The 229,433-nt window shown below is 40.0% G+C and overlaps 11 protein-coding genes across 27 annotated transcripts; 3 read left to right on the forward strand and 8 right to left on the reverse strand.

Annotated features, from left to right (window-relative positions):
- Positions 1-12,418: 12,418 nt before the first annotated feature.
- On the forward strand, positions 12,419-52,854 carry ttll10 (tubulin tyrosine ligase-like family, member 10). 6 transcript variants are annotated; one of them, XM_055048559.1, is made up of 13 exons: positions 12,419-12,476; positions 43,641-43,728; positions 45,022-45,280; positions 45,983-46,133; positions 46,241-46,359; positions 46,483-46,603; positions 46,941-47,044; positions 49,012-49,198; positions 49,435-49,606; positions 50,175-50,315; positions 51,366-51,482; positions 51,558-51,651; positions 52,301-52,854. In XM_055048559.1, exons 3-13 carry the CDS (start codon positions 45,121-45,123, stop codon positions 52,672-52,674), a joined length of 1,740 nt encoding a protein of 579 aa, XP_054904534.1. In that variant the 5' UTR covers positions 12,419-12,476; positions 43,641-43,728; positions 45,022-45,120; the 3' UTR covers positions 52,675-52,854. The 6 variants fall into 6 exon arrangements, with proteins under 6 accessions (XP_054904534.1, XP_054904535.1, XP_054904536.1 ...); XM_055048560.1 differs by lacking the exon at positions 12,419-12,476 and adding an exon at positions 42,482-42,498; XM_055048561.1 differs by lacking the exon at positions 12,419-12,476 and adding an exon at positions 42,991-43,007.
- An 87-nt stretch (positions 52,855-52,941) lies between these two features.
- Positions 52,942-63,967, forward strand: LOC129371772 (uncharacterized). Its single transcript, XM_055048564.1, has 11 exons — positions 52,942-54,782; positions 58,694-58,808; positions 59,677-59,823; positions 60,847-60,933; positions 61,585-61,672; positions 61,751-61,887; positions 61,979-62,125; positions 62,408-62,494; positions 62,747-62,822; positions 62,968-63,044; positions 63,513-63,967. The coding sequence occupies exons 1-11, from the start codon at positions 54,688-54,690 to the stop codon at positions 63,642-63,644; spliced, it is 1,188 nt and encodes a 395-aa protein (XP_054904539.1). The 5' UTR covers positions 52,942-54,687; the 3' UTR covers positions 63,645-63,967.
- Positions 63,965-88,767, reverse strand: arhgef19 (Rho guanine nucleotide exchange factor (GEF) 19). 3 transcript variants are annotated; one of them, XM_055048554.1, is made up of 16 exons: positions 88,410-88,767; positions 72,359-73,055; positions 71,782-72,276; positions 71,091-71,226; positions 70,925-71,010; positions 70,584-70,840; positions 70,338-70,498; positions 70,072-70,224; positions 68,873-69,002; positions 68,634-68,708; positions 68,454-68,543; positions 68,190-68,353; positions 67,663-67,821; positions 67,494-67,573; positions 67,300-67,404; positions 63,965-66,510 (listed from the first exon to the last, which is right to left on the reverse strand). In XM_055048554.1, the coding sequence occupies exons 2-16, from the start codon at positions 73,032-73,034 to the stop codon at positions 66,356-66,358; spliced, it is 2,922 nt and encodes a 973-aa protein (XP_054904529.1). In that variant the 5' UTR covers positions 73,035-73,055; positions 88,410-88,767; the 3' UTR covers positions 63,965-66,355. The 3 variants fall into 3 exon arrangements, with proteins under 3 accessions (XP_054904529.1, XP_054904530.1, XP_054904531.1); XM_055048555.1 differs by having other exon boundaries at positions 88,298-88,767; XM_055048556.1 differs by lacking the exon at positions 88,410-88,767 and adding an exon at positions 87,939-88,004.
- Positions 88,768-90,106: 1,339 nt separating this feature from the next.
- ano11 (anoctamin 11) lies at positions 90,107-104,862 on the reverse strand. Of its 2 annotated transcripts, none has more exons than XM_055048566.1 (24): positions 104,596-104,862; positions 104,213-104,332; positions 102,213-102,339; positions 101,988-102,142; positions 101,784-101,891; positions 101,319-101,455; positions 101,174-101,231; positions 100,974-101,084; positions 100,725-100,890; positions 99,312-99,402; positions 98,685-98,781; positions 98,448-98,591; positions 98,068-98,205; positions 97,806-97,904; positions 97,613-97,715; positions 97,234-97,345; positions 97,088-97,142; positions 96,904-97,001; positions 96,571-96,707; positions 95,676-95,881; positions 95,458-95,594; positions 94,625-94,715; positions 94,300-94,431; positions 90,107-91,904 (listed from the first exon to the last, which is right to left on the reverse strand). In XM_055048566.1, the coding sequence occupies exons 3-24, from the start codon at positions 102,247-102,249 to the stop codon at positions 91,881-91,883; spliced, it is 2,436 nt and encodes an 811-aa protein (XP_054904541.1). In that variant the 5' UTR covers positions 102,250-102,339; positions 104,213-104,332; positions 104,596-104,862; the 3' UTR covers positions 90,107-91,880. The 2 variants fall into 2 exon arrangements, with proteins under 2 accessions (XP_054904541.1, XP_054904540.1); XM_055048565.1 differs by having other exon boundaries at positions 104,213-104,358.
- A 1,992-nt stretch (positions 104,863-106,854) lies between these two features.
- Positions 106,855-126,532, reverse strand: plekhm2 (pleckstrin homology domain containing, family M (with RUN domain) member 2). Of its 3 annotated transcripts, none has more exons than XM_055048568.1 (20): positions 126,033-126,532; positions 123,941-124,047; positions 121,906-122,015; positions 121,698-121,797; positions 121,476-121,545; positions 121,214-121,388; positions 120,239-120,298; positions 116,563-116,833; positions 115,702-116,475; positions 115,551-115,620; positions 114,464-114,554; positions 114,238-114,302; positions 113,967-114,055; positions 112,993-113,125; positions 112,711-112,901; positions 111,369-111,434; positions 111,135-111,294; positions 110,546-110,725; positions 109,752-109,868; positions 106,855-109,325 (listed from the first exon to the last, which is right to left on the reverse strand). In XM_055048568.1, exons 1-20 carry the CDS (start codon positions 126,090-126,092, stop codon positions 109,188-109,190), a joined length of 3,027 nt encoding a protein of 1,008 aa, XP_054904543.1. In that variant the 5' UTR covers positions 126,093-126,532; the 3' UTR covers positions 106,855-109,187. The 3 variants fall into 3 exon arrangements, with proteins under 3 accessions (XP_054904543.1, XP_054904542.1, XP_054904544.1); XM_055048567.1 differs by having other exon boundaries at positions 121,476-121,563; XM_055048569.1 differs by lacking the exon at positions 120,239-120,298 and having other exon boundaries at positions 121,476-121,563.
- A 381-nt stretch (positions 126,533-126,913) lies between these two features.
- On the reverse strand, positions 126,914-131,530 carry ddost (dolichyl-diphosphooligosaccharide--protein glycosyltransferase subunit (non-catalytic)). The gene is made up of 11 exons (XM_055048574.1): positions 131,282-131,530; positions 130,561-130,671; positions 130,392-130,478; positions 130,203-130,306; positions 130,017-130,111; positions 129,583-129,676; positions 128,329-128,477; positions 128,074-128,221; positions 127,875-127,995; positions 127,671-127,777; positions 126,914-127,496 (listed from the first exon to the last, which is right to left on the reverse strand). Exons 1-11 carry the CDS (start codon positions 131,511-131,513, stop codon positions 127,347-127,349), a joined length of 1,398 nt encoding a protein of 465 aa, XP_054904549.1. The 5' UTR covers positions 131,514-131,530; the 3' UTR covers positions 126,914-127,346.
- A 538-nt stretch (positions 131,531-132,068) lies between these two features.
- On the reverse strand, positions 132,069-141,445 carry zbtb17 (zinc finger and BTB domain containing 17). Of its 4 annotated transcripts, none has more exons than XM_055048570.1 (15): positions 141,157-141,445; positions 140,190-140,440; positions 139,902-140,090; positions 138,282-138,602; positions 138,120-138,203; positions 137,467-137,717; positions 136,213-136,355; positions 135,825-136,125; positions 135,656-135,743; positions 135,217-135,333; positions 134,967-135,087; positions 134,215-134,345; positions 133,845-134,105; positions 133,664-133,753; positions 132,069-132,950 (listed from the first exon to the last, which is right to left on the reverse strand). In XM_055048570.1, exons 1-15 carry the CDS (start codon positions 141,414-141,416, stop codon positions 132,541-132,543), a joined length of 3,018 nt encoding a protein of 1,005 aa, XP_054904545.1. In that variant the 5' UTR covers positions 141,417-141,445; the 3' UTR covers positions 132,069-132,540. The 4 variants fall into 4 exon arrangements, with proteins under 4 accessions (XP_054904545.1, XP_054904547.1, XP_054904546.1 ...); XM_055048572.1 differs by having other exon boundaries at positions 141,288-141,402; XM_055048571.1 differs by having other exon boundaries at positions 140,190-140,396; positions 141,288-141,376.
- A 3,102-nt stretch (positions 141,446-144,547) lies between these two features.
- On the reverse strand, positions 144,548-148,882 carry hspb7 (heat shock protein family, member 7 (cardiovascular)). The gene is made up of 4 exons (XM_055048260.1): positions 148,769-148,882; positions 148,382-148,562; positions 144,873-144,997; positions 144,548-144,797 (listed from the first exon to the last, which is right to left on the reverse strand). The coding sequence occupies exons 1-4, from the start codon at positions 148,802-148,804 to the stop codon at positions 144,618-144,620; spliced, it is 522 nt and encodes a 173-aa protein (XP_054904235.1). The 5' UTR covers positions 148,805-148,882; the 3' UTR covers positions 144,548-144,617.
- Positions 148,883-156,367: 7,485 nt separating this feature from the next.
- clcnk (chloride channel K) lies at positions 156,368-169,484 on the forward strand. Of its 3 annotated transcripts, XM_055048640.1 has the most exons (20): positions 156,368-156,440; positions 156,528-156,684; positions 157,054-157,185; positions 157,914-158,042; positions 158,846-158,985; positions 159,079-159,156; positions 159,409-159,481; positions 160,326-160,451; positions 160,845-160,929; positions 161,230-161,331; positions 161,442-161,526; positions 162,096-162,251; positions 162,761-162,830; positions 163,446-163,556; positions 163,982-164,198; positions 165,024-165,157; positions 165,512-165,582; positions 165,941-166,021; positions 168,579-168,665; positions 168,794-169,484. In XM_055048640.1, exons 2-20 carry the CDS (start codon positions 156,534-156,536, stop codon positions 168,830-168,832), a joined length of 2,067 nt encoding a protein of 688 aa, XP_054904615.1. In that variant the 5' UTR covers positions 156,368-156,440; positions 156,528-156,533; the 3' UTR covers positions 168,833-169,484. The 3 variants fall into 3 exon arrangements, with proteins under 3 accessions (XP_054904615.1, XP_054904616.1, XP_054904617.1); XM_055048641.1 differs by lacking the exon at positions 156,368-156,440 and having other exon boundaries at positions 156,595-156,684; positions 157,059-157,185; XM_055048642.1 differs by lacking the exons at positions 156,368-156,440; positions 156,528-156,684; positions 157,054-157,185; positions 157,914-158,042 and adding an exon at positions 158,376-158,548.
- A 1,136-nt stretch (positions 169,485-170,620) lies between these two features.
- Positions 170,621-181,250, reverse strand: fam131c (family with sequence similarity 131 member C). 2 transcript variants are annotated; one of them, XM_055048643.1, is made up of 6 exons: positions 180,982-181,250; positions 179,380-179,441; positions 177,355-177,439; positions 172,471-172,716; positions 172,095-172,184; positions 170,621-171,227 (listed from the first exon to the last, which is right to left on the reverse strand). In XM_055048643.1, the coding sequence occupies exons 1-6, from the start codon at positions 181,010-181,012 to the stop codon at positions 170,953-170,955; spliced, it is 789 nt and encodes a 262-aa protein (XP_054904618.1). In that variant the 5' UTR covers positions 181,013-181,250; the 3' UTR covers positions 170,621-170,952. The 2 variants fall into 2 exon arrangements, with proteins under 2 accessions (XP_054904618.1, XP_054904619.1); XM_055048644.1 differs by lacking the exons at positions 177,355-177,439; positions 179,380-179,441.
- Positions 181,251-196,609: 15,359 nt separating this feature from the next.
- On the reverse strand, positions 196,610-225,897 carry epha2b (eph receptor A2 b). Its single transcript, XM_055048457.1, has 17 exons — positions 225,723-225,897; positions 225,109-225,188; positions 222,966-223,614; positions 209,708-209,863; positions 208,513-208,872; positions 208,203-208,333; positions 207,794-207,965; positions 207,623-207,716; positions 205,516-205,571; positions 205,293-205,418; positions 204,310-204,495; positions 204,166-204,227; positions 203,765-203,974; positions 202,879-203,028; positions 202,595-202,788; positions 201,996-202,151; positions 196,610-199,278 (listed from the first exon to the last, which is right to left on the reverse strand). Exons 1-17 carry the CDS (start codon positions 225,805-225,807, stop codon positions 199,170-199,172), a joined length of 2,976 nt encoding a protein of 991 aa, XP_054904432.1. The 5' UTR covers positions 225,808-225,897; the 3' UTR covers positions 196,610-199,169.
- Between the last annotated feature and the right edge of the window lie 3,536 nt (positions 225,898-229,433).

A 229,433-nucleotide genomic window follows, 5' to 3' on the forward strand; every position in this document is an offset into this window, starting at 1 on the left:
TGTGTCTCAAATGAAAATCTACATATTCATGAAATGATGAGTCAGTTTTTCAATGAGAAATTGCATGTTTGGCAAAATAATGGGTTGTCCTCTGATTTATTATCTGGCCATAAATGACATAAAAATTTAAGAGTGTTTATGACTATCGCATGATGAAGTAGATTTACAATGCTTGATTATTGCTGTTCTCGGCCACCAGAGGGGTTGAAGAAAGTGGTGGGAATGCAGATGTTTCCTGTGATGCGTTCATTTTCTTTCTCTTATTTTCTATATGAACTTTGATTCTTATGCATTTGGCAGCATATCTGTAACAGTGAGCTGGAACAGCTGCAGCGCAGCCACTAAACATCCACTGAAACGTGATGTAAGCCGGCAAGTGGCCTCGAACTCACTGTCATTTCAGACTTGTGTTGGTGTGTTTGAAAGTCCTATATTTAGAAACTCTTTCCTGATTTGTTCCTGATTCTAGAGGGATTTTTTATTTATTTTTGTTGTTTTAAATGAGACATGATCTCTGGTCGCTTTTCTTCTTTTTCTTAGGAGTAAACAAATATTTCTCCCTTACACCTCAGGTGCAGGACGCTCTCAACAACAGACTGATGGAAGAACTGCAGCATCTTGCTGCAAAGCTTGACTGATCTTAGCTTCCTCAACAAGTCCAGTCTGCTCTGCCTCTTCACTGTTGCGTCTCCAGTTCAGTCTGTTGTCCAGGCAAACGCTGAGACATTTATATTCCAACACTTCTTCTCCCATGATGGAAATATGGTTTGATCTGATCTTGTTCCTCCACAGATATTACTTAATGCCTTTGAAATCTTTCTAACAGCTTCATATTTATTTATAAATTGTCACGCTGATTATTATATGTGGAGGTAATGATTGTTACTATCTCCATTCCTTTGTGTTCTTCATTATTTTAACTTTTTTTAACATTAAAATGTTTTCTGATTTCAAAGATTTTTTTTGTTCACTTGTCAACACAAGACAAGTGAACAACAGTAGGGGAGAGCTCCACCTAGTGGTGGATAAAAATACTCGGCATGAACTGAGACTTCCTGTTGTGTGGATCTAAATAGCAACACATTCTCCTTAATTAGTTTAGCACATTTTACATTTCTTTCCCCGTCTCATTGTTATTAACAATCAGCTATCTGTGTCACTTATTTATTTTTTATTTTTCTTAATCTCTAAATTGAATGGCGCCTATAGAGGGCGCACTTGTTTACAGAACTGAAGCCACATTAAGCTGGCCACCCTGCATTTATCTCACACCAACAAAATATTCAAATAGTGAAAAACTGCACACCGCTTAAACATTTTACATTTTTACAATTTACTGATTTCTTTCTGACTGTAAATAAAGCAGATATGTCAAACTGCATGTCATTATAAATCTTGAGGCCTGAGAGTTACGGTCCAGAGTGCAGTACTGCAAAATAGTATTTGTCCCCTGCAATATGTATTGATATTTTTCCCCCCTTTGCACTTGAAGGTTTTAGGTCATTAAATAAATGTATTTAACAGATAAAGACGTCTTGAGGGAAAACAAAAAGCCGTTTCCACATTATGATTTCATTTCTTTAGAGGAAAATAGTCTATCCAAACCAGGCTAAGTGAAATAGTAATCGCCCTCCTTGTTAAATAATGAATTAACTGTGACAAAACAACTATTAACATCCGACACAATTACTTTTAGATTCTGGGTCAATTACTTTTTCAATAGCTTGAATAGCTTTATTATTATTATTATTATTATTATTATTATTATTATTATAATATTTTTATTCCCCTTAAAAATTTAAATCATAATTTTAAAACAGCTTTTTATTCTAATGTTAATTCAATACTTGTTTGATGATTTGAAAAATTTAAGTGTGACAAAAAAAGCAAAAACTGACTAAATGTTTTGGGGAGGAAGCTCTTTAGCACGACACCATGCAAGGTGAAAGTATCCACATAATTACAATAAAAAAAACAACAACAACAACAAAAAATCCAGACTGGTCCAAACATGTACCACTGTAAAAGCAGCTCATTTGGTTGATCATGGAAACAACTTCTCCATTTGGTAATGACTTTTTTTTTTTTTTGGAAGATATTTAGCTTTTTAAGCCTGGCTGCCTGTTCTGGGTGTTTGGTCAGACGTTCCTGTTCCCTTACGGGAAAAATCACCTGCATGAATAGAAATACAAGAAGAGGAAATCATTTCATTAGGCTAGAACAGAACTGAAAAAAACCCCACAGGCCTCGCTTTTGTTTAAGCTCCGGTTTTAGATAAATGTGCTCCAGAGGGTTTGCCCTGTGAAATGCATGTATTTAACAATTCTTAGAAAATTAACAGTCTCTACAGGCGACAGAACCAGAACCTAAGCAATGACCGGACCAAACTTTAGTGAGGTTTCAAGGTTTTTAAGCTCAAACACTGGCATTGGCCGTTCTGTGAGGTTTTCTGTTGATGGTTGAGCTGTCACTTTGCTCCTCTGCCTCTCATTTGGGCTTCAGCTGGAGCTGCTACAAGAAGAAACAAGCAAAGCAGCTTTCAACAACCACAGATTTTTCTTTTTTTCTTTAGTTTTTTTCAGGAACAGCAAATTCCAGCTAAATTACTCAGGAAACACAGTAGCTTCTCCTCTGTCCTCCCACAGCCCAACAGCATGGATAATTAACCTTACATAAGATTATATCAAGAAGGAAAATACAACAGATGGTGACGGATGTGGCGTCTTGTTGAATTTTAGCCATTTAGGAAGACAGGATATTGTTCTAGTTTCATTACTTTAATAAGAGATGCACTAAAGACTAAATTACTCCAACTTTGGACTTGGGTGGGGGGGAGCGAGTTTGTGCATTTAGGTTTCAAAACATAAGTCAGCTGTTTAAATCCAGACAAGACTCAACTCTCTGTTTGGATCTTAGCACAATGCAAGCAAGCAGTCACTAACACTGGATGGCGTAAATGAAGTATATATTTTATGACCCAGAATTATGCAAAAGTACTTTTTTTTTGTTTGTTTTTAAGGCAAAAATCAAACTCTTAGTATATTTGTACACTGAATGAGCTTCACAATGATTTCCAATGAAGTTTAAAATGAAAATTCATAAATCTTCAATCTGACCTTGTCTCGTTTTGTTCTCTGCCAAACAGGATATAATTTGTCTGTCCAAAAGCGAAGAAATAAAATGCAGTTTGGCATAGCAAGAAAACTGCACACGTATGTGTTGTTCATGATGTGGCCCTCATATATCGCATGTATAATGTGATGAATGGTGTAAAATGCTAGTAAGTGTAATTTTCCTGCCCATGTCTGACTTTTTTATGGCGGTGTGTGCAGCCCAATTCCAGTCTTTGAAGCAACAGTGAATTAAAATGTGAAGAGAAACGTTTCTAGTTGTTTTCATGGAAACCAAGATGTGGGGAACTGTTGGCGGTTTTGTGCTCAACGTCCGGACTCCGCCGGATGAAACCCGGTGTTTGCACTGTCACTAAACACATGTTATCCCATCAACAGGTCGCGCTGAATCGACTGCGTCTCCGTCTCAACACAAACAACAACAAGCTCATCACCCGCAGCCAAACAGTTGCGGTAGGTTTGCTCAGGCGGTATGCGTTGCTGCATTGCTCAGTTGCCAGGGGTTGTTGCTGTGGTGTAGGGAAGCGGACTGTTCCCTAGGCTATTGTCAAGCTTCACAAAGCTCCTGTAAGGCAGCTGAGTGTAAGACATGAAAGTTTCTTCATAATTATAAAAAACTCAGTTTTGACTTTTCTGTCTCATTTATACTAAAATGAGTGAGATGAAGAGGGAAGAGGAGGAACAGAGGTCTTCTATTCTATTCTCAGAAGCTCAGTTTCTGTCAATTATCTCACTGCTCATTACAAAACTTTCTCCAGTTAATATGAGATACATTACAGGGTTACATTAATATTAACATGTGTTGTATTATATTTACCGCAAATTTAAAATGTGTTATCAACAAGAATTACAGTACAATAGGGAATAAACATTTTTCTTACACACACTGTAGCAAATGGCTGGAAAAACTACAGCATGAAAATACAGTCGTCATCATCATGGCTAAAAAGGCTTTTCTAATTTTCTGATCTGCTTTTGAAACAGAGCAGATTATGGTTTATGTTTCACATTTTCAGCATTTATGGGTTTCAAAGCTCTATAACATGATTTTATGACATCGCCCTTTCATTTCTCAGTCTGTATTGACCGTTTGTCTTAAAGCCTGTCTAGAGATTTCTTATCAGCTGCGTTTTAGCTGACACTTCGCTCTGTCAAAGCTTGAAGGCGTGCTTCCTCTTCACCTCGGTAACTTGTGGTAAATGAGATCGAGGTTACAGGGTTAATTTATTGTAAAGGCAGGGAGAAAGCAAACAAGAGGAAAGCTTGGTCCTCCCCTGCTGTCACCCAGAGCTAATAGTGCTGAATCCTGGAATAATATTTCTCTGTTCAGTTATCATTTCTGCTCCTCCTCTGCAATAAGCTTCACTGCAAAAGTCTGAAGCACCTTTTGTTTAGCATTTCCAGGTTGTTGATTTATCCAGTTGTGTCTTTAGTTTTTGGCGTTTTTTTTTTTTTTTTTTTTTTTTTGACATTGCTTCCTGTGTTGTTGATATACTTGTTTCTGATGTAGAGGACCTTGGATTGGGAAAGCTTAAATTATTATTTACCTTCGTGATGATTTGCAAGGGTCGTTAGTTTTACACAATGTTCTTATAGCATGCAGAAGAGGTGGGCATTTATCATATTGTTTCTCTTTTATAGTTAGACATTTATCATCCTGACAGAATTTGATTGATACATTTCAGCTAATGTGGAAAAAAAAGAAAAAAACTTGACTAAAATTTTTACTATTTGTCCACAAGAGCAACAATAAATGTCTGTAAATTTATTGTTGACGTGACGTCTGTGCAGTTTAGTGATTTAAATCACAATTAAATAATTGTCCTTCTGAAGAACTTTATTTTGAATCTGTATGTTTTTCAAAAACAGTTTGAGTTTGTTGCGTTATGAATGCTGTTGCTCGCAGCATGATAGTCATACAGTTACCTAAAAAAGACGTGATCAATGATTCTTATTGTCACATTTATTGTTGTCACAATTATAAATAGTACCTTAAAATACTGTGATTTTATATTGCATCTCATGATATCACAATGAAATGAAATTAATTATATGCAACTATGATATAACATAAACACTTTTGTTGTAAAGTATGTTTTACATTCTTGTGTTTAAAAACCACTAAAACATGCTCATCATATTATGGTTCAAAACTAACATGTAGTTGATGGAATTACCTTCTTCTTCTGGTATTGGTGAACTAAATGTAATTTTCTTTGACCTGAAGCAATAACATTCAAACCTAATGACATGTGCATAGAAGTGACTAATTTGTCTCGCAAACGAACCCAAAAACATCTTGCTAAAGTCACCTAAAGAGGAGCAACCTTTGGTTGCAAGGCACCTGCACTGCAGCCGGCCTGCCTAAAGCCGTTGCTTTGCACGTATCATCAACAAACCTGAAGTTGTTCCCTGCAGGAGAGTCTCCACACACACACACACACACACACACACACACACACACCCACACACACACACCACACACACACACACACACACACACACACACACACACACACACACACCAGCACATGGTGCAAAACAATCCCAGCACAGCTGATGTAAAAACTGAAGAGTCAATGACAAAGTTAGACCAGCTCTAGCAACGGGTCATAAAATGTCCACAAACATTCTGCCTGCAGCATGACCTTTGTCATGCTGGTACAGTTGTCCTCACTGAGTCTTTAAACTGAGTTTGAATCCTGTTGGACAAATGCACAGCAATGTAAAGGTTGTGTTGATTTGCACGTCCAGATCGGGAGGCGCCTCGTCTTGCTTCGTGCGCCTTCTCTTTCCCAGGCTGATTCTGATGCAACATCTGCCAAGACCCAACTCTCTTGGTACCTGAGCTGAGGCGAGTGGGTGTGCATGCGTGTGCTTTAAGCTCTCCACACGTGTATTTGTGTAGCTATGACATGTTTTTACTTTCCAGTTTAACCCCCCCCCCAGCTCATTCAGGAATAAAAACACACACTTTCATCCACATTGCGACCTGAACAGTTGTGTCAGAGTGTGACCCTTGTTCACCTCCCTTCAAACCGGCCGCACCTTTCAGTTCCTGCTTAACCACTATGTCTTCCCACCCTCTCTCCCCCAGCCTGTATACCTCCAGGCGGCCTGCATTGTTTTTAAGGCCTGCTGTCGTCTTGGCTCACCGCAGATTTGTTAAGAAGGTGATCATTACTCGTCCTATAGGAGCATACGGCCCATATGTGGAGGGAGCCGCCGCCGCAGCAGATGGGTAAACTACATGGGAAGAAGGGTAATTACAGCCCGATGGCACCCAGATGCCACGTGTTGCTTCGCTGGAGAATACTGCATGACGAGAGCCAACCCAAAGTCCGACGAGGCCCAAGGAAGGTTTTTTTGGGGGGGTGGGAGGCACATCAGCTAAAGCTCCACAGTCCCACCACCGTGTCTTACCTGCCGCTTGTTTTGTTTGCGCTCAATCATTTTTGTTTTCTCCTAACTTTTAAATATCAGTTGCTTCACATTCTTCATCATCTCTTTATTTCTGGAAGTATTTTAGTAAAGCTTTACGTTTGACGCTCCAAATTTCTTAAAACGTGATGAAATAGTCAGAAGGTTCAGACGAGGGAAAAGCTGAACAGCATGAAGTGGCTTTAGGTATTTCAGCAGTTACACTTTGCTTCCCTGTTGTGCCACAATGTATGTATTAAAAAGTGGATTGACAAAGCTGCTTGGCGAAGTGATTAAACGTGAAGACCTCAATGTTTAGAGGTGGCTTTAAGTGTCTTAGTCTGGTGAAAAGGACTTAGAGACAGGAAGATTTCACAAGCAACCATGAAAAAAAAGCAGTTATTCAGTCATTTATTCCCAAACAGATAAAAGTGCATGAAATATTTTCCCGTCTTAGTCACAAGGAGGAAAACATTAAGTTTGTTCCACGTTATGAGCAATTACTCCCACTTAGTTGAGGTTTTCTCATCTAAAAAACATATTTAAAATATTTGGAGAAGGAATAATCACTGTTGGTTTTACCTTTTCATAATAAATGCTGTATCTTGATGACCCTGGTAACCAAAGGTCAGCAAAATCTGCTTCTACCTCCAGCCACTCTCATCTCCAAAATGACATGTTTGTTTCAAAACGTTCTGTTCAAACTTTTGCTTTTAGTTGCAAGAAAACTTAAAAATACTTTTTTTTAATGATTTTTATTTTTATGATGACAAACATTTCCTCACACCTTATGAGTGATTGCACCGTTTTTTGCTGATCATGATGAGTTTAATTCTTCCTGTGGATTTTCCTTTTACTTTAGAGAACAAAAGGTTTTGTCTCTGTGTTGTCTGGTCAAAAATGAAGTTTTGCATTTGGGGGTTAATGTGAAAAAAAAACACCCAACAACAAATAAACAAAGTCAGGAAGGAGGGAAGAGGCGTGAGCTTGACCAAACAGCCTCGTCTCCTGCAGATGATGCAGCTGCATCCCAGCGAATGCAAAGTTATTTGCATAGGGAAATGTAAGGGATGCTTTCAGGAGACAGGGTGTTGTGTTTCCTCATTATTCATTCTGTTCTGTGCTCCAGAGAGTACGGATTAGAAATACAGGGTTACATCATGCTGACATGCAGTTTTAGGCTTGATGTTTCTTCGTGCTACAAAATCAATTGTTATAGAAGTCAGTGAAAAAAAGGACGTTTTAGTTGAATTTATTTTTCATTGCTTCAAACATATCCACATTCAAACACCAGGATGCATCTTCAGATAAGCATGTAGATATTAAAGTGCCCTGGGAATAGTATGAAAGTCATCTCTCGTTGCCATGACTTCCTAATTTTGCGAATATCCGTGTTTTGCTCCGTTGCCACAGCTCTCCTTTCATGCAGCCTGACTGATTTGCCTCCTATGCAAATGTCAACTGAAGACTGAAGCAGCGTTTTCATTTACATAAAATTCAGCATTTGTCCTCAACATGTTCAAGTTTTTATTATTTATTTTTTTGATCGATTGATTCTCGCTTTAAATGCTGAAAAAAGAGAAAAGAAGTCTAAACGAGGACAGACAATCACCGATTTCTTTATCTCTTCCAAGTTCACGCCCTGAAAGCCAAAATACTCTAAAAAATGTTTAAGTTGACATTTTGAGCTTAACTCGGTCTATATTTGTACAATTTGTGAAAATTTGGACACTAAGGCTTATTGCAGTGCATGTATTTCACTGTGAAAGTATATTATTGATGTGGGGTGAGAACATTAGCCAAACCAAGTGAGCAGCATCTGAAACTCATGTATTTGAAGAACAGGACAGGCCTCTTGTTTTGGATTGATTGAACTCCAAACAACATGAATAAATTGTCTTTCTGAGCTACTAACCCAGAGTTCTTACTCTTACACCCTGGAGCTCAGAAAATAGACTTTAAAAGACTTTTGTGAGTTTATAAATCAATGAATGAAACTATATTAAACATCTATTGTTGTTGTATCAACCTCTATGGTTTTCTGGCTCTTGTCTACTTTGCATCCCCAGAACCAGAACCAAAGCTGGAGTGTCAGCATCAAACCTTCATGCTCCTCTAATCTGGAACAAACTTCCAGAAAACTTCTAAACTGTCAAAACACTGAATTCCTTCAAATCAAGGCCAAAACACACCTGTTTGTCTTTTTATGAGTAATAATTGGAACAGCAGTCAGCATATGTGATGCACATTTGATGATTATTAGTATTCATGATTTTGATTATGGCATTTGACAAATGTATGTTTATGTTCATATTTAGATTTTTTTAATGTCTTTTATGGATCTCAAACTAACAGGACCCCGAGGTGACAAACACCAGATGACATCATTAGATGCGAGGATACTTTTTAAACATGTGAATTGTGCCCAAAGGACTGAATCGTATCAAAAACATAACAATTAAGATGCCTTTCAAAGTCAAAAATTGACATCCTCCAGGCACCAAGAGAAGGTGTGAGTTATAATATTCATCACAGGAACAAAACGGCTCAGGTGTTCTGAGGCAAGAGGTGAGCAGGGGATTTGAAATATATTCAAAACCTCGCCTGCTGCCTCCCTCAAAAACATTCTCCTATTGTTTGACAAAATAACCAAATGATACTAATCTGTTGCGGCTTGTAATTTGTCAACTTTGACCTGGGTTGGTGTGTTTAACAGTCTGCACAGGGGAAAAAAAGCAAATGTGGGAGTTTCCACACGGAGTGAAGGTTGTTTTAAATGCAGAAGAGGTTTGTACCCTGAGGGGATATTAAAATGGTTACCATGACAGTGCCTTGTAAAACGTTTCGTACTACTTCAACATTTTTATATTTTGTCACATTACAAGCACAATCCGTATTGTTTTTTTTTGTCTTGTCAAATAAGAATCTCAAATCTGTGGCATATGCAGGTTTTCTTCATCTGACAGCTGATATTTAGTTTTGATGATATTTGTCAAAATGTAACGTTTATTTCTTGTTTTGTAAGTGCAGGAGTAAATAAGACCACAGATTCTCCTTCGTATGCTGTTCGCGGCTTATTTTATAACCTAACTCCACTTTAAACTTCTCTGTAACTTTGTCCCTGATCTGTATCTTGGTCTTTGTGATGCTGTAACATTCTATAAGTTATAACTTTTAATGGAGCAGCTGCAGGTATTTTGCAGGGGGAGTTGAATGCAAATGCACGCCCCATTTTAAAAAACAAAGAAAAAAAAAAAAGGTTAAGAACCAGCGTGTCCTTTTTCTTCCATATGTGAATTTTTGCTCTACTTTGTGTTGGACTCTCACATGAGAGAAGACGATGACATCTGCTGTCGCAACGAGACAAAGTGAAAGAAAGTTCAAGCGGTGTGAATACTTTTGCAAAGCTCTGTAGGTTAGACAGAGGGATTATTATTATGTGTATATCTGATGAAAGCCATTGAGATCTTGAGAATAAACATGCAGTTATGGTCACATGAATAAAAGCGAGCATATTGTTAAATGATAATAACAGCAACAATCAGTGGGGAGATGGCTTGTATTCACATTTACACACACGCACACACACCTTCTTTTGAAGTATATGTGTGTGTATGTTGGCATGCTCTCTGTCTGCGGTCCCTCCCACATGAATAGCGCCAGGCCCTGTGCAGTCGACAGCTGTCTCCTTTGAACGCCCAAAGACAAAAAGCCTTAAATCCAGCGACCTCCCCTCTTTCATGTGTTCACCTGATACCACGATTCCTCGCCTTACTGTTACCCTTTCAGCGCCGTAGCTCCAGGCCGCGGCTCGTTGCCGCTCTGTATCGTCCAGGGATCCGTGACTAGTTTCAAAACAGTGCTTCATGCAGATCGACAGCTAAATGGCGATCAGGTAAAAAATGACGGCACGCCGTGCAGAAGTCGTCAAGACAGCGTGTTGTGGAAAAAGTCTTGAATTTCTTCAAATTTTACTTCCAAGGCCATCATCCTGGTAAAGACTCACTTACAAATGATTGGACACAGAGCAATTTTTCAATGAGGTTTATGCGAGGCTAAGAGACAGTTGATAGCAACAGCACACCATCCAGTTAGCTGGGCGAGAAAAAGGAGTAAATTCTGATAAACTCAGCTCTTATTGCAGCTGTCTAATCTCACACTGACATTTTCATACAAATACAATCTTTATTTTGGGGGACAGCATGTTAACATTTAAAAAAAAAACAATGTTAAATATAACTGGACTCCAAAGACACCTAATTTGACCAAGTATTTCTGGTCTAGTTTCTAGTGCAGTTGTATAATATTTCATCTCCAATAAAACAACAACAAAAAAGCACTTGTTCCATTGGCAAATAAATTCATTAATACCAAGACATTTTCCCATGTTATAATCTCACAGTGGAACTAAAACTTTTTTAATCAAAGTTAAGGAATTGTTGACTCAAGCTCTTATATCTTGCTGAAAAGTCACTTCTAAGTTAGTTTTGCTTTATTTCAGGTGCACTAAAATGTTTGCACTGGAAATTAGATCAACATTTCCTGGCAAGATTTTGTGTTTTTGCAGTGTGAATTTATCTTAAATTTCCGACTTTATTGGGTTTTTTTTTTTCTGAGAACCTTCTACTTGTTAATCCATGACTTCCTGTTTCCCTGTGATACAGAGAAAAAACGTCATTTAGTCATCGGCGCCCTGGGCCCATATTTACTTTATCACCAAGCACAACATGGAGCTCACCAAGTCTCTATATTGTCTACTAGATGCCAAACTTTTGTGTTGTGCACCATGCCAGTTAAAAACTAACACACCTTTTCTGGCCTACCATCACAAATGTAAACATAAAATATGTTCCTCTCATCTGGTGTGTGCTTGCTCTACTACAGAACAAAACTAGGCTTGTAACCCTTTGTGTTGAAGTTTATAGTCTAGGCCTTGGCTACCCTGAGCTATTTCAGTACTTTTGTTGCAATAGACCACTTTTCCTTTCTCTGTTTCTTTCTCCTACTACTCTCCAATCATTACACCCAATTATTGCTCCGTTAAGTGTTTTTTTTTTCCTGTCCTTTTCTTCTTTATAGATTATTCTGCTACAATTAATCCATTTTGAAACGTCTTACATATCTTTTACAGGACTGCCAGTAAATATGGAGGGTTCTTTATCTAGAATATTCATCAGTACTTTTGTTTACTTAAAATATAGTAATATGTGCTGCTGTTGCACCAATTTAACAAGTATCGGCTTAATTTTTTTAATTCCTCTTTTTTTAAACGAATGAACCTCAATGCTCAAAAGAAAAGGTTTCAATTTGGCTCAGGTTACAAAGTGAGACCCAAACAGATCTTCTGGTTTCGATGCCTCCCGTGCCCCTCATTCACTCTGACTAAAAAGCACCACAGATGAAAGCTAAAAATAGGGCAGTGTGTTTGGAAGAAGATCCGGGAGTCTTGGAAGTGTGTGTGATAACCTAGGCAGTCTGCCCTCTGTGTGTCCGTCTGCCTCCCATTCACTCAGGGTAATTAGAAAATCTTCAAGGCAGGAGCTACTTGGCTTTTTTATCTAGGTGTGTGTGGGCGTGTGTGTGTGCGTGTGTGAGTAGGTGTGTAGTTTGTGCATGAGGAGGCAGAGGCCCAATACTGTACCAGGCAAAGGTTTCCACCAAATCGTTCTTGCATAACTCAGTGAGCGATAACACCGGTGCATTCCTCTCAACACATATCACAGCTGGCAGCATCCTTGCTTCACTTTTTCCCAGCTCTCTTTTTCAATGCAGTCCGTCTGAGCCGGAGAGCATAAGGGTCCCACTGTGAGGGGGGACAGGAATTAAGCCGCCACTTTGGAGGATTCCCTCTGTGCTGCTTTGTTTAGCGGAGATGAAGAGATCTGGGGGATCGTCGGGGCAGCAGGTTACTGCGTTCATCAGGAGGTAGGTCAGCAAGGGTTACAGCTGCAGGTGTTCCTGTGTCCACTGAAAACCTTGTCCTTCCAATCTGATTTGAAACAGTCTGGGGAGACGCTTCTCCCGGAGACTCTGTTTCTATTGACACTTTCTTCTGTTTAAACTTTTAGTGGCTGCTTCAGTTTTAAAAAGTATACATATATATATATTTATAAATCAACCAGGCACATGTGAACCCCCTCGCATCATAGCTCACATCGTGTTCGGCATTCAAAGACACACCAAAGCCTCTCATAAAAAAGTTGGTTGGAGCTGTCAGACGAGTGGATATTTGATCGTTTCAAGTTGGCAAAATTAAAGTGTTTTTATTCAAACCTTGTTAAACGTGAGGATGTTCAATTGAACACCCTCAGTGAGCGATGACATTTTCAGCCGATGTGGTCCGCTTTCACACTCGACTTGTGTCAAATGAGCCAAACCCTTTGAAAAACCTGTTCCTCCGACTTGCCTGTGGTGGCGCTGCACCAAGAGCCACTGAAAGAAATGACTGAAAACTTCTGAAGAAGAGCCTGAGCGCTTCCTCTTTCACAAAATGCAAACCAAAACGTGGCAGCATCCGATTCTTAGCAGTTATAGGATTTCTTTTTTTGTCTTTGGCAACAGACCCTGAGTCATTTCTCCTGCTAGTGCTAGACTCATTTGTTTTGATTGTATTTACCCAGAATGCCCTGCGCCATAGTCTGGTTTCTGCTTTTGGAACAGTTTCTGGTCCGCTTGGCGTTCACATACGCATACGAATTGCACCAGAGTTCACTTCTAGGTTTTGAAATGGCTTACTTAACTCCTCCTTGTCTTGATGATTTCTTCAGAGCCTTGCTAATGACCTAATTAATCTAATCAGGTGTGGTGCAGCAGAGGCACTTCTAAAAGTTGGAGGGCAGTGGCCCTTCAGAACTTGAGTTTGACACCTGTGGTCTAGACAAATGGACTAAAGTTCGATCTAAAGGACTAAACAGTGTCATCCTGGACGATGGGATAATAGATTGTATAAACATGGATATGCAGGGTGCACGGGCAATAAAACACCACTATTAAGCAGTTTATATACACTCTTGCTTGCCAAAACACAACCTTTAGCTGCACTCCCATCACCCGATGAGCAGCTGGCCTCCATGGCTGCTGGCCTCCCATAGGCTCTTGCAGGAGAATATTACCCCTCTGTCTTGGTTTCCGATTGGCAGAGAGCGCTGTATGAATCGCCGATCCCAGTGTCTGGAAAGTTGCAGTGTTTACAGAGTGGCGCCCTGATCCAAAGGGTGTGTTTAGAAGGTTGTAAAGCTCAGACTGAGAGAGTCGAACGCGTTAATGTGTAGCTCTCCTCGTGTGGCGCGGTTGAGAGGCTGAGACGCTGGGGTAATGTTTAGGCCTGTGGACTTTGGTACTTATTTCTTTCTGATTCACACAAATGAGTCAAATGTGGCGATCATTTACTCACAGTGAGAGGCCAAGCAAACTCTTGAGGACAAACTCAGAGTTCTTCCAGGTTCAATTGGATGCAGGGTGAACAGAGGGGTGTGTGAAGTGCTTTAGATTTTTCATCCACAAGCTGACCTCCCTAGTTATGCAACATCAATACTCTATTTATGCTGCCTGTGTTGCTCAAAGTGAATTTAATTTGTTTTTTTTTTTTTGCTGTTTCACACTTTTTTTCATAACTGTGTTTTGGGTAAAGCAGAACTGTCCAAAAGTACTTAGTCATCCTTCTTTTTCTTATCTTCCAAGAAGTCAGATATGCTTACCGTATAATGTTATGAAGTGGTAATAATCAATCAATTATTCAGTATTAGTTGCACTCATTTTGGTAAGCATTGATATAAATAGACGTAAATATCTTGTTTGTTGCTTTACACTGTGTTCCAAATTATTATGTAAAATGGATTTAAGTGCCATAAAGATAAAATGTTTTGTTGTGCTATTAAACTTATAGATGGTATTGTGTGTCAGGGCTCTTTGAATCACTGTCATTAATTTCAGAGATCTGGGTTGATTAGTTTCTCTGCTGAGCTCAATTAAAGGAAATCTACTTAAGAAGGATGTTCCACATTATTGAGCAGGCCACAGGTTTCTAGCAATATGGGAAAGAGAAAGGATCGCTGCTGATGAAAATGATCAGATAGTGTAGTGCCATATAACAAGGTATACATGAAGCCATACATGAAGATTAATTTTCAAACAGACTTGTTCACTGATGACTGCTGTGCAACCCTGGATGGTCCAGATGGACGCAGTAGCGTTTTGGTGGTGGACGGCCACTACGTCCCAACACGGCTGTGACGTCAGCAAGGAGGCGGCGGAGTCATGCTTTGGGCTGAAATCATGGGGAGAGAATCATTGGTCGGCCCCTATGAGGTCATTTTCGCTGAAGGTGTGAAAATGACCTCAATAGGTCATAATAATAGTAATACTAATAGGCTTTGCATTTTAATTTGAAACAGTGCATTTTGAGTTTTTTATTTTTGGAAAAAATATTCTTCTGATGGGGAGCTTTATTCAGTAAAAGTTGATTTATACTGTAAAAGTTCATGACTTGAAAATTATACTGACCATCATTTGCATTGACCATTTAAGAAAATCTGAGAAAATGTCACTCGTATAATAATTTAGAGCACAGTATAAAAGCATCTTTTGAAAATAACAATGTATAAGCAGATATTAATGTTTCATTAAGCCCACATTTCCTTTGCTAGTTTTTTTGGTCTGATGAAATATTCCAATTTTAAATGTCTTGTTTTCATTTAATGTAAATTAAATGGAAGAAACTCATAGTTAACAGAAATAAAAGCTTTCAAAGAGCCATCTGTGTTTAATTAATCTATATAATGTGTCCCACTGAAATAAGAGGCCATTTCAATAACGTCTTAATGTACTGAATGTGTCTGATGGTCTGTAAAATATGGAACAAGTTTCAATAATCAACTGGAAAGTTTACATTTATTGTGAAAAGCCCCCACAAATGGTGCCAGTTTATTTGAAAAGCAAAACAAAAAGACTTTTTCTTTTCCTTTCAATGACTGTAATACAAAGAAACACGAAACAAATAGTTGTGGAATATGTGCATAACGGATATGCGCTACTCTGTTCTGGGACCGGGCTCTTCTCTGTTGTCTCATTTGTGTGCTGTTTTTTTTTTTTTTTTTTTTTTTTACACCTCTCCAGTTGCAAACACTTCCACACTTCAACTACAACTTCTTCCTCCATTTCTGTGCACACATCCAGGAACACGCAGACAAGTGTGTGTGGGCGTGTGTGTGTGCGTGCGTGTGTGTGTGTGTGTGTGTGTGTGTGTGTGTGTGTGTGTGTGTGTGTGTGTGTGTGGGTACGGGTGTGTGTGTGCACAGATGGCAGATTCAACTACAGCAAAGCATGTGAATAACATGTAAATATTAATCATTTGGAGCCTTCTACACTGCCTATGAAAAGTGTTCAGACTTTTTTTAAAAAAAGGATCTTGTTGGCGCTAGTGACGTTTTATGAGTCGTCAGACAGGAAATTGGGTAAAGAGAGAGGGCAAAGGTCATCAGGCCGGGACTCGAACCTGACCTCCATATGTGGGTTGTGATCTCTATCTGCGACGTCTCAGCACCCTCTTGAACATTTCCCCCTTTTGATAAATATTACACATCAGTCATGGTCAAAACAGTTTGGGTGTTTGGACAAAAGATTTACAAGACAAAATATTAATATCAAAGTGAAAACTGATTTCTACAGAACAATTGCAATTAAGTAAAAACTTTGAACATCCAAAACTAAATTTTATAAGCATTTTTATATTGCCTAATTTGGCAGCTGTGAATGATTTGTCTGTTTGTATGTGATATTTGAAGTCAATTTTTTCATAAAACTATTTAGCCATTTTTTTTCCCATTATGGCAAAAGGAAAATTTTAGATATTGAAAACTAGTGCACAAACTAGTTTTACAATGTAATCAAATCTTTAAATGAATGTTTTCATTTGACAAATTCTGCATTCAGCTTTGCAGTTGGCAACATCATCTAACTACAGCCGGATGCTGCTGTTTCTTTTGAGTTTTTCAACCACGTTGTCACTTTTTTGCCTACAAGTGAATTTGGTTCCCCGTTTCTCTGAGGCTCTGCGCAGCAGGCTGCAGCCTTCAAGACATGTCTGTGTTTGCATGTGTTTAGCTGCATGATGTTGCCCATCAAAACACAGCAGCTGCCCATACATGGTGGGATTCAGCCGTTCCTGATGGGAATCGACAGAGAGGTTTGAACGACACACCTGAGGAGGTGAAACCGAGCACTTAAGCTGTAAAGAAATGCTGGAAAATGAATGAATTAAAAATAAATAATGAAGAGGAAATCTTATTTTGTTGGAGATCTGTTTAGTTTTTCTGCTCACAGTTTAGCACAGAATGAAGTATTCCTTCATTTCTTCATACTTTGTCTTCCAACTGAAGTCACACTTACGCAGCAAAAATAAGAGACTTCAGACTCGACTTTGATTTGTATCCTAAAAGATTTTAGACTTGACTTGTACTCGTGGTTGGAGACTTGAGTTTTGGTAACAGTTTATGTTCAAAGTAGTGAAGCCAGTGAGTTAAACAGATACTGCAGCTTGTTGTGTTGAAAGGATGAGTTTGATTATTATCAATTGGATCACAATGACTCATAATAATATATTTATGTTTGCCGTAACTTCATTATAATAACCACATGGATGCCTCTTCAACTATTAAATGACTTTGGATCATCTATCACTACTAAGCCGTTTTTAACATAAAGACACCTGAGGCTTAACATTTCAAAATAAAAGCACTTTCGCTTTCATCCAATTAGACGTTAGCACCATAACTTACTTTACTATTTCTTGTTCATTATGTTGCAATGTATATTTGAACATTTTTATGATTAATTGAAAATAAAAGCTTTCTATGTAGATTTAGAAAATAATTTCTTTTAAAAAATCCCAAATTCTAACACTTACAGTGAAGAGAAGGAAACTCTCTAAACCACAGTAAATGTAATATCTTTCTTTGAATTAAATGTTTATTTATTTTCTTGAAGTATTAAATATAACATTTGATCAATTGTCATCATAATATAATCTTTTATCAGTTATTTTGAATGCTGAATTAAATGGTAAACGATTCATGCTGAATAGCTAGATTTGAATTCCTAAATATTCTGGAAATAATTTTGTCCTAAAGACAAACAGGAGAGGATTGGACTCTTTAAAATATCATAAATTCTTTTACAGGATGAGGAAGGTTTTGTCAGCATAAGGCAAAGTTTGTAAAGTGTACCCATAGTAAAACTCATACTCTAACCAGAACTTCATATATTACGTCATTTGGCAAGTATGGAGAATATAACTTAATACTTACGAGTTAATAAATTCAAAAGTTAGTTAAGGAGATCAATGCAGAAAGAAGGACTGGCGCTGTGATGTTTTTTTTTTTTTTTTTGAAGTTCAATGTCAGAGGACAGCTTCCTGCTTCCTGAACCAACATTGCATGCACTCACTCACTCACTCACACACACACACACACACACACACACACACACACACACACACACACACATGCACGGACAGACTTCGTTTCCCCCTGTTGCCTGTCAAACACACCTGCAGACCTGCTGGTGGGGTCAAGTTTCAGTCATTCACGGTTGAGACGTTTTAGTTTGTTTAGGAAATGAGAGTAAATGCTAACCTGCAGCTCGTCATTCATTGTGTTGGTCTTTAAACAGCGAGCTGGCCGCTCCTTCTTCAGGCCCAAACTTTAGTATTGTCCTGTTTTTAAAGGGCTTGTGTGTGTTTGCTCTTAGGGCATTATGAGGTGCTATGCTAGCGTAGCATCTCCAAACACACCTGTCTGTTTCGTCCAAAAGGCCTGCTGTTTGATCCTGTGTGATTAGCCCCTTGTAATGTGTTTACTGAGACATTAGCATTAACAGCAGTGACAATTGTGCTGTATTTCATTCAGTCAAGCTCTAATTGACATTAACAAAGAAAGGAGTGGCCAGAATGCCAGCCTGTTGTGTCTGTGAGGTAGTGAATGTAGGGAAAGACAGAGGCAGCACAGAAAGTTTGCAATATTTTGATTTACCAGATATATTTAGCATTGCAGTATGTAGCTTTTATAACATGCTTTATTTTTTATTTTTTTCCATATTTTTACATATTTGTTAAAACTATTACTATAGTATCACAAATATATGGTTTGAAAAATTGAGCTCCTCTACCTCCTACGTCCTGCATGAATGCACAGCTTTGGCAGAAACAGCCAATCAGAGACAGGAAGAGGACTTCCTTCCCTGCTATGATACAGATGGTTCATTACATCACAGCCTAATGTGGTGAATGCTAAGGCTAGTTAGCATAGTCACCAATGATGGAGGATAAACGGTTTTTCTGGGAAACAACAGCAAGTCGTTTCCCGGTCATTAGCACATTAAGCAGTGAGTACATGAGGGTGATTGACAGCTAACATGCTAACATGAGCTCCGTCTGCCAAACCGGCGGATGTGGAGGTGTGAAGCATAAAGGACAATTTACTGCTGTGCCTCAATTTGTATTTGAGGTGGTGACCTCTAACATTTGCTTATTTTATACTGTATGTTAAACATTATTTTGGTGTAATACCCCAAGATAATCACTGGCCCCCATTTAAAAAATTAAGCTCATTAAAGCCCAACACAAATCATTTCTCGTTTTCTTTCAGACCTTTGAGGCCAGACTAAAACATGTTTACACTTACAGCCCTAATAAACCAGATTTAGAGTTATGTTTTGCTCTCTTAGCTAATACATCCCAACTTAGCCTTCCTCTCACCATTTACGTTCCTCTCTGTGCTGAATCATAAAACACTCACTGGCACGTTTATACATCTGTTTTCCAAAGACAGGTTCAAATTTCAGTAGTCATTTATTTCAGATTGAAAGGTGGTATGGCAAAACCAACTTTAGTATCTATTCCCAAATATGTTTTGAGCTCCCAGAGCATTGGGACTCTGTAACGTAACACCAAGCAGAAATTAACCAAGCCATGAAGAGCAAAAGCTTGATAGACAAAAGACTAAAGCACTCTGAGCAAGAAAAAAGTTGATGCATGTTGTGTCCTGCTCGACCAGAGCATTTGGATAAGCAAATCCTCCACCAGAATTAGAGGCAGCCAGTATTCATAAGGTAAAGGAGTTAATAAAAAGCTAAAGCAATACAGTAGCACACTGCTACAAACATTTATAATACTTTATGATACAGTTCTGATTTCACTCAGAGCCTCTGCTGATCTTTTGAATTTTCCATTAATCCAAATCCAAGTTCCTGAATTATTGAAAAGGCTTCCACAGTGAACCAGCCACCACTCCAAAAGCAGAAAATGGGCCATAGTGTGGGGCATTCTGGGTGAATAAAACCAAAGCAGTTGTGCAAGTCTAACATGAGGATGGCTTGTGGTCTCTTACCAATGACAAAAGAGGAATCCAAAAATTGCTCAAATCTGACACTACTTCCTTTCTGCGCTCATGTCTTCTTTGGAGGTCTTTGAATCGTTTCCTTCAGTAGTTCTTGGTGCAGCGCCACCACAGGCAGAGTGGGTAAAGGGGGTTTTTCAAAGGGTTTGGGACATTTGATACAGTGTGAAAGCGAACCGCACCAGTTGAAAACGTAACAAATGGTGCAATTTTGGTCCCCAATCTCATAAAGTCTACTGGATTATCAGCTGTGAAAACACGTTTTCCGACCTATGCAGAGCTGCATGCTTGTCTCTGACTCACTAAAGCCTTGACTTGTAAATGTACACTGGATAATGATCAGCCTCTCCCACAGAGTGTGTCATGGGGTCAGTGTGCAGGGTAACAGCAGGTTGTGCTCATGATGCAAGACATGTTTGTGATGTGGAGGTTCTTTGGGGAGTCACGGTTCAGGTGAAGACACCATCAGGAAACAGCCCATTGGTACCAGTTACCAAGGAACACAGCCCCTCCCCACTCCAACATCTTCACATGCACTGCTTCACTTCCTCTGCAGGTCAGGGCCATGACAAAAACACGATTACAGACCACGGCAGGCACATTGGTGCAACTGGAAGTGGATAAAGACATTGGAAGGCATTAGATAAGTCATATTGCTGCCATGCTTGTAATGTGTTCTCTTAAGTTGCAAAGGCATTATGTCAGATGTCTCAAAAGATACAAAAGTAAACCTTGGCAATGCAGAAATTGGATATAAATAACATAAGAACAGGCAAAACAGGAAGCTTGTAACACTATTTCTACCCCTTGGACTTTCTTACACGTGATACAAACTTCTATGTATTTTTTGTACAAAGCAGTAGATGATTATAAAGTGCAAGGAAAAGATAAATGATTTTGAACATATCGAGTCAAAAACAGGAAAGTAAGACATTCGCATTCAGCACTCCTGAGTCAACAGTTTGCAGAACGACAATTTGCTCATTTAAGGCAGCAAGCCCTCAGCGGAGGGTCTCTCAACAGTTTTTCATTTATTTATTTTGCCTAGTCTTTCTTTTTTTTTTTTTTTTAAAAAAAAGAAAAATAGCTCAAGCTCAGTCAAACTTGGCTCAGACCATCTTTGACCATCATTTTCAAGTCTCCATCATTGCATTTAACCCTGGTCTTTAACTGGACCATTCTGTAAACATAATTTAATTAAAACTACCTTCTGTAGCTCTTGCTCTTTGTACAGAGTTGTCACCTGGCTGGAAGGTGAACCCTTGCTTCAATCTCTGATCTTTTAAAGTCCCTAACAGGATTTTATCCAAGAAAGTAAAACCAGGTCATGATGCTGCCACCACCGTGTTTCACTGTGGAGAGATGCTGAGGTATTGTTTTTGTACCAAGCTTGTCTTTCAGAAATTTGACCCATTTGGCTTCAGAAAACAGGGAAATAGTTCTTCCTCGAGCTTTGAGAAGACTTTAAATTTAAGGACTGAGTGTTTTCTTGGGAAGGAAAAACTTTTAGTTTACATTCCATCTTCTTGATCCAGACATGTGGAGGAAACAGGATAACAAATAATATAAAGATAAATAGATGTGAGAAATGTGTTTGTTTTTTGGTTGAATAGAACAGAATATCTATCGATGTTCAAAGGGTTTTAAAATGATCTTTATTTGTCATAAACTACTTTGTGTTTGTATGGCACATAAAATACAGATTAAATGTATTTGTGTTTGTGGCTTTAATGTAAAAAAAATGTAAAAAAGTGAAAAACATTCAGGGGTATGAATACTTGTTTTTCTGACAAAATACTGAAATCCAAGCGTATTACTAATGCAGATTTTGCTCCATATTTTCATATGATCTCATCACATAAAACTGTCATAGAAGCATTTCATTACATTGCTGCCTTTTGCTGCTAAATCACTGCTGGTAAAGAGAAAAAGGGATTCAATTAAGTGGGATTTATAGCCTGGGAAGATGCGCTGCTCTCTGTAATCCTCATCGCCAAATCCTCAAGCCAAAGCACATATCTGAGCTGAGCAGAGAGGGAGTTGAGGAGAAGAGCGATGTTCACCAATTGCACTCAAAAAGTAAAAGGGAGGACAAGAAGGCTTAGACGGAAATAAATTCTTTATTATGTTTAATCTTCATGGGGGTCAAACGACGTGAGATGAGTGGCAGCAATAAAAGAAGGATTCTTACAATGCTCACTGACATCACTTTAATACAGGTCAGCTTGGTCATTTTACACTTAAAAAAAAATGAAGAACTGGTCACTTTCTTGTGATCTTTTAAGACATTCTTAAACGTTTGGCAAACTTTTTACTAATTTTCTGTCCAGTCCTTTTAACTGGCACTGACAACATATAGTGTGGCTTAAAAGTGAGAGAATTAGTAAGAAAACAAAACAAAACTGTCAGGTGTAAAAAAAATATATTCATAAGTCTGACAATTTCTCAACGAATTTTCAGTAATAAAATAATTTATCAAAACAGCAGAGAGATTCGTCATTGGTTGATTAGGTCAAGTTTGCTGCAAACAAAATAATAAAAAAAAACAAAACAACAACAAAGTCTGTCAATATAAACTTTACTGTCGGTTTTTTGATAAGATGCTGTTATGTGCAAAGACGTGACTAGTCTTTGCACATAATTGATTTACTCCTCTGAAAATGGCCACACATGACTGAGAAATAGTGAGAAAGAATAAAAATAAAAATAAAAAAAACTGAAAAAAAAGTTTGGAGAATCTGGTTAAATATTATGGGGAAGTTTGGGAAAACAGCGAACCTTTAGCCATAAGTCCAAGTCTAAAATTGAAATAAACATTTTCTCATGAAAGATTTGGGTCTGTCATCAATGTAGGCCAGGAATCCAAACCTACACTTATTGTCTTTAGGCCAAAATCATTGCAAGAACAGTTCAAATTGATCTTTAAATCCATTAATTTTCATGAACAATTAATCTATTCTTCTTTTAATTAGTCTATTAATTCAGCATTTATAAAAGCAGTTTCATATTATGACAATTGGTCAATGAGTATGTTCATTAACCAATGAACATAATAAAAAAAGAACCTGAAGGAAAGATGTTAGAGCCCTTGTTCACTATGCAGTATATTGCACTTAATGTGGTTCACAAGGTTTTCTTCTGCTCACACATTATGTTCACATTTTCATTTCAGGCTTCTGTTCCATAGGTTTAAATATTTAGTATAAGCAAATATTGTGAACAAGAGTAAGACTTAAACTTCTAATTGAATGAAACGGGAAATGCTTTTATTTTAATATTTTCAGCCAGAAGTGTCCTTATCTTAAAAATGGCTTAACAGTGATAGATTGTGAGATATATTTTGTTCTGAAATGATCAAAAGTAATGTATCAGGTTAACCTGATTTATGTCAAAAGCTGTGACTTTTTACACATAGTGTAGATACTGAAAATACTGAAAGAATAAATTATAAACCTGCATCCAATGGATTCTCTAAAAGTGCCCTAACAGAGGGCTGTTCATTCGGGTTTTGGTCATGACTCTCAGCTTGGCGGTTAAGCAACAGACAAGGCAAACAGGTGTGTTGTGGAAGAAGACGTTGGTAATAATTGGTGTGCCTCACTCCATTTCCCTATAGCAACATGCCCTCCTCGGAGATTATGGGATACAACTCTTCCATCTGCACGCACCATCCCACCCTGAATCCTGCGGGGCCAATTACCCACTGGTGGTGGCAGTCTGCAAGTCGGAGCACGGCTGTGGCTGCTAGACCGCTGGCGTGCACACCGCTCCCTCGGTAGTTCTCTGGCTTTGTCAAAAATATATTCAGCTCTCTTCTCTTGTACACAAGAGGAGTCAACACGGATTTAGGCAAACAAATGTTGCAGTAAAACCCGTAGACACAAACAGAAACGAATATTCAGCTGCTATTTTCGTACTTTGAGGTGGTGGTGGATGTCTGCTGCTGCAGAAGACAGACCACTAATTGGCTGGAGACTTGTCAAAAGATCAGCGGTTGAGTTGCTGATCAGAGTAATGAGGGGCCTATAAACATCACACCTGGGCTAACTCCTCCAATTTCCTTGAAGACAATGTAAATCTCTGTAATTATCCTGCAGTCACCTGAGCAGAAGGGCAGGGCCGGAGACAGGTGGATAAAACAACATGAAAGCGCGAACATATATGCTGCACATTGAGTGAAAAGGCCCTAATTTAAAAGAAAAAAAATAATAATGGCAAAAGCAGCTCAGGTGATCTGCTCCTTTTATTTTTTTTTTTTAGAAACTGTTCGGAAGATTGTTTTGTATAATTAATCTTAGATGAATAATAAATAATATATACTGCACATTACACTATGGAGTTCCTACTCCCTGAGCGAAGCATCAAATGAATCATTTTATTAACAAGGCTGAAAAGACTTGGACTTTGCTATGACTTAAAGTTCTCAACCTATAAGCACTGATGAGGTGGTTTTTCCAGCCGTAATGAAATAGATGCATTTCACAAAACTGCAATGAAAACCGTGTTTTTCCACATCGAGCAGATCACATGGCCCAAAGTTACTACTGGTGAAAACGCTGAAGAAGACAAAAGGAAGTAGTAGAAGAATATAGAACGGATTTGTTGCTCCTGAGCCCCCGAATAAAATAAAGTCAGTGGTGGCTAATTGATGGAGAGCGCTAGCGCAGTGACTGAAATATGAATATAATCTCATGTAACTCTTTCCATCCGTCGCTACCATGAAATTTCAACTAACTTATCGGACAAGCTTATTCATGGTCATTTTTATTTGATTTCTTATTTAATGGAAAATTGTGTTTTTTACATTCGTCGAAAATTGAAAAAGATGTTCACACATTTGCCATGGAAATGCAGCAGCGCACAGTTCCATGTAGAGGTACCTTGATAGTCTGGCTTACAGGCCCGTGCAATACTTGACAAACTTTTTCACATTTTGACTCATTAGAAGCTGAAACAACATGAAAAATACATTGGGAATTTGTGTTATAGGTCAGCAGAAAGTAGGAAGTGGAAGGAAAAAGTTAAATGGCTTTCAAGTTTTTAAACAAAAATCTGAGAAATTAATACATAAATATGTTTGATTTGAAATATAAGCCCGTTCTTCACAAAGACAAAAAAAGTTCAATCTTTTTATGAAAATCATCTCTGAACACTCATCGCTGTCTTTGTCTCATCCCCATAACATGCAGCAGCCACCGCCGTGCTTCTCAATTCATATAAATAATGTCCATTTAAATATTGGAGCACACATAATTTCTTTCAGTCTTTCTGGTTTCAAATTGCTTGTCGTGTTGTTAGAAGTCACTGCTTTGAATCTATTACCACAAACAGGTGGCTGAGCACAATGATAGCAGCTCCACAAAGCCCTCAGGCGAGAAACATGATGAGTTTTAAAAGAAACAATGCATTCTGATTGGTCAAGTGACTTGAAAAAGTCCTATTTAAAATACATGTAAATATATATATATACATATACATTTCTATCTATTAGTCTTTACTTTGCTGTAGCAAACTCAGATTTCTGTGACTGTTGGCACTTTGAGTACAGAAACCAATTCACAGATTAATAAAGAAAACGTTTTAGGTTTGAAACACAAATTACAGTTGCCAATTGTAGGATGGCACAAGCAAGAATGTGAAATAGTTACGTTATTATAGTTATACAGTTAACATTTTTTGCATTTTACAAGTATATGATGAGACTACAACCTAATATAAAATTGAGACCTTTTCTGACTTTTGAGTTTGCAACACCTGTTCTATTCTGCATCATTATGCATTGTGTGCTGAGGATGGGAGGTAATGCTGGGTCAAAACACTTTACTAGCACCTGTTTGATATTCACATGAAAAAAGAGCCCTTTGTACACTCTCCCAGCTTCAGAGAGCGCTTTCTTTTGTGTTGGTAAAGAAAGCCCAGATTTCAAACATTAAATATTATTTCAGTGGTTAATCACAAACGTTTAGTAAATACTTTTCTGCAAAGTATTTTCAGAAAATTATTAGGAAAACTGGAGTATTACATTTTGTGGTTCAACATGCCGAGTTGAGGTTCGTAAAAGGACAAAACAAAACGATAGACTGCATTCATATGCACCGTTTTCTCATGATCCAAAAACAAACAAACTGTTTTAGACTTGAGAAATTACCAGAATTTAGAAACCTGAACTCATGTCCTTTTTTTTTCCAATGAGAAAACGGCTTCTACTGAATATAGTTTACATTTTTTTAAATTCCAAGCCAGTTCTTGAGAGGCCTTGTGATGGACTGGCAATCTCTCAAGGGTGTTGTAGCTCTGACTCATGCCCAATCACCCCTGCAGATAGGCATCAGCAACCCCCAGGACCCTGCATGGGTCAGCAGGTGTAGACAATGGATGAATGGAAGTTCATCAGAGGCTGTCTGTAAAAGTCAAAATGTTAGCAGGGTGTGTCTTTGCATTTGCCATGATTATCAGTTTAGCTTGCCACTCGCTAGTTTCAGTAAAACATCTTGCAGAAGACATACAGAACAGGACGGCGGTCACACTGGATGGACACTACAGTTTTGTTTAAGGCACAAAATTGAGTTTCAGCCAAACTATAGCAATAAGAAAAGGAGAAGAGGGCAGACATTTTATTTAAATATCTCCATATCAAATGATAATGGAGGAATTATCACAACAATCTCATCTGTTGAATGTTGTTTATATAAATGTTTGGCCTTTTAAAATCTTCCTTAACACTGGTTGATACAGGAAGTTAAATAAGTAACAATGTAAAGCTGCAGCAAGCAATTGCCTCATTGTTGTGGTATTTTTTAATTTATAGTCGCATTGTATTTTATGCTACTATTTATTATGAAGAACAAGGCTGCCAAACTTATTATCAGCAGTGGTCTTCAGTTGTCATACTTTATTGTGTTTAATTACATGTCCTACAATAGACATGAAAATTTGTATGATGCTTATTAGTTGAATAATGTCATCAACTCTCTTCCAATCTTTTTTGTATCTTGTTTCTTTGTGCAAACTGTTCAAAGCCCAGATCAGTATTTGTTTTTGTATCAAAGCAGTTGTAGACAGACTAAAAAACTGACAAGTAGACGTTACCCACAGAAAAAGACGTTTTTTCTTCAGCCTGCGTCTCTGAATCTCCTTGTTCATTTTTGGTATGTAACTAAGATCATGCAGGGCGCTACCAGTGCCGTTTAGTCCACTTTAATCCTACATAGTTCATTTGCCAGGTTGTCAGGTCAGGCCTCTTCTCTAAAAAGTCTGATTCATTTGAGGAGGTGTGAATGCGTAATCGAACTATGAGCTCTGATATGAACCAAAAAAGCAAACTCTGGTTTGCCTGAAAACCTTGGTCGCTGTTGTGGTTAGAATGCTGATGTGGATGCAAGCGGACCGGAGAGCAACCCAAAAGCATGAAACGAAATACGGAAAAGGGCATTCTGGGTAAATACAACCAAAACATTTTACAATTCTAATGCTAGCAGAAGAAATGTCTTGTGGTCTTTTACCAAAGACAAAAGAGAAATCCTACAATCTCTGAAGTCTGATGCTGTTCCAGTTTTATGTACATTTTGGAAAGTAGTAAGTTGCGCTCATGTCTTCTTCAGATGCTTTTGTGTTGTTTCCTTCAGTGGTTTCTGGTGCAGCGCCACCACAGGCAAGGGGAGGAACAGCCATTTCAAAAAGTTTGGTTCGTTTGATGCAGGGCAGTGTGAAAGCAAATCGCACCAGCTGAAAATGTGACAAGGTGTTAAAACACCAACTGAACCAGATGTTAAAACATCCAAAGATTAGAGTCATAAATAAGCTTCCAACAGAGGCTAAGTCATTTTAGTGGGAACTGTTTCTTGATCAACAGGATGCTGGTTATAGTTTGCTTCCAAGCTTGCATTATTAGATAAATTAAAAAGGACTCAATAAAAGTTTTTTGTAGAAAAGTTATCATTATGAATATTTTATAGAAGGACATATACATGCGCAACAAGGGAAGTCAAGTAGGAAATTTGATTTAAATATCAAATTAAGGAGGCAAAAAAGTTTCAGTTTTGATCTGCTGAGATCACCTACAGCCAATGAAAGCAGAACAGCGAGAGGAAAAAAAAGCCTCGTATTTGGATGTATATTTGCACTTCACTGTGTGAGGATGTGTAAGCAGGCAAACATATGTGTCTCTCTGTGTGTCTTAGTTTGGGTGTGGATCCTGGAGCTGTTGCTCAGCCTCGCTGATGGATATCCTTACGTCCTGTCTTGCGTGACTAGCTGCCTAGATACCCATCGGTAGCCAAATGAGTTCAGGTCAGGCCTCTGTGCTTCACTCCAAAACTCATTTGGTATGCAAATTCAAAGTCCAAACAAAGCCGACCTTTCAGGGCAGAGAGACTCACTACCTGTTCCCTCTGAAAGGGCCAGAAAGAGTTAGTAGTTTGTTAGAAATGACTTAGCTTGAACCTTATTGCAATCAATACAGAGGTTGCTGTTCATGCCAAGACTTTAGGATAGCCTGGTTCTAATTATTAGCAGTTTTTTTTCAAACTTCATTGGAAATCTTATGGTTTTCCAATTATATATATATATAAACTGAAAGAGAAAAAGAATAACCAGCCGACTGACAGGAAATGAGTATCAGCAGGTGGGGGAGGGGTCGGTGCAGAACCAAACAAGAACATCACTGTGGTGCATTGACTGGCATCTCATTAAAATAACTGTAGATGATGATGATGTAAACTTTTTGCTTTTTTTTTTTTAACTGACATACTTACCTTGAGATCACTCAACAACCCATTTCTAGTTAGCATAAGTTTGAGTGAAGGATTTCAGACAAAGCTATCAATCATAGTAAAGAACTAAAGTATAACTATGTGAGAAAAGTCATCAATAGATCAGTTTTTCTTTAGAAAAGCAAAACCATCAAACAAAATTAAGTCCACTTCTTTTACGTCTTTCAAATAGAAAAAAAGCCCTCTACTTCCATCTTTACCGCTGTGGTTCAGTAGCAACCTGTGCCACGCCCCACCAGAAATGAGATACGATTCCAGCATTGTTCTCATTGTTGAGGGTCTAATCCCAATAATTAAACCTCAGGACCGAAAGTTAACGCCTTGCCCAGCCAGCATCCAGTAACACTCAGGGCAGGCTGTGGAGGAAGCCCCCTGTTGGGCCCTCATGGGTCAAAATCCCCAGAAGGCTCTTTATCTCTGCCTCCCACCTACTCTGCTTCTGACTCCCCAAACTGACCTAAAGTTGCTGGTGCGTCTTTCTCAGGTTTTACTCACCTGCACTTTGTTCGGCTGTCGTGCTTGCTGTAACTCATCCGGGTTATTGTTCCAGGACAAAACGAAGGAGTATGTACTCAAGAAGAGGGAGAGGGAAGTCATGAGAGCAAAGGGCAGGTATTGGAGGTAGTGGGCTCATGCAGCTGAAAAGTAAGCTAAAGGGTTGATGCTTGACCCTTGAGTTGTGTCGGGCCTCTCGATTTATTTTCTTTGCTTAGACATCATGGGTGTGTTCAGCAGTTTATGTTGATGGAGGCGCAGTTGTTGTCTGAGTTGTAATACGAACAGAGGTCGTTCCCACAGAAGCTTGAGCTGACATCATAAAAAACACACAACAAGGTACCTAGGGGCTTATGAGGAGGGTGGAGGTGAGGCAACCAGCGAGGTGGGAGTCTGGGGGCAGGAGGGGTTTGGTGTTGGTGGCGTTGGGGGTGGTAGTCTTTTCTACCATTGGCTGAAGACCCATGAAGGACGCACCTGTGAGCGCCAGAGGCTAAGGAGATTGGCTGTGACCTGAAAATTACACCTGTGGGGAAAAGAGGGTGGAGGGGTGGGTCAGTCTACATGTAAACCAAGCCCTTTACAAATTCAGCCTCTGTCTTCTTGAGGAGCTTAACCGCTTCACACTGCCAAGGAGAGCTCATGGAAAAAAACAAGCGTCGCTTCGGCGACAGGAAGATAAGTGACGCGCTTCAAACTGGTTGGGTTTGTTCCGGGGCTTGGCTCATCCTCCGTCTCTTCGGCTGCAACCTACCTGAGAGGGACAGCTTTTTTTCTTTCCGCCCAGATCACCGCCCGAGAGGTCGACCGTCCTTCAGCGGGAGCAGGGAAGAGGAAGACTAGCCAACGGGGGCATCAAGAGCCCTGGTACAATGATGCCTCTTGTCTTGGGTTTCTGGCTCGGTGACCGCACCTGGGAAAGATAGGGTAAAAAAAAAAAAAATCCCTTCTTTGTCTTCTTTCTCGTCTTGAGGTTAGTAGTCGTCATGAGTTGTTGCTCAGCGACGCGGCAGTTTAAAACTTTTAAGAGTACTGCTAAAACTGCAAAATGTGTGGCAAACAAATGCGATTGTTGTACTTGGGTGGGATCGCAGGGTGCAGGGAGTTTCGATGAGAAGCGAAAATAATAATAATGTATCAAATTCCAACTCCATTTAAGCAGAGAGAAAGAAGAGGAAACAATAGGGGCTAACGCTCATTCCTAAACTGGATAGACCAGTTGGGGCAGGTAAAGGCAAACTGCCAGACTTGTCAAAGGACATGAAGACAGACGCTGACTCGTTCGAAAGAGCTAAATTTCTGCTTACGACGAGACATCCGCGGCATCCCGGTAAGACTCTGATTTACAAACTAGTAAATCAACAAACGTCGTCGGTGAAACTCACTTCTGAACATTTTTCCATAACCCATTAAACTTTAAAACCTTGTTTTTAGTTTGGTATCCTAATCTAACAAGTCGCTGCCTGCTTTTTTTCTTGGCTTTTCAAGATGGAGCTTACAAGCTTCATTCACTTTCTGCTGGGAAGTGGATGCGAGCCGGATGTAAAATGTCTGCTCATTCACTTTTCCTGCCTTTGAGGTACTGCTGCAAGTTCAGGCAGGGCAGAGGCTGAACACAGCAGAGAGTTTCCACAGTTTGGAAGGTGCATATTATCTTGCTGTCTGGGCTGCTGTCGAAGGCGCTACCAGGCGGACTAGCCACGGGATGTCGAGGGGAAGAGAAGGAGGGAAAATGGAGGGAAAATGTCGACCGAGTACTGTACGGGGAAGACTACGGAGCAAGGTGGAGGGTTGTGATTGGCTGAGGAGGAAACATTTGTTCATTTCTCTTTGTACACCCAAATAGCTGCTGGTCACATGAGTGCCGCCAACTCTGCTGGTTGTACGGCAGCGGAGCAGGAAGTGCAGGGCAGAATTTTGACTCGTTGTCATTTAAGCTTTTGGGAGGCGGCCTCAAGTTGAAGGTGTTTGTCAAAGCTTGAGCCACAGTTTGAATTCAATTGGAAGTTTATCTCTTATCACCTGAGAAGGAGAATTTAAAGCGGCAGTAACCCTGACACAGAGGTGTATGACTTAGCATTATGTGCCTGGGGCAATTTTAAAACCCTAGTGCAACAAGTTTACCTTCTTTATTAGGGAAGAATAGTGATTATGGGTTATTATTCAAAATACTAAATACATTTGAGCTCTTAATCGAACTCAATTAAAAAAAACTTTATTTATCTTCAGAGTGGGAATTAAAGTTTGGTTGTGGAGCTTAAATGAAATTAAGTACAAGATAAAATAAGATTTTTAAAAAGGATTTTATGTTACATTTGGTGCCTCAAGGGGGATGACAACAGGAGGCTATGATATGATGTACACAGCAGATTGAATTAGTCTTAAATATTTCACTTTTCACAGCTTTTATTCAAAGATATACATTTTTCCCCAAATAGCAGGAACAATAAGTTTAGTAGTAAAATAGAAAAAAAATTTAAAAAATGAAACTTTACAGAGTAAAAACTGAGAGAAAAAGTTCAGAGTTTTGAAAATTTTTGTCTTATTTTAAATATTCAAATCAGTTCAAATACAGAGCTAGTAAGTTTAAGAGAGGAAATGGGGGTGGAGCAACCAAATAATATGTAAAACCAACTCCATCAATGAATATATATATAAAAACCAGCACAATAAGTGGCACCTGTATGATAACTAGTTCTTTGGCCTAAATATCACAGTAGCTGCATTGGTCCTGCTCTGAAGGGCCAATTAGTTTGCGATGAGATAAGGCCGGGAGTTAAATAAGGTTTTGGGTTTCTCTCTGCCATTGTTTTCTCACAAAGACAGCAACTATTGATTAAGGGCCAGGCCGGTTTACCTATCGGGTTGTTCACTTCGCAGCAGAGTCACATTCCAGCAGAGAGGGCAGAGTTACCTGATCACGCCTCACGACCAACAGGCAAAGAAGTGAGGGTAGTTGCTGAGACTCCCACTGCTAGGAGCGCCGTGATCAACAACTGGAAAGAAAGCAAAAAAAAAAAACAAAAAAAAACAGCAACTCTGCAGAATATAGCCGCGAGCAGGAGAGGAAGTATCTGGACAAACTGGAGGACAAACTGGTAGGACGTTTGAGTGGGTTAGGGGCAAAACAAGCTGCTACTCTGTTCAGGTACAGATCAGTTCCACTGCTTTGTTACCTGCTTGAAATTTTCTGGGCTCACCCTCTTCTTCATATCTCTTCCTCTTTTCTTCCTCAGAGCGGCCTGCAGCGCTGGTTTATAATGCTGATGATTAACTAACTAAGAGTCTGGGAGAGCAGGTCTGCTTGACTTTCTCATTTCATGGGGCCTGCCTGGCTGGAGGGAAGACGGAGCGCTCTCAAGCAGCCGGCTGGAAACTCAAGATGTCTGTTTTGCCTCTCTTTCTTTTTCAGCTCCCTCCCTCCAAACATGTTTTCTTTACTTTGGTTTTGTTGCATTCTTTCCGTGGGGTACCTTTCACGACGGTAAGGTTACAGGTGCATTCTCTGTTTTCCTTCTCCACCTTCTTTTTTCCTGAAATTTTCCCCTCCCTTACGCCCTTTCTTCTGTCTCCTTCGCCCGGTCTTCCTGAGAAACATTTGCATTGCATTACAGGATGATTGAAAACCAGTTTTTTTTCTGATAGAAAACTGCAATTGTTTGACAACTTAAACAAGGAAGTAGGGAGACGTCTATTTGATTGTTTGCCATGGGAGAAAAGGGAACTTGAGGCTAAAATGCAAAAGAAATTGGAACAGACTCTAAAAATGCCAGCGCAGGGTGTGAGGACTTCGCGCGTCGTACCTGTGAAAGATCCGCGTTATTCAGTAAACGAGGGCTGTTTTCTGTGACCTTCTGCGTTCGCGCCGTTGGCTCAGGTCGAGCCAGACAGCATTCCATCGGCCTTTCATCACACGGCAAACACAAAGACAACGGACCGGGAGTACTCAACGGAAAAAACTGGGTGGAATAAAAGGGGGAAAACAAAAAAAGAGACAGTTATCCTTCTCTTTCAGCATATGTCGAGACAGACCTGACAAAAGCACCAATGCGAAACGCAAAGCTTAATCTCAAAGCGCTTCGGCTACAGTAAGATATGTAACCCAACCAGCTTCCAAGAGGGCGGGTGGGGGTGGAAGGGGCGTCTTAAACTTGGTGGCACTTTATAAATGACTTACAGCCATGCACTGTGTGAGGAGAAGCCCTCCCAAACTTTGTCGTGCCATAGGTGTAGACTAGTCAGAACAGGTTCTGGCAATCATTAACAGCCTCTGTGGCCCAGTCGTCTGTGACAGCAGGTTTAGGCGGTAAGCCCCCGCCACATCACAGCTCTGCCACTCACTCACCGGCGGGGTGTTCCCCGCATACACGCGTCTCCTTTTCCATCTGCATGAAGGCATCTGGCTCGTTTTGAGCGTTGCCTTCACAACCGCAAATGTAAAACCAATAGTTTGCCTTGATTGTGCAACTACTGCGCCGCCACCATTACTGATAGAGTTTTTCCCTCCTTTTATTTTGTGGCGCAGTCTTTTTCCTTTAAACACTGGACATCTATGGACATCCTTTTCTTTGGCTAAACGGCCAGACTTTGTCTTTGCGGAGACCAGATTTGTAAGATGAAGATTTTTCCTGTTTCAAATTATAGGCGGACAAATTAGTCCAAACTTTTACATGTGAGATGTGAGAGAATGTCACTCGATATTTTTGTTTTCCAAAGCTTGGGTTGCGATCCAGTAAGGTTTCCGTTTAGTTAAATTAAACTAAATAGCAAACATGATGATGGCAAAGCATGTTGATGCCTTAAATATGAACACAGATTTAAAAACACAGCTGACAAGAAGATGACATTAATTTATCAGCTATTGGTGTTGTTGGGGCAATGAGGGTTTTAGTGAAACTTTAGTTGGGGGTTTCAAGTTAGACTTTATTAACCATTAAAAACATTAAATGAAAACATTAATTCATATTCTCTAATCAAGTATTGATGATTCTGCTATAAGTTTAGATAGTGGAGGTATTTGGGTGATTATCTCCATCTTACGAGGCAGCATTGGATATCATTCCCTTTCTCTAATACTGCCTGGTAATGATGATGATACTCATCTGCTGACTGCGACCAGAAAAACTGCTTTCTGCAGGAACTTACTCCCGTTGAGCCTCCGGGATCAGGCCTGATGCTCGCGCAGTGACAGAAGTGCTTCCCAGGATCCATCTTACCCGACAGTGCTGGATTGTACAACTGTTGCTCTAACACTGTCTGGTAACGATGTTTCCTGGGCGGCTGTGTTCCTTCAACTTGACCGTGGGACGGTTGCCGTCATTAGAGGCCAACGTGGAAGGGTAAAGTTGGTTGTTTTGAATTTTAGGGTAATTCCAAGAGAAGTGTACTTTTTGTTTTGGACTTGTGTTTACATTAAACTAGCACCATGGATCTCCCCCCTCAGGCTACTCTGTACTGTTGATTGTTCAAACTGAAAAGAAAGGCGCTGACAGATGTTAATACATAAACATTAGCATGTAGATGTTTTCCTTGAGTAAAATTTCAATCAAACAGAGACTTTTGTGAAAAGGAATAGATTTCTAATGGGTTTTTTTTTCCTCTTGTCTCACTGCCCTTGAAAAAAAAAAAAAAGTTTTTCTAGCAATCTCAACCCCACCCAAGTTAAAGAATAGCAGTCGGTTGATGGTTCCACCGGTCCTGCAGGGCCTTGTTTCCTTGTTCCCTCCCCTGAACAGCGTTGGTCTTTGTGCTGTTTAGCAGCTATTGGTCGGCAGCGCTTTACCTGCGTGGCACATCCTGAAACGGACACATGAGCTCCGTTTCAGGATCTCGTGTGTTAAAGAGAAAGAAATGGGAAAAAAAACAAAAAAAAAAACCCAGCTCTGGCTTTCTCTTGGTTTCTCCAAGCTTTTTCTACGTCAAGAAAGTCAAACAAAACCATCTAACAAGAAGATGTGCAACAGACTTTAGACCTTCTTTAAAATTTTAAATGCTTGTAACTAACAACTTTAAAGCAATTGTAAATGTATTCTTAGTTCACGTGATACTATTTCAAAAGATGTAGTGTTAAACTTTTAAACCAGACTAAAACGGGAAAGAACAGAGCGAGCACAGACACTGTGTTTGTCAAAGGAGGGAGATACACCCCGCAGATATTGAGCCACACCTTTATTTGCCCACCAGGCTCCATTATCCAAGCCACCGCAACATGAAATAGCTATTTTTTCTAATGCCCCTGTGCTATTGTACTTCACATTTGTGACGTTGCCACATATTTTGTATTTAACAAAACCATTTCAGATGACCTCGCTTGAATCTCTTCGTGTCTCTTGGTCTGTTTGCTCACTCTTTTACTTACTTTACTTCATGCTTTGCAAATTTAAGAACAGAAAAGGGTCAGAAAAGAAAAAAAGTGTGTTTGAAACTGCTTATTCCAACCTGTTTCCAAGCTGTTCTGTTTCCTCCAGCACTTCCTCTTAGCACAGATGAACACTCAGGGGTCATCCCTTCTAGCCTGTTGATAGGCGTCTTACCAGACATGGTTAGATGTAATTACTGGTGTCTAATACTGTCTGGTAATGCCGTCCATTAAATGGCGCTGCCTTCTGCTCTCTTACTTCCCTCCCCCTCCTCTTCCCCTGTGCATTTGACGTGCTTTGTGTTGACTAAAGTCAAGCCCTGAGCAACAACGTATTGACATTTAGTGACAGGTGGCGCTGAGTGATGCTCACTGTGGAACTGTGATCCTTGCACTGGAAGATGGATGAATGTCTTTTGGTTTCTTCCATGTGTCACGAGTCAAAGTTTCTTCTTTAATCGGCTGTCCAGGACGACATTCGCTTATTTCAAGTTTAAAATGACTTTCCTGTGATATTTTTTTTCTCTCATTTTGTCTTCAGAAATTTATTTTCTTCCAGGAATAATGTAGAGATTTTTAAAACTTGGAATGTACAAAATCCTTTTGCCATTTGAAACTGTATAATAATGTTTTGTAATGCAAATTGTAATGTTTAATAAATGGGGCTAAATTTGCAAATGCTATTTTTGTTTGTTTTCTGTTCTTTAAAACGCTTTCAGGGTACTTTTTAAACAGTTTTTCCTCTCCTCTGGAGCCCTTCTGCTGCAGCTTTCCTGCTAATCGTGAACTCTTCCCTCGGACTCAGCGGAATGCCGGGTCTCAGTCAGGTGTGGATCAGGTTACCACCGAACAGAGCTTCTTTTTAAATACCTCAATTTACCCATGAGGTCCCTCCATCAGCTAAGCCCTCATTGTGCCTCCCTGTATAGCGGCTCATAGTAGCCCGGCCTGATAAACCCGGGCGGCACAAGGCGTGTTTTCTATCCCTCAAACTAGTCAAACCTTTTAGATGCATAAAGGTAAAAAGTCTGTTATCTACGTCACCGACACAAGAAGAGGCTATAGATATTGCGTTAGATTGACTCCGGGTTTCAGTTGACTGTCTAAACGCAGTCAGCAGATGTTATCAGCTCGAACACAAACAGAAAAACCATTTAGCCGTTTAACATAGCAGGCCTCAATCCTCAATGATCGGGGGAAGAGTTTACAATTCCCAGAAACATCACAACAGTCTTCACAGCACTCTTCAGGAATCTCACTCAGCTTGGAGGGGAACATGTTTAATCTGCTTTAGTTTGCTAAAAAAAAAAAATGTTTAATAGGACTTACATTTCTCAGCCTCTAACTGAGTGTGGTAAATTATTATGTGAGCTCCGTTATTTATGGGTAGTTATCATGGCTTCCAGTAACTTTGCATTCAAATACTCTAATCCTGGCATCCTGGTTAATTAATGATTAAACCCAACCCACCATTCACTGTAGAGTCACTTCTCACAGCACTGAGATCAAAAAGAAACATTTTTATCTCTTCAACTATAAGTCAGAATATGTCCAGCTTCCTGTAAGCGTATGAGCTCCAGTTATGCTCAACAGAGTTGGACTAATCAATAAAATCTTGATTTGTTATTAAACATGAGATTAAATATTATTTATTTTTTTCTTTCTTTTTTTACTGTAATGACTATAAAACAATACATGCTGGAAACAGAACTGACAAGAAACACCTAATTAAGCCAATTTAAATTCTAGTCCCAATGAAAAGATTAAATATGATGCAAAAGTATTTTTACACTGTTAGAGGATGAATAGTACAAAATTTAGATCCAACTAACTGCATCAAAATATGCATTGTGTGTAATATTTCAGATATAATACACAATTAATATAATAATAATAGTAATAATAGTTATTATTATTATAATCATAAAAGCAGTTCTATTTTTTGTTATTAATATTCTTCTTATTATTATTATGTTATTATTATTATTACTAATATTATTAGAATAATATTAATAATAAGTATTAATAGTAATATTATTTTTATTACTGTTAGTATTATTACTACTACTACTTCTACTGCTAATAATAATAATAATAATAATAATAATAATAATAGTAGCAGCAATTATTAATAGTAGTATTATAATTGTTCTCATTATATTATATATTACAGTTAAGTTGAAAATGATTTGCACCCCTGGAAGGTTTAGGTTTAAAGTGACCAGCAGCGTTACCAACATATTTCTTCTGACAGGAAATAATATTAATAGACAAAGGAAGCTGGAGAACCTGGAGAGAACCCATGCATGCAGAGGGAAAGCATCCAAACTCCATGCAGAAAGACCCCAGGCCAGGAATTGAACCCAGGACCTTCTTTTTGCAAGGCAACGGTGCTACCAACTGTGGCACTGTGCAGCCCACTTATTGTGCATGACTTCATTAGCTTTCGAGTGACACCTGCAGCATTTTATTATCAGGAATAAAGTTTTATATCTGAATTTTCTCAGGTATGAATGCATGCACGTGTTTAGAATAAATTAATAATATTAGGTAGATATTTAGTCTTAAATGTCCTAATCATTGTCATTATAAATAAAGTATTAATAACAACAACAACAACAATAATAATTTGTGAACTTTTAAAGTATCAGTGAATTTCAAATTCTGCACTTTATCCATTTGAAATTCAATGTCAGAAGAGATTTGCACAAAACAAAGGCCAAAATGGGACATTGTTAATACTAAAGGGTTAGCAGCTCATATTTTTGAGAAGCTGCTCAACAATATTTTAAAATCTTATTCAAAGTAAAAATTTTGTTCCGATGTTTTCATTTCAGAAATTTGGTCTTGCTCTTCAAAAAAGCTGCTTCATATTTATTCCAATTAAAGTAAGAAAACACACGAAGCTGCAGCATTTCAGTATCCAAAGCCGCACACGCTGTTAGCCCCGGTTGCTGTCTGTTTCGGTGACGTCGACGACTTGCATTCCTGGCTGGCAGACAGCTTGTGGAGGATTCCTGCACCGGCCTGTGCATGTTCAACGCAATCAGACAGGATTTTTGCAATTCTGCCGGTTGCATTGAAGAAGGCCCGGTCTGCTAAGCCGGGTTGCCACTGGAGTAGAACAGGAACACAACAAAGGCTGAACGACTCCTGCAGCTGTGACGCACACTTAAAGTGAAAAACACACACACACACTCCCATCTTATTTGCATTTATTTACTCGTTTATTTATGACACGTTTGTCATGATTTAGATGTCATTCTGAAAATAAGCCAAGAAGAAAAACATTAACATTCAAATCTTTAATTGAGACACATCATCAGCTTTCTTCTGCTACTTGTAAAAAGCAAAACAAAATGAAGCAATTGCTTCAATAAGTGCCACTTAAGTCAACTGTATCTGTGAAAGTTGCCATATTAAAAACTTTTACTGAATTACTAAAAAAGTTTACTAAACCATCTTTGCGTGTAGGATTGTCTATTTCTCTTTAGGTCAAAGGTGTAAAGTTCATTTTGTTCACACATGTTATCTTCTCTATGGTGCAGTTACAAGAAGAAGAAGAAGGAGGAAAAAAAATCTGTGTTTCACTTTCACTTCTCTGAGAAATTAACGCAAAACATTACTGCAGGCAAGCACAGCTCAGATCAACCAGAATCATAAACGCTGCGAACTCTCACGTTTTGTGGAAACTTGGTATTGCAAAAACCCCAAACAAACAAACAAAAAACCCAGCTTATATTTCAAAGTTATTTAATCTAAAACACAGAACTGGTTCTGCTTTATCCTTATCAAGTGATCGTTGAGGTTCAAACTTTTTCTTTCAGTTTAGTTTGTTTAGACCAGTTTACCGGTTTGTGTAAACCAGTTTTAACTGTCGGCTCACATGCGTGACATGTTTCAATTGACTTAACTAACGTTCAGTTTAATTATTTATTATAGTGCCTACTTTCCATCAGATGTTTACTGATCAAATGTGCTTAACATTTGCCATTTTTTCAGTAGTTCAAATTTTCTATGGTCACAGTATAGTCCCAATAACTCTGATTTGCAGAAACTAATAATTTTGTTAATGTAAAGATGCTGAGAGAAATACTGATGATTAAATGTTGAGGAAATCTTACCAGAACTCCACTTCAGAATACGTGAATTATGATTTGTTCCTTTTAATCAACCTTCTAGTGGGTGCAGAAATCTTTCAGCTGATGTTTGGTATAAGTCCACACCAGTAGTTAGTGCAAAATTACATTAAGTTGTTCTATCTCAACAATGTACTTAATGATAGTATATGGGTCCTACATTTAGAAAGATTCATGGAATGTTTATTAACGGTTATGTTGCTTTTCATTAACAAGATCTTGAAATTATGGTGCAACGTGTTCAGTTTTAGCATACGGTGCAGTCAAACCCGACACATGAACCAGATAATCAGAATGAAAGGATGGCTCCAGGTTGCGGAATAATAACCATTGGAGTGAGTCAGATGCAACTTTGCTGGATCAAAATTGGTGATTCATTGCAAAACGCAGCTCAGGAAAATCACTAGATTAAGAAACAGCGATACCCAAGAAACAGTCACTGATTGATTTGGTTTTCTATCATGAACCAAATCAATCTTGCATTTCCACAGTATTTTCGTAAATTATTTTCTCATCTATAATGGTACGCTTGAATTTAAAGTACAGGGATTTATTTTAATTTTTAATGTTTAATGTGCCGACTTTTCTTTTGAATGTGTCACAAAGTGTGTTAGATTAGACGCACTTGAGCAACATGGCAAACACTTCTTCAAAGTTGATGTTTGTAAAATGTTCAAGTGCTGACCTAGCTCTGAACCGCTCAGAAGCCGTCATCTGATCCGATCTGCAGAGAGCCCAGAGCTTTCAGTGCACATGCACTTTAATTGGTACATCCTGAGGCTATACTAAAACTGGAGTTTTTCCCTCTCTTGGTTAGATTTGCCCTGGTTAATTACCAGTGTCTCCTGATGTAAACTGTGTGTCTTTTTCCATCTATCTATGATTCACGTGTTTTTTCATAACTCTACAGGGTGCAGCCAATTTATTCAATGACATCAGTTCAGAAGCTTAACCAGCTGTGCATGTCATATCTAGAAAACAAGCTCAGTCAAAGAAGTAGAGTAAAGTCATTGGCGAGACTTACACAAATACATGTCTGGAGTTTTTGACCCACAAAAAAGCAGCATTGATCATCACTGTCAAGATAAACACATACGGGGAAAACATTTGCATAGTATCGCTGTGTCAGTGATACTTTTTTACAAGATGAAATAAATGTATGCATACCCTGGGAACAAAATGACCCCCTCTCTCCATTAGAATGGGCCTCATACGCTCTGCCCAGTGTAATTCTATAAGGAAATCATGAATAGGAGGGGAAAGGGAGGCCCAACTGAGACAGACTTTTCTTCACAGCGTAACTCAACTCCATGTCTTCCAACATAACACCTCAGCAAGGAGAATCCCTCCAAATCATAGGTGGAGCAGGGACACCATTGCTGAGGCTGCTTCCCGGTAATTGCGGAGCACTTCCTAGTCGCAGGCAGTTGAGATGACATGAGAATGAGCGAACCTCCAAATACGCCCCCCCCCCCCACACACACACACAACTTATAGAGTAACCGCCCCACGACAGACTGAAACACACACATACGCACCTAGTTTTCATATAATAATCAATGTGTCTGAGAACATTCTCACCCTTTAGAAGTTGCTGCTGAATCTGTTTGTTGTGGTTGAATTATTTGAAGCGAGTTAAAGAAGTACAACAGTAAAGGGTTGCTTTGATAAGCTGGAGTCTATAAAGTCATCTATGGGAAATTGAATTTAAAACTCCCTTCTAAATGAGTTTTAAATTCAGCTCATCAAACCTGTTGGAAAATAATAGACATAAATACATAATGGTGTTTATTCTGATATCTCTCCCTAACCCAGACAAATGCACACAGACTGCTGGCATATGTTGAAGCACAAGGTCGACGGGGCTGTAAAACAAGCCTGCTCTCTTTGTCCACCTACGCAGCACTTTGCATGGTGTGTCTATCAGATGGCGGCTCTTTATCAAGGTGTGGCTGACACTGGCTTCACACAAAGCTCTGCTAAACACGTCTGCCTCTAATAACTGTGCTTCTGCATCTAGACTCAAGCACAAGACATTTCATTACATAATAAAATAATAATATTAATAATAATAACTGAAATAAACTAAAATCCAGGCACAGCTAAAGGCTCTTTAAAACCCAACAGTGCTCTAAAATATGATGTTTTTTTTTTCACTTTATTCGATATGCGAAGCGGTCCCGTAGAAAAAGAGGTACCATCCCCATTTTTACAATTTTTTTCTTTTATTCATTTTAAAGTTTGAAAACAGAAGTGAAACGGTGGCTCTTAAAAATGACACCTGATTTTCTTTAATACACATGTATCCAAAATGGCAAGATTGTGTTTCACAAAAGGTAATTTAAAATAAGCGCCTCTAAGCTTTGGCCTGAGGACAAAATGAGGATGTTTGAGTTGTAAATGCTCAGATTCGTGTGTTAGAAAGAGCCAGTTTGAACTTTCTCGCTCTCTCTCTCCTGCTCTGCATCCGTTATTCTTCCTTTTCAGCTCCTCTGGGATTTCTGGTTTCATGTTGTGATGCTATTTCACGCTAATCAACTACGGTTGCTACGGTTACGCGTCATAACAAAAGAGCAAAATATAAAAACCATTGGCAAAAAAAAAAAAATAAAATAAATGAAACAAAAAAACGATGCAGCTGCGCAGCATCCAGACCTTGAAGGTTCGGTTTTTGAAAAAAAACGTTTTGCCAAAAACGCTGGAGTGAAAGTTTCAAAAATGAAAACCTGAATGAGAGCAACAGAGCTACAGCCTCTACCCAGAGTGGCACCATTCTAGAATTGTACTTCCTGGGTAAATAATCATTGGCTTTTTGTAAATATCTGCTAAAATGCTAATGTAATGACGGCATTAGGCATTCACAAATGAAGTATTTACATCAATGATTTTAGACTGAAGTTGAAAACCACAGCACATCCCTTTAAGATTTGTTTTGCATCATATTCACTTTTTTTTCTAAAATGAGTCTTTGGGGGAAATTATTTATTCGTTGCAGTAGTAAAAAGTGGCATGGTTGTGACTAATTCTTAAAAAAAAAAAAAGTAAGTGAAAAAACCCAAAAACAAAACAATTTTACTTGTTTTGCCCTGAGTAAATTTAACATCCACAAAACATTTTCAACAATGTGGACCTAAAACTGTTGGATGCATGACTGGATGCATAATTATATGTTTTTGGGCCTTGGAGGCGCCCGCCTCCTGTCGATTATTGTGCTTTTGTGGGGAAGGGAAGGGATTATTTATAATTTCCAACGGTGGCTGGGCCTGGGTGTTTCCTCCTGACTCAAATCACAGAGACAGAAGGTAATTAGTGGATTTGCCTTGCAAACAGACAAATGCTATGTTGCTCAACTGCATACCTTGCTTCTGAATTTGTCAGTAGAGGTTGATTAACAATATCAGTACAGATTAATGTTGAACTTCATGGATGCAACGGATTCTGATGTTTTAGGAGTTTTGTTTTAATCAGTTTCTTATTAATTAACATATGTATATAATTACACACACACAGGGATATATATGTATATATAGCCATGTCATATACACGTTTCAGATTTATGAGATAATGCACACTGTGTGTTAAAGAGAAGGTTAAAATACTATTTAACCCTCTGAATCAGCATATAATACCCCTTCTGACTGACACTCTCCTCTAAGTTCACCACACGGTTCACAGAGCAAAGGCTTACTGGAGATAAATATTGAATGAAGCTGAGCTTAGGCGGGGGGTATGCAAGGAATACATGAAACATGAGTTGTGAGTTTTTCTTCAGGTGTTGCTGTAATATTCATTCTACAAATGGCAACTGTTGCTAAGAGACCCATAAAGCCAGTAACTGTTGACATTAGCCCTCCAGGTTAGCTTCCTTTGGAGGGTAAAACCGCAGACATCAAATATGATTTCCTGCAAAGTTTCCCTTGTTTTTTGTTTTGCAGTTGGTCAATAAGAGTGGAGGTGGATGAAGAAGAATCGGCTTACAGAGGTTTTCATGAACTTCAAGGCGTATTAGTCATGGAGTTACAGGTATGTAAACTCAGTCTGTCTGTTATCTCTAAGAATACTTTACATTTGTGTAACATCTGCTATTTTATTCAGTGTTCAAAGTTGCTTTAAATTTGAGTTAATTAAATGTAAAACCCAACTATATAGTAATTCATTCTATCATGACTTGTCAGTCTAACTTTGTGCTTTCATTTGTTTTTTTTTTCTAAAACATGACATTTCTCTGTCTGACAGTACAGAGCTCCTATAGATGTGTTATCTTATAAGCAAGTTTCATGGTTTTTATTGGGATTCTACATAATGACCAACACAAAACAATTTATAAGTGTGAACCAGAAAAATAACTATAAATGTTTTAAATAAAAAAGCTTGATGGGGTTAATGAGCTTGACGTCTGACACAGAGCTGTGCAGGAAGGACAAAATAGGGTTTAATTTCAAACATTTCCAGGCTCTCTAAAGACATAAAAAACATGAGACAATGTCCATTATAAGATTCATTTATATCAGTTTAATAAATTCAAAAACACAGATTCTAATTCAATGATATGCATTCATTTGAGTTATTATGCAAATCCAATTAACTGGCAAACGGGACGTTTTCCATCTAAGATCAGCTGATTGCATAGAGATGTTAACTGTGCAGCAGTCACTCATTCTGAGCATGCATGTGGCGACAGCAAAAAGGATCGACTGTCTTGTAATAGAAGTAAGAAATGTCCAGTAAAGCCTGGCACTTCGAGAGCCCCAGGAAGTCTTCTACCAACTGAAGACAGAGCAGACACACAAAACACAGGACTGATCCAGGAGTACTTTCTACATGGTAAAAAAGAAAAACAGTAAGCAGATAAAGGGAGCAGTGTATCCTTCTGTGAATATATTTAAGAAGAGAGCAAGACGAATAAGCTCTAAGATTAAAACGTATGAGATTAAAAAGTCCAGGTCAGCCTAAAAACAGAAAAACAAAGTGAATCATCTCTAGAAAGAAAACATGAAGGTATTGAGAGGCTGGTGGCTTCTTCTGAGAAGGTGACACAGCAAACCACGGAGACGCCAGCCCATGTGGGACTTCTGAGAACAACAATGGAGAAAAATATGAAGTCAGTTGGTTGTCATTTATAGTTTAAACTGAGAAAATAAGCCCATTTAATTCAGCTGTTCCTGAGAACAGACAAAAATGTCAACCTACAAACAAAACAACCAGGAAACCTCAATCAATTTACCTCCAATGCGCAACTGTGCATTTCTTTGTGTTGTTTCTATTTCCTCTAGAACCCAATAAGATACATTGAACTTTGTGATTTTAACATTACAGACGGTCTAGTAGTCCTCATGCAAGAGGCCATAACACCTGAGTCCTGCCAAGAAATGTGCAGTGAAGACACACTGGAAAAGAAAAACAAGCAGATTCTTTATGGAGAGAAAGAGGAGAACAACAACAGAACAATCTGTGTCGCTGGACTCACAGGAAATGACATCACAGTGTACCCACAGGGTGGGGCCATGGACTCGGGAGGAGGGAAGGAAACGTTCACACTTCTCTGTCAAGCAGAAGAGACTGCGTGGACAGACAGGTGTGTGTGTGTGTGTGTGTGTGTGTGTGTGTGTGTGTGTGTGTGTGTGTGTGTGTGTGTGTGTGTGTGTGTGTGTGTGTGTGTGTGTGTGGGTGAGAGAGCAGAGCAAGCAGTTATACAAGTAGTTTGATATTCTATCAACACATTGAGTATTTATGTGTTGACAGTATTTTATCACCTTAATTAAGGCATCAATGACTTAAAACAAGCTCCTGTATCTTTCTGAAAATTTACTTCCAAGATAATTTTGGCCTTATTTCAAGTGTGAGATATTTACACTAGAATCTAGAAGAAATCTACTTGGTAAGACTTTGTGTCTTTGCAGTGGATCAGCCCTGACCAGCTTAACAATGGCATTCATCCTGGGACTCTTCCATAAAAAAAAAAAAAAAAAAAACAGATGTGATGAGCTCCTACAGGTCCTTTTAACAAATCCTCCAGACCTTTCAATTTCTGCAGCTCCTTCACAGTCAACATGTGGGAAGAAAGACTGCAGCTGCTCACCACTTTTTTTTTCTCCATATTTTAATTGAAAGAATAATTTTTAAAAAAATAATAAAAATTAAGGGTGCTCAATGTGATAAAATGTGAAAAGCTTGCACAGGCATACTGTGTAAGCTTTTCACAGTATGTCTGTGTACAAAGGCACTGTGTGAATTTGTTGAACTATGCAATGTTAAGATCTATGTTTTAAAATATTAGGTGGATCCAAAGCGGAGGGCAGCTCCCAAAGGTCCAAACCAAGGGGATTGCGGCCCTGCTCTAACAAAAGACAGGACAAAGACATCAAGACAGAGGAGCCTCATGGACGTGGGCCATTCTACTTCTTTGGAGGAAGCAATGGGGCTGAAATGTGAGCAAGAGATGTGAAACACGGAAATATTATCCAATTCAACATGAATCCACTCTTACCTCCGGTGTTTTGTGTGCCTTTGCATATATGTGGCTGATTTCTGGCAGAGTGTGCGGCTACTGCGAGAGGAGAGGATGGAAGAGGATTTATAACAATCAAAGGGAAGATTTCAGGCTCAAGTGGTGCGAGACCAAAGCTCAAGTTAACTACAGCCGCTTCAAGCAAGGTGCTGTAGAGTTAAACAACACAAGATGGACTCTCACTCTGAACTGCACAAAACAAAAACAGCAACCAAAAGACGAACACACACAAGTTACTAAAATGATAAATCCACATATTTTGTTTCTAGGTAGACACTTGGTGTTCCAGATACCCAACAACATGGTTCTCACAACTAAAATCGGCCTCCTCACCAGCCTGCGGGAATTTGAGAGAATAAGCAGCAAAATCAAATACAGACAGGGACGCAGGTAAACCAACAGCTTTTAAACGGCTTTTTAAAGGGTTTGGATTGCTTGACAAAGCTCTGTGTGAAAGCGAAAATATAATCATTTTCGGTCCCCAATCGAACTGAGTCTACCAAACTATTAGGTGTGAAAACATGAACCTTTCAGGTAACAGCTGGATTTATACTGAGATTAAAATACTCACAAGTGCACTCTTTTTTTTTTTTACTAGCTAGATGACTTTTGTGGGCAATGGATTGGCTGAGGTTTTATTTATGGCTGTCGGATGAAAGGGATCTGAGCGAGTACATGACACGCTTTTTCAGATTTTTACTTGTTAAAAAAACAATGTCCCTGACAGGAAGCTGAAAATGGATGAGTTCATTCCTACAACGTTCCGCATGGATGTGAAGGAAGAGAGGGAAGATTTCTTTTCCCGCATCGCCCCACAGGGGGGTGAAACAGGTAAAACGCATCCTGTGTACATCCACCCAACGTCCCGCTGCAACGACAACGATTCACTGGTTAAACCGGATGTAGCTTCATTTGACAAAGATTAATCATACATGACTGCTTGTGAGCACGACAATGAAACGAAGTTTGTTCTTGATGGTGTGAGGACAATAGTTGCCCAGGTGAGTGTTTGATCAAGGGGTTGAAAACGTTGGAAAATAATGCACTTCACCTCCCATGAGGCCCTGATAAAATCACCAGGGTAGCATGCTGCTGCCATGGAGACGAGTCAGCAGAGGGCAGGGCTGAGACAAACAAAAAGATCCTGAATGCAGCACTGCTGCTGAACAAAGCTATGAGAAGCAGATGAAGGTCTTTTCTAAATTATAATAATAATAATACAAAAAAAAACCCCTACAGTTGATGTTGTGCTGGGACCTGGAGATAAAAATGACTAGATCTAGATTGATTGGTTCATCACAAACACATTGAGCTGAGTGGAGTACAGGTTAGTCAAACACAGCTATCACAATGCAAACAGGAGAAGGACTCAAACAGCTGGTTTAGATCTCTGGCTGACGGATGGATTCATGAGATCGACAAGAGAAGAATAAAACATGAAAAGAACTGAGTCAAACTAGAAACGTTAAAGATGTAAAACAGTTCACACTCTCTACACAAGACTCACATTCTACACTGTGAAATGAACAAAAAAGGTTCGCAGGTAGTCAGGAGCGACTCTTTTCCATTAAAAAGAAAACTTTCAGTGTGCATATGCTTAGCATTTGTACATTTCCAAAGTAAAGTATTGTGCAGATATCCTAACACCCATTACTTCAGCCTGCCTTGCTCTTTCATGTCTTGTGCTGTGTATGCTTAGGAAAACTAGAAATATGAGTAAACAAGACTAAGTGGACACATAGAAGACAGATTAAATGTTGCGATTAAAAAAACATAACAGAACAACTGTGACGTTCTCAATGCTTGCAACGTAATTTCAAATCTTCACTCTCAAAGTTATTGTGTCGCATACTGACAAGAACGATGACACTTGCTTAATTTTTTTTAACTTGTTGATACAATTTTGTATATTTCTTTAGATATAACTTTTCAAACTAATCTGAAAAATGAACTGAACTTGTTGCCTGGTTTGATATGAAGCATTAATGTGGATTTCAATAACTTTTTCTGTGAAGTTTCTTGAGATGACGTGTTGTGAATTGGCACTGTTCAAGTAAGATGGATCAAAACTTACTTACATACTGAGTATGTAAGTAAGTTTGCTCTTGTTTTTGACTGAAAATGAAAAGCAAGAAAAGAAAAAAACAAATGCACATAACAGATGTTGCGACAAAATGAATAATGTTAAATTCAATTTATGGAAAATGATATGGAAAGACAGATTCTTGTCCTTGTTGTACAGTTTCATAGCTGACTATACATGTGGTTTAAATGTGCATTGCAGGCAATGCAGTCAAAGAAATTGTCTGTCGAGCTTTAGATTATCTTTGAGATTCAAATCTAGAAATGTACTAACTCAGGAGCAGGTTCAGCTCTCACAAGCAGAGTCTGTAATCTTCCCCTTAGAGTAAAAGTTTGCAATAAAACAGCAGTAAAATGTAGGAAGCATTAACAATTACAACTTCCGGAAAGAAATATTCGGAATCAATTGCTCCACTCCTGGTTTACCTGATCATCATTCTCATCAGATTTGTGTTTTGTGCATTTATTTTGGAAAGTAACCACAAAAGTATTTTGTAAAACAGTAATAACTTCACATGTTTTGTACCTGAAAAGGCTTGACTTTGACTAATCCTTCACGTTTGACTGCAAAACTAAAGAGGTTTGCGACTGAAACAGCTCCAGGATAAAATGTAATAAACAATTACCTCGACATGCCTGATCCTGTACAACAGAAGAACAAACTGTTTTAATTGCACGTTGATGAGTAATTGATGTGGCTATGTTTGTGGTGGCAGCCTTGGAGAACACAGAGAGCAGCATGTGGATCTGTAAGCCCACCGGTCTGAACCAGGGCAAAGGAATCTTTCTCCTGAACAACCAGCAGGATGTGGCCGAATTCAGACTGAAGCTCCAGAAGATGGAGGAGCTGCAGGCTGACCGTAAGATGCCTCACCGCCGAATTCAGGCTCACATTGTCCAGCGGTAGGTGAACGTACGATTGTCAAAGTGTGAAACAAATCATTCTTACAAGTAGAAGGATTGACTGTAATCCCTTTCTCTACTTCGAGCCATGGTCATACAATTAAAAACTATATTATAATACATTTCAATATATTTAACACACTTTATTTTCAGAAAGTTACTTTTCTTTTCAGCATCGAGGCCTTTAAAATAGTTTTTTTTTGTATGCAACGTCTTATGATATTTTTTTCTCCCAGTTACATCCAGAAACCCCTTCTACTAAATGACAGAAAGTTTGATGTGCGCTCTTACCTTCTCATTGCCTCCACTGCGCCCTACATGGTCTTCTTTCGTCATGGGTATGTCCGACTGACGTGTGACGTCTACGATCCCAGATCCACAAACCTTTCTGCGCATCTCACAAACCAGGTAAACAGACAAACACACAGGATCTAACTTCTAACTTCACCAAGACTTTGAGTTGACTTTCATTCATTTTTCATTCATTTCTAACCCTGAACCTAACCATTACTTGTTCATACTTAACACCAATACTACTCTGTCATTAAGCCTAAACCAACTCAATTCACACCTAAGTCTTAAACTTCTTGTTGGGCTCTTCCATAGCAAAGCATTTCAAAAAGTACAAGCAGAGTTGACTTGGCTTTCTATCTGAAATCTGGAAAATATGAAACAACTTCATAGAACATTTTTGTTGAGTGGTTAACAGAGGTACACAACACTGATCTCCAGTACAACTTGCTGTACAGTGGAACACAGCTGAAATGGTTCATCTGATAACAACCCTGGTTGCTTTGTTTTCCTTCTATTCTTTACATTCTGGTTTCTGCCAGGTGTTGTAGCTGAGCTGAAATAAAAGATAAAAAAAAGAGTCACGCATCTCCACAATACTGAGTCATTCCAAGGCTTTAAAAAGAGTTGCTGCCTACACTTCTCTGTTTTGTGTGTCTCTTCTCCCCCTGCTGTTTGCCTCCAGTACATGCAGAAGAGAAACCCTTTGTACAGCCAGCTCAAGGAGGACACTGTGTGGTCTATGGAGAGCTTCAACGCCTACGTCAACAGAAAGTTTCAGGTTGCCAAGGGTCTGCCCAGGGACTGGGTGCTGGGAGCCTTTGCGGTGAGGTCTGTGGTGTGCTGTAGCTCTCAGGGACCAATTACCGGCACAGACGTGGTAGTTGGCACTGGGAGCTAATTGAGAATGTGGTTAGTTTTACATGAGCTCATTTCTGTATGAAGAGTCATCAAGTTATGGTTAAACAGGAAATATTACAGGTTGTTTTTCTCCATACTGATATGCATTGTAATAAGTCGGGGGGAGTTTTTTTTTAAGCTTTAGCTCTTTTAAATATAACTCTAAACCTTGAGTGTGGCATCATTTATGGTCTACAAAGTTAATCGTTACTCATTTGTTTTCTTCGGAAACCTGCTGATGCGTCTCAGTTATAAATCTACATGTGAGTTTGATGATTATTTTAAAGAGTATCTGCATCATGGGTTTTATGACTTATTAAAATGTGCCAAAACTCACTAATGCATCAGATCATTTAAAGAGAGCACCAAAGAAACTCATTTATCTTTGAGAGATAAAATGTTCAGTTTTGTTGGAGAGGTCGAACATGAAATCTGTACGACGTTGACGCGCTGTGACAAAGATGGTAGATTCCTTGACACAAATTATTTTTTACAGCAGCAGTGGCATAATATTTTACTGTAAGAAAAAAACATATTAGAAAAAGTTTGGTGTGAGGTCTACTAAATTAATCCTGTCATTTGATCCACCGTGATTACCCACGATCCATGTTGGCGATCCATGTTGCGTTTTGAGAGGCGGGCGGTGTAAACCCTCCTCCTGTCCCTGATTGGTTGTTTCTAGTTAGCACTGGGAGCAGTGCTAACAGAGGAGCTCAATTTGTTCACAGATTATTTGTCTCATGCCACAATGTCAGACTATAATGACAGTTTCAACAAATATGTAAAAATACACATTTTATGAAAGTTTTCTTACTGCAGCATTAATGTCTCAATGGACACGGCAACCAAAGTCAAATTTGTTGTTTGTGGACACGAGTTTGGCCAATGAATAGATTCTTAAACATACACTGACCCTGAGCCATGATAAAGTATGGATTAATTTATAGATATATATTTTTTTCTGTTCATATATCAGAAGCGCATGCAGCAGATTATGACCCAGTGTTTCTTTGCCGTCAAGACCAAGTTAGACTGCCGCCCTGGATTCTTTGACTTGATTGGCTGCGACTTCATGATCGACGAGGATTTCAAGGTGGATTTTTAAACTTCTGAGGCAGAGCTGGATATCAATATGCTCGTACATTATGTCTTCATGTGACTTTTCCAGGTTTGGCTTCTGGAAATGAACTGTAATCCAGCTTTACACAGAAATTGCAAGGTGCTGAAGGAGGTGATTCCCCGCACTGTTGGAGAAGCTCTGGGTCAGTTTAGCACATTCTGCAGATTTTGAGTACAAGTTGTTGTTGTTGTTGTTGTTGTTTTTTTATTTTTCCGGGTATGATATGTGTTACTGCTTAATTGCTTAAGCATCTTAAGTGTGAAACTTCCCCAATGTTCTTTAAGTGTTGTTTCATGGTCCTCTACTTAGCTACAGGTTTGTGCTATGTCAACTTTAGCATCTATTTCTACTTAAGACCCAATTTCAGAATTTTTTAACAATTGAGATATAATGTAACCAGTCTTTGGTTTCTGATTTTGTCTCTACCTTCTGCTTATTCATATTATGTTTCCATAAATTAGCACTTCAAACTGCCAAAAGTTTTGAGACTGACAGAAACCTTGTTTTACCCAAACGTTTCTACTTCAGGTTTTTATTGTGCTATTTTAAATGGATAAAGGTTGTTTTTAAGACTGACAAAATGGCATAAAAAGTCTCTTTTCACATGTTTACTTCTGCCACAAAATGACGAGGCAGAATCGTTTCAATGATCTTTAAATTCAGGTTCAACTTTGCTCACACAGCATATTTCAAAACACATTTATTCATTATGCATGAGCTGGATCTCTCAATCTTGGCACTTATGTTTGCTAAAAGATCTAAACATTTCCTCTACTGCTTTTTCTGCCTAGATTTAACTCTGGAGCTGTTCAACAAGCGTCGTCTCAGGCAGGAAATCTTCCCTTTAGTCAGTCAACAGGACTTTGTACTGCTTTATAGCGGTGTCTCAGGACATGTCAACAACAAGAGGAGCAATAGTAGTGAGTTCTACCAGAAAGCTAAAAGCAACAGGAAGTTCACAAGGCACAAGACCAGGACAGAGATCACAAAAGGGACTGGTGCATCACAGCAGGATTGTCTGACTGAAGTCACGGAGACAGAAAAGTCACCTCTTCGTCAAAACGCAGCGTCAGAAGGTGAAAGCCCAAAGGCTGTCAGGAGGAAGACCACACTACCTGGAGGCAGACGGAAGCTGAGCAAATGCAATTCGTTTGAAAGCCAATGATGATGGGAAGCAACCGAAGGCTTAGCAGAAGAGAAAGATCACTATGTTTACAACCCAGGTGACTTCAGTTCTGCCTGCAGGCCTTCTGATAAAAACTCAACGGTACGGACCTGCTCTGCTCTCTCTGAGCACTGCAGGTGGAAAAGTTTGGATGACAATAAAGACTGCCTTTGTCTTCCACAGCGTTGTCTATTCTTACTGTTGTCCTCTGCACAGGAACTCAGTCTATTATGTATTTTCCAGCCACATAGGGCCATTATGTAGCAGAGTCAAGAAGCTACTTTCAGCTGTTGTAAAAATGTATGTATCAAACATGACTTGAAAGAAGTTTGACTTTGCATTGTAACATTACTAAACCCAGTGGTGTCTCAGGTAAACCTGATGCAATCAGTCAAGGGTTTCATTAGTTCCATGAGGTGTGTTTGAGATAGAAAACTGTAAGTACCTGGACTATTGACTTAGATGTTGTAGAAATATGGCTGAGTCAGGAGAATTGCCCAAACAGTTCAGAGAAAAGCTCACTGTTTCACAGGAAAAGACCAGATACAAACAAAGACAGAAAAAGGCTCTGAATGTATCAAGTGATGCAGCAGGAAATATGCCTCACAAGTTTCAGATGAAGGTGCCTTCACCACCTAGGCATTACTAAAAGAGGAAGCTATTAATGACTGTCATCGAGGAGGCGGTTGACCAAAGGCCCTTGCTGACCGCCAAAGACGTGTGGCAAGACTTGGTGGCAGCAACCGCGGAGGTTTTAGTTACCAGAAAAAGCCACATAATAAACACTGAAGGGCTTTTTGCCTGAACTTCAGGCAAGAAGTATACCAACACTGACCAAAAAAAACAAAACAAAAAGAAAAGTCCACTCCAATTTCCTCACAGCTCAGTAAATAAACCAAAGGGTTTTGGGAATTCTGTTCTATGGAGCGACGAATTAAAACTGGATCTTGTAGATCAGTGGTACAGTACAAAGTGAAGTGACCCTAATGGTCCCCTGAATTAATAACATGAAAGAAGCTATGAATCATGAATGGAGGAGTCGATAACCAAAAGGGTTCTGTACCAAGTATGAAAGATGCTATTCTGACGGAGGAATGTATTTTTTGTGAAACTGCAGTAGTTATTGAAAATGGCATATTGTGTTTAATTGCGAGACCTACTAATTGAGCAGTGCAAATTGTTTTTGTTTGGTTTGTTCATGAGGAAGCATACATTTTGCCAGGAGGCCTCATTTCCAACAGAGGTTGAGACTCTTCCTCTCCTCACCCCAGACCGAACGCAAACCCTCTCATCGTCCTCCAACCGGGAAGATTGCCACCGGCCTGCGCCTCTTGCACAGCTTGTTTTGACTGTAGCTCTTTATCTTGCTGTGTCATAACTCGCAATTATCTCAGTCGACAAGCCACATTCAGGGTGGAAGTCAGCAACCATGACCGCACATATTTCCCAACAGGAAGTTTGCTTCATCATCCATCTGTGTCTCGGTAAAGGCATCAATGAACTCACGTTGTCAACAAGAAGAGGTGTGAGAGCTTTCCCGACTAAGCTTTCGTTTAGTCGGTGTGTCTGAGTGACATCACAAACAGCTTTCATTTCTCACAGCAGTGGATCGCCGGCATGTGCAGAGTCAAATAAGCAAAGTGAGGAAGCAGCTCAGTCCTCTGCTGCCTCTCAACAGGAAGGAGCAACTTGTGAACTGTGACTTGCCAAAACCTTACCACCTTTTATCTTCAGTACCTCTTTAGGAGGCGACACCTTTTGTTCTAAGGAGTTTACGGAAATATGCTCTGCATGCTGCCAGAAAGGGGGAACTAGTGCTCATTCTCCTTATGCCGCCCCTCCTCTTCTGAAGAACAATATCCCCTTCTAAACCCAACCTCCCCTAACCTCTCTACTTTTCCTGTTGTCTGCTTGGTTTTATTTTGCCACAAACTGCTCGGATGAGTGCAGATGGTTCTCAGAGTGTGGACGACTCGCTGAGACAGGACTAAGAACGTAAGGTCCTTGCTGGTCATGGGATGCTGCAGCGTGACTCAGAGGCATACGGGAGTGGACGAAGTGGGTCCAGATGAAATTGAACTGCTGGAACTCTCTGGAGACAATTTGGGGTAAGACATGTGCAACTTGTTTTGGGCTCAGGGATGTTAGTTGGTCAGAAATATCAAGAAGAGCAAAAAAAAAGAGCTGCAAGGATTGAAGGGAGCGCATCGTCTGAAATGTGAATCTGACAGACAGAGTTTTAATTTACATTTTTAAGCATGGTTTTGTAAGTTGTGGAAGAGAAAGTGTGGCAGAGTATGAAGTGAAACAGGCCACCACAGCTGTGGTTTCATCTGGCATTGCATTGTCAGGTTGTTAAAATGTAAAACCAAATGTTTTCAAAGCTGCACCATGTTCTGCAAGGCCATGCTCAGACTTCAAATGTTCAGAAGTACTTATAGCCACTCGAAACTATGATGATGTAAGAAATGTATCTGATTTCTTTCTGCAATAACTTTGACCAATTTGCATTAAAAAATGAACCAGAATCTTTAATGTTTTTTTTTTTTTTTTTTTACAAAAACATCAAAACTTAGAGACTTAGACTTAGACTTGACTTTATTGATCCCTTGGAAGACTCCCTCAGGAAATTATAGTTACCAGCAGCTCACAGGCAAAAATGTGGCACACAGTAAGCATTGAGATTTTGGTAAGTTGGCAGTTTCAGTTTTGTAATTTCCTTTTAATTTCATGTTCCTGTTGATAATATCAAAGAGCAAAATCTTTAAAACTAAATAATGTTGGATGTCATGAGATGAGGAAGTTAAACCATCAGTTTAAGTTTGAGAGTTTAAATTATTCTGTTTGAGAACTTTAAATGTTTGTTGCAAAGTTGTTTTTGAAACACATGAATTAGATCAGATCATTTTGAGGATTTTACAGACAAAGAAATGATTCAAATATAGCGTTTTTCACATTTTGTGACATCACAAAACTGTTTGAACATCTCAAACCTAAAGAAGTCCTTTTTCGGGTTTGCTATAAGCCATGCGGGGCGAAAAGGAAACGTGTAGGAAAGTGCTCTTATCAGATAAGATCAAAACGAAACCTTTTGGGCTAGTTGCAAAGCACTAGCTGTGATAGAAAACTAACCTTAAATATCCCTAAAGTGACTTTATATGTAGAGGGTGGCAGAGACATCATGCTGCAAAAATGCCTTTCTTTAAGGGGCAGGGAAGAAAAATGTTTGGAGAAAATCTTTTATATGCTGCAAAATATTTGAGATAGGGGAGGATCAAAGCACATTTATGAGTTAGAGTGGTCCAGTCAAAATCCAGACCAACATACAACTTGGTCTGGAACATGAAAACACAGAACCCTGTGCTCTATGTGACTCTCACACCAATATGAATGAATTTGTGTAAAATATTGTACTATAGCACTATACTATTCTGTATTTTCTGTATGTGTAAAAATCCTGACATTCCTCAAAAGACTTGCAGCTAAAACGTTTGAGTCAGAGAAGCCAAACACAGATCTATCCCACACTTTCCCCACTTTTATCGATAAACGATTTTGAAAATCATGACTCAAGTTCGTTCTATTTCACAGTTACGTGCTGCTTTTTGTCCGTCAATCATATGAAGTATAAAACACACAATTTTGCAAAGAAAGACATGTGAAAAAAGAAGTATTAATACATTTGCAGAACTATTCACAGTGCCAGGACGTTTATCAAGTCGTAAAACTTGATGGATCCGTGGTGATGTGTCAGGCTGATGCTATCAGCATCGATATGATATTTTAACCGCCAGCAGGCAGCGAGAAGAACGACACGGACCAACATAAGCATTCCTGTTCCCCCGGGGTCAAATTTGTGAAGCTAGTGAGGCGACACTGATATGATTAGCAGATTATAGCCAGACAAGAGCGTGGAGAGGTTTAATGCAAAGTAGAGGGCTGGACAAATCCTCCATCAGTCGGAGGCAGCAGGGATTACCAGGAAGCTAATCGCAAACAGGAACAGCAGCTTCTTATGGGTTGTTTAATTAATGCCACTGAAAGCAGCTGGTCATTCCAGACTACAACATGAATCCAGATGGGTCTTTTAGGAGGAAATGTCTGACTTACAAAAGAAATACAATGCTTGAAGTGAGTTACCTCATCAGTCAAATCCACAGCATTTATATCTGACAACATTACGTAGTGATCACCATGCTGAGCTGGTTTTGTAATTGCACAGAAAAGTGATATATTTCCTGCAGAGTAGTGACGTATTTATTATGCCAGAGAAAATAGAACATTTCCTTTGAAATGCAGTACTTCAGTCATGCTTACTAAGATTATGCATTTATAGTGTAATGTGGTCACAAAAGCAACCAACATAAATACTAGCTGAAATTTTTCTCTCTTTCCTTGCACTGGAATGTGTTGGTCATAATCTCTGCGACATGTAGAACATCTTAGCTACAGGCTGGGGGGTAGACAAGAGGGCCCTGGGGAAGACAATGAAGGGAGCTGAAAGGATCATTGGATCTGAAAAAGATCATTCTGTCCAGGATCTGGTTCAGAGCCACTCCAGGAGCAGAACTGAGCATTCTCTGAGACCTCTCTCTTCATCCCTATGAGCTTTTTCAGCAATTGCCAGATCATGTCATGGGAGGACATTTTCTTCATTCAGGATTCCTGGAGTATAATTAAATGTGAGTTCATAAAGTTTGTTTGCAGAGTGAAATGAAGTTTGCACACATGCAAACTTCATGCATGTGTGCATGCATGTGGTACTTGCAGAAAAATGTGAACACTATTTGCAGTGTGATTCGGTTAAGGTTTAAAATGCAGAAGTCTGTGAGATACCAGTTGACATATGTTGTGTATGACTGCAAGACCATATGCTGTACACTGGTCTGATAGCTCTAGTGAAGGAGTATAACCAATTCATCTGGGTCACACACACCCACACACACACATAATGTCTATCTATCTCCACAAGGATTTACTGTACACCTAACCATTACCAGTACATGCCTCACCCAAAACCTGACCTAAACTCAGTTCACACCTTTAGTCCTAAACCCTGATGACAATTCGCTGGTTCTGTGATCACGCACCGATATTTGAGCAATTTCAAGAGTGCTGCATTCCTCTAAAAGACCTTTTACAATTCTGCACTTTTCATTGTCACTTAAATCTCATTGGCCCATTTTGTCTGAAGAAAAGAAGCTGCCTAATAATTATGCACACAGGGTGTTGATCTCCTTAGGCCCAACATGCATGAAATTATGATATAGTCACAACTAAAACTAGCCTAATAATTGTGCACACAGTGTACAGGAACTCAGCGTTTCAGCAGTTTTGCTGTTTTCTGGAATTTGTTCCAGGTTAGAGAAGCACACACACAAAAAAGGTTTGCTAATCCAAACATGTAGAGACCTGCTACTTCTCCATGTCTGGTTGTGTGGATGCAGATCAGACCAGAACCAGAAGACCAGACTATAAAAACCTTTATCATAACACTGTGTCTGTTTAATAGTTTTTACATCAACATGATCGAAGAGAAATCCTTCTTTATTCTACGTAGCTCCCAGTGAAATGACAGGTTTGGTGTGCTCTAACTTCCACCAAACTAATCTATTCAACAGTCATTCTTATTGGAGGATAAAAGCTCCAAATTGTTGCAGGAATAGATAAGCAGCACGTCTGTCTCCCCTCTGATCTCTGTAATCTGATTAGTCTAGGCTGGGGGGATGCAGACATGTTAGCGCTGGGTTTTAATACTGTTGCTCCTTATGTTAGCTTCATATTGTTGACAATGGCTGTTACCGGCTGGACAGAGCATACTTTGCAAGACAAAAAACGTCAGCAAATTCACAGATTTGTTGCATTTCTGACACTCAAGAATGTTTAAAAAATGAATTAATTAAACATTCACACGTTGTCCAAAGCAGCGGAGCCACGGTCATTTTACTTGCTGCAGCAAGTTCATCACTGACCCCTGACACACGATGTGTCATGTCTCCGTGTGTGTGTGTGTTTTCAGAATATGGAGTCTGAGCGAAAACAGAGTTCAGCTGTCGGTGAGGAACAGCAGAGATGAGCAGCAGCTGGAACCACAGCTGCCATGCAAAGCCTCCGTGCGACACCTGGAACAGGAGGTCAGAGTAAAGCCACAAACCCATTGCAGATCTGAAGCCTTTAAAGTGAGAGTGCAGCGGTGGCTCCGTAAATATCAGGCAGACAAACAATTTCCATTTTCTCACACTCACACATGTATAATTTACTCTGCAAGAAAACAAGATAAAACAGATTTTTTATTATTTTTCTTTTACCTAAGATATAAAAAAAACTAGGCAACACATTTTTCCCCTAAGCTTTACTTTTGATATTAAACATGCAAAGAGAAACATTTATTTTATTTATTTGTTTTTTTTTTAAGACAGCTTTGATTAACAATTGTTCACAGACCCTAAAAGTCTGCTGGAATTTTCTTTGGCTGCATTTTCACTCATGTTGAGTCCAAACAAAATTGTGTTTGTAGAACAGGTTAGTTGTAATTCTTTAAAAGTAGTTTGTTTTTGTGTTTTTTCTATTTCTTTGTTTAGTGATCCTGTGGAAAATTCTTCAGACATGTAGACAAAAAAAAAAAAAAAACTTGCTTGAGCTGTTATGATTTTTACGTTTTTCTTGGTCATGGCCTCCTGCAGGTCATGACACCCTGAGTGGAGAGCCATTCAACCACTGCCTCTGTGTGTATAGACACAGCACTGGTTCACTGCTTTCCTGCAGGACACTTTTTTGCTTGAAAAGGTCATAGTTCAGACAAACAACAGCACTATTTTAAAGACGTTAAAAATTAAAAAATGTAAGGCTGAAAATGTGGAGGGGAAAAAAAACAGCCAAAGTGCAAAGAAAACTTTTTTACGGTTTTCAGAAAGCTTTAAAGATTTTTATTTTTATTTTGTAATTCCAAAATAAAAAAAATGTAAAAGAACGATGTGCAGTAATACTTTCTTGTGCCTGCAGGTGGTGCTGTGGGGCAGGACCAGAGATGAGCTCCACCACAGGATTTACTCTCAGCAGCCCATCAGGGGCTGGGAGGGCCAACCTGCTCATGTTTATGGAGAGGTCATCCACTCCTCTGTGGTGTCTTTCTACAACAACTATTCAGAGGTAAAATGGAAAAAATGTTAGGAAGCTACTGGGGATTTTTCAAATAAAATCACTGCCTTACTAAATATGTGCTTCTTCTGCACATTTTTACACTCCTTATAAACTTTGGTAAAATAAAAAGATGAAGTCAAAAATGTATTATTACAGCAACACAGTCTCGTTCTTTTCTTTCTCTGTCAGCCTCTTCCCTGTGAATGATGGCAAGAAAACAATTCAGCTTTCAGGCTCGTTTGACATATTTCCATCGGTTTTAAACATTTGAACTAACATTCTGGTAGAAATAGGCAAGATCAACTTTCTTTTAGCAATTTTCTGGTTAATGAGGATCAGTAATGCCATGTTTTCTTAGCTTTTCCATTTTGTTGAGCAGTTGATAGAAATGGACCTCTGCGTCACATCATATTTATAATATAGCTAAACAGGAAGTAACTATTTAAAAGTTCCTGGACACACTTAATCATACTATTAAAAAAAAAAATAAATATATATATGTATGTATATATATATATTTATTTTTATTTAACCTAAGTGTCAGTCAAGGGTTGTAAAAGTTGCAGTGATTAGTAGAAAATCCTTTCTTAATGTGGGATGTTTCTATGACGTTGCAAAAATGTTTTAAAAATTCAATGCAAATTCAAAAACTACTTACTTTATTGACCGCAAATTGTGCGATTAAATAAAAATGATGTAATTAAAAAATGAAATGTTATTCCAAAAAGTAGGGAGAAAAAAAAAAGAAAAAAAATATGGTTAAATCCTATGATGTTAGAATGAGATTATGCCACTGCAGTTAAAGATAATTTTATCTATGGCCTTTTCTGCTTTCCTACTAATTTGCCTGTTTACTGTTTGTCATTTTAATTAACAGATTTAGATACTAAATTTAAAGTTTTTTTTTAATCTGCTGTTTATTAACAGTGCACCTTATTGGAGTGCAGTTACTTTATTGTTTGCCACTGAGGCAGAGCATTTTCTCTCAATGGCACAACCAAGAACAAAAACTTCTGCTGTGTGTGTTCACAGGAACAAAGTGAACGCTTCTTGTTGTTGTTCTCTTTTCACCTTTTAATCCTCTCTCTGGATCACTCCCAAGAAGACTTCATTTATGAGGTATGTATTCCAATCTGTCGTTTTTTTTTTTTATCCATCCATTTAACTCACCCTATTAGTCTGCGTTCACACCGCATTCTGAAGTGACCCAACTCCAATTTTCGTGACGTAACGCAGCCTGTATCTGACAGTCTGAACAACACAAGTCGGATTTTTTTTTGAATGCGACCCAGACCACTTGGACATCCGATACGTATCCGATTCAAATGTGACCTAACGTGCAGGTCACACTCATCCGACCTGAACGCCACAGATACTCGACAAACGGCAATATTCTGCTCTGGTCGGACAACAACTTCAAAATTGTAAGCTGTCCACCACAGTTAGCATCAATGTTTACTTCTGCAAACACTGAGCACCACTTCTTCTTCATGGCGGTTGGCAAAACACTTGGCACGCTCTCTATGTGACGTTATTGCATCCAGGACCCTTTGAGGTCGACTGCAGTTCAAACTGGAGAACACATACAGATTGCATACAAACGTGAATGGACACAGCAAAATAAATCCAATTGGACCAAAAAAATAATAATCGGAATTGGGTCACTTCAGGTTGCAGTGTGAACGCAGCCTCGGTTTGCTGAAAGATTTTACTCAATGCTGGTGGCGTAATGTCTGTCACTCAAAGGTTTTGCGTTTTCTTATCCGCTAGGGTATACTTCCTGTTTCTGGCCTGTCTGTTCGAGCCCTATCCCTGCAGCTGGATGCGTCACGTCCAACACACATGTTTGAGATCACCAGTGAGTGGAAATTCTTAATCTCAGCGAAGATTTGGCACTTGGGTGTAAACTCACCCAGTTCTGACTGTTTTTATCCAGGTGCTATGATGGACTCCAAGGTGTTTGCATGTGCCAGTGCAGCAGAGTCACAGAGATGGATTCAGCACATAGAAGACCGGAGATATGAGTCCATGATGCAACCCATGAGTCCCTCCCAGTGTGCTCTTTCTTATCTTGTAATGTTTTCACATCTGTTGCACATCTGGTTCCAGCTGTGGATGGCTGGAGTGGTGCAGCTGATATCGTGCTCGTGTCTTTGTTCACCAGCTGCCTTGCGATGAAAACTGGAAAAGAGAGGAGCTGAAGAAATATCTAATGCAGGCTCCTATCTGGAACTGGGAGGGCTCACCCATACACCACATGGGTCAGCCTGGACACATCTCGATTGTTCACATCATCAACACTCAAAGACAGGTAGTCGGCTTTTCTGATTTCATTTGCAGGACGGCTTCATAAGCACCTTCCCAACTGCTGCACACGATGCGACTAATCGTATATCATTCACTGATCAACATCGTTCAGAGGAGGGTGTTGAAAAATATAGAGAAGGCATTCACTTTACATCAACATCTGTTTACATTTAGTGTCCAAGAGGCACCATGGCAACAATGTAGTAAAACTGCAAGCTTGAGATCGTTATAAACTATGAAATGCATCGCTTTAGGGAGTTTTTAATTGATAATTGTGGTCTTGCAGGGTCTCCAAGAAAGACTGATGATTCTCTTTCCTCAAGATCTCCTGCTACTTTCTGTGGACAGTAAGCGGCTGCATATAAAATATGAGGTACGGTATAATGACTCTGAGAGGAAAATCCATAATAACAGCTCCTGCACCACCACGAGACAGATTTGTGTGAAAATAATCATTACAGTATTTGATGTTTTATGACACCAGTTTGGGGGAAGGTCTTCCCAGTCAAACCTGCTACATGTGTTTTTCTTAAAATGTGTTTTAAAGAAATCAAGAAATGTACCGTAGTATAATTAATGAAATGCACAAATTCCTTCTTTGTGTTTTTCATATTGTCTGTAACAGGGCAGGTTGGCCAGACAGAGCTTCAAGGCAGTGGAGCGCTCTGCACTTCCTGGACGCTTAGAGTTTGAACTAAGAGGTAAACGCGTCAGAAAATGTTTTCCTGTCTTCCTTTTTTTAAGAAGAAACATTCCTCTTTTTTTTTGTTTTTGCCATTTTGCCCAAATAGGGAAAAAGCAAACACACTTACTGACTTTCTAGAGCGCCTGTGTTTTTGGCTGCAGGGGAGCTGCTGGAGACGCTGCAGGTCTCCTGCACCTGTGTGGAGGATTACCAGGCCTGGATTTTCCATCTGCAGCAGGTTAGACTAATTTTTCTTGGATTAGATTAGCTGTGCTTGTCACATGCACAGATGCACGCAGCAATGTGAAATGTGTTGCAGTCAAAGAGAAAGGGGCGGAAAAAAGAAGAGAAAAACACGATAAGGGCAGAAGTTTCACGCAGCACATAAATAATATCAAATAATAAAAAGACAATAACTATAAATTATACAAAGATCTTAAAAACCAATAAAAAGATAAGAACTTAAATTAAGGCTCCAGAACTGAGCAAATAAATGACTTTGTTCTTGTGTTATTTAACATATACTTGCTGTCAAAATTTTGATTTCTGTACACTATCAGCATTAAAGAAGGGTTAAAGGCAGACTGTTGTGTTACATAAATGGTATTCTTAGCACTTTCCTGGTTAACGTCTCCTTCTTATATTTTCCCAGGAATATTGACAGTTCACTTTGACCGAGCTGTTTTTTTTTCTCTTCGATCCACAGCCAGACAGAGACAACCACATTATCATGAGTCAGCCGCCGCCTCCCTTGATGCCAAAGCTGCAGAGGAACAGGAAGGAGTCGCAGGAGCCGATTTTAGCAGCCGACCAGTGTCACGTCAACGGCAGGAGCTGACCTGCAGTTCTCAGAAAAATCTTTAAAACCGGACTGTTCAATATAAATCCAAATCAACTTTTAGATAAAGTATTTATGTTTGCCATAATAAGGGTGGAACGCTCTTTTCCTAATTTAGATATAAATCGTTGAGTTGATTATTTGTATGTACCGGATAAGGAAGTCTGGTCTATTTCACGTGTGACCAGACTGAAAGCAGGTCATGACCTGGTTTCAGAGGAAAGATGGTAAATATGTAGAGCAGAAAGCCGGGGCTGAACAAAATGTACATTTATGTATGTAGAACTTTACTGATAGTTTTCAAATAAAGACTCGCAACCTGAGCATTGAACAAGTATCAGTGTTTATCTGAGGGTTGAAACATTTACAGTAGTGTTCAGAACTCCAGTGTATTATGGCATTATATTGATATCAGGGTAGAAAACCAAAAGCACCGGTGGAAACGATTCAGATTCAAATGTCTCTGCATATAAATTACAGTCACACAAAGAGAACAAGCCAAGTTCTAACTCTTTATACACAATGCCATCTACAGTAAAATACATATACATCAGAATCTGGGGGAACATAAATACATATGCCACAACAGCAACAGTTTAAATTACAACACACGGCTATTTGACAGGAACATTTCATGTGCCACTGGAAAAGTGGATTATGGTGGTCCATAAACAAATCTCAGCTCAGTCACACTGGGCTGCGTATCAAATAATGCTGACTGAAAGGAGCTACAGTGGAAAAACACTGACTTACAGCCGGGTCAGAGGTCAGAGAGGAGCAGGTCTGTAGCACATATTTTTTACTTAGGCATATGTGAAAGTAAAATTAATATTTTTCACACATGTTTGTAAATGGAATCAGTTTACAACCACACCTCATGAGCATAAATGTTGTGTTATTTTAGGAATTCAAATGATTGGTCCAGTAGAGTCACCTCGACCAGGGAGCGAAATCACAAGCTTTGCATGATTTTGCATGTAAAAAAGTGCATGCGATGCTTGTACTACGTATCCCACAATGCTCTTCTGGTCCATCGGTGGACAAGTCAGGCCCCACTTACTTTAAACACTTTTCCTTGCTACTCCAAAGCATGGACTTCAGTGGTTACATTGTTCTGTATATCAGCCCTGGTCCTAAAGGCACAATGCCCTGCATGTTTTAGGCATTTTCCTGCTTCAGCACACAGGATTTCAATTGATCGCTGATTAACAGGCTGAATTGCAATCATCTGAAAGGGAAGTGCTGAAGAGAAACATCTAAAGCCAGCAGGCCAGTGTGCCTGGAGGACCAGGGTTGGGAAAAGCTGTTGTGTTGCTGTGAACTGGTTATACTGATTAAACTGGGAGTATCATCAGTTCTTGGCCAAATCATGAAAATCCCTAAAGCAATATGACATGTATGCTGGTGAGTGTATGTCAAGGTTTGAGTGGAGCTGAATATGTTTGTTCACTTTTCATAGCAAATATGAAAAGAATATTTTCCTTATATACAATAAACAAATGTAAAAAGGTCTCCCTTAACAACCGTTTTCTGGTCAGTTCACAAATTCTTAAAAAACAGCAAATATCCCACACAGGAGGTCTTTTTGTCAGTAGTAAATAGTGCATCATTGTTTGTGTTTTTATTTTCAACAGTGAAAATGTGGCTACAATTTACAACAGAAGGATGAAGTGTTTGAAACTTACTAAAAAAAAAAAAGAAACCTGCTCGCGTTTTTCAGAAATGCATCCGCCTCAGGACTCAAGTAAATTACAGATTTTGATGGAACAGTTTGAACAGAAAATTATTGCTTTCCACACAGGGAGATGCATTGTCTCAGGATTCATGTTTTGTAAATAGAAAAACAGTAGTTTGCAAAATGACTCAGGCCAAAACATATTTCCTTTGGTTCCAGTTGAAAGGAGTTGGACTTTCTTGTAATGTTTTAGAAAAGTCAACTGTTTTTTAGCTGACTTTTGTTTCTCTTAAACAGCTATACGGAGTAATAAAATACTTTTTTCTACACTTTGATGAATTTGAAACTATTGCATAAGATAAGACAGGCCTTCATCACCTGCTCATTCATTTATGATCAGTGAAAGAGTCCAGTCAAATACGGCTTTCTGGTATGAAAGCCTAAAAAGAGATGACTTAAGCATTTCCCGCTGTCTCAGTGTTGGTTTGATGGTTTCAAATACAGAAACTCTCCTGACAAATCAATCTATCTGTCGTTCCGCTGAAGTTCTTGTTGCATGCAGAAGACAGAGCAGAGGTTTAAGGCCTTGTGAAGAGAAGAAGTGATGCCTAAAGCCTGTCCTGAGGCATTTCAGCAGCAAATATCTGATGACTTGAGTTGATTCTGTGTGTCTTCCACAATCTGCAGTCCTGTGACTGCATGGGACAATCTGAAGATATATTCAGCTGGAGAAATTGCAGAAAATTTGTTTCTGGGTTAAATTCTTTGTTTCAACGTTTTTTTCACTGTATACTATACTGATAGAGTCGTGAAAATGTTTTCATAAAAATAAATAATTTGAGCTTTGAATTGTTTCTTTTTTACAGACTTACACAGGTGAAAAGTTTTTCAAGCTGAAGATGTGAAATAAAAATGAATATGTTTGCTGTCTTTAAAAAAAAAGTGTTATTTCAGCACCTGCTGACTGTAAGAACTCCAGACATTCATCCTAAATGAAAACGAGCATCTGGATGGCAGCTTTACGGTAAAAGCTCGCTCAGTCCTCCCCTTTCAGTTTCTGTGTGACACATTTGATGCGGATGTTTTCTCTGAGGTTGCGGAGGCGAGCGCTCCGACTTGTGATTTCCTCCACGTAGGTTTTGGGGAACCAGCCCCGCTCCCCATCTGACAGCCTGATGCCCTCCACCCAGCCTGCAGAGACACATCAGCATCTACACATCAAGCGTCACACGTTTTAGACACGCATAATGCTTTCACTAACATCCATGAGGAGGTGGGAATGCAAGTTCATAGCTTACCCTTTCCACTGTTACACGTTTTGTCACATTATTTCTACAAACATTAGTTTTTTTATATGTTAGACCAACACAAAGCCATACATAAATGTGAAGTGGCTTTCAAAATGTTTTACAATGACATTTTTTAAAAGTGTGGCCTGATAAAACAGCTCAAACCCTAAAACATAGGACAAAGATAATGCATTAATATTAGTCTCGCCACAGACTCTGTATTTGATTTAAGTCTGGACTTTCTAATAGACGAATATGTTTTGGTCTACAGTATGGCACTACATTATAACTTATTTGCAGCATCTACAAAGTTTTTTTGTCCTCCCATTAATTCTGACCAACTTTGATATGACGAACACCGTGTTTCACATTGCTGTGTTCATTTTCTAATAAGGTCAATTCTGGTGTTATTTACAACAATTTTTTATCAATTAGGTGATTGTGGAAAGAATTTTGTTCCAGAGGTTTTTCTCAGTAAATGCACAAAGCACATTTCACATGTAAAAATGTTGGAATCAAGTATTGTTTTTAAACCAATTTACACTTTACTGCTGTTTTCTGTTGGTTAGTGTTAGTATGATTTAAAAAAAAAAATCCATTGAAGGTTTTGGTTTTCACGTGACAAAAAAATTAAAAAAAAAAGTAAAAAAAGTATTTTTACAAGGCAAAAAAACTGACTCAAGACTCTTACCATCACTTGTAATGGTTTTAGCATGAAGAATGTCAGCTTTTTCCAAAGTTAACTCATCGTGCTCTTGGGCTTGATAGCTTTTAATGCACTGCACCTGGGATATGTCTGCAATAAAACACATAAAAATAAGGGGAAAAAACCCCATCTTGCCGCAAATACATTGATATGCTGCACAAATAAACATCTCTACTTACCATCATTTTCACTGGCCTGCTCAATGTCTTCAAACGGATCAGATGGAAACATTGCTGTGATCCATCTCTGCTTACCACTCCTTGGCAGACAGAACCAAAAAGAACAGTTCACTTAAAGCAACCCTGAGTAGAGATGATGAGAGAATGTTTCTTTGTTTGTTTGGCTCACTCTGTGTGTGATTTGAGAAGGATCTGATGTTTGAGCTGCTGGCCTTCACACAGCTGCAGATGGAAGATGAAGCCCGAGATTCCTTGCAGCTTCTGGCTGAGATCCTTCACTTTCAGCTCTCCAATCTTAGCATGCACAAATACCATGAACTTCCACGTCCTGCAACAAAAACAGATGAGGTTTTGCAATTGAAATCTAAGCCAAATGTCTTACTTTAATACAAATGTTTTTTTAAATATGTGTAATTATAATTCCAGTGCAGTAACCTAAAAAACTGTTTATTGAAAATAAACATGTTTATTAAATATTAAACCACGTGATGCATGATAAGTTAAACCACCGGTCACCTCCATTCTTTGTATTTATTCATTTAGGAGACAACAGAAATTTGCATCCTTTGGGACATGCAACAAACAAATCCTTGCTGTTATACATTAGATAAAAACTATAAAAGCAACATGTTTTGAAAAAACACGGGATACAATCTCTGCACTAAACAGGCAGTCAAATGAAACTTTAATGCTTACTCCTTCCTCCTGGACAGCAGCAGGCAGTCGTTAAACAAGTGGAGGTACACTGGCTTGGTGGGCAGCTTGAGTTTCGATCCCGAAATGCTCATCATCTGGGTGTCCACTTCCAGGAGTTCACCGTGCTTCACCAACCAGCGGGACTGGGAGATGAGAGGAAAGATCTGCACAGGAAGAAAAGCAGTCTCAGAATGGGTCGGCTAATTGGGTCAATCGAGCCAAAGCTGCTAAAAACAACAAGAAAAATCCACAGAAGTAACTTGCTTTGCCCTCAAAGTTGATTTTTTTGTTGAGGTGGATGAGTTCCTCCATCCTCTTCATAGACTGCACGCTGGAATTACACTCTTTGATGATCTAAGGAGGCACACACCAACACTGTTACTACTGCTACACCTCATCTGCGATGACTCCGGTCTTCTGGTCATTAGAGCCAACTGTCCCCACCTTTTTTAGCTCGTTGAAAGCCTTTGTTGCCGTGTCCTCATCTCTGGAGCCTGGTGTTGTCCTCTTTAAGATGTTCTGAAAAGTAAAGATGGTGTAAGAAGGCAAGCCCTAAGGTAAACTGGACTTCTGCTTCACAAGTTGGACGGAAAGAACATGGTTTCCGCCAAAATATCAGTCTAAATTTGACAGAGTGTTTCGAGGGTGAACAGGATCCCTGCTGTGAAAGTTCAAAGTCGTACCTCCACCAACATTTTGAGTCGTGTGATCCTCTGAAACGGGAGGATTAAAAAGGAGGTCAGGGGCAGCCTTTGGCAGATGGGGTCCTCCTCCAGGCGAGCCAGGATGCCAGGGAATCGAGGGTTTTCCTGCCTGAGAGGGCATTTACAAATGAAACTCTGAATCTCTTTTTTGGTGAATCAAACTTCCAGCTGTTTTTACTCCTGAGACAGAAAAAATTGTTTAACTCAGCCAAGAAAGGGTGCCTGCAAGTTAAGTCATGCAGGTGAGAAATTGCAGCTGAGTAGAAGGAAGATAAAGTTGGACTTTGCAACACCAGAGGACATTAATGCACTCATTCTAAAAGTATGGGGTTAATGAGGCATCTTCAGGTTTCTAATTGCATGTGTGTAGTAATCAGGGATGAACAGGGTTGTATTGTTTCATTTAATTGGTTCAAACAGCTTGAATCACAAGTCTCTGTCACATTATTATGTTGTTATGAATCTGAAAGCTTGAGAACGACACATTAAAGCCTCTAAGACACCCAAAAGTGTTAGCAATTTGCCACAAGATGGCACCCAGAATGCTGTGACGTTCCCATTCCTTCAACTATAAGAGAAAACTGAATATGCATGCTTTCAGAGGAGCTGCAAGATGAAACTGTTGATAAAGGAAAACCATGAAAAAAATTCTGCATGGAATTTGCCACAAGCCACATAAGGGACAAAGCAAACATGGAGAGGGTGAAACTCTGGCCAGATGAGACCAAAGCTCCACTTTTTGTTACAATATAATAAAAGTTATGAAGCACACCATTCCCACCATGAATCGTGGGTGATGCAGGATTATGTTGTGAGGATACATTTCTTTATAGAGAGAGGAAAGTTGGTCGGAGTTTATGGGTGATGTGAGATATGAATTCATTTTAGGTTTGAAAAATATGCATTTACTTCCTTAATCTTTACAATCATGTCCTACTTTCTAGTGGTCTCACATGTAAAATTTCAATAAAGACATTGATAGTTGTGGTGAGAAAAATGAAGAAATTCAAGAGTGATGAATCATACTCTTGCAAGCTTCTCTGTTATTGTGTTTGGACAGCTGGAGGTTTGGCTTAGAGCTTCTGCACAAAAGCAACCAAGAAGCACAGGCTGCACCAAGAGTGCATACTCAGATCTGAAGCAGATCAACTGAACATAAACCAAAAACAATTACTCACAGCAACCGCTGGTATGTCTGCTCCTGATAAGCCTGGTTGGTTACGTAAGGCAAATAGACCCTTCTCAGAGCCGGGCAGTGATCCAGGACTATGTCACACACATCAAAACGGAGAATGTCTTTCTCCAGCCTGTGCTCCAGGTCCTGAAGGAACCTGCAGACAGCGATGGAGGAGAGAACGCTCTCCGTGAGTGAGGATTGACAGCTGAAAGTGTTAAAACATAGAGTCTGAGTGCAAGGGAGGCAATCAGCTGCAGATCTCTTCACCTCTCACTGACATCTTTGACTTCAGGCAGCTTGGAAAAGAGCCACTGCTTCTCCTGAGCCCCAAGACACTCGGTGAGCTCCTGAGACAACATGAAATGGTCCACAGCAATCGTCAGGCTACGAATGTATGATGCCTCAGAAGTTACCAGCTCAAACTTTGCCTGAAGGGGAAAACACAAAGAATTGATGAAGTCTAAGAAGGGATGAAACAAACTCCGAAGGAAAGGCAGCCTGACGTTTCGTCACCTCCTGCAGTTTTCTCTCCTCGTTGCTGAAGGTGTCTAACTGACCGCTCGTTCGCACATCAGGTATATCCTGCCACAGTGCAAATGCAGAACCTCTAGAAGAGCGAAAGGAGCTGGATGGAGAAAGATTTGAGGGAGATGGAGTTCCATCTGAGCCTTCATCTCTGAGTCCCTCCTCCTCTGTCCCTGGATCCTTCCCTTGTTGCCTCTGGATCTCTCGGTTGATTGCCACGTCGCTGTATTCCTGGTAGAGGATCGCTGCAAAATCAAAAATGTTGACAGGAGAATTTTTTTGTTACAGGAATAACAGATGGCAAGATAGGCAAATTTAGGCAAACTTACAGCTTGGCAAAAAACGTGACAGGCGATTTGAAGTGGGAAATGATGAAGGAACGCTCACGTCTTCCTCTATGGATTTCTTTCGCATTCTGTGAAACCACAACAACAGATTTTATTTAAACGGCACAGATTTACTGAAAAACGTATTCTCACATTGGATTTTTGTTACCCAAGTTTAGTGCTCCACCGATGAGAAGAAGACGTCCCGTTGTCGCCACTGGGCAGCGGAAGCCCAGTTCCAACAGGACTGTAGGTGCCGCTGTCGCTAGAGCCTCCTGAGCTGCGATGTCTAGAGTTATGCTTATCTACAGCGAATAAAGACAAAACGTTGAACATGTGAAGAAACGTATCAAACTTGAGTCAGTCGCAGCAGTTGAATGATTCAATGCAAATAGATTGAGCCCTACTTAGATAAACCATGTGGCACTCTTGTAAGCAACAAACGGACAACAATTCACACAAGTTCACCAACATCAGATGGTGACAGACTCCCAAAAACTTTGCCTGGTTCAAGAAGAAAGGGCAATGCTTAATTCTCATGAAAGGACTGATCCAAATTTGATTCCAAGGAATGGTTCAGCGCGCGGTGGTTTGCACACTTTGCACCAAATAGTACAAATTGAGCCTTGCTCTGACTGCACATCCCACCAGAGAGTTGTTGCATAATAGATGAGCAGTGAAAACCTCTGAAACAACGTTGTGATGGCATAACGTATCATAACATCCATCCATCCATCCATCCATCCATCCATCCATCCATCCATCCATCCATCCATCCATCCATCCATCCATCCATCCATCCATCCATCCATCCATCCATCCATTCATCCATCCATCCATCCATCCATCCATCCACTCACAGTCCGGGTTGGGGCTCAGGCTGTTGGAGCTCTGCTTGTCTCTGGAGGCCACCCGAGCAGACAATGACTTGCCCAGCTTTAAGGTGAACGAGTTCTTCCTCTGGGAGAGTTGCAGTCTTGATATTAGCTCTGAAGCCGAGAAACGCCGGCGCTCTTGGTCAGTTTGTCGACTGCGTGTCAAAAAGCTCACTCCTGGGTGAAGCGATGTCTCTACGATGCCTCCCTCCTCCTCCTCCGCTCCGGATTCTGAGTCCTCTATTATCTGCAAGGGTTCTGACTGAACACTGAAAATATCTCCATGGCTGATGCTTGGGAGATCTTGCGTGCCATCTGTGGACGAGGGAGTTGAAGCTGCATCCAGAGAAGATAGTCCACTGAGGTCTTCCTCCAGAAAAGAGGCAAAAGGTCCGGGGAAGATGTAGTCTGCCTCCAGGATTGGACTGCTGAGTGATTCATCGCTTGGGCTGTCTGGAGAATAAACCTGCACCTTTCGCCCTGAGGACAAGAAAAGAATCATTTTACCTTAAATGAAAATGAGTTAAAAGCTTCTAAAATCTGATTTGCTCCGTCAACTCACGAATAGACTTCTCTTTCAGAGATCCCTGTGATGTTCTCCTCTGAGGCTGGCTGGCGTGTTGGCCAGGAAACTCTGGACATTCTGGTGAGGATGAGGAATAAGGTACCTGAGATTCCCAGGAGTCCCTGTTTGTGTACAAAGAGGACAGAGGAAAGGACAGAGGAAGGCTGAAAGCTGCGTGGAGTGGGCGGCAAACTGTCGTTACTGTCCGAGGCTTCTCGTTTTGGTCCTGCCAAGAAGTCCTGCTGCTGTTCTGCTGAACAAACTCAGCGTCATCCACAGCGTGTGACGGAGTGTTTACATTCATTCCATGCTCAGTGTGTGTCCTGTGTTTGCCTTTTTGCATGTCATTCAGTTCATTAAGAGTTTGTCGTAAACCATTTAAAGGTTGAGAGTGTGTATCTGAATCACTGTCCTGCCTCTGAGAGCCAAGACCGTTTAACTTAGAAGGTGCTGGTTGTTGTAGCTCAATGAACGCCAGCGTTTCCTGCTGGCACACCGCCACGTGGTTGGGATGGATGGGATGGAGGAGAGGCCGACCCTCCTTGGACTCGCTCGGATTGTGAGACTCTCCGGAGCCAGGAATCCACATGCTGGGGCTCTCTCCTCGGCAGCGAAAAGCGTGAAGGTGGGGATGGAAATCAGGAAAAGGTGAGAATCCATACCCAGGGAGCATGGCTAGACAGCCACATAGGAGCTGCAGCAACATAGACATAAAACAAAAATGGAATTAATTTGCATGCAAGTGTGAAATGGAATCAGTGTGGTATTGTACTGCTGTGATACATCATACAATTACTGTTAAGGTAGTGTATGTAACTTTTATAAAAAGTAGTGTAGCACACCCTGGTGTATCTTTGAAAGCATGCAGCTACATTATTAAGACATTATTATAGAAAGATTCACAGGTAAAACAACAAACAAACAAAAACAAAAATATTGAGATGTTCAGGATGTTAAACAGCCAGACCCAGGCCTCACAGATAGACACCCACACACACACACACACACACACACACACACACCACACACACACACACACACACACACACACACACACACACGCACGCACACACCACACACACACACACACACACACACCACACACACACACACACACACACACACACACACACACACACACACACACACACACACACACTCTCTGACGTCTGGTCTGCTGTGTCTCCTGAGCAATGACTTCCTGCTCTAATTAAAGACTTCTCCACATGGTATCCAGCCCCTGTACTTAACATCTACAAACGCGGCGACACGGCAGCCCCAGACAGAACCCCACAACAGCGGCACAGACAGAGGAAGACGGCACATCCTCCGCGCTCTCGCCTTTTGCCACCTGCACCAAGCGATCACAAAGGCTGTCAGAGTCTTTGATGGCAGGTATCGCTGCTCCACTGAATACTTGTTGTGAACTTCTATTAATAACCAGAAATTGGTTATGGAGGAAAATGACATGACAGAGTTGTCGAACACACACCAGGGCAGCTCTGTTGATTTTTACGCCGCTGCTTCCTGAGCAGCTAATCCTCAAGACCTGCTTTTAAACACCTGTTACAGGAACTCTGACGTACGTCACCATGCAGCCTCCTGCACAGGAGAAGGCAAAGATTCTTGTCTTCTGGTTGGCTGCTGTTGTTAACTCATTAAAGTAAGAGAACCTAATTCTTCCATTTTTAAGCAGCAATTATTCTCTTTGGCCTTTAAGGGAAGAACACGCCTGAGAGAGGCAAAACTGTAGAGGCACATAAAAGTAATGCTGTGAAACGGGGCGTAAAGTTGTCCTGGTTCAAAGCAGTGAGCAACAAGCACATAAACAAGGGGGACAAATCACAACAAGACACTAGAAAACCACAAACACAAATGTTAAAATCAGCATATTCACAACGTTAGGAGAAAACTGAACTCAACAATGCTGTTTTCTTACATTAGAAACTTAAGCTGAACCCCACATTTAGCAATGTTAGGTTCTATTTGTGTCTATTTGCACTCTAAGAACCTTTGAAGACAAACTTTGGCTATTTTATCCAGAAAACAGTCAATATTTTCCATCAAAGGCAAGAGCTCGGTGGCTGCTGTGTGTAAAGGGTCTGGCAGAGTCAGGTGAAGTCAAAACATACACTTCTGGAAGTTGAGGACTTGGGTTCTGTTTACAGCAACAAACACACCCACAAAATTGTGACCAATCATTCAATAGTTTCACATGAAGAAGTTCGTCTAGGAGACTGTGACAAGAAGAGGTAGATCCCATGAGGCTAAGTACAAAATGACCCAAAGCTTCGTCATCGGTTCAACAACAAGAACCGATTTCAGAATCGGCACGCCTGCAGTCTGCCTGCAGAGTCCTTAGCAGGCTTAGCTCAGGCTTTTAACACATTCATTTGTCTTTGTGGAAAGTATTTGCTAATATACGCCTGTCCTCTTGCCTTAAAATGAACAAATTTCTTACTGGACTATTGAAGGCTCTAACCATCAAAACTGTCATTACTGTACATATCCTGCTGCAAAGACAAACACAGGAATGAAGCTGCAGCCTCCTATATGTTTTAACTCATAAGTTTTTTCTCCATCCATCACACAAATAGCCAGAATGACACAACAAATGTCAATAGTTCAACTTGTTGACATTTTATTAGCTGATGTGCTAATAAAATGAGGTACATTTGGTCACATTTGTGGCTCTAGTTCCAATCAAAGAAATTATCAGCCAACTTTTCAGTCTCATTTTGTTTTTTTACAACTAAAGTAATGAAGCAATTAAGGTAAGACAATTTTATTTATGTAGCACATTTTCAGCAACAGAGCAGTTCAAAGTGTTTTACATGAATTAGAAGGAAATACAAACAAAACAAAACACCGAAAGAAAGACAAAAAGGTAAAAGTATAAAACTACATATTGGTTTCCTATATTTAATAAGAATAAGTCATCTGTAATCTATAAACTGGTGAGGGTTTCTCTGGATTCTTGTTCTGTTAGAAATAGCTATAAATAAAAATCAATAACTGCTTTAGTGATAAATTAAAGTGTATCAACAGCTCAGTGTACAAAAGAGATTTGAATAGCTGGAAGAGACCAGGCTCCAAACACTAAACATCAACTGATGAAGGAAGGGAAACTAGTCTATGAGGGGCTGTTTAGGACAAAAACTACGTTTTGTGTCTCACACACTACTAAAGACTCATACACACACAAAATATTAAAATTGCACATACATAGTATTAAAATGTCACACACGGATACAATCTTTCTCTCAACAAACACAAAATACGAGCGCTTGGAAGTTCACTTGGGCTCTAAGAAAGCGAGCCTCCTAACGCTTGAGGAGGGAGCGGTCGAGAACAGCTGGCCAAAATTAGCGTTCATAAATCGGATCAACCTTGAGCTCAACATGGAGCGCCGATTTCCAACTTGAAGCAAACTTCACTGTGGTGTCAACGCATGAGCGATCTGATCTCTAAATTATGCCCCGTCTCTTCCATGAGACGCATACACACGCATACAAAAATTTGTCTTTCACACAAATACAGATTTCATCCCCATTCATTCATTCATTCATTCATTCATTCATTCATTCACACCCTAGTGTTAGTTCACACACACATACATTTTCGACCTGTCATTCAGAATGTGTATTTCAATAGTGAATATGCAAAATGTTAGTATGTTGTGTGTGAGAGAGAAAATTGAATGTGTGTGTGACATTTTAAGTATATATGTGCAATTTTAACATTTTGTGAGTGTGAATGAGTCTTTAGTAGTGTGTGACTGATAAAACATAATTTTTGTCCTAAACGGCCACTCATATTAGTCCATGTTTAGTTTAATTTACAATATGCAGTGGACTCGACACCCAACACAACAAAGTCAGATATCTTTCATAAAGCTTCATAAAGCTGATTTTACATTGTAAAATCAGCCTGTCATTTCAAAAGAGCTGCACAGAAGAAATAATGTTCCTTTTAATTTCACTTTGCAGTTGCTTCAAACAGAGTGAATAGTGTACAGTGGGCACTTTAAGACAAAAAGGCCGACCGAATGTTAATTTTTAACTTTTTATCTTTCAACTATTTAATCCTGTCAGCATGCACCTGAGAGCTATTAAACCATACAGGTCATTTATCATTTGCCGTTCATATTCATGTTCGAAGGCCACAAATATTAGCAAACTATGACTGTTTCCTTTTCTTTTGCGTTTCTGAGTATTAGATTACATCTCTTTTGCACTTGCGAAATATACTCACATGGTGTTTCTGAAGAACACAAAAGCATACTTAAACATTTGTTTCTCAAAGTACATCTGTCTACATGTGCTGCTCGATGTCTTGAGAATCGCAAGGTGGAAATCACAGTTTATCTTTCTGTTTACCAAGCGCACTTGTGGCACATTTGGCGAACACGAAGCCACTGAAAAGCCACACCTGCTCTTGTGGGGTAGGCCAGCCAGAAAATCCTATCCGTCTTTGTTTCAGAAAGACACACACACACACACATGCGCGAGCGCACGTAGATGCACATTGCAGGGCTGGCACAAATGGTTACCTGTTCCCGGCTGCACACAAAGAAAACCTTTATGTGCTTACCTGTGCCAGGCTGCCCCGAGCACAGGACACCTGAGAGGGTGTGGGAACTACTTCCAATCATCCACTCCTACAGTGCAGCCACTGAGCCATATAAATACATCCATACCACGGCTGCATAATGACCCAATCTTAAAGGTGTCTGCAGGTGATCAGCCACTGCTTACGCTGTAATCCTGCTCTGTTTTCAGGTTTATGCAAACTTTGCTTAACTGCAGCTATCGTCTGTAACCTTGAGATCAAAGCTGAGTTATTTACAATATATTACAGAGACAAAATGATTTAAATGCCGCAATCTGAGTGAATGAGTCTTCTCTCAATCCTGCACTAACACTAAGTCCATTGTAAACCAACCCCATCTTACAGGCAGAATTAGCCATTTTTCTTATTTGATCAAACGATCACAAAAAAATTCACGGTAAGCTTCACCACCAGCACATGAAAGCATCGAGCTAAACTGCACATTCCTCGCATTGATACAATTATATCACGCCATTAAAATTTTACTCCAAAGACGTGTAATTTTGCTTGTCACACCAGGCTGTTATTTGTGACTGTTATGGACTTTGCTGCCATAGTTTCATCCCCTGTAATTTCACCAGGCTGATCCAAGACGCCATGTCTAGCGAAGGGAAGTTAACGAACGACCTTCTGACACGTCGTTAACGGCATCAGGCACATGAGGAGCACTTCTCGATTTTTCACATTTTCATCTCGAACAATCCTTTGAAGAAGCGGATCACGTGAGGAGTTCCGACCCCGCTGCTGGTTCAGCTCCTTGACACAGCAAAAATGTTCTGTAATCACATAATTAAAGTGCGTTTCACAGTTCCCAGGATGGAGGGGAGGATGCTAAAACAAACGGATTCAATGCAGGATTCAATGTTCTTTATGAGGAGGTAAAGGTCTGCTCTGTTTACTTTGCAGATGTTTGGGAGAATTTCGCTAACAGTGTTTTAAAGAGGCAACATGTAAGTGGAGGATGATCACGTTAATCCTCTGCGTAGTTAAAACGGATTATAATGTGTTTGCTTATGTCTGACGATCAAACTCTAAAGTATTATTCCAAGATAAAAAGAAACCCCTGCTTAAAGAAATCCTTATATATTTGGTTGTCAATTATATTTAGCAACTTACCTGCAGATTTTTATTTTTAGCTCAAATTATAATTCATATTCTGTTCATGCCCCACAAAGCACTTTCTAGCTTGACTCTAAGCTATGTTTTTTCCCTCACTATTCGGATCAAAGGTTGCATTTTGTTTAAATCACACCCACACCCACACACACACCCAGCCACAGCCAATAGATTAATCCAACTGTGATTAAAGGCACATCTGATAAAGTAATTCCATCATCCATGACTCTGTGGTAAATATCCAACAGAGAAGAAGAAGCGTTTCATTCTGAAGTCAGACTTTTTTTAAATAAAAATCCCCAAAAATATATTCTTTACTCAGTTTGCAACAACTCTCACGGACGGAGAGGGTTGATTTGGCTAAAACATCATTTTACAGTTATTTTTAGAAAACATTCATATGTGCAAATCGGTACCAGCTTGCTAAATATTAACTGATAGCCTTAAATTTCCTCATGCCTAAAATATTTCTCTGAACCATATGAAAATCAAAACATCTTTCAAATATCTGAACAGTTTAAGCCTCAATCAGGAAGGGGAAAGAACATAATTTCACTAAATCCTCCTCTTAAAAACTTTCTGGCAGTCAAAAGAAAAGCCAGAGAACTTGTCCAACAGCCAGCGAGACTGTAAGAAAGTCAATGAAATCGCAGCTCTATTTTTCCTCAAGTAAACAAAGAAATAACTCAACTGCAATGACTTTTATGCACACTTTTGAATAGAAAGGATGTTGAACCTTTCTTTATAGTCAGCTGCAGAAGACGTGGACAAACCAGTGAAAAACTGGGAAAACGTGGTCTGCTCAGATGAAACCAAAACTGAAAGCTTTGCATACACTATGTTTGAAGGAAGAGTGGCTCTGTACTTTACCCCAGAAACACCAAACCAAAGGTGGGAACATAGTTGTGTGGGCTGCCTTGAAGCGCACTGGCAGACTTCCTAGTAGTGAAGAAGAAGATGAAAGGAGAAATGTCCTCCCTTGATAGAACTGTGAAGATGAAATGACTGAAGATTCCAGGGAAGAAAATAGTCACAAACACACAAAGCCAATGAAGCTCTTAACTGTTTCTGGAGAAAGAACGTAAAACTAGTCGATCGTCTAACTTCTATTTAATTGAAAATGAATGTAAAAAGAGCTGAAGATTAGATTGCACAGAAAGTTTCCCCACGAGCCTCAAGATCTGAACACAGTTCAGTTGGAAAAAGACCAGCAGGTGTGTCGCTCTTCACAGGAGGCCATTTTAAACCAGTCTCTACAAAGTGTAATTGAGCTGCAGTTCATGTCATGGACTTATTAACTTTAATCTCACTTAATTCTTTTGGTTTAGTGATGACAACTTACTTTTTGTGCTGAATTAACTAAAAGTTACAAATTTTTAACTTGAAACAATAAAGTTCAACGCCGCGTTCATATCCTACGTCTGACGTCATGATGCAAGCTCCACCCGGGACAGATCCGGTACCGACCGGGGTGCCTGTGCTGGTTCTGGGGTGGAACACAACACACATACGGAGACCTCAGTCGCAGGTTTGATTCCCAGTCTGGTCACCTTTGCCGGATGTCTTCCCCCTCTTTCATTACCCACTTTTCTGTCCAACTACTCTCAAATAAAAGCTATCTAAGCCAAAACAGGGCGGCCTGTGTTTAACGTCACATTTTTATCAAAGGATTGCTCATAAAGTCAGTAGAGCTGTAATTTATTGATAAAGGGATGCAGAAGACTGGAGACTGGAACTGACTTGGAACAGGACAGCAAACATAAATGTGCAGGACGTGAAAACTACACGGATTACTTTTTCAGTTAAAATGTTCAGAATAATTTGTTTTCTAGCAAAAACTGTAGAATACATGAAAAAGGGCTGATGCGTTTGAACTTCTCCCATTATTCACAAGTTTATGTGAGCAACGATAACATTAGAGACCAAATATCACTTTGAACATGAGTTGATACGATTGACATGAGTGTACAATGTACAAATGGAGATATTCAAATCCTATAACTCAAACAATAATAGGAAATCCTTTTAAAAAGAAAATCTCAGTTTGTTCCTTTGCTGGCGCACAACTTTCTCCATGAGCTCAAGTTGAGCATGTTTGGTCAGACAAAGCAGAGTGTCCTCACAGTGTGGTGCGACCTACTGGCATGCACGTGCAAAATCACAGTTTTACTTGGTCACGTTAGACCACTAATTGCCAAGATGCGGATTTAAGGAGCCCAGCTCTGTCTGCAGAGACAAGACATGATGTCATGTAGCCTCACTTGTTGGAAAAATAACTCTTTGAACACAGACAAGTCTGTGATTCATTTTGCTCTGATCGATGGGTGATAAGCAGTGAGGTTCTGGTAACTTTCCACCACCTCATGAATCTGAATCTCGCCTTTTGTTGGCGTCTAAGGTTGAGTAATTAATCAATAATGTGACTCAACCTGCGTCCTCTGAAATACAAACTTGTCTTTGTCTGTTTACTTGAACTTCATGAGAATGCTAACTCTTGCAAAGCTTTGAAGATATGAGTTGGCTTAAATGGATTAATGAAAACCAACAAAAACTTTCATGGAGCACTAATGGGTTTCTTTATTTCTTGCCAAAACAAACTCTTCCAAAATTCCAATCAGAGAAGTCTAAATTGGACATTCTCTTTTGTGTCAGGTCATGGACGTCTTCATTTGTCTTCCAGCTTTCGCCCACAGAGACGGGTGAGCATGGCTATGGAGAAGGCCGAGAAAAGGGTCACCCAAAAGTTTACACATACTGCTGGTTGTCTTAAGCCTCCTCCAAGACCTCAGGCTGCATAGTCAAAACCTTCTGGGACACCATGATGGTACCGGCTTACACACCCACAGAATGCCGCAATGCGAGGTCCACCTGGGTGACAGTGAGCATGAGCATCCATCAGCTTCTGACTGAAAGCAACAAGCCTGACCCTGACCCTCCGGAGGGGATTCCCGCTCACAGTGCCAGACAAACAGCAATAATTCGCTTCCAGACTTGGAAAAATGGTGACCATCTCGCACGTAAACGCAAAAGCTTCGGGACCTTTAACCCCGACTCCCTGCAAATTCAGTTTTCCACTGAAGCAGCCAGATATTCAGGAGATGCACGCCGTGACTAGGAAGGACACAAAGGAGCCATTGACAAAACTTGTTGGAACAACCTGATCCAATTATGGCGCTTTGTCATAAGTCGCGAAAGCAACCATGTTAATAACGAGCTCAACAGGTAGTAAAGCCTGAAAATCCCATAATCAGTAGTTTTAGACAGACTCAGGGTGTCTGTAAGCAATGAGATCCAAAGGAAGGAGATGTTTTCTGGCATTAGAGACCTGGTTTATTTAAATAAGATGTCCGAGTTAAAAAAATATAACTCAAATCCTCGTATCAAAAGTAACGCTCTAAGATTTCCTAGTTTGTTTAGCCAGAAGTCCTTACCTTAGACAAGTTCAATTTATAGAGAGGTTGCCAGAATAAATTATACTTAGCTTCAGGAATAAACACATTTATTAAGAAAAATGAAAAAAAAAAAAACAAGCAAAGCTACACAAGACAATCATTATGCAACTAAGACAAAGCCTCCTAAGCCTAGTAACTTGCAAACACCTTTGCTATTAAGTGTTTACAAACTAGCAATCGTTGCGCCATAATAATAAATACTGCTGGGCAATACATCAATAAATTGTTCCAGAAATGATTGCGATAAACAATAATATTATTGTTTTGAAATATTTTTCAAGTGGTATCTTGATAATGAAATAATAATGCAATTTCACCCACTCAAAAACCAATAACCTGTAACTTTGTAAAGAACATTCATCACTAGAAATGGAAGACATTTTAAATATCATCACCTTCCTAAAATAATGGCTTAAGTCATTTTTCACCAAAAGGGATTTTTTTTTTTTTACTTTTGCCCCTGATACTTTGGCATATATCAGGGATTGATTTATTTTTTATTTTATTTTATTTTTTGGCCTAAATCACTTTTGGCAAAAAAAAAATTTGCTTCGGCTATTATTTTAGGAAGGTGGTGATATCCAAAGTAAAGCACGACAATCGAAAACAATAATAAATGAAACTGAAATGATTACACACATACCACAGAAACAAAAAATATTTCCCTGTATTTCCCTTGAAAAATATTAATGATCAGGACAGAAATGATCAAGTTCATTTCTATTAATCATTAATTACTTAGTTGCTCATTGTGGCAGGCTTGGCAACGAGTCTTTTACATCTCCTTCACTCTCCTTCGCACAATTGTTTTAATTCAGTTGCAATAATGGATCCACATTATAAAAAATAAGATGATACAGATATATTTATAGCAAACTATTCAACGGGTTTGAACTGCGCTCATTATGTTGGGGCCAGCAAGGAATTTCAATAAAACAAAATTAAATATTTGGGTTTATTTGAGTCCAAAAGAAACACAACCTCGAGGTTCTGCACTGCTGACCACAGCTAGGAGGAACAGACCGCAATGGAGTCCTCCAAACTGGGTTAGAACCGCGGAGAGACGCTTAATCGGATTAAAGACATCAAGACAAACAACTGGTATCAGCATCATTACACCACATAATTTTACAATTTTCCATTTCATCCTGTGGAAGAGTCCCAGTGAAGTCTGACCAGGTCAATGATGAGACTCCGTCTTGAGTTACAATTCGGATGCAATGCTTGGTTAACTTCTGCTCTGTCTGTTTTATCTCATGCATGGGTGAAATAAGAAATGCAATTTCAGTAGAAACGTCCCCTGTGTCATTGGAGTTTCTAACATGTGTGGCAACAGCAGCTGACATTCATACACACTGTAGGCTGGAAACGTACAAAACAAAAACCTCATGAATCTCAATGTTTCCATCGTTTGCTATCTCTTGAGTGCAGTTATCAGTGTAAGCAGTAGAATACCAAACACTGTATTACCCCACTGCTAAAAATTGACTCTAATATTTACCTTGTTTACTTTTTTAAATTAATGTTTGCTCAAGCCAAGAGTGGCTTTGCTGTTTTAGTAAATGATTTAACTGCTTTTTATGATCCATTTTTCAAAGGTTGAAGTTTCTGTCGGGCACCAGGAAGCTTTGGGATGGTATAATCACTGATGCCTAATGGCTGGCTTTTTGTTTGTTTTCATGACGTTTGCTCAGAAATTACAGAATCATCAACAACTATAAAGGTATAATTAGATCCTGCATGTTTTTGGATTGCCAAGGGCTTTACTGTTATGCGTGGCTGAAGCCCTTATTTTGAAGAAAGAAAGAAAACACAGAGCTTTGAAAAATAATATCACTGTTTTTGCACTTTTTTTGAGACCAAGTGTTTCTGCCCCCCGTACCCCAAAAAATAATATCATTCAAAACTGAAGTGTGTTTTTATAACAGAGTTCAGACACTATTTGCATGTAGTGAGGGGAAAAATGCTTTTCAAACCAACTTGTCCCTGCACGAACAGAAAGTAATATCACATCTTGTTAAATCTTAAATATACAAATTGCTTTTAGAAACTTGCGTTTTGTTTAACAAGAAAGCCCAAAAGTTGCTGGCTCAACTTCACGGCATGGAGAGGGTGAAAAATCTGGTAAAGTGAAAACTCCAGAAGTACAAGAAAACAAGTCCATTAGCAGACTAACATGTTTTGGCTTATGACCTTCATCAAGTCCAGATTCACTAGCCTAAAGTTTGGCAAACCTCAAAGAGCCATTTCTAAGGTTTTTGGGTGACCAGTAAACCACAGAGACACAGTGAAAACATGGAACCATGCAGGATCTTCCCAGGTGAGACTGGTCAAAATGAACCACATCAACAATTCCTCCAGGGGAAAATGCTGCAGACCTAATCGTGTCAGTTGAGGTCAAAGTTCACAACACAACAATAAGAAGCAATCACACTAAATGCTGACCAAAACTCAAACAAAGCCTCTTCTCATATTCCAAACATGTTGATGACTTTTGAAAAGACATGCAGCGGACTGAGCAGATAAAAGAAGCTCAGAGTATAAAACTAGCAACATTTCAGAGAAATATTTAATGCCCTTGGGCTGCAGAGTGATGACTGGGAGTTCTTCACTTCTTCAGGAACTAAATGCTCCATTGTAATTCACAAAGTCTTGAATTCTGCTCTATGGCACCAGCAAATCTGGAAGGAGAATCTGTTTGTGACCTTAAGGTCAAACACAGATGGGTTAAAGAGCACCGTCTGAAACACACCAGTAAACATGCAACTTAGTGATAAGAAAAAAAACATCTACTCATCCATTATCTGTACCCACTTAGTTGCCAGGGACTTTCTCCAGTGGTAATTGAATGAGTGTCCGGGGGAAAACCCTGGACAGGTCGCCGGTCCATTACAGTGCATCATAGACTCAGGACAAACACGCACACACGCACGCACACACCCTCACACACGCACGCACACACACACGCCATCATAACAAGGGGTGATTTAGAGAAACCAATTAATGTTTTTGGACTGTGGGAGAAAGCTGGAGTACCCAGTAAGAATCAATGCATACATAGAGAGAACATGAAAACTCCATGCAAAAAGACCCCAGACTGAGAACCAAACCAACTGTGCCACCATAGTGGCTCCCAAAAAGACGAGAAAAAACTGAAAGAAAACAGACTTAGTGAAATTCTGGAAAAGTACGATAGATATGAGATGAAGACAGTGTTCGTGCTTGAAGTCAATTCTGCAACAAGGAGTCAGAGTGACGGTGTAATAAACTCACAGCCTGTCATCACAAACTTGTGATGGTGGTGGTTGTTGCCAGAATGACAAAAAGCTGTTATTAGCTTTTAGGAGAAAATTACTTCTCACAATGGGGCCCGATTGGCTTGGTTAGCTTTCTATCTCCTAATTTCCACCATTTGAAAATGTTTCTGTTTCCTCTGTCAAAAAGGAAGAGACTGGGCTTGTTGGGCTCAAGCTGTCACTCACAGCCTTCTGGTTCAAATCTGATCCTGTGCAGCAGATGCTTCCAAAAGTCTGACCTACTTTTCTGGTGCAGCATCTGCATTTATATGCTCAAGTTTTAACTCTGGCTATTCGTCCCTGTTTTCAAACTCTGTTTCCCTCCAATGTTATCAGCAACATTCCCAACTTTTCTTATCATGACATGGATGAAAAAGTCATGTGTTGTTTTCTTTAAATGCGACTGGGTAAATATGAACACCAAACACAGACAACTGACAACCTTGCAGCTGCTGAACAGCTTCAATTGGAAAGAATATGGAAAAAAGAAGATAGAGGTGTTTTGATATGATGGTAGCAACTCGCTTGGAGTTTTTGTTTTTCTCAGAGAAGCAAAAACACAGAAAAAAAGAGAGAAAAAAAGTGCAGCACACTGCATTAAATTGGCCGAGGCTGAATGTGAAATAACCTGAGGGCTGCAGAGCCAGACAGGTGTGCCGGGCTGTCCGCAGCGTACACGGCCGGAGGCTCCAATGTCTAGATTCTGACTGATGCAGCCTTCACTCATGGACAAAATAATCCTGAGAGGAGCAGAAGGAGAACTACTGCCTAGAATGTGTCAAAGCTCCTGCTTTCTGGAAGATAAGAGCAAACCTTTCTACATCTTCTGCCGCACGGTTTAATAATTACTACCTGAATGCATGAGGTTCTTAACTCAGTAGGTGGTCTGCTTTACAGTCTTGGCTTCATGACAAGGGCATGTCCAGCTACAGTCCCAGATGAGACTCTCTGACACACTGAGATTCTTTTCCACATTCCCCGAATGACTTGGCGTGCTCATTCCTCTGAAACTGAACTCTAGGCTGAGACAGGAGGCAAAAAAACACCGAAACTATGCACGCGCAGGAGCAAAAGCTGCTATTATGGACTATTAAAGCTGCTGGCATCTGGGCTGCGAGCCAACACGGCGAGAAAGTGACCGAGTTTGTTTAAAGCAACTCCAGCGCCCGTGTTTGAACTGCTGTTTTCTTTAAGTCGGTGATGCGTAATGGTTTGGAAAACTGAGAGGTGGGAATAATAGTGGAACGCTTTGATATGGAAATAAAAATCTAAACGGTTTTTTAAATGTCTAACAAGCAAAGATCAGACAAGCATCAAAGACTCCTTTACTTTGACACCTTTATCTAAAATTTAGCGCAAATGAAAGTCCACCTGCTTAGAATTAATTGCCTTTGATTCATAATAACTGGAACATTTATCATTGTATCAGATTTATTCACTTTATGATTCTGATGATGACATTAGACAAGAGAAGTTGTTTACTGCCTGTTTCATAGCTGGCTACTGCGTTATCTTTTTATGATGTGCAGCACTTTGAACTGCTTTGTTGCTGAAATGTGCTACACAAATAAACTCGACTTGATTTGACTTCCAGTAAAAAGCCAAAGCGGAATGGTCCTAATTGAAGCATAATTATATGTTTGGACGGCCTAGTCAAAGTTCAGACATAAATCCAAGAGGTAGGACATGAAAACGAATGTACGTCCAGCAAAAAACACAAAACCTCTCAAAGTATTTTTGATCTAGCTTCTAGTGCAAACAACCCAAACATATGACTCTGTTACAAAGCGTTGTGTGAACCGAAGATGCAGCAGAGGGAGTATTTGAGTGCAGCTTTAGTTCAATCACAGAACTGAGTGGATGTGTGTGTCCCGCCTGCTTTCCTATATGGTGCACACACAGACTCCCACATACATGCTCAGACAGCCGCCGTCTGACTGGCAGGTGATGGGGGCAGGTGCTCTCCAGACACTCGCGGGGGAAGAAGGAAGTGGGAGGGCGGCCATACTTTACATCTGAGTGTGATGTGAGCAGACATGCGTACGGAAATCAAATCTAAAGCAGCCTATAGGGGAGAAATTCATTCCCAGCTTTTTGAACTGGTTCTGATCTCTTTCTCACAAAGAAAGGATTTCAAAGCAAAGGGTTATCAAGTGGTCAGTGATTATGCAGAGGACCAACTGGCTGTGATAAATGGCAGTTAAATGGTTCAAGGTCCAGATTTGTACGCTGTGCTGCTACACATTTACCCAACATGCAGGTGGTGCATTCAGCTCAGCCCTATTGCCATGTTTAGGTAGTGTCTAGTTACATGTGCCAGAGTAACTTTTTTGGGGAAAAAAATAGACGTTTAGGAGTATATTTTTCCTGCACTGCACTTTTTACTTTTACTTAAGGAGCTTTATAAAATATTGTTGATCTTACTTGAGTTTAAAAAAAAAGAAAGAAAGAAATTCTGGTTACTCTATCCACTCTGTGTGATTTCACTAAATGGAAAAACAAGCTTGCTGAACCAAAGAAATTACCAGACACACACACACACACGCACACCCCCCCCCCCCCCCCCCCCCCCCCCACACACACACACACACATATATATATATGTACAATTTTTGTGCACTGTACACATCTCTGGACCTGAGGTAGGAAATCCGACCATTTACTCCACCATATTGCGCACCAGCCTATTTACCACCAGACTATTTTATACAGGCACGGCTGCAGACGCCTCACATAACAAAGCTCTTAGTCATCAGGTGGCCGGACGGTCTCACCTCAGCTCACCTTCTCTCTGATGAAGTTTGAACAACCAAGGCCCCTCCGGACGACGCGCACGACAACCGGACGAGAACGTGAGCGAAGTTATGACCTTTTCATAACTTCGACACATTTCAAAACACACACACACACACACACACACACATGTCACACGCGCGTGCGGGTGAGTAAAGCGCCCTGGTTGCTTGGCAGTGCCCACAGGTAAGTGCGCGCGCGTTTCAGCCTTACCTTGCTCTATTCCACAGAGAGGCGAGCACCAACTTTCAGCCACGTACAGTTTCCCCCAGCAACCTTTCATCTGACATATTCCAGACATGCACTTACCTGCCTCGCGCTGCAGCGGCTCACTGCCGCGCTGCAGCCGTCACATTTAAAGCCTCACTGCCTAAGGAGCTGCTGGAAACGTTACCGATGCAAGAAGCAACAGCGTCTTCAAAGGGAATCAGATGCATAGGGAAGCTAATAATCTCTCCTGCACCAAACATGCGTCTGCCTGAGCTGGATAATTGGACATTATCCATCCAAGAGGGACTTTAATTTAGTTGTTGCCCCCCCTCCCCTCCCAAATACAAGGACTAAATTTTCCTCCTCAGGCTGTAGGTCACCTGGATGAGCTCAACAGCGTCGCTTTCACCAAGCACACAACAGGAAGCGCAGCCTCGGCCCCAAAGAGCACAGCTCACCTTTCACTCCCTGCTGCTGCAGCAAAGTGCTCACATGACATGTGTTTTGAAGGTGCTAAAGTGCTGATTTATGTGCTCAGTTTGTTGTTTCGAGGGATGACCGGTCCCGTACCTCTCCAGTGTTCGCAGCCTAGAGCGTGTGCTGGACGGCGTCCAGCGGCAGTGTGTGAATCCAGCAGGCCGTCCCGGGGTCAGGCCCAGCCACTCTGCAATCCATTGCTGCCTTGTGTTCCTCTCGGCTTCCCCTCCTCCCTTCTTTGCGCTTGGCTTTCTTCCTAATCACAGCAGACTTTTCAGAACTGATGTCCCACTTCTTGGTTTCTCCTCTTTTTGCTCCGCTTGCTCTTTTCCTCGCGTTAGAGCATTTTAGAAAACGGGTTGAAAACACCCGACACTTGCTGCTCTCATAGCTACTTATAATGCAGATCCAGTCTCTCTCTGAGCTTCTCTGCCTCTTTACCCTCCCACCCTCCTTCTCTCTGTCTCCTCTCTCTCTCTCTGCTACTGTTGGGAGAGAGCTCTCCTTTTTTCCCTCATATTCTCCTCCCTTTCTCTCGCCCTTCCTCTAATAGTTATTTAGTGTCTCATTTCAGCACCTGCCCTGTCACAGAAAGAGGAGAAAGGGAGAGGGACGACAATAATCACCCTCCGATACGACAGTGTATGCAGTGCTTTGAAAAAGGATTCACGCTCCATGGCTCCATCGTATGCAGAATGTAAATCCCCACCACGCATCAGATTTTTATTTATCCACCCTGTTATTATGCTGCTAATTTATAGTAGTCTGCATAAAACCAAAACACATTAGAGTTGCAAAGCTCATGCATTCAAGGAGGGACTGTTTTGTGTTATCTGACTGAAAGCACATCTCCATAAACAGATTCAACGCGTAAAAACTTTGCACAAAATTATTTGCATGTCTTTGTGCTTTCATGCACTGTAAGCAAGGTTACCAAAAAAACCTGCTTCCAGTCCAAACATCATGCAGCGATAGGAAGGAGCTGCTGAGGGTTCCTTCGGCTCTCGTCTATTTCGGTGGGCTCTCTGCTGTGTTCACTTATCAAAGATAACGTGAAGAGGGTGGCGGTTTAAATCAGGACAGCAGTTTACTCTGCAGAGCTGGATGCTCTGATTGTTTTGTGTTTTTGCTGGAGCACAAAAGACTTTTGGTGTGCCATTTGCTTTGCTGGCTTTGCTGCATCTTTGTCCCCAGGCAGTTGATTTGCAGCTCTCCTTCAGCAGTTCCTGCATGCGAGCGTTGGCTCCCTCGCCCCTTGCAGGCGGTGTAGCGATCCAGCCAGTGTCCACAGCGCATACCTGTGCTTGCTGACATGTACTAACTCACTCTTCCTGCAGGCCATGGCAGAGGAACGCGCAGCAATCACAACAATTCAAAAGATGGAACGTGGCAAAGAGGGAGGACAAGCAGAGAGGGGTGGGGGAGCATTAAAGAGAGATGATGGCAGGAATTAAATGAGCAGAAGAAGAAACAATTCCAAGAGGGAAGAGGAGAAACGAGTGAAGGAAAAGGTGAGGCGGAGTAGAGGAGATCAAACAAAAGTCAGAAATTGCCCAAGGGTTGAATAGTGTGAGAGGAAGAGAGAAATCATTAACGAACGCCTGTCTGTTTCTGTCTGCTCATAAATCAGGATCTTCTTCATATGTTTCTGCAGAGCAGAGAAAAAGGAGAAACAAAGGAAGGAGACTGGTTCAGAAATTATCAATGAACGTTTGTCCCTGCAGCGTTTCATCGCTCAGCAGAGACAGTTACCAAGCAGCACTGTGCTGTGTTCAATAAACTAGCTTTATTCTGGTCTAAAATGCAAAAACAAAAAAAGCAACTCTGAAATGAAAAAAAAAAGTTCTTATTCAGCAGTGCATACAATACTGTTAATACAATACTGTGCAGTTCATTCAAGTAGAGAAAAAACCCCGACGTGCTGATGAGGGAAAACAAAACACATTTTATAACCTTTGGAAAGTTAACGAGAGTCAAGAAAAGCTTGCCCTCTGTGCAGCCTTACAGTATTAGCCAGCAATAAAATGGAAGGCAAACTTTGACCTCAGGGTCGAGGTCAGAGCAGAAGCTCCGATTTATAGATTGCGGTTGGTTTTCAAGCAGTGGGAAACCCGACTTGAGTCCAAGAAGTCAGCTGTCTTTCATGTCTGCAGAGGCATTTTCAAGTGTGAGAAAAATTGGGGTTATCTCTGCTTGAGGTTAAAGACTACAAATGATTAACAGCGAGCTGACACACACTGCAGGCCCAGGTTGAGTGAGGTTTTCACCCGACGGATCCTTCAGAAAAAAAAACAAAAAAAAAATACTGCTCCCAGTGAAAAATATTTTGGTTTGACACAAACTACAGCTTTTAATTCAAGGTAACATAAGAGTTCTACAAGAATGTTTTCATAATAATGGCATTTTGTCATGTTAGACCACAAACTTCAAAGTATTTTACTGGTATTTTATGCGATAGACAAAAAACAAAAGCTTCAGAAACAAAGATGCTCAGAGTCCTGTGCGCTGATGACAGCAATATTCGATTGCCGAGGCGATGCCTCCGCCACATTTGCTCATTCGATAGCCCAAACCTTCTGCAGAACATCTGTAAACATAATTATTTTACCACTGATTAGATTGAATTAGATTCTGTTAGAGTACCGGTGGATTAAATTAGGTCATTCTGAATTTTTTGGCTGGGACTTTTCAAAACATGACGTTGCCACTGATATCCCCCCCAAAAAACCATTTTGCTAGGAAGACGGTTTCACCAAAACAACGTCGAACTGTGGTAAGAATAATCATGTTTAAAAACATAGCTGAGCTAATAAAGCCTTTGGTTGCGCTAAATCTGGACTGGATATGTGGCTTTTCTGGGGTAAATAAAGATTAGCCAACTAATGTCCAGAGTTTAGAGAGAGGGTTCACGGTGGTGTTGTGTTCATGGTGGACAGTGTTATGCCTTTATGCCAAACAGATTTATTTTCTTCTCATGAACTGCATCTTCAGGATAGTCGCAGTAAAAGGGGAGAAAAGAAATGCAGGCCACACTCTTCAGATTTTTATTTTTAAGACAAAAAAATATGATAAACTACTTTACTTTGAATATAACTTGTACTTTACAAGTGCTTTTCTGACAGATAAAATCCCAGTGGAACACAGTGACGTTTGTGGTTGCAATGTGACAAAATGTAAAAAAAATAAATAAAAAGATAAAGGGGCTGTGAGTACACTCGCGAGATTCTGTACACATCTGCATCAACAATGCATGCTGTAGCTGCTGGTAGTCATAAATCAAGTTAATCTGCAGAGAAGCGGCGTCATTATTCCTCATGCTTGATGAATTAAGCCCAGCTTAAATTACAGCTCAAACATCCAACAACTGAAGTTTGAATCCTCCTGGCGAAAGAGCCAGCCAGTGACCTTAGTTTCCTTTGCCTCAGTATGCGTGCAGCGGCATCAACAATCTCATCTGGAGCTGGCTTTTTGACTTTCAAATGATGAAAAAAATGATCTTTCTAAATTCAAAGGAGCGTCTTCCTCGAATGTTTCCTCCAAGCGTTTCATTCCAGTCCGGATTCATCAATCCAAAGGACGTGTCGCTTGCTTCAAGTGGGGCGGCGCAATTAGATTTAGACATAAAAAGAAGGAAGAGAGATGAGAGAGTTAGTTTTATCAGTGGCTGCTCTATGGGAGCTGAATGGTGCTGGCACAGATTAGTTTTGCTGTGATGCTGTAATTTTCAGCTGTTGGCATCTTTAATAAACCCTGTAATTTGAAAACTCTAGTATCTGTGAATGGGAAACCTTGGAGAATGCTCCTATTATGGAAATGTGAAAAACCTAATGCTGCGGTGGTGGTTTAACTCATCTCAGGAATCTCAAAATACAGATGCAGTCAGTCCAACTCTTGCTGCGGTTCAAAAATGCACTTAGATAAGTTGACTTACTTCATTCAGTAATGTCGTAAGATATAAAGAGTAGCTAAAATGCTAATGTTAGCACAAGGGCCATTACGTTGCTACTGCAGGCACCAATCACTGCAGACGTTCATCAGTTTGAAATAATAGGAAAACATACAGTTTTGTAATGTGTCAGCACTTTGTTAAGGTCTGAAAAAATCTGAGACGAAAGGAAAATCGTAAGAATGACGGCAAACAGCATCAAGCAAGGCAAGGTCTGCAAACTTGTACAACCCTGTGCTACTTTCTGTCTCCATATCAAATCCAGTTTTATATTCTCATGGATCAAGAAGATTCAGATCAAGACAGAAGCTCATGTTGCAAAACCAACACTTTCAAGCTCGACTTACCTTTGCAGGTTCACACAGACAAGCCGAATACCTTCAAGTTTCATCACAGGATGGTAAATATGTTCTATGCAGTCAAGGCGATGCTTTTCAAACCCAAGACCAACCCTAACTGTGCGGACTGTAAAGCATGGTGATGGTAACATCATGCTGTGGGATGGTTTTGATGCAACTGGTACTGGCAAATTAAACAAGGACGACAGAGTAATAAAGGGAGTCTGTTTCTATTTTACCTGCAAAAAACAACTAGGTAATTGAAACTTGAACATAAGCAGGTTTTCCACTAAGAAAGTGAGTCCAAATACCAATAAAACTGGTTTTAGAATGAATGAATAAAGCAAGCCGACTTTAACATTTGAGAATGAATTACCAAAGCCCTGACGTCAACCTTGTTAAAACTCAAGTTCATTCGAAGACGCCAACCAATTTAATTTACTCTTCTACTTCTGATAAGCGTCAGAAAGAATTATGCTAGAGGTTTGTTGACGATGACAAAAAACAGACGGTTTCACTTCCTAATTGGGTATGTTTGAGCATATGTATAGTGAAACACTAAACATTATGTCCATGCATTCTCTGAAATCAGGTTTCTCTAAATCTCTTATACTTACCTGTGTTTGTGTGTACCAAACTAAATGCATATTGATTTTACTCTTTTGTTCTATAGCTTCATAAAGCTACACCCGATTGCTACTGTGTGATCTGCAGTTACTCTGAAGTGAAAGTACACACTGTCAATTCTTTGCTTTTATGATATAAGTGACTTGGTAGTTAACAGGTTCTGTAAAGAGATGGCACAGACTTTTATTCAAATTCAGAATTAGATATAAATAATGGAGTTACAGTTGCCACATCCTTGCAGGGAGTGAAAGATTGCTGCAAAGTCAATGATTCAGATGTCTTTCCCTGGAAAGACATCTGCAGCTACATACATTTTAGCAGCTACATATTCAATGTGGCTGTTGTATAAGAATTACAGTTAAACTAGACAACATGTCTGAATACGACTTTTTGTTTGACCTGCTCTGCAAGAAATCACCAAACATAACTTGTGCTCAAGTCTGCATAATAGATGTATATTGTATCTCAGATAGCATACTGTGTCTTGTGAAATACACCAAGTTGAAATTGAACTGAAAATACAATTCTGGATTCTGTTCATTACTCCGTTGAGGACGTAGCTAATAAGTGCTAAAATAAACACATGGCTTTATTGGTTGATCAAACAATTGGTGTGATTAACTAACTCGTTGTGCTCAGAAGTGGGATTTTCCAAATTCCCATTTGGAAATGAAACAAGAACAGTAGTCAGAATTCCAACTCTGTGAGCATCCAGGAGTTTAGCATCCAGTTTGACTGACATGCACATACAACGTAATGAATCTATTTATTGGAACCTCTTCGGGCCAGTGGCATACACAGTTGTATAAAATGTTTACTTGCAAGATGATTATGTTGTATTTACGTTGAAAGATTGAAGATAATTATTACATTTCTTGACATGTTCTCAAAAACACAGGTTTAACATTTTTCCATAAAACATTCAGCTGATGGATTTTGGTCTTCAGTGTTTTTTAGGTAATATACTGAATGTCTTATGATTAATACATTAAACTTTGTATGCCTCACTGTCTCAGTGACCTGACTTGGAGCTGGCTGAACATTGTTGGCTTTCTCGTTGACCTCAACTTACCAGCAGCGCCTCCTGGTTTTCAGCCAGCGCTTGCTTGGCCAGGTAGCGCTCTCGCTTGATCTTCAGCTCCAAGGACTCGGGGACGTCGGGTACGATCCAGTCAATGGCTCGCAAAACAAAAAATACCACGTGCTACGTGGAAGGAAAAGAAGAACGAAGACAACAAGATGTTTCGTTTTACACTGAGGAAGAATTAAATTATTTCTGAACTGACTACTGAGAATGTTAAAACTTGTGTTATATATACAGGGACAGCATGATGCAACTGAAGAAACCTATGGTTTTAAGCTGAACATTAGTAGATTTCGCGTGTCGTCATTCAGACCTCAAATGCAATGATAAAACCGAGTCGCACAGCGAGGAGTTCCCAGTAGAAGAGTGTATACATTCCATCATTGTCTCTGAATGCTTTATATCTGGAAATAAATAAAGCACAGTCAATGCAGAGCATGTACAGCAGCAGAACAAGAAGTCACAACAAATTCAATTTGGAACGCGACCTACACTGCCCTCTACTGGTCAGGTCTAGGATTTCAAAAAAAGCAAAAGAAATGCAACTTTTGTATTGAACAGAAATATTCAAACACATAATCCTGATTCAGTTAAACATTTACATTCAAATGAGCTCAACAATATTTGATCTTAAAAAAAAACATTATCAGAGGTTTAATAAATTATTCACATTCAAATCAATCAGGTCAAGTCAACGGGCCCCTAATCTGTGGGTCATAAAATACCAACACGGGATTCTTCGGATAATCTTCAAAAATCAAATCAAGTTTAGAAGTAAGTGCTAAAAGCAAATACTTTGAATAACTGTTGACAGAAATCATGAAAATAAAATTGCATTCTTGAGTATCTGCATCAAAGTTTTAGTAAATAAATCTTGAGTTAATAAATCAAACAAAAATGACCAACAAACCACAAAGTTCAAATGCCACAGGAAGTATATCTTACTTTCTTACAGGTTTTGAAAAAAAGTAATTGCCATAGCAAGGCATTCAGACCAACCCCAATGTTTACCTTAACAAAACTAAATAAATGAGAAAATAACCCTGAATCTGTTTGTACACCATAAATGTAGAAAACTTTCTGAATTCATTTATTTGCACTGTTTTCGAGAAGCTTTGACTTATAAATATAATGTTGCCACCATACCTGCACCTAGGGTAGTCGGTGTAGTTGAGTGGTGCATAGGCCAAGGTGAAGTCAACGTATCCATTAAGATCATTCCTGAATTTGTACTGGTAGAGCAGGCGTGGTAAAAAATCTGATGTGAAGGCGATTAGAAAGGCCTGAGAAATAAAACTTTAAAACATCATTAACTTAGTGATGACTGCAACATCTTGGAAAAGCATAACTACAGATCTACTGACATTGGCAATGACAGACAGATGAGACAAGGCTTCTAAGATGTTGAACCAAACACCGATGTTTTGAGCCCGCTCAGCCACCGGTCGGCGGTACTCGCACACAAACTTGTGGGCGTCAAGGCGAATCTCCACCCAGTTGTTCAGGAGGGCGAAGAGCGGGGCGAGGGGGAACGCTGCTACAAAAATTGTGATGAACCCGAACTGGAGGACTGGAGGACAGGGAGACAGTTTTACTTTGAGCAGCCAAACATAACATTACAACTATTGCCCTCCAGAACTATGGGCCCTGCTGGTGAAGATGTGTTCAAAGGCCTTAAAATAAATGGTCTGGTAAAATGTAGGAGATTCTCTGTCTTCTTGCAGCCATTTAATAAATTATGAGGATCAACACTTTTTGTCTTTCCTATTTTTAATGGCTTGGCATGAAAAAGAGGCCAAAGGGAAACAGTCAATGGTTATATATTAAAAATTCCAAGACATTGACTTTTAATTTTTTTTTAAAAACAACCAAATCAGCTACATTCCTACCTACTATCAAAAAACATGCCCCCATTGATTTTATGAAAACTTTGTTTTTTACCATGGGATTTTGCCATTTAATCAGTATTAACCCTCATTCAATATGTAATCTACATAAACTTTCTTCATTCAGCTTTCTCCAGCTGAATAAGGAAAAAATTGGTTCTTATTTGTTCGCCAGATGACCTTCAGAACCTTCAGATTTTGAACTACTCTCCTTATAAACTCACGTTTAAAACGCAAGAGATTGTTCTATACCTTTAACCCGCTGCCTCTCATATTGACCAGCTGTGCCAATAAGTGAGAAGGGCTTTGTATTAATAGCATCTTCATCGGTCTGGGAATTGATCCAAAAAACAACAAGTACTTATCTAATTACCCATTTCCAGATATTCCTCAAACAGGCCCCCACACGGTACCAGCTTGTAGTCTTCCTCCCAGCGCCGCGGGTCGTCTTGCTCATTATCTTGCAACACGCTGGCCAAGGTTCTTTTCTGCCGCCAGGCTTTTACTTTGCTGCATTCAAGGAATAACAGATGAGTTAACATATAAATAATCACTTATATGATTATTTATATGTTAAATAATCATCCAGCTGGACTGGATGAAAAGAAAAGCAGCGTCACTGTAAATGAACAAGATAACGTCTTTAGAAACCACACAGATATGAGTTCAGCTCGCTCTAACAACAGCAGCACAAGAGGCAACGTACGGTATAATGAACTCCTGGATGTTGTTGATGAGCTGCTTCCCCACCATTATGATGAAGAGTTGTTCAGCCAACTCAATGAGGCAACCACCAGGACCACACTGAAATCACAAGGCGCACAGAAACAACTCAATGCAGCAACACAGGAAGCTAGTGTTGCAAGAATTTGTATTAAAAAAGCACTAACATCTTCGTTTCTCATCCCAAACAAGGTTCCATAGTTTGTAGGGTAACCCACAAACCTAAACACACAGAGACAAACAGAGAACTGCTTACATTTCTAGAGGAACGAACATTTTATCAAGTGTTTCATGTGCCTGGGCCATGTCTTACCTTCCCTTAAAGAAAGCCACGTAGAAGGGAGACGAGTAGAAGTTGACGAACTGGAAGATGAACACTTTGAGGGTGAAAGCGTTATCATGCTGGGTTTGGGTCCTGTGCATCTCTGTAATGTGAGTACAGAGAAATGCAGTGATGAAGTTGAAGAAACGTAAAAAGGTTTGAGTGGAATCGCTAAATACTGTATCTGAATAACGTGCTATCAGAATTCACTCTAACAAAGGCCAACCCTTTAAAAGAATGAACTTAGTGAAAGAAAAACAGAATGTTATCTTTTCTTTTGTGAAAACTTTCAGCTTACATTTCCTCACAGACAAATGCAGTGTTGATCGTTTACAGCTCGGATGTTTCTCAACTCTGCATTGACTCTTACCCCATTTGGTGAGCTGCTCAGCTAAGGCCGTATAAACCTGACCCATTACCAGAATGAAGCCCAGGTTCACAATGCTGCTGCAGATGTTAGCTATGGTTCCAGCCTGAGGAGGAAATGACATCGGCGCTAATGTTTATAACATCTTTTAAATCAAACAAATGAATCTGACATGTTCTGCGCAGATCCGACGTACCTCTGTACGCAGCACAGGGCTCCCGCTCTGGTACATCATGACACTGATGACTCCTCGACACATGACCACTGTCACCAGGAAGATTATCACCACACAAAGCTGAGGAGACATTATGTTGCAGAGGAATTGTTTTTTTTTTTTTAAAGTACTGGTATTGGTGACAATATCCCTGAATTTACTTGAAATAAGATAAATACCAAAATTCTCAGTATTGCACACCTCTAGGTTTTTGTCAAGTAGGACGTCATCAGACACGACTCACCATCAGGACAATGACCATGGAGCCAGTGAACATGCGAGACAGTCTCGTCTTCTCTGGAAAGTATGGCTCTTTGACTCCAGTCACTGGATTTTCCTCCATAGTCGGGGCCGTGGCGGCAAACTCAGGACGGGGACGTTCCTGAGAGGACACAGCAGGTCAGGCTTCTATACAGCTGCATTTTGTTAATGTGTATTCTCTAAATGAGAAGATGCTGCTGAAGGTGTTTTATGATAAATTAACGTCAGGAAATAGATGGAAAAAGTTTTGAAACACTATCATTTTCTTGTGTTACTCCACCGCAGCATCTTTTAGTCTTTCCATTCGCAGGAACCATGAGAATAAATCAGCATAGGGATGCTCATGCTAATGTAACAAATAACCTCCTCCTCATGGAAATCCATGCAGTCCCAGTGATGGGCCAGGGTAGCCATCTTGCGCTTCCAGAACTCCAGAAAGGTCACGGCCCAGAAGGACATGAAAACGCTGAAGAACACGGTACCGGGATGGTCGAACAGGTAGCCCAGCTGTAGCACGCAGTGGCAAGAGACAGGTTTAAGCTCAGAGTTTGTGAGTCTAAGTTGCGTTTCACAGCAATTAAAGGAGTAAATATATCTTACCTTTGCCATGGTGCAGATGTCAGACATGTTCCAAGCATCGCAGGTTTTACAAAGGGGGCACATCGGATACTTCGCACCACTGTTACAAATGTCCTCCCTGTTGACAGTCCCACATAATCTTCAAAAATGTACATCACTTTGCCTTAAAACACGCTCTAGTTCATCATCAAGTGAGAAAGTTTGAAAATGTTTATTGGCTCTCACTGTAAGCTCTACTATTGCGTGGTAAAATTTACCCTCCCAATGTGCCTCGCTTAATTCGCAAGTAAGTGTTGAAGATTCTAGAAAGTTTTATTTTCCTGGAAATCACAGCATTCCTCAGAGGAAAGCTGTAACATGCTTTTCCCTCAGAGGATCAATGCTAATCTCATATCTGCACATTAGGCGCTCAGCTGCAGCTGGTGCCAAATATCGAACTTGACAGCCTCAGAAGTAGAAAATCCATCAACTCCTGTGCACGAACAGATCTTTCTTGACAGAAGTTGTGGTCGTATCATCATTACCTCAGCTAAATGAATAATCGTTGCTAATCATCTCTAAATGTTGCTTCATGTAAAGCCGCTCTCCTCTATGCTGCAGTGTATAGTATTTCCTGTGATATTCTTTGTGTTTTCATTGAAGACTCACGCTGGCGTGTTAGTGTCCATGGACATGACTCCTGACACAAAAACCAACGTTCCCACTATGGCCGCCGGCAGCAGCCAGGCTGTGTAGAAACCTGCAGGGACACAGAGCTTCATTAGAGTACAGCTCTCAGTAAACGGAGGGAGAGGAAGTCAAACTACAAAGCTGCTCCGAGGTTGATGCTGCGCTGCGAGAGACGGATCTAATAGTCCGAAACACATCCGCATGTTTTCTGCTGATGCTGCGCTGGCCCTCTTGTTCATCTGTTCCTATGAAACATACATCCATCTGCTGTTTGTTTGCTCAACACATAATTCTCTGTCAACAGTGTCTGCCAAGCAGCTGCAGTGGGCTTTAAGCCCGATTCCTTATTTTTATTTTTTTACCTTTTTTGCAGTTCAGCAGTGTCGTCCCTTCAAGGTTTTAAAAGGAGTTTGTTTTAGTTCATCAGTTGAAGGAAAAAGTTGGTTCATTGACAAATTTCATTTTGCTTTCCAGAGTTCCCAGCTCTCAAAAACGTTTACGTTTTGAGCAGAAGAGAGAGAGAGAGAGAGAGAGATGGCAAGGCGAAGCAGAAATAAAGAGAGATGAAGATAGCTTAGCAGGAAGACACAAGTTCATTATGACACTAAATAATTCAGCAACACTAATACAGAGCAATGTACTTTTAGTTTTCCTACATATTGGTGCCCCATCTCAGGCCATTTGAAGTGAGTTTGCTTCAACACTTTAAAAGGGTGAAGTTTTCATTTGTGGTGTGTGTGTTTCAGTAAAATTTGATACAACTACCAAATATTACAATTAAATGACAAAAGCAGAAAGTCTTTACCATTGACTCTCTTTGTGCTGCTGATTAATATCATGAAAAGGAGTTGAAACGGTACATAAATCAAGAGCCTGAACTTGAATTACATCTTCTAGAGATATTTGTATATATTTTTATCAATACATTTATATTTTTTATAGATTTAATTATTTATTTATTGGGTTTACAGTTATGTAAGGGGGGGTTCTCCCATGGTTCTTGGAGCCTGTTGTGAACGCTCAGGCTAGATAGAATGACCACCAATTATGGCGGACAAATGGTTTTTCTGACACATTAAGTTGTTTCTCCGCCATTAGCAACAAGTACAGGAGGGTGACTGACGGCGTTAAGACCGTCCTCCTGGCTCTGATTGGATGTTTTTGGTCAGGAGTGGTACATGTCCTTAGCTCAGATATTTCACATATTATCTGTTTCATACTATATTGTCCCAAGATGTGACAATTTTCAGTAATATGTAGAAAATATAATATATATATATATTTTTAAGTTGCATACTGCACCTTTAACATACATTCTTCACTCTGAAGATGGAGCTCTAGCAAGTACACAGAGTAAGTCAGATATTTCCAAAAATAAGAATGATTTTATACCTAGCCAAGCAAAGTAGAGGGCAATCTTCTCTCCAAAGTACTCCCGAATGTGATCTAGTGGTTGGTACTTGAACCATTTGCACCAGCGAGCCCAGTAGTAGTGCAGGACCTGCCTCTGGTTGAGCTCGTCAGGATGGAGCTCGTGGCTCAAAAGCTTGAAAGGACCCTGTTGCGAGCCGAGAAACGAGGCTGATCAGAGAGGGAAACACAGCTAAGGAAAACATTACCCAGCGGATAACAATCGTTCACCTCATGCAGAGGATAAGCTGCTGTGTAGGCCCCTTCATTTACCAGTCTATCCACACCAACCTCCGTCCTCTTTCTTTTGCCGTACACCGTCCGAGCGAGGATCTCATAAACCTACGTTAGAACACAAGACTACATCTGTCGGATGAAGGAAACACGGCCATCCCAAAACACTGCTATGCGGCAACAGGAGTGTTACTTACAACCTGGTGTCTCTGAGTATTGGTGAAGTAGCTGTCTTGGTCTTCGGAGCCGAGGAATCTGCATGAAAGCAATTCATTCATAAACATGCAGACACTGGGTCTGAATTTGATGTGCTTGGGGTCGGTGGTATCGTGTGGGACTCACCTGTTCATCTTTGACTTGCGGAAGGCGCATGTGTAATAGTCCAGCGGCCTGTTTGGCACCGATTCCATCATTATGTTGGGTACGCAGAGTCTTCTTAGAACAACGGAAGATGTGTTCAGGTCCAGGTGTTGCTGGGCCTGCAAATCACCAGAGATTTGCAATTTGCTTTTTTTTCTTTTGATGCAGGTCTAAAATTCCATTCGCAGGGATCTTAAATGGCTCTTTAAAAGTCTTAAATTTGAGTTAGTGAAACCTACAGAAACCCTGGGAAAGGCTAAAGGGAATATAAATAGTTTTGGATGGCAGTGCATTTATTAAAAAGGCAAGTTTTATCTCCATTAATACCATCTCTCAAATGAATGTGTGCTGCGCAGCAACTGGGATTAATATGAATTAGTTTCCAGAAAAGGGACACAGATATTTAAATGGTCCCGTTAAATGATTGTAAGGAACAGCTTTGCTGACCTGCAGTGGAGCTCGGAGGCAAAGTTCCTCAGCATAGTAAACCAACACATCCCACGGGGCGCTGACTTTAAGAAAATGTATGGTTTTCTTTTCATTTGCAGATTCCTCCTGAATGGAGAGAGCGGAAAGAGAAAAGCTGGTGAGCGGCATTGACGAATATGAATTCTGACTGTCCTCTTGGAGTAACAAAATAAACGACAGCACCTTTTCCAAGAGCAGTCCAGCACTCTGGAGGTTCTGGACAAACTTGTCCCTCCACTCTGCCAGTTGTGCAGACTCCCCATCCTCAGAGGTCCCGTTGCTTTTCCCCTTCCCTCGCTGCTTGCCCCGTGACTGGATCTCCCACACCAGCACAAAATCTGAAAGGCAACATTAAATAATTAACTGAACGCCAAATACATCATTCAAAGCAACACTGGTGATGCGTACCAATTTTAGTTCGTCCATCTCTGAAGTAGTTGCCCATTTTTGAGACCGCTTGGTTATCTCTCGTAATGCAGCGCAAATGAATTGGATCATCACCGTGGATGTGGCACTTTGAAGCTGCGGATGAAAACTGAGAAGGAACGTGATTTGGCCAATATGACAAACACATGACTCGCAGTGTTAAATCATTTATTCACGTTTTGTCAATGTAAAACCTCAAATTGCGACATGCTTTCTTGGAGTTTTATGTGTTATATCTACACAAAGTAGCATGTAAAAAAAAAATAAAAAAATAATTGTGGCATTTTTCTGCCTCTGTATTGAAAGGGAATATAAATAGACTCTCTGCCAACTTTGCGCAGTAAGACATTGAAATTGTAGAGTTTTGCCACGGATTCTCAACCGAACTGGGTTGCTCTAAAACAAATGTATTTTTATCTTAAACATCCTATCTGGTTCTGAACTGATTGTTTTGTCCAGCTGGAAAGTAAACCTCTGCCCCCAAATCAATGCAACTCAATTCGAAGAAACTTTACTTATCCCAAAGGGAAATTAAATGTTGTAACTCATGTCATGATAGGAGTCAGTATTGCAGTGAGTCTGAAGAGGCTGTTGCTGTTGATGTTTGAGCTGCAAATAGTGATTATTTTAGTAATCAGTTAATCTATCAATTATTTAGACAATTACTCGATTAATCACATTGAAAAAAAACAAAAAAACAATTGGCATATTGTGCTGATTTTTTATTTGCTATGCAATATTAGAAATACAGCAAAAGTATGAAATAAACAAATAATTCACTTGTTTTTAAACAAACATTGCATTGTCTAAAAAGCAACACCACTGCTTTCTGTCAGTCAGTTTGAATGGAGTGAATATATTAAAAAAAATACCACTTGAGGAGTTTTGGATAAAACATATTGCTATAGATGTTTTTAAATGCTTTTTATATTTTAAATGTAATATAAACACACAAACATACACACACAAATATATATATAATACAGTTTCTGCTCTGGATGTGTGTGTCAGTGTGTGTGTGTTTGGGGTTAACAATTAATGGATTATTTCAATAATAATTCATCTCTATTAATCCAATTAATAGTTTCAGTCCTAATGATGGTCTCATGATTCTCCTGACATGCCAGTAGCTTCACCTCTGGGCAGCAGAAATTGAGCTGCTGATCATATCAGGCAATAGTCCAAAACATCTTCTTTAAATGTTTTGGATCTTTAAGGAGTTATATATTTTATTTTTATTTTTTTTAATTGTTTTAAGTAGGTAAACCAACAAACTAAAAAAGAAAAAGAAGAAGAAGAAGACAAATCACAAAATATTTTTTTTGCATTTTAAATGTGATTAATATTGTGGGCTCGTCGGGAGTTTAAATTTGGCAGTTTTGGCACCAGGTGCACACAAAATAAATAAATAAATAAATAAGACTCTATAGATGTAGAGGTATCAGAGTAAAAATAACTAAATACAGATTCAATTTTTTTTATTTTTATTTGTAGAGCGTTTTGAAAACCATGCATCGTTTTCCTTCTGAAGCAGGAAACTGACACTTTGGCTTTCAAAGATCACAAATCCGAGGCTTTTGCTCGCGAACACTTCCCTGCCTTTGGATGAGACTGAAGCGCGCACTCTTGTGCAAGACACTGCGCCATAAAAAGCCTGCACTCTGCAGTAAGGAGCCCGGAAACATGGAGACAGAGAGCTGTCCCTGTGCTTTCTGCAAGATAACACACACACACTTTATATATATATATATATATATATATATATATATATATATATATATATATATATATATATATATATCCCATTCCCAGTGACAGATCCAGATTCCCAGCTGACCGTGTGAAGTTAGTGAAGTGCGAAAAGATGAGGCAGAGAAACAGAGCCACGTATTGGCCACATGTCGGCTGCGCTGCACAGTATGCAACGACGTGAGAGAAGTGAGAAGAAGAAAAAAAGAAAAGAAAGAAAGAAAGGCGCTTACACATGGTGAAGGGAAACAGTCCCCGTTCTGCAGACTGCCGTAGCCGTCTGTGGTGCGAGCTTCACCCCTGGCGTCCAAATCCAGAAGGACTTCTCTGTCTCCACTCCGCACCTCCCAGCTCTTTTTCATCATAATGAAAAAAAAAACTAAAAAAAAAAAAAAACAAAAACAAACAAAAAAACAACAACACGAAAACACAAAAACAAAAACAAATAAAAAAACGCACTGCTGGCTGGCTCCAAAAATATGACTTAACAAAAAACAAACTAAACAAACAGCGTACTGATGACGTTACATAAAACTGGACAACAAACAAACAAAACCTGAAGTAGAAAACTGCAGGTTTTGCATCTTAAAGGAACAAATAAATGAACGGATTCTACCTTCTCTGCAGTGAGAACTAGGCTGGGGGATTTGCAACAGTCTGTGCTTCCATTGTGCTCTTCCTCCTCTTCATCTCAGTATCCATCAAGCCCCTTAACCGCCCCCCCCAACCACACATAAACACACACACACACCACCCCCAACTTCAGCGCCACTGCATTAGCTGTGGAGTACCGTAATGCACCTAATCCAGGGGGAAGCGGCACATTCTCTGCTTTGCTGCATCTCAGCATTACAGACGCACCCTGCACCTTTCAGAGGCATAGATGATTGAATGTGGAGTCAGGAGCAGAAGCTGTGACTGTGATGGCAGGTGAAAACGCATCTGTTGAGATGAGTGTGTGTTCTCACACACTCATCTCAACAGTCGATTTAGTGCATTCTCACAGCCGGGTCTGAACGTGGCGCACATTTGCATAATTTATTAAGTATGAGCATCAGTAGGAGAGCTCCGCCCTGCGTGGCTGCAACTTTAACGCAGGAGAGAGGGAGAGAAAGAGAGAGAGAGAGAGAAAGAGAGAGAGAGAAATCAGGTGACACTTTTTACTTTTCAGTTTGGTGAGATCCATAAAAGTTAATAGAAAATCTGAGCAAAAATCTTAACTTTGACCTTTCAGTGAAATTAATGAATCATGAATGAAAAATGCAGGAGAGCCTTTCCGCTCCCTTTACTCTGATGCCCCCAAATACAAAAATAGAGAAATTGTTGTATTAGTAAACAGAGTTAATGTGTAAGCAGTTTCATTTGTTATGATTTTAGAGGATGTCACATAAGTTTGATGCGGAAAATGAAAACATTCCTGCGGTAGTGGCGGTGGCATGCTGTGGGGATGTGAGTCTCTTTTGTTTCTTTTTTATTTATTTTTAAGCTTGGGTTTTCCAGGACGAACAGCCTGCTTAAGTTGGCACCAGTGCAGCTGAGTTTAGACTTTGATTAGGCCACAAAACTCTAACTTGAATGTTTTGATTAACTAAAGTAAAGAAATCTGTCTGCTGATGCTGTCTAGTTTCTGAGAACATCCAAGAATCTTTCGTCTGCAAGTCCTTAGGGAAGGCTCAGGATGCAGATAGATGCTGCAGAAAAGCACATTTAAAAAAAATGAAAAGTCATGCATTTTAAATAAAAAGGCAGCTAGCACAGAAAGTTAGAAAAGTGCCCGTTGTGTTGTAGTACTATAATATATTTCTTAAATATATAAGCTTATATCTGTTAAACACTCCATTTTGTCAGCCAGCTTCCTCCAGCAATAAATGAAACACTGGCAGTGTCACCAGGATGGCAAGGCTGAAAATACTACAGAAACAGCCCTCCCAAAGGGATGGCTATATATATATATATATATATATATATATATATATATATATATATATATATATATATATATATATATATATATATATATATATATATATATACACACATAGAGAGAGAGAGAGAGAGAGAGAGAGAGAGAGAGAGAGAGAGAGAGAGTAAAAGAACCCCCGGATCTCCTCAAATGTATCTTTCTCATTCCCCCAAAGCATCATTTTCATGTTTTATGAAAAATATGCTAAGTGGTTCATGGTTCCGTCATTGTAGTGATGCTCTCAAGGCATTTTGATTCCACTTAAGAGACAAAATAAATGACACAAGAAGCTAACAAGAAGCTAAAGAAATAAATTGTTTGAAACAGACAGTACTGATGTTCTCAATTAACCTTCACCTAGAACTTAGATTTAGGAATATCATCAAATGCAGATGTTTGTCAGTCCACTGCAGCAGCATGAGAAAGACACTGAATGTCAGAAGTGAAGGTGATCTTTTTTATTATTATTATTATTGCAGCCATCACCATGTTTTACATGCAAGACGACAATGTAGGGTTTAGACTTTTCTGTTCATTGCCTTCCTTTCACACTTCAAAGTTTCAGGTTCTGAGTAAAAACTGAAAAGATAATTACAAGGTATCCTTCAACAAAACATGCAGTGCATGTTCATCTTTAAAAGGACATGAAATAAACTGCAAACTCAAAGTCCTGTTGCCCTAAAGATAGGGAGCTTCTGTTTTGTGTGCCACAGTGTAATTCCAGATTACAATGTTGCATTTAACTAAAAAAAAAACAAAAACTAAAAAAATACATTTTCACTGAGCTGCAGTAACTTGTGAAGTTTCTGGTCCTGCTCTAACACGACTGCCACAGCTTTCATCCTTGATTATATTTGCAAGTGTCGAAACCAAACGCAAGAATCCTTAAAACCCACAGAGTCACAGCAGGAGTCGACTTTCTTTGCAGTTTATTTAGTTGCTTTTTTTTTTTTTTTGTACATTCTCTGTGATGCAGAACAATATAAAACTTTCAGAACATGCACGTTTAAGTGGGACTTAACAGACTTGTATTATTATTGTTAGTGCTTTATTTACATTTTGATAAATCCAATGAATAATACAAATATTCCATGCAATGTGCATGTAAACAAATAGGAGAAACATAAAACAGAAAAACTCTGACAGTACATCGTTTACAAGGTATTATCCATCATTGACCAGCAATTTCCTAAATTTCAAACGATCAAGAACACTTCCTCGACTTTTTCTTCATATACAATCCACAGGCACAATTCAAAGCACAGAAGAAGCATTTCAAGTCTCCAACATCTGCAACTTTACGCTCCCAAATCAATGGATCCTTTAGGAATTCGGACTCTGTTTTTCTTGCAAAGAGCAAAACCTTTCATAAAACCTTATCCAAATGTTCCTCCCCTTCTGTGTGCAAAAATAACTTCGTAACGCTGCAGTGGGCGTTGCAAAGTCCCAAAGCTTGAAGAAAAGGCCGATTTATAAAATACTGCACCGAGATTCAAGAGACACTGCAGCAAAACAAAAACACACAGGGTGACTCCTAAGGTTTTGGAACCTTTATTCACCTGAGATTTATTTGTTACCAATAAAAAAAAGAGAGAGAAAAGCAAGACCAAGTGGCACTTAGAAAGGTTTACTGCCCTGATTAATGCTAACACAGGAAGGAGTAACACAGTGTAAATTGTACAAGATGTAGACATGTATGTATATGGCTAAGAGGCATTTTAATGCAGTGCATATTTAACCACAGAGTTAAGAGTTATATAAAAACAGGACTTCTGATAAAGCTTGTTTTAGCCTGAAATGCAACATTTGATGGGAGTTCTTCAAAGTCTGTTTAGAGTACTTAGTTTTCACATCCGGGTGTTTTACGTAAGATTTTGTAGGAAGAAGTGAACATCTGATATACAGTTGAAACAAAATGTAAATATCAATGATCTGAACTCAAATATACTCAGTAAGGCATTTTTTTAAAATGTTAAAATTAGTCAATTTGCCCATTACAGATCACAAAAGGCAAAATTGTCAAAACAAGCAAAACATTATTTTATGTTTTAATGATAGCCAATATTTTATTGTGTAGGAGAGATTGTATTGAGATTCAAAATTTTGCAATTTTTATGTTCTGCCAAGCCTTAGTATGCGATCAAAAAAGAATGTAATCAGAAAAAAGGTGAGAATTTCCTTAGAAATTATGCATTGCAGTGAGAATAATGATAAACTTAAAAATAAAAGTGCAATGTTATAAACACTTGATACAAAAATCAAAGGAAGAAGTCTGGTCAAATGACACATTATTCTGTAAAATGTGACTCAAACACACTGCAACACTTATAAATAAAGGCAAACATCAGAAAAATCCCAACTAAACTAATCAATTAGCAATTTAATTAATCTGAGTCATCCTCCTCCAATACTTCTGGAAAGAGGAAAAAAATAAACCTGGCACCAAAAAAAAAAACAAAAAAAAACAAAAAATGCAAATGTGCAGATGTCATTTGTCTCCACACTATGGAAAAAAGGCAAATTCAGGTGGAAACATTTCAACTTCTAGAACAACAAATTTCAGGCATGAGTGTGTTTACCAGAGTGCTTGATGTGTGTAAAACATCAAGATCTGCTTCAGATCTTCATTCCCGCAGAGTCCCGCCTAAAGTTTACGTGAGAATTCCTCCTTGTGAAGGTGTGTACTCTCGCTCACAGCTAATCTGAATATCAGACCAGCATCAGTGACCGTGCACCGACACCGTAAAGTGTTGTGCCTTTGCATTACATTTGCTCTTCAGGTAGGCTTTTTCAGGACACGTTTTAACAGTTAGCATTAGCGTCAGAGTAAGAAGACCTACGAATTCACACAGTTGTGTGCGTTACGCAAGCGGTGCGTGTTCTAAACATTTTTTTGTGCACAGGATAAAACTGCAAATCCACCCAGATGTGTATAATATGAAGCACTCGGGTTGGCAGAAATATCAAATAAAACTTCCTAGCTGTTGATTCTCGTCATGCCTTAGACGTAGCTAAATCTTCAGAGTTAAACATCAGAGGTTTATGGCGATAAACCTTCACTGTTTCTGCCAAATGTAGCTATTTCAGTGGAATCAATATCTGTGCACATGCACCACAACTTTAGCATTAAATGTTTTAGATGAAAGCAGTTCTGAAACTTGGCTTCAGTAAATGACCTCCGAATGTTACTTCTGAATATTCTGACACGTAACCCTCCATTGGACTGTGTCGTTCATGATTGTGTGTCAGCACCAGGGCTCCCGCTGGGCTCTGCCTCGAGCCAGGCTGTCTGCCCTCTGCCAGGCACTCTTCATCAGCTCCAGGGCCTCACCGCAGCGTTTCTGCACCAGCGGGTCCAACAGCTCTTGGTGGGGGAGGTCAACCTGTGTACGACGACAACAGGCAACACGTTTAACTGCACAGCGCAAGAGAACATTATATGAAGCTCTTTTTGCATATCGCTGTATAAAGTTAACGCTCAACCGACGTGCAAAAAAAAAAAAAAAAAAAATTAAAAGAAATTGTATTTGTTTTTGCATTTTTCTTAAAATCTCTAATTGATGTTTAAATGTTGTCAATAATATATTCCAATAACATAGTTCTTAAGATATATTTTTACATTTTCTGTCATCTTGGCTGTTGGTGAAGTGGTCTGGCAGCCCTACCAACAGACTTAGCATGTTTTTTGAAGGAAGTCCAGATAAACTATCTTCTAAACTCTTTTTTCTGCATAACCAATTGCTGGATTTGTAAAACCTCTACATGTTGATTTTATCCCATCAAGAACAAGGTTGACAGTTCATTCTGACCTGGAAAATGTCTTTCCATGTCTCGTTTAATGCATTTAGAAGCCGATCCCTCTCTTCACAGCCGCTGAAGTATAACACCCATGGAGGGAGGAACTGATGTCGATCTGCTGCAAACTCCTGTAGAGAGCAAAAGCCGGTGTTACAGCACTGCAAAAAGCCCAATGGGAAGATTTTCATTAGGACAAAGCAACACAAAGACAAGAAACAATTCCACAGTTATTGTCACAGCTCGTAAAGATCCTATCAAATGAATTCATTTTCTAGAAACAAATTTTGAAACATCAAAACATCTGATCTTTAATTTGGGTATTTTTGATCATTGGGAAAAAACAACACAGAAGGTCCAATTTTCCTTAGCTGAGAAAACATGCCATACAAGTACAAATAAAAAAATTGCTTCTCAGCTAAATCTGTCCCATGAGAATAAGTTAATCTCTACCAGTTTGGTTGATTAGCACCATTGCATGGTTGAGTTCAGGCTTTATTTCAAAATCTGTAACGTTTTTATTTATCAGTTATGGTTTGGGATATCATGTGTTAGATGGAAATTATTCAAAGCACAATTTGAGAACCTTGGTATCTTTACTGTAGCAGTTTTAGTATGTTTATTGGTATTAATTGGTATTTTAAAAAGCCAAAGTCGAAGGATCATAGGACAAGTCTGAGTCTGAAGTTCTAAAAATAAAGTAATTCTTCTTTTTGATTGATGATTGACTGCAAATTCAGTGTAGAAGTTAAACAACCGAAATAAAATGTCAAAAATCAAGGTTTGATGTAAACAGAAGATCACTCACAATAACACAGTATTCCTTGTCAGACTCCAAGCTCACAGTGGTCACGTCACAGATATCGACACTCCCCAGCGAACGGAAAAAGCTCGTCTGACAATCCTGATGACAAGTTAGCAACCTTTTGTCCGTCACCACCAGGCAACATGGGATACACGGGGTGGGGGCCACACCCTGAGGGATAACCTGTGGTAAAGGGACTGTAGTTTACATAGGCCCATATTTATCAGGAAATTATGCAACCAAAATAATGTATGTTAAATAAAAACAATACAAAAAAAGCAGAAGCACATGAAAATGTTTAATGGAAGAAAACAAGAGTACAAGATTCAAACAGCTCTTCATAAGAACATAGAAAGGGACAAATATTTTAGAAATACCCTATTTAGCAAGGTAGCTGAAGAAAATCAGAAACTTTTGCTAATAATGTCTGATACAGAAGAAAATTGTACAAACATTAAATAATTCCTGTCCATAATAAGTTTTGTTTTTCCACCACTCCTACATTTATCCATAGAAATCTCTAACTTCAAACCAATGGATGCAAAATTTTTAATATTTGTAACAGTGCATCATTCCAACTTTCTCCACTTACCCCTTTGGAAACAGACTGACAGAGAAGCTGCATCCATTCGGCCATTTCCTGCTCATTGTCGGCACTGAGTACCAGTGGAGGGCGCTCTGTCAAGATGACCTGGAAGGCGTGGGGGCGCTCTGTGTTGTTGGAGCGACGGCACCCACCACAGTGTTGCCCCCTGAAGACAAACAAAGAGGCGTCAAAACAGAGGGCATCGTTTTCAATCTGGAAGTTGAGTTTTCTGAGACTTACCCCATGGTGACAGACATCACAGGGGTCACATCTGTCCTCTCTGCATACAAGTACAAAATCCCTTTGCTGCACAAAGAGAGAACAAACATTTAGCTTCATATACCGGATGACATTTGGACAGACTGTCAGACTGATATTTTCAGCAAAACATAAAGAAAGAAATTATACAAGAAATTATATTATGTAATAAAACTTGTTTAAATAATACTGCGCCACTCTCTGACATTTGTACCCCTCTTTAATGTGTAAGAAGCCTTAAAGGTGCAGTACGTAACTTTAATAAACAATATGTTTGGTAATAATAAATGAAAAATTATGCTCACTGCTTCCCTCTGTGGTCCTTCAATCATCTGCAGGAGTTGGTCAAAAACAACAAATAAGAGCCAGGAGAGGGACTTAGCGCTATCAATAATGCTGTTCACACTCTCTTTCTTTCTGCTACGCTACAGCCAGTTCCCCGTCATGAATGCGCAGCATCGTTAGCATAACCACCAATGACAGAGAACAAATAGTTTTTCTCTGACTTTAAGCTTTTTCTCCTCCATAAGCACACTGAGCAGTGCCACTACAAGCTTGATTGACAGCGCAAAGACTCTCCTCTTGGCTATGATTGGTTGTTTTTGACCAAGAGCGGTGCACTTCTGTAGATGTTGATATTAGCACAGAGAGGAGATGAAGGAGATAGGATTTTTCATATACAATCTGTCACGACATGGTAACAATTTGAACAAATATGGAGATGTGGATTGTTTACAAAAGTTACTGCACCTTTAATATGACTAACAAATCTTATTTTGAGTACATTTATTCAGTGGGGAGAAATCCCGCAATAGTAAAAACCAAAAAAAAAAAAAAAAAAAGGTTTTTGGTGGCAAATTTTAATTATATAAAAATAGCCCAAATCACTGAAAATCATTCTTTACTTGCTGAGGTTATGTAGAAACTTTCAATCTGTAATTTTGAACTTCTTGTTTCACAGAGGTAGAAATATGAAATGTCACATTTTCTTTAGTCACACTTTAGAATAAGACATTAAAACATGCCATTTAGACACAGAACTTAATTCAGGAACTCGGAAAAAACAAGTCAACTACTGTTTTGAAATTTTGCCCTTAGCCACAGTCAGAGCAAGAATGAGATTCAAGTGAATCTCAATGGAGAAAATCAAGGCTGGATGGCAATATAAGCTTATCTTTCCAGTAGAAGGAGACGGAAAATCTTCTAAATGCGATGTTAGAGAACTCCAGTTTTGGTCCAAGGAGACAAAGATTCAGCTATTCATCATAAAAATAACTGGAGGTGAGTTTGAAAAGGAAAATATGAGCATGAATATGGTCTATACCTGAGAATGACGTAGCAGCTCTTCCACATCTCTTTACCGAGGTACGTAATCCCAGCCTTGTACTGCAGAGAACCTTCTTTGATACTGGAAGGGACTCCAGAGGTGGGTGTGCCTCCTTGGGGAGACATGGTCATATCCATTGGGTCCTCCCAGTGAACCAGTGAATAAAGCTGGATTGACACTTCAGATACCTGAGAAGAAGCAGCAACAAATGTCAAAATGATGTTTGGAAGGTTTGGCTCTCGAAAGCTGTTAAATAAAATAGTTGTAACAATATTCTACCTCACAATGACACTCCTGAGAGACAAACTTATTCAAGGCCAGTTTTTCCATGGTGGCATCTGTCAGAACAGCTGGATATGGAGGCTCTCGACAACCCTGGACCATGGCGGACATCAGCACAGACAGGAACCAGCTAAAAATGAAGGAGAAAGGAGATTTAATGCCAGTGGATAGGCAATCACTCAGTGAGAAGGAAACCAACACTTTTCCAAGATGAATGTTTTTCAGTGGCAGGAAGTAGGAGACAAGTCAGAAAAGAGGGAGGAATGTTTGAGATCTCCCAGATCAGAACCTTCTCAATAGGGTCACGCTGATGTTCCAGCAGTTTCAAAATAGCGACTGGCTGGCGACTTGGTCGTTTCTAAGCTTTATAATCCATCTCCTTTCATGTAAGGGTCACAGTTTGGACGAGATAATGTTCAAGATAGTGTTCAAGTTAAAATGACTCCAAACTCCAGAGAATGCATAAGTGTTTTTTAGACTGTATTGTTATTTTTATGTTTTTTTGACGTATGTAACAGATCTTTCTTGTAAATAAGACGTTGACTGTATGAATAAAGGATAATATGCAAAGTAGTGTAATATTAAACTTCTGCAATGGACTAGCTGTTGAACAGTTGTGAATGTAAGACTTGGTTCACACACCAGCAAAACATCTGGCTTTTATAAGATCTACTGCTAGCAGTGGAAAATATTTAGACTGAATTATATTGGAAGCTTGTCAACGACCAGAAAAAACGACATGTGTGAGGAGCAGGTCACCATGGAACATCTAATCAAAATTTTTAGACTGCAATCTTGTTAGATCATAATTTTACGATAAAAGAAGCACTTTACAAGAAATGTATAGAAAACAAAAAATGTATTTGACAATTTAGCCATGGTGTCCAAAAAAGAAAACAGAACGAAACTGTGCACCTCTTTGAATACACAAAGAGAAGAATATTATTAAAAACCAATAAAAGTGAATTTACACAGTCAGCGAGCCATCAGCTGTATCCAACAGGAACTTCCTTCGTCTGTTAGTGCAAACCAGCGTTATTGTCTGTTGGTCAAGGCCCACCTAAGAGGAAGAAATAAGATCCATCTTGTTTAAAACATATTAAGTAAATCTACTGTTTAATCATTGTCAATTATTGCATTAGCAGATATACAAAAGCAATAAGTTTACAAGAAAAACATAATATAAATGTAGTGAAATCCATCTAGAAAAAATGAGAAACTTGTGAGGTGCAGATGACTTACAGAAAGATAGTCGAGCTCATTATAAGAAACAGCATCTTCTACTGTGTAGGGTTTTTCAGCTGCTCCTAAAATAATAGGCAGTTATTAATGTACGCCAAATGAATCACCGATTATATTATACATGAACAAAACTCTGTGCAACATGCAAATTCTGAGGTTTCCCATGACATAGGGCTGGAGTCAGTTTTAGAGCCAGAGGTACTGGCTGATTATGTCATTGACTCACCCTTTCTTAGTAAGTAGATGTAACAGTCAGTCAGCAGCAGATAAAGAGGCTGCAGGTCTCCCTCCATGTGACCTGTACTCATTCTCAACATCTGGAAAACACAAAATAAATGGCAGAGAAATCCTTAGGGACAGTTTTTTTGTCTCCAATGAAACATTCACTCTTATTAGCATCTCCATGGAGGATTTACTGTGATGTTTTTATAATGTGAAGGAAAGCAGACAATTTTTATATACAGAGGTAGTCCTCATAGGCAGATTGTTCTTCCTGTTTTCTTATAGAAGATTTAAAGGCAAATGTGGCAACATTTAACACTTCTGCAGGTTTCACCAAGTAAAATTTAAGACTTTTAAAGAAATCTTTAAAACCAATTTCAATGAAATTTAAGACCTACATCTCCACAGAAGTGTGAATGTCATCCAGGAACAGTTGTGTTGAGATACATTTGAACGTAGCACAATAGACACATATAAGCTAGCCAGCTAGCTAGCCAGCTAGCTAGGAAGGGTATTAGCAGGTCATTACTGGTAGCCTCAATTGTCTGATGAGACAAAACGCTATGAATATTTCACCTGACAGAAAAGTTTAGAATAAAACAATACATTGAATATATGAATTGAATTAATCCTGTCAAGGCAAAATTGAAGACATATCATTAATGTATTAAATGGCAACTTATTTCTTTTTAAAATCATTTTTAGACATTTTAAAGCCTTACTTTTAGATTAATGAATTTAAGACTTTAAGTGCAGGCACCCTGATTAAAGGCACCTCATGGGTGAAAAAGAGTGAACTTTTGTCATTTGTCAGTCTACAGGGAAGGAGTGTAAAAGGCATTGACAAACTGGGCCTTGCAACATTTCCAAAGGAAGATTGTTTCATAGCCACCTCTAAGAGGACATAATAACATCAAAAGTTTCAACTTTTTTAAAGGGACACAGTGGAATTTTTGTTCTCTATACATTTGATTTGTGATGCCAAATCAATCTGTTAATCTGTTTGTTGAACAATGAACTGAGAAGATGTGACTCTCTTGAGGTTTAGAAAAAGTCTGAAAAAAGAAAAAACAAGCTTCTTCCATCCTCACTCTGAAAAGTTGCTCCTCGTTCTCTCTGAACACATGGATCATGAGAAGAAGCAGGTGATTGTTGTCCACCCTGAAACGTGGTTGTAGAGGATTAGATTTGCGATGAGAACCAGGAAAAGAACAAATATCTGGTCATATCTTGATTTCTTACTTGAACTCTGCCGGGTGAGAAATCTCAGAAGGACTGAGTTTCTCCTGCTGCTCCGTTTCCTTGGACGATCTGCCTGCTGAATTTCCCTCTACGGTCTCTTCCTCTTCCTTCATGTGAGGCTTCCGTCCTGCTGGTTCTTCTGCTTCTTCCTCATCTTCAAGGCTACCTGAAAGAGTCTGTGACTGGCTTTGCTCTGTAGAGTCATTGTGGCCACCACTTGTGTCAGCAGAGTCTGTACTGTTGGTGGTAATGCAGCATAGGTCCGCAGACACAGGAGAGGTCTGCAGGCAGTCTGGTCTGTCGGCCAGAGAGGAGTCAAACGACTCTTGTGGAGTTGGGTCAGGAGGTTTTCCTTCGGAATCGTTGCGAAAGGGCTGCTGCACCGGAGGCAGGGCGCTCTGATCACAGCTTTGATTGTTTTTGTCCTCCTGTTCCTCAGGGGGTGCCCAGGACCCATTAAGCCGCTCCATGACATCACGGAGGGGTTGTCCAACGGTGTCCATGGAGGTGTCTGTCATCTTTGGGAGCCGAAGCAAGCCTTCCACCCCTTCTTCGCCCCCTTCCTCTACAATCGCAGAACCCAATCTGCTCCTGCTCTGCTCTCCTTCACTGTCCAGTAGCGCTACAGTGGAGTTTATCGAGTCAACTTCTTGCGACGTGCTGTGGTTCACAATCTCCTCATGTTCAGAGGAGAGCGAGGCATGGATGCTGCTGCTGGAATCTGTAGATCCCCTGCCACGTCGCTTCTTGGCTGGCTTCTTTCGTTTAGCCATCCTAGGACAGATAATGAAGATGGTAAATTTGGCTTCAGGCATAAGCAGAAGCTGCTTCTTAAAGGTAAGACCCTAAAACATTTGTCACCTGATGACTTCAAGCTCATTGCCGTTGACCTCGGTCTCATCTTCGGTGGTGTTGCGACGGCTGGCTGTATGAACTGGTGTGACGTCCGCTGAGGTATTCGTATCAGAGTCCTCATTGAACGGGTTGTGTCGAGATGTGGGGCTGTTCGGGGAAAGGCGAGCAGCCGTTTTCCCCACTGCTGTGCTGGTGACAACTACTGTGTCACTGACGACCGTCTGGGGATCAGAGCCAGTCGACCGTGGGCAGCTGGTCTGGTCGGTCAAGTCACCCTCTGGTGTCAAGAGCCGCAAAAAGATAACTGAGTAAATTAAAATGCAGCTGTTGTCCAGGTTTATATCTAAAGAGTAAAGGAAATACACAGACTGTCTCTTCTGCATTGGTGGCAGCAGAATTATGCCAGATGGCTTGTTGACAAAAGTTACAGTGCCAATGAAAACTTTATTACACTTATTAAAAGAATATTTGAGCTGTGCTGTCTTCACAAATTTATGCTTAAGTGTTGAAAGTTGCAGCAAAATAATTGATAATTTGTTGAAATTGGGTGAGCTGTTGGCACTGAACTCACTTTTAAGCATATTCTGGAAATCTAAAATTTCTGATATAAGGACACTGATGGAAGCAATTCACTCCAGCATTTATATCTATATTTTTTTGCATTCGAGCTTATGTGGACTAGAAAAATCAACCGTGTCAAATAAGTGCATTTAATTATTCATCACTGCCAAGTCAAATGATTTGTTTGTTGTATAGTAATTGCCGAATGAAAAGAAGTTGGTAATGCTTTTACCAACCCAGGAGATTTACAGTCAAGTCAGGTGTATATAAACTTTTCACCAGCACCGTATTTACAAGGATCTGATTTGGTTTTAATTTCTTTTGTGCTTTTTTGCAATGTTGTAATCCTGACCAATCAAACAAGTGTACAGGAATACTGTGCATTTCCTCATTAGCATAGAAATAGGCAGTGTTAGGGCAAAGCAATCTAAAAATTTTTAAGGGTTAAAAAAAAACAACAAAGGCACCACACAATATGAGACATGTCAGGCAGCAGGTTTCTTTGCAGAGTCACAGGCCCAGGTCAAGCGGTGTTACTGCAGCAGCTACAGCTAAAAGGCAAGGATAAAAACTGACAAATAACTGCTTATTCTCTAGCAATTTGAGAACCTAAAGTGTAATCTCCAATATTTCAAATATGCCACTTGTAAATTAGACCTTCTAGAGAACTGAACACTGAACTAAAACTGATTGGCTGATTTTCAATCAACACTACAGCTTAGCTGAACCTAGGCCAGTGAAAGACATCAACAGGATGAAGACACACCATAATATGCAACACAGAGATACACAATAAAAACAGAAGCCTAGAAAAGACAAGGTGAGTCCCAGCTGCTTTGGGCTTTCCTACTGCTGTGTCAACAGTTACGCAGAGTAAGCTTGAATAAGATAGTTCCCCAAATAAGCAACACATGCAGAACATGACAGACAGGTAACCCACCCAGCAATAAATTTCCAGATTAATGATCCACTTTATTGCGCACAAACACAGTTTGTTTCACTTTTTTCTATTTTGATTTATGACATTTGAATAAGTATGGCTACAAATCTATGAAATATTATAAATGCATTTCTATTTATTTTACCCTTGGGTTTCATAGGCATCCCCAAAGGAACGTCTGACCTCTTCTAATAAAATTTGTTTTAACTGAATGGAACAACTTTTTATCTCAATCTGTCGGAAATTTGATTTATTTCGTAGTCTGCATGCAATATAGCAATAAAGGGAACATTCACGTCAAACAACTATAAAATTTGCCAGAGGAGCATAAACAGGTTTTTCAATATTGGCAACATTGTATCTTTTAGGAAATAGCATGAAAAATATGCACTTATGATGAAAGTAATAATAATAATAATATTTTTGCAGTATTGCCAAGGGTGTTTTGGTAATATCTATTAACTTTCTTCAAATTTAGAAGTTTACTTGCATTTCCTTTGTATTTGATGGAGTTACTTTTAGACGTGTGTCAAATAATCTGCATATCCTCCCACAAATTTCTCACAACAGTTAACTGAGCTTTGGTGTAACAGAGTCAGGTTTGTAGGCCATCTTAGCTGCACACGGATCTATGATCAGGGCTTTGTGATGTCCATTCCTAAACACTGACTTTATCCTTCAGCCACCGTATAACAAATTTCCATTAGGAAGACTTATTTGAGCCCAGCTTCAACTTCCTGGTTGACCTCTTGAGATGTCCTCCAATATCTAGTTTTTTCTTCCTGAAGTGTTTCAGTGCATTTCACAGTTGGGATGTTGCTTTCATGCTTGCAAGCTCATCCCCTCATCTCTCCAAATGTAACAATGGTTCTTGAAGCTTTGTAAAAAAGTTAAAATTGCACCAGACCACGAGACATGTTTTTAAAAATTGCAGTCGTGCTATTTATGTCTACTCTGTAGTTACAGATGTGTTCTATCTTTCTTTAAGCAGCCTATGCCAGCATCTTCACAAGGTTTCATGTTTTGTTCTGGAGCTGATTCGCATCAACACACATTCATCTCACAAAATCACGACGAGTTGCACCGAGTTGTTTAAAAGGCCCAGTAATTGTTTGTATATGTAACCTTCAGAATTTGAAGAAAATAATGCTAAATTCTCAGAAATAATTATCTCCTTCTTATGTAGTTTAGATGATACTGACTAACTTAAACTATAAACAGTGAGTTGATGGCAAAAAGTAAAGGAATAATTGTATTTATATAAAGTTTGTGTAAATCTGTTTCAACTGTTCCATTAATCTAAAAAAAACATCAGAAATTAATGTGCTTCTTTTTGTAAATATGACCAATCACTTAAAAGATATTTCTGTCAAATTATTTTAAAAATCACAGCTAATATCAGCTTAGTAGACTTGCAGTGGTATTTTCTAAAAAGCAGAAGGACAACAAGGGTAAATATTGTGTCCAAATAAATGATTGAAAACAACTACAAAGTCAAGCAGCTGACAATATACAGTAATGATTATAACTAGAGGTACACTGATAAATTTGCTCAGATTTCCTTAATTTTGGCTGATCAACTGATACTTTACACATAAACCCATTAATATTCAATGGCTTATATTTAGATACTTTTCAGATAAAAATTGGTACTGGACAAAATCGGAATCAGCAGGTCAGGCTTTTTCAAGATTGGTGATCAGCAAGAAAACTACCATTAGTGTACACCTAATTAAAGCTGAAATGATCACTTTTTTGCAGCAGTAAGGTTGTGTTTCTTTCTGTTTAAAAAAACAGCTTTCAGAGCTTGTCATGCTTTATTGTTTGAAACATTTTGCCAAATTTAGAGTGGTATTCTTCCACAAAGTAACAGATCATAATAATCTGATGCTAGCCACTACATAATTGCTTTTGATGTAAACAAGGTACATTAAATATACTGCCTTAAATTTCACAGAAAACTAAATCTTTCAGAACCAAATGCCAAACCCCTTTAATTTTTTTCCCCCATTTACTTCACCTTTTTCAAATTCAGATACATTGTCTTGCATCAGTGGCTATTTTACAGTTCAGGTTCCCAGCATGCATTTAATCCCAAATTGTGCTCAAATTCATGCTATAACGGAGGGAGAGAAAATATGGGATGAGTAAGCAGGAAGGAAGGGTTGACCATTGTCCCACCTTCCCAGTTTGCACTTGGTAATGACTGCAACACGGGGAACATGTCACCAAAATCATAATCTAAAAAAAACAGAAAAGGAGGGATAACATCGAAAATTAGAAAAAGTGACTGAAGAAACAAAAGACAAATGAATGTGAATAAATGACAGAGAAACAGTACAATAACATGATACAAGGAATGTGAAACAACTAAACCAATGAGGGTAAAAAATTGAGAAATGGGAACTAAAACAGGGAACTGGCTCAGGGCTTTGTGGGGGTTTTGCACTGCAATTACCCCAGTGAAGGTATTCTGCCACCATCGGCAAGCATATGAAATGAAATGCAGTTATGTGAAGAATTCGTAACACATCCTGTATGTTTAGCTAACATCTTTTGACATATATTTATCACCAATTGTAAAAATACAGACAAAAAAATCAACTAATTAAAGAAAAACAAGGGAATAGTTTAAAATTTTTGCCAAATCAATATAACAAAACAATTTGTGGCAATGAATAAATTAAATCAACCCCACATTACTTTCAATTTCAAATGACTTAAACACTCCTAGTTGGTGCACATGAATAGAACAATCAAAGTCAGCATTTTTTACATGTTGAGTAAACCTCATATATTCACTCTGCAAAATGATTAAGCATATATAGAAAAACCCTAAAATGTCCTCAATGGATGTAGAAGTGAATTTCTATACAATAAGAAAAAAAACTTTATTCTCAAAGAAAAACATGAAGGCCAGACTGAAGTTTGCCAGAAAGAACGTAGACAAAGAGGATGACTTCTGGAACAATGTTCTTCAGACAGATGAACCAAAGGCAGAATTAAACATTGCCCAGTTCTACTTTAAGCAAAAAAAAAAACAAAGAACGAAATTGAAAACCAGTCTGCATTTCACTGCCAGGTTTTACTGTACTAATTCAGGTAAAGACGTATAGTAAGAAACAGGGTGGGCAGAGAAAATACAGCATGCTCTACCTTCACTGGAGGGAGCTATGGCGCTGTCGTCCCACTCCAGGTTGGTGGAGGTCAGGGAGGTAAACGAGTGCAAAGACAAGCTGTCCGAGCTGGGGAGCCTTTCCTCAAAGTCCAGCAGGTTGTGCGGTTTGTAGTACTCCGGCATGTATGGAGCAACATCCAGGTAGGGCACATCCTAAACCAGGAACAGGCGTCTGACAAGTTAAGGACACACAGATGAGTGCAGTGTGTGATAATATGTTGTGATTAAGCTTATGCTGACCAGCTCCAGATCAAAGCGAATGAACTCCAGGCCGGACACCAGTGTAAGGAACAGCGTGAGGTGGTCGTGACTGCAGACCAATGCATTTCTACAAGTCAAACATATTATGATTTAAGGCATTTAACACATATGAAGTGAACAGTAAAAGTCCAAGCTGAAAACTTTAAAGCAGTCACACGCATTTTTAAAAAATGGTCATTAAAAAGAAAAATCTTAACATACTTGAAGTAATACTTTTGTAACAATCCTTGATTCTCTTGGAAGAGGCGTAGATAGCTTTCTAAAGAGCTCTCACTCAACGCCAGGTACAACCATGCTCGACCTGCGCAAAATAGTTGAAGCCTCCTTTAATGAATGCATCTGAAAGTCTAATAAATTATGTTTCATTTTTATTTCAAATGCAATTCCCTATGCAGTAAATAGGTCATACTTCGACCGAGGTTGGTGGCTATGTGCTGCAGCTCGTCTATCTGTCGGACAGCCTCCCTCCTGGTGAAGTGAACCACCAGCACCCAGTAGCCTGACGATATGTCCTGCAGCCTAAAACAACAACACATTCATGGGGGAAAGGGCTAACACAAATAGGTAACATATGACAGGTTGTTTAAAATATCGTGTAAATAATATCCATCCTCAGGCAGATTGACCTGAGAAGATCAGAGCACTAATCGGGGTTCCTGCAGATTTAAATTTTAGACTTAAGATCTTTAGAAAACTAATCATTGTTAGTGAATAATGATACAGCTAAAGACAAAATTAAGAGACCACTTAAAAGTTATCAGTTTCTCTGATTTTACTTTCTGTAGGAATGTGTTTGAGTAAAATAAACATTGTTCTTTTATTCTATGAACTACTGACAACATGTTTCCAAAATTTCCAGCAAACATTTTGTATTTATTTGCAGAAAATGAGAAACTGTCAAAATAAAAAATGATGGAATGGTTTCAGACTTCAGACTTTTTCTCAGCATTGAAGATTCTATGTTCCTGTGTTTTTCAGGTGCTTTAAAAACTTTAAAGACTCCCAATCAGCTTCTCTGCTAAATCAGCTGAAAAGGTAAATTGATAAAGTGCATGTTAGCTTTCAGTTGATGTGTCTATTTTTCCAGCAACGTCCTGGTGATATGACATCTTTCTGCTAAAGGTAAGAGAACTATAACCAATAACCCCACTTTAAAATATACAAACTAACCCTTTAGTTGACTATATTCAAAGCAAGACTAGGTAGAAAAAATAAAGACATTGAAAAAAAATCTGAAATGTGTTACTTAAGGTGACTGTAAAAGATTTCCAAAGTCTGGTAATTTAAAGCAAAATCTGAAGAAGCAAGACATGGCTAAACTCTTTTAAGTAATGCAGAAGTGGTGAAACAGGAAGGAAGATTTGCATACATAAAGAAAACCAAAAAATGATATCAGATGAAACATGACACAAATGGATGCATACTAACATATGCATCCATATGTCAGTGTGTGCAAAGAAGAGTGGAAAGGAAATAAATATAACTTATTATGCACACGCAGTGCAGTCATTCTCTGTGTGTCAGACATATAAACACCCTTTGTTTATAGCTGTAGAAAATGACTAAAGAAGAGGCAACTACATTGCCATGCCACTATGTTGTTTCAATGCCAATGTATTATCTTGTACTAAAGTGTACATTTTCAGATATTTATGGGTTTTTTGATGGGTTTTTCAAAGAAAAGTGATGCTTTCATGTCTGATGTCTGAGGCCGTTTGCTCTGATGACTGACAATGTTTTTCTGATTTTATTTCCTAAAATCTACATGGCACTGCAGGCCCGTGAAAGGCTTTCAAAGTAAAAAATATATATAATGTTGGAATTGTATTAATGCCTTTTTTTAAAACACCCACCCTTCCACTTTTCAAAATGGTTGAAGGCCTTAGATAATATTCTACACACTTTAAAATGCTGTTTTTGAATCTATCCTAAATACACTTTTAAAAGCGCTGCTACTTAAAATGGGAAAACAATTGCAAAAACTGTTATTTTATTAAATTTAGAAATCAAGATTAGGCTTTAAATATGGAAATGGCATTTAGTAATAGTAATACCTTAGATGCAAAGCATAACAGGAAATACCATTTGAAGAGGTGTGCATAAGACCGACATGACACTGTCAAAAACATGTCATGACACCTCTTGTTAATACGAAGTAGCCTTCATAAATGTTTCAGAATTGTCATAAACTGTCATTCGGTAAAAAGTTGCTCTAAAAGTGCATTACAACTGCAAAGCTGCATTAAAAGTTCATTAGAAATGTCAACTTTGCATTAAAAGTCTCATTTACCGAATGACACAACAAAAGTATAGATACACAGCTCTCATGCATATGTGACACTACAATCAGAACAATGTGATCCACACAAAATAGCATAAATAATTTGAAGTAATCTTTCTTTACTTTCTAACATTCTGCAGCTATCTTGCAGTAAATATCTTACCCATAGAGCAGAGCATGGTCGAGGTGTTCACAAAGACGCTGGAGGACCCGGTCGTGATTGCGGATAGCGGGAGTTTCATCCTCACAGGCTGCAAAGTAACTCTGTAACTGTAGAGACACATGCAGATCAGATTACTCTAGCAATAAAAAAAGCTGTAATCTTTCAGGCATTCAGAGCAGGAATTCCAAGCATTTCTTAATACGGTGGATTTAAAAAGTTGGTGAATTTGCACAATAGGTCATCTGCAGAAGACTGACTTTGTGGGTATGCTTTTAACCCTGCAGCACAAGGTTAAAATGATAACTTTATGAATTATTGCGTATTTCAATTGTGCAGCTAGACAACAATTAAAACAAGAAATGCAGGCCTAAGCAGAGGAATCACTTTGACTTGCACATAATCTAGAGAGGTGTTTGAAAGCACTCATATGAGCAGTAAACGAAGCAGCCCGCAACACGAATCTGAAACAGCATCGCTAGAAAACTGGCAAAATCCCAACTATTGTCTGTGGATTGTAGATTTAATCAAGTTGATGTTTGGTTTAGCTGCCCTATGTCCCTGGAAACATAGATAGATCACACTCCCTCTGTTAGATACACACAGAGTCGATGTTGGAATGTTAAGGGAAAGATAAAGTGCGTATTGTTGCTTTAACAAACCAATCAATCAATCAAAATCAATCAGAATCAATATATCTTTTTTTTTTTTTTACAAAAAAATACCCTCCCCGAATTTCAAAGTGAAAATTTATTTCTAAAAAATAATGACAGCTAAATGAAAATAGGTGTCACTGTACATGATCAAGCTTCTACTGGCTTTCTGGACCTTCATTTAAAAATGAGAAAGAAACAACTGAAGTTTAAAAAACAGATATAAAACAAATGCAGGTTTTAGTTATTTTTACATTTACAATTGCATTTAATTTTTACAGTAGAGTGACTCTAAAAGTACCCATTATTTTTATTCAGTTCTATTTTTCTTGTTTCTAGGCTGGAAACTATGTGCAATACCAACACTCTAGAAGAAGACCAAAATGCCAAAAGCACATAACTGCAAAAACTTATAGATCTCCACCGTGAAACATGGTAGTAGATAGAATAGAGGAGCTGATTTGACAAGGGCCTGCAAATGACTTAAGGCAGGAGTTCATACAGCCAGGGCTGCACAGGAATAGCTTAGATCAAGGCACATTGATCCATTACATTGGCCAAGTCAAAGTACAGATCTATATCTAACTTGGAATATGTGGCAAGATTCAATAAATAGTCTCAATTCAATTCGGCTATAAAGACCAATAGCACTTATAAAGCTTTGTGATGAGTTTAAAAAGCTGCAAGAGATTTAAATATTTTTACAACAGGACATCAAGACAACCAATGTAACTTTTCAATTCTAAATACAGGGGAGATCAACTGCATCATGTGACAGGTAAAGCGCACAAGGTAAACCTTGAAAGCTAGAGGCACAGTAAGTAAACACCAAATTAATGTGAGGGCATTGAAGTAACAAGTACACTTAAATTTGACAATTTTTTGCTCCTTGTTAGTCAAAGCTTATCTTGGTGCATTACCAAACAAGAAGCTTTCTAACCCAATCCCACTGCAATGAGACAAACCCTTCAAAAATACTAACAATCAGATCACCTTCAGAAAGGATGAAGGTGATCAAGCATCCACTCGATCAGCAAAAAGAAGAGGAAAATTCCTGCATGCATCACACTCATTATATGTTCTTATAGACAGAAAGGAGGAGGAAACAGCTAATGTTGCGGCTTTGTTTACACTCTCCATTGCCGCAGTGTGCGAGCTCAAGGAGGGTCAGTGCCACTGCTGCTGCCCATGGACAAAAAACACAAACTATAAAGCTCGAATAAAAGCTCTAGCTGTCAACCAGAGGGCTGGTTTGAGCCAGTTCACACTTTGATGAGTTATTCCCGCAGGGGCAAGGCCCTCATGAACTTGTGCTGTCCTTCCAGCTTGAAAGTTGCCCTCTTTTGCAAACACAAGATGACCTAGTATTAGCTAAGCATGTGGAGTACATATTGTTACTATAAATACATCAAAATGGTTAATCGCGACTGTTTAGAGCTCACCTTCTTGACAGACATCGAGATGTTTTCCAATATGCGGTCCTTCACTTTGAGTTGATCCATCACTGGGGCTGTTGGCAGCAGAAGGCTGTCAGCTGACTCTCCCAAAGCAATGCTCTGTTTTTGCTAAAGCTAACGCCGCCCACATTAGCTGCTCAACAAACCCTCCGTTGCATTTTCACGTCAAACTAAACACACAGCTTGTGGTTTCAATTCTGGAAACTCTTTCGCTAGTTTAAAATGTTTACGCTCGCCAAGCCGCGCGTGGCTTCAACTTGGCGTTAGCGGAGTAACGTTTACGAGTTAGCTTAAACCTGCACTTTCTTCTTCTTTGAGGCCAAAAAGCGACTTCTCGGCTTCCCAGAACAGATAGCGCAGAGCATTCTTAGATAAAACCGGCGTCACTCAGGTGGGAAATTGTTCAATGTTACCTTTGGGAGCCTTTGCCTATTTAGTCGATGAATGAAACGCACAGCATGCTAAGGCTCTACATCTCCTGAAGGTCTGACCGGAAAGGTGACGTCACCTGACTTCTGTGTGAAAGGCTGGAAGTATTACCCTGCATTTCCCTTTAAGACATGCATACCATTGTTATGAGGGACCTACAACGCTTTTAATGAAATTGTTATTAAAAGTGACATATTTCCCTATAACTAAAGCATGATTTAATTGAAAGGAATGAGATTTCCAAACTTGAGATATGCTTCCAACTTCTTGGCTGATGCATTCCTGCTTTTATGAGATGGCAATTTGTGAAGACAACTGGTTTCTCTGGATTTGGGTTCAGTATTACAGGTGACACAAAAATGTAAAAAGAAGGTCAATGGGTATAGATATTTTTTTCAAAGGCACAGTGTGTTTTGTAATAAAAACACAAACTCGTGTCAAGTGGAATGTGGTTATTTTATTTCAAAGAGGCCTGCAACTTTTTCAAAAAATTTTATTCAAAAACAAAAGAATTGTTGGCATTTTCAGTGCATTTTCTGAGAAGAAAGTAGATTAAATTTAAGAGATTTGCAATTGTTTTTACTTATATTTTAGCCAGATGTGGAGCAACTTTTATACATAAGCAGGATGACTTTACAACAAACGGGACTCTGGGAGATTTTTAAGATGCATCTTAAAAAAAAAAAAAAGAAAAAAAAAACTACTGCATTAAATTGCAGCCAGCACCCCTCAGACACACACACCAGCCACATGCCCTTAACAAAATATGAACAGTCAAAATCTCAAAATGACACCTTTGAGCCATAAGGACATTCAGTTTCAATTCTTCCCCTTGCAATTTAAAATTTTACACTTTTTGTTGTCTTTGCTTTAGTCGGACTTCTCCTTCTCTCTCATATGCAAGAAGACTACACTGAAGACGAAAAGTCCTGTCATCATGGAGAAGGCGCTGGCGTAGTACGGGAAGGCTGAGGGAATGAAGCGCTCGTACTGAGTGTGCTGCAGGGGCCGGACTGAAACCTGCAGAGGACAAGTCGTACTTAATTAAATCCCAATCATTTTGTGTGGATAAACGGCCAAGATAGCCAAGAAAATTACTAAAAGTAAAATCTTTGTGACATAATCTCTTAAAAGTGCAAACAATCCAAGTAGGTTAAGTTATGTTTACAAGTAGGTTAAGTTTATTGAGCTTGCCTGAGTGGATGAGTAGAGATGTGTGTATCCCAGTCGGTTGTAGTCCACCTTGAACTGGAAGACTCCGTACACGTCGGGCAACTTGAACTGAACGCTGTATTTACCTCCTGATGAAAAACCATGAAACATATTGATAAAAATAAACAGAAAACGCAGATTTATGCAATATAAATACATTATATAATGGAATATGTTCAAGTTTACCATTTTTCTTGAGATAGGTTCTGACAAAGGGATCGATCCTCACAAACTCGAGCTGAATATCGTCGCCGTCGAAGGGAACCCAGCGGCCCTCGGACAACATCTCGATGACAATGCTGTATTCCTGAAAGAAGGTTGTATTCGCATCCACAGCTCCTCACTTATGCAAAACGTAAACGGTACTGATTGCTGTTAAACTCACCACAAGGTCAGTGACTGTGTACGCTGCAGGAGGAGCTGTCTCTCCCACAGGATGATGGGTAACGGCTCCCACTCTAAGCACTCCTGCCTCCTTAAACACCCAGCGCGACAGAGACACAGCCAACTCCAAGTTCCCCGTTTGCTCGTGCCTGGAAAACCCAGACAACAGGGAAGTTGGTTTTTCTTTTGTTTTTTTAGACCAAAAATCTAAGTAATGTCTCAGATAAGCAACAAAACAAAAATAGCTGATGTGTACCTTTGAGAGCCCGGTCTTGCTTTCTGCACTGCAGAGTTGAAGAAGGCGTCGCTGAAGAAGTCCAGGGAGCCGCTGAAAACCACTCTGGCATTGTTTCTGGCCTGCAGCCCGGCGATCAGCAGTGTGTTCTTCCCCACGGCATGGGGGTACTGCAGAGGTAAAAAGTTCCCTTTAACAACCCCATAGTTTCTAAACAGAAAATATCATGCCATCTACAACAAATTACACTCCTCAAATCATTATCTTTAACCTAAAAAAGAGGCTTATTATGAGAGTGAAACAGCAAATAAGGTGTATTTTATTAAGTAAAACTCAAATTAAATGTTTTGTTGATTGTGGGTTGAGAAGCTTTGTGCTGATTGCACCCAGGAAAAGCTTGTCACTGTTAAGGCCAAACAGCTTGTAGTAAACTGAAGAACAAAATGTTGCCCTGGCAAAAGTGCAACCAGGCTTCATTCCAAGGTGGTGTATGAATGTCCCACACACTGCTGTAATCCTATTTTGTTTTATTAATACATTTTTAATTGCCAAAGGAGTCATTTATTCAAGTTTCCAATCCCACAAATGACACCAAACAATCAAGAATGCACTATGTTTTGTCTTTTCAAAAAAAATAAAACACAAAGTAGTACGGGAAGTTATTCTCGTACTACTTTGTTATTCAAAAGAGTTAGCAGTTGAGTCCTACAGCAAATCAAGGAATATCAGGATCTGCCAATTTCTACACCAAAGCATTTATCACTAACCTTTATCTGAATGTATTTATATGCTTTTTGTTGATGCATTTAAAAACTCTGAACACTTGGGAGTTCTTAGTTTTGATTAATTTAATTCATTTGTGGAGAAAAAAAATGCTTATTTTTGTTTTCGTAGCAATTTTCCTCCTGATCACTGAACTGAGGACGTCAGGGGAAAATATAATGATTTTGCTCTCTTGCAGACTGACTGGCGCATCTTTATGCACAGTCTGAAAATATTAATTAATAAATAGTCAAATATTAATTTTTGCATATTCAAACAAATCTCAGAAAGTATTACAAGAGGTCAGAGTCTGAATATTATGTATTGGGGCAAATAATCTGCAAAACAATTTGAATCAGACCACAACGTTTAGATGCAGTTTAGTTTCTCGGTGATGTGGCTTGGTAATCATATTGCATTTATATATCCAGTGTTTTTGAGAAAAGTTCAGATTTAGGGAAACATCTCAATTAAAAAAAAAAAATCTGACCAGATAGTAACAGGTGGTGTTACCTGAGAAATGGGTCTGTCTGGGAAATAGGAGTAAGAGGTTGAAGAACCAGTGAGAATGTCGAGAACGAGTGGGTTGTCTGGGTCAGCAACCATGCTGGAACGATACATCACAAGGTTGATTTAAAGCTTCACATTTCTAAACAAGTCATATTTCTTTTAGAAAAAGTTACAGTTCCAAATTAACACAAAAACTAACAAATTAATTACATGTTCACCTAAGTGACAAGTTTGTTACAAGTTTTTTTAAAAGTTCATTGGGGAAAAAATAAAATAAAACAAAATAAAAACAAATTCAAAATCCACAATGGAAGGGAAAACTATTCAACCAACATTCTTGTATATTCAACCCCAATTAAAATAATATTTTCTTTAATTTTATTTTATTTTATTTAACTGCAGACACTGCAATTAGATTTTTTTTTTTTTTTACTTACCCAACACCTTTAAATAGAATGGGCTTGCTGGTTGGTTTGCCAACAATCGTGGCAGCTTTAAGCAGGTTCTCTGGGTCGGCAACAATCAGGGTGTGCTGGAAAAATGTATGATAACCAGAAAATAAGAGTCAAAACTCGGGATTGGAGCAACATCAATATAAATACTGTGAAGACTAAACTGTTTACCTCCCCAGGATCAGAAACATCATAGTTGTGGTGGTCAATGACAGCCGTTTTTTCCTCATCAAACTCAATGCCACACTCACTACCCAGCTCCCTCAGAGGGTCCCCTGCATTACAGAAATTACTACGTACAATGTACATTTTAACAAGTATATATTAATTATAAGGTAAATATCGAATCTGTCGACTGACCAATATCTGAACTTGCAGCGACCAGGACGTTGCCTCCACCATCAATGAAGGATGTTATTGTCTCCAAGTTTATATTTCCACCAAAGTCTGCAAAAACAAGCAGAAAAATAAAAGTTACATACCACTTTAAAAAGTTAACATGAGGTTTAAAAAGCCAAGTGAAATTTACCTTCAACTGATGGCGCGAAGATTATTAGATGGTCGTAGAGGAATTGCCCATATTTGATCAGGGACAGAGAGGGGTCGTCAGCGGTCTTGAAAGTGAGGTCAAATCCACGATCTGGAAAAATAAAACATGTTTCTGTTTGTCCTTTTTCTGCACTCCTTCAACAAATTAAGGTTTGTAGAGACCTCTGGGTCTCCCTGAACCGTTATTTTGCAGCTAAAAGCAATCAATGTATATAAATGTCTACACATGTATAACAAGTAGTAATTTTTTGTCTTCCTCTCTGAATTATCCATTTGTTTTGAACAACAAAAACAGAGCTGGATTAATTCTGTGCACTCAGCATTTGAATGAAGAACATTAAACATTTAGTTGATCAGCTGGTATTAACAATTATCTATGAAATTCATTTGTGGTTTAGCAGGAAATGTATGGTTTATGATATAAATTGAGGTTTATCTGTGAGTAAGTCTTTTAGTCGGAAACATTAACGAGTGTGTTTGATACATATTTCACCAAAATCGAACAGTGTTTTTATGGAATCTGGTGACAACCAAGGCTGGTTTAGCAAAGGTTAGCAGCCATGCTATACTGAATGGCGGAAGCAGTTCTGTCCAAGCATTTTCAGATGGTCTAGAAAACACTTCAAAACCACACATGTGGGACTAATTGGGTTTATGATGCTGAAACTACAAAAGTAAAGACATGCCATCCTTTGACTGACCTGCCAGACTGCGGAAGAAGATTGAATGGGTGTCTTTGATGTTGAGGTTGTCCAGTAGCACCAGCGTTTTCCCGTCAGCCGTCGCGAAGTGCAGCATGGAGGCTAACGAGAGCAACATGAGGACACTGCAGTCCAAAAGCGACCAGCATCTTGTCGTCTTCATTCCGGTTCGCTTTTTATATAATAAAGAACCGAACCGGTCCGCCTGCCTTGCTGCTGTAAACGCCGCCATTTTGCTACTCAAGTCGACGTCAGCGTTAGCAGAGGTATGCTCAACTTTGACCCCAACATCCAGCCAATCACAGGAAGGAACGCGTCGGGGCTGACAGCTTCTCCACCAATTAAATTAAGCTTTTGTTATTTATCAGAAATATGGAAAGAAGGAATTTAAATTGCCACACTTGATAAATATTATCTGCCATTTCTATAAAATTATGCAACAATAAGTTCAAATTGTACATTTTAATTTTGAACCAAGCAAAAAATAAATTAATTAAAAATAAAGAATTTTGCATATCTAACAAGTGATTTTTTTAATGATCCACCAAGTCTGAGCAGTAATTTATTTGCAGGAATTTACTGCAAATTATTTTTACAGGTGGCAAAATAAACGTATCAAATAAAGAATAAAACACCTTGAAATCAGCTCAAAATCACAACTACAGGGTTAGAAATCTGGTATCTTAAAACTTCCTTGCAATTATGCAAGCACAGGATTGATGACAACTGCTGAAAAAAACAATACAAATAAAAAAAAATCAAACCTTGAATGATGAAGGTTCTTAACTCTCACTTAAGTCTTCAGTAGACTCATGTTTATTTACCAATCCTAAATGAAGCACTATACACTAAGCACAGTGAAACGCAGTGCACATTTGAAGAGTAGATATTTCATCAAAAAAATGTAAAAATATGAGTCTCTAATTATTAGATTTACAATCTAGCATAAAAGGACAAAACACAGTCCTACATTTCAGTCTTAAAACAAACAAACTATACAAACTTGTTTAATCATTGCTGCAATTCTTTACCAAAATGCTGCTGTACATAGTAAAGCAAATGCATCACTAAAGATTAAATTAGGTTAAAATCAATTTTATTTAAAATGATTGAATCCAGATTAGTTTTCTTTTAACATCATGTTATGACCTAATGTATAATTAATCAAGAAACATAATATCCTAATTTCCTCTCGTATAAATTAAATTTCTAACAAAAGCCACATTTTATACATCACGGATAAACCTGTTCTACTACGTCTAATCTTTACTTTTCACATTCTCTTCCTTTTCTTCTTCTCCATCCCTCTCATCTGTTTGGTGCCCAGACGTAGTTTCTTCCACTTCAACCGCCTCCTCCACATGAATGACAGTCTCTGACACTTGCTCTCCATCCATCTCCTCTGATTTCCTCTCTTCTTCGTCCGTACGGAAGATCAGCTCTTCTTGCTGGATAACTTGTTCGGGCGCAGGTTGCCAGACTGCGGCGGCCGCAGCATCATCCCCCTCTCCGGTGGCGGTTGCTGCGGTGTACTGGTAGAAGTCGGAATCTGCCTGAAACATGACCAAGGCTTGGGCTGTGTGGATCCGAACATGCTGAGCCAAAGAGGTGGCGTCCAGAAATTTATCCCCACAAGAGTCGCAAGCATACAAGATCTGGGTGTTGGGGTCTGAGCAGAAGAAAATTTGCACTGTCATTTCAAATCATGTCTCTAATTGTATGTCATTTTGTAAGATATAATGCCCTATTCTTAAGTTTTGTTTTTTAAAATCCATTTTAAAACAGATTTCTTTTAAGATATAAAATGTCACAATTTTCAACCAGTTTTTGTCCTGCAGCTTCTTGTGTTTATGTTTGAAGCTGATTGTCAAATCAAATTATATCAAACTTACAATATAATAGTAGAATGCAAATTATGGTGTCTTGTTGAAATCTTTAGACATTAGGTTGATGTGGTCTAGGAATGGCAAAATGATTCAAGATTTTCAACATTTTTATGTACTGAAAAAAATTTCAAATAAATTATTCAAAACAATTATTTTCTCCTCAAAAGAGCTGATTTATTACCACAAAATGTTTTCATTTTACATCCCATAAAAATAAATATTGCATTTATTTTTGTAAAAAAAATAATGAAAACCATGTGTCCCTTTCATTTGTCAGTATGTCACATAAAATCCCAGCAAAACTGGTTGTAATCAGGCAAATTGTGGAAAAATTACAAGTGTCTGAATTCTTTTGCAAGTCAAGAAAATTTTGTCTTTTTCCACACAAAACATGAACCAACTTTGTATGGAAGAATCATAAGATTATAGAATCACCGTTTACATTTTATCCAAAGCTTTTCAAATTTTAAGAGATAAAGAACAGTTCAGATTTTACCTTCTTCTTGCACCTTCTCTACTGCTTTGGTGATTTCAGCTTTCAAAGCCTCCGTTTCATCTGCAGACACCGAAGTAGCCACCGGGAGGACTGTTAACCAGCACAGGACAAGCGTTTATCTTCATTTCCTATAAAAGATGGCGCCTAATGTCTGAGGCATTGTTCAGAGAAAGGTACTGACCCGTGAGCTGAGCCACAGCACTTCCTGCCAGGGCCTCGGTCGTAAGGGTGACAATGTCCTCTGTGGTAACAGTGACTATCTTGATCTCGTCCGAAGACCCAGCTTCGGCGCAGTCGTCGCCAACTTCTTCAATGGTCCCCCCCGTCAGCACCAGCCTCTTCATACCGGCTTTGCCGTGGTGAACAGTCTTAACATGGGAGCGCAGGTTGTCCACCCGGTTAAAGCCACGGCCGCATTTATCACAAAGAAACGGTTTTTCACCTGGAAACAGATGGACGAAATTTTACAAGCCAGAATGTTCTCAGGGGATGTAGCCTACAGATTTCCAGCATTACTCTAAACTGAGTTTTGTAGCCAAGTTAGTACTTACCTGTGTGAATGATGATGTGTTTGGACAAATCCCCCACATTCACAAATGCCTTGTTGCACATCTGGCACTTGTGTGGTCGCACGTTGTCGTGGTGTCGAATGTGATTTGCCAACTGGCTGGACTGAACAAACCTGTTCAGGATTTAAGTTGGACAGGTCAGTATTCCTGCGACAAGTTGGGCAGAGAAAATATAGCTGAAGAAGACTTGCTGGAGTCAATTAGACCTACTCTTTATTACAGAAGATGAATCATTACATCATTAATCATAAATATGCGGCAATCAACTTTTATCACTTCCATACGGATATCTGAGGTCTAGTATCGGGCAATACAGAAAAGCTGAATTGACTTAAAACATTTTTCTTTTCATAAATAGAGATGTAAATGTACTAAATTACAAATTTATTTGCTAACTGTACACTCAAGTTTGTACACTCAAGTACAAACTTGGTCAAAAATGTAAAATCAGTTCAGTCAGAGCAATTAGGAGTATAATAGCCAATGTAAAATAAATAAATGAATAGATCTACCCCTATTGTCACAATATCCAATCTAGAATTTTTATCAACATCTGGACCGATACAGATATTAATTTGGGTTTGTTGCATTTCTAATTAAACATAGGGATCAGAAAAAAACATGTTTCCATATCCTTTTCCATAACATTTCAAGATGTCTTCACTTTTCTGTTCTCTCTTGAAAAAATGTAAAATAAAACATGCGCAAATTATTTCCACACTGACGTATCTCACCTTTTGCCGCAGCGATCACAGACGTAGGGCTTCTCTCCGGTGTGCTGCCGGACATGAGCAATGAGGGAGCTGGCTTGAGTAAAAGCCTTGCCGCACACAAAACAGACGCAGGGTTTTTCTCCTGTAACACATACAACACTGTTTCATGTTGGTGGGAAATAGTCAACATTAATTTGGGATTTCTTTGGGGGAATAAAGAAGATGTAACTGATAAAGCAAAACCTAACAGTCCAGAATGTGACAGGATTACCTGTGTGAATGCGCTCGTGGCGCTGCAGAGCTCCGGGATCACTGAAAGCTCTCTGACAGTGCGAACACACGTATGGTTTCTCCCCACTGTGAACACGCAGGTGTCTTTTCAGATTGCCTAAAAAGCACACACCAACCCACAAAGGTGATATCAGATGATTCAAAGAAACCAAATAATGATGCCTGCTTTGTTTAAAAACTACATTTTAGAAAACTTAAACTTATGAAATTATGAAAAGTGATGATTTGATTAATACATATGATTAATATTTGCCACCTCCCTCAATATTGGCTCCAAGTTTGGTTCATTGATCATTGAGGGGTGCACCAGTAAAAGACATGATGAAGTTCCAGGGACAATGCAGTTTCAGCAATAACACCAAGGATTTTTTTTTTTACATTTAAAAATGTATTATTAAAAAAACAATTTCTTTCTTTACCTGAAGTGGTGAACTGTTTGCCACACTCTTTGCACTTCAGGGGCCCGTCTGCAATATGAATCTTTAGATGAGCTTTCAGATTTCCTACCTGGTTAAAAAATTAAAATAAAACATGCATCACAAAAAGCTGCAGATGTAATTATCTCACTTTATAATGCAATGCTGTCACCTGGTTGAAGCGTTTGTCACAGTGCGGACACTTGTTGCCTTTCTCTGTATCATGGGTCTCCAGGTGTCGCATCTTGGCGGTGGGGTCGGAGAAAGCTTTGTCACAGAAGTCGCAGTGGTACGGCTTCTCCCCGCTGTGCACCAGCTGGTGGCGCTTCAGATTTCCCGAAGTGGTAAAAAGCTTGCCACAGACATCACAGCTGTAGCGTGCTTCACCCGTGTGCCGTTTCCGGTGCAGATTAAGCAGGCTGACCTGCCGGTAGCTCTTCCCACAAGTGGAGCAACAGTACGGCTTCAGTGGGCTGCAGAGGGTGACGATGGTGCGACAAAGAATATGAAGCTGACTGAGTAGAAAGAGGTGGAAGAATGTATGAAAACATGAACCTCACCTGTGTGTTTTCTCGTGGGCTTTGCAAGCGGCAGGGTCAGAGAAAGCCTTGTTGCAGTCCCGACAGCTGAATGGCTTTTCTCCAGTGTGGATTCGCATGTGTCTCTTGAAATTACCTGTGTGGGTAAATTTCTTCCCGCAATCCTAAAAGAATAAAGAAAAGAGCTGACATAAACAAGACACTGAAACTGAATGAGCCAGTGTGCAAAACGCAATGGAGTTTAAACTAACAAATATCTTGTTTTTTAATCAGACATTTAAAAAAAAAACTTGATATTCAGTTTTATAGGCAGCTGAACTTGCAACATTTGCCACAATTTTAGCTCATGCAGTACACATTGTCTGCACTGTGCCAAATAACCCAATCCCTTTGAAAAACCTGCTCCCCCTCTGGTGCTGCACCAAGAATTAACGAAGACAATGACACAAAAACCTCTGAAGAAGACATTGAGCGCAACTTCCTTCTTCACAAAATGTAAACAAAAATGCAGGAGAGTCAGATTTTAGCAGTTGTATGATTTCTCTTTTGTCTTTGGTAAAAGACTACGAGTGTTTCTCCTGCTTACGTTCTAGACAAGAGCTTTTGCTTTGGTTGTATTCACCCAAAAGTTCAGTCTTGCTTTCAGAGCGGTCTCTGGTTCGCTTGGCGTTCAGTGTTCTCTTCAATTGAATAGAGACCCATGTTTTTTTAATAAGAGTTTGATTATGAAATAAGTTATTAACATAATCTTTATGTCTATGGCCCAACTCTTCATGGAAAAGCAGTATGATTTGTTGTTTGCTGTCAGGTGTTTAAGGAATACATTTAAGAAAGTGTAGAATTGCTCAGATTAATACATATTCATGCGTAACAATGGCCCAGTCAAAGCCCGTACTTGAATACCTGAAAATTCAGGCTCCCAGATGTTCCTTATCTAATCTGATTGAGCAAACCATAACAGACAAAAAGCCATTAAAGATACACCCAGAGCTGGTAGATACATCCTGTGACCTGTGAACTGGAAGGCAAATAGCATCGGCTTGAGTAAGTTGAAAATAGGTATGTGATGTTTTCTTTTTAGAGTTTTAGTCATTAAAAAATTTGGGAAACCATGATGTAATTTTCCTCCACGTCACAATTACTCACAACTTTATTTTATACTTTCATCAAAATTCACAATAAAATACAAAAGTTCAAGTTGGATGAATAGAATTAAGAAAAATCAAAGGGAGACACGGTCAGAACGGCATTTCCTACAAACGCTTTATGTCTCACCCCACATTTGTGCGTCACAGAGCTGTATGGCTTCGATTCGGTTCGGTTGCTCATAGATGATGCCTGAGATGGTCTTCCGTCTTCCTCGCTGTCTCCTTCCCCTTGCAGTTCGATGTCGTCTTCTTCCTCTTCGACCTCTCCCTCACTGGCCTCCCCGTCATGAAGTTCCCGTCTGTCAGCCACCTCTTCATCCTCCCTCGCCCTTTTCTCCTTTTTTTCCTTCAATGGACCTTCGTCTTCCAAGTTATTTTCTGGAAAGATTATAGTCAAAAGCTTGTAAGGCGTTTTGTCTTATAATCAAAAGACAAAACGCTAGACATTCTTGTCCCGAGTTTAGACAGACTTTCTGGAGGTTTCACCAACTCAAACTACAGACTTTTTAAGACAATTATGAATGAAATTTAAGACTAATGTCATAAAAATGTGCATATATAAAGGTGCAGCGAGAAAATTAAAAAATTACATAATACATAGATTAAATAGTCCTGCCATGACAAGACCTGTAATTAACGTATTCAAGGTCAACTTACATTTTTAAAATAAATTTAAGGCACTTTAAGGTCTTAGATTTATTTAATGACACTTGATTTAAGATGTTATGCGTAGGCAGCCTGGTAAATATCAAAGGAAGCTGGTACAAGCACACAACTCACCAGGTGAATTTCTACGTCGAACAGGTTTTCTGATCCTTCTTCCACGTGAGTTCAAGTAGCTGCCTGAAGATCTCGACTGTGATTCTGGAGATAAATGACCCGGTTATAAGATTTGCTACGTGCAAATTTATGGACCTTAAAATCTTATAAAAATGTTTTTACTGGGTGCGTAGTCAGCATCTGAGGGGTCGTCCTGAAATCCTGTCGCGTTCACCAAAGAGCCCTCCTCTTCCTCCTTCACTGACACCGTCTTCTCCGCAGAAACCTGAGCGCTTTTCGGGGGTCTTCCCCGGCCCGGGTGCTTTCTGATGGGATTCGGCCGAGAAGCAGTTTGTTGTGGATCAGCAGAAATGTCTCCGTTCACGTCCTCATTCTGTGAGTTCTTGAGATCTTCTGTCCGTGAGCCAGAAGAAAACTCCTCCGCTTGTGCTGCAACTTCTGGCAGCTGATTTTCTTTCTGTTCTCTTCCACCTGCCTTTTCACCTGGTTTGTAATAAATATGAGACCAGATGTGTTAGGGTATAAGAATATGATGGAAAAACAAAGATTCAAATTTAAGCCGCAGGCTGTAAGATGACCCAAAGACAAAACTGTACAAGTATTTGTACCTTTACACTTCAGGTCAAACATAGTAAATACAAAATGCGTTTTTGAAACACTGCTTCTACTGAAAAGAAAAAAGCTATCCTCCAAATCCGGCCTCCTTGTGAAAAGTAATTATCCCTTGTTGTGCCGCGCTGAGCAGCAACAATGCTGATAACTGGCGTCGGTGTGAACCAACTGTTCTTTACAGCATTGTTTTTAATTCAGCAGAATTTGAGGGATTACAGGAATGAAGTAACTCTACTGACCTTTCCAGAATTTTGAATGGGCCAAAGGCCAGATTTTTTTAAGGCCACTTAAGCCAAGTGGTCTTGAGCTTAAAGCCACTAGCCGAACATTTGTCTACAGGTGTCGTATCCTGTGTTATTTGGACACTTTGCTGGTGTTATTTCCCTGTATTGATTTCTTTTGTTCCTTCATTAAGCCTCACTGACTCTAGTCCGCGCTCTAGTCAGTTTCCCTCTGTTGGTTCCTCTTTCCCCCTCCTTTGTCCACCTCACTGGTCTCTCCTCACACCTACAACCCATTAGCTAATCAGCCCAGGAACTTTTTTTCCAGAATTCCCCCACACAGTACTTAAAACCTTCACCTGCTCACACACCTTGCTGGTTACTCCTGTTAAATCTTGTTTATCCTGCCTGGTGCTGCTGCCTCCCTGCTGATGTTGTTCTGCTCTGGCTCCATGTTCTCCATGGCTTTTTTTGCTATTGTAAGTTTTTGTTTTTTCATTAAAACTTTCAACATCATCCATGTTCCAACTCTTCTCTGCATTTTGACTCCATTAACAAACTCACTCTTAATGACAACAGGATTTTCTGGTACAGAGCAACATTCAGAGCAAATGAAGCTATCTGATGTAGAGCTGCACAATATGTCAAATGCAACTGTTACTGCAATTGGTATTCATTGTATAGTAATACAATTCATGAGAAATTTCTTAAAACTGTATTGTCAGAATTGTTAGTTTTACTATTTTCTCCGCTGTCCAGCAAAAGCTTCATGTCAAAACATTTGAAAATATGACATAATACAGATCTTTTCTACTGTTTAGTGATAAAAACCTCTTTATATGACTGCCTTAAAAAAGTGTCATCCCACTTCTCAGCATTAGCTTTCCATATTGTGCAGCCTTAATCTGATTATTCTCAGTTTCTCAACACAGTCAAAATACTTAAAGACCTGGTTGATCATCAGGAAGATCCAGAGTTATGATGGATGGAGGTTGATTTGACATCGACTGATATGCAGAACAAGCATTTATGATTTCTTGCATCTGCAGGAAGTGGGCAACAGACAGCACATCCTCAATATTGTTGTGATTTAAGCACAGTTTGGAGGTGTACATAAAGTCCAGGACATGACCCAAACCTACAGAAGGAAAAGAAAACACGGAAAAACAAGATTTGGTTAGGAACCGTTGAATAAGCAGCCATAGTTGCTTCTAAAATAGTCACAACCAGATCCTACCAGCGGCATTACTGATGTCCAAATGCACCACATCCTTCTGGTCCAAGAAAAGGGTTCGGAAGTAGACGCTGCATGCTGCCAGCACGGCTTTGTGGGCCTTGAAGTCCACGCCGTCCACCACAAAGGTGCAGTCACAAAGCAGTCCCTGCTTACGCTGCTGGTTGAGCTGCTCCAGAACCTCCCCGCTGTGCCACGGGAACTCCATTGCTGTCAGGGTCAAAGGGCGAAGACAGAGCTCAGCAGCTGTATGTCTGAAGCAACAAAAGAAAGGCTTAAGCTTCTTAATTTTACTTGAAATCATTTCAGCTAATATGAATTGTTCACCCTGTATGAGTTTGTATTTGTGTAAGAAAAAAGCTGAATGGTATAAATGTGAATGAAAATACACAGCCCAGGCAAATAAATACAAATGTATAGTAAATATTTCTGAAGAAAAAAAATATAAGTGAAAAAAGACAAGTTTAACAAATAATTTAAAATGGGGAAATAAAATAGATATACATCTTAGTGTACATACTAAAAAGAAAATCAAACGTAACCTAAAACATGCAGGTAAACAAGTCAAATGTTACACTGGGGATCATTTAAAAAGCAAACAGAGGAGCAAAAACCATTGTTGATCAACCATTGCTCTGAACTCCCTGTAGTAACCCTATTCATAATTCATACCACACTATTAGTAGAATGAATACAGGTTTTCTTTAGTCTTTTTTAATGCTAATGAAAGTTTTAACAATAACACATCACAGCCAACAAAAGCATAGAGCGCAATGTGAGAAACACCAGCAAAACTACCACTGGCAATACAATAAGTTCAACTTTTGTCCTGGTGGTTAGACACAAGCTTAAACATGAACATGAACACAAGACATTAAAGTAAACAGTTTAGGTTTGACGGTGCCACGCATCGATTACAATTCCTCAATCCTAGCAGCTTTGCTATCAGGGATTAATTTAGCGTGCCTACATGCGCGTGCAGTTGAGGAACAAGATGTCGGAGCGGAGAGTCAGGCCCGTCTTGTTGTTTTCTCGGCTCAATCCGTCTCTAAGCCCTCTTTCGGCGCCATTGTTCCATGAGAAGAAAAAATCCACAATTACCCATTTGTTACGACCTCTTCGCTTCGGCTTCAGCGGTGATTCACGTGGGAGCGTTAGGTTTCTAACTCGCGAGAAAAAAACGAACCCAATCGAGTTTTTCGGTGATCGATCCTTTCTGGCGCAGAACATCCACCGCCATCTTCTTCTCTCTGATCGATTGATAGAGACCGACCGGATGTGCCGGACGAGCAGGCGCAGTAGGAGCATTTGTTAGGCAAACAATGACCACAAGATGGCGCAAGACACACACACACACACACACGCACACACACGCACACACACACACACATATATATATATATATATATATATATATATATATATATATATATATATATATATATATATATATATACACACACACAACACACACACACACACACACAGTTGTGGTCAAAAGTTTACATACACTTGTATAAAACATAATGTCATGGCTGTCTTGAGTTCCCAATAAGTTCTACAACTCTTATTTTTCTGTGATAGAGTGATTGGAACACATACTTGTTTGTCACAAAAAACAGTTATAAAGTTTGGTTCTTTCATAAATTTATTATGGGTCTGCTGAAAATTTCACCAAATCTCCTGGGTCAAAAATATACATACAGCAACATAAATTGTCAATTTTGGTGATGTAGAAAGTTGTGTAAATCAAATTAGCTTAATGTAATGCTCTCTTCACTTCTTGTAAGTGATTCTGATTGACTACAGCTGTTCACTTCTCATGAGCCCATTGAAATAGGGCTCATATGACCCTGTGATTAGTCTCAGCCACAAAAGCTACAATGGGAAAGTCAAAGGAATTCAGTGTGGATCTGAAAAAGCAAATTATTGACTTGAACAAATCAGGGAAGTCACTTGGAGCCATTTCAAAGCAGCTACAGGTCCCAAGAGCAACTGTGCAGACAATTATTCGCAAGTATAAGGTGAATGGAACAGTTGTGTCTGCCACAATCAGGAAGAAAACGCAAGCTATTGCATGCTGCCGAGAGGAGATTGGTCAGGATGGTCAAGAGTCGACCAAGAATCACCATAAAGCAAGTCTGCAAGGATTTGGAAGCTGATGGAACGAAGGTGTCAGTCTCCACAGTCAAGTGTGTTTTACATCGCCATGGACTGAGAAGCTGCCGTGCAAGAAAGAAGCCCTTGCTCCAGAAAAGACACCTTAAGACTCGGCTGAAGTTTGCTGCTGATCACATGGACAAAGATAAAACCTGGAGGAAAGTTCTGTGGTCAGACAAAACAAAAATTGAGCTGTTAGGCCACAACACCCAGCAATATGTTTGAAGGAGAAAAGGTGAGGCCTTTAATCCCAGGAACACCATGCCTACTGTCAAGCATGGTGGTGGTAGTATTATGCTGTGGGGCTGTTTTGCTACCAGTGGAACTGGTTCTTGCAGAAAGTAAATGGGATAATGAAGAAAGAGGATTACCTCCAAATTCTGCAGGAAAACTTAAAACCATCAGCCCGAAGTTTGGGTCTTGGGCGCAGTTGGGTGTTCCAACAGGACAATGACCCAAAACACATCAAAAGTGGTAAAGGAATGGATAAACCAGGCTAGAATTAAGGTTTTAGAATGGCCTTCCCAAAGTCCTGACTTAAACCCCATTGAGAACATGTGGACAGTGCTAAAGAAACAAGTTCATGCAAGAAAACCATCACATTTAGCTGAACTGCACCAATTCTGTCAAGAAGAGTGGTCAAACATTTGACCTGAAGCTTGCCAGGAGCTTCTGGATGGCTACCAAAAGCGCCTAGTTGCCGTGAAAATGGCCAAGGGACATGTAACCAAATATTAATGTTGCTGTATGTATATTTTTGACCCAGCAGATTTGGTGACATTTTCAGCAGACCCATAATAAATGTATGAAAGAACCAAACTTTATGACTGTTTTTTGTGACAAACAAGTATGTGTTCTGATCACTCTCACAGAAAAGTAAGAGTTGTAGAACTTATTGGGAACTCAAGACAGCCATGACATTATGTTTTATACAAGTGTATGTAAACTGTATATATATATATATATATATATATATATATATATATATATATATATATATATATATATATATAGAGCCACTGTTGCTCTGAATAATACTAATTCTGTGTAATTTTATATTTATTTTTCCAAGCCATTTTGAGCTACATCATGCTACTGCAATAAAAAAAATACCTATTTTAATATTTGTTCTCATTGGCAATAAGCTTGGAGGGTGCTGTGCAACAAATACTTTTTGTACCAGACAGACTGTAATAGACTGGATGGAGGAGAGAATCAAATTGTGTTCATAATAAGCTTTAGCTCTGGGGCAACTGTTTTCTAACGTCACTCAAATGAAAATCAATATATTCTAGTTTTAAATTACTGAGCTGAAATGAGAAAGTTGTAAATATGCCCTAAAATATAGAGTGAAGAAACATAATAATAATGCTTGATGTTACTTATTTAATTAAAAAAAAAAAATCATGAAATAGAATTTGGTGAGTTTATTTTCATTTGAGTGACATCTTTGATGATATATTCTGTAAAAAAAAGGAAAAAGCAAAACAGAAATCTGTATTTATTTGTAGTCATGTTTATTGCAACTTTTGTCACACAAAAAGTACAATAAATTAGTATGGACGACACATCAGAATTAGTATTCGAAATGAGAGTCTGATTTGTGCATCAATTCTGAATAGGGCCTGTGTGTTGAGATGAAGGCTGTGCCCTGCAGTGTGAGGATGGGGTGATTATTGTTAACACATCACCATTTAGATTATTTTTGTTTATATTTAAGGATCAACTGACCATCTGGATATGAAATTTGAAGGCGCTGTGAGTGCCCCAGTGGTCAGAGAAGTAGTTACTGAAGAAATCAGAAACTAGGTCATGACATCAGTTTCACTTTTTGTGTCATGCTGAGGTGTGTAACTGTGTTGTGTATGTCTTTACATGATGTGTGAAAGTTGTGACTCTCCTTTTTTAGCAGTGTTTGGACAGATTAGCTTATGACAAACTTGTGTCTGCTACAATATTCATTTTCCATGGACTCATGTCTTCTGACGTCACTGAAACAAAAGGCAGATATGTACCTGTGTGGCAGGGATATAAGATATTTAAAAAAACTGTTGAAATATGTTTGTGAGTCAGTGAAGTTATATATTCTCCTGGTACCTGCAAGTTCATGTATGTGCTCCTCTTGTTTCAACCTGTATGTAGGAACAGGTAATTTGTCTACATATGACAAATCATATCCTCATCCATCGAAGGTACATCCATCGAAGGTACATTTGTTAGCTCTAAAAACACAAAAAGTGGTGAGTTTGTGCTGACGAAGTCAGTCTGTCTCTAGATTTTGATCTCAGTGCGGAAGGTCTGTGCGATCTCATGTTTAGCCGGCTGTCTGCGCGCCCGCACTGTCAGAGTCCCCTCAAGGCCCAGGGACGACGTCACCGAGGTCGGGTCCACGTCTTCAGGGAGTTGGCACTTGTGGGTGAAAGTGTTCATGACTGAACCATCTTGGGCCAACTGCAGAGAGATATTGGATGTTATGAAGGACCAATGCTTCTGTTTCTCACACTAAAAATCCAACACACTGTTCACCTTTTCCGCACGGACTTCTATCTGATTGTTGGATGTTGTTACGATCACATCCTCTGGAGAGAAGTCTCGGACGTCAACTGTGAACTGATACGAATCGTCAATAGTTTTGATATTTCCAGCCCCACCTGACAAGGAGCAGAAAATATGTTTGGTTAAAAGGAAGTAGGCCTACAGTTAAATATGTTAACAGGTATTGGTGCCATTGGAAAAAATATCATGTGAAGGAATAACTGTTTTCCATAAAATTGCCAATTGCATTATTTACAGGCACCATTAATAATTCTTGCAGCAAAAATTTTACTCTTTGTTGGAACTTATAGAAAAATCTCGTTCTGCTACCATGCACTGACTGACATAACGTAGCTTGACTTCTGGTCAAATTGCTTGATCAGGAACACCTAGTTTTATTGAAACCATCAACTGTGCAAGATGCTGAAGGAGGACAGCTCAGTCAGGTCTCCCTATAAAACTCACTAGACCAGTAGTTCCCAAAGATTTCCTGGGCCCCCCTATGGCTCATAATAAAATACCCCACAAAAAAGAAAAAAAAAATCACTGGGCACAGTATCGTTCAACCAGACATAAACCTAAACACATATTTTGTTTTCAAACTCCACTGAAGTTTATTTCACACTTGAGGTTGCAACAAAACACACTACAAACCATTTTTACAGTGAAACACTTTTGTGTAAGTGTGCAATGCCACTGCACAACCCCATAGGGGTCACGCCCCACACTTTGGGAACCACTGCTCTAGACATCAGCTACATTGCAGCTTGTTGTCAAAGGAGAATACCAAGAAAAAGTATTTCTTGCCCTATTATTAAAAACATGAACATGCATAGTTGACCAACTTCACTGGAACTGTGTTACACCATACTGAACTTTTGTACTCCTAACAAATGAGTTTGACATTAAACAATTAGTATCAGGAAAGAAGCCTCCTTTTCACTTTTAAGTATTGGTGAAGCTGTGGGAATACCAGGCGGTATGTGGGCTTGGTTCACTGGATCCAAAGTCAACTTTTTTTCTCTTATCACTGTCCTCAAACCTTAATTCAATGGAAAATCTGTGTGGTGAGGAGAGCAGAGGAGAGCAATCATCGCAAAGGATCAACAGCAATAATTGTGTCACCAGTGACTCTTGAAAACAACAGCAAAGTAATAGTAAACTAAAACAAAAAGCCCCCCAATTCCCCATATAGCCAGTATTAAAAGCCATCACTGGACGTGATGTTAAAGGTAAAGGTCATTTTATTTGTACAGCCCATTTTCAGCTACAAGGGAATACAAAGTGCTTGTTGATTAAAACAACAAGCTGGTGTCAATCAGGTGAATGATAAGAATTGCTGAGAAGTTCAGCCGAACATAAATGAGGCAAATCCCCATTCTCTTCGTCTTTACCTTACAAACACCATGGCACTGCTCAACAATGGCTCATCTTCCCAATATTGATCTGTCAAAGTGGTATAGACCTTTTCCTGCACATGCACTGCTTTTGTCTGTCTAAAAGAAGCTCCTGTAGAAAACAATATGGCTAAGAGCAAAAATAAATATTTAGAGGTGAAAGGATTTGTCACTATGCATGCTCCTTGTTTATCTTCATAAACTGATCCACTAAACATTATAGCTGGTTTGTTTTAATAGAAAATAATGTTTCCTCTTTGGCATATCCAGTTTCTTTAGTGATCCCAGAAACCAGCTGGATTCTGGGTTCACTAAAGTACTGTATCACATGGCTCTCGGTGTCAGTATGTGTACTCTGACAGCACGTTAGTTTCAGTATGTGACATCATTTTAACTCTCTGCATGTATGCGCGTGTGTGTGTGTGTGTTGTGTGTAGACTCTGATCACCCAGCAACCATTTGCTCATTCCTTATGCAGGCGTCATCCTAGATACTCAGCATGTGAAGTCACACAGTCAGGAGTCTGTCCAGAACTGCTGCTTTCAGACATGCTTGCCTTGCAAGTGGAGCTGCCTCAAATGTTCCTCTATTGCATTGGGTTTTATGTGACAGTCCAACGCAAAGTAGAGCAAAACCGCAAAGTGGAAAAAATATTATTTACGGTTTTCTAATAAAAATAAAATAAAATAAACAAAATGTGATTTTGTATTCATCCCTTCTGAGGCAATACTTTGAAGAACCACCTTTTGCTGCAGTTACAGTGGCAAGAACTTAAGGGAATGTCTATACTATGTGCAACAATTAATGCCTATTCTGTCTTTAAAAAAGTCGCTTAAACTAAGTCTGAGTAGGCAGCGCACATCAGAGAAGATTTGCCACACATTCACAATCGGATTTTAAGTCAAGGCTTTGACTAGACCACATTAATGTACTTTAATGTAAATAATCTTAATGTAGCTGTGTCTACATATTTTAGGTCTTCATCATGCTGGGAGGTAAACCTCCACCCCAGTGTCAAGTCTTATGCAGCCTCTCAGTGGTTTTTGTTCAGCATTACCCTGCATTTGGCTCCATTCAGCCTCCCATCAACTGTGAAAAGCTTTCTAGTCTCTGCTGAAGACAAACATCCTCACAACATGATGCTGCCACCATCGCATAGAATAGAATGGAAGAACAGACATTTCTTTATTGTCCCACAGTGGAAAAATTTCTGTGCAACAGCAGCAAAATGACAACACATCAAATAGACTCATACAAAGATAGGATATATATATTAAAAAAAACAGAATAAAAAATTTAAATATTGTAAAGTAAGAGCAAAATTTCACCTTGGAGATGGTATGCCTAAAGTGAGGCAGAAGTTTTGCATGTAAGGAAAGATTCACATTATTTTAGTCTTGTTCACTTATGTGATTATGACTTTTCAAATTGGGTCTTTTTCAAAGGGAATCAAAAAGCATTTGTCCATCCACTTTACATTTATCCATCCACTTTACATTTATGCTGTACTTAACCCTAAAAATCCTTCATTCTTTACAGGTCAAGATGTTTAAATACATCAACCAGGCATTTTAAATAATTATGCAGTGTGTACCCGTCCTATAAGATGGCATAGGTGTAGAGTTTCAAACAATCCTACCGTGACCTTGGACCTATAGAGGACACCAGCCTGTGGGGTGTGTTTATTTGAAGTTCGCATGTCAGATTTTGACACTTGTATTTTGTATATGCAGTAACATCCAACTGGTTCACACCCCCTGGAGGTATTGCTGAGTCTAAGAACAAACACTTTAAAGTGAAACGCTACATGACCTTACTCTGTACTTCAGCCAGAGAAGTACAGGAAAAACTGCACTTCTGCATTTGTTTTGTTTGCATCTGCTGCATCTTTTCTGCCGTCTCCAATACAAAAGCTTTTGGTCACTCAAATCAACCACATCAAACTCCCTCTAGCTTCTGATCGCCTCACTTACACATTTTATCACCCATTTGGAAGAAGAATAAATCGCTTTCACAGATCTAGTTGCACTTTTATTCTTTCTTTATTAACTTTTCTTGCTGACAAAATGAGCCCCAAGGGTATAAAGTTTCCTCCCAACTTACTGGAAAATCCCAAGGAGTCACTCCCAGGCCTCATGAAGGATCCAAAATCCTCGGTGAAAAGCCCCCGGCTCTTCTCCATGTAAGGGTTGCAAGAGGACGAGGTCGAGGACGAAGTCTGGTGGAAACTGCGCTCCGATCGATAGGCAGAGGAGTTGGTCACACTCATGGATGGTCGCAAGTGCTGGATAAAAGGCAGAGGAGGAGAGCAGAAAGAGGCGGAGAGAAGTGGATTGTTCCTGGAGCAGCTCTGGATATTAAAAATAAATCACACAACTTCTTTGTTCTCCTGAATGATTTCCTTTTATGTCTGTTTTTTTTTCTCTTCTTCCGTAGGACTTATTGACCTGCTCTCCGACAGCAGAGTACTCCTGGACATTATATACTCACGCATGCTGGGGAGGTGGCACATGTGTCACAGCTCATTTGGAAAAGGCTAAAATTGTTCTATTTTTATCGTGAGACGCACAGAGGCATGAAGAGGAGAGTCTGTGGTTGGAAAAGTTTTGCGTGATGAAGGGCCTGAGTTTGAGAGAGAGAGAGAAAGAGAGAGAGAGAGAGAGGGATTTGTAGAGAGAGTTAGAGAATGAGCAGAGGGGGCAGCGGGGAGTGAGGGGCACAACAGTTGTCATTCCTGGCACATCATCCCTAAAATAGCTTTTCCGTCCACTCTGACTCTCACTGCACCCCATCACTTCTGTCTGGATCTTCAGCTTTCTTAACATTCAGGCCCACGTCGTTGACCCGAAACCGGATCTGAGACTGCTCTGCCATCAAATGACTTGCAGTCCAGTGTTTCTACAGGGTAGTGTGATCTCATTAGAGAGGCTTTATTTCATCTCTTTTATCGCTTGTTGATCATCTGTTTATTCGTTTTTGTCTGGAGTGTAATGAACACACAATATTAAAAATGCTATCCAGCAGTGAATCTTTTTTCACTAACAAAACTCTATCTTTTGTAAAATGCAATATTTTTAAAAGTTACATTTTTAGATGTTTACATCAATTTTATTTGTACTGTCTTGCTTTGTTCAGATCCACAAGAGGGACGAAAACAACAGCGAGGGTAGGGCAATATGGGCTGAATGAATCACAATATTATTGAATCACAATATTCATTCATAGTATTTTCATAGTATTTTGAAATATTTTTGTGCAAACGATAAAAGTGATAATAAAATCTATTTGTTACTTATTTTTTAGGTAACTGTATGGCTGATACTGCATGATACATCAAACACAAATACTGCACTGCAAAACATCTGTTTGCAATACATTTTTTCAGGACACCAGTTATGTAAATAAGCACGATTTGAATCACTAAAATTGCTCGCATGATCTTATTCTCAAATGTATTTATATGTAACAATACTCTCATTGAAGAAACAGTGAAAAAAATACTAAAGCCAACAATATGGACTGAATGTTTTTTTTTTTAAAACATCATAAATGGGAATTTATTGTAACAAACATAAATCAAAATTCTCATCATGATAAGAATTTTTTTTACAATAAATGATACGACAAATATCAATCCCTAACAACAACCCATAAAACAAGTTTCTTTTGAAAAAGAAACTTGACTTTCAGAGCTGTAGATGGTTCCAGGGCGACTTTGGCTGTAATCGTCTTGCGATCGGAAGGTTGTAGGTTCGATTCCAGCTTCCCACATGTTGACGTTGGGGCACTTAACCCCAAATTGCCAACTGATCTGCGTATTGGTGTGAGCGAGTCACAAGCCCTAGTGTAAAGTGCTTTGAGTGGTAAAAATGACTGTAAAAGTGCTATGTAAGTTCAGTACATTTACCAGGATGAGGGCTGAAGGCTCAGAGGCCCTAGTATTTGTTTATGCTATGCAATAGAAAGTAACCAACAGTCGTATAGGTTCATGCTTTTACTGTGCTATTATTTTAAAGTACTATGGTAGACAGCATCCAACAGTTTCAGAAAGAATCGCTCAAGTAAATAAAATCACCGTAACCAAATGTGGGGAAGAAAATGTTCTTTGGCAATGAAAGATAAAACAGATCTGTTCCCAACAATAAGAGGCTTTGTTTTCATTTCTGTAAGATATGATTTATTTGAGAAATATAAAAGAGCCGATGGCAGTCAACACAGATGGTGAGCTTACTAGCTTTTAAAAAGCATACTGAAGAAAAAGTAAACTGTTTATTCTGCTTTGTGCACATTTGGGTTGATGAAATTATAAGAGGCAAAATTATGGAGAACAGCAGCCTCTAATGACAAAACCCATAAAGTCAAACACTACACTTGTTACAGATTTCAACAGATCTTCTGAGACACATCTAGTTCCATGAATAGAACTAAACATTATCATAAATATAAACACAAAACTTCACAGCGCTCTGCAAGCAGTATATTTTGAAATTATATCTTCATTTCAAGAAGTCATTGAATGATGATGAGCTTAAATGCTTCAACCAGCATCTTTACAAGGCCTTTTGCGTTTGTTCTGTGTGTTAATTCTCACCTTTCACACTAAAACATGTCAATTTCTAGGGCATAGAAACTCCCTCACCAAGCATCATAATGGCTGGCCACTGAAATTGCAGTCAAACTTGAATATAATTTACTTAAGCAGACATAAATGAAACTTTCAGACATCTAAAAGTTGCTCCTATAGGGATGAATCAAGAATCAATTCTGACAGTGGTGGTCTTAGATCAAATTTACAGGAGAGCCACAATTTTTTTCATGAGGGCAGAGAACAAAAGAACAAAACAGACAAAGAAAAACATTTCATTGCTGAATATATTAAATAAGCTCTAGAACCAAAAAGCCACCTGTGGCAAGCTGCAGACCCTTAATTAAGCAAATGAAAGCTGCGATTCTGTCTCAGTGCAGATTAAGTTAAAACTGTGAAACATCAATTTTTAATTAGTTGTAAAATAAAACCTTAAAAGTAAAACATTTAATTTGTCGAAGGGCCAGCACATTTCATCATACGAAATTTATTCAGTGTCCACTTAGTACAGGGGTCACATCATTGGCCAGGACCAGCTCTATAGAGGCACTGGCCTCTGTGTCCAGAACCACCCATGATTCCTGATGTCATGGCTGATTTTATGTAATGTTTCCATGATGCCTAGAAAACAGATCAGGAACTTATAAAATCTGAACCCCCCCACCAGACAATCAAATAATTGTAGTTCACATAAACTTAAAAATTTTATAAAAACTAATTGCTGTAATGTGACAAAACTACACACAAAACAAGACTGACTGTTTCTACTTCACCAGCTCTAAAGGCTAGTTGCTGCCGCTCAGCTGGAAAAATACTGTCTCCTGCCTCTTTAAATGGGAACGCCCTGCCTCATATCTCTGCAGATAAGTTAAGGGCAAAACAAAGATGGAAAGAATGCTTGAAAACAAAGCCCACAGGCAGGAACAGAGGACTTAGTGGTGACATTACTTGGCGACTATTAATATCTCCGTGAGGTGTGCAGCCGGTCATGATTAGAAAACGCTGCTCTTTTTTTCCTAGTTAGCGCCACTGACAGCTAATCCATTTAAATCCATTTATGGGCTCTCTGGTGTTGTGTATTCGAGTCGTGCTTTGAAGTTTCATTATGCCATATGCATCACAGAATTCAAGACATGCAAGCACATCCATTGATTTGCCAGTGATTTTTACCAGTCATTAAACATCTGCTATTATCATCTTTGAAAAGCCCCCTGGTGCCTGCTGCCAAATAAAGACCTCTTTATTGTAGATAGCTCAAAGGTTACCAGACATTACAGATCACTCAACTAAGAATTATTTGATTTCAACCTTATCACCGTATAGCAGAGAGGCCCCTGCTCAGGGTCTAAATCCAGCCTAGCAACTCACCTCCTCCCAAACAGGGAACATGCCGGGCCCCCTCAGTTTCCTAACAACAAGAATATTGTTGATTTTCTGTGGTTTTCGTCTTGTGAACGTTAAGCCATCATTAAGATTCAAGCCATCAGGTGCACAGAATATTAAGGATTTATGTGTGAAATATTTTTTTTTCTCACTTAAAACACTGGACGTCTGTCATGTTCCCACATTTATATCACACACTGACTGCTATTTTGTTCATTTTTAAATAGAAATTCAATAGTGATTATTTGAGAAAACAAGCCGGTGCTTGAATCATAAAAATGACTCGACAGGACGCAGAATCCAAACAGCCTCTGGGTATTTTCCAGTACATTGTCAAGCTTGTGACCAGGCTGCTTTCCCAGTGAGGCACAGATGAGCGCTGAAAGAGAGGCTTCAAAAGCTGAGCAAAAATGACAGGCTGACAAATATGACTTTGATAGGAGATTATCGAGCAAGAAAGGCTGGAATGGTTTCTCAGAAGACTCAATCTAAAATTTGCAGGGTTATTTCATTACACCAAATGCTGGGATATGTTGCTGGGATAGATGTCGGAACAAACCCAACCATGCCATGTTTCCTTCCCAGGCCTGAAGGTACAAAGACAGATTGAAGCTGAGATCCGGTGTTGTATTTCTTTGCCAGTGATCCTGATTTAGTTTTAGCAAAATGTGAAAACGCACAAATTGAATCAAAATGACAAATATTAACTGCCCAAAAATATGAGTTTCTCAACCTTTCACAAGCACTCCTGCTCTGTTGTACTTTGTGAAGAAAAGAGCAATTGGAGGGAAAGCCAGAAAAGATTGTATCATAGCAACTGGCCTGATTCAACGAAGCTCCAAATAACAAGGCGCAAGAGAAGAGTGTTGCCAAGCTCCGGAAATCATTATACCTTTAATAAAAAGGTTCGTCTTATCTCGGCAGCCAGTGTGATTGCCACCTGAAGGCATTAAAGATTATGTATCTTGGAGTGAGTGGAAATAAACACATACTCCATGGCTGATGGCTGGTTATTTAGTCTGTAATCAGGTTTACCACTAAACAGAGGGGGGTTATTATTTTTTTTCTGATAAATTATCCAAAACATCATTTTAAGTAACACATAAAGCTGTAACAATTGTTTCAGGGACAAAAAAGGGACAAAAAAGAAGAATAAATACAAAAACAAAATTTCTGAGAAAGCAACCAAGTCAAAGGAAGATATATTAAAGATGCCCTGATCCATTGGTCAGGCATTCAAGCTAAGTGTGTGTCTATATATGCATTCCTTTGTGCTTCTGCAAGGTTTCCCCCAGAAGGTTTGAGCGCTTCACCAATCTAAAATGGGGCATATAATGATTCCAAGTCACGAGCAAAAAGTTTGTTAAAAGTTTCTCCTTTTTTCTCCCGTATTTAGCTCCATACAGGGGTCCGCTGTTATACAAATTAAAGGTTATTCAAAAATCTGATCCAGGGGATGAAAAGCAAAATGTAACCTTGACTAGACTGAAAACCGTCTAATCAAGAAGCTCTGGCAGATAGCAAATGGAACTGAGTAGGACTGAAATAACATTTATATGTCTCACTGTTGCGCTTTCCATTAAAAATATACCTCACGTTGTGCACGTTGTCGCATGAAATCCATAATGTAGTGTATTCTTGATTAGAGGCAGCTTCAGCTTCAAATTAATCACTGAGTTGAGCGAACCACAAATGCCTTTGTGCTTTACGTTCACCACTTTGTCCTTGCAAGCTGCTTTGATATCACCTTTACTCTCCAACTCCCACATGTCTGGCCTTGCAGCTCAGGAAAAGGAGTTTACAAACGCTGTCAGATACGATTTATCTTCCCTTTAAATTGCAATAATTTGCAGTCAAATTGCTTTTCTTGGAAAATAGAAAAAGTACAAAGAAAAAAAAATAAAAGGCTGAAACATCACAGGGCCCCAAAATAATGTTATCTCCTTCACCACACAAGTGATGTTTCAAGCACTGTTGCTTTTCATCATGCTGTTTACTCGTTTGGCCCACCACCTGCTCCTTGTGTTTTGATCCATGTAGTGAAGAGTTTAGACAGGGTGCCTCTGTAACTAAAACCCAATTTTATATATTCACTGTGTAAACAACTTCTTTGTTGTAAGACAGCAGCAACAAATCATTATATGGTCATCCACCAATAATTATCTACCAAAATGGTCCTCCAGTCCTGAAATAAAAGCAAGAGATGGAAACAAATCCCCAAATTACTTTTATTACTCTTTAAACATCTCATTTGAGCTTCAAAGGGCTTCTTTTCTAGCTTCCTGTTGCAGTTAGCTGTGATGCAGCACTGATTCTAAACAGAAACAGCAACGTGAGATTCAGGTTCTTTAATTTATTTATTTATTTTTTTAAACACATTTTTTTCTGTTGAAGAAGTTTTTGGACGTTTGTTTCTGTTAGGAAGTGAGACCGCCGTCTCTCTAACGGTAATGAAACAATAAAATGAAAGCAATGACAAAGTTATTAATGTGGTTGTCCATTATAACCATTTATTGACATTACAGCACTCACTGTTCATTTTTCTTTTTGTATAAGACATAATAATAATAATAATAATAATAATAATAATAATAATAATAATAATAATAATAATAATAATAATAATAATAATAATAATAATAATAATAACTTATATGCTAAACTTACCAGGGATATTAATAACTTTTGGCTTAGCCTAACCTTTATCTATGTCACACTCCAAATCAAACTGCTGGTTTAAGCAAACTGAGTGACTTTACTTGAGACAAAATGTTTTCTTCTGATGCTATTGTAAAGTTTGCATGTCCTTTACTCACCACTTGGGGAGCTGCAGAGCTGGAAGCTCCCTCTGCCCCCTCCTAGACACTCAGTTAAATGTATGGACAGTATGGACACATATATGTGGTATAATGCAAAAAAAGAGTTAACTTCAACGTATACATTTTGGTTCCATTTCACTTATTTGTGAGTTTCCTTTGTTTTTTTTTTTGTTTTTTTTAAATACCATTTGATTCCCTCTGGTCTCAGAAGAAACTTGGGTGATCACAGGTACAGTTTGTATTTAAATTCCTAACTTTCTTTCTTTGTTCTGTCGATATTCGCCAAATGGCAAAACATATTTTAATCAGTGTCGGTTAGAAATACATACGCGCACACACGCATGCACCAGCATACACACATATAAAGTTTATATCTATATATATATATAAGTTACATATATATAACTTATGAAAATAAGAGCATGATGAAAATAAGAGCGTTATTTTCATCACGCTCTTTGTCTCTGTGTGCCGCTTCCATGGAAACAAGTTTTACACTGAGAAGAGCTCTCGCTCTCTGTATTTGTGTCTATGGATGGTGCTGTGGAGGGCTGGTGCTCGCAGCATGCTGATTTCAAGGCTCTAAAAATAACACAAGTGCTAATTAAAAGCATACATGGAATAAATAGCTGAGGAAGATAAACATTAGCTAAGAGCTCATTAAAAAAGACAAATGGTGTGAACAATGATTACATTGACCTTCCACAGGGCACTGAGGCTGAACTTTGATTTCATAAGAAGTGTGAAACAATTACAGGATTGGGGGTGTTCTTAGAAAAGGGTATTTGAAACCATAACATTCGGATAAAGCCCAGGCAGGGATAATAATTCATGTCCAAAACTGTGTTTTATATATATATGTAATAATAATAAAAATCATTGGTGAGACAAATATGCAGAAGGAGCAAGTGGATGTTTTGTCACTTTTCTCAATTTAATAATCAAAAGCACTTTTTGGTGATGAGAAAGTGAATAAATGAATGAACAAACGCATGCTATATTATATTTATTTGAATGATCCGGAAAGCAAAACACAACTATGCTAAAAAAAAGGAAGTGATTGCAATACATTTTTTTTTTATGGATGGAATTACAATCTAACACTCTATTTATGCAAAAATTGTAGAGCGATAGAGCCAATACAATTCTGTGAAAAACTGTACAAGCTGACTATGTTCATGCATTTAAATGAAGGTCACCTTCAAATATTCCTCCAAAGAGTTAACATTAGCTACGCTTTCAAGCATGACCGCTCCATCACATTTATGCGAACACCTTAACAGAGGTCAGTCACAACCCAGATACTCACCTAGCTACACCACACGCACTTCTTTTTACAACTTTACTGGAAGAACTGAGCACTTCCGAGCAGAAGGTGAGTCCACCTCCCTCAAAAACTCATATTTCACTCTCATGTAGATATGATTTTAGATTTTGATTGCTGAATTTTACTATATTTCAGGGCAACATGAAGAGCTTTGATAAGTCACTGGAGATAGAAACAGAGGAGGAAGTTAATGGCCAGAAGCAAGAAAATAACTCAGAAGCGTCCCGTAATATAACCCCACTTCTGCTGGACTCATGGAAGCCGTACAAGAAAACCCGTGCAAATGTTAAAGGTTAGTGATGTGAAAAACAATCAAATCTTTAGTTCAGACTAATAATCCAGAAAATGTCTGTAATATTTCATTTTAGCTATTGATAAGTTTCTGGACGAGTTAGTCAACATGCATCAAACTTATGAAGATGAGAAATAATATTTTCTGTTTTGTCAATGTGAAATTTCCAAACATAGACTTAAGGTCAAAAGAGGTTAATTATGTTTTCTGAAATGCATAAGCGATGAACGAGTATAACAAAGTTAAGGGTTCTGACTACAAATGTGGTCAGAACCCTTACAGAGAAATTTTTCAAAAAGAAATGAAATCTTTGTGTGGTGCAGACGTTAAAGGTGTTTCAATTTGTCACATAACTTTTTGTCTTTAAAGAGCAGCTGTTAAAGCTGAGAGATTGTTTGGAAAGCGTCTGTGGGATTCAGTGGTATGGATTCGCCATGTTGGGTATCTTGGCAGCTCTCCTAAGTTTCTTTATGGACTTCAGTGTAGCAAAGCTGCTACGAGGTAAACAAACACACTCTCACATTGTAAGCTTCTGTGATTCTTAATCGAAGACAGCATAAGAAGGTTTCTGGCATAGGTATTCACATTTTTCATTACAAATGGAAGCTTCAAGGTATTTTTTTGGAATGCATAATTGTGAGGTGGAAAAGTACGCTTAAATGGTTTTCAATATTTTTTTTACGACAAAAATATTAACTGCAGTGCTGTGGTTCTGTTCAGGGCCATTGTTCTGCTGGAATTACAGTTTTAAGTTTTTGTGGCCTCCACAAGGTTCACTTCCAAGATTTTCTGGTATTTAGCTCCATCCCTCTTCCCATAAAGTCTCATTAACATCCCGGCTGAGGAAAAGCATCCAGACATTATGATGCTACAAGTATCATGTTTCACTTTGGGAATCATGTACTCAGGGTGAGGTGTAGTGTTAATTTTCCTCTATCCTTTTGAGTGGTGTTCAAACAGTCCATATTTGGTCTCATCTGACCAGGAAAGTTTGTTTCACATATAACGTGTCCCTGCTTGACTTGTGGTAACCTGAAACAGCATTTTGAAAATCCTTATCTCGACAACAAGTTTCTCCTTGGCACTATTCCATAAAGTCCTGATTTGTGTTCGGACTTCATTGGTGAGGAAGGCAATCTAGCAAGAAAGAATATTTATTAAATATAGAGCAAATACAAAAGTGGAAATGCAGAGGAGGATGACTATGTGCTCTTTTGTTACATCCTCAGCTCATCTGTGGCTTTATGCGAAGCTGGAAGGCCATGTTCTGCTGCAGTTCCTCTGCTGGACACTATACCCAGCATGCATCTGTGCTTTTGCCTCAACTTTATCCCATAACATCTGTCCCTTCTCCACAGGTTTGTTCACGAGCAGTTACTATACTGTATTATACTGTAATATAAGAAAATGGAAGCGTTTGGGAACAACAGCAACTCAACCACAGAGTTTTGCGTCACGTAAACTCACGTAAACTGACAGAGCTAAAACACATAGTGAGAAGAGATAGCCAACTTTCTGCAGAGACAATCACTACAGTGGCCTTCAGATTAGCTCAAGAACAGTGAACATAGAGCGTCATGGAATGGATTGCCATGGTCGAGCATATATCATATATCACCACGTTGGGTGCATAGGTCTAAAGTACACCGCCACTGGACTCTAGCACAGTGGAGGAGCGCTCTCTGGAGCAACAAATCGTGCTTCCCCATTTGGCAATCTGATGGACGAGTCTGGGTTTGGTGGTCGCCAGGAGAACTGATGCTTGTCTGACTGCATTGTGTTCAAGCTGATCCAGATGTAAAGGGTGGTCCAAAGTCAGATTGAAGCCTATGGATTAGGAATGGGATGTCACTAAATCTCATATGTGAGTCAAGACAGGTGGGCAAATACTTTTGACAATATAGCATATTGTGGCAACATTAAGTAGTTTCTTCTTTATCTTTCTCTTCCAGTGAAAGACTGTGACTTAAGATTGGATAAACTTCTTTACATCAGCAAACTAAATAGTCTACAAAGCTAATTTCAGCCTCTTTGACTATCCTTGATGTTCCTCCCTTTCTCAGAATCCCTAAAATATTATTTTAAGCTAAATCTGGTTTTAGTGTTTTTTTCAATCGTTATTCTACCTTTTGGTTTATGTTCCACTATTATTTGTGCTCAGGCTCTGGTATTCCAGAAGTGAGAACCATGCTGTCCGGCATTGAACTGCCTCATTACTCGTCTCTCACTCATATGTTCACTAAGTTTCTGGGTCTTATCTGCACACTGGCTGCAGGCAGCACTGTTTTCCTTGGCAAAGTTGTAAGTAATGACTTGGAGCAACAATTTTCTACACAGGAACCAGAATACAGATGTACTCATGCAACTTTATGCCCCTTAATCTCTTCAATTCAGGGTCCATTTGTGCATCTTTCCACCATGTTAGGAGTCTATTTGGACAGGCTTTGCAGACTCATGCAAGGCAAAAAGAAGGTAAAACCAGTAATATGATCAAATGTTTACATCCTATACTTTCATTCTATTTAAGTCTAAATGTACACACATGGTAAATTTATTTCCACAGATTTTCAGAAAATCATTTAGGCTTTCCCACCATTTTTTTCTTTATATTTCATCAATAAAAGTTATGGTTTTTCAAAACACAAAATATCTGCTGCAGTTAGTTTGTGTAGATGTGGAGGTCTGAATGAAAAATGTTCACCACAAGTGTTGTATGACCTCCAGGAGGCAGGAACAGAGATGATGGTTGTAGCTGCTGGGGTTGGAGTAGCAAGCTGCTTTGGAGCGCCCATCAGTGGTGAGAGAAACTGATGTAAAGAATATATTTACTGCATGTGCTGCACTGGTTTACGTCAAATAAATGTAATGCATCTTACATAGCTCTTGCAGAAAAGGTATCTGAGCCCTTCCTACTCTGCACAGTACTCTTTTTTTGTTGTTGTTTTACATTTTTACATATTTTGTAATCAGTGAAGAAACAACAAGGTGTAGGCCCAGGTGTAATTATTCTGTGCTCTACTTCAAAGTTTTGAAGCAAGTTTATTGTAAGGTAAAATGTCAAAACACAATCATAATTTTATTGATTTATTTAGCTTTTTAACACACTGAAGAAAAACAAAAAAACAGTGATCCAACTTAAAAATTGTAGTTAATTTTGTAAAGTGATAAAATTTAGTTTATCCAAGTAAATATATTAAGTTCATGAAGTGTTCATGTTAAGCAAAACATAATTAAATTAAGTCATTTTCTATTTTTCACTGCATATATAAGTTTGCAATATGTTTCAAAGAATCTATGTTCATAGATCACTTTTCAACTTTTCTATGTTTACAGTGCTTACACTGTAAAAACACAAGGGGGCGCCCCATCACCATTGACACATGCAATGAAAAAAACGTTTTCTCTTTTTGAATGAGTGTGTCATGCTCTGATGGCGCCCTGGGCAGAGAACCGTATTGCACATAACCAAAACCAATAATCTGATAATGATGTTAGACAAACAGTCACAAGACATCAAAAAATTTTGAAGGACCACCAGAGGACTTTGAAAAATACTGATAAAGCAATTCTTAATATGCAACTATCTGAAAACACTATGAATGTACGTATTTGTAGTATCTTTTTGTCCATTTGTGGTGTAGGTGTGCTGTTCAGCGTGGAGGTGATGAGCTCTCACTTTGCCCTGAGGCATTACTGCCCATGTTTCTTCTCAGCTGCCTGCGGGGCTCTGACCTTCCACCTGCTGTCGGCGTGGAGCAGAGATGGAGGTGAAGGGTCTGTCGATCGAAACGCAACGTCAGTGTTTTCTGGATTCGATGTGTACATTTTTCTAAAATGTCATTTAAGTAAATATAAACTAGTTACTAGCCAACTAACCTCTCAACTGAACCTCAACAATTTCAAACTACTCCCTTAATGGAGCACAGAAACATCATCTGTTTCAAAGAACAAGGCCTGATCTACAGGTATATGACTTTAACATGTTCACTCGTCAGCAGTGTTGTAAATAATGGAATAACTTGCAGTGTCAATTACTTCGAAAAAAACTATCCAATACATTTGGGCTAACTGTAAATTTTATGAAAACATCAGTGCAATAACAAAGAATGAATATTAGATCTTTCCCCGACTGTTGATTCCAATTTGCTTTGTGTCCGCAGAGACTCTTCAGACGTTGTTCCAAACCAATTTCCCCACCGCTTCACCTTTCTTCACACTGGAGATCTTGCTGTTTGCTTTACTGGGGTTCGTCGACTATGACAGCTTCTGCTTAGCTAAACAAAACCTCAGTTTGTCTTTGGCTGCCTAATAAAAACTGACATTTGATTTTGATATTAATATCAGTCGCACGGAGAATAAGGTCCCCTGTGTTTTCCTTCAGTTTTAATGAGCAGTTTTAGTTTTTTTTCTCCTCCTCTCAATATCATTTCCTGGCCTCCTCTGCGACTATTCCCCGGGTCTAATGACTTCCGATCATCGTTTGCTGCCTGAATGAAAATGGCTCCCAGGTTTCTCATTCTGGACTGTGTCGCTGTCTGAAAACAGGCTGGCGTGCGGGGCTGTGAGCCGATGCTACCTCTTCTGCCACCGCTGGATCCTGAAGTTCACCAAAACCAACCGGCTCTTCTCCACGATGCTGACAACAGAGTGAGGCTTCTTTACAATGTGTCTGTGAGGCAGTAATGAGTCACCTGCACAGTCTTTTAAAAGCATCCATAATGATCAAATGTCTTTTTTGCGTGAAAACCTCTCTGCAGAAAGGGTCTGTACTCTGGTCTTGTTGTTTTCTTTCTGGCATCGCTGACGTTTCCCCACTCTGCAGGTCAATACATGGCCTCTAAGGTGAGAGTCAAAAGCATTTAAAAGCTTAGCCACACAATCAATAAGCTGCATCTATTATTTGTTATGGGTAAATTGTTTAAAATAGGGGTATTCTTTGACTTTTCTGTACCTAGAGAAGGATACGTACATATTTATTCAGCCTCCTAACCTCCTGTGTTCCTTGGTCTTCGTGCCTCTCTCCATTTCCAGTTTGTTCTCTAACAAACTTCTGAGAAGTTTCAATGAGGTGAAAAAGCACATGAGTGGATCCCATTTACAATTGGATTTTAAAGAGGAGAGCAGGCTGAATACATGTGCATCCCTCTCTTCCCAGACGTTCATTTTTAAAACATTTTCGAAAATGATCAATAATGTGTGTGTGTAATGTATAATCTTTTGAACATGGATAGCATGAAGCAGCTGATCTGTGGTGGACGCACCCCAAATTCATTTTAGCTCACGGACCAAAAAAATCTCAGGGAAAAATAAGCACTGTCTTTCTTATGGGTTTGTTTCTTATGGGTTTGTTTGTTTCACACCCACTTTGGTGGGCCGGACTGTAATCTAAATGTCACTTATCTGTGTATCAGTACACCACAAAGCAGCTCCTCACTTCCCTCCTGGACAGCAGACAATGGAGCTCTCAGTCCCATAATGCATCTGTGCGACTGGAGCTGGAAACACTGGCGTGGAGCTCGTCAGGCGCCCCCATTTTCCTGTCCTTGGCTTTCTTTCTGCTCATGAAGGTACAAATAATTCAAAGGTCAATTATGGATCTGCTCTTTTCTACCAGCCTTCCAACTCCTCAAAGGCATAAAGGCATTAACATTTTCATAATAGAAAATGCAAACTAAAGCCATTTTAACCTTTCAGGCAGAAATGTTGTCCGACACATAATATCTAGACACCACTGCTGCAGATGCAAGGAGTGATTTTACTCACTCTTTTTCATGCATTCATGCAAAGAAAACATTTCGAATGCAGAAATTGGTTCCTTTCGAGGAATTTCAGACGCCCTCTTCATTGAAAATTCAACACACACTTGAATGCAGTTCGTTTGGGATTTGTTTACTACAGTCTCTTCCTTCATACTGCATCCAAATGGAAATGAGAGCGATTCAGTATTCACGAGAGCAAAAACTGAGTTGCCACACACACTTCCCTGCGTGCAAGTTGCAAGTGACTCATCATCGGCGCAGGTGTCAGCACAGCTGAAAGGATTTAACCGTCTTGTTCCTCTGTTGTTGACTCGGAGATGTGGATGTTGGTCCTGGCCTGCACGCTGCCTCTGCCAGCAGGATACTTCATGCCTGTGTTTGTCTATGGTGAGTGTGCTTGAAACTAACTGCTTGAAACACACGTTTATAAATGTTAATCATGCTCACAAATTAGTGTATTATGTCTAAGAAAGAAGCAGAATTTTTTCTCATTCTCATTTTCAATTAAAGCATGATAAATTATTTGTGATTGAAAAAGGCTTTAGATATTAATAAGGGGATCATCACTGTAGTGGTCTTATTACCTTATGGAACATTTTGCCAAAGAGATTTTATTTATTTAATTTTTTGCCTAAATCATTTTTTGACAAAAACAAAAAAAAAACAAAAAAAAAAAAAACACTTTTGGCCATTGTCTTTGAAAGAAAGCCTTTATATCTGAATGAAGCCTACTAGCCTTTACTCAGGTATCTGACTGAAAGTGTGCAGCAACAGGTGGGGCAGGGATGAATCTGAATTAACTTGTGTCTAACACAGCCAGAGAAAAGTCCACTGACTCCTGCAAAAATGACAGAAAACCTTTGGTTTTGGAATTAAGCGTAGTCTTAATTTTAAAGTGGAATTTGAAACAAACCTTTGAAAACCTTGGTTTATGTCCATACCAGGAACTCATTAGATATTCTGTGTGTGTAAAAAGTCAGAGAGCTTTTTGTTCTTCTTCAGGTGCAACTATGGGTCGTCTGTTTGGTGAGGGAGTTGCCTACATTACCACTGGTAGAGATGTTTTAGGACAACAGTGGACATCTGTAAATCCTGGCGGCTATGCTCTTGCAGGTAGAAAACAATCAAATCTATATTTCTTTGCTCTTGATATACATGTGTGGACAAAATTGTTGCTACCTCTCTGTTTTTGGCAGAAAAACCTAAATTTGTCACTGAAATAACTAGAAATAGACAAAAGTGGTATTGCATGATAATTTAGTAAATATTAGCCAATGAAAAACAGACATTTTTATTGTTGTATATTTAAAACTCTGCAACATGTTAAATTTACCTTCTGATTCATCTGCTTCAAGCAGATGTAAAAAATAGATTAACAGATTTGAACAGTACAATTTATCCTCTATATTTGTATGTTTTTAGGCTTAAGTGGATTTTATATCGGGATGCATATAATTGCATGCATTATTTTAACAGTTCTACACAAAACTTGCAATGCTTGTGCTGAAGCTGCACTGAACATTGCGTCTGCCTCGCAGGTGCAGCTGCCTTCTCTGGTGCTGCCACCCACACTCTGTCCCCGGCTCTGCTGGCTGTGGAGTTGACAGGGCAGGTCACCCACGCTGTCCCTGTCCTCCTGTCCACTCTGCTGGCCAACGCCCTGGCACGCTCCGGGAACCGCCCGTCTTTCTACGATGGCCTTTCTATCAGTAAGAAGCTCCCGCACCTGCCCTCGTTGAAGAAGGCGTGTCCACAGTAAGGAGAACCACAGGGAAAATTATTCAATAATGACAAATTTAATGGGGATTACCTCAACTCTAAGCTTAGAGAGCCAACTAGAATCTAAGAGATTGAGGTGAAGATTTGTTTAATTTCTTTCACATTGTTTTAAGACTTTATTAACAGCAATTGCTTTCTAAATGTTTTAGATTGACACCAGCGAGTTTGTTGTTTATGCCTGTGAAAGGATCAGCGACCTTTCACATAGGTCAAGTGATTATTTTATTTTTGTATTTTTCAATTGATTTTATGTATTTTGTTCTTGAATGTTGAGAAAGGCACCTATAAATAAGTAGATAGATAGATAGATAGATAGATAGATAGATAGATAGATAGATAGATAGATAGATAGATAGATAGATAGATAGATAGATAGATAGATAGATAGATAGATAGATAATCTACAATTTACAGAAAAAATGGAGTGCAGTTTAGTTTATTTATTTATTCCAAACATATTCACAATTCAAATACCATCAAAAAATAGTATAATTTTTTTTCATAACAAGTTGCTTGAAAAGGAATTATGCAGAATATGAACTTACTCTAAATCCTGCCCTGCCCACATTCCTCTTTTTGTCTTATTTTTTCTGCCCATTATTCTTTATTTAAAGAAAAAATAAAACATAAATATATAATATGAGATATGTTACGTGTCGTTACAGCTGAATTGTGTCAAAATCTGAATTCAGTAAAATCAACGGTTGGAAGACATATTATTCTGTTTTCCTGTCTGATTGTACATTTGTAACATCACTAGATGGTTTTGTCTGAGGCTTTGTGTAATTTGTGTCCTCTCAGGCTTCCCTCCACACCACTGGGGCAGGTTATGGGGGTGAAATCAGTGCGGCTTCAGAAAGCAGCTGGCCCAGCAGAGGTTCAGTCTGCTGTCAGCAACAGCAGTGAAGCACGAATCCCTGTGGTGGACGCACACGGTACGCAAAGAGCTGTAGATTTACACACACTCCACCGACTCAGACCACAACCCACAAAAAAAGCAAAGACAGGAGAAGTGTGACGGACTACATACACAAAATCTACATTGGTCTTCAGAAAGTATTGTGAAACTCACTTTTATTCTGTGAGACTGACTGAAACAGTTCAGCGGAGTGAAAGTCCTCACAGAGAAGACGATTTTGTGAAAATAGACTTCTGAGCCTTTCAGCAGCAATCAAATGGGGCAATTTTTATGTCTGGAACTTTTGAGCCATCAATATACTGATATCCGTACTTTTACACCACCCATGAAGAAAATGTCACCTTTTCTGGTTCTGCTTTGTTTTTGTCAGAGTCGCAGGTTTTTCTGGGCTCCGTTCTGCGGTCAGAGCTGCTGCTGTTCCTGCATCGCTGTCAGACTCAGGTAAACGGGTGCATGCAAACGCAGGGACTGCTGCAAGGCGTAGAGGAGCTGTTTAGAAAGCGATCCTTGTCTTTGAAATCCTCCTGGGTGAAAAAAAAATGGAAGATGGAAGCATAAATCACAGACAGGACTGCAGAGAGTCTGACGTAAAAACTCATTGTATCACAGCTCACATCCATCTGAAGGCAACATCTATTCATAAATAAATGCTGCTTGTCAAATAATTGCACCACAGCTCTGGTCGGGGATTAAGTTTAAGAATATGTGAAAAGAGACTTTTAAGAGGTCAGTGAAAACAGCCGAGGTTGAATCCGACCTCAGCCTCAGCGATAATTGAATGATTATTGCTTTTGCGCAGCGCATTGAGGGACGACTGGACGAGGTTTGCAGCATACATCCAAACTCAGTCGTGGTGTCGCCTCACAACACAGTGCAGGAGGTAAGGAGATGCATAACACACTAAATCAACTTCAGACTGAGTCTGGGGTTTCACCTTTACGCTACAAAAACACAAAATCTTACCAAGTGTTTTTGTCTAGTTTCTAGTGCAAACATATTAGCACACTTTAGACAAAACTGACTTGAACATGAATTATCAGCAAGGTACAGGAATTTATGTCAAGTCAGTAATAAAAAAGCATTAGTTTCACTGGCAGATTATTTCACTTTTAACATTAGCAAAATATTTTGTAATGAGTGGAAAAATCTGCCAGTGGAACCAGTACATTTTATCAACATTAACAATTTATTAACAAAAATCAAACTCCTGAATCTTGCCGAGAAGAGTCTTGTAAGTTAGCTCTGTTTTTTTTCAAGTGAGCAAAGACATTTGCAGTAGAAATAGACAAAAAAAAATACTTAGTACGATTTTGAACTTTTTGCATTGTAAACATGTAAAAACATGTTACAACCCATGTTGATTAACATGTTTTTGAGTAAATCCTTTTCAGCCCATATTCAATTGAATACACTTCAAAGACTGGGGCATGTTTAGCACTGAGCTACCTCACTTTTCCTGTAACACTTGATAAGCATTTGGGAACAGAGGACTAATTTTTCAAGCTTTGTAGGTGAAATGTTTCCCCGTTATTTCTGGGTGTATAACTTCAGTAGACAGACTATTAGAGCAATGCTAGCAAAAATGAAATATATAGTCATGAAATTACAAGAATAAACTCACAATATTATGACTTTATTCTTATGTTACTATGTCTTTATCTTTTTTACTTTATTCTCAAACAACAAATGTCACAATGTGGCACATTTTCAATGAACCTTACATATTTCTTCTTTGTTGTGTACTCAACTTGAATATAGGTTGACAGGGATTCGTCTCATTTTACTCAATTTCCTAACTTCATTGGAATTTGGTTTGCAAATAGATCAAATTGCTGGCGAAAACTTTTTTTCCTCCATAAATATGTAAATATGCACAGATTTCTTACTAAAGAAGATTGTTGAGTGTTGCATTATCAATCTGTTTACTCTGGGACTCTTAAATGCTTATCGGAAAGGCAAATTTATCAAAGAAACTGTCTCTATAGTGCTTTGTTTTAGCAAATAGCGATCTGTGGCTCTGATCCAAAGGGATAAATCCAAACAGTTTGTGTCCAGGATGTGTACGGTCCCGTGCAAATCCTGAAAGGGGGGGGGATTGTCAGCCCAGATGATCCACTCTTCAGACCTGATTCCTTGTTACAGTCTGGTCCTGTCATGCTTTTTGTATCCGAGCAGAACCACACACTGGATGTGGACAGACTGAGTAACGGCTGTGTGGAAGAAGACCCGAAGTCTCTGCTGGGCGTCTTCTGAACAGTCGCCGCGCGCCATAAAATTAGTCGATCTGATCCTTGACTGGCCCAGATTGGTGATCAGATGGTGACAAATGGCCAGAATGCGTTTTAAATGACTTCTTCAGTTCGTCTCATGATCTCAAGTATTGCTCACATTTATCAAGCAAAAAGTGTTTGCATTTTTTAAAGTTGCAGACTGGCTGGAAATGTGGGATGTGAATTCACATGAACACTTACTGTAGATTTAGAGAACAAAATAAAAACTAGTACTAGTACTAGTACTTATTCATAAATAATAAGGAATTATTAGCTTAAAACAATCTCCTATATCTTGCTGGAGATTTGTGAGTTAGTTACAAATATCAAGTGAACTGAGATTTTTGCACTTAACAGATCAAAAGTATTTTATTCACTGCGTGAATAAGAGGCATCAACTGCAAGTGTGTCTCCTTTCTCATGTTAATACAAAACCGTTTTGACTTTGACGTGGTCTTGATTCAGGGTTACATGCTTTGTGGCACTCAAAGCGAGCCTTCTGAGAATCATTCCCAGAATCTGCGGGATTTTTTGCAGCATTTCATGTGTGGGTCCAGGCAGGCAGCTGGCTTTGAGCAACAGACACATCCTTGTGCAGCAGGCCACCGAGCAGCAGATTGATAGAGCTCAGCGCAGCTTTTAGCACACGAGGCACGCATGTCCCTCTGGACTCTGAGGACCAACAGCATGGCACAAAGATCAGTAATTGTACTCAGGAGCTGGATGAAAACAACCTCACTTGAGTCTGAAAACCATGAGGAAAAGGACAATATAGTCTTGATGGTTTTTTTAGAGTGAACATTTGTCATCGGAAACACTGTTGAAATCAAAAACGCCAACCTGAAACACAGACAGAAACATAATCTTAATTAGTCAGACAATTTCCATTCTTTGGGGAAAACCTCAAGAAACTGTATTTCTCAACAAGGATTTTTTTTTGCCACATATGTACTAAATTTACAGGTTGGATTTTTGTTGTTTTTTTTTTTACCGCAAAACTTTGGTACAACAATTAAAAATATGTAAGGTTTTTACAAGATGCCACGAGGAGAACCAACACATTTCTACGCATAAGTAGATTTATTCCTTTTTGATAAGCAGAAAATGATGATGCACACAAATTTTTTTTCTTCTTTAAATCTGGAGTTTCTTTTTCTTCCGTTTCAGGCCTACAACATGCTGAGTGTTGCTCCAGCCCAGACTGTATTTGTGGCTGATAGAGGAAAGCTGGTGGGACAGATCACATGGTCAGAGGTACGAACTACTGAAGAATATGTGAATTTTTACTCTTCCCCACAAATACTTCGACCTCTGATGCATTTATCATCAGGGAAGCAAATAGTTGGTCAAAGTTTTGCAGCTCTATCTCTCTCTTTTTTCAGATGAAACAAATTTTGGAAGGCTTGGCCAAGGAAATCTGAGCTTTGTCAACATGGGATCAGCACTTCCTGTCATAAAATTGAACCCCACATGAATGGCGTCTCTCTCTGATTAACATGCGGCAAAGCCCACATCCGATAATGCTACCACTTCTTCATCCCCCAAGTGTTTGCACATCGACAAAACTGTAATTAACTGTCGACTCCGATGGTAAATATTCATTAAAGCTTTTTTTTTTTTTGCCCTTAATTGTGATCAGTGGTGATGGGTCCAGAAAAGAGAGAGAGCGCACAACATCATTCTGTGCTTTTTGACATGGTAATGAGATAAATAGATTATACACCACAATGAAATCTGTGCTATGTCTTCTTCTTCTGGTAACCAAGTCTCACTCAGTGTTTGCTTTTGTGCCACACATTTGTGTGATGGGACAGTGCATAACAGAGCATATTATATATATTCTTTCTCACAATTATGCACTATTTATGTTGGCATCTTGGATAAAATCCCAATGAAACACACTGAAGGTGTGAATGAATGCTGTGCTGTGGACTGTTCCGCTCTGTTTGTTTAGCCGAACGTGGCTGTGAAGGCGCAGAGACCTCTCATTATTTTAGAGATGTTTCAGTTTGTGAGGTAACATCCTACTGTAGTGGTGTCAGACCTGCCTTCTCGATGAGATGAGCTTTTCCAACTTCGAACCAATCCAGTGACATTCTCGCAGACGAGCCTGTGGAAAACCCTGAAAACCCTGGAAAAGTTGTTGATCAAAGTTATTTTAAAGACGTCTAAGTTCAGGAAAATTTCTCATCTGAATTTTAAACAAAAATGCTAAAGATGGTTCAAAACGTTTTTCACAATATTTTCACTAAAACATTCTAATGCACATATTTCCTTCGCCTCTCAGTGTCGTGTCTGCTTCCTAAATAACCCCACATGTTACGTTGCAGAGAGGAAATAGACCATCATTTCTTCTGCACTTTGCTGAAGGGCTGTGGTGAGTCACTGGAAACCATTTGTTCAAGTGCATCTACGCTCTGATCTCCTCAAACAACAGGGGGGAAGCACAGCGTCATTTTGTAAAGACGTCCCTCGAAAGATTATGATGACAGGTCGCGCCAACCGCTCCTTTCAGCGTCTCTCTCTGTCGCTCTGTGACACGCAGGGCAGCTGACGTACTTACAGAAACACACACCAATGACGCGTGAGCGGCTCCTCTCCTCCCTCGCTGCATTTCCTAAACCTTGCCTTTTCTCCTCGCAGCACCTGGGGCTTTCAGAAGGAAAAGTGTGAATTATAGCTAATCATGTTTCTGACTCAGACAGATAATTGGATGGAGGACTATTTTTTTTCAGTTGAGAAATCTTAGAGGACAGACTTTTCTTTTTTTCTGTCATTCTCATTTAGTCAAGGTCAGCTCTGAACTCATGGACTGAATTCATCGTTCTCCCTCCCCTGCTATGTTATCTTTTTACTTTCATGAATATTGAAAATAATACCACATTAATTCATCTATTTCTCATGCATCTCTTCTCTGTCTTTTCTAAGCTGCAGTAGTTCTGATTCTGCTGGAGCTTTCTTCCTGTTAAAAGGGAGTTTTCCTCTCCATTGTTGCTCCATGCATGCTCATTGTGAGGCATTGCTGCCAAGTCAATGACTCGATGCAATTTCTTGTTTTTTCTCAGATACAGTAACTTTTGATAACTGGGATCGGAATCTGTGTGTGATTGTAGTGATGTTTGCTGTGAATTGGCATCATATGAATGAACTGAATCATATGAATGAACTGAATCAGAAGAAAGAAAATGACTAACAAAACCAGGCAGCCATATTTGTCACATATATATTAAAACCAACGCTTTATGACAACATATTTACACCAACTCTTTGCAGCTCAGCTCCAGCTGTTTTCTACATAGAATAAAAAACTAAAATGTCACATTTAAACTGTACATTCACATGAAGAACAGGCCTACCCTCACTTATGTAAAAAATAGTACTTATAGTCAGGCCTTTAAATCCGTCCGTTTGATACATTTCGAGGAGTTTTGCCTCAGGAAATGTCTTACAGGACAATCATTGCTGGTGGACGAGGCTCGCGGCCTCCCCTGAATCTCACAGACGCTTCCACTGCAGCGACCAGTGTCTTTTGTCTTCAAGCCTAGTTGTAAAAAACGTCGTCCTCAGACAGAGAGCTGCTGTCGACGTGGCGGACGGCGGCTTCCGCCGTCGCCGTGCTCCTGTCCTCAAAGGGAGGATCGGGGCCCCACCGGGCGCCGGGGGCCGGGGGAAGCGTCGAGTTGGCCAGCGGCGGGCGAATCAGGCTGGTCGCATCGCCGTCACCGTAAGTCTGGGTGTGACTGCTGTACAGGTGCTGGGGCACGCCGACGCTTCCTCCGTCAAGCAAATACTTGGACAGGAAGTGGCCCTCTGCGGCTGAAAAACGACGGCAATGTCAGCGAGTTGCTCAAACAACAACAACAACAAAATGAAATAAGCAGTGAAAACAATCACAGCTGGAGCTTCTCAGGTTTACATTTGCAAGTAAATTTCTTGCAGTAGAAGCACCGATTTGAACCGCGCAGTATGTGGCTGCAATCTGGAGCGGCACTTGAGTAACGACAATAAATGCAGACCCAGCAGCCATCAAACAAGTTGTTTTTCATGTGGCATTGGCTGAATTTCATCATTTTTACAGTGCGCTGGAAAAAGTGCTTTTTTTTACACTAAAGTGTTTCAGATCAAACAAATTTTAAAACCAATAAGTGTTATAATAAACACAAAATTAAGTTTTTAAACAATTAATGATTTTTTTTAAAGGAGGTTTTTGTCTTCTGCAGAGAAAACATGGAAGAGTGGTGCAGGTTCCCAGGAGCGGCCTGCCCAACAAAAATTGCTCCAAAAGCAGAAGCCATGAAAGACTTGAGTGTTTTTTTCACACCAGGTGGTCCAGTGGAGATTCAACTGGGGTCCAAAGTTGCTCCATTTGTTACATTTTCAGCTGCTGTGGTTCGTTGTCACGCTGCAGCGCGTCAAACTGGAAGGGCCTGAACGTTATTTGTGGAATCACGATTTCATTCAGACTTTCACCCTCCGGTCCTTCTGAAAATCTTTTCACTCAAAAACCTATTAGAGAAAATGGAAGCCTTCAAATGATGAGCTTGTGATTGTAATCAGCCAAAGCCATTGGAGAAAAAAATGTAGATTATTTTTTTTTTCAAAATCTGCTGCTTCATTTGTATTCTGTGAACTTTTCTCCTGATAAAACGTCTCAGGGCATAAAAGTTGTGGTGACTCACCAACCTTGGGAGCTGGTGGACGGCTGCTCCACGTTGTCGCTCATGGTCCACATGTTCATCGCCGCCTCGGCAAGGGCGAACTGTTCCGCCACGCCTGGGAAGCAAAAACATAAACATGTTTTCCATCGGTTTTCTCATGAGTCGACCTCCTCGTCGTTTCTCAAAAGGTCTAGCGGACGTCACACATTAGAGAAAACTCAATAAGAGCAGTAGATTTAAGCCACTGTCCTGGGAAGCCCTTCGGGTTATTGATCTATGTGGCCTGGGGTAATCAAACAGAAGCAATGCCAGAGAGGTCGGAGCCCTCCAGCCCCCAACCACCACCTTTCTGCTTCACCACCTTTTGTTTTACCTAAATCAAACCCATCCCTTTGCTTCACCTGCAGCAAATCGCGCCTCCTTGATTTCATCCGTCATTTGGGAGTAAAACTGCTCATCCTCCTGCAGCTCCGTCCCCACGGACCCCCATCCGCCGCCTCCTTTACTCCAGCCTCCGCTCCACCCGGCCCTGTTCCCTCCACCCTCGCCGCATCCACCCCAACCTTTCCACTCAATCAGGTGAGCGACTCGCCCCTGGGCCATCGCTGTGGGCTTGGTGATGTGCTCCTTTATCGTGGCCACCAGGCCTAAACAAAGAGAGGGAGAGAAGAAGAAATAAGCCTTCATAGCGTTTATTAGATAAAAGGATAAGCTGGCCAAGAAGAGGAGCAAAGTGGATAATTTGATGAGGGAGGTAAAGCAGAAGGGGAAGACTTTTTCTGCTGCACTTGGGTTATGCTATGTTCATGTTACTTTTATTTTACCATTATTCAGACACAAGTTAGAGGGAAAAATGATGGCATAGCATAATAAATATTAACTTAAGACTGGCAAAAAAAAAAGAAAGAAAGAAAGAAATACAATGCAGCAGTTTCCTAAATGAAGTGTGTATGAGACGCATTGTGAATACATAAATAAAAGTGACAACAAAACTTTTGCACATTTTTTTTATAATTTAGGATCCATTGTCAACAGGATGCTGTTTTGACACTTATTCAAACATAACATATTGAATGCAGCATGTACCTATTATTCACAGATTTTAATTTTGTGCGTGTCAAACCAACGGGTCACAAACGTCTCAGACCAAATAGACACAAATGTTTGCCACCATTTAAGCGTACTTCTTGAGCAAATCGGGGTCAAATCTAACCTGCATGGAAACACCAGAGAATATTTCTGTTAAGGTTTATTTAACAGAACAAAATATTTCCCACTGTAGGCACATAATTAGTATGTATACCAAGAATGAAGACATTGTTTAGTAGAAAAAATAGTAAAATTAAGAATCTTTTAGCTTTTTTTTAAATCACTAATTCAAATTTATTGTGACAACAATGATTAAAAATTCTCATTGGTACTGATACACACTAAGCAATACAGTAAATGTCCACCTCAACGCGGTGCAGTGAACTCAATAAAGAAAATGGCGGCGACTGCGCCCATCCAACGTCCATGGCAACAGTCAGTTACCATGGATACGCCGAACGCAGGCTAGCTGAGTGATATTGCTGCCCAAAGTGTCAATATTTTATGATTTTCTGCACCGGAAGGAATAGAAACATTCACTGCTGACAGAGCAGAAACGTCGTCGTTTCTTTTTCGGTGAAACCTAAAACATCCTGGAGGAATCGTCTTCTTCAGCTTTACATTCAAGCTGTGAGTCTCTCTGTGTTCCTGTAGCCCAGACATTAATGTGTTATTCATGACCGAACAAAACAACGAGAAGTCATCCTTTCATGTAATCATAGGAGACAAGGGTAGAAAGGTCTCGGGGAAATGAAGAACGGAAGTGAACGTGACAGTGCGCCTCGCTCGTTTTTCAGAGGAGAAAATTAAAGCCATAACAGAGGGGAAACATTGCAAAGGTTGACAAGACAAAAGGTCAAATAGGAGACGGAACAGATGATGTTAAAAAGAAAGAAGAAAAAGAATCGATGGGGAAACAGGAGGAATAATGTCAGCAGTGTAATGGCAGGAAATAGGCAACTTTAAAAAAAGGAGGCTGGTTGTCTCGGTGCTGGGAAGCTGAGATAAACATCACAGCCACTTTATTTTCGTTTGAGCTCAGTACCTGCAGATTTCACAGCACGCTTTTTTGCGCGTTGTGTCACCCACAGCTGTCTCACCCTGCTTTCACGCAGCGGTGGCTCTGCTAGGGGTGTTGAGTGAAAACAAATCGAGGAAAATATCTGCTCGCGTCAGTTTTGGCACCGTGAACGCACCAGAAAAGGCCCCCACGTTTTCCCCCGGGTTTTTTGTTTATTTGTTTTTGTTTGTTTCATAGACAGAAAGCAGACTTGAAGATGCTCTCCATCTGCTAAGAAGAGAAGCAGAAAAAAAAAGTCAAAATGAGGCTTGAGCATAACGGCGCTCTGTGCTCATCGTCTTAATGGACTCAAGATGATTGCAAACACCTGATGACTGCAAGCATCTGAACTAAAAAGACGTTAATCAGTTCGCAGGTGTCGAAAAGTCTGGTATTTCGTCAACAGCACTGCATAATCAGCTCGTTTGTTAACTGTTTTATAGGATTGTGGCTGAAAAGTCCTTTCAAAAACCTTATTACATGGATTATGTTGTTGTTACAGATAAGCCATTTTCCCCAAAGTTCAGTCTCAAGAGGACAGATTGGTGAGAGCCCGCTCATAATAAATGAATCCCTCATGTTGAAATCTGCACAATTAGTTCTCCCCTCAACAAAATTGAGTCGTGCAGAGAGGAATTGTAAGGCTGAGTTTTATTCAGCCTTTTTTTGTAGTGCACAGGAAATGAGGCGTGTGCTCCAACGCCTTGGTGCTGCTGCTTCTTACATTTCCATTTTTTTTTCCTGTTTGTGCACACTGCTGTACATACACAGCACTTAACACCTGTTGAGCTGATTGCCACGGTTTGCTGTTTGCAATCACAAGACGTTTATAATCTTTCTTCATAGCTTAATGGGTAACATGGTGTTGCTCTGTTTGCCGTGACGACTTTACAACCTATGTTGTAAAACAAACAATGAAATCATTAATTACACTTTCCATTAAACAAATAATTACTTATTTAAAAGTATTTAATAGAAATTGTATCAAACGTGTGATTAAATCTTCAAAATGTAAACCTATAATAGCTGATGCAGGTAATAAATTCAAAATGTGTTTGATTTGTTCCTGATCTTTTCTGCTGGTGGTCAAAGTCGAGGGGCGGGGCTGTTAGCGTGACTTCTGCACTCCAGTAATTTGACAATCACATATTTGATGACGGTCAAATATGCTTCTGAGCATCTGCTGAAAATCTCTCCAAACAGTTTACGTCTAAACTCATAAAAATCCTTGATCACAAGAGCCGCCATCATTTTTCAAAGAACGAGACGAGTGTTGACCGACTTGCAGGATTTGAACGGAGTTGTAAATGGTGCGTCCTCAAAATAAGATTCACACTTTTGCAGTGGAGTTAAACCATCAAGAGTATGAAACCTGGACTGGTTATGTTTTGAAAAGGGAGACAGTGGTGCAGTGGTGTTGCACGTCTCGCTTGTACAAAGAGTTGCTGTTAGGATAAGTGTCCAGGTGCAAGACTATGTGCGTCATATTTGCAGTGCTGATGGAACACATCTATTTAAATACTGACAGGAAAATATTTCTTTTATTGCATTTTGTGGGAGCCGTCTGTTGGATACTCTGCTCAGACCTTTGTCCTTACTTCCTCCGTTTAACTGGACAAATCAGCATGTAAATCTTCACCTTGTGAGTTCAGATTCAGCCTGATTCTTGGGCTTCTACAATGTTTGGTGGTTTCGTTCCAAACTAAAGTCAGAAGTTTTTTTGCCAACTGCCTTGAAATGAAATCGATGTAGCATTCATGAGCTCCATGACTGTGTGCAGTTGGAAAGAAAGTGCTCTAACCTGAACTTTCATAAATCTTTTTCTGCCTTGATAAATATTGAAAGAGAACTTGATATCTAAAGATTATCAGCATTCTGAAGCCCGAATGGTTCACAAGCCGTGTAAATAAATGGCAAAGAAAAAAAAAAAACATTTCTCCCTGTTTTCAGAAAACACAGTGCACAACTAGAAAAAAAAAAACTTGACGGTTTTAAAACTTTGCCTAAAATACAGATAATTTATTAGCATTAATATCAGCTCAAACACTGTTACGAATAATAACAAAGTTATTAATATTTCCAGATAATATCATCCAGAAATCATCCCAGAAAGCTTTAAAGAAGATCAAAGTTGTTCAACTGCATCTGTGTGTGTGTGTGTGTGCGTGTGTGTGTGTGTGCGTGTGTGTGGGTGTGGGTGGGTGGGTGGGTGTGTGTGTGTGTGGGTGTGCGTGTGTGTGTGTGTGTGTGGGGGGTGTGTGTGTGTGTGTGTGTGTGTGGGTGCGTGTGTGTGTGTGTGTGTGTGTGTGTGTGTGTGTGGGGGGGTTGCATATAGCGCACTAGTATTGCAGACAGAAGCTGTCTTGAATGTCTAAGGAGAATTTGATTTCATTTAGCTCAGCTGCCATGAGCCGAGTGCTGTGAAGGTCATGGTTTTTAATAAGCCTTGATCTGATACGAGGGGCAAACATTATCACTAAGTGGAACCTAAACACCACCTGACACACAGCCTGAGATGTAAACCAGCTGAAACGCAACAATTACTTTAACTAAACCATTGCCTGACAATGCATGTTCCTGGTGGAACATGCAGAAGTGGGTAAACATTTAATATTAATTGCAACACACTGATTATCTCAACTAATATACACACAACTACAACAAAAAAACCCCCTGTAAAATAAAAACTTTTTTGTGAAATGTAGTCGACAGCAAAACTCAAAGTGGGGAATAAATTAGAAATGAATCTGTCATCGTCTCAGACGTGCGCCTGGATGTACTCGTCTAACCTATTCATGAGGTTTTTGTGCCGCTGACAATTACTCTGTCAGTCTAATAAAGGAGCTTCCACTTGGAAAATTAACAAAAATAATGAGCCTCCTGGAGGAGGAGAGACGTTGTATAGATGGGAGGGGAAGAAGAGGATGCAATAACATGAGATCAGGAAGTGAGACACGAAGGCAAAGACATGAGATTTAATTGAAGATGGACATTAGTGTGTGTTTGGGTGAGTAAGAGAAAATGATTAAGGGAGGAGGAAAATTGCATTTCCAACCCCTTGTGGTTACTTCCCCAGTATTGATTTACAAGGCAGCGCACAACATGAATCAGACATGTTTGTTTTTGTGTTTCTCACCTATCAGAGAGGAAGTAGCCAGCTCTGCAATGTCATAGCGACTGGACTTATCTGCCACTGTGCCGTTGGAAGGATTCTGACCATCCTGCACCACATGAGGCAAGAGAGAGATAGAAAAGTAAATATGCAGGCAAAGCAGATATTACAAATACCCAATCAGGGTTAAATTGATATTTTATGCTAATTTGTTATACGTATAGTTGAACTATTCGTCCCTGAACAAATACAGATCTGGACTTTGTAGCTTTGTAAATGGACCATTCTGACATAAATAGCTCTTAATGTAACCCTTCCATTTTAGCTCTGTACTTGTGTTGTTTTTGTTTTGCTTTTTGAAAAGTGAACCTTTACCCTAGTCTGGAGTTTATGAAAGAACCAGGTTTTTCTTCCATCTTTCCATCAGCTCTGACTAATTTCCCTATTTCTTCAAAAATAAATATGCATATTCAGCCCTACACCATAGTACAAAAAGTGGTGGTGCGTTCATGATCAGGTGCCATAGTTTTCCATCATTTTATTTTGAAAGCAAGCCACAAAGTCTCTTACTGCTCTTACTTGCCTTTTTACCACGCTCCCAAAGAAAAGTCTCACATCAGGGTTTTATTTGCCAATTTGAAGACTTTTGATTGAAAATAGCTGCACTGAATTTTCTTTAGGGTTTCCCAGCAAAGTGGTTGAGTGGTTCTCGGTCTTCAACTTTGAAATGTATTATTGTATTTCATAATTGCAGCGTTTTTCTATCGACACAAAGTAATGCAGCTGTAAAATGGGTTCTTCACAGTGCAGGTCGATGTGTCCTCAGGAAAGATCCTGAACCCTACTTGGCCTCTGATGCGTTCGTGTTTGTGAGCCACGGACGACGGCATCACTACGGAGACTCGAGGGACCGTGTAGGTGTATGAATCTGTGTGTCAATGGATGAGTTAGGATTCAGCACAAAACAACAGCAAACTTAGTAAATGAAAACAAGAGCCACAAGAAGAACATTCACATCTCCCCTCCGTCCCTTTTAACAATTCAGCCCACACATTTGCCGTGTTATTTTCTTCCAGGCAAACAGGAATGTTAATGAAGTTAACAGGGAGAAGTTCTTCGGCATTCGCACTCAGCCTGAATCAGGTGCTAACGACAGAAGGCACGATCTCAACACCCGAGTAGGTGCAATCAGAACAAAAAGATGAGATGCTCTTCCTAAATGATTGACTCTGCTTGAATGTTCTTGAGCTGACTGCAAAGACTTTATGGATTTTAAGAAAGGTCTGGATTTGTTTTTCTGTATTAGAGCATAATCAATGTTTTTTTTTATTTTTTATTACAGATTGTTTTTTTTTCTTTTCACTTTTAGATAAGAGTAAGTTTGCCTGTCTCTGATTGGTTCATTTTGATAGTAGCTGGGAACCTCCTCCCTCTCCAAACAGCTCAAATACGCCTCTCCTCCTCTCTTTCCTGACAATGAGAGAGAATTTCCTTCCTACATTTACATGAGATTTGGAAAACCAAAATGTGATGCCCGAGGCTACATTCTATTTACTTGTTTAATTTTTGTTTATTACTGGTGGCAGCTGAGCTGCCTTGAGTGGTATCCAAAAGGAAGTGTTGGTAAGGTCAATATGCAGCAAAATAACCTTTGTAGGCCAAACTGTGGTGCAAGTCTGAAACTAAAGACTGTGCCTTCCTGCAAAAGTGACGGGAAATAGAATGTGTTATTTTAAAACTTCATCTGTAATGTGAGTTTTTGTGAACACAATCTGTCTTTTTTCTTTTTTTTTTTTAATGTAAACTGATCCCAGGAAGTATCGCTGACGCAGCAGGCTGCTGACGCTAATGGGGATAGCAATAAACAAAAACTTGGTAAAAATAAACCATGAGAATGAATAGAAATCCGGTCTTCTTCCAGGGGAATACTGAGTTCATCTGAAACTCTTTCTTAGGATCTAATTCATTTCTTTTAGCTCTTGTGACAAACAGCGAGACGTGTACATTTGTGAACACTAACAAAGCTACGCAGACACAGACAAGTCGTACCTTGATGGGAGCCGACTGACCTTCCTCGGTCTGGTGCAGCGATGTTGATGGTAGGTGGAGTTCTGTGGGGGATTCACACATGAATAACTGGTGTCAGATAGACTTATATGTGACCAGGGGTCAAGTGAGGCTCATAGGGAACGGAAGAGGCTCTGTGTGTGTGTGTGGGTGGGTGTGTGTGTGTGTGTGTGTGTGTGTGTGTGTGTGTGTGTGTGTGTGTGTGTGTGTGTGTGTGTGTGTGTGTGTGGGTGTGTGTGTGAGAGAGAGAGCTTTAAATCCCCTCTGTGCCATTTAACAGAGGCCTCTCTGCATATTTAGCTTTGCAACAGTTCATGCTCTGCCTGACGCAGAGCGTGAACCGACATCAATTATTTGCTTCATAATTGATGGCGATGAGTCTCATGTGAATGACAAGAGGAAATGAAGTGGCGGCCAATGCAATGGAGAATTGACATCATTAAAAAGGCCAGCAGACAGACACACACACTTTTCACACTTTTCTGGAACACAAACGCACGCTTGGGGTTTCCCAGGAGGGCGGGGGTGGGGAAGGGGGTGATGGGTGATGTCGTCAAGACAATCGGCGGTCACGATGGAAACACCGCAGCAACGGAGAGCCAGGTGATACCCTTCCAGTCACACACTGATGGAGACACACACACACACACACACGCTCTGATCTCCAGCCTCATTCTGCAGGTCAAGAAATCGCCTTCATTATTCCACAACCAATCCTTTGTCCCTGTAGATTTAAATCACACCCCGACTCACACTCTCAGCCACACACACACACACACACACACACACACACACACACACACACACACACACACACACACACATTTTTTCCTGCTGCGCTCTTATCTGTTTGTCTGCCGCCTCCCAGCTGCCTGCCTCCAAAGCGCATCTGCGCTCAATACCTTCCACCTTGTTTGAAAGGGGAGCTTTCTAATTAAAACATTAATCTTTTTATTTACCTCTTTTTTTCAGCTAATTACAAAAAATAAGAGATTGTGATCCTGAATGTTAGGGAGCAAAAACACTTCAAACCTCAAACGAGTTTTACATTTTGATCATCTCTGCGTAACATGGTGACGTTACTCCTGATTCTTCTTAAACGTTTCCAACCATCACAGCCGAGCAGCATTCGGGATCCGTCAAACACTCCATTTTTTATTTATTTTTTTTTTTCCCTGGAAGAGAAAATTGCAACTCGAGTCACATCTTGAAGTCCTGACAAGTCTGGGATGACAGTCAGATGAGGCTCTCAATGATTTTCTCCCTCAGTCGTCACCCTGCTGCCCTCAAGTCAGAGTCTACAGATTGCTTTGAGAAAAAAAAAATCTGTCATAGTGCCGAACATAATGGCTTTTTCAGACTGCTGGTTATAGAGCAGGCTTTTCTGATTTCAAAGCAATCTCTCCCCTAATAGAGTCAACTCCGACGTGTCAAACTTGACGCTCTTCGTCTCGGTCGGGTGTCCAGCAAAACTCTCGCAAACTTAACGTTCAACTTCACCTGCGGTCCTGACGTTTAAATCCACCAACTTCTCCTGCAAATCCTCACACATTCACACACAAACAGGTGCGCTCTGACACTGACCTTTGTGACCTTTGCAGAGGCAGGCACCCATGGTCTGACAAGCGCAGCCAACTGGTTATCTGTTCACCATGGTGGATGAGGAGGAGGAGGAGGAGGAAAAAGAAGAGGAGGAGAAAGAGTGGGAAAAGGGAGGAGAAGAAAGGAGGAGAGAAAAGATGCAGCGGAAGGCAGGAGAAGTATCAGCTGAGTCGGGGGAGGAGAGGGGAGCGAACGCTGGATGAGCTGGAGACTGATGCACCGGCTGACTTCTCTGTATGGGAGGAAAGAGGTGAGCGAGCGACACTAACGGGGAGAGAAGGAGGGGAAAGAGAGAGAGAGAGAGAGGAAATTGGGGAGAAACATGAGTGCCTGTTTGCTGGCGAGTGTGAATCTCCTCCCCTTCTGTCTCCTGCACTCCTCCCACTGTGTTCTCCCTCTCCATGCTACTGTATCCATCACAGCCTCACTGGGAGCAGAGGACATGAAGGAGGCTAAATGACGTACGTCAGGCTCAGCAGCCGACAAAACGTTTGTTAGGTCACTTTGACCATCTTAAGGTTTGCCTTTTATTTACACTCTTGCGACTCAAGATTTGCTCTGGTTTTGGTTCTTGGTCTTATATTCACTTCAGCTTGTTGCTGTTTTCAACAAGACCCGAAAAAATGCAAGTTGGGCGTTAGTGCATGCGAATCATCTAAAAAGTTGAACGTGTTGATTACATGATCCAGATTAAATGCATTATGTATTTTGAAATAAAAGCCTCTTTCCCACAGTTTTTCTACGACTGTATTTATCCCCACCCATCAAGTCTGATAAGGTGCTACAGAAAATCCCTCTCCAGCATGACCCAACCACCACCGTGCTTCACCCTGGAGGAGTCAGATCTCCACATTCTGCTTCCACTACTTTGTTGAGACTTCTTCCTTCACTTTTCCAAGGGATTCATGTTGGCGTAAGAAACCACTTCTTATTTTCCAAAGCAGAAGCTCTCATTCTGTGGAGATGTTTTTTTTTACATAAATAACCCTGATGTTCTTCCTCCATGAATCGTGGCGCCCCATGCCGATCTGTGTCCTCGCAATATTTGCCAAGACAGGTTCCTCGTCTCAAAATGGTCCCCTGCTTTCTGGCTAAGCTGGTCCAACATTGCTAATTAGCACATTTCTGCCCTGTGCTGCTCATTATCTTCTCAGTAAAAATGCTCCAGGGGTTTTTGTTTGTTTTCTTGAACATTGGTGTTTCATCTGTCCGCTTTGGTCATCCTCCAAGCTGAGCTCTTTGTTTTGATCCAGCTGTGATCCAAACAGTTTGTTTTTTCAATAGGAGGTTGTTGTTGCATCAGGTTTTGGTTTCACTTCATGCATTTTCTCCGCCCGTCTGCCCCCTGACTCATTTACTCCGAAGTTCGCCGGACTTTTGAAGAAATAGACATCTTGACGTCTATTTCATCGTCATATTTGCCAAATTTCTTTCCTCCTAATCATGTCAGCACATCTTCACGTTGCAGCTTAAAAGTGTCATCTTAACACTACACGATGAAGCTGATGCAGTCACTTTAGCAGCGTTGAAGACAGAAGTGGATCTCCAACGACTTTAGACTTAAATCTGTTGTGACGTACGATATAACACAAGCCCAAATGACACAATCCCTCCCAGCTCTGGTGGTTCCTATCCTGGCGTTGCAGCTGATGGTGACGTCACACTGTGCAACAGCACCTTTCCCTCCATACTGCAGGAAAATCCTGTTGCCGTGGTAACCGCATCCATGCTTCTGCCTCTTGTGCCAAAAGTAATTGGCCAGACAAATCGGAAAGGAAAAGAGGAAACATTTTATTGGATATTGGAGGGTTGAGTTGACAAAGTTGGTCAGCATTCATATTTATTTTAAGGAATTTACTGAAAAGGCACGAGCGATGTGTTAAATTTCCCTTTCTAAGCGAGGCCAGAGGACATTTCTCCACTAGAGCAGAAATTATCAGAAGAGAAGTGTAAATTCTCACAGAAGGGAATAATAAAAAAGGCCTTGGAAAAACTGGCAGTGATTACAGAGATTAGATCTGATTAAATCATTCTCACAGCAAACATCAATAAACGGCCAAACTCTCCACAGTTAATTTAGCTTATCTGATGGCAACCTGCTTAATGTTTCTGTTGACCCACGCAGATTAATGTGAGCTCCAAAGTGAAAGATGAAATGTTTTCTTTGTTTTCTTGAGTTCACATGTCTTTCAGGAGCCCTTTTTGTCCCCCTTTGCACCAGTAAACACAGCTTTGGATGCGATGCCGTTCCGGTTCCTTGAAACCTCAGCGAACCCCACGACCTCATCAGGACTCTGCGGAAATCCCTCAGAAAATGTTCCGCCATCTGGGACTCTTTGAAGACATTATGGGAACGAGTAAACAGATATAAAAAGCTTTATGGTGGTCTACCAATGATGCCTGGAGTGTTTGTGAAGCCTCTAGTCTAGGAACACACTTGCAAAACACTAGAGCGCCTCCGAGAAAAGCCGGTCCCCTCAGAAATTCATTGAACGCCTTTAGGGAAAACTCTGAAAAGACAAAAAAAGAAAAAGGGAAAATCCAACCTAATATATCTTAACCCAGGAAAACCACCAAGAAACTCTGGAAAAATCTCTCTGGACTAATGGAAAAATCCTCCAGAACCTGCAGAGTCACCCCTGTGCCTTTGCATGTGCATGAAATCAAAGAACCTTCCTAATTGTTACAACGGAAATCCGAAGCAACTTGGAAACATTCCAGTGAAATCCCATCTTTGAGTCTGAGAGGCTGTTTATTGTCTCAGTGATCCAGGCTCTTACTGGACAAGCTCAAGAACTGTCTGACCTCTGCTGGCAGAAAGGCAGAACTGCATGCGCTCCATCCGTATTAAGTAAACAAAATGATTCTTTGTTATAATTTTGAAATGTTTTCCAACATTATTCTGTATAGCAACACAAAAGTGTGAAATATGTATTTTAAAAAAGCAACAACATGGTTTTATACGTATGCACACTTTTTAACCGTTTCTTGATTCAAATGAAGACATTTTTTCCAACAGTAATGAAAAAATGCTGAAAATTGAGTCAGTACGTGTTTTAAGAGCTGAGCTGTGTGTCAGAAGACCAGCGTTTCACATGCAACATCCTGTCTGGGAGAACATGTCACGCCATGGTCTGATGTTCTAGCGTGCACAGATATTTTCGGAGGCTGGTGCTCAAATATAAAAATAGGTCAAGATGAAATGAGAAAGTTCCACATGAAAAACAAAACAACAACAAACCAGAAGGGCACTTTCTGTCCAGAGGAAGTTTGTTGAAAAAAAAAAAAAATCAAAACTGAAAAATATTTTTGAAACAGACAAAAAAGTTTTTAGATATTTCTTTTCTCCCATTTTGAACTTTCGGCCCTCTTTTGCTGTGGGGGAAATTGAATCCAACAAAGCATTTGACCAAGGATGTTCTCATTATTAAATCTTTTTTTGTTTTGTCTTGTTTTGTTTTTACATTTTTCCTTCTTGTAAATGTGTTTGTTTTCAGGTTAACTGAAGAGGAGACGCCTTTTCTCGGTTGGCAGAATCTTTAACATGAGCTATCCGTGCAGCTTTGATGACGTTCGCTTCCAAAGACATTTGAGAGTTACTGGACCTTTGAAAGGCACTTTTAAATGCATTTCCTTCAGTCACGGTTGAAACAAACATTTCTGACGGAGTTCAGTGAAGTGTTTAAGTTTCTCATACAGGGAAAAAGGCTTAAATCTGCTTTGAAAATTGTTTTATGAATAATTTAGTAAACTCAGAATGAAGTGTTCACAAGCCTCCTCTGGTTTTACTCCTGCCTCTCACCTTGAATGAACCAGCACCATCCATCAGAGTGCTGTCAGCTAATCATGAAGCGTCCATGTGTCCCTGTTCTGTCTTATGGTCACACTGTCCTAACACCCTGTGCACTTTTGAAATGACTCTTAATTTGTTCTGTGTGACTCAGTCTCCGGTCATTTCAGAGCCCCGTCTTGTATAATAAACCTTGAGATTGATCAGATGCTGTTTTTTTTTGTTTTGTTTTTTGGGTTCAGTCGTACTTTTTCCGTCGAGGACCAAAACGCAGTGGGAGGAATGTTCAGCATCCTGGTTAGTCTGTGATGCTCCTCAGTGGGAAGCCACAACCATTCAGCAACAATCATGTCTGTGGTCCTCCAGGAGCTGGAAGCAAAGTTTTCACAAGGCACCGTTTTTTTTTTTGTGTTTGGTTTGACGAAAAACAAATGTGATCACCTCCATTTTCTTATCACAAACAAAGTTTACTCTGGCTTCTGTGGAGCTTTAGTTTTTCCCCTCCGTGTGTTCGTGTAGGAACGGCCAAGTCTAAACAAAATATGGAAACTCATTTTCTGGAAGGGAGAAACTTGGTGTTGTTAACAAGGTCAAGCTGACAGACCACCGTGCTTTTTACAGACCATGCATTAAATTTCCTGCTTGACATTTCGGTGTACAGACCTGCTGCCTTCGGTGAGCGGGAGCTGACAAAAATGTACTTACTCCAGGAGAATCGTTATTTACCTCAACGGGGTTTGGCTGCGCTGAAGCTGCAGAATGTACAGTCAGCAGCAATCAGCCCTGGGAAGACGGCTGGTTGAGGGTAATGCACAGCCAAGCCTTAACCAGTCGCTTTCAGGCTGTTCAGTTTGTTTTGTTTTGGTGCGAAAGTCAGCATCAACTCGTATGTGAAATATGTCTTTGGCAGACGTCCTACTCTCATATGTGAAGTCGACTGTTTTAAGCGTCATGTCATTATGTTGTTCCCTCATCAAGAACATGCGTGTTTGGTGAATGACTGGTGTGAAGTGGGTCGCGTTACACCAATCTTTAAATTGCTGCTGAGGCTCTCTGTTTGCAAAAGCATAGATTTAAAGATCTCACGGAGAGTTGCCGGTCCGCCATGAAACCGCTTGCTCCTCTGAGCTCAGGACTCTGGACTCTGTTCTGACACTTAAGAGACTTCCTGTCCTCCTCAGGTCTCAAAGGAAAACTCTGAAAACATGACGAGCAGAAAGGTTGGTGTAAATGAAGACTGGGCTTTCACTATCGCTATACAGATCAAATATGACTTCAGCTGTTTATTATGGTTATTATTGTTCTTATAATTATTATTATTATGCACCAGCTGTTTTTCCTTTTATTTGTTTGTCTTTTTAGAGTTGTTGGTGGGGTGTGCACCCTGAAGAGGTCAGCAGTCCATCCCGACAACCATGACTGCATGTGAAAACTAAACATGGATGTTTTCTTGGTTTATCTGCAGAAGGAAGCTGGAGAACCCAGAGAGAATCCATGCAGTCACTCCACAGCCAGCCTTTGCTTTTGGTATTTTACATCTTTTTTTTTTTCCTCATTCTTACTTTTCTACTTTTTACTTGTTTGTTATGACTCTCCTATTCCTGTTCCTCCATCTTTTCTGAGAAGTTCTTTATGACTTGTGCAATGCAAGTGAACGTGACTGTCTAAATGTTTCATATAAAAGAAATAGTAAGTGAAGAGTGGACCATTTCCCTTCCATGCCACAATTATCCAGGACTTTGCCTGAATCGATCAAATAAAACCTCATGAAAACACGGCTTTTAGTTGTAATGTGAGAAAATGCCAAAGACATCAAGGGTTATGAAGACGTACGCAAGGCAGCGCGAGAAAGAGTTTCCATGCATAAATGGTGAATACGCAGACACATGTCTCCAAAGCAAACATGATGCTTTTGTTTCTTTATCTGGGGAGATTTAATCCCGGTTCAACCGAACCGCTTGGAAAGTATTTTGTGCTGAAAAGCCATTAAACAGCCACTAATGCCCCAGAAATGTCATTTCTATATTTCTTTTGTCTGCAGATTACATTGACAAGGCTCAACCTGTCAGTAAGCTTTAGAGAATCTCCCTTCCTTATTTAATTGAGGAGAAACTTAAACTTTACCTCCCCATGGCCCCGTGTGACCTCTGCGGCTAAGCACCTATCGCATTTCATATCCATTTTCTAAAATCACATATCGACGGGGCTGAACGTGCCGGGTGGGCCCCGTTAGGCTCACGTGTCCCACGATCTAAACCCTTAGCGTGAAGTGTTTCTTTCCACGTCGCGTTCCACTTTTACATGCCGTCAGTAAGTCAGACGAGGACACCTGCTTGGCTCCCGTTGTTTACGACCAGAAAGAAGTCAGAAGATCACATGTGGCAACATCAAGTGCTGCTTCGCAGCGATAGAACAGAAAACTGGCTCTTTTTATTCTTTTCTTTTTTTCCCCACTTGAATCAAAAAGTCTTGATTCACTTTTAACAAAAATAAATAAATAAAATAGTGACACTTTTCTGTAGCTGCAGTCTTTTATCTTTAATGGACAAAGTCATTTTTTTCTTGGGTTAACATTTTAGGAATGTGACGACATTATAAGCTGAAACAAGACGAAAAGAAGCAGTATTATAACAATAAATAAATACAGGCAAAAAAGAGGAAATAATGGGAAGAGAGAAACACAATCAACTAAATTAAAAGCAAACAATAAAATGCACACATTCTTGCTTGGTTGATTTTCCCAGACTGAAAGTGTACAGTGAGTGTAAAAGCCTCTAAGTTTATCAGTCTATCAATCAGAAAACTGTTTCATCAGTCTTTTTTTGGGAAGAGTGAGAGTCTCCTGGTTTGACTGCACATGTGGACGAAGACGGGAAGTCCCACTTTTATCTGTCTGCACAGCTAAGGAACCATGATGGCATGTAAACGGTGCTACGGTCCAGAACTCCCACTGTGTCAGGCACAATGAAACCATAATATTAGCTTTGAATCACATGATAGACCGGCTCTGCTGAAAACCACTGTCTGCAGATTGACTTCACCGCTCTTCCCTCCCTTTCCTGCCACTTTGGATCAATTTTTTTCTTGTTTCCTTTTTTCTTTTTTTTTTTTTTGTATGTGGGAGCCCCAAAATATCCTCTTTAACATTTAGAAGAGCATATTTTGATGACACCGTTCTCAGTGGCTGCTACGCCCCGGAAAAAAGAAAAAAAAAAAAAAAGGAAAAATCCTCAAAATGGGCTAGAGCTTCTTCTGCCCTACGGCTCTGGTTACTTGGCCTGCAGCGAAGTTGGCAAGGTCCTTCAAGGCTACACCTACAGGAAATTGCATTAATCCAAAGCTGGGCTGAAGTAATTCACTCCCTGCTCTTTTCTGAAGGCTTTGCCAGCGCTCCGGCGGACCACCTCGGCTGTCCCGTTAGAGAAGAACAGGAGTGTGAGGCCTCAGGGCCTCCCCTCCATGTGCTCCCTAATTGGTTTAATGACTGTAATTATCTGCTGGGGTGCATGTTGTGCAGGGGACGATTAATGGCGTCCAAAACATATGCAGGCAGGCGGAAACTGAGGGTGGGCGAGGGGGGTTGGGGGGGCAAAACAAAGAATAGCTGTGCAGAAGAAAGAAGCCATAAAAGCGGCAGAGAAAGAGACACGGCCTGCTGGGAGAAAGAGATAAAAAAATAAATAAAACAAGGCTGGAGTGATTTTGTTGTTGTTGTTTTCTTTTGTTTTTGTGGAGCAAGTAGGTGTTAAAATTCTGCTGTGACTTCAAGATCTTATTTTGGGGCATTAACACTGAAGCCAAAGCACGGTTCCAAAGTAAATAAAACCTTTTGGGTCTTTTTTTTTTTTTAACTCTTAAATGTCACGTTCAAAGGTCCAAATCTGGTTTGGAGAGGTCAAAGGTCTGGAGTAATTTGAAAAAGTGGTGTTAGTATGTACTTTTTTCATCCACATAGCAGCAAAATCAAATAACCATCTTACTTTCAGCTGTATTAAAAATGCACCAAATATCAGAAATGACTTCAACGAAATTTATCTCCATTACTTGATGCCTTGAAATTTAGCCTCTGTCTCTTTAAGAAGCTCTTGCTCATTTTCGACACGCTGCCCTCAGCTCATCATCACAAAGACGCTTCTCAATGCTTCTTCTTTTGGGAAGTGTGAGAATCTGATGGCGCCGTTTACAGCTACTCTTAGGAGCATTGGACTCAGAAGTAGTTCCTTTGTTTAGCTCACATTTCCTCCAGGTCCTTGATAATTGCTGCTGCCACTAGTCTGTTGGAAACTGAGTGGCAAAAGGTGATTTCACATCAGCAGCGAGACACTGTTACATCAAAACAGCTGAGCTAACAGATAAAACTGCCCAGAGGCCGAATACACAGCAAGCTACAGTAAACAAATAAACAGCAAACAAAGAAATTGTATTGTCTGCCCTGGATGAATATCTACTTTCATTTAAATTTTTCAGAATTCCTTGTTTTTTCAAAGTAACATATTGCCTAACCTTAGGAGAACATTTAGTACTGTGATTATAGATGAAAGCCTCAATATTGGGTTACATGGTGTAAGGGCAGCATCTATTATCCAAGCACCACGTGACAAGAAGTCTTCAGTAATCACACATCTCACTCCAGGTGGATCTTTGGATTGCTGTAGTTGAAAAGTACAAAGGAGAGCTGAGTGTTCAAATAATCAGAAAATAATAAATTATCTTTGATTCCTTCCAGCTCAAACTTGCCAAACGCTGCGAGTGGCGATGATGTTCTTACCTGGAAAAGGTCTTAAAATCGGATTTTAAGACCTCAACAAACCGTCGAGCCTGACCAACGCAACCGTTATCTCGAAGGGACTGGACCGCTCACCAGAGCAGAAAAGATGAACCAAGGACATATTCTGAAACGAGGAATTTGCACGGTCAAAGTTGTGAGTACAGTTACGTACATTCTCAAATAATTTATCTCTTTGAGATATTTGAAATAAAAAAAAGACATTTTTGTGTTAAAATACGCTTTGATTGTTTGTTCTAGTATTGCAAGAGGCACAGCAAAGTGAACATGGGCGACGCAAAGATAAAAAATAAAAATAATTAAAAGCTTAAAACAAGGTTCACACAGATCTGTGCAAAAAAAAGACAAGAATGAACTTCCTGTCAATTTCTTAATTGTGTTATTAATTCTTCACTCTTGCGTACATATACATATTCATATACATAAACTTTTGTTTGTCAACAAACATGTGTATGCTTTTATTATTTATCTTCATTAAATGAATATGAATGAATAAATAAACATCATTTAGTCAGAAAAAATTTTGAAAAAGGTGGAAACGATGGGCCCATGACGGTGTTTGCCCCAGGCCCCAAATAGACTAACTCTGCCCCTGCGCAGGAAAACATGTAGAAAATCATGTAAAAGACACTGTGAAGAGTTACATGCTCATACAAGAAGCATGCAGGGGGATCATCTTCGAGTAAAATGTGTTTTCACAACTGGATTTAGTTGCTGTGGAAATTGGAGTTGTGTTTATGGTACACTGAGCCCGGAGGCGGAGGCCACCAATTCATCTATGATGATCACTGTTATTCTCTTTGTACATGTTTATGCTCCCCTGACAAACAAAGTGGAAAGTAAAACAAAGGCAGACGGTAAGGAACTTCATCATCATCAGGAGGTTCAATCCCTCTCTGTGAGCTCCCCAGAGCGCGACCTGCTTCACTCACACAATGGACCATTCACACGTTTCCTGGACTCGGTTCCAGAGCAGCTCACCAGGTAGCGTCTGCAGAAAGTCACTTTCTGCTGCAGGGATTGGTGGTGAAAAAAAGGAAAAAAAAAAAAAAAAAAAAAAAGTCAAGGCTGCAGTGGACTTGTGTTTTATGTGAGTGACAAAAGCCAAGGTATTAATCACACAAATGGCCAACAGTCTTTTTTTTCTTTTTTTTTCTCAGAGACTTGTTGTTTTAATACCGGAGCGATGAGTTTCTCACAGGAACAGAGCAGAGCTGCTGATCTGTTTACACAGACAAAAAGCTGTCACTCAACCGTCTCAGCCAGCAAGTCGGTGTTCAAACATTTCAGTGCAAACTAGAGATATGTTTGTTTTCCTTGTCCTTCGTATGTTTGCTGTGCTGCTGGAGGTTTTGTCTTTTCTTTTGTTCCCAGTTCTGACACATTTTTGGCGCGCCGTTTCTGTCCTGGATTATGTCTCAAGCTTTCAGACCTCGCAATATCTGCCACTTACTCACACATCTTCCAAAATAAAACCACAAAAATGATCGATTCGAAAAATCCTATTAAGACTTCCAAAAAGTCTGTCAGGTCCATGGGAGCTCTGTGATTAAATGGCTTCCTTGTTTTAGCTTTTGTCCTTTTTTTGTTGTTGTTTTTTTTTTTTCTCTTTCGGTTTTGTTTTACTTTTTCCTTTACGTAAATTATTTATTTGTTCATTTCCTTTTTGGTTCTTCAATTTATCAACTACAATTACAACATAAAACGTTCAAAGTAAAAGAAAATATAAAATCCATGTGAATAATTTGTCATCTTTCTTTTTGTTGTTGTTGTGATTCTGCCATGCTAAAGTCCCATCATGTAGCCAAAGATTTCCAATGTTTCTGTTTCCTCCTTCGTCTTCTTCTTTGTTTCTTTTTGCCCGTTTCCCGTTTTTCTACTGATTTTATTCTTGTGTAATGTTCTTATTAATTTCTTCAATTTTTTCTTCCTTATGCTTGTTTGATTTTTTGTTCCATTTCATCTTTCTCTTATTGCTTTTCTATTTTCCCTATAAAATCCAAACCCGTGTTTAGTTAGTAGCAGTAAAACATGTACATTATTTTTACTCTTTTTTTCAAAAATAGAAAAAAAAAAACTCCAAGCAGGAAAATCAAATGTTGAATCAAATTTTATCACGTCTGTTTAAAACAAAAGCCAAACATTTGGTTCACCATTAACAGAACAGCAATTTATTTTTTTTTTTTTAAAAAAAGACTCATCTAAACAGTTACAATGCCTTCTGTATTATTAACAGCACCACCTCTAAAAGTGTGATAAGAGTATCTTTTAATCCACAGTATTTATGTGAATCAGTACTGAAAATGGGTTGTATTTCTCTAACTGCAATCTTTGCTCTCTAAATGTATTGTCCCTGTCCAGCCTTGATGACCAAAGCTCCCAATTGTTTCAAATTTTTAATTATCAATCTAAATAACTTTAGGTGAGCAATTATTTTCTTGAGCCGCCTGCATGTGACTCACCTGAATTATATGTTCTCTTATGTTTTCCATTTTGAAGGGTTAAGGTTAGGGTAGGGTAAGGGTTTAGGGTCAGCCCCTTTTTTAAAACTTGAGGCTCCTTCTTTTTGTTACATGTATGAACATTTCTCATTGTCAACGGAAAAATTTTTCTCTTAAATAGTTTCATTCAATTTGTTGCACATTCATTTCTTCAACACAGCATTCCTGATGACTTGTAAATACTTGTAAAGCTCTTTGTGGTCGTTCAACGAAGACGATTCGAACGGAAACCTCTGACAATCGTCTTGTCCGAAGCCTCCGGGGAACCTGTGCGTCACTGTGGGCCGTCTCCTGTGTGGTGGTGTTCTGTGGGACTCTTAAAGCGTCGGGTGACATCAGCAATAACATGGAGCGAGTTAGGCTGACGCTTTTAAAATATACAAACTGTCTGCTGGGAGACAAAGCTTGTGTCAACAGCAGCTTGTGTTACGGCCCTCGGCTCCCCCTCATGTCGTCTGTGGTGACATCAAACATCTCTTGGCAGGAACGCTGAGGGAACTGCCTGATGCAGGGGATTATTATTTTCTCCCTATTATATTATTTGAGAGGTTTATTACAGTACGGGTTAATTTTGTTTTTTACAGACCAGGACATGGAGAGGAGCTTTCAGCTGCCTCTCGTGTTCTCTGATCAGGACGTAGAAAGTCAGGCCTCATCTCGAGAGTACGGCGAAACTCATCAAATGAAGGATCTCGGAAGAGAGTGAGTTCACAGAATAATCTGCAGAAAAAGAAAAAAGAAAGAAACAGCCTCAGGCTGCTTGCGAGAGAGACGAGAACGGAAAGACGCAAGCAGGAGGACCGATATAGACAGAAATTGGAGGATGTGTTTTCTGGTCAGGAACCCAACGCTAAAATTAGCCAGGATGTAGATTCCTGAGCGTTGCCAGTTCGTAGACCCGCATGTGACACTGAGGGTTGCCAAAAGGACATAACATAGAAAAGAATAAAACACGTAAAAAAGAAAAAAAAAAAGAAAAAACACCCAAGGGCAGCGGTGTAGGGAGAGGTCATACACGAGCGATGCTGTGGTAATGTTTTCCCTTTTCCCTTATTTCTTCTCTCAATTGGCCTCCGCCATGGGGAACAAAGACATCTAACAGGCCACAAGAAGGAGGGAAAAGCCGCGGGGCCCCCACATACAACGGTCCACAGAGGGGGAAGCTCGCCCCGGACGCCAAGCCTTCAACACAATCACCACACATGCTATTGTGGCCTGCTGTAAAGCTCTGGTATGGCTCAAATCTCCAGCTCACCCCCCACCCCTCTCTGCTGACTCCCCCCATCATCAACAGACTTCCAGCTCCCCTCCTGCTCTTTCTCTCTGCCTCCCCGTGTTCCTCTGTCATTTACAGTACTAATGACAAGACGCAAACTTCCACACATTGAGCCTCTGTGGAGCGAGGATAATCCCATTACAGGGCGAAGACACAGACATAAACCAAACTCTGCTTTGATGGACTCGGATGGGGATTTGCATAAATCCTAACAGGGCCAATCATCAGTTAAACTGTGCTGCTCCTGTTTTTCCATTGTGGATGGAAGAGGAGGGTAAAAAAAATAAAATAAAATGAAAACATTTACGTGCTGTGATACATTAAAAGCAGTGGATGGTTGGAGATGGAAACTAGTGGAAAGCTTTCTCAGTTTACAGTCGCCACATAAGCCAGGACTATTTCTGGGCATCCTATTGGTTTAACAGAGGCAAGAACACACACACAGCCAGCTGGAAGTCAAGGACGAAGGCTCACGAGACACTCAGTGGCAAATCCAAAACGTTCCCATGCGAAGGCCGTGTTTCCTTGCAACACGTAGCTAGTTGGTTCAATCCTTCGACGATCCTCCTTGCAGTGCGACACTCTTATCTAAAGACGTTCACTGAAGGCTGTGTGAGTCGCACCAATCTGTCAAAGTTGATGATTATTCAGAACACAAGGCAGCAGAGATTTCCCTGTCAGGGGTCACGGAGGGGCAGGCAGGGTTGGGAGATGAGACCAGCAGACTGAGTCAAGGTAAAGACAGGAGGGAGCGCGGCATGTACAAACCTGCTGGGGTTCCATTTTATCTGCCCTTCCAGCAGGTGTGATTCTTGAAATATGAAATTAAACCCGATGCCAGTGAAGCAGAGGATGCTAACGTGTTGGCAGACGATCTGCATTCCTGTCAGGGGTTCGGAGTAAGACCCGTAACTTCCATGTGTTTCAGCGGTTTATTGATATGAGAAAAATACCTAACCCATGACACGACTTCCTTGTTCCTGTAGTGTTTTGTGTTGCACCTTTGCTCTGCCCCTCCCACTTCTGCCCGCCGCTGATTGCTGCCTTCTGCGCTGCTGCCTGTGTAAACTCCTGCTCTGGACTCACTCACTGCTGTCATCGTCCATGTCTCAAACCTGGAGCAGTTCCAAGTAGAGTTCAGATCGGGTCTAAAAACAACCCAACACAACCTGACCTGAGCCCAAGTCTGATCCCGATCCAACTTGACTGATCGACTTTAACTACAGGCCCAAAGTAAACCCGACGTATCGTTTTAATTAAGATCCTACTGCTTTTGTTTTTACACCAACTTATAAGTAAGCAGTGTAACTTCTCCTGCTTTTAGCTTTTTAACTTCTTCCAGCTTCGACTTAATCTACCTATGAGTAGGTTAATCAGATTAAGCACAACTTTATGTTGTGTGGTTTTCTCTGTACTGCATGTATTGCAGGCCTGCTACAGAACCTCCACAGCAACCCAACCCGACCGTCAAGCAAACTATTCTGGCCTGAAATTTGGGCCATAAATCTAAACTAGCTTCAAGTCGATGTTCATGATTGTGTACCTGACCTGTTTTCTGCATTCTGACCATCACTTCCAGCTGAACTCTACCTGGTCCCTTGTTACTGCCTTTCAGATTCTGGATTTGTTTTGCCTTGTCTGCGTTGGATGAATCAAATCAATCTTTGAAGCCAGAATGACAACTAATTGAGTCGTTTCTCAGTCAAGAAGTGAAGGAAACAGAAACGACTTCACCTTACAGGAAAGCGAAGCCAACCCGACATGCAAAAAAATCTAATCCTCTTTCAAAACCTTCCGTCTCCTATTCACACACTCAAACAGATGCATTCCTTTTGGATTATTTAGAAAATAAAGGCCTTACATCCCCGTGTAGCTGCTGCAAGAGCAAACACAATCTTGCATAAGGATAAATAGCCGCGATGTGTTCTGGCATGACTTTTAACCTTTTAAATTAAAAAAGCAGCATTAGTCACAACAGATCATTGAGCTTTATGTTTCATGACTCATCTGTACCTGAAAACAACGCCTTCAATAAATCCTGTGTACATGGTGGGTTTACAATAGAACATTTTCCAGTTAAATTACTCACTGGTTCTGGAGATCTGCCAGTTCTGAAAGGGGCTTCTCACTGAAACACTTCTACGAGGGCTGGGAACCCGGTAGGAAAATACTGACAGGACCAGAAGCACGATGGAGACGAGGGTGAGTCAGAGAGTTTGCAAACAGAACCATCTCCAGATCAGATTCTCTGATCTAATCATTAAGGAAGCTACAGTTATCTCTGATTTCAAGAGAAACCTGCTTCTGATTTACTTCAAACATGTTACACTTCAAAATACTCTTCTCTGACGCCTTCCTGCATGTAGGCTTGAATTTCACTTTGTGTAAAATCAGATTTTTTTAAAATCGTAACTGATTGTAAAAGGCTTTTAAATTTATAAGTAATCTCAACTAGTGAGGATTAATTTGGACTTAGTTTAGTGTATTTGTCACAAGATTATTATTATTACTGCTATTATTATTGTTACAAAGGTAGTTCTGCATTAAACAGGATTTATGTTGCCCTTTCAAAATACGGCTTAAAGATATTTTTCAAAATAAAAGCCACAGCATTTCACAGAGTGTATTGTTTTGTAAAGGAAGCTGCATATGATTGATGTAGTAAATAAAAACTGAATTTAAGTAACCCTTCAAAATAAATCTTATTTTTTAAATATTTAACTCTGTTTCATGAATTATTTTGAATAGCATTCTATACAGTACAATACTGACAATACCCTGACAAAATGAAAGCTTAATTTGTCAAAATATAAGTTTTTATGCTACGTTTCAAAGTAAAAAGTTCAATTTCTTAGCAAGTCCACACCAATCACCTAGTAATCAGTATACAGTATTCCTGACATTGAAATGATACGCTTCCTCTTATGTTCTGAATCCTAAACCGAAATACAAGTTTTTAGTGCTATTTACTGAAATATTTTGCCATTGATATCAGATCATCTGAACTGGTTGCAGCAGCCACTGCCAGAGCCACTGCACTCGTCATCTGCCTGGATGCTTGTGTGTGACTGCATGGTGAGATTGTTTTTCAGGATATGACGAAACACTCGCATGTTTACGTCAGATCCCGTCTTCCGAGTTACAATCACTCTGCTGTGTTGTACGCAAGTCTAGGTGGAAGCATAAACATCCCGGCACCGTGAATACGACTTCAGTCTGCCCTGCAGACAAACAGTTATACAACAACCTTTGATGAATTCAGCTTAAGACTTTATTTATTCGCCAAGAATGCAATCACAGGCATGAACAGTTCAGAAATGAAAACAAAAAGGAGGGAAATGGCTTTGTTTGTGTTTTTCTTTCTTTTAATTAAGGCTTAATGAGCAACCTCCAATTACAAACCCAGCTCAGTGTTTATCAGGAAAAATAAATAACAGTTCAAAAATAAATACACTATTAAATACAGCATAAAACAGCAGACAAAAAGGAAGGAGGAGTTTGCTCTTAGATGAAGAAAGTTTTGGGAAGTCATGAGCGTAGAACAAAAACACACACATAAAAAAAAAGCAGTCTGAAAATATGATTGATACAGGATATTGTACAAAATTTACAAAATGCAAGTCCAACCAATAAACCCAAATATTAACAAAAAAATAAATCCTTTAAAAAAAAAAAAAAAACAACGACAAAAAAAAATAAATCCCATTTTTTGTTAGCTACAAGAGAATCACGCATTTAACGACAAGGTAAAAATTCAAGTAAAAGAAGGTGTACATCAGTAACACACAAGATTTGCAGTCATGGATTAAGAGCACTGGGGGTTTCAACTACAAACTACTTGCTACACAGAAGAGCCGCTTTATTTAAGGAGAAGTAGGCAGGCTGGTGTTCATCTTCCACAAACAGGCACTGTAAAAAGTTCTTTAAATGTCTGGAATGAGTCAAGCAGCTCATTCTTAAATCATTTCAGTAAAAACTGCAAATAACTCACTCAAAATATTATTGGATGTTCGTAAGGACGCTTGCAAAATGGTAAAACTGCATAAAAGACTATAGCTACGAACTCTCAGCGGTGATGTTCTGTTTTTGGTTTTTTTTCGGTGAGTACTTTTCTTAACCCTTATTTATTTTTGACAAGTTTGGCAGAATTCTGGCTTATTTCAACTACAAAAAAGTCTCGACTTTCACATGCAGTGCCTTGCAATTAATACCCTTGGACTTTTTCACATTTTGGCAAATTACAAACACAAAATTACTAGTATTTGATTGGGATTTTACATGACAGGCCAACACAAAGTAGTACATTATTGCAAAAGGGAAGAACAATGGAACGTTTGAAACTTTTTGAGCCCCCTTTTACTCTGATGTCTTTAAATAAAATCCAGCCAATGGCGGCAAAAACAGCACAGAGCTCCTTTACATCGAAGCTAAAAACCGAGCTGTTTAGCGCTGCCTCTGATCCATGATAACTGGAACATTTATGTTTAATGTATGTTTGCTTCGTGATTTGGATGATAACATGACTTGACTCGGACCAAACCAAACAGGTTTGGGGTGAAGTTAGAGCCAGGTTTAAATTAAGATGAGATCATAAAACAAAAGGGGATGGAAACCAAGCAGCAGAGCTCCTGCTGCCAGAGAGGAGAATCTGCTGAATCTGTTGCCTTTTACCAGACACATTCAAATCTTGCTTTAGTGGAAGTGTGGCAAGTCAAAGCCACTTGTTGCCAGATAGTCATATAAAATCCTGTTTACAGTTTACTCCCAAACAATACAGGGAACTTAGTAATCAGGTAAAAGTAGGGACTATCGGGTTGCTATGGCAGCAAAAAAATTAAAAAAATTCAGGCTTAGATACAAAACTTTGTGAGGAGGGAGGATAATAATAGTCATCACTCGAAACACACATTTCCTTGTGAAGCATGTAAGTGACAGCACCATGCTGTGGGAATGATTCACTACAAAGCACCGTGTTGCTCTGTTGCACGAAATCCCGATAAAAAGAGGCAAAATGTAAAATGGTTCAGAGGACACAAATAGTTCGTCCATTTTTGGTTGCGAATGCCCATTTATGTTTACAATCATATGACAAATATGAGACTTGCTCCAAGTGCTACATTATATGGTTCTAATAAAAATGTTTTTTTGTTGATGTTTTTATGTAACAGTTCATTGCAAAAGAGAAATAATAATAGTAATAAAAAAGTACCTAATCATCCTGTTTTTTGTCTTTTTGTATATAAACACCACCCATAAGATCATAGCTTAATTTCTGCACAGGACCAGCAGAAACATTCACAACCTGTTTTTTAATTTTTTTTAATTTTTACCCTAAATCTGAACTAGCTCAAGCTTATTTCATCCTCCTGAGAGCCAATCAGTGAGAGACTCAGAGACATCGCCGCCGTAATCTGAACTCTTACAGGACTCTGCTGTTCTCCCTGTTCATTTGCTACAAATGAACTCAGGGTGCAACTTTACAGAGCTGAAGCAGGAATGGAAAACGGACGAAAGTGAATGAGCAACAAATCGTATCCGCATGGAAGACAACTATAGTACAAAAATAGCTATTTAAATATCAAAAAGGTTCTACTTTACACATCTGTTGAAGGTATGTGCTCCGTTTCCCTGTGGGCAAAAAAAATGAAGAAATCTAGACGGTACAGTAAATTAGTCTGATTGATTTGGCCCAAAGCTTGGCACATTTCTCTCCTGGTTCTGCTGTTTCGGTGCCGTCGCCACAAAATGCTCCAGCACAGCCTGGGAGTTCAAAGGGTTGCCTGTGTCCAATTTCACATCCCTTTCATTCAGCAATGATCACACAGCAAACACGCTCAAGGTGCTGGTCTGGTCCTTCAAGCCCAGGATGCTGTAAGCTATCCTCTTCAAATGGCCCGGCAGTCGCACGCCGATGTTCTTAATGTCCCTGTGGAGGAGAGACAGAACAGTGTTGAAGAAGAGCTATGCGCATATTTTCACTCTGGCCTCGTTCCAACAGTTTCCACATGCATCCTTCCAGCCTGCCAAAGTCTTGGAGTAATCACTGTCTCATTTAGAGTGATGACATGCCAGCCTAGAGTTGAACACGTTCAGGTTGAGCTTTTAAATCAGTCCAGTTAGGTGCGGCGCATTCCAAGTTCGCTCTCTGGCAAAGGTTTAGCTCATCTTCCACAATAAAACGAGTGTTAGTGGGGGTTTCGCTTTGCAAAAAAACACACGCAAAACCTGCAAAAAGCCCTGCATAAACACCAGCCTGGAGTCAAAGCCTTAATTACAGCTTTAATTACTTAACGAGGATTCTCCCCGTTGACCATGAATCACTTTGTCTGGGAAGCAGAGGGTGGATCGTAAATGACTGGTGGTTTCCAGAGAGTGCTACCAGATGCACCAAGATGGAAACAAAAAAAAAAAACAAAAAAAATCACACCATGCTGCATGACAAGCACTTCAAAAGGGCTCGTCTGGGCTTTGTGGTGCGGCCGTCTTCCCAAGGATCAGGAAAGTTGGTTACATGTATGTTTGGAGCTTAATAAAATTGTGTGGCATGAGATCTCACGACATTAACATTTTTACGTTTTTAGATAATTTTTCACAAAGTATTATCCACTTGGATATTTCATGATATAAGGTTCAGTAACTAAGTTTATCTGAATCTTTAAATTTTTAACTAAAAACTGAGGCAAGGCAGGATCAGTGTAGTGTAGTGGAAAAGGGGTGAACATCTTCTGCTCTCTACGCAGCTGGGTTAGGAGCAGCTAGTGCAGCAGTGAGCAAGCTGTTTGCATTTTGTAAGCTCTGTCACTGACCAACTGCAGGACAATTAGCATTAGCAATAACCTGGAATCATTTTACATGTTTTGCACTGAGATGCTATTGTTGCATAGCTTAGCCAACAGGCTAACTCCTTTTTGCCCACAGCAGCAATCTTTGTAACGTTCCATCAAATCATTTTTTGCAGCAAAAATGAACCCAGTATTGGGCCAAGAAACGCAGCTTTGTTTGAGGATGTCATTTGCACGTCAGATTTGCAGAGGTACCGGAAACACAATTTAAAAATTCCAACTTAATTTAAGTTTTAAAAAAAGGAAACCTGATTAACTGTTTGATAGTTTTAAATGTTTTATGTAATTAATTAATCAAACATGACCTATTAAAAGCCTAATTCATGAAAACAATTGGTATTAGGGCCACCTTAGAACAAGACAAGCATGAAACTTTAAAATTACTCATTACTTGTCCTGGGATTTTCTGTGGCGATCCTACATTCTAACAGTTTGGGATTTTTTTAAACCTCTTCCTGTCTTGTTCTCATGGTTACAAATGTGCAATGGCAAAAAAAAAAAAAAGGTGGCTTCTTTTTAGCTATGTGGTTAGAAACTCTCTGGCCTTCATTATTCTTCAAAAGGAACCTTAAATTATGTGTTTTACCATAGACTCCCTCGCCCGGCCCCCAAAGGTTGCGCCTGTTTGGGTAAATTGCCTCCTGCAGAACTCCTACACATCATGGAAGGTGTAATTCCCTTAAACTGCACTGTGAAAACTTTAGGGGGCACACAAGCCCACTTCTTCAGTCTCCTTTTAGGTTTTCGGATCAGATGCATCTATTTCAGCTTCAAGTCGATCTTTTTCCACTTGGCTGTAGTCTACACCGCTCGCCTTTAATGTTGGAGAAGCCACCAAAGGTTTCTGACCCAAACAAGCAAAACTGGTGGTTTTTAAGGGCTCCGGCAAAAGTGCTGGCCTCTGTGTGTCTGGGCTGAGGGCAGGATGAGAATGGAGAGAGCGCAGCTGAATAAGAGCAACAGAAACCACAACTCCACCGCAAAATGTGCCCACCGCTCCTTCACTCCGTTAGATTTTCCATTTGAAATTTTTCCCAAGCTGTTTAAAAATACTCTTTTGCAGTCAGTTAGGTTAATCACACCAAACTGATTAAGCTAATCAGTTTTCTTAAAACTCCAGTATGTGACTTTTATTGTTTTTTTTTCATATTTATTAAAATCTCCCCACGTCGAGGCAGTACAGTATGATACAGATAATCTGTGAAAAGTTCTTCCAACTCCTGAGCTACTATTGTGGTCTGCAGAAATACACCACTCAGTTAAAAATAATCAATCAGAACCAGGAGGAGGGTCTTAGCGCTGTCAATCACCCTCCTGTACGCTGCGCAATTTGCTGATGGTGGAAAACAAAGTTCATCCACTGTTGTAGATGGATATGCTAGCTAGTCTTAGCATTTGTGGCAGGCTATGTTGTGGTGAACCAGCTTTAGCTTAGTAAAGAGCAACGGGGTAAGGAGGTGATTGACAGCACTAAAACCCTCCTCCTGGCTCTGATTGGTTGTTTCTGACTGAGTGGTATATTTCTCCCAGCTCTGGGAACTCTTTTTTTTCATAAATTATTTTTCAGTGTTACAATGTAATTACAATTTAAACAAATACTCAAAAACATATCTTATTTTTAAAGTTATATACTGCAGTTTTATCTAATAATATCAAATATATTAAGTACCTTACTTTCTGTTTTGATGTTTGTTTTTTACTTATTCATTCGATTTTTTTTTTTTTTTTTTTTAATGCGCCTCAAGGAAATGAACACAATCCATATTAAAGTTAGTGTGTTGTTACCAACACCAGCACTCACTCATTCTTCATCTGCAGCACCTGGTCCATGGTGACGACCCCGGCACGGGTGAAGTTCTCACTGTACTGGCTCATCTTGATGGACTCGAGCCACTCGGACACCGACCTGAAGGGGGAGCCGTCCGAGCCGCTGGTGCTGGGCAGGCGGATGGAAACCCTGGGAAAAGAAAGGGAGCAGATCTAAACGTTAGTGATAATTATTTACACGCTTTCCCACAACAAGAGACAGATGACTGAGGTCTGTAATTACTGTGCAGGAAACCAGTTGGTGATAAAACAGAAAAAACTGGTTGAGGCAGTCGAGGTAAGAGGTGATTAAGATATGAGGATGACACCTCTTTTTTCTTTCTCACTGTCTTTGGTGTTTGTGCACTGTCTCAATAGGAAAAACAAACTTTCATTCACAGAATCAGAAACAAAAGGGACACATGTATTAACTTTTTCACTCTGCAGCCTCACCCACTTTGAGCCTCTTCAGTATTTTTTTTTAATACGTAGTTTCATAAATTCCCAATTTTCTTTATATGTTAATAGAATTTTAACATCTGCATCAGAAAATATTAAAGGCAGTTTGCCTGGTAAAATTATAATTTGTTTTACCGTGGATCAAAGTCTGCGATGGTCTTTAGAGACTCTGGGCTGCGCAGGAGTTTGTCCAGCAGACTGACGATGTCTCCAAAACGCGGTCTCTTGGCGCGATCCTGAAGCCAACACTGAAGCATCAGCTGGTAGACAGCGGACGGACAGTCCATGGGCGCTGGCAGCCTGAAAGCCTCATTGATGGCTTTCATCACCTGCAGATGGTAATTTTATTTATTTTTTGTTAAATTGTTACATTTTTCCAAAGATCTCCAGACTAAAAAAGTTAAGAAATGAAGACGAACCTCGTGGTTACTCATGTCCCAGTAAGGCCGTTCCCCAAACGCCATGACCTCCCACATGACAATGCCGAAACTCCACACATCGCTTGCCGAGGTGAACTTCCTGTAGGCGATTGCCTCCGGGGCCGTCCAGCGGATGGGGATCTTACCTCCCTGCTCAAGGAAAACCATTGAGTCAGAGAGGATAGTAAAAAAAATAAAATGCTTGCAAAATAAAATGCTTGCAAAAACCATAATTCAATGTCTCTTTAACTTTTCACATTTATCACACCGTGACCACAATTTACAATTCTCAAACTCCTTTATTCCTTCAAGATTTGGGCTTTTAAATTCTGTTACCCAGCAGCTTGTCCTCATTTTCTGGTCTCTTAGTCTAAGACATTGTTCTGAAGCTGAAATGACTGAATGAGATTGTTTGTAATTTTTGTTTTTGTTATTTTGACCAGTGCCGTGAACTCAATTATATACTATATAATTATATAGTATACTTCTTTACAGCGCTTTCAACAGTTTCAAAAGTGCTTTATAAATAAATTTGACATTGGCAAATGTATACTGCTTTACTGTGCATATAATAATGCATGTAATTAATACAGGTATAGCAATTACTATATGTTATTATTGTAGATTTTACATGATTTGTACACATTTGTACTATCTAATCGATAGATATTTAAATACTCATATCAGAATGGAAACACAAAAATACAGGAATGGTGATGTTCTATGAATTGTGCAACCAATTGCCCTCAAGAGTTAACTATTTTATTATTTACAATACATAATAATAAATTACTTATAATTTACAAGCCTCAGAGATTTATTAGAAAACAGAGAACAAAGAAAACACCAGTGAATTTTACTCCTCAAAATCAAAGCATGTACTTACGCTGGTGGTGTATGTCCCCTCAGGATCGTCCTCAAGCACCCGGGAAAGGCCAAAGTCTGAAACTTTACATTCCAGGGCTGTGTTGACCAGGATGTTGCGGGCAGCCAGGTCACGATGAACGTAGCTCATTTCAGAAAGGTACTTCATGCCTGCGGCGATGCCACGCAGCATTCCCACCAGCTGGTGAGACGAGAACTCCCCGTCATGGTCCTGATGCAAAAATAAGTTCGAGAATCATTTTGGTTTTTTGCTGCTTTTTTTTTTTTTTACATTACTACTATAAATACTAGTTATGTAGTATTTAGGCAGTGGCGATAAAGACGCCACCGCCACCTCTGAGAAAACGTGAGAAAATAAATCACATCTCAAAAAAACAACCTTGAGAAACATATTGGTCTTACTCTCAGGTATCTATCCAGTGCTCCGTTCTCCATGAATTCAGTCACAATCATCGCATGTTTAACTGCACAGAAGCAGAACAAACTATGAGCCCAAACTGACCGATCAGATATGCAGAAAAAAAGAAAGTGGAGAAAAAGCCTCACATTTGGTCACCACTCCCTCCAGACGGATGATGTTCTGGTGGGAAAACTGTCCCATGATGGAGGCTTCGCTCAGAAAATCCTGCCTCTGCTTCTCTGTGTAGCCGGGCTTCAGCGTCTTTATCGCCACCGCCACCTCTTTCTTCCCAGGCGCTTTCAGGGTGCCTCTGTAAACTTCACCGAACTCGCCTGTAGGTGGAAAAAAAAACATATATATATATATTTTTTTATTATAATTTGGACAGTTGAATTATATGTATATATATAATATACTATATATTATATATTATATGTATATATTGGTGCGATGAGTTTTCTTAAGTTTCTAGCCACAGGGCTTGGCAGAGCAACAAAAAGAAATAAGGAAGACTGCGGCTGTTTTGCCTGAGGCGCTCCCACCGAGGTGTGTTCTGGCTCGGCATTGAGAGAGAGGGAGAAAAAGAAAGAAAGAAGCAACATTGTATAAATAGTTGACGACCTGTTGTGTGGGAGCATGGGAATCAGCTGTCACGCGAGAAGGAAAGGGGACATTTGGTCGTGGGAGCAGGGGAGGGGGGGCTCAAATGGACTCTTGGTTCAAAGGCTAAAGGTGGTCGCACTTGAACGAACGTATCCTCAGTGGGAATGTTGAAGCAAGCCCCAGGAAGGTGTTGTGATGTTCTTCCAAAACTGTGTGTCTGCAGCCACTTCTGTTGTGCAATGTTCATGTAATCTTGGACCAAATCATAAAGATGTCCTCGCCAAGAGTTAACCGCAGAACAAAAAGATCTCTCAACTTGTCGGGTGAGAAAATAAAAAAAAAGCCAGATAGATCCTAATCTCAGCAATGTAAAAACCACCCATTAGCCTGTTAAGCTGTTTATACTAGTGTGCAGTATAAACAGGGAATATTTGGGGGGCTGAGAAGGGGTGTGCAAATGGACAGACCTGTCAAGATTTTAAATCTAAGCCTCACAGCAGATTAACTCAGCAGGGTTGTCACTCACCAGCTCCGATGACTTTCTGTTTGCTTATGTGGCTCGGGTGGATTTCAGTGGCAAACTTGAGGACAGCTACGTTGGGGTCCTCGTATGTATGTGGATCCACATACGTCTTTAGTGGTTTTAATTGCTCTGCAAGGCACAGGAAGATGGTTGCTTGTTAACAAATGAGGAAGACAAATATAATTAAATGAAAAAAAAGAGAGTTCAAGTTTGTTTGTTTTTTTACCGGGGCTTGAAAAGTAAGTGTCCTCTGGTCCTTGCCTGGTATGTGTGTTTCTGTTTCTGAATAAAAAAAATAACACAATTTTTAAATCAAACCTTTGAACTTCTACACATTTTGTCACGATACAACTATATGTCAAAGAGATTTTATTGTGATATGTTATTTGCTTGACCAACATATATAAGTATAAAGGTAAAGGAAAGTGATGCTTTGAGGTTTGTTTGATCATATTATTGCATGAGGAATAAGGAACAAACAGTTGAGATACAGATTTGCAGAGAAATTTAAACTTATATGTAGGCGATGTAGCAGATATCTGGAATTAGGTACTTATGTCAGATGATAAATTAAAATTAAACATTTTGTCCTTCATACATATTTCTAGGCTTTTCAGAAAGTTGACAGTGCATATCATCCTAAACCCAAGATCTCAAGTATGAAGCATGGCGGCAGCAACATGATGTTGTGGGAATGCTTATTTTCGGAGGGAACAAGAAAGGTGCACTAGGCAGTACTGCAAACCTATCAGAGTTGGGAAAATATATTGAGGATGTTGCAGAGAATCACAACAGAAGAGTTTAAATCAAAGCATATTCTTGTGTTAGAATGGCCCAGTCAAAGTACAGACCTAACTTATTCAACCGAGAATCTGTGGAAAGTCTAAGAGTGCATTCGCGCCAGCCTTCTTTAATCCATCTTTAATTTATTTCTTGAGAATGTCCAGTTTATTTGAGGTAGGTGTGAATGTGTAATCAAACTCTGGCCCGTCTAAAAACCCAAGTCTCGGTTCGGCTCAAGTGAACTCTGGTGCGATTTGTATATCTGAATGCAAATGGACCGGAGACAGCTCCAAAACCAAGAAGCAAATTATAGTGCAGAGCATTCTGGGTCAAAGATAAAGCAATCTTACAGCCACTAAAATATTACGGCACTCAATTTTTGTTTACATTTTGTGAAGAAGGCCAGGTTTTTCAATTAGTGCTTGGTTCATTTGACACAGTGCTGAGTGAAACTGAACTGCACCAGCTGAAAAAGTAACAAATGCTGGTCTAATTTTGGACTTTCAGGTCTGAACACACTGTTAAAATTGATGTTGACAGATGCTCTCCATTCAGTCTGACTGAGTTTGAGTCATTTTGCAAATAGGAACGGCCAAAAGTTTCAGTTTCTATAGGTATAAACCAGACAAGTCAGGTAGAGACAAACCCCAAAAGACCTGGAGGTGTACATGCTGTAAAAGCTGATTCCATGAAGTGCTGACTCATGTGAGGTGAAGCCATTACGACCAAACAATAGGTCATTACTTTGAATTGACAAAATGTAGAAAAGCTTAACAGTTATGAACACTCTTGTTCTAGACATCTTTTACTGTGGCACTGTAGGCCTTTTACTCATCAGTGGATGATGATCAGAATAGCAGAGAGAGAGAAGGGGACGAGTGGCAGTAAATAAAACAAATACTGAACCCAGGACAGCTGTTAGAAGGGCTATGGCTCTTATACATGGTGCACCGATCCAGGTGGCACCAGACTACAGCAACCTTTTTAAGAAAATTTTCCAGATTTGTTTTTTTTTTTCAGACCTCTGGTGCATTGCATTCATTGAGGCAGAAGCGTTTCTTTGACAAGGCTTTGGCGATGGGCTGTATTTGCTGAGCCAATTCAAAGGCTGAAAGCCAGCAGGCGGGAAAGAGCTGGTTACAATCTGCTACAGTACAGGCCCGGGTCACCCTCACAAAGTGCCCACCGCCTCGTACAAAAAAGAAGGGAGCGCCTCTTATCGACAACAATGTGCCACTCATGTCTAATTTCCTTTCAAAGGCTCCAACACTTGGTAGATTGCAACCATTGCGCAATGACAAGACACATTGAGCAGAAATTCCTCCCCGGTGAGTGCTGGCATACACATCCAGATAAAGAGAAAAGACGGTTTGCTAAAGGAAGAGTGAAAGAAAGAGGTGAGGAGAGAGTGAATGCAAAGGCCATTTGGAGGCCCCACAAAGGAAAAGCAGAAGAATGAGAGAGGAAGGCAGCAAAGGATGTCGTGTTGTGTCAGATTATCGGGACAGAATAAGAAGGAGGGAAAGCGGCAGAGTGGGCCGCTTACTTACCGTCTGAGCAGGAAAAGGATGACGGTCAGAATGAACAGCGTGATTGCTCCTGCAACCACCCCAGCAAGGATAAGAGCAGTCTTGTTAAGGTGACCTGCAAGAAAAATAAACCAGTGAGACGACTCCCAAACAAAGCCAGTAAGTTTTTCCTAGAGCGGTTTCTCCCTGCACCTTCAGACAGCGTCTCAAATTGTTCCTCCAAGCTGGAAACTCCTTGGTTGCCGTCATCACCCAGGGCCTGGACCTTGACCAGGTAAGCTGTGCCTGGTGAGAGATCGCTAATCTGCACAGAGTTTTTCTCCAGCTTCAGCACCACATACGTAGTTACGTCGATTTTATTGTCCTAGTAAAAAGAGAAAAGTCCACCAATAACCACGGTGTTAAAGCAGCACCTATTAAGAAGCCTCTCTTTTGTTTTTTAAGTTGTCGTCAGAAACTCATCCAATTGCATGCCCATTAAAATAAAACACAAAATGCATTTCCTAAGAGCTTTAATCGTGCCATGTGGACTAAATGTAAACGTGAAGTTAAGATCTTTAATCTGTGTGTGCTGTCAGGGACTATTAAAAAGTTTCCACACCTTTTTGCGGTAGGCAAGTTCATAGCGGATTGGCTGGGATTGGACCCGCGGACGAGGGAAAACGTCCCAGGAGAGAGACAAACTGGTGGAGTCCCGCTCGACCAGACGCATTGACGTAATTTTGGGTGGATCTGAGGACAAAACATGGAGAAGGAAACAATTTAATTTTAAAATTCTGAAACGATAAAATGGACAATTCACTCCCCTCCCCAGGCCTCATTCGGACTGTACAGCCGTCACTACAGATAGCATCAGCCATTACTGCAGCACAGATAGCATCGCAGCCATTCTTCATATCACCAGCACTCACCTGTGTAGTGAAGGGATGTATTCAGTGCGGCAGAGGACGGCGGCTTGAAACTGCGCGGTATTGCCTGTCTAGGAAACATGGACACGCCACTGTGCACCTCCACGGTGAAGGTGTAGTTCAAGTAAGGATCCAGTTCACTCACTGACACCTTCGTGTCAACCAAGCCTGTGTTTGCTGGGTCATAGCGAATTTTCTCTCCACAGGGCAGGTGTGACGAGCCCTCCCAACGATGGCACTCAACGCTGTAGGTAATGTCGCTTCGACCTCCAGTGTCTTCAGGGGGCTGCCAAGAAAGCAGCAGTTTTCCTGGGGTAAGAGAGTTGGGAGTGGCCACCAGACCTCGAGGGGCAGAAGGGAGGCCTGGCAGGGACAGATCGGAAAAACATAGAATATATAGTAGGTACAAGAGCAAAGACACTTTCTGAATAATGCTTGTTTCTCAACAGTTATGAAGGTAAATGCTATTTCAAATGAACTCATTTACTGATTTCATAATCATGAAAATGGTCAGAGTACATTTTATTCTGTACAAATCCAATTACACAAGAAAATTTAGTGTAAAAAGGAAATTACTTTTAGTAGAAATGTGTCTTTTCTCTCTTGTTGCTTCTAACAGCTGTCATAGTTCAATCAATTATAGTGAAAATGGCTAATAGATCCAAGATCCTCCTTGTATCTGCATCCACAGTAAAGAGTGTTGTCAGTAACGCAAACCAGAATCGCTAAACTGTTTGCTCTTGGAGCCACGTTTGAATTGACTATATAATTGCACAAATTGGAATTGGGCAAATTAATTTGCAACAATTTTGTGAAAAATTCATATTTTTGATAAAATGTTTTTGCACTATGATGAGGTTGTTTTTCAGCTACATCGAAATGAATGTATTTTTGCTAAATTGCAATGGAAACACTTTTGCATAACACGAGTCACGTGATCAACAATCATAAGAAGACAAAGAAGACAACAGGAAGTGGTAGGAGGATGCCGACGCGGCATGTTCTTTTAAGTACTTATTGCGTTTCTTCTGGACTACCACCAAAGTTTTGCACACATTCGTAATGGACACGTTGCTTGTATCTGGCTGGCATAAACATCTTTCGATTGTAAACAACAGAAGTTTTCTCAGTACTTCTCTAACTTTTAGTATAACAAGTAATTTATAGAAGTATGCATTAATTTCTGCACAATTCTCACCTGAGCACGGTCCAGTGACTGGGTCTGTAAGAGCCCGGTAGAAGCCATCCAGGCACACACAGAATAAAGACCTGGAGTCCTGGCTCTGGGTGTTGGCAGGACAGGGTTCACACTTGTCCCTGGATGCCTCAGCTTTGAAGAAGCCTGGCTGACACTCTGCAAGGAGAAAAAGACATTCACAGCAAATGATCAGCCAAAGAAGACAATAGGGACTTCTGGCAGCATCCTAAATGGCACAGAGCAAAGCAAGTTTCTCCAGATTGTTCAAGCCTCTTTGAAATGCTTTGAACTTTTGACCCCTGAGAGCAACACGTAGAGGTCGAGGGGACACTTCATTGTGTCGTGGCTAAATACCACATTTAGGCAGGTGATAGAGAAATATAGGGGGCGGGGGAACAAGGCAGGAGGAGTCTGCACAGTGTTCAGATCACTCAATAAAACTCTGGTCATTACAAATAAAATGATGCTCATTTGAGCCAAACCTTGAAACACAATCACAGTTCCTACCATGCTGCTACTCATACTCCCAACGTTTTCACACACTTTCCTCTCTTAAACTGTTTCTGTCTTACTGTCTGGCTCAAGAGACACAACCAGTATTCTGACATTCTGAAACCCTAAGTCAGTTTTCATAACTACAGAAGAAAAGGTGCGAGAGCAACCAGCAAAGCAACCAAACAGTGCCATTTGGCACCCAACAGTCTATTATATTTCTTTCTCTCAGAGACCCACATGGATACTTTGAAACGGCATCGCCTAGATAAGGTGACATCTAATTTCACACTTCGGATTCTAAATAAAGAAATGCAGGTAGGACGCCCAGCTGTGCAAGGAAATGTCGAAATATGAACTTAATACAGTGTGAAATTTGGTTTGAGAGCGCACCATCAAGGAGGGTGAAATTGAGACTGCTGCCCTTTAACTCTGTGAGAGCATTCCTGAGGCTGCTGCTCACACCATAGGATGATCATAAACACACGCACGCACACATACGCCTGTGTATGCAATGCTCACATGAACCCACAGTCGTGTGCATGTACAAAATACACAGACATGTATGCAAAGCACACTACTGGACACAATGTGGCATCAGGAGAGGGATTAGGTCCACAGCCTCTCACCTGTTCATGTCCTTCTGCTCATTCAGTTCAGCTACACACATAAAGCATACACGCACACACAACGCTTTTCAATGCCACGGACCAGTGCAGTTAAATGAACATGCATCAGAGGAAACAGACATTAGAATTTGAGAAAACTGTGGTAAAAGAGAGATTAGGCACTGTAGGAACAGATCGTGTTAGCCAAATGAAATGAGGCCTTCGCAGTGAGCAGCCGGATATACAGCATTGACACTGACTGGGAAAAGCATTGAGACAGTCAGTGATAAGCAAACAAGGTCAGATTCCTGAAGAGGCTAATTGAAAAAAAGCAGCGCTAAAACTGAGACAATATCAGCCTCACGCTATGATACCGTGTCGCTTGCCCTTCGGCTCGTCTTGCTTGGGGGAAGCTCATTTGGAAGCCACAAGTGACCACATGGAAGACGGAAAGCACATGGCTGCAGCTCCATTTGAGTCATATCAAGAGGATTTAGCCGATTGACCATGAGCCTCGCTTCAACTTTGCTCAGCTTTTTATAAACTTGCGGCTCACCGAGCTGACGCAGAGCATATGTGAGGAGGTGTGTTATCTAAGAGCCTGACAACAATTGTGGCAAGAAAAATTACTCTGCACAAAGAAGGGTATGGATCTTTGGCCAATGGGACTGCACCGAGTTTAGTCCTGCATCTCTGTTCCATCTTTGGCAGCTGTTCCACTTATAAATACGACTACTCATTAACGCAGACAGGACAGAAGACGGGCAAGCCATGAGGTAGGCGGGAAGTAGTGACAGAAGGGCTAAGAAAGGAAGAGGGGGATACTGTATCCTGCTGAGGACTGAAGAAAGAAAGGAGACATGCCGGGACAAACTCTTGGTCTGAGGAGGGGGAACAGCTGTTGCCCCAAACCCTGATTAATTTCCCTACCTCTCCTTCTATGTAATTCCCAAATTCCTTGCTCTCCTGCTTTCTCTCCTCCCAGCTAACCCATTAACATTGCTATTCACCACTGACCAGCAGGCAAGGAGAAAGCCATGCCATTCAAAAGCTGAAAGGAAAAACATGCACACATAGGCGTTGCAGATGGGAATAGCTGAAATGCCACATGGCATCTGAAAAGAGGAGGACTCGCCTCTATTTGGTGTCACAGTGCAAGCTGCAATGCATCGTGGTCAGGCCTGTGGAGATAATGGCCTTACACTGTGTGCCGCCTCTATAATCAAGATGCATTCCAGTGCACACCACCCAACGGGAGGCCGAGGACTGCATAGCTTAAGCTCTAGCCAACCTTTTGGTGGTAAAGGTGAATGGGTTTGTGTACCTCAAATATTCCAAATATGAGTCACAGCGACAGTACAGCTGGGGTATTTAAAGAGAGAATTCCTCGACAAAAAAGAAAAGTCTGAGGAAAGCGAGCTTCCTTGTTCCACGGAGAAGGTCGAGGGGCGCTTTGGATTGTTGCTGGACACAACAGGAAACAGGAAGTGTGCGGCTGACGCTGCCTTCCTTCCTAAAGCAGCCAATCAAAGCGTGGAGGCACGAGGTAGCACGAGCAACAGAGTAACCAAAACTGAGGCTAAGAGTCGAGGAACAGAATAATAACCAAAAAGGAAGCTGAAATGTGTTGACACAACATGAACGCATGCACAAATCCCATAAAAGGGTTTACTGAGATGATGGCGCTCATAAACAAAAGTGCTTGGGCTTCTTTGCAGTTGAGAAATTTAACAAAGTTAAGAGTGGCCCTTTTTTCCCCTCTCTCTTGCCACAAACAAGGAACTGTTTGTCATGTTAGGGGCTCTGTGTGCCTTGAGTGGCCCGTGTTTGTTTATAAAGAATGAGTGCAAGGGCCTGTTACGTTCAGGGAGCCGGAGTGGCTCTAGAGCCTCTGAGGGCTCACTGGTGTGTCGGCAGAACTTAAGACGAATGAGATGCCGACAGTGATGAATGCCCGGTCGTATAGATGGATGAATGGGTAACATGGTGGCTTGACAACAGAAATTGGCCCCGGGACATGACGAATAAGTAGAATGGGAAGGGAGAGAGGTGGGGGCTGACAATTGAATACGGCACTGAGCTTTTTAGAAGGCAGAAAGGTCGTGTCTGCCTGAGGGTGCGTTAAACTGTGCGTGGCTTTACACAGAGTCATTGGCCAAGTAAAACAAACACATGCTCGCACTGACGAGAAGGAAAGGGAGAAAGGTTATACTCAGAGGAATGGCCAGCGAGCGAAGGAGATCTTGTAAAAATAAAGCGAAGCGAGAAATAAACAGTGTCAGATCTGTATCAGGGCAGCTCTCTGGTCATTTCTGGGGGCAAAAGAGCCTGGCTTTGTCCTTGCCCTCATTTATTTCACTTCCCCTCTTTTCATCTCCAAACTGCGTGAAATGGCGATATGTCATGTCTGTGTGTTTATATGCAGGGTGACAACAAGTAATTAGCAATCCGGGGTACCTGGATTCAGGGAACAGAGGGGGCCTCTGATGGGGGAGGAGGCCTGGGTAACATGAGCCAGAGGTCACAGAGGTAGAGGAGGGGAGGCTGGGGCAGACAAGGAGCCATAAAGGTGAGGGGCTGATGTGTGGGCATGTGGCTCAGGAGGGGGGTTGGAGGCATTAGTGAAAAAGATTAGCTGACCAATGGAGCAGCTGTGAAGGCATTACATCTGTTTTACAATTGCACCCAAGCTTTCATCTGGGGTTGTTAACAAACACAATAAATTCCCTAATCCCCTTTCACCTCTCACTCTCCAAGTTTCCTCGCACTCAGTAACAGGAAGAGAGGGACACAGAGTGAAGACTGGAGACAAGGAGATTTAAAATTGTTGCTGGATGGATCTGATGAAGCCAACCTGTGTTGACTCAGGGCCGTGTCGGGCTCTGAGACCAGAGCCGTGCTGTCTGGAAATGAGGCTGATTTGCATCATTTCCAGAAAACCAGGTGGAAAAGGCAACACCATCTCACCACACCTCCCTGAGCCAACAGGCTGAATGCTGACAGCCATCGACTTCCTGACCAGGGGAAGTGGCCAGAACAGGACCAAATGCACCAACAAACCAAACGACTTATCAGGCAGGACGACAAAATGAAAAGCAGCTGAGTGAGACCACAGCGTTGAGCGACAATGAAAAACCCTGAGCCCACGGGTCGGGGAGTCACTGAGGGATTAGGTGACCTCCGGTTTCCGCTGAGGCCTCGTCCTGTTAGCAGTGAACGGTGGGTGGGTGTATTTGCTGGGCTGCGCTGGGGGGCATGACTGACTGATTGCTGGGAAGGAAAGTGCTGACCTCACACACCGGCAGTACAATACAAAGCGCTTCACATTGCTCTGCACTCCCCCCCTCACGCCCCCACCAAAACACTCACACACATACATAAACAGCCTTCAGGCTCAGGAATGTCACCAGGAGGAAATATGTCCCGACTTCCATGGCACAGTCAACACACACATCCACGCATGAAGGCTAAAAATGGTTAATGCTTAACTTTTAAACCAAGGGCCATGTGTGGAGATTGTAACTTTAACTAAGGAGTAGATGACATAAAAACTACAAAAACGAGAACAATTAAGAGTGAAATATGATGTGCACTAAGTACTTAGTAACTACTATTTAATTACTACACATTTATTCTATATTTTGAACTTTTTTCTAAATTACAAATAAAATAACTTACATTATTTAAGTTTTTGCTTACATTATTTAAGTTATTAAAAGTTTTTTCACCTTTTAAAGAATTCATTTTTATACATAATGAACTTAAAGTCTGGTTGAACAAAAAGATTTTATAAAATGCCAACATGCAGTGACTGGCTGCTGCCAGGAAGACACAGGAAGATGCAATTTTATATTTTGTAGATTTGTTCTAAAGAAGTATGTTTTTTCTTTTCGATTTGATTTTGAAGAGCAATCAGATAATGTTCTTTACATTTTTATGCCAATACCTTGAAATAGTTGTATTTTTATTTAAGGTAATAATAGTGTAAAAATTTTACTCCAATGTGATTTGAGACCAAAGGTTTCTAAAGGTGAACATTTCTCACTTAAATTTGACATCAGATCAGATTTAATCTCATCAAAAAGAAAATCAAAGTGATCTATTTGGAGGATACACTCACCATGGTGTTTCACTTTCCCAAGCCCTGAACTGTACAGTTTTCTGTTATCAACACTGGATAATCACAGACTCCAATAACTTTTTTCTTTTTTTTATTATTGCCGTTTCTAATAACTGGCACTGTACTCTCCAGTAAAAATATGGCCTAACAAGATACAGCATGTCATCACTTGAAAGAACCCCCTGCCCCACCCAACCGAACCCCCTATTAATCTAACCCACAAGATCAGCTCGCTAGTCATAAGTTAACTTGGCACAACATCTGATAAATGCGATCTTTCAAAGTAATCTCAGTGGTTTCTCAGAAGCAATGTAGTAAAAAAAAAAAATAAAAATAATATCCTGTCTATCAAAACTGTGCTGCAGAGTTGTATAATAAGACAGTGACTCTGCTTTTCTGTGACCAGCTACATGGGCTTAGAATCAAGGGAAGATTGGTGGAGCAGAAAATTTTGAGCGTGGGAGGGATTATCCGGGTGGAGTGAGATGATTCTCATTCTGTGAAATCCACCTTAAGCCCCGCTAAATCGAACCACTGCAATCTCCTGGAGTGCTGCTGCATCTCCTTGCATGCAGAACATCAGATAAACAAAAAAATTGCGCAAAGCGTTTCTTCAATCGTCATGAACTCACTGGTTTCGAATATAGGCCTTAATTTAAAACTCTATCCTTGACGTGAAAGATTTTCCTAGGCGGTCCAATTTCTCGCATCGATTGTCAAGTTCATCAAGAAAAAAAAAACAAAAACACAAACAAATGGTAGAGTTTCATTTGTATCTCCAACTAAATGTTTATGCCTTAGCCACCATGTGAAAGCAGCCAGCTCCCGTTTCCTCGATTAGCAGCATTGTTCAGATTTTGCCCCTATTTATTTTTACGAGTCACTTAGTGAGACTTGTTTTTATCAGATAGAAATACTGTGAGTGTACACAGTCTAAATAGTCCCATCAGGGCTATGTGAAACGGGATGTTTAAAGTCTTCTGGTGTCATATTCATGACCTGCATGTTGGCCAAAAACAACAGCCTCCGTGTGATTCCATGAGCAATGTGAACGCGAAACAAGAAGAGAAAAAAAGGAAAAGCTTTATGTTTGCATCTAAGCTTGTTGCACAACAGTGTGTGCCTCTGGAGTAAATTGCATATGGTGCTGCAAAAATAATCCTGGGAATAATGTGCCGAGATAAGAAATTACAAAATAAATACAAGATGAGAGGCAGAAAATTAAGGCTAAGAGTCCTCTGAGACAGAGAGGATGTGGGGTGAGGGGCAGGAGAGATTACACAAAGGCAAAAAAGAGGAAAAAAAAGCCAGCAGAACCTGTACTTACTCCACTGAAAAAGACCAAACACACCCAAGTCAATTACTACCCATACAAATCACTCGCCACAGTGTGTAGCTGTGCTAGCTTAGTCACCAACTGTTCCTTACATCAGCCGAGGACGAGTTTGGCAACATGGACACGGAGTGGGAGAGGAGAAAATTGCTTACTGGAAGCTACTTGGTGAGCCAGAGGGTTCCAGTAAGGAACCCAAACGGTCCACCGACAGGCCGTTCTCTCCTGAGCGCCAGAGCAGGCACTCCACGCTCCCAAACCGTGTCTTCGTTTATTCACAGAGCCTCGTGCAACCATGGCGTTGGATTACGGCCTGTTTGCCGAGGCTTTCGGGGGAGCTGGCGGGGTGTGGGCCCGGGACAGTTAAACAGAAATAAAGCCGAGGATCAGCTGGTGCAGATCCAGATGAGGGGTGACACGCAGTCATTACACTGTGCCAGGGTGGATTAGTGGAAGGAAGGGAACGGAGTGAGTCACAAGTGGAAATTATTTAAAGTTAAACACCATTTAGCTCTCTGTTTATTTTCCCTCAGTGAAAATAGATTCTTGTTTGTGCAACAGATTTTAAAGTAGATGGAAAATTCACATTAGGGACTGAAATATGTCCCAGCAAGGCAGATGAGGAAAGAACATTTAAATCTTGTTAATAAAGTGTTCATTAACTGGTCCGAACTCATACCACTTACACGTTTTACGAGCTCCAGTGTTTTTTGGGTGGGGGATTGAAGGTGACTAACACAAAGCATTTAATTGTAACGTAGATTCCAAATGATATATGGTTTAGATGTTTTTTATTGAAGAAGACCGGAAGACTGAAAAAAAGGATGGCTTGCAATTCTATCCTGCTATTGAGCTGTCCTAAAACAGACTGTTGCAGATCTGGACGATGAGTGTCAAGTCTTTTGCAGCCCTTAATACGCTTTGTTCCAGTTTAGTTCCATCCATGTCTCCATCTACTCTGACAAGCTTCCCTGTTCCTGCTAAAAACAAAGCACCCACATAGCATGATGGAGTCACCGCCATGCATCAGCGTGGAAATGACGTGTCCCTGCTCCGAGTTTTACACCCAGTCCGAAACTTAAAACTACAGTCTCATCTGACCAAACATTGTTCCATTACTTTGCTACGTTCAAGAGCTTTGCAGGCTGTAAATCATAAACTAGTGGAAGTAGCAGGGCAAAACTGGACCTTTTGTTCTCTGTGACATCATTACAAATGGTGTTTTTTTATATAGGCAACGGTCTTCTTGCAACTCTTCCTCAAGGGTAATAAAAGACAAATTTGTGGAGTACATGACTAAGAGATGCTCTGCCACCTGAGCTTTGGAGCCTTTTAGTTCCTCCATGGTTACCACAAGCCGCATCTTCTCAGATTAATGCTTCGCTTGCGCGATCTGTTGGTTTAGACAGCCACGTCTTGCCAAGTGTGCGGTTGCACCATACAGATACAGAGGTTGGCATAGTGTGTGTGTGTGTTTTTTTTTTAAAGCAAACACAGTTTCCTTATAAAAACGAAACTTTCTCCCTGGCATGTGCTGCTCCGTTCCTCAGTCTTTGTGCTGCTGTTTGTTCACTGATTTTCTCTTGCAAACACTTGAGGCCTTCACAGATTGGATTTACTGTCATTCACACTTAAGTGAGCTCTAATAACCACTTATTTGCCTCCTGCAGGCAGTTAACTGCGTTAGGCTTATTTGATGGGGCTGGACACATAAACACACCATTTTGTGTGGGGCAAATGTTTAAAACAATGTTCTGTCTCTTAATAACTCACTGCTTTGTTTTGTTTTGGCACAGTCTGACCTGCCACTCCAGAGCCACCAGTCTTTCTTAACCAAGATGTTATGGAACTTAGACATTTTTAACGTGCAATTAAAAAAAGCTACTTCTAGCCATTTATTATGTTTTCTACAGTATAATTTGTGCAGAACTGATGATGCGAGGAACCGTTTCTGTCACTAGACTGCGCCGTACATGTTCTTTCTTCCTTTTCCATAAATTTCGAATGTGATGCAACGTGATGTGACAAAACTTAAGAGATAATTTTGCAAGATGCTGTAATTACAGGCTGTTTAAGTTTCTCCATCAGTCACATGAGTATCGTGGCTCTGCATAAGAATATATAAAGAACACCATCTGTAATAATGTCACAGAGAACAAAAGGTCCAGTTTTGTCCTGCTACTTCCACTCGTTTATGATTTACAGCCTGCAAAGCTCTTGCATGTCTGCACAGCGGAGCAAGTGTTTTATCTTTTTTGACTTTTCACCCAATGACAACAGCGTGTCGTTGGGTGTGTGTCTTTGTGAACAGCAGGAAAGACAGTTTCAAACAACAATCTGCACTTAAGCAAAAACGTTTAAGGGGGGGACAGAAATAATATCCTAGAAAGAAGCTCTGAGAGGCACGAGATCCTTCCGTCAGAACTACTGCTGCACCAAAGAGGAGATGGAGACAGAAACCAGATGAAGTCACAGATCTTTACTTTAACTGGTCCCACGAGGAAGAGGAGTTATAAAACTGAGTGAAAACATGGCCGAACATGGAAAATTTCAACCTAAATATGGAGAAGAGAGAAAAAGAAACACCGCAGTGGAAGTTTTGGTGGTTGTTTTACCCCAGAGCAGCCATCCGTTCAGGAAAGAAGCGGGGGGAAATGATTAACTACGTGTCTGTAGGATATTCCTCTTTAAGCCCTCGGAACCATTCATCCTGGCTCCGCGCTGCAGCGCTGTGATTCATTTCCATCTAAATCCACGCGTGTCCTCATGCATCTCGGACCTGTCGCCAGGGATCTTCCTAATGTGTGTGTGTGTTTGATTTTTTTTTTTTTTTTTTTTTTTTTTTTTTTTTTTTTTTGTGGGGGTGAGGGTCAGAGGGATTCTGTTTGTTTAGTCATTTTAATGTGAGGGCTTGACCCGGACCTGTTCTCCCTCACCACGCCACCCCCCTCTCCTTCCATCACCGCCAGCGTTCACTGGGAATTCCACAGGTCTGGAGTAATGTTGGGAGGCTCCGTCTCAGCAAACTGATCAGGAATGTACCAGTAAAGTGGGGGAGAGGAGGTGGAATCTGTCGGCGTCGCGGGGAAACACAGCACTTCATTGTTCTCCTACCTTTGCATTCTGCTCCTCACCTCTCTCCGCTTAAAAAGAAAAAAAAAAATCACACCTCTCCTCTAAACACAAGCCCTCGCTTTTTTTCTCCCTCTCATTCCTTCCTGCCGTCCTCCCCAATCATCTCACCTGGCTTTTCTTTCGCAGCTACAAAAAAAAAAAAAAAAAATGGAGAAAAAAAATGACCCACCGGCAGAAAACCTCAGCTTTCCTGTCCAGTTTAAATCTGAGTAGGAGAGCGGACACGCCAGCAGGGACGTTTTTTATACCTGCCGCCGTCAAGACGTGCATGCGCTCATTTATTTTCTAAGGCGATGATTAAAAGATATTTCTATTTTCAAGTCGTACAAATGTCTATGGAGTAAACAGAACAGACTGAAGGAGGAACATCGCATGGGGTTGACGGGATGGCTTTGTGTGCTTTGTCGTGGAGCAGATCTCAACAGGCCCTCACACGCCGCGCTCTCTCTCACACACACACACACACACACACCAAAAGCTGTAGCTCCGGTGCGTTTGGGAAAACAAAGGGGGAGCGACGGTGGGTTGGGGGATAAAGAGATAGCTGCAGCCGGCAGGACAGGGCTCAGATTGGGTCTGCATGTCATGAGCAGTCAGTGAGGCTCGGCAGCTTCACCCGGCCTCCTCCCTCTTTTTCCTCCCATCCGCCTTGAAGATGCTAATCCATCACCGTACAGTAACCCCCCACCCCTTTGCTTCTTTGATCAGCCGTATTCCCTCGCTACAATAAAGGTCTCCTTTACAGTCAGTAAAGCGCAACTGTGACAACAGAACAAAGTCAAAGGCCTGAGTTATGGCTGCTCTTCCAAAGCCAGCTCATGTCGAGATAAGGGAGCAGACGATACCGAGAGAACAGGAAATCACCTGGTGCAATAAGCTCTAAATTATGCACCGAGAGATGTCAAAGAATAAGACACTCATTTACCAGGGTTCAGGATATGTAACCGATAAGCCGAGCATGACGCTGCTGAGCAAAAACTCTGCGGACCTTTTTGTGTTCACATAAAATATCGAGTTTTGTTTGTGTCAGATAATTTGAAAGCAAATTAAGTTATTTTTGTTAAAAACAGAGACGAACCGATTGCGGTTTTTAGGCGATTACCGAGCCTGATGCCGATTTTGGCCGATACCTTTTTCTTTTTTGGTCTGAAGTGTTGCTAAACATAGAAAGAAAGTTGTCGAGTTGGCAACAGTGGTGTGTTGCGAACTGCAAATGTGCAGACATGAGCCCAGGAGCCGGTCTCTCATTCAGACCTCACTCACCGGAGAGCAGAAGATTTCCAGACCTTTGCCGAGGAAAATTAGATCGTGGATAAAATACAGGTTTCGGCCGATCACTGAAAATCTGTGGCAATTAAAATCAGTGCACCCCTAGTTGAAAGCACAAGCTCTTAGATATTTCCCTAAACAAAATTTAGGAATAAATTGTACATAGGAATTACACTGAAAAATCTTTTTGGCATAAATGCAGGTAGTACAAATAACACCAAATACAGTAAAGTCCAAAATTAATAGTTCCAGTGAAAAGCTGGGCAGAAATTACAAAAATGGTTTGACTATAAAACAATTTTTCAGTGTTTATTGTGGGGATGATACATTTTTTAATAAAATTTTTTAAATAAAATTTCTGTTTTCTTTACATTGTGGTAGTTAACATGATGCCTCTCTCATTTTCTACAAAAAACAAACTTCTTGGTTGAATGAAAATGAGCTTACATCCAAATCTGCCAGAAATAAGAATATTTATTACCTTAACTGTTGATCAAGAAAAAAAGACAAAATTACAAAAATGTTTTCTAATAATATTGTAAGAATAATCAATCGTAGTTTTATTTTCTGTCCCCTCCAACTTTTTGTTATTTCAACGTGGAGACATACAGCCAAAAAGCTGCAATTAGAAGTTTTTATTTGACACGAATGAATTAAGGTTTTTGACGTTCGAATGGGAGGATGGAAGTTTGAAGGAGCCGGAAGAACGAGAGGTGGAGACGGGGCGGAGGTGGGTTGAAGCTCTGCTGGTGAGCAGATGCAGCCGTTAAAAATGGAGGCTGCCTCATTGATTGGCCATGACAGGGAGCGATCTGACACTAACAGGCTGCAGCCGAAACGCACAACGCAGCGATGGGCCGAAAAAAATGTAGGTCTAGGCTTCATTTTTCAGCATGCTGTCCAGCATCCATTGTAACACCAAAGGCCAACATTTGCAATTTGCTTCTGCAAACTGTTAAAAGAGAACAGCTAATTGGAGCCAAAGCCCAAAGGTAAATGCACATTTCCTACTCGTATCAGTTTCGGTTCAGGGATTACGCCAGGACATGTTGAAGAAGGCATTCTTCCCACTGCGGGGGCAGCTAGTGTCAGCCGAGGGCAGAATTCCACTGAGATATCGTAGCACCCATGATAAATATTTGTCATACAGGTATGTTTTATAACCCCAGGTAATTAAAGCAAAGATAAATTGAGCTTTGAAAAAAAAAAACACAGTAAAATGGAAGTGCATTGAATTTGCCAGGACAAGATAACGTACAGTACAGATCAAAGTCCTGAGTCATTCTTCCTGTCGTGAAGAATGACTCCTACAAAGGAGCCACGCCATCTTGTAATCTTGTCTGATGATCTTGATGAGTAGTTGGTGGAGTTTTTCTAAAGTATTTCAGAGTTGTACTTTGTACTTGGATTTTTTTCTGAAGTCATTTCAAGTCCAATGCCAGACAGTTTTTAAAGAAACGTTTTTTGCAACTTGGCTGGGATGTATGAATCGTTTCACCCCAAGAAGCTCCTACGCTTAAAAAAAACAGATGGTTTAGTAGAGAAATCAGGTATTTAAATAAGCAACTTTATTACAAACCTTCTAAATACCGGATGTCCATGGACTTGTCTTAATTTTAGGTTGGCGACTCGTTGTCTTTATTGAACCCAGAGAAGTCCATGGACATTGGACATTTTTTGTTGTTCCATCCAAATTTGGCCTTAAAAATCTGAAAGTCAGGCTTTTTTTTTTTTTACCTTTCTGGTCAACCTCACTACCCTGTAAGCACCTTTATAAACTTTATAACCACACATTCACACTGTACATGTGGAAGGAAAAGTTATATTTTCTATGTCTCTTCAAAAACAAAGTAAAAGTTTGTCCCGAAGACACAGTTTGTTTCTGGGTTTTTTTTTTGTTTTTTTTTTGTTCAGCTCAATTTGACAAGAATTACCAAAGATAGCTCAGTGTTACAGATGTTGATTTAGTGTCAAGAATCCCTTTTCTCAAAACAGAAAACTAAAGCACGAGGTATATTTTAGGTCTTAACTGGTTTCTGTCTGTTTTTAAGACACTTTCAGATTGTAGTAGAATATTTCTCAAACACGGCTCTTCTTTTATCCTCCACTGTCCACTGCACAAGGATGCTTGGACAGGTTTGGACCAGAGAGAGCAAGAAAAACAAGAAAGCCCTCAGGATACATACTTTTAAAAAGTCTGGAGAACTTTTGATCCAAAACATCACCAGTTGTCTGTGTCTATGGGAACAAAAGGTAACAAAACTGGAGGCGATTTAAAACGCTTCAAAGCCATTGACTTACCCTGACAGACGTCTTCGACCTCTTCGAATCCTGCATTGCACTGGCACTGTCCGACTGGAACCACCCACTCTCCGTCCGCAGTGCAGTAGATGTGAGGTAAATCCTCGCTGTAAGCATTGTCCACGCATTCCCCAGTGACCTTCTTGAGCTGCTGGTTGAGACCTCCAGCTACCGTCTCGGGGAACGAAGCGAGGCTCTTTGTTGTGGCTGGGCAAGCCTTGTAGTACACCCTGACAGAGAGGAGAGCGATGCAGGCTCCGATGTCTTGGAAGGCCAAGTAGAAACCCTTCTGGGACAAGCTTTGCACAACTTTCGTTTCCGTGTTGATGCGCATGTCATTTTTCTTCGTTATCTCATCTGGAGCGACGGTGGCAACCTTCTTGAACTGGCTTTTACGGAAGGCCGTGCCCACGTCTGCATTCGCATCGCTCGAATAGAGGTTGAAGGTCTCCTTGCAGGTCAACGAGGCTCCGTCAAACGAGTTGCAGTCGCGCACAATGAACTCAAGCTCCACAAAGACCTGAGAGACGGAGGGGCGCCTCTGGATGAAGGTGGTGCGCAGCCAGTTGTCCTGCTCGCGCTCCTCGACGTTGCATATGGAGTAGGTATAAAACTGAGAGCCATTCAGGGTTTTCTGGGTGACCTCCCACTGAAACAGAACCACAAAAACCGAAGAAGGTTAGAGGTAGCAAGGCTGGATTGCGTCTAACCATGTGGGGCTGAACCAAAACTAAGAGGATAGCTAAATAAAGGAGTGACCATTTAACCAAGAGGGTTCGGCCACTGTAATCTGAAGCAGGAAACAAAAACAAAGTGTGTGCAGAGAACTTTGTGGCTTTTCACGAGGGTAAATACAGACTTTTACATCAATACAGCATTTCTTTTTAGACATAGACATCCATTTTCTAAATCTCCAAAGCCTAAAACTATCACGAACACAAAGGACTTGGTTGACAATGCATTTCTGACATTGCGAGGAGACAAAATTATTTCCCATTCAGTCTCTCTCACACTCATTGGCAGGGTTCCCAGGCAGCATTGCTGCATGAAAACTGGATGTTGCCACAAATATGTTTGAGAAAAAGTGACAGCAACTTCTAACCTTGGCTCATGAGAAACAAACGGCCCCCATGGAGGCAGAAGCTGCGGTTGGCTCTCTGCATGCAGCCACTGTGCTATTAATTAAAGGAATGTGCTTTGCTGGCGAAGTGTGTGGGTCTGCATATAAACTTGATGAACAACAGCAAAATGTACACCTCTGCTAACAACCTGGTGGAACATTCCCCCCCCCCCACCCGTCCTTTTATTGCAACCGGCCCGTAAGGCTAACTCGAAATAATCCGGCAAACATCTGAAACGTATTAGTGAGGGAAAAAAGTGAAACTAATGTGTCAGAGGGAGCATTGGAGCTGCTACACATCTCTGAGAAAGTCGAGCGAACCACCGAGCGGCGTGCCTGCACATGCTCTTGAGTCATCAGCACATGAAATGAGGCTATTTACAGTGAATCTGCATTTGCCTGACCGGTCAATTATTCTGCAACCACATGATGGAAGAAGGCAACACATGTCTCTGCTCTGCTCATGGTAAGAGACAACCGCAGCATTAGAGATTCATCCCTAAATGTAGACATTTTCCCCTGCTGTAAGGAAAAAGGTAGCCCTGGCTTGACTCGCTCCGTCTGAGGCCCCTCCTCTCGGCAAAGAGGTACCACATGCTGCAAACTTTAAAACTTAATTGCTCTCTAACATACAATTCTGAAGCTGGAGCCTCGAAACCACAAGAAGCCACAAGTATTCCCAGTTCAGAGGGAGCAGCTATTCTATCCGCCTATATGTGATTTGGAGCAGCCCAGACTTGCTCTGGAGGCAGCTCCTGATAGGGTACCTTGACTGCCTCGTCTATCCCAGCTCAAGACGGCTTAAACTGGCAGATTTTAAAGGAAACCCACATGTGTACACACACACACACACACACACATATATATATACACAGGGAACAAGTTCAAGAGAATTATGTCAAATGTTCTCTGTGCAGCTGAGTGAGTCCCTTGCAAGTTTTCTCCACTCGGATCTATCCTCTGGCAAATTCCTACAGCTGGAAACGTGGGAGCTGGAGGAGAAGCGAAGAGCACCATACTCACCCCAGATCTGTCTCCCTGGTTCGGGGACCAAGTCAGCCAGCCCAGCTCTCCTCCAGCTGCCTTCATATCCAAAAGCACCTCTGTGGAGACACAAGATCAATTATCAAAAACACTTGCAAAACTTACAACAGTGTTTATTTGTTTTTTATTTTTTGCTTGAAATCTGTGTTCTGTGTTGTTGACAAACTTTGACCCCCGTTACAAAAGATGCGGGAAGTTGAAAAATAAGGCAACATCGGATGCATTCAGACGGGATGCCTTTGGGTGAATAAGGCAAGATCAAGAGCATATGAAGCTCGGCTAACTCCGCAGCAGAAGCTCCCCACCTGCTGCTGCTACAAAGTTATAGGAGCGCACAAGCAGAGTCGCAATTCACTTAGGCATAATAGACTGCAGACTGATAAGCGACAAGCTACAACACTTGTAAGGTTGTTCTTTTCGAAGTTCAAATCAAAGTTTGTGAAACTTTCATGCAGTTGCAAAAGTGAAGGGAAAATATTTCCTGCTTTTTAATTTTTTTTTAACTTCTCGCAAGGAGACTCCCCGCATGGCACGCGCGTTTTCCCAAAGCTGTTATTTTGAAAAGCTTCGCTGTTCTCGAGCGGTCCTCTTACCTTCTTTGGCCTGGAGGGTGACCAATATCCCGTTAATGAGTACATATGAGAACAGCAAATGTTTGACTCTACCGAGGAAATCCATTTGGAAAAACTTTTCTTTCCCCTCTCAGCTCCGCTCCCGTCGCCTGGCTGGGACTCAGCTCGCTCTGAGGGCTGCTGCTGCTGCTGCTGCTCTGCGGCTCATTCACAAACGGCCTCTGCGCGCGTTCTCGACTCCGCCCGCTGGAATGTGTGTGTGCGCGAGCGCGCGTGCCACTTTCAGCTGCGGTGTATACGTACGCGCGCGCCGGTGTGAGAGGGCGTGTGTTGAAGGTGTGGCGGTGGTGTCGGTGAGTTTTTTTGTTTTTGTTTTAATCCGGTGGGTGGAAGGCGGAACGCGTCGCCTGAGAAACTTCTGAAGGACTGGTGAACATTTCACATTTCTCACCTGCGCATGTCGGCAAAAGAAGCAAAGACGTGCGATGAAGCGACCGGAAGCGAAGAGGCGCAGAGTGTCTTGCAAAACGATAAATACTTTCACATGCCGCAGCTTGAATCGATTCGAGTTACTGTGTGATACACGATCACGATTTATAAAAATCTGAATAGTGTGGCGTGAATATGTCTTCAAAACCTCTTGAGTTGACGCTTGTTAACATATGTTATGTTATATGTTGGAACCACGTTTTACTGCAGTGCAATATCAACTAAATTTGCACATTTGAAAACTTTCCAAATGTTTTGACACTTTTTTTTTTTTTTGCAAAATTGTTAAAGCTCAGTCAGGTTGGATGTGATTGATTGGCTCTGGATTATGTTTAAGTTATTCAGGGTCCTGGACCTGCTGGGAGGAGCCTCTGCCCCAAGTCTCAATTCAAGTCTTCTTCCAGGATTCTCTTGTACTTTGCTCCCTCCATCTTCTTCCCATCAACTCTGACCAGATGTGAAGAGTGCATCACCATGAGTTCAGCCTGATATCCAGTTTAAGTTTCTGTATATAATCCAAAAAGTAAATTTTTGCTCTCAATTGATCAGCACACATTTTTCCACATTTGTTGTTTCCTCTCCATGACTGTGTGACTGGCTTTAAAGGGGTGTATTAGGTATTTCCTGCCCTTTTTGACAGCACACAATCACTACAATGCTTTTCCAATGAAGCCGTTTACATCTGGTTTTAAGAGCGTTGTAGTTTGCATGAGAAGCTCAGCATATGTGCAGATGCGTACATGTGGTCCACCAGGTGTTTGCTAACTGTCTCTGCCACTAGTCCGGTGGAGATAATGTTCATAATGCTTAATAATGCTCGCCAGCAAACCTGTTAGTAAACACCTGGATTTAAACTGAAATTAAATCAGAGCCAAGTGGTTGATTGCACATTAGGATATTAGAGTGAAAGAGGCTGGATGCAAATCACGCCTTGGATTTTTATTCCGAAAGATTTGGAAACATGCTGGAACAAGTCGAGATAGATTCAAGTTCACGAGGCTTATCGTTTTAAGACAAGGCGCATTATTGTAAACAGACTTGGGACATTTTACGTTGGATGTCTAGATTTTCTAAATCCTTCGGTAAGCCTGCAGAGCTGACTGAACCAGTTGGAGAATGAGTTGCTCTGTCTCCCGAGAATTTCCCTAAACGATTGCCACTCACAAACTTTACAGGATCAGTTCAAAGACATTTTTAGCTTTTAAGAAAGTTTCCCACCGAGTCTGGTTGCAGACGTACGCCACAGTTAACGGGCCTGTTATCTAGGATGTTTTATTAGCTAACACTACTAAAATAGTAGCAGTACTAGTCGATGTTTCTCACCCTCCCTTCCGATGTTCCAGTTAGGCCACAAATGAAAAAAAAAAATCAGGAGCCTAAGGAAGAAAACATGTCTACAGCAGAAGGTATCGACACGACTCCTTACCTACTTGACACAGATCACCAAACCGAAGAAGATCAGGAGAAGATTGTACATGTGGTCAAAAGTGAGCCGACTCTTCTATCCATTGTACAAGCCAGTTCTTTTACCAGCTACATCGCTTCAGAAATGACTCACATTTAAATGCATCTCCATTATGGCAATTAACTTTCCCTTGCACTTATTTAGGGTAATGTAAACCAGACCAAGCAGGTCTGGGTTTTGACACAACCATCGAGGTTACACACCTTGCCAATATTCAATCAGTGGTCCAATTATCTTAGGATAATGATTCCAATGGAAATTGGATGTAAAATACCCTTGATGTAGGAATATGGTCTCCTTTACATCTTTAAGAGAAACAAAGCCTCTTCTCCTCCACTTTTATAGAAACATTTTCTTTGCCAATGTCTATCAGCTCATGAAGAGGCTTTTACAGGATGGGAAACACAAAGTATCAATTAACTTTGAACTGGAGGTGAGTGGCTGAGATTTTGTTGTAAAAATGCTTGCATTTTGTGAGGTTTTCCTGTGTAAGTTTTGATATTGTATTTTCTCAATTTCAACTTTTGTGTCTGTCATCAGAACTACTTAAAGTGGGCCTCTACCGCGGTTACAATCATCCTAATCGATGATTAAAGGCCAGAAGGAACAATTTCATCTCATCCAGATAGGATATTTTTATAACAAGCTCTGCTTGCTATGGAAACTGATGTTAGGAGGTTTTAGAAGGGCTGGGGACGGGTGTATGACGGGTGTATGACCATATGATGACAGAGAAGGTGACGAAACCGGTGGAATGTCAGGAGGCCGGAAGTGGGATGTTGTGGTACTGGACCTGTTGAAGGACAGCTTTGCTTATATAAGTGCTTCATTTTCCAGAAACCAGCAATTTGTTGCAGCTTAAATTAGACAAACATTGACATTGTGCCAAAGTATACCATGATAGCCACCATAATCTGTTCGTTGTATAAATTATGAATTAGCAGCACTGAATTGAACTTAGTCTTTTTGCAAGAAGTTTGAAAGTTCTCCCTGTGCCAAATTATATTTTCTAACAATCACGTCATACATACATACATACATACATACATACATACATACATACATACATACATACATACATACATACATACATACATACATACATACATACATACATACATACATACGTCTCATCTCCAGCATCCTCAGGAGGAAGCCCCTCTCAGCGCGTCTTATATATAATCAAAATCAACTATCAAATCTATATTTGTTTAAAATCACCAACGTTGAGGCACAACGTTGGTGATCCATTTTCTGGCTTTAAAGCTTCTTCTGAAACTTGTTAAAAGAGCTTGTATGAAGAAACTCATGCCCGTCTCCGTTCTACATCTGGATTCTTAAACGGTTTATATGTTTTATCCACAAAGGCACCAAAAGTACAACTGTGCAACAGTAACGTGTCGTCATGTTACACCAACAAAGCAGTGTAACATGAGGTCTTCGCAAAACTTCTACATCCTCACCACTTTCTTCAACTTCTTATTTAAGCACCTTCCTTTTTGTTGCACCTTCGTCGCTCATCGGGGGGGCAAATGAGGACTGGTTAGAGAGCTGCCCACCTGTCAAGAAGCCTGTGTGGTACCAGATGAGTTTGCTGCATGGGGTTGTTGATTTAGACCATTTTGCCACACTGAATCGCTCTGAAGAGGGAAAGGGGCGCCAGGGCTGCTTTACACGATGTCCCTTTGTTCTGAGCGTCCACACATACAGAAGTAAAATCATTGTGACAACTGGAGAGAGATGTATTCATATAAGAATAATAGCATCTCTGAATACTA

This window comes from Poeciliopsis prolifica, unplaced genomic scaffold (assembly GCF_027474105.1).
Source record: "Poeciliopsis prolifica strain line A6 unplaced genomic scaffold, Auburn_PproV2 SCAFFOLD027, whole genome shotgun sequence".
NCBI lineage: Eukaryota > Metazoa > Chordata > Actinopteri > Cyprinodontiformes > Poeciliidae > Poeciliopsis > Poeciliopsis prolifica.

Bases quoted from the DNA above. Each gene is read 5' to 3' on its own strand.
- ttll10 (XM_055048559.1), top strand. From the start codon at position 45,121: ATGGAGAGAAAGAGGAGAACAACAACAGAACAATCTGTGTCGCTGGAC. The intron at 46,604-46,940 runs GTAAACCAACAG...TGTCCCTGACAG, and splicing joins AAATACAGACAGGGACGCAG to GAAGCTGAAAATGGATGAGT. The intron at 51,652-52,300 runs GTCAGTTTAGCA...TTTTCTGCCTAG, and splicing joins CACTGTTGGAGAAGCTCTGG to ATTTAACTCTGGAGCTGTTC.
- LOC129371772 (XM_055048564.1), top strand. From the start codon at position 54,688: ATGGGATGCTGCAGCGTGACTCAGAGGCATACGGGAGTGGACGAAGTG. The intron at 54,783-58,693 runs GTAAGACATGTG...GTGTGTTTTCAG, and splicing joins CTCTCTGGAGACAATTTGGG to AATATGGAGTCTGAGCGAAA. The intron at 59,824-60,846 runs GTAAAATGGAAA...GTGTGTTCACAG, and splicing joins TCTACAACAACTATTCAGAG to GAACAAAGTGAACGCTTCTT.
- ddost (XM_055048574.1), bottom strand. From the start codon at position 131,513: ATGGCGGCGTTTACAGCAGCAAGGCAGGCGGACCGGTTCGGTTCTTTA. The intron at 130,307-130,391 runs GTCAGTCGACAG...TCTGTAATGCAG, and splicing joins CGCTGCAAGTTCAGATATTG to GGGACCCTCTGAGGGAGCTG. The intron at 130,112-130,202 runs GTAAACAGTTTA...ACATTTTTCCAG, and splicing joins ATGTTTCTGATCCTGGGGAG to CACACCCTGATTGTTGCCGA.
- fam131c (XM_055048643.1), bottom strand. From the start codon at position 181,012: ATGGGTGCCTGCCTCTGCAAAGGTCACAAAG. The intron at 177,440-179,379 runs GTACGACTTGTC...CATGTGGTGCAG, and splicing joins GTCAGTCGGCTCCCATCAAG to GATGGTCAGAATCCTTCCAA. The intron at 171,228-172,094 runs GTTGGTGAGTCA...GTCGTTTTTCAG, and splicing joins GCCGTCCACCAGCTCCCAAG to CCGCAGAGGGCCACTTCCTG.
- epha2b (XM_055048457.1), bottom strand. From the start codon at position 225,807: ATGGATTTCCTCGGTAGAGTCAAACATTTGCTGTTCTCATATGTACTC. The intron at 223,615-225,108 runs GTGAGTATGGTG...GTTCTGTTTCAG, and splicing joins ACCAGGGAGACAGATCTGGG to TGGGAGGTCACCCAGAAAAC. The intron at 204,496-205,292 runs GTGAGTGACAAC...TTCCACCTACAG, and splicing joins ACAGAAAGTCATCGGAGCTG to GCGAGTTCGGTGAAGTTTAC.
- clcnk (XM_055048640.1), top strand. From the start codon at position 156,534: ATGAAGAGCTTTGATAAGTCACTGGAGATAGAAACAGAGGAGGAAGTT. The intron at 158,986-159,078 runs GTAAGTAATGAC...TCTTCAATTCAG, and splicing joins CTGTTTTCCTTGGCAAAGTT to GGTCCATTTGTGCATCTTTC. The intron at 160,930-161,229 runs GTTCGTCGACTA...GTCTGAAAACAG, and splicing joins TTGCTGTTTGCTTTACTGGG to GCTGGCGTGCGGGGCTGTGA.
- ano11 (XM_055048565.1), bottom strand. From the start codon at position 104,344: ATGATGAAAAAGAGCTGGGAGGTGCGGAGTGGAGACAGAGAAGTCCTT. The intron at 97,002-97,087 runs GTTAGTGCTTTT...TTGTGATTTCAG, and splicing joins TTGGGATGAGAAACGAAGAT to TGTGGTCCTGGTGGTTGCCT. The intron at 95,882-96,570 runs GTAATTAGATAA...CCTGTCCTCCAG, and splicing joins TGAGGAATATCTGGAAATGG to TCCTCCAGTTCGGGTTCATC.
- zbtb17 (XM_055048570.1), bottom strand. From the start codon at position 141,416: ATGTTCTGCGCCAGAAAGGATCGATCACCGAAAAACTCGATTGGGTTC. The intron at 138,204-138,281 runs GTAAAAACATTT...ATTTATCTCCAG, and splicing joins AGATGCTGACTACGCACCCA to AATCACAGTCGAGATCTTCA. The intron at 132,951-133,663 runs GTAAAATCTGAA...TCTTCTGCTCAG, and splicing joins AGAGAAGGTGCAAGAAGAAG to ACCCCAACACCCAGATCTTG.
- plekhm2 (XM_055048567.1), bottom strand. From the start codon at position 126,092: ATGGATCAACTCAAAGTGAAGGACCGCATATTGGAAAACATCTCGATG. The intron at 121,389-121,475 runs GTCAGCATAAGC...TTCCTGGTTTAG, and splicing joins TTCGCTTTGATCTGGAGCTG to GATGTGCCCTACCTGGATGT. The intron at 114,056-114,237 runs GTAAGTCATCTG...TCTTCCTCTTAG, and splicing joins ATGAGCTCGACTATCTTTCT to GTGGGCCTTGACCAACAGAC.
- arhgef19 (XM_055048554.1), bottom strand. From the start codon at position 73,034: ATGCTCCCTGGGTATGGATTCTCACCTTTTCCTGATTTCCATCCCCAC. The intron at 71,011-71,090 runs GTAACAAAAATC...GTGGTTTCACAG, and splicing joins CGGTGGAGCACTAAACTTGG to AATGCGAAAGAAATCCATAG. The intron at 68,544-68,633 runs GTGGGGACAGTT...GTGCCTCCTTAG, and splicing joins CTTTCAACGAGCTAAAAAAG to ATCATCAAAGAGTGTAATTC.
- hspb7 (XM_055048260.1), bottom strand. From the start codon at position 148,804: ATGAGCTGTGACACATGTGCCACCTCCCCAGCATGC. The intron at 148,563-148,768 runs GTGAGTATATAA...CCTTTTATCCAG, and splicing joins GTGCCACCTCCCCAGCATGC to CACTTGCGACCATCCATGAG. The intron at 144,998-148,381 runs GTAAGTTGGGAG...GCTCCTTGTCAG, and splicing joins TGACTCCTTGGGATTTTCCA to GTGGGGCTGGAAATATCAAA.